Source organism: Sphaeramia orbicularis, chromosome 13 (genome assembly GCF_902148855.1).
Source record: "Sphaeramia orbicularis chromosome 13, fSphaOr1.1, whole genome shotgun sequence".
NCBI lineage: Eukaryota > Metazoa > Chordata > Actinopteri > Kurtiformes > Apogonidae > Sphaeramia > Sphaeramia orbicularis.
The window spans coordinates 39501355-39713854 of NC_043969.1; the positions used below are offsets into that span (position 1 = coordinate 39501355).

The 212500-nt window shown below is 35.1% G+C and overlaps 2 protein-coding genes and 1 long non-coding RNA gene across 5 annotated transcripts; all 3 read left to right on the forward strand.

The window, feature by feature from the left end:
- The first annotated feature begins 34145 nt into the window (after positions 1 to 34145).
- Positions 34146 to 60960, forward strand: LOC115432261 (probable asparagine--tRNA ligase, mitochondrial). Its single transcript, XM_030153158.1, has 14 exons — positions 34146 to 34450; positions 37843 to 37952; positions 39910 to 40030; positions 40111 to 40251; positions 40341 to 40421; positions 45916 to 46010; positions 46159 to 46291; positions 48739 to 48837; positions 54145 to 54182; positions 54265 to 54331; positions 54414 to 54551; positions 57112 to 57209; positions 60653 to 60679; positions 60771 to 60960. The coding sequence occupies exons 1-14, from the start codon at positions 34289 to 34291 to the stop codon at positions 60913 to 60915; spliced, it is 1455 nt and encodes a 484-aa protein (XP_030009018.1). The 5' UTR covers positions 34146 to 34288; the 3' UTR covers positions 60916 to 60960.
- A 2954-nt stretch (positions 60961 to 63914) lies between these two features.
- On the forward strand, positions 63915 to 196483 carry gab2 (GRB2-associated binding protein 2). Of its 3 annotated transcripts, none has more exons than XM_030152335.1 (10): positions 63915 to 64207; positions 141474 to 141774; positions 184395 to 184623; positions 187959 to 188554; positions 190535 to 190632; positions 192150 to 192429; positions 193801 to 193891; positions 194072 to 194174; positions 194307 to 194429; positions 195788 to 196483. In XM_030152335.1, the coding sequence occupies exons 1-10, from the start codon at positions 64136 to 64138 to the stop codon at positions 195929 to 195931; spliced, it is 2037 nt and encodes a 678-aa protein (XP_030008195.1). In that variant the 5' UTR covers positions 63915 to 64135; the 3' UTR covers positions 195932 to 196483. The 3 variants fall into 3 exon arrangements, with proteins under 3 accessions (XP_030008195.1, XP_030008196.1, XP_030008197.1); XM_030152336.1 differs by having other exon boundaries at positions 194310 to 194429; XM_030152337.1 differs by lacking the exon at positions 194307 to 194429.
- On the forward strand, positions 132757 to 140127 carry LOC115431713 (uncharacterized). The gene is made up of 3 exons (XR_003937130.1): positions 132757 to 132802; positions 133344 to 133416; positions 140116 to 140127. It is a non-coding gene; the product is annotated as an uncharacterized LOC115431713 (long non-coding RNA).
- Positions 196484 to 212500: the final 16017 nt, after the last annotated feature.

A 212500-nucleotide genomic window follows, 5' to 3' on the forward strand; every position in this document is an offset into this window, starting at 1 on the left:
ACCCAATCATTTTTTAATTTAGTACGAGATAGAGGGGTAATAAATAATAATAATGAATATATTTGTAAATCAACACCATATTTATGTTCGTCGCCACGTTTATGGAATGACCTCTCGTGTCATCTAGCGATAATAAATAAACAAATCATCGCATTTGTGATTTAATGGAAAACCCGACATTACGCACCTCTGTTTTTTTGACATTTCGTAAATATCAATAAAGTTTTGCGCAGGTGTCCTCTAATGTCTCAATACCAAATTCTTCTGCACTGGCGTTGACTCCTTGTATCTCCACACATTCTGTCTGTTTGGACTCTTTTCATTTGACCTGCCTAGTATTCTGTTTTTTCAGTATTATTATCTCTAATTTTTTGTTTTATTTATAAACAACGGCAAATTGATTTTACTGACTTGAAATTTTTCTTTAAAATTGACATTTATGATGTGTCCTCAATGACATTATTCAAGCAGGACTGTCATTGACCACAGGACAGATTTTTTCCTGAGGTAAGGCCACATGGGGCAGGACTTCACCTACTGAATAAAAACATGTTTGTTTGTTTTTTTTTTTCGCCTCACACACAGCTCTACTATAATTGTGGTGCAAAAATTAACCCAATAAACCATCAGAGGATTCTGACAAAGTAGTTCTTTTTACCTTTTGAGACCCAGCAAGTATAAGTTTTGGGCTTTTTTTTTTTTTTTTTACATTAAATAATCGTCTTGATGGAAATAGCGTAATGCAATTTTTTTTTTTTTTTTAAACTACATTCTTATTTTTACATTTACATTTATTGCTTTGGCAGATGCTTTTTTCCAAAGCGACTTACAGGGGAAAAACCAAATAAAGAATAAATAACAGAACAGATTAAAGACATAAAGCAGGCTGTATAATTAAAAACAGTGTGGTACAGAAGAATAAAAAAGCAAACGATAGACTAAAATACAAGAGCAGATTAAGAAGACAGAAAAAACAGCTGTACAATTAAAAAGAGTGAAATAAAATACCAAGTAAAACAACAGAATAAACATAATAATACATTTAAAATGGAATGTTTGACAGTGCTAGGACAGGAGGTGCTCTCAGAAGACCTGTGTCTTCTTGAAGATAGGCAGGTTTTATGGAATGTCCTTTACAATGGACTTTTTTTTCCTCTTTTTTAAAGCAGTAAAGCTGTGAATCGTGTCCCCAACAGAGGACACAGATGCATGCTGGGTCTCTAGAGGTTAACCCTTTATTTCACACAATGTGAGATTTATGTCATTAATTTTCTGATGTTTTATACCAGGTTTCTTTCAACACATGTCAGATGTTTCCTATCTAATGTTGTTATGGGGTCAGGGGTCACACACTAATAGTGATTTTAACCTTTACAACCCATTTAGTTCCATTTTTTTTTAAAGGTTGTGCATATATTTTCTTGTTTGTGAAAAAAAGAAAATAAGAAATACATGCTCATTTCAACCTGTTAAACACCAGAGCTTTGCGGTGGACAGACTTCTGTGCAGTGCTGTATGCCTAGAGTTAAACCAGCTAATGCTAATTATTATGATCATAAGTAGGCAGAGTTAATGTTAGTGTTATTAAATGCAGATGTAAGTTATTTTCACATTACGTGGTGACTAATATGAAATTATGTATTTTTCCATGAATGCATTCATGGCACATGTTGAAATTCCACATTGGAAATTGCTTATTGAACTAATAAAATTAACTCATTTCAAGTGGTTTTTTACTTTATTTTGCAAAACACTAGCCTAAGTACACATGGAAGAAACAGAAATGCTATTCAATATGTAATGAATTCTGGCATGGCGAACATTTAATTTGCTTAATTCATCACCTTAGTTATTGTACCATTACCTATTTATTATTATTCTTTTTTTTTCTTCTCTCTCTTCTTCTTTCTTTATATCTTATTCTAGGAAATGTTATTGTACTTTAGAATGTAAGCCCTTTTTATGTATTTGTCAGTAACTCTTCAGCCTGAGCAGACTTTCCTATACCTGTCATGTTTAACACTTTCTTCCAGTATTTTAGTACTTTGTAATCTATGTGATGTTTTATTATGTTGGTCGTATATGTGTTTTTCCGTGAATGCATTCAGGGCACATGTTGAAATTCCACATTGGAAATTGCTTATTGAACTAGTAAAATTAACTAATTTCAAATGGTTTTTACTTTATTTTGCAAAACACTAGCCTAAATACACATGGAAGAAACGGAAATGCCATTCAATATGTAATGAATTCTGGCGTGGTGCACATTTAATTTGCTTAATTTATCACCTTAGTTATTGTACCATTAACCTATTTATTTATTTATTTATTATTCTTTTTCCTCCTCTCTCTTCTTCTCTCCTTCTTTCTTTTATATCTTATTCTTATTCTAAAAAATGTTATTGTACTTTTAGAATGTAAGCCCTTTTTATGTATTTGTCAGTAACTCTTCAGCCTGAGCAGACTTTCCTATACCTGTCATGTTTAACACTTTTCTTCCGGTATTTTAGTACCTCGTAATCTATATGATGTTTTATTATGTTGGTCGTATATGTGTTTTTCAATGAATACATTAAAGGGCACATGTTGAAATTCCACATTGGAAATTGCTTATTGAACGAGTAAAATTAACTCATTTCAAGTGGTTTTTACTTTATTTTGCAAAACACTAGCCTAAATACACATGGAAGAAACGGAAATGCCATTCAATATGTAATGAATTCTGGCATGGCGAACATTTAATTTGCTTAATTCATCACCTTAGTTATTGTACCACTAGCTTATTTATTTATTATTCTTTTTTTTTTCTTTCTCCTCTCTCTTCTTCTTCTTTCTTTTATATCTTATTCTAGGAAATGTTATTGTACTTTTAGAATGTAAGCCCTTTTTATGTATTTGTCAGTAACTCTTCAGCCTGAGCAGACTTTCCTATACCTGTCATGTTTAACACTTTTCTTCCAGTATTTTAGTATTTCGTAATCTATGTGATGTTTTATTATGTTGGTTGTATATGTGTTTTTCAATGAATACATTCAAGGCACATGTTGAAATTCCACATTGGAAATTGCTTATTGAGCTAGTAAAATTAACTAATTTCGAATGGTTGTTACTTTATTTTGCAAAACACTAGCCTAAAAACACATGGAAGAAATGGAAATGCCGCTTAATATGTAATGAATTCTGGCATGGTGAACATTTAATTTGCTTAATTCATCACCTTAGTTATTGTACCGTTAACCTATTTATTTATTTATTTATTATTCTTTTTTCTCTCCTCTCTCTTCTTCTCTCCTTTTTCTTTCTTTTGTATTTATTCTTATTCTAGGAAATGTTATTGTACTTTTAGAATGTAAGCCCCTTTTTATGTATTTGTCAGTAACTCTTCAGCCTGAGCAGACTTTCCTATACCTGTCATGTTTAAACACTTTTCTTCCAGTTATTTTAGTACTTTGTAATCTACATGATGTTTTATTATGTTGGTCGTATATGTGTTTTCAATGAATACATTCAAGGCACATGTTGAAATTCCACATTGGAAATTGCTTATTGAACGAGTAAAATTAACTCATTTCAAATGGTTTTTACTTTATTTTGCAAAACACTAGCCTAAATACACATGGAAGAAATGGAAATGCCATTCAATATGTAATGAATTCTGGCATGGCGCACATTTAATTTGCTTAATTTATCACCTTAGTTATTGTACCATTAGCATATTTATTTATTTATTATTCTTTTTTCTCCTGTCTCCTCTCCGTCTTGTTCTTTCTTTTACATCTTATTCTTAAGAAATGCTTACTTTTAAAATGTAAGCCCTTTTTTAAATGTATTTAGCTGTAACCGTTCAGCCTGAGCATACTTTCCTATATCTGTCATGTTTAACAGTTTTCTTCCAGAGTATTAGTTCTTCATAATTTATGTGATGTTATATTATGTTGGTCGTTTGTTCAGAACAACAGACGGAAATTAGCTTCTCTGTTGAATCTGGTGTCTGTATCTTGATTTTTGCAACTAATGGCTGTATCTAAATAAATAAATACAAATAGAAATATACCAGTTATTCTGATAATGAATGAACACATGTCTGGTACAGCATCTTAATCATTTTAGATCACAGGTGTCAAACATGCAGCCCGGGGGCTAAAACCAGCCCGCCAAAGGTTCCAATCCGGCCCGTGGGATGAATTCGCAAAGTGCAAGTTAGGGCATCAAACTCAAAAATAATATCATAATAACCTATAAATAATGACAACATCAATTTTTTCTCTTTGATTTAGTGCAAAAAACATTAAATTATGAAAATGTTTACATTAACAAACTATCCTTTAACAATAACATGTGAATAACTTGAACAAAATGAAGAAATGAAGAAAATTAAGTGCAATTTTAACAATTTTCTGCCTGTTACTAAATGTCTTGTGCATATGTATAAATGATAAGTCGAGGCATAATATTGATAAAATTGTACTTATATTTCTTTACAAATTCCGTTTTTTTCAGATTATTCACATCCTTTTTGTTTGGATAGTTTGTAAATGTAAATATTGGCATAATTGAACATTATTTTTTTGCACTAAAATGATTTGTAATTGTCATTATTTATTGGTTATCGTGCTATTATTTTACTGGTCCGGCCCATTTCAGATTAAACTGGGCTGAATGTGGGCCCTGGAAGAAAATGAGTTTGACACCCCTGTTTTAGATGAACAACATCAACAGTTTGCTCATCTTCTACTGTTTATTAGAGTCATGTGTAATATAGCCTACAGCACCACCACTAACTACATTACTGATTCCAAACTAAGGTTAGAATAGTTTTGAATTTTTCATTATAATTTAGTTTTATTTAGTTTTGGCTTTTTTTTTCTCTAATTCAGTTAGTTTTAATTAGTTTTTAGAGCAGGTAGTTGTTTTGTCGTCTGTCTGTCTGTCCATTCAATGACATAATCGCATTAAGGCGGCCTTACACTGTGCGAGTTTAGAGACGATTTCTCACTCGTGCGACTCTTTCTGGGATCGGGCCCAATGTGCCTCTAATTGTGTGTCGTGCTTCGTGCAGTGTGCATGGGTAAAGAGAAGCGATTAGCACCTCACGACCACCTCATGACCAGCAATCGTGTGTTCGCAAGGAAAACGGAGCTGTTTGAAATCCTGCTCGCTCCTCGTGAGTGTATCGTACTGTCAAAGCAGTGCCACGAGCCGATGGGCCTCAAATTCTAACACTGTGCATGCGCAAATACAATCATAGGCAGCTACTGTAAGCTAATTCTAAGCTTACAGTAGCTGCCTATTGGCCTAGTGCAGTTTAGCTTTTGCAGCTTACCTCTAGTTCCACTGTAGGACTGACAGCCCATACTGTCCACGTCTGGCAAACCAATTCCTGCCCCAAACTCGTCATCGTCTTTTCTTCTTTTTTGATTCCCCGCAGATAATGGCACATATTGCCAAAGCAGCTCATTGTTTTTTGTTTAGCACTACCGTTTCGTGACTCACGCCAATACACAATCGTCTATGCACTTTCGGATTCCTTGGTATTTTAACATTGTATTTCCGGATATAACACTCGAACATGTGGTGCATCCTCTGGTGTATGGTCCTACAGTGTGAGCAGTAAGTCGCATACGAGCATCGGTCCGTACAGTGTGAGAACATGACTCGTGAGTCTGACTTTACGAATGATTCGCACAGTTTGAGATGAAGCTGCATGCAACGATCGAAATAATCGCACAGTGTATGGCTGCCTTTATCTGAAGAATGCATTGAGATATCTGCACCAACGGCATGGAGTGGAAGTCTATTGAAAATAGATGGCCTTGACCTACTTTTTCTAGGTCAAATGGCCTTGTGCAGTTATAATATCTGAGTACTTTCAAATATAAATATGTATGTAATAAGTTTTACACAAAGACAAACAAATCTTAATTATAGGGCAGTAACTTTCAACAGAATTTTACACAATATTTGGCCGAGGGGTATTTCAAGTGGACAGCATTTTGTTTTTTACTAGTTTTTGTTTTTTTTTGTTTTTTTTTTCTAAATGCTTAGTTTTAGTTTAGTTTTAGTTTTTTCATATCTTTTATCTTCCTCACCGTCGTATTCACATAAATTCCATACAGGACTCTGCTGCTTTCTCCCAACTTTAGTCTCCATGTTTCCAGGTAGAGTGAGGATGAGAAGATGACTTTAAACAACAATTTACAAGAAGTGATGGACCGTGAAGTGTCGTATGGTGCCGTCAGCGAAAATTACTCAAGTGAAATAAATCGATTTCATATCAATCAAACACTCACAAAGACGAAAACAAAGGGAATTTTATCCATAATTTTTATACGTTTTAATTAGTTTTGTAAGCATACAATACAGTTTCAGTTAGTTATAGTTTTTTTCTTTAAATTATCATTTTTATTTATTTCAGTTAACGAAAATGTTTTTTCAATTCTAGTTTTCATTTAGTTTCCAAACCGGTGTAGGGAAACGCACATAATTCACATTCTCATTTTTGCAGCTTTATCTGCATCTTTTACTGTTAGTTGGTGTGATCAACATTTGCGTTTCGTTTGCCCAAGTTTCCAAAAACCGTGAATGATGATAGTCAAAGTCTCAGATTCAAGTCTTCATTCCAGCCTTCATCCACTTTTTTATCTACACTTTCTGTTTACCAGGCATGGATGGGTGGTCAAACTGATATAACCTTTTTCCTGTAGGAGTTTAGCAGTGAAGCAGCAGAAGGGATGAAGGAGTGTTTGTGTTTGCTGGTCTTGGCTGGTGGGTGTTTGTAGTGGGAACCTGAGGGCGAGGGCTCAAACTCTGAGTGCAGAGGCGGACGCTGTCAGACAGGATGAACAGTCCTTTCTTTGACTGTTTGCTATGGAGGTTAGACGAGATATTCTGTTTGGTATCTGTAATATTACTGCTGGCCTTGATCACCTTTGTTATTAGATTTGTCTGTTTAAGAGAAAGCAAAAAATGACTCTGTAAAATAACTTACAAAACAGATTGTGTTGAAAATAAAATGCAAGGACAGAATTTCATTCCCTACTGCGCTAGTATTCATTCTAAATATGTAATGCAGAAGATTTTGCGTGGTTTTATGCTTTTATATCGGAGTGTGTTTTGTGCTGGAAATGGTAAAGTCCAATTACATGGTAATAGTATCTGATGCGGCTGCTGTAGAAGAGCAGAACAGACGTATTAAAGAATTGGGTAACTAAAAATCCTTCAAGTACAGGTTGTTGTCATGTATGTGGCCAACTAAGATGTCTATTAATCAAAAAGCAATCATACCTCTAAATTTTTAGCATGTTTAGCCTTTAAAATTGACCAACCACCACTGTAAATACAGTATTAGCATTGTAAAGCTATCTTAAAAGTTAAGTCAACTTTAACCTGCAAGACTTGGTGTAATGTGTTTTCTGTCAGCAAGGAAATAAATGAAGTTGAATGTTAAATAAGTCAGACATGAAATAAACTAAGTAATTCAATGATTGATGGTTGCATATCATGTCATACTGTGCAGCAATCCTGGTTTTACAAAGATTTTTGCCAAATTTCTTTGGATATTCGGCCTTTAAATGGCTAAAGCACCAGTGTAAATGCTGTATTAGCGTTGTAAAGCTCCTAGCATAAATGTTAAGTGTATTTGAGTCCACCTGTCTGTGCTAGTAGTGTTCTATTAGTCCACTTTACTTGTGTAGCATGTGTAATGCTTTTTCTGTCAGTTTGGAAATAAAATAAAATAAGTTACATGTTAAAGGAGTCTAATATAAAATAAACTCAATGATTTTTGGTTGCAGATCATGTCATATTAGGTAGTAATTCTAATTTTACACTGCTTTTTGTAAACATTGTTTGCACATTTAGCCTTTAAATTGACTAGCACCAATGTAAATACAGTATTAGCAACATTTATGCTAGGAGCTTTACAATGCTTTGTGTATTTAAGTCCACCTTTCTGTCAGCGCTAATAGTGCTGTAGTGCAAGACTTACCAAATAAAGTAAATGAAAATAGATGACAGACAAGTCAAACATGAAATAAATGAAATAAAACAATGACTGGTGGTTGCATACCATGTCACATTAAGCAGTAATCCACATTTCCCACTAGTTTTTGTCAAATTTCTTTGTATGTTTAGTTTTTAAATGACCAAGCACCAGTGTAAATGCAGTATTAGCGTTGTAAAGCTCCTAGCATACATGTTGCTAAGTGTATTTAAGTCCACCTGTCAGTGCTAGTAGTGTTCAGTTAGTCAACTTTAACCTGCAATACTTGTGTAGCATGTGTAATGCTTTTTCTTTCAGTTTGGAAATAAAATAAATTAAGTTACATGTTGAAGGAGTCAAATATAAAATAAACTCAATGATTTTTGGTTGCAGATCATGTCATATTAGGCAGTAATTCTAGTTTTACACTGCTTTTTGGATACATTTTTTGCATATTGAGCCTTTAAATTGACTAGCACCAGTGTAAATACAGTATTAGCAACATTTATGCTAGGAGCTTTACAATGCTATATGTATTTAAGTCCACCTTTCTGTCAGCACTAATAGTCCTGTAGTACAAGACTTACCAAATAAAGTAAATCAAAATAGATGGTAGACAAATCAAACATGAAATAAATGAAATAAAACAATGACCGGTGGTTGCATACCATGTCATATTAAGCAGTAATCCAGATTTTATAACAGTTTTCGTCAAATTTCTTTGTATATTTATTTTTTAAATGGACCAAGCACTAGTGTAAATGCAGTATTAGCGTTGAAAAGCTCCTATGTTCAGTGTATTTATGTCCACCTATCTGTCAGCGCTCATAGTCTTCATTTAATTTTGTTTCATTTTATTTGTTTATTTCGAGCATTTACAGAATACATGCAAATTCAAAATTCCAAAAAATTCAAAAATAGAAGAAAAATGTATTTAATCCCACCCCCATTCTCATCATCATATAACGTAACATAATAACGTTTTAAATACTCACTCCTGTGCTTAGACTTCGATCCAGAACAATGAACAAAATAGGCCAATACCAAATTAGAATAAACTCATTTGACAGTATTTACATTATTTAACCAAGTATAGTCTTCATTTAATCCACTTTAACTTGAAAGACCAACAAAATAAAGTAAATAAAATTAGTCAAACTTAAAATAAATTGTGTAAATCAATCTTCGGTGGTTGCACATCATGTCACACTAAGCATTAATCCTGGTTTTACACTGATTTTTGTCAAAGCGATCCTGCAAAACACCATATTCTAGATCTTTTAGGTTATAATGGGAAGTGTAAAAATATTGTTAGTTCATTATAAAACACTGCCGTAACAAATTAGACTGTTGTGGGCTGAAGTTAAAAGACTGATGTGACTGGTTATGTAATGTTTTACGGTATTGCCTATGTCGGAAAGTATGTTGATATAAATTAACTAAAAATACACTCATCACTCTGTATTTAATGGAGTGGAGTCTCTGTTTCTTTACAACGAAGATACTTGGAAATGAAGTGTTTGAATAAATCAGACTCAGATTTATGTGCAGTTGAAGTACAATTTAATGGAAACAACTTTGTTAGAATGTTTTTTCTGTTGAAACCTCTTAAGCATCAACTCATGTTGTTTTCACGCTCAGATTTTTTTTTTTTTTTTTTTTTTCTCACACCTCCTCTGTTCCGTAGCTGTGAAAAGACAGCTCCTTAATTTTGAGGGATAGTTCAGGCAGGTTTTAATTGTTCTATAATTAACACAACAGCATATGGGCGCAGGCCTTTGTTTTCATAAATGGACTGAAAAATAGAAAATACTTTGGTTGAACACCCACATCTTCAGTGTGATTCAGTGAGTGAGTGTAACTCAAAAGCACACATGGAAACCCAAGACATTACCATTTATTGTTTGGCTAATTAGAGGGTAGTTGGTGTGTCTGGATAAACTAAAGTAATTAGTCATAGATTTATAGTTGGACGTCTGCTGAGACAGCAGTTGGTAACATCTACTGGAGGGGATTATTGCCTTTGTACGGGAGAAAATGAATAGGAGCCTGCAATGTGGGCTAATAAAATATAGAATTTGAGAGTTCCGCAGGACAGTAGGACGCAGCAAGGACAGATAGATGAGGAGAAGCGTTAGAAGCACCCAACATTAGCCAACTTTTCATCCTACCCCAGGGGCGTCACACCAGTGAGTTCAGCACTTTTGTGATTAAGGCCCAGTTTACACGACAACGCTCTCGGGTGAAAACGACAAAATATTTTTATCAAATGTGCCTTTTGTTTAGATGGCAATAGCATTTTTGGGGGTTGAAAACACAAAAAAGCCAGACTGGCCAGATGCCTTATTCTACATTCGGCAAAATTGTCAGTTTTTGTGCGTTGCTTCGCCATTTCTTTCAATAAAAGTTCTAATTGCACCACTGTTATTTATTACCTCTGTCATGGAGGTTATGTTTTTGTCGGCGTTGGTTTGTTTGTCTGTTTGTGTGCAAGATAACTCAAAAAGTTATGGATGGATTTGGATGAAAATTTCAGGAAATGTTGATACTGGCACAAGGAACAAATGATTACATTTTGGTGGTGATCGGGGGTGGGGTGGGGGGGCACTGATCTGCCTTGGCGGAGGTCTGCGCTCTACGAGTGCTTTTCTAGAAAAGACAGCGCAGACCTCTGCCAAGGCAGATCAGTGCCCCCCCGACCCCCGATCACCACCAAAATTTAATCATTTGTTCCTTGTGCCAGTGCCAACATTTCCTGAAATTTTCATCCATATCCAGGGCACTGATCTGCCTTGGCGGAGGTCTGCGCTCTCTGAGTGCTTCTAGTTTATTTATTTATTTATTTGACAGGGACAATATAGTCAAACATAGTTACAAGTTTGCAGCTGATGTGATGCATATAGAGTTTATAGCTAGTACTAATTCTCAACTCCAGTCCCAGGTTGGGCTCTTCCACAACATTGCAGTACAAGTACAAAATATATATCATTTAAAACGATCATACCGTATATAAAATGTAATATATATAAAATATACATCATTAAATACGGTCATACCATACAATTCGATAATCCAGTGTTGCATTTATATATGAGGCATTCATTCACTCACTCACTCTCCCACACAATATACACAATATTTACAGATGACAACAGTTGTGTTTCATCTTTAACCAGGTTTTTACAGTGTTTGACAAGGGCCAAACACATTCCAACACAAGTCTAAATGAGGTACAAAAAGAGGAACGTGGTGTAAATGAAGAAATGTGCCACAAGACACAAAAGCACATGCATCATCATCAAATCCTCTGCAAATAAAGAAACAATGCAAAGCACAAAACAATTCAAACCAAGCAAACATCTGCAAACAAAAAAGCTGCATAACCAGCCACTACAGCAGAAGTGCTCCAAACCTGTAGGGGGCGCTGTCAGAACAGCTCAATGCAGAGACACACAGGACGGAGAGAGAGACAGAGAACAGCTGACTGACAGGGTTTCAAACTACTGTGGGAACAAATTGAAGCTACGGCGTAGCGCGGTCATGTGACTTTTATTTGATCCTATTTGACACTAGTCTGTTGTCTATAAACGCTGCCCCCTGCAGGTTTGGAGCACTTCCATTGTAGTGACTGGTTCTGCAGCATTTTTCGTTTGCAGATGTTTTCTTGGTTTGCGTCGTTTCTTTATTTGCAGAGCATGTGATGATTACGCATGTGTTTTTGTTTCTTGCCACGCATTTTTTCATTTGCACCACATTCCTCTTTTTGTACCTCATTTAGATTTGTGTTTGAGTTTGTGACTTTGCATCGTTTCTGTACTTGCAGCTGTTTTTTCTGAACTGAGACGCATTGGGCCGTTGCAATGTGTTTGGCCCTTATCGGCCACTGTAGGTTTTGGTTCTAGTGGTGAACATCTTAAACTCTGAGATGGATTTTATTTCTGTTGGCATTGGTTATGTTGTTGTTGGGGTTGAGGGGGGGCTGGAGATCATTTGGCCTCCAAAGGGGGGCCTGAGAGAAAAGACTGAGAACCACTGATTTACCATACTTTCCGGGCTATAAGGCGCGCCGGAATATAAGGTGCAGGTGTCCACGTTGTGACATGAGATATTTACACAGAAAGATGGTAAACAGAAAGATTATTTAAATATTTATTTCCATACCTTAACTGCTTTTTTCCAAACAGTGCCTGTAACACGGCAGTAAAATGGCAGGAACACGGCTGGTTCAGAAACCCAGAAAAGTCATTGTTCTCTATCTTCATCTTCCTTCTGCTCATTAAACCACTGCAGTCATCTTCTTCAGTGTCGGAGTTGCACCTTCTACATCTCTCCTCCGTTGTTGCTCAATGGCACTTCCATGCTGCAGCTCTATTTCCTTCTTAGAAAGACGCATCGATTGCTTTTAACTTAAAAGCTGTAAAATATGCATTTCTTCGTGTGTTTTCCATGATGAGGGTTTGTGCATGACACGCAAAATGATTGTTAAAGGTTAAGATGAAAACTTCTCCTCTTCATCACCTCTTCCACCTGTCTGTGTCACTTTTGCACTTCCTGCTAGAGCGCCCCCTGGAGGCCGTTAGCCCGTAAAAATCAATACTCGAGCTGCATCGCTGTATAAGCCGTGGGGTTCAAAACGAGAAAAAAGTAGCGGCTTATAATTCGGAAAGTAAGGTACATTAAGGTGCATTGAGGCTAATAAGCTACTACTGGTAATATGTTACTATCAGAGTCGAAACCGGTTGTCATTCGCTTCTCATTGGCTCATTCCAGCTCCAACGGGTGGTGGTGGTGGGGATAGTGAAATAAATCAGCGGGGGGAAGTACACATTAATGATAGGGCTGCTGAGGACTTCTCCCACACAAACAGGACAGAACAGCTCTCAGTGTTCATTTGTAATTTGCTTTTAGTGATTTGTTGTTCATTCGCGGTCGCTCCTAAAATAGGGCGCTGCGTCGACGTAAACACACTGACAGAGAACGCAGTACGCTTTCTAATTATCTGTTAATTTCATAAACAACTCACAACATCAATTATCACGTAGGTTTAGAAAGTATATTCGGAGCAGTCAAACCTTCTCTTTCCGAGACACACACAGTGAATCTTCAAAGTTATTCAGTACAGTTTGTCATGAGGCAGACAAACAGACAAATGGCTAAACAGACTGTATATACAAATACATAACCTCTGTGGAAGACTTGTTAAATATGCATATGGTGCAGATAAGGTATACTGTGGCTTTGCAGTAATGTGAAGCAGCTCAACGTGCCCTTGGAGAGTTGTAAAGTCTTCAGGTGTAGCTACACATTGTAAAAATCCCATGGCAGGCATTGTCTTTATCTAAAGCTGACTGAAAATATATGAGGTGACAAAATTATTCACTGCTCTTGGAGTTTTTTTGCTATAAAAAAAATAGAGTTTCTTCTGGCGTAGGGTTTTCTCCACGCAGAATAAATGGGCTTTTAATATTTTATGATGAAAACATATACATAAGCAACAAATGCTTGATATGCTGGATAGGACCCCTTAGGCGACTTAGGGTTTGTAAGTATCTAGGTTCTATTTTAACCCACTGAGACCATCTGAGACCGTCTGAGGCTAAAATATATGTTTGTTAAAATGTTGGCAAACTTTTAAACGATTAATCCAGCCCATATTCTTTAAGAAATCAGGTAAAAATTCTTCTTCTTCAATTCTTCTTCCCACTCCTTTTTGAGCAGTACATATTGAATTTATTTTGTTATTGCTGGTGTACATGGCAATTGTTATTTTGTCTTGATCATCTTTATTTATTAACATATTTGCTCAGATATTAGTTCCTTGTACACAAAAAATGTTGAGTTTTTTTTTCGTCTGCTCAAAATGAATGAATGAATGAAGTTGAGCGGAAAACAGTTGCAAACAGTTGCGGAAAACATTATTAGACCATCAAAAGTCATCAAAAACAATGATTATGCAATCAAGTACTAACTCCTGTGTGTATCATGTGACTAAAACAGACAGAAAAGAAAACATGGAAAGTCTAAAAGCACTGTTTTTGTCAGTACAATGCCATATATTGATGTAAGAACTTCAGTGATTTTGGTTATTATCAAGAAAACATGGAAAATGGATAGATAGCAGCTCTGAAATTAAACTATTATGAGCTATTTTTGTAGTTATCTTTATATTTGTCCAAACAAATGTACCTTTAGTTGTACCAGGCATTAAAATGAACAAGAAATTGAAGAAAACAAGGGGTGGTCTAATAATTTTTTCCACAACTGTATATCCTCTTTGCCGAAGAGCAAATGTGTTCGATCTGTAACGTTCTACAGCATCATTTTAGGTAACTGGCTCGAAATTTGGACATATTTTCAGTTTTTACTACGACCGCTGCTGCTGATAAACAGTCATGTCGTACTCAGAGAAATGTTCACTGGAAGTCTTGACCTTATACAGGGTGGGGAAGCAAAATTTACCATGAACATTTAGTTGTTTTTTCTCAGCAGGCACTACGTCAATTGTTTTGAAACCAAACATATATTGATGTCATAATCATACCTAACACTATTATCCATACCTTTTCAGAAACTTTTGCCCATATGAGTAATCAGGAAAGCAAACGTCAAAGAGTGTGTGATTTGCTGAATGCACCCGTCACACCAAAGGAGATTTCAAAAATAGTTGGGAGTGTCCATAAAGACTGTTTATAATGGAAAGAAGAGAATGACTATGAGCAAAACTATTACGAGAAAGTCTGGAAGATACTATTAAAGAAGAATGGCAGAAGTTGTCACCCGAATATTTTGAGGAACACTTGCGCAAGTTTCAGGAAGCGTGTGAAGACAGTTATTGAGAAAGAAGGAGGACACATAGAATAAAAACATTTTCTATTATGTCAATTTTCTTGTGGCAAATAAATTCTCATGACTTTCAATAAACTAATTGGTCATACATTGTCTTTCAATCCCTGCCTCAAAATATTGTAAATTTTGCTTCCCCACCCTGTATGTGCAAATGTCGTGATGAAACCAGTTATAAAACGTAACAAATTAAGCAGGAATTTAAAACAGGTTGTAGAAATCCACAAAATTTTTGCCTGAATGAATATAAAGATAGCTTTGCAGCACCTGGAGGGTTCAAATTCAAAGTTTATGAACTATTAGGGTCCAAATACACAAATAAATGAACCAAAGACTAATAAAAGTGGGTTTAGCAAAATATGACCCCTTTAAGTAGTTTTGAAAACAGTACTTTTACACTTTTTCTTGAGTAAAAAGCTTGAGTGGATACTTCACCTTCTACAGAAATCTATTTAAACCCTAGTATCTATACTGGGGATGCACTGATACCGATAGCAGTATCAGGTATTGGGTCTGATACTCAGCATGTGTACTTGTACTCGTACTTGTAAAAGTACTCCCAATACAACTGCACCGGTACCACTTACGGCAGCGTGACATTTACAGTTAAGTGCAGCAGGTATGCGGCAGAGGAGTAATGTCAGCAGTGTGGGGATTTGTCAAAATAAATGACGGTGACTAAAGTAACGCTGACTGTAAGTAATGTTGAAGACACAGACGGATACAGACGCAGTGTTCTGTCCGTCCTCTGCGTACATTCCATCTGTTTTCCAGGTGCTGGTGGATGTGTACCCAGACGGAGAAGAGCGACTGTGTGAGTTAGAGAAAAACTGCTGACAGATTTATGACAACTACCCTCATCAATATCAGCATTAGTATCCACATTAGTGTTACCTCTGTCATCTCCATGTTTATTATCACTGACTTTCTTCTTCTCAAAAAACTTTACTCTTCTTCGTGGTATTTGTCCAGTATGGTGAATTCAGAGCGGCGCCCCCTGGTGGATTAATTGAGAAACGCTCATTCCAATACATTAAATGTCAGTAGCAGCACTTTGTTCCAGTCAGACTAATGACAACGACAATAAAGCACATTTACAAAAGTAGCTATGAACTGGAATGGGATTATTAACCCTTTCATGCATCGTGGTCCCTACAGTGGACAGTTATTCTCCAGTTGTTCTCTTGTACAGGGTGGGGAAGCAAAATTTACAATATTTTGAGGCAGGGATTGAAAGACAGTGTATGACCAATTAGTTTATTGAAAGTCATGAGAATTTATTTGCCACAAGAAAATTGACATCATAGAAAATGTTTTTATTCTATGTGTCCTCCTCCTTTCTCAATAACTGCCTTCACACGCTTCCTGAAACTTGCGCAAGTGTTCCTCAAATATTGGGGTGACAACTTCTCCCATTCTTCTTTAATAGTATCTTCCAGACTTTCTCGTAATAGTTTTGCTCATAGTCATTCTCTTCTTTCCATTATAAACAGTCTTTATGGACACTCCAACTATTTTTGAAATCTCCTTTGGTGTGACGAGTGCATTCAGCAAATCACACACTCTTTGACGTTTGCTTTCCTGATTACTCATATGGGCAAAAGTTTCTGAAAAGGTATGGATAATAGTGTTAGGTATGATTATGACATCAATATATGTTTGGTTTCAAAACAATTGACGTAGTGCCTGCTGAGAAAAAACAACTAAATGTTCATGGTAAATTTTGCTTCCCCACCCTGTACTGTATATTCATGGGTTTTGTTGTTTTAGTTCCATATCAGCCGCTTATGCATCATCCCATACACTGCAATTCATACTGTTGCTATAACTTTGCTGTTCTTGATAAACCTGATCTGCAGTAACATGTTTTGGTGTAAATCATTTGTTAATTGTTCGACTGTAGTTACCAGGTTTTTTTTGGGGTTTTTTTTAAACAAAAAGGTTTTTTTTGCATAGTATGTCCATGAAGTGAATAATAACTAGTATTAGAATATGTTAAAATGTGAAAAAACATCACATTAGCAACAGTTAACAATGTTTTAATTTCATTCTTTTCATATCATTTTCTGCTATTGGGTCAAAACACGGTATTCAAAATCTCTCTGATGGGACATTTTAGAGACAATTTGAGAGATTAGTGTTACTAAATGACCCACATTTTTACTTTTAAATTCATTTTTTGCTTTAGTTGGACCATAAGGGATTATCCAAAACAAGCAGCTACTTTATACTAACATAAATGTTGGAATGGCAATCAATTAAAGTTCGCTCTCTGATGGAACATTACTGTACTTTGACCCTATTGGGTTTTAAATATATCTTTCTTTGCTTCAAAAATGAAATGCATGGTGTAACTGAGTGGGCATTTTTGTAACTACATGAAAAAAAATCAATCACGTTTTTTTCATGCCTAAGGAGGAATAAAAACACTCTAGACGAAAAATCTTGACGAAGGTTCTCATTATTCATGCATGAAAGGGTTAAGTACTCATATCGGTACTCATATCGGCAAGTACTCAAATGTAAGTACGTGTACTTGCACTCAGTCTGGAAAAAAGTGGTATCAGTGCATCCTGCTAATCTATACTTCTACCTGAGTGACACTTCTGCACATACAGGGTGGGGAAGCAAAATTTACAATATTTTGAGGCAGGGATTGAAAGACAGTGTATGACCAATTAGTTTATTGAAAGTCATGAGAATTTATTTGCCACAAGAAAATGTACATCATAGAAAATGTTTTTGTTCTATGTGTCCTCCTTCTTTCTCAATAACTGCCTTCACACGCTTCCTGAAACTTGCGCAAGTGTTCCTCAAATATTCAGGTGACAACTTCTCCCATTCTTCTTTAATAGTATCTTCCAGACTTTCTCGTAATAGTTTTGCTCATAGTCATTCTCTTCTTTCCATTATAAACAGTCTTTATGGACACTCCAACTATTTTTGAAATCTCCTTTGATGTGACGCGTGCATCCAGCAAATCACACACTCTTTGACGTTTGCTTTCCTGATTACTCATATGGGCAAAAGTTTCTGAAAAGGTATGGATAATAGTGTTAGGTATGATTATGACATCAATATATGTTTGGTTTCAAAACAATTGACGTAGTGCCTGCTGAGAAAAAACAACTAAATGTTCATTGTAAATTTTGCTTCCCCACCCTGTATATCAGATTGGATCTAAATACAGAGACAAATGCATATGTGTGTACATTAGAACTTCACTAAACCAACAAACATAATGTTAAACTAAGACTTTTACACAGTCAAATGCAGGTCAGATGCAACAAAAACTGCTCTGTGTCGAATCCCTGCATCACATTCGCGAGAAAACACTGAGGATTATTTGACAAATTTCAGTGGGAAATCTCTGAGCCTCCTGAAAGTAAATTAAATAACCTGGGGAAATGAAACAGAGTGTACCCTAAAGCCAGTGTGGACAAATGAGCAAAGTGTGGACGATAACGATTAATTTCATTAAGCTGTGGCCTGTGAGTGTGTGTGCTGATGAAAATAACACTGCAACACTTTGATAGAACCACTCTGCTTTTTTATTTTTCATCATCTATTCATAGCCATCTCAGGAGAGTCTTGTCTTCGTTGACTTCCACAGAAGGAAAACAAACACAGGTAAACTGATGTGTCACTTTTAAAGCTGAAGTTATAATATAGTAATGTTCTTAATCGCACAAGTCTGCACTGCAGCACGCTGAGGGATTTTCTCACTGCGGCTCGGGGATAATAATGCTCCAAATTTGCCGTTATGTCAATTTCAACTCATAAAGATCCAGTACTACTTTTGTTGCAGTTCCCAAATTATATTGTTATCTCTATTTAACTTTTTTTAAGTGATTTACCACCATTTATCGTAATATTGTCCTCTGTACTACGCATTTTTTCAGTGAAAATTAGGTGTTTTCCTATATTTAATTGACTGATCATGTACTTTAACCCTTTCATGCACAAATTATGAGAACTTTAATCAAAATTTTTTCCTGAGTGTTTTTATTCCTCTTTAGGCATGAAAAAAAAAATGCGATTGAAAATTTTCTTCTGAAAAATAAATAAAAATAAATAAATCAAATAAAAATAATTTAAAAAAAAAACAAAAACAAAACATAAAAAACAATAATGAAAAAAAAAAAAAATTCTTATGAACCTATTTTTCATGAAGTTGCAAAAATGTCCACTCAACTGGACACCATGTGTTTAATTTTTGATGCACAAAAACATGTATTTACTGATAAATTGTGTGAAAACTATGGGGAGGGCTTATGATTCTGGGGGCTTATGCTCAAGAGAGATCTACATAATGTAACCAATTCATGTCAGAAAAGATATGTAACGTCTTAAAACTTTAATAAAGATATGTGTAAAAAACAAAAAAAAACAAAAGAAAAACAATAATGAAAAAAAAAAAAATTCTTATGAACCTATTTTTCATGAAGTTGCAAAAATGTCCACTCAACTGGACACCATGTGTTTAATTTTTGATGCACAAAAACATGTATTTACTGATAAATTGTGTGAAAACTATGGGGAGGGCTTATGATTCTGGGGGCTTATGCTCAAGAGAGATCTACATAATGTAACCAATTCATGTCAGAAAAGATATGTAACGTCTTAAAACTTTAATAAAGATATGTGTAAAAAACAAAAAAAAAACAAAAAGAAAAACAAAATCCATGAATATACAAGAGAACAGCTGTAGAATAGCTGTCCACCGTAGTGACCAGTATGCATGAAAGGGTTAATCATCATGCTGAGAAGACATTTGACGGATATTATAACAAAAAGAGAGAAAACTGAAGTCATCATTATATTTGTTCTAACAAATGTACCTTTAGTTGTACCAGGTATTAAAATGAACAAGAAATTGAAGAAAACAAGGGTGGTCTAATAATTTTTTCCACGTCTGTAGATGTTCATAAAAGCTCAGATTAAACTTGAGGATTATTACACCAAAAAACTGAAAATTCAAGAAAAATGACTTTTTCAGCAAAATCTGTCATTAGCGGAACATAAACCAAGCATCTCCATCCTTCTGCGATTTATCATACTCCATGTGTTTAGTGGTGAATCAATGTTGTAGAAGATGACGCTGTTTCCATGGTAACTACGGAGCCTCTGAACGTCCAAATGGGTCATATCTGATGACCATAAAAAGACGACCAACTGTATTTTACCTGAATTATTTAATGTTTAAACACCTACAACTACCTTTTTGATTTTTTTTGCTCTACCTTTAACCTTATTCATCACCATTTATTATAATATTATCCTTTACATTTTGTATTTTACAAGGAAAATCCAGTATTTTTATATATTTATTGAAGAAAAAGTTACTTTTTCAGCAAAATATATCATTAACTGAGTGTCAAAGCAAGTGTCTATAATCAGTCATTGATCCAACTCCATGGGTTTTACTGGTGAATCAATGTTGTAGAAGACGATGATGTTTCCATGGTAACTACAGAGCCTCTGAACGTCCAAATGAGTCATATCTGATGACCATAAAAAGACGACCAACTGTATTTTACCTGAATTATTTAATGTTTAAACACCTACAGCTACCTTTTTGATATTTTTCTCTCTACCTTTAACCTTATTTATCACAATTTATTATCATATTTCCTTCACATTTTGTATTTTACAAGGAAAATCCTGTATTTTTATATATTTATTGAAGAAAAAGTTACTTTTTCAGCAAAATATATCATTAACTGAGTGTCAAAGCAAGTGTCTATAATCAGTCATTGATCCAACTCCATGGGTTTTACTGGTGAATCAATGTTGTAGAAGACGATGATGTTTCCATGGTAACTACAGAGCCTCTGAACGTCCAAATGAGTCATATCTGATGACCATAAAAAGACGACCAACTGTATTTTACCTGAATTATTTAATGTTTAAACACCTACAGCTACCTTTTTGATATTTTTCTCTCTACCTTTAACCTTATTTATCACAATTTATTATCATATTTCCTTCACATTTTGTATTTTACAAGGAAAATCCTGTATTTTTATATATTTATTGAAGAAAAAGTTACTTTTTCAGCAAAATATATCATTAACTGAGTGTCAAAGCAAGTGTCTATAATCAGTCATTGATCCAACTTCATGGGTTTTACTGGTGAATCAGTGTTGTAGAAGATGACGCTGTTTCCACGGTAACTACGAAGCCTCTGAACGTCCAAATGGGTCATATCTGATGACCATGAAAAGATGACAAACTGTATTTTACACCAATTGTTTACATGTATTGATAGGAATAGCAGATCAACAGGTATTAAACATTTGTCCAAGACAGAAATTAATGATATTCTCCTAAGACCAAGCAATGCATTTATGTCCTCTGTACTGGACAAGAGTTTCAGTTTTATTTAACCCATAAAGACCCAGTGCTAGCTTTGTGGCATTTCCCAAATGAATTCTTTTTAACATTTAACTTTTCTTAAGTGATTAATCACCATTTATTGTAATATTAGCCTCTTTATTTTTGCATTTTTTTCAGTGTAAATAATGCATTTTCCTATATTTATTTCATTGATCATGTAGATGTTCATAAAAGCTAAGAGTAAATTTAAAAGTTGAGAAAAGAAAAAGTGACATAAACCAAGCATCTCCATCCACTGTCATTGATCCGACTCCATGGGTTTTACTGGTGAATCAGCGTCGTTTAAGATGACGGTGTTTCCATGGTAACAACAGAGCCTCTGAACATCCAAATGAGTCATATCTGATGACCATAAAAAGATGGCAAACTGCATTTTACGTGAATTATTTAATGTTTAAACACCTACAACTACCTTTTTGATTTTTTTCTCTCTACCTTTAACCTTATTCATCACCATTTATTATAATATTATCCTTTACATTTTCTATTTTACTGGTAAAATCCAATATTTTTATATATTTACTGAAGAAAAAGTTACTTTTTCAGCAAATTATCATTATCAATCATTATCAATATCATTAACTGAGTGTCAAAACAAGTGTCTATAATCAGTCATTGGTCCGACTCCATGCGTTTTACTGGTGAATCAGTGTTGTTGAAGATGACGGTGTTTCCATGGTAACTACAGAGCCTCTGAACGTCCAAGTGAGTCATATCTGATGACCATAAAAGGATGACAAACTGTATTTTACCTGAATTATATTAATGTTTACAACTACCTTTTTGATTTTTTTGTCTCTACCTTTAACCTTATTCATCACCATTTATTATAATATTATTCTTTACATTTTCTATTTTACTGATGACCATGAAAAGATGACAAACTGTATTTTCCATCAGTTATTTACATGTATTGATAGGATTAGTAGATCAGCAGGTATTAAACATTTTACATCAGTAGTTGCTTTTGTGTATTTGGGTTTTTATGGGTTAAAATAATATTGTAATCATAAAATAATAACATGCTGGTTAATAGTAATCTCCCTTTCATCTTCGTCTGTACCGGAGTATTGGTTTCCAGAATATTCAGATAATATACTGATGTTCTGATTTGATAATGCCATTAGGCAATTTAATATCTTCTCTATGAAATATCTCATGGAAAAAACTCACCGTAGGTCGCACAAAAAGAAAATGTGACACGCTGCAGAGTGAGAACAATAGCGGTATCAGAGATTTAACTCCATTGTTCTTCCTCACCAACTTTCATCCGCTCAGTGAATTATATGGAAGCTGAAGAGCAGTGAAGATACGGCTCAACTCCACAGCGACTTGTCAAGATGAGCTCGGAATTAATGTCAGTTATGCAAGCGCTTTTTAAAGAAGTTCAAGGAAGACGTTATAAAACGGTCTGCTCATTTAGAAGAGCTTCAAGTTCCATGAAGTAATAGTGTTTAGAAAAAGAGAGGAGGAAAAAAAAAAAACCCAAGGTGTCTCTGTCCTCTTGACTGTAATAAAAAAGACAGAGAATATTACAGGGTGGAGATTTTAATGAGATTTAAAGGTTCAGTGTGTGGAATTTGTGTTGAAGTCTGGTCATTTATTGATGTTAACAAACGGTATTTCAAGGCTAATATCTGTTTCAAGAAACCTTCAGATGTGATCGGAGGAATAATTGATTATATTAAAGCTTTCAGAATCATATGAAATACACAGTTTCACATGTCTTAAGAATTTATTGTGACGATGAGATTTATCCTGGATAAAGTGTGAAGTGGAACTTAACATATAATCATTGTAGTTATTGATGTGTTTAAATAGGAATAAAACAAGGAAAGTGTCTGAATTTATTATTATTATTATTATTATTATTATTACATTGCATTTTGAAGGCAATGCGAGTTTACAGTAATTAGACTATAGTTTTTCTGAACAGTGCAGTTCAGTTTTGACTTTTATCTCTCATAATGTATCGCTATTTGGCCATAAATAAAACAGTGTAATTACTTGAGGGTCCAATAGGGACCCATCTAGTTGGAATAAAGTATTCTTCACCGAGTCTTATGAAGCTATTGTAACAATGAGATTTATTCTTGATAAAGTGTGGCTGGAACTTCATATATAATAATTGCGATTATTGATGTGTATAAATAGGAATAAACAGGAATGGGTATATTATTATTATTATTATTATTATTATTATTATTATTATTATTATTATTATTATTGTTATTATTATGTTTATGCATTTGGCAGACACTTTTTTCCAAAGCGACTTACTTACTTACTTACAATTAAATCACTCTGTCAATCAAATTTTATTTATATAATGCCAGATTGCAACAAAAAAGTTATCTCATGACACTTTACATATAGAGTTGGTCAAAACCAGACTCTAAGCGAATTTACAGAAACCCAACAGAATCCTCCAGGAGCAAACACTTGTGACTGGTGACAGTGGAAGGAAAAACTTCCCTTTAACAGCAGAAACCTGGAGCAGACCCAGACTCCTGGAGGATGGACGTCTGCCTTGACCAGTTGGGGTTAATGAGAGAGGGTAAAGAAAGAGGAAAAGAGAGAGCGATAGAGATAGAGATAGAAACTGGGGGAGAGGGGGAGAAGGGGGGGAGTAGGGGGAGACACATCGAGGCAGGAGAGAGGCAGGACCACCGCAGCAGGTCAGAGATAATCCTGGGAAAGTCTGTGATAATCCTGGGAAAAACCTTATTAAAATATTTAAAATGGAATGTCTGACAGTGCTAGGACAGGAGGTGCTCTTGGAAGAGTTGGGTCTTCAGGAGCTTCTTGAAGATAGGCAGGGATGCTTCTGTTCTCGTAGTGCTCGGTAGAGCGTTCCACCAACGTGGAACGACCCATGAAAAGAGCATGGATTGTCTTGTACAAGGTCTGGGGACCACCAGACAACGTTCCCCAGATGAGCGGAGTGGTCGTGGGGCAACATAAGCTTTTATCAGTGCACCTAAGTAGGTAGGAGCAGACCCATATTATTATTATTATTATTATTATTATTATTATTATTATTATTATTATTATTATTATTATTATTATTATTATTATTATTATTATATTGCATTTTGAAGGCAATGCAGGTTTACAGGACTTAGAAAATTTTTTTTCTTTATAATACAGTTCCATTTTTATTTTTATTTCCCATAATTTATCACTATTTAGGTGTAAATAAGTGTAATTGCTTGGGGTTCAATAGGGGAAGTATAAACTTTTAGAGCTCCGTTTGGAATTCATTACCCTTTTCCCATAATGTGAAAGAAAGCTCTGTGCATCTTTCAATAATTACTCCCCTTTCAGGTATAATTCCTATTAAATAAGTGTAAATGTAGCTCATACTTATACACTGTTGCCCATAAAGTTGTAATAATTTTGTTTTCACACATGTTCTTCTTTTTATTCCTATTTATACATATCAGTACTCACCTTTTACCAAATCAAATGATTACATTCTGAGTCCTAGTTACACTATATCTATCAAGAATACATTTTTATTTATTTATTTACTATATATCTTTATTTAGGTGGGACAGTGCACATTAATGGACATATTTATGTATTCCATTTCAGTATAAACATGTAAATATGCCGGAGTTGGCATCAGTGCTAATTTTCATCTGCAGTCCACACTGTGCAATCACATTGTCTCATCATTTCATGAGTAAAAATATTTTATTCCACCTTTATGGGAAAATTAATAAAATGCCTTTTTTTTTCTAGATGGCTCCACTATAGACGTGGTTAATAGGTGCTACTAACAAGACTTTGAAATGACTTTGTAAAACATTAAACTTCACTAAGCGCTGCATAACAGTCAGTTAGCTAGTATTTAGCATTAGCATCACCTCTGACCTTTGTGGTTCTCATAGTTCAGCCCCTTTTTTCCAAATATGGTCACTTCTGGCTCAACATGGTGACTGTCAAAACCAAAGTCACAAACTACAGACTAAAAAATATAAGTTCAGAACCACCACTGTTCCTCCATCCACTAATTATCTACAGTCTATGGTCTCAGAAGAACAGAACAGTTGCACAAAAGCAGCAGTGTTTCATCTGTTCAAGAATAAAAAATAAAAAAAAGTGTAAATTTGTCTCACAGATTAATGAATCAAATTATTAGTTGTAAATTGTAGCTGTAATTTCTACTGTGAATCTCAAATCTCACCTCACTGGCTGCAGTGGCAGCACCAAGGGGGTGCATGGGGGGCAAATGCCCCCCCAGTCACAACCTTTGCCCCCCCAGTTGCCCCCCCACCCAGATTTGGGCAAATCTTTGGGAAAATTTGGGCAATGAAGAAATATGAAAAATCCGTCAATGAAAGAGTACATAACACATTTTGAAACACTTATAGTACAATCAGGCAGACACCCCCCCCCCCCATGCACGCATCTATAGAGGGTTCTCTCAAAGGCCAGCTGGTCACTGTCCAAAGCCCCACTGCATGAAGTGGAAGCCATTGTATACATACATTTTGTTTGATTAGTTGGTTAGGCTATTAGTTTTATTTGTTTTTAACATTTATTAACTTGCATACATTGGCACTGCTGTTTGTTTGCTGCATGTTTTTTTGATGTGTTTAGAGAAATATGTGAAAGTAGTGTGTGTATATATATATATATATATATATATATATATATATATATATATATATATATATATATATGTATATATCAGCCGCTAAAGCGCAAAGCGTTAATTTCACGCTATGCGAGAAATTTTTTTGTCCGCCCCCCCCAATATTTTCTTTGCCCTCCAGTTGCCCCCCCCACTTTTAAAATATCCTGGTTCCGCCACTGATTGGCTGATATTTCACTGGTTAAATGCATCGACTGCAAATATTTTCCATCTCTTCTTTTTACTGTGAAAGTCACAGAAGTATTTGACATTAAGTCTGACTTTGAGAACAGAAAGTCTCAAATGTATTTAAGATAAGTCGTTGCTAGTTTCCATTTAGAGTTGTCCCACTGGGATACAGCCATAATTATCAGATTTATCTTTAATCTGTCGTGTTCTTACTGAGCTTTAAGTGAACTCTGTGCACTGTATGGTTTCTAGAATCATATACTATACTATCCTTCCTCTTGAGCCAAATAAAACACTTGTTAATGTACAGTTTGCTTTTAAATGTTAAATATGGAAAAAATAATGTATGTTTGTGTTTTTAAGTGAAGTTTGTGTTTGAGTCTGGGTAGGGAACTGGATATATTTTGATTTTAGCTAGTGTTGAGGCTCCTACAGACAAATATTTCTGTATTCTTATAAGTTTATCTGCAGCCGTATTATGCAACGTGGGTCTAATAAACTTAGGTATATCATACACTATATGGACAAAAGTATTGGGACATGTTGAATTCAGGTGTTTCTTTTCTACCAGGGGTCTGGGATACAAAACAATAATAACAAATGTCATAATATAGTTTTATATTGTGATAAATATCATTGCATTGGTTAGTTTTGTTTAAATTGTTTTCTTTTATCTTCTATCTTTATATCCAAAATGCCTCAGAGATGCTTTTTACTTAATTTCCCCCCCTAATAAACTTTAAGGAAATATAGATGTTTATATCTCAAATCAGCATGAACAGGACCTCTTATGAGCTGTTCATCAAATCATTTTTTTCCCCCTATATTAAATCCACTGATCATATACAAGCTCAGATGAAATTCAAAGGTTATTATATCAAAACAGAGAAAGAGTGACATTTTCAACAAAATATACTATCATCATTAACTGAACATAAAACCAAGCATCTATAACAACTGTCATTTATCAAAGTATATGGGTTTTACTGGTAAATTAATGTTGGTGTTTCCACATTCACTACAGAGCCTCTGAATTATTTAACACTTTAAAATCTTAAACTGTTGTGGTGGATTTTTCTTCTACATTCAGCTTTATTGCCTTCTTCTTTTTTTTTTTTTTTTTATAATAGTATTGTTTGCATTTTTCAGTAAAAATCAGGTATTTCTGGTAAATTCTATTTAATTTACTGACCATATAGATGCTTGTAAAAGCTCAGAGTAAATTCAGAATCAGAGCAGTGACAACTCATGTTGAGTTGAGTTCATACTGAGTTGAGTTTATTTTTTAATCATTGTAAAAGTTTATTTTAGTTTATTTTTTTTGATTTTATGTGTTGTTTTCTTACTTGCTGTTTTTAATCACCTTCTACATGTTTCTTTTATAATGTTCTAAATGTGTTTCTTTTTGTTTCTTTTATTTCAATGTCCTGTGTGAAGCACCTTGAATTGCCTTGTTGCTGAAATGTGCTATACAAATAAACTTGCCTTGCCTTGCCTACAAAACAAAACAAAACATAAACAAAAAAAAACAAGTTACAATTAAATTAAAGGTTGGTCTCTGTCAGTGTAGGCACAATGTATAGCAATATATATTCAAATGATTTAAAACACAATACATAAAACAACACCACAGCAGCAGGAAATACGATAAAAAAACTGAGGAAATACTTTTTCAGAAAAAATACTGACCTGTCTTATTGGAGGTCTGCGCTCTCCGAGTGCTTTTGTAGTTCAACATTATTTTGATGAGACATTTAAACAGTTCTTTTGCACAAATCAAGGACATTTAGAAGTAATGTTCTGGTCCTTGAGAAAAAGTTTGGGGATCACTGCTCTAAAGCTGAAAAAGTTCATATATAGTTTTTCTGAAGGTGCTTTATTACCTCCACATGTTTTCACTGGAGTTTGTCTATTTGTCTGTTTGTTTGTTTGTTTGTTTGTTTGTTTGTTTGTTTGTCTGTCTGTTAGCAAGATAACTCAAAAAGTTATGGCTGGATTTTGATGAAATTTTCAGGAAATCTTGATATTGACATAAGGAACAAATGATAAAATTTTGGTGGTGATGGGGGTGGGGGGCTGACCTGCCTTGGCGGAGGTCTGCGATGTCCGAGATCTTTTCTAGTTCAGCATTATTTTGATGAGACATTTAAACAGTTCTTTTACACAAATCATGGAAATTTAGAAGTAATGTTCTGGTTCTTGAGGAAAAGTTTGGGGATCACTGCTCTAAAGCTGAAAAAGTTCATATATACTTTTTCTACGGGGTGTTTTTCTGAAGGTGCTTTATTACCTCCACCAAGGAACGGCAGAGGTTATGTTTTCATCTGGTTTGTTTGTTTGTTTGTCTGTCTGTTAGCAAGATAACCCAAAAAATTATGGTTGGATTTTGATGAAATTTTCAGGAAATGTTGATACTGGTGGTGATGGTGGGGTGGTGGTGGTGGTGGTGACCTGTGTTATTGGAGGTCTGCGCTCTCCGAGATCTTTTCTAGTTCAGCATTATTTTGATGAGACATTTAAACAGTTCTTTTACACAAATCATGGAAATTTAGAAGTAATGTTCTGGTTGCCCTGTGATGAACTGGTGACTTGTCCAGGGTGTACCCCGCCTTCGCCCGTAAGTAGCTGGGATAGGCTCCAAGTGACCCCCGTGACCCTAGTGAGGATAAAGCGGGTTCAGAAAATGAATGAATGAATGTTCTGGTTCTTGAGGAAAAGTTTGGGGATCGCTGCTCTAAAGCTGAAAAAGTTCATATATACTTTTTCGACGGGGTGTTTTTCTGAAGGTGCTTTATTACCTCCGCCAAGGAACGGCAGAGGTTATGTTTTCATCAGGGTTTGTCTGTTTGTTTGTTTGTCTGTCTGTTAGCAAGATAACTCAAAAATTTATGGTCAGATTTTGATGAAATTTTCAGGAAATGTTGATACTGGTAGTGTTGGGGGGGGGGGGGGCTGACCTGCCTTATTGGAGGTCTGCGCTCTCTGAGTGCTTTTGTAGTTCAACATTATTTTGATGAGACATTTAAACAGTTCTTTTACACAAATCACGGAAATTTAGAAGTAATGTTCTGGTTCTTAAGAAAAAGTTTGGGGATCACTGCTCTAAAGCTGAAAAAGTTCATATATACTTTTTCTACGGGGTGTTTTTCTGAAGGTGCTTTATTACCTCCGCCAAGGAACGGCAGAGGTTATGTTTTCATCGGGGTTTGTCTGTTTGTTTGTTTGTTAGCAAGATAACTCAAAAAGTTGTGGATGGATTTTAATGAAATTTTCAGGAAATGTTGATACTGGTACAAGGAACAAATGGTTAAATATTAAATTTTGGTGGTGACTGGGGAGGGGGGCTGACCTGCCTTAGCAGGGGTCTGTGATCTCCAAGTACTTTTCTAGTTCAGCATTATTTTGATGAGACATTTAAACAGTTCTTTTGCACAAATCAAGGAAATTTAGAAGTAATGTTCTGGTTCTTGAGGAAAAGTTTGGGGATCACTGCTCTAAAGCTGAAAAAGGTCATATATACTTTTTCTACGGGGTGTTTTTCTGAAGGTGCTTTATTACCTCCACCAAGGAACGGTGGAGGTTATGTTTTCATCTGGTTTGTTTGTTTGTTTGTTTGTCTGTTAGCAAGGTAACTCAAAAAATTATGGTTGGATTTTGATGAAATTTTCAGGAAATGTTGATACAGGTGGTGATGGTGGGGTGGTGGTGACCTGCCTTATTGGAGGTCTGTGCTCTCCAAGTACTTTTCTAGTTCAACATTATTTTGATGAGACATTTAAACAGTTCTTTTACACAAATCATGGAAATTTAGAAGTAATGTTTTGGTTCTTGAGGAAAAGTTTGGGGATCGCTGCACTAAAGCTGAAAAAGTTCACATATACTTTTTCTACAGGGTGTTTTTCTGAAGGTGCTTCATTCGATATATGCCCACAGTGTTGCGGTCGTGGCTGTATAGTCTATAGGTGAAGCAGTGCAGCAGTCCAAATCTCTTTCAGTAAAGGGTTGTTAGTTCCTTTTGATTTGTGTTTGGCCGCCTGTCACCCAAACCCATTCCCTGAAATCACATCACTATAATGGTCTAATCAGCACTTAACGAGCCATGTTACATAAAATCAATGCCCCCCCCCCCCCCCCCACCCCTTCCATTTGAGAATGCAGAATATTTGGAGGAGGCAGATGAAGGCTTGTGAAAAGCGGTTTGGAGATGCTTGTCGATACGGCGCCGCAGTCGCTCGGACGAGGTGGGCCTGCCGAGAGAACCCAGGATGCACTCGCCCTCCGAGTTCAATGATCCTCCCTGAGATCCCAGCTTTTACAGCAAAATCCTTTGTTTTGCTGACGAATCGGGTATCGATTTCAACAAGTCCGAATAAGGTTGTTAGGCTGCTGTCGAACAACTCGTCTACCTGTGGAGGCTTCAAGAGCAGAGGATGAGAGAAAACACACATCCCATATGAAATGCTTCTCTTGTGAACTTCTCTCGGTATTATTATTCGGGGATTGTAAACTTTTTCACTGCGGGCTGTTTTCTCGGAGTTTACACAGACAGACGAACATAATATTTCCACCTTGTTTCATGCATGCATCGCCTCGTGGTTGGTGTAGGAGGATGTGTATCTGTGAAATACAAATATATACGACACGCCATCAAGCATCGACAACCCACGTGCGAATCGTCACGGAGATGTGTCAGGCCTGCAAAGGAGGAGGAAATTACAAATCAAGTCGTAGCTAAACACCAGAGGTACTTCAACCTCGCTGTGCCTGCTGATGCATGGAAAACAATTCTGGGATGCAGCCTAAATTCAGTCCTGCCCCGGACTATCTGCTGCCAATGAAAGCCAGCAGGTCCTGTGCATTATTCTTGATAGAACTGCAGAAAGAACATAACAATGCCAGCTTGTTTCCATTTCACTAGACCTTGGAGCTGCAAATGAATAATATATTGGAGGCATCTGAGAGGTAAATGAATAAATCTACAGTAGGTGGAGGGATTTGGAGAAAGTGTCATAGAGCTACAACACTACCTGGTGGCGGAGTTGAGTATTGCCAAAAAAAAAAAAAAAAAGCAGAAATGAGCTGCACACTCCTTCATAATACATAAAATAAAATGTTAAACATTCCCTGGAGGGGTGTGCTTTGGTTTTTGCTTTTTTCTCTACAGTGATTGATAACCGAGATAGGTGTGATTGTGCATGTGTTTGTGCAAAAAACACACACACACACACATACACATACACATACACACAGCCCAAACACATTCCTCATTAAATGTTGCTTTCTCTGTCAATGAATCAGAAAATGTGATTGTTCTGCTCCCCATTAAGATGAGACCATGTGCACAATTGCTCCATCCACGCTGGAGATAATTAATATCAATGACCCTGCTGACTTTTCAAATGCATCATGTTGGGGCTTAATGATCATGTGTCATAAGCAGCCGGAGGTGGAGACACCCGGCTCAGTGTGTTTTTTGCTGCCAGACTCAGACCAGGGGCTCCAGAGCTGACAGCCGAGACCAGGTGAATAATTGTCGATGGCATCTTATTACATTGCCAGCCTGATCTGATTTACTCCGGTAGCAAATGGTGGGAATAGACCTAGTGTTGTTGTGGGTATTGAATTAACGAGGTTTACGCACAAATGGACCTCACCCTGACGGCAGATACATCATAGAAGATTAAAGAGGATTTCCATGTGCTTGCTTCATTACACAATAAAAGTCCCTCCACATGTGTTTGTCTTTACCGTCGCAGATATGGTGCGTTTTCTCGCCGCGTGTCGACCTTGTCGGAGGCGTCTTTTTTTTAATCTAATTTTAGCCGTGTGGACAAAGATAGGTTCTCAGGAGAGGGTCTGACCACGCTTCAGGAAATGTGTTACTTATGAGATATGGCCGGTGTAGCTGCTGCAGGCCTGGGAAGATAAGTGACAGGGACGGTCAGTTATGAAATGGTTATTACAGAGGAAAAAACAAGACATGGTTCTACTCCTCCTCTGTTCTTCTGTTCTTCTTCTCCTTCTTCTTCTTCTTCTTCTTCATCTTCTTCTTCGTCTTCTTCTTCTCCTCCTCCTTCTCCTCCTCCTTCTTCTACTTCTTCTTCTTTGTCGTCTTCTTCTTCTTCATCTTCATCTTCTTCTTCGTCTTCTTCTTCTCCTCCTCCTCCTTCTTCTCCTCCTTCTTCTACTTCTTCTTCTTCTTCTTCTTTGTCTTCTTCTCCTCCTCCTCCTTCTCCTCCTCCTTCTTCTACTTCTTCTTCTTCTTTGTCTTCATCTTCTCCTCCTCCTCCTCCTCCTTCTCCTTCTTTGTCTTCTCCTCCTCCTCCTTCTTTTTCCTCTTCTTTGTCTTCATCTTCTTTTTCTCCTCCTCCTCCTCCTCCTCCTCCTCCTTCTTCTTCTTCTTCTTCTTTGTCTCCTCCTCCTTCTTCTTCTTTGTCTTCATGTTCTTCTTCTCCTCCTTCTCCTCCTTCTTCTTCTCTTTCTTCTTCTCTTTCTTCTTCATCTCCTCCTCCTCCTTCTTCTTCATCATCTTGTCCTCCTCCTTCTTCTTCTTCTCCTTCTTGTCCTTCTTCTCCTCCTCCTTCTTCTTCTTCTTCATCTTCTCCTCCTCCTCCTCCTTCTTCGTCTTATTTTTTCCTCCTTCTCCTCCTTCTTCTTCTTCTCCTTTTTTTCCTCTTCCTTCTTCTTCTTCTTTGTCTCCTCCTCCTTCTTCTTCTTCTTCTCCTTCTTTTTTTTCTCTTCCTTCTCCTTCTTCTTCTTCTCCTCCTCCTCCTTCTTCTTCATCGTCTCCTTCTTTTCCTCCTCCTTTTTCCTTTTCTCCTGCTTCGTCCTCTCCTCCTCCTTATTCTTCTTCTTCTATTGTTTTTGGTTCAGTTTGTTTGTTTGTTAACACTTTAGCAACAAAAGTATTGGTTGAATTCATACAAAATTGAGTTTATAGATCGCCAGTGACCCAGAATAGTTATGATTTACATTTTGGGAAAAGTAAGTCAAAGTTTAAAATTTTTATGAATTTTTATCCCACCCCCCATTTACTTATAATGGCCCACATTTGTTTATGCTGTCTGTGTCTATGCTGACATCACCACATGTATGATAGACATGATGACATCAGCTCGATCGATGCCAAAATAAGCTACAATATATGCGAGGGGTGGGGTTTGTTATGCTTTTCACCACTTGTTGTTGTTGTTGTTATTATTATTACTACTATTATTATTATGAATATTACTGTTACTACTAAATTTTTTGCAATTTTTAACTGAATTTTTGGAAAAATGTACACAGGTTTCTATCCTTTATTCTTACACTTGAACTCAGCATTGTTTCTAATATACATGTAAGAGGTTGCAGAATAACTAGCTGCGCTGATGAAAAAGTATCAAATAATCTATCCTTTTAATCAATTCATGGCAACTTATGGTGTTATCTTTTGATTAATATTGTGATAAATTTTCTAATGTTTTGAACTTGACAAAAAGTCCTAAGATAGGCCATAATTTAAAAAAACAGTGATTTTCCAACTGGCTTGTCATCTCAGAAAGAAAAATATCATTAGTTTCAAGCCTAATTTGTTCATTATGGTTCATTTTATTAATTTATTGCTTGATTTGTTCAGTTTTTTTTCCCCCTCATTTCTGTTGATTTAGTTATGTTGCCCAACCATTTATGTCATGCCTACTTTATTAACTCAAAATGATTAAATTAAGCAGATGTGATTTTTTTTTTTTTTAAATAAATATATTTTATTTTCAGCAGCAAGATGACACAATGCCAAGAACCATTATGTGGATTGTAGATTTTTTTTTTTTTTTTTAACCAACATTGTCTGAAAAACGGAAACCTAATTTCAGTCTTATTTATTTTTTACAGCTTTTATTCACTGTGGTAAAAGCCTAATAATAGTAATATAAGTTCTCAGTAATTAAAATGACTGAAACTGCGTATTTATCTCAATATCGATTCTTTAATCTAATCGTTTTCAGGCTCTTCTCAGAAAACTACATCTCCCTTCAGCAATACTCTAAACGTGATTGGCTGAGCTCATCCACGTGACTGAAACAAGCCAATGACGAAACACCTAAACAGGAAGTGTCTCTGTCTGCAGCAGTGATACAACGTGAAAGTCAAGTCAGAGTGAAACGTGTAATATCTCTATAAACACGACGTATTATGTTGTTTTTTTCGTTTAGTGTGTTATTCTCTTAGAGTCATAAGTGTCAGCTTTTATCACCATGTTTCAGGCTGCAGTTAAAGCTCTTTGTTTGGTACCTACCGGCTCTCTGTCCGGGGGAATGTTGCTAAATCTTCGACATTATTCTAAGAAAACACCGATAAAAGTCAGAATATCCGAAGCACTGTCAGCTGCAGAAATAGGAGAAAAAGTCCAAATACAGGTAACGTAACACCAGCTTTTATCATCTGATATTTTGTGGCCATTCGTATCGATTTGTGCTAATAATCCATCAAGCCTAGCAAATACCCACTATTAAGATTTATTGTTTTATATTAATAATTTCTATACATTTTAGGTTAATGCATTGAAGTGGCTGATATCAGTTGCTCAAACACAATTTAATCTACTAACGTTGTTTAAACCAGATTCACACCATAAAAATAAAAATCCTGAACTGCTGGGTTATAATTGAATAATTTCACTCAACTCTTTTTCAGTAAATATTTTATGTACTTGTAGTTTCCATTTCATGCACTCTATTCTTAATGTACTTTATACTTAATATTATTTCTTTAGGTTCACTAGCATTATAACTTTCCAGATTCTAGTCACTGATCATCTTCATGTTTCTCATAATGTGTCAATTTCCACTATTTTTTCATGTAACGTTTAAATTATAGTAGGGCTGAACTTGCTGAAGAAGAAATAATGTAAATTGGTGGTAATATTTTAATTTTAGAGTCATTTGTTGGTCATGAAGGAAATGCACAGATTACACTGGGTTATAAAAAAATGTTTTTTGCAAGTTGTCTGGGTTTTTTCAACTGAATTAGGACCATTTTGCACCGCTAAATCCAAAAATGACATCTGTTTTTCCCAATCAGGTCAGGTTTTTTTTGCTAATTTGATTTTGAAAAATTTGATCTTCTCACAAAATTGATTACATTTTTGTGACTTTATCAGTTGATTTTTTATATAGTTCTCACCCAAAATAGGTTTTAAGAGAAAAAAAATCATTTGATCACTTGGTTCCTGTTAGGTACAATGGTGTATTCACCGCAGATGTAGCAGAATACGTCAGGCTTATTTTTGCAAGATCTTCTAGTCGAAGCCATTTCATTCACCTGTAATATTAAAAAAAACCCATTAATCATAAATTGGCAAAAGTAAAATCTTCAGAACTCGTTTATTGCAAGAAATATGAATTTTGTATCATATGATGTGAAAATGCCCATAAATGTAAGCAAAAATGTTAAAAAGCCAATATGTAGCATAGTTCAGAAAGTTGACCGGATTGAGCAAAATTAATGTGATTTTTGGATTCAGCACACCAAAATTATCCTAAATCAGCTCAGAAAACTTAAACAACAAATTTGTTGTTGACCAGTGTTATCAATCATCCTATGTACAGTTGCAGAAAAAATGACTAGATCACCCCTTGTTTTCTTCAATTTCTTGTTCATTTTAATGCCTGGTACAACTGAAGGTACATTTGTTTGGACAAATATAATGATAACAAAAAAATAGCTCATAAGAGTTTAATTTTAGAGCTGATATCTATCCATTTTCCATGTTTTGTTGATAATAACCAAAATCACTTCAGTTCTTACATTAATATCGATGGCATTGTACTGACAAAAACAGTGCTTTTAGGCATTCCATGTTTTCTTTTCTGTCTGTTTTAGTCACATGATACACACAGGAGTTCGTACTTGATTGCATAACCATTGTTTTTGATGACTTTTCATGGTCTAATATTTTTTTTCTGCGACTGTTTTTAAATGTACAATCTCATGGTGTTAGAAAATACCATTTAAACAACATATACTGTGATGAAGCTAAAGTGTAGTATTTCCTTCAGTTTTACACATAAGTCTTCAGCTCATTAGATGACTTTCTTTTCCAGGTAGTTATACTTTGATTTAACCTCCTGAGACCCAGCAATACATTTTTGTCCTCTGTAGGGGCCAAAAGTTTGACAGTTTTACTTAAAAAATGCTGTCCATTGTAAAGGACATTCCATTAAAAAAATAAATAAATAAAAAGTAAGTTTAAAAGTTTATCTGCAAAAACAGTTGCATGATGCAGTTTCCAATAAAGACATTTTTTTTAATGTAAAAAAGCTAAACTATTCACATTTCACCATTAATCCCATTTGTTCCTGTTTTTAAGTAAACTTCTCTGGTTTTAATTCATCTTTGTCACTTTTACCTTGTGGTATTTCTGATATGTTCATTGTATGTTTCAAGTATTTTGTGTTTTGTCTTGGCTGTATTGTAAATTATGTTGCTTCCTCAATATATGTCTGAGTTGAAATAAAGGTAATGAATGACATTTTAAAGCAGCTGTCTGAGTGTTATCAGGCTAAACACATTTTTAAAAAAGTACAAAAAAAACCTGACAAAAACGTAGTGACTTTCATTTTACATTTCAGTTGTAATTTTTAAATCAGAGCCTTTTGCAGTTATATAATTTGACCAACTGATATTTATTTCTGTGTCGTTCTTTTCCCTTCACTTATAAATGTTAGGTGCAGCAACTCAAAGTTAATATAAGGATTATCAAAAAAGTTACAGACTTTTTCCAGATCTAATGTATTTAATCAATTGCATTTCATGTCATTAGAAAGCCATGTTTTAAAGCATTTTGTGCTTGTTTTTTATTCTGCTCTATCTTTTCCAGATCTTATTAGACATCTAATAATGGCAGTCCTGAACGATGCGAAATTTTACACTTTTATAGAAAAATAAACCATTTTCTTTCAAAAGTACCCCAAATGTTACAACTATGCACCATATCCTTCCATAAACTTGTCAATGCTTTCAGAAAACATGTGGAAAAACCTGCACTGGATGGGTTAAGTTTAATAGTCTCCTCATGCAAACTGATAATGAGTTTTTTTAGGCCTAAGTTCATGAAAAGTTGACTATTTCTAAACATGTGGTTCTCACATGACAGCAACGCTACAAATACATGATGATCTCATTGAATACGATGTTGTAGATTAAACCGCAAATAGTTTTTAAAGTAAAAATAAAAAAGGAAAACAAGGAAAAAGGTACATTTATACAGCTGTTAAATTAATCCAAAACAGGGACCATTTTACTGCACAGTGACTACATAAACTTAAAGTTTATAGTGGTGATAATACTTTTATTTATTTAATTTTACTCATAATGGAGTATTTTCACTCATTGATCAGCAAACTTTCCATCACTGCTATGCCATACTTGAATTTTCACACTATGCCTTACAAATTATCATAGATATAGACTTTATTTTGAACATAAGTGGACAAAAGAATTTCCAAATGTCAAAGGATACTCCGGTATACTCAAATAAGTCAACAACAAAAAAGAAAAATATCACACAAATTCATTGTTATTTCATTGGAGCTCTGTAACAATACTTTTTGTCCAGAAAGGAGTAGAAAGAAGCTGAGCTCATATTGTCCTACCCCAATTTTTTTTAATATTTATTTTTATTTATAATGTAATTCTGTATTGATGGCAGACATTATTACATTTAACCACCAATTATGATTAAATAGAATGTTCAGATCATCCACTAACATCAAACATCTGCTGTGTTTTGTTTGTTTCTCTGTCGTAGGGTTGGGTTCGATCTGTCAGAGCTCAGAAGGAACACCTGTTTGTCCATGTGAATGATGGGAGCTCCCTGCAGCCGTTACAGATTGTTGCCACTTCGGAGCTGAATAACCCGTAAGCAAAGTTTTATTTTTAATGTAGGTATCAGTCATGGATATGTTAATATTAATGACTGATACTGCATTTATGTGCAATGTAATACAGTGCAATATTCATCCTTTTTTTTTTTTTAATTCAAATTTTCATTCACAACAGGCTCATAAGACATTATACAGGACATCAATAGTACAAAGTACGCTGCTCTCTTTATTGTTTTTTTTGTGAAGAAAAAAGGGTATCAATAATGCTCACTGAAAGGAAGAAAAAGACAGCAAAAAAAAAGGAGAATAAATAATATAAATAAGTTTTTTAAAAAAAGGATAATAATCATATTAACAAGTTTGTACACATAGCCAATCACTCTTTTAGGGAATAAGACAAAGAAAATTATTCATAAATAGATATATATGTCTACACACAAAGTAGTATTTATAGTCATAGTACAAAGAAAAAAAACTAAATAAGTAAGTAAAAAACGGAAAATATTCCTCCAGTTTTATCACAATTACAATGTGCAATAATATGTTTACATTTTCTAATCACTTTCTTTTCACCCTCTACGCCCATTTATTTAATTTTTTTACTATCTGCACTCTGCTTTCGTTGCTCTTCTATGTTGGAAAAAAAAATAGCAAATGTGGCTACATGACATAACCAGCACTTTACACTTGGAAAGGACAAGACATGTCTTTAAAACGATGTGAATAACATAAACTAACTGAAATTTCTTCAGAACAATCAGTGCAATTTTAACAATATTATGCCTCAGTTTGTCATTTACACATGCGCGTTACAACGTACAGATCACAGCGGATCTACGAATACACAAAATGTTTAATAACAGACATAATGTTGTAAAATTGCACTTAAGACATTTCAGGTTGTTCATATGTATTTCTTCAGGTTATTCATGTTTTTTGAGAAATGATAGATGGTTTTAGTGTAAATACAGTAAAATTAAAAGAAAATGTGTACATTTACAAGGAGAAAAATTGGGAGTTATCCTTATTTATAGGTTAATATGATCGTGTTTTACAGGTTTGACCCACTTGAGATTGGTCTGAATGTAAAACCTGAAATAAAATAACTGTTAATATTTTAGTGTAATTTTTGCATTTCACAAATTAATCCCATGTGCCGGACTAGACCCTTTGGCGGGCCGGATTTGGCCCCCGGGCCGCATGTTTGATACCCCTGCTGTAGACCATATTGGACCTGAGTATAATTAAAAATAATTAAAATAAGTATAATTTTAACAATATTCTGCCTCAGTTTATCATTTACACATGTACATTATATATAACTTACAGATCACAGTGGATCTACAAACACACAAAACATTGAGTAACAGGCAGAATATTGTTAAAATTGTACTTACTTCTCTTAAGACATGTCAGGTTATTCATATTTTTTGCAAAATTATACTTTGTTTTAGTGTAAATATATGAAAATATTTACATTTACAACGAGAAAAATTTGAAGTTGTCAATATTTATATGTTATTATGATAGTATTTGACTGAATCCTGCCCACTTGGGATTGAATTGTTCTGAATGTGGAACCTGAACTAAAAGGATTGTTAATATTTTAGTGTAATTTTTGCATTTTACAAATTCATCCCACGTGCCGGACTAGATCCTTTGGCGGGCTGGATTTGGCCCCCGGGCTGCATGTTTGACACCCCTGCTGTAGACCACATTGGACCTGAGATTGGTGACCCACTGTCCTCCCTGTAGCTGCTGTCACTGTCTTGTAATATGTGTTGAAATAACCAAAAGTGGTCACTTACCCGATAAAGGGATAAATGACTCACTATCAATAAATCACTATTAATTCCGTGGCTCGGAATTTGTTCTACATGTCATATGTTGAATGACAATTAAAGAAAAAAATCTTGAATCCATTAACAGAAACCAGCTCAATGTTTCCTGTTTTTTTTTTTTTTTTGGTTTGTTTTTTTTCTTCATTTCAGGTTGCTCACATTCGGTAGTGCTGTTGAAATCACAGGTATCTTAAAGAAAAGTCCACATGAGAAACAACCGGTGGAACTAGAAGCAAATCAGATCCGTGTAGTAGGAGAATGTAACCCTGTGGTAAGAAACAGATCTGTTATGTTCACTCATTTCAACACTTTGCTATCATTAACTTTATTATTTCTACCTATATCTTACAGGATTTCCCCTTTAAAGTCAAAAAGAGGCACAGTCTAGAGTACCTTCGACAGTTTCCTCATCTCAGGTGTCGGACAAATTCTTTTAGTTCCCTGTTGAGAATACGAAGCGAGGCCACTGCGGCAATTCACTCATATTTCAAGGTGAGACTTTGAGTAGAGACGTCTCATACTGAATGCAGAGGAAACAGCTTTGCGTAGATCTTATTTTTGTTTATTTGCTTTTCTTGCAGTCGAACGGCTTTGTGCAGATTCACACTCCAACGATCACGTCTAATGACTGCGAAGGGGCAGGGGAGCTCTTTCAAGTAGAGGTGAATATCTGCAGAAGGTTTCTAAAGTTATACCATTCATCAACATGTCGCTTAGAATTCACACTATTAATTATTCCACTGACTTTAACCCATAAACACCCAGTAATACTTTGGTGGCAGTTCCCGATTGAATTTTTCCTCTATATTTAACCTTTCTGAAGTGATTTATTACCATTTATTGTAATATTATCCTCTTTATTTTGCATTTATCAGTGAAAATTATGGAATTATATTTGTGCCAGTTTCTTGAGTGAGCAGTGATAGATTCTGAGCACACAATTAGAGATTTTGAGCACATAAAAATATATTTTGCAAGCACATCAATTATATTTCAAAAAGAAATTATGCTTGAGCAAACAAAAATCGATATTGTGCTCCATAAATGCGTTTGCATGTTAGTTTTACTCAAAATGTTCTCTCACAAATTCTTTCCACGGCGCACACACAGACCGCTGCGCTCGCTCACTTTCCCCTTCCCTCTCTTGCTCAACCTCCCTCTCCCTGCGCGCTCAGGTTGTCATGTCCGCACGCTCAACTTGACACACACGTTACAATTGTGCCACAAAACCAACCAATCGGAGAGCTTGCGGAAGTACACTCTGATTGGCTGTTCGCTCTCCAATTAGCTCGCTAGTTACATTTACCCGAGACAATAATCATAATAATAATAAATACTGACCAAAGTTTGTGTAGAATCAATTCCTCCTCTTCCGATCCGTGTCTGTCTGATCGAGCGCTTTTTTTTTCGGGTAAATGTAACTAGCGGGCTAATTGGAGAGCGAACCGCCAGTCAGAGTGTACTTCCGCAAGCTCTCCGATTGGTTGTTTTTGTGGCACAATTGTAACGTGTGTCAAGTTGAGCGTGCGGACACGACAACGTGAGTGCACAGGGAGAGGGAAGGGGAAAGTGAGCAAGCGCAGCGGTCTGTTTGTGCGCCGTGGAAAGAATTTGTGAGAGAACTAACGTGCAAACGCATTTATGGAGCACAATATCAATTTTTGTTTGCTCAAGCGTAATTTCTTTTTGAAATATAATTGATGTGCTTGCAAAATATATTTTTATGTGCTCAAAATCTCTAATTGTGTGCTGAGAATCTATCATTGCTCGCTCAAGAAACTGGCACAAATATAATTCCACAGGTAATCTGTTATTTTTTTGCATTTGATTTACTGATCATGTAGATGTTCTTAAAAGCTCGGATTAAAGTTGAGGGTTATTATATCAGAAACAGAGAAAAATTAAGAAAAAAGTGACTTTTTTCAGCAAAGATATCAATAACTGAATTAAAAAAACATCCACTGTCCATTCGCTGTCATTGATCCAACTCCATGGGTTTTACTGGTGAATCGATGTTGTAGAAGATGAGTCCATGAAGATCCCTGTAAGCGGTAAAAAAAAAAGAAAAGAAAAGAAAAGTAACACCATTGTAAGAAAATGTAACAAGAGTGGTCATAATAAGTTGAATTAAAGTTTGTATTGAGCAATATTTATCAGTGACGGTGTTCAAAAAAAAAAAGAAAACTAAAAAAGCAGAGAAACAAGATTGTTTTTGTCCACTTGCATTGCTACTTAAGTTAAGAATATTAACTCTTAAGGAATGCTGGGAACCATGGATGGACTTTATGAACGCTAAAAAGGAACAAGTTGTGACGCCCACAGTTGTTTAGCTACTATATGACTGTTGTATTTATTTATTTATTTATTTATTTATTTATGAATGTTCTGTTCAAAAAACAAACAAACAAAAAAAGGCATAAGAAACCAAGAAGTGAAGGCACTGGAGATATACACAGTAAAATAAATGTACAGATAGATTGTTTTGTTCTTTTCTGAAAAGAAAAGAAATATAGAAAAACAACTTTGTAAAATGTTATATGTGCATGTGAATGTAAAACATGTCAGTTCTCCATTACAAATCAAATACAGGGTGGGGAAGCAAAATTTACAATATTTTGAGGCAGGGATTGAAAGACAGTGTATGACCAATTAGTTTATTGAAAGTCATGAGAATTTATTTGCCACAAGAAAATTGACATCATAGAAAATGTTTTTATTCTATGTGTCCTCCTTCTTTCTCAATAACTGCCTTCACACGCTTCCTGAAACTTACGCAAGTGTTCCTCAAATATTGGGGTGACAACTTCTCCCATTCTTCTTTAATAGTATCTTCCAGACTTTCTCGTAATAGTTTTGCTCATAGTCATTCTCTTTCCATTATAAACAGTCTTTATGGACACTCCAACTATTTTTGAAATCTCCTTTGGTGTGACGAGTGCATTCAGCAAATCACACACTCTTTGACGTTTGCTTTCCTGATTACTCATATGGGCAAAAGTTTGTGAAAAGGTATGGATAATAGTGTTAGGTATGATTATGACATCAATATATGTTTGGTTTCAAAACAATTGACGTAGTGCCTGCTGAGAAAAAACAACTAAATGTTCATTGTAAATTTTGCTTCCCCACCCCGTATAACCTTGAATTAAAAAGAATATTAACTCTTAAAAACCTAGAATTCATTCTGTGGCAACTTCCAAATGAATTTTTCTCAGCATGTTGAAGCTGAAGTGATTTGTCATCATTTATTATAATATTATCCTCTTTATTTTGCATTTTTCAGTGAAAATCTGGTATTTTCTTTTGTTTAATTTACAGGTCATGTATGTTCATAAAAGCTCAGAGTAAATTAAAAAGCTACTATTTCAGAATAGAGAAAACTTAGAGAAAAATTGAGAAAAAGTGAGTTTTTTGGCAAAATATGTCATTAACTGAAGTGTTTTTACACACATTTTGGTTATGCAGTGTAAATACTGTCAAATGAGTTTATTCTAATCTGGTATAGGCCTATTTTGTTCTATTTGGTTCATTGTTCTGGCTTGAAGTCAAAGGACAGGAGTGAGTATTTAACCCTTTCATGTATACTGGTCACTACAGTGGACAGCTATTCTACAGCTGTTCTCTTGTGTATTCATGGATTTTTTTTTTTTTTTTTTTTTACACATGTCTTTATTAAAGTTTTAAGACACTACGTATCTTTTCTGACATGAATTGGTAACCTTGTGTGGATTTCCCCTGAGCATAAACCCCCAGAATCACAAGCCCCCCATAGCTTTCACACAATTTATCAGTAAATACATGTTTCGTTGCTTCAAAAATTAAACGCATGATGTCCAGCCTATTATTATTATTATTATTATTATTATTATTATTATTATTATTATTTTTATTTATTTATTTATTTATTTTTTAACTTTTTTAGTTTTTAATGGTTTTTTTTCTTTTTATTTATTTTATCTGTTTATTTATTTATTTATTTATTTATTTATTTATTTATTTTTATTTTTATTTTTTATAAGAATTTTTTCAATCACATTGTTTTTTTCATGTTTAAAGAGAAATGAAAACACTCAGGGAAAAAAAATCTTGATTAAGGTTCTCATAATTCGTGCATGAAAGGGTTAAAAGTTATTATGTTAAGTTATTTGAAGATGAGAATGGGGGTGAGATGAAATAAGTTTTTCTTCTTCCCAGTCCTTTTTGAGTATAAATGAATGATTTTTTGTTTTGTTTTGTTGGAATTTTGAATTTGCTTGTATTCCGTGAATGCTCAAAATAAACAAACAAAATCAAAATCAAATCAAATCAATAACTCCATGGGTTTTACTGGTGAATCAATGTTGTAGAAGATGACGGTGTTTCCACGGTAACTACGGAGCCTCTGAACGTCCAAATGGCTCATATGTGATGACCACGAAAAGACGACAAACCACATTTTACACCAATTCTTTACATGTATTGATAGGATTAATGGATCAACTGCAATTAAACAGTTTAGATCAGTAGATGTTTTTGTTGGATGTTTGTGTTTTTTTTTTTGAACAAAGTTTTATTCATATTTCAAGCTTTACAATATGTATAATCCTTACATATTCTTATTGTAGAAAGCTACATATCTTTTATAACATAAAAAAAATAAAAATAAAAATAAAAAAAATAAACAAATAAATATAACTTCTCGGCAAACTGGTACCTCAAATCAGTGTACTGTTACAAGGTCTTATTTGCATACCTAATATATCTGCCTACAATTATTTTAATAATTACATAAAAATACAAATAATATCCCCCCAGCGCCAGACTCTCAAATGCTACAATATCAAATCCAAATGGGTTATCAAAGGATTCCACCTCCTCTTGAACAAATCAGTGGTAAGGTTTAGGTTTGCTGTTATTTTTTCCATTGTATAGACCCTCACAATTCTTTCCTTCACTGATTTATTGTTGGAGGAAGTGGTTTATACCAGGATACAGTTGTCATTTTTTTTTGCTACCAAGACAAGAATTTTCAAAAGATATTCTTTATCGTTATTTAAAAAATTAGCAGGGAGCACTCCAAAGATAAAAATCAGTGGGTCAAATTCAATGTAAGTGTGTAGTATTTTAGAAAGTTCCCCCCTAATTCCCTCCCAGAAAGACTTAAGTTTTGGACAATCCCAAAAAATGTGTGTGTGATCTCCAATTTGTCTACAGTGTCTCCAGCATAAATTTGTTTTAGTTTTGTCAAACTTAGAAATAATAAATGGGGTTTTAAAATATCTAACGTTCACTTTCCAAACTAGAAGCACTCGGAGAGCGCAGACCTCCGCCAAGGCTGATCTGTGGCCCCCCCTGTGGGCCCACCCCCCATGCCAAGGAGGTTATGTTTTTGCCAGGGTTTGTTTGTTTGTTTGTCTGTCTGTCTGTCCGTTAGTGTGCAACATAACTCAAAAAGTTATGGACAGATTTTGATGAAATTTTCAGGGTTTGTTGGAAATGGGCCCCCCCGTGGGCCCCCCCACCCCCGATCACCACCAAAATTTAATCATTTCTTCCTTATCCCATTTCCAACAAACCCTGAAAATTTCATCAAAATCTGTCCATAACTTTTTGAGTTATGTTGCACACTAACGGACAGACAAACAAACAAACAAACAAACAAACAAACCCTGGTAAAAACATAACCTCCTTGGCGGAGGTAATAAACTCTTTCCATGTTGGGCTGCTGGTCAGTTTGTGTCCATTTTCACACAATTGTTCCCATTCTTGGTCCCCAATCACAACATTCATGTCTAGTTCCCACTTCTCCTTTACCTGAAGAGTACTCCCCGATATATTCAAATGTAAGCATTTGTAACTAGAAGCACTCGGAGAGCGCAGACCTCCGCCAAGGCTGATCAGTGGCCCCCCCCGTGGGCCCCCCCACCCCCGATCACCACCAAAATTTAATCATTTCTTCCTTATCCCATTTCCAACAAACCCTGAAAATTTCATCCAAATCTGTCCATAACTTTTTGAGTTATGTTGCACACTAACGGACAAACAAACAAACAAACAAACAAACAAACAGACAAACAAACAAACCCTGGCAAAAACATAACCTCCTTGAGGGAGGTAAAGATTGATGTTTGTGTTTTTTACAGGCTAAACTCCAAACTTTGTGCTTTTTTTCCACAGTCGTCGAACCCACTGCACGCAGAGGAAGACAACTTTTTCTCCGTCCCGGCCTTCCTCACTGTGTCTGGTCAGCTTCATTTGGAGGTGATGTCAGGGTGAGATAAAATACACTGCTCGAATCCATCTTCTACGGCACATCTGCCCATTTTCACATTGACATCTCCTCTGTCAGAAAGTACAAGACAGAAACATGCCCACGCTCTGAGGTTCATTTATAATGATGCTTTGTCCCTTGTACTCCAGAGCTTTTTCTAGAGTCTACACATTTGGGCCAACTTTTCGTGCAGAGAACTCCCAGAGCAGGCGTCACTTGGCTGAGTTTTACATGGTGGAGGCCGAAGTCTCCTTTACACAGTCCTTAGAGGATCTTACCAAGGTACAATGTGCTATTAACCTTCAAATACAGTTTACTTTTTGATATCAGTGACATATTGGTGGCGGGGTTGTTATATTCAACTCCAACTAAAAATAGAAGGATTCCATTAAAGCAGTGGTTCCCAAACTTTTTTGACTCGTGACCCTATTTTAACATCACAAATTTCTGGCGACCCCAGACATTCAAACCATTTTTTTCCTAAAATTCATTTGTTTTTCATCATGTAATAGTTGGCTATACTATGTTGCAAATAAACGTTAATATTAGAGGAGATTTAGTCGATATAATGTTTATTATTGTGGATGGAGGCAGAAAAGCCAGGTGTAGATTACTGCGCAAAGTCAGAATTTTATTTTCCTTGGTCAGGATATGTACAGTCAGTCCAGCTTGGATTTACAAGGCTGACAATGAATACTGAACAAACAAGAACTCAAACTAGACAATTTCCACACGCGGAAATCGTGAGAGGGGCTCGGGGGTCGGAGGGGGCATGTCGGTTCGACGTTGCCAAAGACTTCATGGTCGGAGGAGAATTCTGTGTTCTGAACTCCCTTTTAGTAGTAGTAGTAGTAGTAGTAGTATTTTTAGTAGTAGTAGTAGTAATAGTATTTTTAGTACTAGTAGTAGTATTTATAGTAGTAGTAGTAGTAGTATTTTTAACAGTAGTAGTAGTAGTAGTAATAGTATTTTTAGTAGTAGTAGTAGTAGTAATAGTATTTTTAGTACTAGTAGTAGTATTTATAGTAGTAGTAGTAGTAGTATTTTTAATAGTAGTAGTAGTAGTAGTAGTAGTATTTTTAATAGTAGTAGTAGTATTTTTAGTAGTAGTAGTAGTAGTAGTAGTATTTTTAGTACTAGTAGTAGTAGTAGTAGTTTTAGTAGTAGTAGCAGTAGTAGTAGTAGTATTTTTAGTACTAGTAGTAATAGTAGTAGTAGTATTTTAGTAGTAGTAGTAGTAGTATTTTTAGTACTAGTAGTAATAGTAGTTGTAGTATTTTAGTAGTAGTAGTAGTAGTATTTTTAGTAGTAGTATTTTTAGTAGTAGTAGTAGTAGTAGTAGTAGTATTTGTAGTAGTAGTAGTATTTGTAGTAGTAGTAGTATTTATAGTAGTAGTAGTAGTATTTTTAGTACTAGTAGTAGTATTTTTAGTACTAGTAGTAGTAGTAGTAGTATTTTTAGTACTAGTAGTAGTATTTTTAGTAGTACTAGTAGTTGTAGTATTTTTAGTAGTAGTAGTAGTAGTATTTTTAGTAGTAGTAGTAGTAGTTATCCTAGTAGTAACAGTAGTAGTAGTAATAGTATAAGTATCAGTACTCTCACACATGAATTATGAAAGAGCTGCAGCATCTGAAACTGACCACAGTGAACATCTGACAGATAAACAGAACCACAGTGCTTCAGTTTCAGACTCACAGTTTGTCATGTCTTTATGGATTCTAATTGTCTCTCTCAACTCACCGTATATTTTTTATTAGTACATTTTTTGTTTTGTGTTTTTTTTATCAATTACTAGAAATTTCCGGCGACCCCATTTGAATTCCATGCGACCCCATGTGGGGTCCCGACCCCAGGGTTGAAAAACACTGCTTTAAAGGGTCGCTGTATAAGATGAAACATGCACAAGACCTTACATAAACCTGATGCTATGTGACAGTCGTTTGTTGATGTTAGTTAAGTGTGCTGCTCCAGGTGCTGCAAAGCTATCTTTATGTTCATTTTTGGCAAAAATCGAGTGGATTTCTACAGCCTGTTTTAATTCCTTCTTAATTTGCTGTGTCTATTACTAGTCACGTCTTGACATTTGCACATATAAGGTCAAGACTTCCGACGAACATTTCTCAGAGTACGACAAATTAGTTTATCGCGGTTTATAGCGGTTGTGGTAAAAATTGAAAATATGTCCAAACCTGATTACCCACAGATGTTAAACATGTGGCCCGGGGGCCAAATCCGGCCCTGCAAAGGGTTCAGTCCGGCCCACGGGATGAATTTGTGAAATGCAAAAATTCCACTGAAGATATTAATAATCAGAATTCCATTTAAAAAAGCAAAATATCACTCCTTTAAGTCTTCATCCTTTTTCCTACCTCTACACAAACCAAAGTTTACTTCCAGTTGAACTTATTAATATGTGAAACACTGTTTGTACACAGCCTAAAACCATTACAATAAATATTTTATCACTTCTGTTGCTTGTTATTTGTTAATTTCTTCCACAGAACGTCTAACTAACCAGCGCTGAACCTTCTTCTTCTCTAAGTCGTTTTACAAAACCGGTGAATTCTTTAAACTTGACTTTCCTGAACGCACCGAATCGATATCACATCCCATATTTCCTGGGTGCTGACACACAGATTCTCACACTTGCCTTATGTGACTTTTAAGTTGCCCTTGTGCACAGTTCCACAGCAGAGCTTTAATTATTAAACCTGTGCTCATTCTTTAGGTCATGGAGGACATGTTCAGGTCTGCTACGGAGCATGTCTTGGCGCAGTGTGCAGACGATGTGGATTTATTTCACAAGCATGTGACTCCTGGACACAGGGTGAGTGCTGAAGGACGATGGTTTAACCCAGTGGTTTCCAACCTTTTTTGGCTCTTGACCCCATTTTAACCCTTTCATGCGTAGTGGTCACTCCAGTGGACAGTTCTTCTCCAGCTGTTCTCTTGTATATTCATGGGTTTTGTTGTTTTAGTTCCATATCAGGCAACACAGAGGACACTCATGCACCATCCCATAATAATACACTGACATTCATACCATTATTGTAACTTTGATGTTCTTGATAAAGCTGATCTGCACTAACATGTTTAGTGTAAATCAGTTGCTAATTGTTATTAGACTGTAATTAACAGGGTTTTTTTTTATTTTTTTTATGGTAATACAAAGGTTTTTCATACATATATATATATATATATATATATATATATTTTTTTTTTTTTTTTCTCCATGAAGTGCGTAATGACTAATATTAAAATATATTAAAATGTGAGAAAACATCGGATTAGCAGTATTAAAAATGTTTTCATATCACTTTCTGATATTGGGTTTTAAACATATGTTTCTTTGCTTCAGAAATTAAATCCATGGTGTAGCTGAGTGGACGTTTTTGTAACTCTATGAAAAAAAAAAATCAATCGCATTGTTTTTTCATGCCTAAGGAGGAAAAAAACACTCAAGAAAAAATCTTGACTAAGGTCCTCATAATTCATGCATGAAAGGGTTAACATCACAAATTTCTGGCGACCCCAGACATTCAAAACGGAGACTTTTGTTGTGCTAAAATCAATTTGTTCATGATCATGTAATAGTTTGCTATACTATGTTGCAAATAAACGTTAATTTTAGACAAACATCTAGTCTATATAATGTATATTATTATGGATGGAGGCAGAAAAGCCAGGCGTAGATTACTGCACAAAGTGAGAATTTGATTTTCCTTGGTCAGGATATGTACAGTCAGTCCAGCTTGGATTTCCAAGGCTGACAATTAATACTGAACAAACCAGAGCTCAAACTATGAATTATGAAAGAGCTGCAGCATCTGAAACTGACCACAATGAACATTTGACAGATAAACAGAACCACAGTGCTTCAGTTTCAGCTTCACAGTTTGTCATGTCTGTTATGGATTGGTATTGTCTCTGTCAACTCATCATAGATTTTTTATTAGTAAGTTTTTTTTGGGTTTTTTTAGAGCCCGACCGATATGGGATTTTTGGGGCCGATGCCGATATTGGGGGCTAAAAAAAGTCAATGTCCAATATATCGGCCAATATCCGATATTGGCTGATAACCGATATATTAGCCGATATATGAAATAAGAACACTGATCTACACAGGATATAATAATCTTATATTAGATAATTGTGGACAGGTGGATAAACAGTTGCATAAATCTTTGTTTATCTCACAAACATAATTTACACAACATTCAAATGCAAACTATGCGATCACAAAAATAATTAGAGCAAAAAATATGACTGACCACACAATTATGTTTTCACTCACAAATTTTGATGTGTCTGCCTCACGGCACTACAACTTCTTATGTGGACTAAGGACTAAACTGAGCATGTTCAGAGTGAATTAGGTGAGTCCTAAGTTGTTCCTGATTAGAGCAATAGCAAGAGTTACAACTGACCTGTGTTACAACTGTACCCAGTCTCCCCTACACTATTAACACCCAGGCCTGCTGGCAGAATGAAACTGTGAGGTAGACAGGAAGTGCACGGACATGGGTGTGTGTGGGGGGAGTGAATACTTCATAAGACGGGGGGGGGGGGGTTAGTGGTTCATCCTTGTCAGAGCGCGCAGTAGCAGCCCGTGATTTTCGGGTTGTAGCTCCGTGATTGTGTGTGTGGGGTGATAGCGTACATTGTCTGAGCAGGAGTGAAAGTAAAACTAACTCACTTTAAAGTTCCTCTTATTCTCCGGGCAGCACACGCACAGAGGAGCAGCGAGCGACAGAATCTCCGCGCAGCAAAAATCAGTTTATATATCGGCTACATCGGCTACATATTGGCTGATGTTGATTAATTGGTGATACGCTATAATCGGCCCGCCGATTAATCGGTTGGGCTCTAGTTTTTTTATTAGTTGCTAGAAATTCCAGGCGACCCCATTTGAATTCCAGGCGACCCCATGTGGGGTCTTGACCCCAAGGTTGAAAAACACTGGATTAGTGTATCAGAAGTTATTAAACATATTAAATCAGTAAATGATTTTGGTCACCAGTGGCTGTGTGGGTCTTTATGGGTTAATATAAAGTGCTGTAAGTGTTAATTTGAAGTGACTGCATACTCTTCTTATGGCTCAGAAGTAGCATCATACATACCTTACATATGTTGAAAACCCCCTGTAAATTAAATTGACTGGCATTCTTTGAAAATGACATTGAAAATACACTGACCTTTAACTATAAAGACTCACAAGAGCAGTTTTTCTAGCGGGGGCCTGCTGACGGTACACCATCACTCTGTGCTTCGGAGGATCCTGGAACCCGTAGATTTCCATACGAGAAAGACTGAACACAATCAGTAGTCAGCCTGCACATCATGTCTGTCCACATTCTTCTTGTGGCCAGACAGATTCTGATTTATTAGACTGGTCAACAACAAATTTATTGTTTACGTTTTTTGAGCTGATTTAGGATAATTTTGGTGTGCTGAATCCAAAAATCACATTAATTTTGCTCAATCAGGTCAACTTTCTGAACTATGCTACATATTGGCTTTTTAACATTTTTGCTTACATTTATGGGCATTTTCACATCATATGATACAAAATTATTTCATATTTCTTGCAATAAACAAGTTCTGAAGATTTTACCTTTGCCAATTTATGATTAATGGTTTTTTTAATATTACAGGTGAATGAAATGGCCTTGACTAGAAGATCTTGCAAAAATAAGCCTGATGTATTCTGCCACATCTGCGGTGAATACATAATAAATACATCCTGTTAGAAAATGAGTTTTTTTTTCTCTTAAAATTTTTTTGGGTGAGAACTATATAAAAAATCAACTGATAAAGTCACAAAAATGTCATCAATTTTGTGAGAAGATCAAATTTTTCAAAATCAAATTAGCAAAAAAAAACCTGACCTGATTGAGAAAAACAGATGTCATTTTTGGATTTAGTGGTGCAAAATGGTCCTAATTCAGTTGAAAAAACCTAGACAACTTGCAAAAAACATTTTTTTGTAACCCAGTGTAATCATTAGTAATAATGAAAGAAATATGCCGCAATAGTTACTGCGTATCAGGCATCAATTTTACGTTTGAGAATAAATACAGTTACTAGAAATTTCAGGTGACCCCACGTGGGATCTCGACCCCAAGGTTGAAAAACACTGGTTTAACTCCTAAAACCGGGTAACTCCGAGCCCGTTTACTCAACCATATCACTCCAATAACTGGGAGGAATTGGATAATTGGAATAATCAGATCTGATGCGTTTAAATGCACCTCTGATATGGGATAATCAAAAAACCCTGGTTTAGACGTTTCAATTCATTATTGGATTTCTTTCAGAGTACATACCTAAATAATAACAGAAGACTCAAATTTCCCATTATTGAGCCTGTTTACATACACACTAATACTCTGATTATTATCTGATGTCTGGAGTTATCAGTTTTCAGTATAATCTGATGTGTTTTATCCGATTCAGACTATAATCAGACTATGACAAATCAGATTAATACACCTGGATTTCTGATGTCTTCATGCATATACACTCGTTAATCTGATTTATTTAGTTTTTTTGCATTTGTGCATGTGTAAAAACAATTAGATCACAGATAATGGAAGCGACATAGTCAAACATGAGCAGAAGACAATGGTAGGAAGTTTGATTTGTCAGTCACTACGTACATATTCCAAAATAAATGTGTTAATACACTAAAAACTGAAATTACCGTATTTCTTAAGTGCATGTAAACGCATCACATCTGATTACTACAATTGTTCGATTACTTCCAGTTATGGGATTTATAAATAAACATGTAAACAGGTTCATTATTGTCTTCTGCTCAGGTTTGACTAAATTACCTCAGTTTTGTAATTTATTTTATTTTTTTCCACCTGGGCAGATGTAGAAGAACAAAATAAATCAGATTAATGGGTAAAAATGTATGAAGACATTGTAGTATTGAGGAGAAACAGTATTGAGGTGTCAACAGATGTTTACATGAGCAGAAAAATCCGATAACTGGGAGGTCATTGTTTTTATCAGATCAGACACAGGGATTCGAAAAATCCTGGTTTGGATGCTCCAGTCCATTACCAGATTTCTTTCAGAGTACGTACGTACTTAGTGATGGTAGACTCAAACTTCCTGTGATTGTCTTCCGCTCACATTTGACGATGCAACTTCCATTTCTAAGATTATAATTGTTTTTACACATTTGCAGATGTGAAAGTACGAAATAAATCTGATGAACCTGTGTACATGCAGGAAGACCTCAGAGTATTGAGGAGAAATCCAGCTGTGTTAATCTGATTTCTCCTAATCAGATTATTGCTGTTACCTGATAAAACATATCAGATTATGCTGTTTACATGATCACTGGAATAATCTAGAGCACAGGTGTCAAACATGCGGCCCGGGGGCCAAAACCGGCCCGCAAAAGGTTCCAATCTGGCCTATGGGATGAATTTACAAGTAAAATAATGGCATAATAGGTTAAAAATAATGACTCCAAGTATTCTTTCTGGCTTAATGTGAAAAAAATAATATTATATTACATCATATTATATTATATTATATTATATTATACCTATAAATAAGGACAACTTCAAATTTTTTTGTTTGTTGTAGTGAAAAAAGTCATATTAAATTAAGAAAATGTTTAACTATCTGATGGTGAAATGTGAATAATCTGAACAAATATGAACAACTTGAAATGTCTAAAGAAAATTAAGTGCAATTTTAACAATATTCTGCCTGTTACTAAATGTTTTGTGCCTCTGTAGATCTGATCCATAATGCACATGTATAAATGAGTAGTTGAGGCAGAATATTGTTAAAATGGCACTTTAGAAATTTCAGTTTTATCAAGTTATTCAAGTCTTTTTTGTTCAGAGAGTTTGTAAATGTGAATATTTTCATAATTGAATGTGCTTTTTTGGACTAAAACAAAAAGAAAAGTTTGGAGTTGTCATTATTTAAGGCTATTATGCTAGTATTTCACTGGTCTGGCCCAGTTGAGATTGAACTGGGCCGAAATTGGCCCCTGAACTAAAATGAGTTTGACAGCCCTGATCTAGAGTATTAACGTTCATGTAAACAGGCTCAATAACTATATTAACAGCTAACTTTTTCTGTTTTTTTTTTTCTGTTTTATTAGGAAACTGTAGATGCTATGCTGAAGAACAGATTCCCTGTGTAAGTTTTATTCAACAGAACCAATAAAAGCAGCTAAGATAAATATTAAAAGTCTTAAAATTCGACTTCAATCTGCTTTTAGGATTTCCTACACGGAGGCGATAGACATTTTACAGCGCAGCTCTGAGGCATTTCTCTTCCCAACAGAAGTAAGTGGTTTTATTTCCTGGTTCGTGTCTGTTTCTACCTACAGAACTGGTCACTATCATTAACTCTTCATTCTCTCCTCAGTGGGGTTGTGACCTTCAGACCGAACATGAGAAGTACCTGGTGAAACATTGCGGCAACATTCCAGTGTTCGTCACTGATTATCCTTACGCTCTGAAGCCGTTTTATGCAAGAGACAACCAGGACCGTCCTAACCATACAGTAAGACGTCGTCACACTGTTACACATACACAGTGAATGAATTATTGAGCTGCTAAAACTCCAACCGAGTAGCGTCAGTTGGGTTATGGAGTCCATTTGCATACACACGATACGGACAAAAGTATTGGGACACTTTGAATTCAGGTGTTTCTTTTCTAACAGGGGTCTGGTATGTAAAACAATAGTAACAAATATCATAATATAGTTTTATATTGGGATAACTGTCATTACATTGCACTAATTAGTTTGGTTTAATTGATTATTTTTGCTTCTAAAATGCTCAGAGATGTTTTTTCTTTTTTTTTTCATCCATGACTGTGATTTTAAATGTTCTACCTCTGAATTTGTAAATTATTTTTCATGCTCTGACTATAAATAATACTTTTCTACTGCAACTAACCATCTACTTTCTTCACATCTTACTTAAGAAGAGAAATCTCCCATTAAACCTAATGGAAATATTGATGTTTATACATTACATGGACAAAAATATTGGGACCCATCATATTTACAGCTGTTAGATGTCCTGTTCATGATGATTTGAGATAAAAACATAAATATTTCCTTAAAGTTTAAGTAAGATGTGAAGAAAGTAGATGGTTAGTTGTGGTAGAAAATTAATATTTACAGTCAGAGAACAGAAAGTATTTTAGAAATTTATAGATTGATGTCATAATATAGTTTTATATTGTGATAAATATTGGTTAGTTTGGTTTAAATTATTTTCTTTGCTTCCAAAATGCCTCAAATGTTTTTTACTTAATTTCTCTCAGCACTGATAGTTTTTGGGTTTTTTTTATCTATGACTATGATTTTGAATATTCTAGCTCTAAATTTCTAAAATACTTTTTGTTCTCTGACTGTAAATGGTAATTTTCTACCACAACTAACCATCTACTTTCTTCACATCTCACTTAGGAAGAAAAATCTCTCATAAAACTTGATGGACATTTTGATGTTTTTATCTCAAATCAGCCTGAACAGGACATCTGACAGCTGTAGACATGATGTGTCCCAATTAGGGATGGGAAGATTATCCGATACACATCAATACACCGACATGCGCGTGCATGATCCGAGTGCACTGGTAGACAAGCTGCGAGTGAATAAAAAGTTTGGAATGATATCGCAATGCATTGGTTATTGAATGTTTGTATCGATAAAATTCGATCCGTTCAATACAATATATTTTTACTTGCATTTGAAAGTGTTACTATTTATTTAGGTAAAGTTTTTCTTTTCTTCAGACCCACGTTAATGTGCACTGCAGATTCACAGATGTGTACACTGCACACTAACAGTCTGAGCTCTGTGGATAGACTGTGGCACAAGCGCCGTGGATGAAAACTGTAACGTCTGTATGTGAATCTGACAGACAGAAGGAGGTGACCACATGTGGTTTCTGAACGTGGACTTCTTACTATATCAGCTGTACTGAATACTGCAGTACATACCACAGATACTTCCTTAAACAGTCACATACATATCTAACAGAATACCTTGCGCAGGTGTCTCTTAAAGTGACAGAACCTTTTTCTGTTTTACCTACATTACAATTACATTTCATTACAAATGGATTCAGCGAGGGAACAAGAAGTTGAGTGTTAGAAACATACAAAGAAATGACTTTGGAAACAAAGTCCTAACTTTTTCACCTGACTGAATGTGAGGCACGTGTTCTGCACCTGTTCTGAAACTGAACTAAAGATACTTTGTAAAAAGTCATGGTCTTATTTGATAAATAAATAATCAAGCTCATTAAATGGCACTGCATATATATATATATATATATGTGTGTATATGTATATATATATATATATATATATATATATATATATATATATATATATATATATGTATATGTATATGTATGTATATATATATATATATATATATATATATATATATATATATATATATATATATATATGTGTGTGTGTGTATTATTTATTTATTTTTTTTACCAGAATGAATGCGTTCAATCAGAATGTGCTTAATTGCTCTGTATCGTGATTTGGGTGTGAATTGTATCGCATTGCATCACGTATCTTTAATATATCGGATCGGAGATGCTGTATCGAGATGTGTATCATATCAGCCTTACAACTAAGATTCCCAACCCTAGTCCCAATATTTATGTCCATATAAACATCAATATTTTCTTAAAGTTTAATGGGAGAGTTTTCCTCATGAGTGAGATGTGAAGAAAGTAGATGGTTAGTTGTGGTGGAAAATTATTATTTATAGTCAGAGCATGAAACAAATGTTAGCAATTTAGAGGTAGAACATTTAAAATCATAGTCATTGATAAAAACAAGCAAACAAAAGAGTGAATGTTGAGAGAAATCATCTCTGAGGCATTTTGGAAGCAAAGATAACAATTTAAACCAAACTAACAATTGCAATACAATGATATTTATCCCAAAATAAAACTATATTATGATATTTGTCATTTTTTTGTATCCCAGACCCCTGTTAGAAAAGAAAGACCTGAATTCAACGTGTCCCAGTACTTTTGTCCATATGTGCATCTGACTGTCTGCCTGTCGCTGGTGAACAGGCGGCTGCCGTGGACCTTCTGGTGCCAGGAGTTGGAGAGCTGTGTGGAGGCTCGCTGAGGGAGGAGAGGCTGCATCTGCTCCAATCGAGGCTGGAACAGTAAGACCAGGCTGATGGGGGGGGGGGGGGGGGGGGGGGCTTGATTTAGACCAGAACCGTCAGTATGTGCTTTAGTCGCTATAAATGCCTGCTTTCATTTACTGAAGATGCAGCTCAAAAAAAAAAAAAAAAAACAGCACCCCGTCACAACCTCATCTGAATGATCTTCTTCAGGTTCTTAAAGCCTCTGCTGCAGCTTTTCAGTGATAGGAAGAAGATGTATTTAGTATTTAGTTCCCCCGGAGATGCACCATGACTTACTGAGCCTGAAAAAACACTCATATTGAATATTGAATAGAATTACACTCGCTTATCCATAGGGATGGGAATTGAGAACCAGCTCTTTTTGAGAACCGGTTCGCAGTAGCTCGATTCCTTGGAATCGTTTACCTGCCTGCTTTACGATTCTGCTTATCGATTCCGCTGTCGTTGTGCATGCACGATGACGTCACACGTACGCTGCATTGTTTTGGTCAGAACGTAGCCAACATGTTGGTGAGGCAGAAACGGTCTAAACAGACGACACCAGGTCCACCGGAACACTGTCAAAGCTTCCTTGTCTTCAAAAGGGTGGAATCCCTCCAATATCCTCAAACTTTTGTCCACAGCATGTGAATCATTTACAGGAATGTCACGTATTTGATACTCAGCGGCACTTGTGAATGTAGCGGCAGAGTGAACACCGGGCTGGTTCTGGTGTGGGCAACAAATGTCGTAACTCGTCAAATACAAGTTTGCAAAGGTAAGAAGGGAAAGGAAATGAGGTGCACAACAACGGGAGACAAGCTGAGCCAAGTCGAACCGGTTCCACGTAGTAGAAATGCGGCAATAGAGGAATTAGTAAAGAGTCTTTAGTTTCACTTTCACTGCACCCCCCCCCAACCGGCATCATCTGTTATTATTATTGGTCCATACTGTATATGTTATATTTTCTGTGCAGAGATGGAAATATAAAAGACAGTTAATGCAAACACACCCGTTTGTACTCTTTTATTCCCTCACCCAATGAGAATCGATAAGGAATGGGATCGATAAGCAATATCAATAATGGAATCGGAATAGTTAAATTCTTAACGATTCCCATCCCTACTTATACATCGAAATTGAGATGCTATACTAAGACCCTGCAACAGTAAATGAAGAGAACAGGATGAATATAAATAGAAAACACACAGTTCCACTATATACGACAGTAAAGTATCTGCAGCCCGGCTCTCACACCCACACACTCACATCCAGATACAGTAACATGAACCACCACATGTTCCATGGGAATAGAAAGTTTACTGTGAATGCTTCAGAAGAAACATCAGAAATCTGTGTGTTTCACATGCAAAAAACGATACTGCACTGATATATCAACAGAAAATTTATTGCTATTGGCCCATATCTGTGTTGGATGTAAGATAAGAAATAGTTTTTAAACTCCCAAATGATTTTTTTTTCTACATTCAACCATTCTTAGGTGTTTTTTTACATTACACTGCAAAAATCTAAATCTTACCAAGTGTATATTTCTCATTTCTAGTCCAAATGTCTCATCACACTTAAAATAAGACATAATCACCTAAAGAGTAACTTTTCAGTGAGATACAAGAACTTATTTTTAGATAATAGATCTGGAAAATGTTATTTCAAGAAAGCTTACCAAGATAATTTTCACTTGTTCCATTGGCAGATTTTTTGCTTGAATTAAGCCAAAAAAAAACAACCTTGAATTAAGCAAAAAAAAAAAATCTTGAATTAAGCAAAAAACAATCTACAAGTGGAACAGGTGAAAATTATCTTGGTAAGATTTCTTGAAATAAGATTTTCAAGATCTGTTGTCTAAAAATAAGTTCTTACATCTCACTGAAAAGAGTTACTCTTTAAGTGATTATGTCTTATTTTAAGTGTGATGAGACATTTTGACTAGAAATGAGAAAAATACACTTAGTAAGAGTTAGATTTTTGCAGTGTATGTTCTGACTTTTGCATATTTCAGTGAAAATCAGGTTGAAAACAAGGGATGGTCTAATAATTTATTCCTATGACTGTATTTCATTGACTGGTCGTATAGATTTTTATAAAAGTTCAGAGTAAATTCAAAGGTTATTATATAGAAACAGATAAAACTGAAGAAAAAGAATCTGATTAAAGTCGTCATATTTCAAGAATAAAGCCATAATGTTACGAGAATAACATCGTAAGAGAAATATCCTAATTTTTAACAATAAAGTAGTATCCACTCGTCAAATAATGGAGAACTTGGAACATTTTGTGGTTTTGTTTTCCTTTGGGGTTTACCCACAGCAAAATACTGAACCTATTAGCCCCGCCCACTATCAATGCATTAGCATTAGTCGTCCGGTTCAACACAAGTGAAACTTGCTGCTTCGCAATAAGCGTAAACTCTGTCATCAACAAGGCTTGAGGCTTACAATTTCTAAATTACGACTTTTTATAGCACTATTGCAAATTTATTTTCAAAATATTATGACTTTAATCTCATTGAAATACAACATTATTTTCATTATATTACGAGTTTTTTTGAACTACGACTTTATTCTCATAATATTATGGTTTTATTCTCGAAATATTACTTCTTTAATCTCATAAAAGTACAACATTATTTTCGTTAAATTATGAGTTTTTTTTTTTTTTTTTTTTAAACTATGACTTTATTCTCATAATATTATGGTTTTATTCTTGAAATATTACGACTTTAATCTCATAAAAGTACAACATTATTTTCGTTAAATTATGAGTTTTTTTTGTTAATCTATGACTTTATTCTCATAATATTATGATTTTATTCTCGAAATATTATGACTTTAATCTCATAAAAGTACAACATTATTTTGGTTAAATTATGAGTTTTTTTTTTTAACTATGACTTTATTCTCATAATATTATTGCTTTATTCTTGAAATATTACGACTTTAATCTCATACAAGTACATTATTTTCGTTAAATTATGCATGTTTTTAAAACTAATCTCCTAAAATTATGTCTCTTTTTGTATTCAACTTTATTCTCCTAAAATTACGGGTTTTATCTTGATATTTTACGACTTTATTCTTGTCGTGACTAATGTTTTTATTTTCTTATGTGGCCTTAACACGCTATCGTCCTATCGCGTGCAGCAGTAGATAAAAATAATATGCTATGAGTCTAAATATGTGCAAAGTGTTGCAATCTTGCACATGTTTCCTGACATTTTGCCCACATTTGAACAGGAAGGAAGATTAGGTCACTGCTAAAAAGAAAAAAAAAAGAAACATGAGCGCAATGATGTGAATTTATCTGTTATTTTAATCCTAATATGGAACACACAAGTTACGATCCTTGACCTTCAGATACAAATGGATTTTGTTGTTTGTTCAAAGATGTGAGATGTAAAAAAAATACTGAAGTTTTATGTAAATTGACCAAACACTAACATCAGTCTTTGTATTTTCCAGGGTTGGATTAGAAGACATTTACAGCTGGTAAAAAAACCCAAACACACATGAACATTTTCAGTGTTTACAGACTCCTCTGACCCCCCTCTGGTTTAACACCGTCCTGTTTTGTTCACAGGTATCTGGATCTGAGGCGTTTCGGTTCGGTGCCTCACGGCGGCTTCGGGCTGGGATTTGAACGATATTTGCAGTGCATTCTGGGAGTCGACAACATAAAAGACGTCATTCCTTTTCCTAGATTTTCCCGTTCGTGTCTTCTCTAAAACTGAAGTCTGTCAGGAGAATGAATAAAACATGTTTTTTTCGGTATTTACTGGTGTTTTCTCGTCTCTTTAAGCTCTCCACCTCTCACATTTTCTACAAATACATATATATATTTTTTTACATTTATGATAGATTTAATTTCTAGTGAGGTAATAATGCTGATATGTACAAATATATAGTGTAAATACTAACTGGATAACACCTTAAATACAGCTCAAAGTTCATATGCACCTGGTGATTAATACAAAACATGCATAGAGTCAATTTATTTGATCAGTAAGATAAGATAAACCTTTATTAGTCAAACCACAGGGAAATAATTGAGGTTTTACTGTCCGATGATAATGAAAAAAAGTCAAAAAATAAATAAATAAGATTATTCCCCTGCAGACCTTTCCAGAATACAACCTGAGTACTTTTTGTAATAAATTTCTTATAAATGTGCTTCTCCAGTCATCGGTCTCATTGTTTTTATAAAGACAGTATTTTTCAACCATGTTTTATCATGTAGACGGAAAACAAATTAAAATCATAAATCACCCATAATCCAGATTTATGTTTGGCCACTTTAACCTGCTGTCAGAGTGAAACATAAAACAGACAAAATGGAACAATCGTGAAAAGAATGACAATATCCATCCATTTTAAAAGAGAAAATCGACATGGAATCCTCATTATGATACAGAAGATTAAAAAATGGACTTAAACTCATATATTGGGCTGATTAATGTTATGTTTTTTTTTAAACTTGTTTTTTTTTATATTCAAAATAAAAACAATAAAATACATGAATGCCCTTTTATGTTGTGGGTTTTGTTTTTGTTTTCCTTTTTGTCTTTTTTTTTCACTTTGTTTTTTCTTTTTTGTAAATGACTGAAAATATGATAAAACCAATAAAAACTTATGGACTTTAAAATCTTGGGCTCATTAATGTTTTTGTTTTTTTTTAATCTAAATAAAAACAATAAAAAAAAAATAAATGCACTTTTAAGTTGTGGGTTTTGTTTTTGTTTTCCTTTTTTGTCTTTTTTTTCCACTGTTTTTTCTTTTTTGTAAATGACTGAAAATATGATAAAAAAAATAAAAACTTATGGACTTTAATTTATATCTTGGGCTCATTAATGTTTTTTTTTTTTTTAGGTTTTTTCCCTGTTTTTTTTTTTTTTTTTTTTTTTTTTAATATTTGAAATAAAACAAATAAATGCACTTTTAAATTGTGGGTTTTGTTTTTTGTTTTCCTTTTTGTCTTTTTTTTCCACTTTGTTTCTTCCTTTTTGTAAATGACTGAAAATAGGATAAAACCAATACAAACTTATGGACTTTAACTTATATCTTGGGCTCACTAATGTTTTGTTGTTTTCTTTTTTTGTAATATTCAAAATAAAAACAATAAAAAATAAATAAATGCACTTTTGAGTTGTGAGTTTTGTTTTCCTTTTTGTCGTTTTTTCCCCACTTTGTTTCTTCCTTTTTGTAAATGACTGAAAATAGGATAAAACCAATACAAATTTATGGACTTTAACTTATATCTTGGGCTCATTAATGTTTGGGTTTTTTCTTTTTTTTTTTTTTTTTAGGTTTTTTTCCCTGTTTTTTTTTTTTTTTTTTTTTTTTTTTTTTTTTTTAATATTTGAAATAACAAAACAAATAAATGCACTTTTATGTTGTGGGTTTTGTTTTTTGTTTTCCTTATGATAAAACCAATAAAAACTTATGGACTTTAACTTATGTCTTGGGCTCACTAATTTTTTTTTTTTTTTTTTGTAATATTCAAAATAAAAACAATAAAAAATAAATAAATGCACTTTTAAGTTGTGGGTTTTGTTTTTTGTTTTGGTCTTTTTTTCACTTTGTTTTTTGTAAATGACTGAAAATATGATAAAACCAATAAAAACTTATGGACTTTAATTTATATATTGGGCTCATTAATATTTTTTATTTTATTTTTTTTAATATTTGAAATAACAAAACAAATAAATGCACTTTTAAGTTGTGGGTTTTGTTTTTTGTTTTCCTTATGATAAAACCAATAAAAACTTACGGACTTTAACTTATATCTTGGGCTCACTAATGTTTTGTTTATTTTTTTTTTGTAATATTCAAAATAAAAACAATAAAAAATAAATAAATGCACTTTTAAGTTATGGGTTTTGGTTTTTTTTGTTTTCCTTTTTGTAAATGACTGACATTATGATAAAACCAATAAAAATTTAAATGACAAATAAATAAATAAATTAGACTAAACCTTTTCACCTTGTCACTCCAAAAAAAAAAAGTCCATTCATTCAATCATCCACAAGATGGTGCGTTTTCCCATCTGACCACACTGGTGAAAATGGAATTCTTTATTGTGGCCAATGGCTGCAGCAGTGATTTTAATAGTTTTATGTTTCCATTAAAACACAACAGATGACTTGGGAAAGTTATCCACAGGAAGCGACGACTTGTATTCACTGAGTTCCGTGCGTAATTTGGCATTTTACGCATCACCTTATAAACTAAATGGATGTATTTTTACATTTGAGGACACACTCGGTGACATAAACACGTGTTTTGCTTGTCATTATACAAATACTAGTCTTTATTTGTGTTTCTTGAGGGTTTTTGGAGTCGTGTTTGGGGTCTTTGGAAGCGCTTTAAGCCGTGCGCTACTCCCCATCCTCTTCGTCCCGGCGCAGCCCATCCCTCCCTCTCTCCGTCCCCCTCCCTCCCTCGGCTCGGTGGGCGTGGTATGAGTTGGGAAAACAAACTGCAGACACCCTGAGATACTTCCTCACCCTGCATCAGTGCAGTTTCCCCGCGGCTTGTCGTCTGCTGCCCGTGCGTAAAACCAAAAACAATCCAAACACAGAAGAGTCGCGGTGTTTCTTTTCCTCCGGTCCTTTTTTTTTTTTTTTTTTTTTTTTTTTTTTTACTCGCCTCTTGCGCGCTGGTTGTTGCGCATTAGTAGGAGCGTTTGGACACATCTATCTGTGTGGAAAAGGCACCCTGCTTTCTTTGTTTTTTTTTTTTTTTTTTTTTTAATCCAATGGGGGGAGCGGACGGCGTGGGCACCAAGGAGAGCCAGACGCCGACAACTGAGTGAAAAAAAAAGGGGCAAACCTTCTGGAGCCGCCATGTACTACTACTACAACTACTACTACTACTACTACTTGTACTACTAGTACTAGTACTGGTGACAGACGGCAGTTGAAGAGCAGAGAGCAAACAGTGACAAACATGAGCGGTGGAGAAATCATCTTCCAAGGCTGGCTGAGAAAGTCCCCACCAGAGAAGAAACTGAGGAGATATGTAAGTCCACGCAAAAAAACAAAAGGAAAAAAAAACAAAACAAAAAAACTTTGGTGCAGCTTCTTTTTACGCGTTTCCGTCCTTTCTCTCCAAATGTCACCTTTTGTCTCCAGAAAAGCGCACGCGTGTAAAGTTTATCCAAGCAGGTGCATCCCTCTACTGTCTCTTCTTCTTCTTCTTCTTCTTCTTTTTAAACAATCTGTCATATTGAAACATAATCTCAGTCTGTTCGGACGCAAACTGTCAGTTTTTCTTGCGCTAGGCCACCCACTGTGGGCTCCTGTGACCACATGGATGCGCCTAAGTCTGTGTTAATACCCGACAGCTGTCTATAATTTTGACTAAACACCTCTCAGACTACACACACACACATACACACACATGCACACATACATACATGAACTCCCATTTGGGTTTTATCTGATCAGGATGAGGTAATGTCTCCTGGATGCGTGGATGTGACCGGTTTTCATGTTGGTGTCATAGGAATAGTGAGAACTGCACAACACTTAAAAGGAGAGAGTGGAAGAGTGGAGGTGGGGTGAGTTTCCTGGGTGCTTTGGCAGTAGGGCAGTGTATTGACAAGAATCTGACAATATGATACAAATCACAATACAAGGATCACGATATCATATATCACGATACTGTTAAAAAAGCATATAACATAGACAATATAACATTAGATCCTGTTGGGCTCAGATAAACATGTGTGCAGATTTCTGCTGTAATCCAATTCTTCTAGGAAATTATCATTAAAAAAAAAAAAAAAAGAAACAAAAAAATGGCCTTTTTTTAATAGTATCATGACATATCGTGATGTATCGTATCGTGATCCTAGTATTGTGATTTGTATCGTATCGCTGGATTCTTGCCGATACACAGCCCTAATCCCAATACTGTTAAAAAAAGCAATTTTTTGTTTGTTTCTTTTTTAAAAATGACTATTTCCTGGAAGAATGGAACGACACCAGAAATCTGCACAAATACTAAACACATTTTTATTTGATCCCAACAGGATCTAATGCTATATCACAAACTGTTCCTGTGTTCAAACTTAAATTGTTTTACAGACGTTACAGTTTAAGATCCTGCTCAAATGTTCATATTGTATTAGTTCAGAACTAACATCATAACTTTATTTTAACTCAACCCCAACAAAGGAACTACCATTATTGAATAAGAGTGTTAAATAATAATGAATAAAATATAAACAAAAATGAACCTCCACAATTTGAATAAATACCTAAAAATATCGATACAGTACTTTTTAATATCAATACCGTATTGTGAAATGAAATATCGCGATATATTGCAGAACCGATATTTTCTTACACCCCTGTTTGGCGGGGGGGTAAAGTCTCCTGGATGCGTGGATGTGACCGGTTTTCATGTTGGTGTCATAGGAATAGTGAGAACTGCACAACACTTAAAAGGAGAGAGTGGAAGAGTGGAGGTGGGGTGAGTTTCCTGGGTGCTTTGGCAGTAGGGCAGTGTATTGACAAGAATCTGACAATATGATACAAATCACAATACAAGGATCACGATACCATATATCACGATATATCACGATACTGTTAAAAAAGCATATAACATAGACAATATAACATTAGATCCTGTTGGGCTCAGATAAAAATGTGTGCAGATTTCTGCTGTAATCCAATTCTTCTAGGAAATTATCATTAAAAAAAAAAAAAAGAAACAAAAAAATGGCCTTTTTTTAATAGTATCATGACATATCATGACGTATCGTATCGTGATCCTAGTATTGTGATTTGTATCGTATCGCTGGATTCTTGCCGATACACAGCCCTAATCCTAATACTGTTAAAAAAGCAATTTTTTGTTTGTTTCTTTTTTAAAATGATTATTTCCTGGAAGAATGGAACTACACCTGAAATCTGCACAAATACTAAACACATTTTTATTTGATCCCAACAGGATCTAATGCTATATCACAAACTGTTCCTGTGTTCAAACTTAAATTCCGTTTTACAGACGTTACAGTTTAAGATCCTGTTCAAATGTTCATATTCTATCAGTTCAGAACTAACATCATAACTTTATTTTAACGCAACCCCAACAAAGGAACTAACACTATTTAATAAAAGAGTGTTAAGTAACAATAAATAAAATATAAACAAAAAAACAAAAATGGACCTCCGCCATATCTGCATTTGAATAAATACCTAAAAATATCGATACAGTTCTTTTTAACCCCTTCATGCATAGTGGTCAGTAGAGTGGACAGCTATTCAAAAGCTGTTCTTCTGTATATTTACCTCCGCCAAGGAGGTTATGTTTTTGCCAGGGTTTATCTGTTTGTTTGTCTGTTTGTTTGTTTGTTTGTTTGTCTGTCCGTTAGTGTGCAACATAACTCAAAAAGTTATGGACAGATTTGGATGAAATTTTCAGGGTTTGTTGGAAATGGGATAAGGAAGAAATGATTAAATTTTGGTGGTGATCGGGGGTGGGGGGGCCCACGGGGGGGGCCACTGATCAGCCTTGGCACAGTGGACCAGCCAGCACAGTGGACGCTTGAACATGATCCCATACACTGTCACCTATTGGACAGTCATGGGAAGTGCTTTCTTTTTTTTAACTCGTAACCAAGATGGCTGACAGGAAGTCAGAAATGCTGAACATCCCAGGAATATCTGGTAAATCTTTCTATATCAGGACACCCCTGAAGGTAGAACAAATATGCTTGCATCAAGTAACATCTAAGGATTAATATCAGTGTTAAAAATTCCAGATATTTATTTTATATTGGAAGACATTTGCAATTAATCATATCCGCTAAATTGATGCCATGCATCACTGGCTGTTTTTCAACTGCAATTCATATCATTAGAAAAACTTTGCGGTTCTTGTTAAATCATTTGATCTGCAGTAACATGTTTTAGAGCAAATCAATTGCTAATTGTTCTTAGAGTGTAATTAAAGTTGTTTTTTTTTCTTGTGCATAATATCTTGGTTAAGTGAGTAACAACTAGTATTAGAATGTGTTAAAATGTGAGAAAACATCAGATTAGTAGCATTAAAAATGTTTAATTGCATAGTCTTCCCACAGTATATGATTTTCTGATGTTGTTAAATACGTATTTCTTTGCTTCAAAAGTTAACAGTATGATGGACATTTTGTAACGCCGTGAAAAATAGGTTCATAAATAAAATATTAAAATTGCAATTGCATTTTTTTACATGCCTAAAGAGGAATAAAAACACTCCGGAAAAAAAGTCTCGACTAAGGTTCTCATAATACATGCATGAAAGGGTTAATATCAATACCGTATTGTGAAATTAAATATCGCGATATATTGCAGAACTGATATTTTCTTACACCTCTATTTCGCGGGGGGGGTTGGAGTGGGGGTTGGGGTGGGGGGGCAGCCACAAATCAGATAATAGGATTTATGGAGGCAGATAGAACCATGAGACAATCTCCTATAAATACAGCTGTCCACTGTTTATGTATGGTGTTGCATTACTAGGCCTCTCCATGTTCCTACTAGCTGACTTTGCCATGATGTCATCACACTGTTTCATCTGGAAATCCATCCTTGAATGTCTTCAAATGCCCCCCCCCGCACCCCTCCTCCCACCTCTACTCCTCTTCTCCCCCACCACTACCTCCTCCTGTCATTTCCTCATTGTCTTCCACTTAAAGCCGGCTAATGTTTACACAGAGACCACCATGGTCAGTACGGAACAGCAGCTGCGAGCGTACAGAGGAAAAACTTGCTTGGTTCATAACAGTACTGTATAAACAACAAGAGAAGAAGAAGAAAAAAAAAAAACACTCTCACAAGACATAATGGAGCTAACATAATGGCCTTCCTCAGGCAACAGAGCAGGAGGAGGTTCGGACTTTTTCAGCCTCATTCTCACCCTTAGCGAGTAAACCTAGAAACAAGTTCATACATACATGCAAACACGGACGTAGTTTGAGACAGAAACCAGTGTCATGAGATAGAGCGTCCACAACAGGCGAGACTTGTGAATGCGATAATCTGTCCATCTCAAATTCCTTCCAGTTAAAGTCAGGCTACGGACAATCGGAGCCATTAACTCACCAGTATTGCTGTCATCTGACATCGTTGACATCCTAATGAGAGTGATATTTTCAGATGCTCCTCGTGCGTACGCTCATGAAGGTGTGTTACGCTCCAGAAATGTCAAACGGGAATGTGATGGGTCAGTGGATGGGAGCGAGGAATGTAAAAGGGTCACCGGAAGATTTGCGGGCGCTCGTGGGAAGTTTGCGCTGGGATCTACAGTCGCGGAAAAAATTATTAGACCAGGATCAAAATACAGTATTCAAAATCTCTCTGATGGGACATTTTAGAGATAATTTGACAGATTATTGTTGCTAAATGACCCACATTTTTACTTTTAAACTCATTTTTGCTTTAGTTGGACCATAAGGGATTATCCAAAACAAGGAGCTACTTTATATTGAAATTTATGTTGTTATGGCAATCAATTAAAGAAGAATGAAGAATTGCCTTTATTGTCATTTGACAGTACAGAGTACATCAAACGAAACTGAGTTCGATGATTAGGGACATCGGGCCGTTGCTCCTACTACAGCGCTACCATAAAACCCTTTCTTTGAAAATTGCAGTGAAGAACAGAAGATAATGCAAAGCACAAACAGAAGACATCATACAGTTTTCACACAGTACACGTGGACACATGCTGGAATTTTTTCATGGATTTGAAAAGGAATTGGGATACAGCGTGAACATTAGGCAGACAGCAGACGTGAAAAAAAAAGTTCATTACTGTGTTTTGACCTACCATCAAAAGTCATCAAAAACAATGGTTAAGCAATCCAGTACTAACTCCTGTGTGTATCATGTGACTAAAACAGACAGAAAAGAAAACATGAAATGCATAAAAGCACTGTTTTTGTCAGTACAATGCCATAGATATTGACGGAAGAACTGAAATGATTTTGGTTATTATCAAGAAAACATGTTAAATGGATAGATATCAGCTCTGAAATTAAACTACTATGAACTATTTTTGTTGTTATCATTATATTTGTCCAAACAAATGCACCTTTAGTTGTACCAGGCATTATTTTGTGTTTCCCTGAGATCCAAACATTCAAAAACGTATCATGGATTGTGCCATAAATCTGCATTTTTATGAACAAAAACGGTCAAAAACATATTTTTATGTGTTTAATTGTTGGATCCTTCACATCTTTATAGTCTGTAGTCAGTCTATAACTCTAGAATACCGTAGTCTGGTGATCGATAAACGGATGATTCCTTGTTTATAAATGAGTTTTCCTTGACCTGATGGGAAAGTGAATTTCCTCCTGTGGATCAGTAATGTTTATCTGTGTCTCTATCTGTATTGCTACATTGTTTTTGTCTTTTTACTTCATCTCATTTGCGTTTTAAGGTCAACATTTATAAACTGAACCAGAGAAAACCTGAAAATGCATTCACATACAGTTGCGGAAAAAATGATTAGACCATCAAAAGTCATCACAAACAATGGTTATGCAATCAGGTACTAACTCCTGTGTGTATCATGTGACTAAAACAGACAGAAAAGAAAACATGGAATGTCTAAAAGCACTGTTTTTGTCAGTACAATGCCACAGATATTGACGGAAGAACTGAAGTGATTTTGGTTATTATCAAGAAAACATGGAAAATGGATAGATATCAGCTCTGAAATTAAACTATTATGAGCTATTTTTGTTGTTTTCATTATATTTGTCCAAACAAATGTACCTTTAGTTGTACCAGGCATTAAAATGAACAAGAAATTGAAGAAAACACGAGGTGGTCTAATAACTTTTTCTGCGACTGTAGATCAGTGGTTCTGAACTGGTCTACCTTCAGGATAGAGATGTAATGAGCAGAGATTTTGGTTTTACGATTGTTGTCAGAGAAATAATCGTGGTTTCACAATTACTGCCCTTATTTTGTGCATATTCATTTCAAAACAGTACTCATTAAGGCTGTCACTAGTCGCTTTTCCATTGGACATACGTATGTGCAAAACTTTATCGATATTTACTAAATGTTGAAAAAACAGAAGTGCTTAATGTCGGGTTTTCCATTAAATCAAAAATATGATGATTTGTTTCTTTATTATTGCAAGATGACACGAGAAGTCTTTCCGTAAACATGGTGACGAACATAAATATCACTTTGATTTACAGATATATTCATTGTTATTATATTTTACTCCTCTATCCCCTTCTAAATTAAAAAATGATTCAGTTTCCTGGTGTGTCCACACATACCGCACCATGTTTCTTTTAAAACTCTTCTTCTTCGCTTGTTGTCTGTCAGCATCCATTTTTATTTTAATTGACATGACTCTAGTTGCGAAAAAAGATCTCTCCATTGCAGTTTTGCGTGATATACCATTTGCCTGAAAAACCACCTCTTGCCAGCGCAAAAACTTTTAATCGAAAAATGAGTTTTTCCGTTTTTCCATTAGGCAAATTTTAATGCACAAGTTATATTTGTGCAATTTGAGGGTCAATAGAAAAGTGACGACTTTTTATTCAAACTTCGGACATTCGTTCAAGCATGAGGTGAAAAGTTCAAATAGGAACTGTGATTACCTGTTGGAATGTGGGGTGGAGTCTCTACAGACAAATCAGACTATTTTATGTAGTTCGCCTTGTGATCAAACACAGTGTGTTTACTGCAGCAATTCACAGGTTCACCCTCCTGAAACTTGTATGACAGTCTGAACTGGAAGAGAATGGCCTAACTCCACCAAAGCTAGGCAGACAGATAGTAGTGAATGGGTTGGACAACGGTAGCACTGGTCTGCAATTTTTTAGAAATGATTTGCTTCAGAGATTAAATGTGCTAAATGTTACGTATTTTAATAAGATTAATTGGAAAATAAATGACAAAAGTGCCGGTTTGCTGATTTCAAGGTATATGATTAAGTGTTATTGCACATATATATTGGTTTATGTACATTTACAGGGTGGGGAAGCAAAATTTACAATGAACATTTAGTTGTTTTTTCTCAGCAGGCACTACGTCAATTGTTTTGAAACCAAACATATATTGATGTCATAATCATACCTAACACTATTATCCATACCTTTTCAGAAACATTTGCCCATATGAGTAATCAGGAAAGCAAACGTCAAAGAGTGTGTGATTTGCTGAATGCACTCGTCACACCAAAGGAGATTTCAAAAATAGTTGGAGTGTCCATAAAGACTGTTTATAATGGAAAGAAGAGAATGACTATGAGCAAAACTATTAGGAGAAAGTCTGGAAGATACTATTAAAGAAGAATGGGAGAAGTTGTCACCCGAATATTTGAGGAACACTTGCGCAAGTTTCAGGAAGCGTGTGAAGGCAGTTATTGAGAAAGAAGGAGGACACATAGAATAAAAACATTTTCTATTATGTACATTTTCTTGTGGCAAATAAATTCTCATGACTTTCAATAAACTAACTGGTCATACACTGTCTTTCAATCCCTGCCTCAAAATATTGTAAATTTTGCTTCCCCACCCTGTATATAATAGTTTTATAAATCTTCCACTAAATAGAACCTGTAAAGTGAATGTATTCTAATGTGCAGACAGTGTTTTGAAGTAGATCTTGTAGCTCTGAGACAAATATTCCTTTTGAGTCAAACCCATTCTCTCGTTAATTCTTGAATTTCACATTTTGACCCAAGGCTGTATCTTGGAAAGTTCAGCCAACCAGCATTTTCGACTTGATTTTTCTTTATCGGTGACTCTCATGTGGTAAAATTTCTTTACTTTTATTCCGGAAGCACTTTCCTTGTAGACCAGTGTAGTCTGAAGCTGTGTAGATGACGGTAGCGAACGCAAACTGTGGAAATGAAAGTGAGCTCGTATTGAAAATATATTTACGGTCAAGACAATGCTGTGGGGGCAGCTGTGGCCTAGATGGCTGGAGAGTCTGCTGGGGGGTGCTTGTGATTGATGGGTCACCGGTTCAGTTCTCTAGACTGGCGGAGAGTTGTTGGCTGATGTGCCCTTGAGCAAGGCACTTAACTCCCCATTTACTCCCCAGGCACCTGATACGGTGCGCCCACTGCTCCTGGGATGCAGTGTGTGATACATGGTGCATAGTGATGGGTTAACCCTCTGGTATCCCGTCCAGTAAGGCCCTTACTAAGCACCAAGTGTGCCTTTTTGGCACACTTGTGGAATAATGTAAAAAAAAATTTCATACAGTTTGTTTTTAATTGTTTTACACTTTTTTCTATTTCATCAACTTGAGCTGTAAATAAAAATACCAAATACTCAATAATTGTCACATTTTTTAACCCTTTAAATGCTGTTTGTAATGTAAACAAACCATTTTTGTGGATGCAAAAAAACACAAAAAATTAATTTTTTTCAATATACTACATAAAAAGTGGATCACATATTACTTGATTTTTGCAGCCTGGCATATGTCAGTGATTAACTCCAACATTGGTTAATTTACATTATTATTTTTGGCGCTAGGTCAAATGTTCGAAAATACTAGCATCTGTCACCAAGTGTGCGTAAAATGCACACCTATAAATCAGACTACTAAATATTATATATTGATTTATTTTTCTGCTCTAATTTGATTTTATTTTTGTAAATCAAGGTCAGCCCTAATCATACATATCAAATGGAAGAAATAGTGCGTTTTAGGCACACTTGGGAGACAGATGCTAGTCTTGTAATTTTCTTTTGTTTACAATGTGCACATTTTAGTTGTTGGCCAGAATTTTAAAGATCATACAAAAATGAACAACTTTTGAATTCTAACCTTATTTAAATTGTGAAAAATAATATGAAGTTTTTTTTAACACGAAATGCAAAGTGTGCCTAAAAGGCGCACCCGGATACCAGAGGGTTAAAGGTGTTGGTGTGGTGATCCACTGTAAAGATTTCAGTAAAGTGCATGGCTGTGGTAGAGTCGAGCAAACCAAAGTGCAACAAGAAAGTAAAGAAAATGTGTAGTTTTATAAAATGCAATTAAAAAAAAAAAAAATACAACCCAGGTACAAATGAGTTCCAGTTAAAAGCCTATTTAATGTTTACTGCACTTGGAATGAAGGAAAATTCGTGACATTGGGACTTGACGTCACCCCTCAGATAAAAGTTTTACGACTATTGACTTCAATAAAGTGAAGAATTATAGAGGAAACTAGATGGAAATGATGTAAAAAACATAATTTATCATATCATGTAGTTTTGTATGTTTGGGTCAAAGTACACACAAATACACTTAAAATTCCATCCCAGGTACATGAAAAAACATTCATCTTTTGGGTCTTGAACTGTAAAAGTCTGGGTTTACAGTGTCAACAGTGTGGCACACCAGCTACTGTTACTGCTAATAACAAACCCAGACTTCAACACAAACTTTTTCATTTTTGTGCCACTAACTGTGTTGCTTCGATACATTAAAATACTGAGAAATTTGTTAAAATTTGAGAGCAAATTTCAATACACACAGCTTTTATTCATGTTTGGTTTTTTTAGTATTTTAACCCAGATAACCTTTATATTTTCTGTGGTAGAACTGCTTTAGATGGAAAAATGCCAGTGTGGTGAAACTAAAGACTGGAGGCTGATGAGTGAAAACACACTGTGGTCAATAGGTTTATATTTACGGCTGGTACAACTGTTGTTACTGCATATACTTTTTTTTTTTTTGCTGTTGCATGTGTGAGATGAACAGAAATGAAATTTGTTAGAATATTATGCACCGATTTGAGGGAATAACTGTACAGATGAGCTGAAAAATCAAACTAAAGTTGTGTTTTCCAGAGTTTTTAGCTCAAAGTATAAATTTTGTTTCCCTGAGATCCAAACATGTAAAAACGTATCATGGATTGTGCCATAAATCTACATTTTTATGAGCAAAAACTGTCAAAAACATATTTTAATGTATTTGATTGTTGGATCCTTCACATCATTATAGTCTGTAGTCAGTCTATAACTCTAGAATACCGTAGTCTGGTGATTGCTAAACTGATGATTCCTTGTTTATAAATGAGTTTTCCTTGACCTGATAGTAAAGTGAATTTCCTCCTGTGGATCAATAATGTTTATCTGTGTCCGTATCTGTATTGCTACGTCGTTTTTGTCTTTTTACTTCATCTCATTTGTGTTTTAAGGCCAACATTTATAAACTTGACCAGAGAAAACCTGAAAATGCCTTCATGTAGAGTTAACGAAAAAATTATTAGACCATCAAAAGTCACCAAAAACAATGGTTATGCAATCCAGTACTAACTCCTGTGTGTATCATGTGACTAAAACAGACAGAAAAGAAAACATGGAATGTCTAAAAGCACTGTTTTTCTCACTACAATGCCATAGATATTGATGGAAGAACTGAAGGGATTTTGGTTATTATAAAAAAAAAACATGGAAAATGAATAGATATCAGCTCTGAAATTAAACTACTATGAGCTATTTTTGTTGTTACCTCTGCCAGGAGGTATTGTGATCGCTTTGCTTTGTTTGTTTGTCTGTTAGCAAGATAACTCAAAAAGTTATGGACGGATTTTTATGAAATTTTCAGGAAATGTTGATACCGGCACAAGGAAGAAAAAATGATACATTTTGGTGGTGATGGGGGGCACGGGGGCACACTGATCTGCCTTGGCGGAGGTCTGTGCTCTCCGAGTGCTTTTCTTGTTATCATTATATTTGTCCAAAACAAATGTACCTTTAGTTGTACCAGGCGTTAACATGAACAAGAAATTGAATAAAACAAGGGGTGGTCTAGTAATTTTTTCTGCAACTGTATTTGTTGCAACTCTCAAATAACTTGTTTTTTTCTACATTCAACCATTCGTAGGTGTCTTTACCTCCGCCAAGGAATGGAGGAGGTTATGTTTTCATTGGGGTTTGTCTATTTGTTTGTCTGTCTGTCTGTTAGCAACATAACTCAAAAAGTTATGGAAGGATTTTGATGAAATTTTCAGGAAATGTTGATACTGGCACAAGGAAAAAATGATTACATTTTGGTGGTGATTTAAGAAGCAATGTGTAGTTCTCCACTATGTGGACATTTAGCTGCCATGCAATTTTTTCCCCTAATACATACAAAAGTGTAAAAAAAAAAAACAAAAAAACAAATGTTTTGATAAACTGCTTTGCTGCTGATGTATACAATAAAAAAAAAAGTAAAAAAAAAAAAAAAAAAAATTTGGTGGTGGGGGTGGGGGGGGGGTTGATCTGCCTTGGCGGAAGTCTGTGCCCTCCAAGTGCTTTTCTAGTTTTTAGTATTATCCTCTGAATTTTGCATTTTTCAGTGAAAACCAAGTATTTTCCTATATTTCACTGACTGGTCATGTAGATTTTTATAAAATGAACAAGAAATTGATGAAAACAAGGGGTGGCCTAATCATTTTTTTCAACGACATTATTTCTTTCACTGGTCATACAGATTTTTCTAAAAGTAAATTCCAAGGTTACTGTGTAGAAACAGATAAAACTGAAGAAAAAGTGTCTTTTTTAGCAAAATATATCATTAACTGAACTTAAAAACAAGCATTTACAACCACTGTCATTTATCAAACTATGGGGGGTTTATTGGTGAATTGATGGTGAATCAATTATTTTCCAATTTTTTCTTACTATTTACTATAAATTTTAATAGGTGTCTCAGTAAAGTGCACTTTGGGTCCTGATTACCTCCGCCAAGGAGGTTATGTTTTTGCCAGGGTTTGTTTGTTTGTCTGTCCGTTAGTGTGCAACATAACTCAAAAAGTTATGGACAGATTTGGATGAAATTTTCAGGGTTTGTTGGAAATGGGATGAGGAAGAAATGATTGCATTTTGGTGGTGATCGGGGGGGGGGGGGGGGGGCACTGATCAGCCTTGGCGGAGGTCTGCGCTCTCCGAGTGCTTCTAGTTTTTTTTAATTTTGGAGATCTGAACTGTAGTTTTATCTTTTTTAATGCAGTAAATTGGTATCTGATAAAGTTTTATTCAAGAACTAGTATCATAGGAGGTTCTCTGAGGTAAACACACGCCTAAATCTGATCTAAACCTGTAAATACTTCATCAGAGCCTCTTCAAGGATCTTCCCTTTAACAATGACGAGGTGTTGTAATCTCTAACAGCAGCTTTCCTGTCAGTATTCCAACTCCTTCTACTGTGAAGTCCTCAGAACCAGTCGAGGCCTGTGTTTGTTAATCAGTAGTTACTTGTTGAAATCATTGGTCATTGCGTTTTCCTTTCACCCAGGTTTTCTGTAAATGTGCCACCCGGCGACGCAAACGCTGAACGCGTATTAGCAACCGGCGTAGGAAAAACTCGTACTAGCACCGCGGCTCTGGTATGCAAATAAGATGCAAAGTCAGTGAGGGAGTAAAACACTTGTGTCAGTTGAAACCTGAAGGCAACTGTCGGCAAAGACAGGAGGCAACACGTTTACGCTCTGTAAACGTAGTAGGACTAGACCTGGTCAGCACAGTGTTGACATCCTGAAGGGAAAGTACTAGTACACTGTAAAAAATACACTAATAGCTGTAAAAAAAATTATTCTTACTCATGTTATTGTCGCCAAAATGTAGCTAAAGTTATTGTTTTTTAACTATTTGACTGGTTTAATCTGCAGGTGCGTTTCCCAAATATAGGTTAAGGGCTCAAAATGGGTCAGGGAGTTGTTTTTTTTTTTTTTTTTTTTAACCTTTTCATGCACGAATTATGAGAACCTTAATCAAAATTTTTTCCTGAGTGTTTTTATTCTTCTGTAGGCATGAAAAAAACAATGCGATTGAAAATTTTCTTCGGAAAAAAAAAATAATAATAAAAAATAATAATAAAAAATAATTTTAAAAAATGTAAAAATACATAAAAAAAATAATAATGAAAAAAAAAATTAGAGAACAGTAGAATAACTGTCCACTGTAGTGACCTATGCATGAAAGGGTTAAAACAACCACAGTGGACCAAAGTGCTGTACAGAAGACTAAAAACACAAGAAAAATTAATAATAGGGATGTAACGATATGAAAATTTCATATCATGGTTATTGTGACCAAAATTATCACGGTTATCATTATTATCGTAGTATTGTTGAAATTGTGCTCAAAACATTCAAAAAGTACTTATACACACAATGAAATAATTTCATAAAGTTGTAGTTTGAAAAAAACAAACAAACAAAAAAAAAAACAAATAAAGTAACAGCATAATGTACTTTTTGTTGGCAGAAACATTCAAATATTGCCAAGTAAACATCAAACATACAAATGTGCATTAAAGATGGCACCTTATGGCCATTGTTTTTCCATTTTCCATATCAAGTTTGAGTTGTTTTAGTTTCTTTTTCATAGATAGATAGATCAAAGTGCGGTAATCAAACACGGTTATCATGATAATGACAATTTTAACGGTAATACTAACCACTGGGAATTTTACCGCGGTTTATCATTATACCAGTAATCGTTACATCCCTGATTAATAAAAGCATTAAAAAAAAAACCCAAAACATTAAAATCTAATAAAAACTGATACCTAATTCATATCTGTATGTACTCAGGGAGCTGAGATATGAAGAAAACTGATTTTCCCCGATTTCGCGTTAGCCATTTTGAAAAAGCCGCTGTAATCCGAGTCCATCCCATGATATCAAGCCTTAACATCGTGATTTCTAATTGTTATGATCCACCGAACAAAACGATACCACTCAGTCATGAAGGGTTCTGGCGGGGGTAACTCTTCTGGGCTCCTGGATTATAATGTGAAGCTGGTTTTGCACATTTTCAAAAATATCGTTGTGAATATTCATTAAATAGTCGTATTCTTTGCTCCACATTTTCATTGTCTCTTTGTATTGTTTCATTTACTGTTTTTAAAAGAGATATTTCTTGACTAGAGCTGTAAGTGTATTGGTCTCATGTGAAGAAAATGAACTGCCCACCCCTGTCCCAAGGTGACGGCAAATTTCTCTTTTGGATCTCGAGCTGAAAGTTCGGAACGACTCATTTACTGAGACGCATCATATTCTGTAAAATCGTCATGTATTTGTAGCGCCGCTGTCCTGTGAGATCCACATATCTTTAAGAAGTCGACTTTTATGAGCTGAGATAATATGTGACAATGTGTTTTCCATCTAATCCCATAAGTGTATTTTGGCTGAAGGAGGTGGAATATATCTGTAAGAAGTCTGAGCTGTTCTTAGATTTGTGAGGCTGCATTGAACAACAAATCCAAGAGTGTTTTTAAAGAGTTAATTTAGATTAACGCTTTAAACCCCTGAGCCTAAAGTGGTCCAAGTGGATTTTTTTTTTTTTATTTTGACTATAAAACGGTGAGAAAATATGCTGAGCGAGTCCATTTGCCTTATTTTCCAGAGCACTTTTTTCCAGATCTTTCAAAATCTAGCAGTCATTTACAATTTACTGTATGTTATAATTCTGCTAAAGTAGCTTCTTCTCCAGACTCAATTAAATCTATAAAGCACAACATAAAAAGACAACTACCAACAAGCAAAAAAAAGTTAAAAAAAAAAAAGGACAAAAGTAGTACCCCCCCACCCACATTGGTCCACATTCACTTAATTATGAATGTTACAGCTGAAAATTGGATCTTTTTCAGTTTCAAGAATGACATTATGTCCGTTATCCAGGTGTGTTGGGAGCTGTTTTTTTTTGGGGGGGGGGGGTTGCCAACTGTTAAAGAGAGAAATATAAAGCAACGACATGACGTGAATTCATTTTACTAAGTAGTTCGCATGTTTTTTGAGAAAAGTGAAATTCCCTACATAACCGGCACCATCTGATATTAAAATGCTTAAAAAAGCAATTCACACCAATTTTTCAGACAAAATTATTTTTATCATGATAAAAGGGTGTGCAAAAGATCATAAAACTATACCGAAAACAGAAATATATGATTGAGATTTCAAATTATAGCAGTGATAAATTATGTTATTATTCATTCTTGGAGAACTTTCCGAGGGACTGAATTTAGTTTGTATAAAAAGTTCCGTAATTTTCTTGAAAATCCTTTTTTTGGCAAAAATTTTAATGGATTTAGAAACTTAAGATGTTATACTATTGAACTACAAAAAGTTTGAAATCATTATGTGTATTTTGGCTGAAGGAGGTGGAATATATCTGTAAGAAGTCTGAGCTGTTCTTGGATTTGTGAGGCTGCATTGAACAACAAATCCAAGAGTGTTTTTAAAGAGTTAATTTAGATTAACCCTTTAAACCCTAAGTCTAAAATGGTCCGCCTGAATTTTTTTTTTTTTTTTTTGACTGTAAAATGGTGAGGAAATATGTTGAGCGAGTCCATTTGCCTTATTTTCCAGAGCACTTTTTTCCAGATCATTCAAAATCTAGCAGTCATTTGCAATTTACTGTATGTTATAATTCTGCTAAAACAGCTTCTTCTCCAGCTTCTAGTACAGACGTGAATGAAATTATCACAATGACTCAATAATACCTATAAAGCACAACATCTCAGGTTTCAGAAACAACTGGAATTTTTCCAATTGCACAAACAGTGAAAGAGTTACAGCCATCCAAACTGTATATGCACGGTGTGAGTCAGCGATGACACGTCAGGTGTTAAAGAGTTAATGAAAAGGAGAATTCAGCTTATGACAAACACATAAGGAGAAATATGTAACTAGATGGAAATGACGTAAAAGTACAGAAGAGGATTAGGGCCACTGGAAAAAAAAAAGGTCCAATCTATATATATTTTATTACTATTCTGAGAAGAAGTCAGAATTCTGAGAAAAAAGTCCAACTTCTGAGATTAAACTCAGGCTTCTGAGTTTTTTCTCATAATAATAACACTGGGTTACAAAAAAATGTTTTTTGCAAGTTGTCTAGGTTTTTTCAACTGAATTAGGACCATTTTGCACCGCTAAATCCAAAAATGACATCTATTTTTCTCAATCAGGTCAGGTTTTTTTGCTAATTTGATTTTGAAAAATTTGATCTTCTCACAAAATATAATAATTAATACCAAAATAAGATTGGTAAGCACACTTTATGAAACTTGTGACTTGATTCCTGTTCGGTACAATGGTGTATTCACTGCAGATGTAGCAGAATACGTCAGGCTTATTTTTGCAAGATCTTCTAGTCGAAGCCATTTCATTCACCTGTAATATTAAAAAAACCATTAATCATAAATTGGCAAAAGTAAAATCTTCAGAACTCGTTTATTGCAAGAAATATGAAAGAATTTTGTGTCATATGATGTGAAAATGCCCATAAATGTAAGCAAAAATGTTAAAAAGCCAATATGTAGCATAGTTCAGAAAGTTGGCCAGATTGAGCAAAATTAATGTGATTTTTGGATTCAGCACACCAAAATTATCCTAAATCAGCTCAAAAAACTTCAACAACAAATTTGTTTTTGACCAGTGTAATAATAATAATAATAATAATAATAATAATAATAATAATAATAATAATAATAACAAATATATTGAGCCTTATTTTTTTTTTTTTCCAGTGGCTCTAATCCTCTTCCATATAAAAGACATATTTTATGATATAGTTTTGTATATTTGGGTTAAAGTGTATACAATTCCACTCAAATTTACATCCCATTTTTTTGGGTCTTGAGCTGAAAAAGTTTGTATTTACAGTGTCAGTTACAGTGTGCGACACCAGCTACTGTTACTAATAATAACAACAAATGCACATCACAGACTTCAACACAAACCTTTTCATTTTTATGGCACTGAGTTTATTCGATGCATTAAAATACCGACACATTTCTCACAATTTGAGCCCAAATTTCCACCCATAAGAGGTGTGTTTTAGAAATAATCCGTGTATCATTCGTTCATTCGTTTTTCGATTTAAAACCAAAAATGAAAAAACAAAAAAACGACTTGTTTTTTTGTTTTTCATTTTCAAAACCAGATTGAAAACGGATAACGGTTCGTTTTTCCATTTCCCGATTTTGTGTTCAAATGAAACATGGAAAAAACGGATAACGACCGTTTCATCCGATTTTGCTATTTTCAATATAGTTCAGTTGTCTGACCAGGAAGTAGTCGTTACTAGGGAAAAAGTAAACACACGGAATCATGGCCGGACTGGAGGAATATTTTGCTATAATTAAGGAGTTGTTTGATACAGAAGCATATATCATTCACACAAAAAAATAAATTTGGCTCTTTTTCTGAATGAATGAGATACTGTTTTGTGAAAAAAATTACATTCGACTCTGTTTTTCTCAATTAACGAGAAATTTATCTTGTTAATTGAGAAAAACAGTGCCGAATTTATTTTTTTTGTGTGAATGCAATACGCTTCTGTATGTATCAAACAGCTGCTTAATTATAGCCAAATATTCCTCCAGTCCGGCCATGATTCCATTTGTTTATTTTTTCCCTAGTAACGACTACTTCTGGGTCAGACACCCTAACTATATTGAAAATAGCAAAATCGAATGAAACGGTCGTTATCCATTTTTTCCATTTTTCATTTGAGCACAAAATCGGGAAATGGAAAAATTAACCGTTATCCGTTTTTCATTCTGGTTTTGAAAATGAATTTGATTTTTGGTTTTAAATTGAAAAACGAATGAACGAATGATACACGGATTATAAATGTCCCTGTCATTGCTTTTATTCCTTTTTCTGTTGGTATTATTTTTACACACATAACCTTATATATTTTGGTCAAACTATACACAGTTACACTCAAATTTACGTCCCAAGTTAAAAAAAAAAAAAAAAAAAAAAACTGAACTTTTTTTGGGTCTTGAACTGAAAAAGTTTGCGTTTACTGTGTCAGTTACAGTGTGAGACACCAGCTACTGTTACTAATAATAACAAACACAACACAGACTTCAACACAAACTTATCACTAACTGAGTTGCTTTGATACGTTAAAATACTGACACATCTCTCACAATTTAAGGCCACATTTCAATACACACACACACACTTATTTTTTTTTTTTATTATCTTAACACAGATAACCTTTGTATTTTCTGTGGTCAAACTGTTTTGGATGGAAACATTCCAGTGTGATGAAATCAAAAACTAAAGACTGGAGGCTAATGTTGAGTGAAAACACATTGTGGTCAATAGGTTTATATTTACCACTGACATGACTGTTGTTACTGTCTAGACTTTTTTTTTTTTGCTGTTGTTGCATGTGTTAGATGAACAGACATGAAATTTGTTACAATATTATGAGCTGATTTGAAGGAACAACAGTACAGATGAGCTGAAAAATCAATCTAAAGTAGTGTTTGCAGACTTGTTTATAGTTCAAAGTATAAATGTAGTGTTTCTCTGAGACCCAAACTTATAAAAACATGTCATGGATTATATCATAAATCTACATTTTTATGAATGAGGACTATCCAAAACATATTTTTATGTATTTTTTGTGTGCAATTGTTGGATTGTTCACATTATTATTGTCTGTAGTTGGTCTATAACTGTAGAATACCTTAGTCTGGTGATTCATAAACTGGAGAAATATGTAAAACAGATGAGTTTAATCTGAAATAGACTTAGATTTAGATCAACTTTATTGATCCACAAGGGAAATTACTTGATCACAACAGCTCAGTTGCAAACAAAAAAAACACTAGCAAAAAAAAAAAAAAAAAAAAAAAGAAAATAAGCATGAAGAGATACAAGCAATAAATAATAGAATACACTAATAAAGCAGAAAAAAAACAAGATTTGCATATGTACAAACCTACAGGAAATGGAAGTAAATATAAATATAAATATAAATATAAATATACACTATATACATACAGGTGTGAAAGTAGCTAAGGTCTAAAACAATTAAAACTTTTAAAAATATGTACAAATTAACCATTATTCAAAAATATAGAGCTCAGGATTACCTAAAGAAAATACTTGTTTTAAAGACTAGGATCAGTATTGGTAGTTGAGATAAGGATGTGATTTACCCGAAATAAAATTAAATATGTATTTGTATGTTTAGCAGTAATTACACTGAAAATTTGTTTGTTTGTTTTCTTGTGGAAACGTGTTAATTGTAAATAGGTTTAGGCAAAATAAGTCTGAACTTCAGCCTAAACCCTTTCAGTCACATTGTATTTGGAACAATGGATATGTTGGTTTTGTTTGTTGTTTAAAGTAATTAACGACCGAATAAACTACTATTACTACTAAGGTGCAGAAATGTGAATATGTGAGTTATCTAAATACTCAAGTAAAGTACTAGTAAGGAGCTGAAACGTGTACTTGTAGTGGTTACAGTCCACTAGTGTTTTCAGATGTGATTAACTGTGACTGAGGCAGTGGGAGGGTCTTCACCCCGCACGCATGTTGAACAATGTCCAAAATAAGCAAAAGCAACATGAAAACAACTGACTAATCCAGCAGTTACACAGTACCTCGAGCAGAGTTCTGTGGAAGTTGTTTTACTCATTATTCTGTGGTCGGACGGTTCTACTCATCATGTCTGATGCATAATTAAATACAATCCCGTGTGTGTGTGTGTGTGTGTGTGTGTGTGTGTGTGTGCATTAGCTCATATGCAGAATTACTGAGAATGAAATTGTACATTTAGAAAAAACATGGATATTCTCTGAGATTAAAAAGTTATATATTTACAAGGGCTGTCAAAATTAACCGGGATGAACCCTTTGATGCATGAATTATGAGAACCTTATTCAAGATTTGTTTTTCCTGAGTGTTTTAATTCCTCTTTAGGCATGAAAAAACACAATGTGATCGAATTTTTTTTTTTTTTTTATGAACCTATTTTTTATGGAGTTACAAAAATGTCCACTCAGCTGGACACCATGTGTTTAAGTTTTGAAGCAAAGAAACATGCATTTTTTTTTTTTTTTTTAAATTAACTTTTTTATTGACATTCTGCATCAATTTTGACAAAGATATTCATTTTAAATGTCATCAACATTATATTAGTCTGAATGTCCCTTTTTTTTTTAACAGTGAAACAAACAAAAAGAACATTAACAAGTAGGGAGTGAATTGCAGTTATTGCATTTACTATATCTAATCTTCTATACCAGGGGTCTCAAACTCATTTTCTTTCAGGGGCCACATTCAGCCCAATTTGATCTCCAGTGGGCCGGACCAGTAAAATAATAACATAATAACATATAAATAATGACAATTCCAATTATTATTATTTTTTTTAATGCAAAAAATAATTAATTATGAAAACATTTACATTTTACAAACTATCCAAACAAAAAAGATGTGAATAACCTGAAAAAACTGAAATTTCTGAAGCAAAATAAGAAGAAATAATAAGAAAAATTTGATCAATATTCTGCCTCAACTCATGATTTCTACATGTGCATTACAGATCAGATCTACCAAGACACAAAACAGGCAGAATATTGTTAAAATTGCACTTATTTTTCTTTAGACATTTCAGGTTGGTCATATAACAATCAAATAACAACATAATAACCTATAAATATTGACAACTCCAAATTTTTTTGTGCAAAAAATAACATTAGATGATGAAACTATTTCTATCCAAAAACAAAAAAGATATGAATAACTGAAAAAAAAAAAAAGAAATTACTGAAGAAAAACAAATATAATTTTATCAATATTATGCCTCAACTTATGATTTCTACATGTGCATTACAGATCAGAACTATCAAGACACAAAACAGGCAGAATATTGTTAAAATTGCACTTATTTTTCTTAAGACATTCCAGGTTGTTCATATTTGTTCAGGTTATTGACGTTTTATTATTAAAGGATATCAGAATTTAATGTTCTTTGCAGTAAATCAAAGAGAAAAAAATGGTGTTGCTGTTGTTTATAGGCATAATGTCAATACTTTTTTCACATTAAACCAAGAAGAAAATTTGGAGTCATTATTTCTAGGTTATTTTGCTATTATTTTCGAGTTTGACGCCCTTGACTGTTCATATCTTCTGCATTTTGCAAAGCCATCCCGTGGGCCGGATTGGAACCTTTGGCGGGCTGGTTTTGGCCCCCGGGCCTTATGTTTGACACCTGTGTTCTATACAAAAATAAAAGCATGAAAGTCAGGTCTGCGTGGCATGATGTATTCCATCCATTTCTTCCAGCGCGTAACAAACAAGTCCTTCTTATAGTTCACCTCTGCAGTAAGTCTCTCCATCTTATGTATGTCCACTGTAATGTCCATCCACATGCTCAGCGTTGGGCTTTCTGATGAAAGCCATTTTCTTGTGATGGCTTTTTTGGCCACTATTAGCAGGATATTAAATAAATATTTGTCTCTCTTTGGCCATCCTTCTGGTATAAGTCCAAAAAATAAAGATTTACATTCAAAGGATAAGTGGCTCCCGATAATTTCTTGTGTTTCCTTATGTAATTCCTTCCAGTAATTTTCGATAACTGAACAATTCCAGAAGAGATGATAATGATTTGCATTTGTATTACCACATTTTCTCCAGCAAATTGGGGAGTTCTTTCTATAGTGGGACTTTTGATGTGGTGTAATGAAATATCTAATCAAGCTTTTCCAGCCAAACTCTTTCCAACTCTGTGAACTACTACACTTCCATTGATATTCCCAGACTGTTATCCACTCTTCTTCTGTCAGATCCAGTCCTCCCTCTATTTCCCATTTTGTTTTTACACTCAACAAAAATATAAATGCACCACTTTTGGTTTTGCTCCCATTTGTCATGAGCTGAACTCAAAGATCTAAAACTTTTTCTGTGAACACACAAGGTTTATTTCTCTCAAATATTGTTCACAAATCTGTCTAAATTTGTGTTAGTGAACACTTCTTCTTTGCTGAGATAATCCATCCACCTCACAGGTGTGGCATATCAAGATGCTGATTAGACAGCATGATTTTTGCACAGGTGTGCCTTAGGCTGGCCACAATAAAAGGCCACTCCAAAATGTGCAGTTTTATCACACAGCACAATACCACAGATGTCACAAGTTTTGAGGGAATATGCAGTAGTCATGCTGACTTCAGGAATCTCCACCAGAGCTTTTGCCTGTGAATTGAATGTTCATTTCTCTACCATAAACCATCTCCAAAGCTGTTTCAGAGAATTCATGAAGAAGACTGTGCGAGGAAAATGGTGGTCACACCAAATACTGACTGGTTTTCTGACCCCCCTCGACCACCCAATACAGTAAAACTGCACATTTTAGAGTGGCCTTTTATTGTGGCCAGCCTAAGGCACACCTGTGCAATAATCCTGCTGTCTAATCAGCATCTTGATCTGCCACACCTGTGAGGTGGATGGATTATCTCAGCAAAGGACAAAGGAGAAGTGCTCACTAACACAGATTTAGACAAATTTATGAACAATATTTGAGAGAAATAGGCCTTTTGTGTTCGTAGAAAAAGTTTTAGATCTTTGAGTTCAGCTCATGAAAAATGGGAGCAAAAACAAAAGTGGTGCGTTTATATTTTTGTTGAGTGTATATATAAAGTGGAATGTGTTTTCATGTTAACAAGCCCTTTATAAGAAACATGCATTTAACCCTTTAATGCACAGGTGTCAAACATGCGGCCCGGGGGCCAAATCCAGCCCACCAAAGGGTCCAGTCCGGCCCTTGGGATGAATTTGTGAAATGCAAAAATTACACTAAAATATTAACAGTCGTCTTAGTTCAGGTTCCACATTCAGACTAATTCAATCTCCAGTGGGCAGGACCAGTAAACTACTATCATAATAACATATAAATAATGACAACTCCAAATGTTTCTCTTTGTAAATGTAAATATTTTCATGTATTTACACTAAAACAAAGTATAATTTTGCAAAAACAAATATGAAAAACCTGAAATGTCTTAAGAGAAGTAAGTACAATTTTACCAATATTCTGTCTGTTATTAAATGTTTTGTGTGTTTGTAGATCCACTGTGATCTGTAAGTTACAATGAACATGTGGAAATGATAAACTGAGACAGAATATTGTTAAAATTACACTTATTTTTTGAGTTTGTTCATATTATTCACATCTTTTGAAAAGGATAGTTTGTAGATGCAAACAATTACAAAAACAAATTTACTTTTTTCGCTCTAAAACATAGAGAAAAGTTTGGAATTGACATCATACATATATATATATATATATATATATATATATATATATATATATATATATATATATATATTATTATATATATATTATTATATATATATTATTATGTTATTATTTTACTGGTTCGGCCCACTTCAGATCAAATTTAGTTGAATCTGGCCCCTGAACTAAAATGAGTTTGACACCCCTGCTTTAATGCATGAATTATGAGAACCTTAGTCAATATTTTTTTTCTTGAGTGATTTTATTCCTCTTTAGACATGAAAAAAACAATGCAATTAAAACATTTTTATGAACCTACTTTTCATGGAGTTAAAAAAATGTCCACCCAGCTGGACATTTTTTTTAAACTCCATGAAAATGTAAATAATTAGTGTCAAATACAGTTTTTCATCTTTTCATGGTCATCAGATATGACCTATTTGGATATGGTTTGTACTGGTGAATCAGTGTTGTAGAAGATGACTGTTTCCATGGTAACTACGGAGCCTCTGAAAATCCGAATGGGTCATATCTGATGACCATGAAAAGATGACAAACTGCATTTTACACCAATTACTTATATTTATTGATAGAATTAATGGATCAACAGGTATTAAATATTTTAGATCAGTAGATGCTGTTCGTTGCCAGTGGATCTTTGGGTCTTTATGGGTTAAAGAAGAAAACTTGTTGGTACCATAGTTCGGATATGTGTAAACAATGAACTTTATACTTTATTCAGTGACTGATACCGTATGTGGATGTGTATTCATTAGTGGTTTTGGTCATAAGTGTGTTCTGGTACCAGACTTCCTCCTGCTGGTGAGAGTTTAGAATATTATTACGACATAGAACCGCTTTAAAGACACTTTATAGAGTCTGTTTACATGCACACCAATACTCCGAACATTATTTAATTTCTGGAGTTGTCACATTATTCAAGTGATCTTCTGTACAGCACTGTTTTCTTTTTTAGCTTACCGGCAGACAGGCCATAAGCTATTGTCGTCATGCGGCGTCTGGCGTCGTTGTCTATTGTCGTTTGTCGTCCGCTACAAAAATTTCAATCGTCTCCTTCTCTGAAACTACAATTCTGATTGACTTCAAACTTCGTATACAGCTTCTTTATGATGTCAACAAAAGTTAGTGAAATTATTTGGATCCTGATCTGATTCTGGATTTGGTGCCACTTTGAAAAATTTCCCCATTATAAGAGATAGGAAGTGGATGGATGCAATAACTCAGTAAATATAAATGATATCCAGTGTAAATTTCTACAGTCCAGCCCTGATGGGGAGATGACCAAAACATAATGTCCACATGCTGATCAGGATCTTCTTCTGGATCCGGGAATTTACGGAAAATTTAACATGGGCTCTTATGGAGAAAAAATTTCAATTGTCTTTTTCTCCCAAACTCCAGTTCTGATTGACTTCAAACTTGGTATACAGCTTCTGTATGATGATGTCAACACAAGGTATTGAAATTATTTTGATCCGGATCTGATTCTGGATTTGGTGCGACTTTGAAAAATGTTCCCATCATAACAGATAGGAAGTGGATTGATCCAGTAAATCAGTATCAATGATATCAAGATGGAATTTGAATTTTTACAGATCTGATTGGAATATGACCAAAACATGGGCTATTTCTGTAATATAATAAATACGCATAACTGGGTGATAATAAATGGCATCTGGATACATTTCCCAAAGCTTTTAATTTGGCCGGTAAGCTACAGGGCCATTGGTCCTATTTTCGTACAGTTTTATGTCTTTTATTCTGTATTTTATTCTTCTACAGTCTACTCTCATTAAACCGCCCGCCGTTATACCGCCATTTTCGCTCACCGCCGACCAAAACCATTGCACAAAAATCCCCAATGCATTATTCCATTAGCTAACGCCATTTCCGCCTATCGCCATCCGCCAGCCCAGTTCCATGCACAAACAACACTTATACCATTGATTTCCCGACCGTTATACCGCCAGCGTGATTGCCATCGAGTACACATAAATTTTAACAATGCACTGAAACAAACGCGCCAGACGCTGATCGCGACAAGCTACGAGTAGGTCTACGGAACGGCCACCGTTCATTTATCGCAGAACACTCAGTAGGTCAGGATGTCGGGAAGAGGACGTGGGATTAAGCCAAAGCCTCAAGATGATGGGGTGTCATTTCCCGACACGGTATAATAATGCTTAAAATGTTTCCCCACTTAAATGATCCCTTACAACATAACAGAATCAAGATTTATTTAGAAACGCAATTAGAACGGGTTAACGGAGGCAGCATAGACATCATATAGTAAAGACATGCACATTATGGACACAACCCGTTGTAACGCCATTTTCGCTATACCGCCAATTGGGCCGTGAACGGAAGTTGGCGGTGTAACGAGAGTAGACTGTATTTTGGTTTGAATTCTTCTTCTGGACAGCACTTTGGTCCACTGTGGTTGTTTTAAAGTGCTTTACAAATAAAGTTGGATTGGATTGATCATGTAAACAGGATAATCTGATATGTTTTATTAGATAACAGCAGTAATCTGATTATGAGAAATCAGATTAACACACTTGGATTTCTCCCCAGTACTCCGATGTCTTCTTGTATGTATACAGGTTAATCCGATTTATTGTGTTCTTTTACGTCTGCACATGCGTAAAAACAATTAAATCATAGAAAATGGAAGTTACATTGTCAAAGATGAGCGGAAGACAATAACAGGAAGTTTGAGTCTACCATCACTCCGAAAGAAATCTGATAATGGACCAGAGCGTCTAAACCAGGGTTTTTCAATTATTGCATTTCTTAAGAGCATGTAAATGCGTTAGATTTGATTATTATGAATATTCGAATACTCCCAGTTATCAGACTTTTATGGTCATTTAAAAAGTATCATTATCACACAACAATTAGATGTCAAATACTAATACAAAAATAATAAAATAAACATATGTCCTCCTAAGATCCAGCAATGCATGTTTGTCCTCTGTAGGGGACAAAAGTTTGACAGTTTAATTTTATAAAATGCTGTTCATTGCAAAGGCCATTCCATTAATAAATTAATCAATTAATTAAAATAATTTAAAAAATGTACCTGAAAAAAGTGTTGCATTACACAGTTTCTAATCAAGACATTTGTTTAATGTAAAAAAGCCAAAATTTTCACTTTCCTGGGTCTCGGGAGGTTAAAACTTTTAAGAAAAAGTGACTAATTGCAGTGAAGTCAGAAAATACAAGGTGCAAGGATTAAAAGACAAGTAAAAAACAAAAACAGGTTAAAAAAAAAAAAAAAAAGATTTATTTATATATATATAACAGTAGACACAGACAATAAATGAAATGAAATGTGGTTTTTAAGATGTATGAGAAGGTTGGAAAGTGGTTTAATCTTTGACAGTGTGTTATATTTGAAGCGCTTGTTTTATTGCCCATTATCTAATAAATTAAACAGTTGATAAATGTAATGAGGCTAAAAATGACGCATGTAGAGGAGTGGAAAAATAAAGAAACACTGAATGGAAATAGTCCCATAAAGTCCAGTCTGTAGTTGTCTCTAACCTCTATCTAACCCAGTTTTTCCCAGGACACTTCGACCTCCTCTGTTGACATATGCAGAATAGTTCGTCATCCCAATGAATCGTCAGAGCGCCAATCGTGTTTTTTCTCGCGTGTCATGAATCATGAACGTGCGTCACACTGTAAACACTTTAATTCTCTCTCAGGTGTTGAACGTTGGCAGATCCCTCCCATATCTGACATCACAAACGTGTCTGTTCACATACAGTAAAAGCGAAGCCGCATTCCAGACAGATCATATCGCCAAGGTGATCGCCGCCGCCTTCAAAGGCCTCCGAGGGCTTTTACGGACGGCGGATGGCGGCGGGTTAACGGGCTGTTTTCTGTGGCGTTTCCAGGCCGTCATGGGCTGCCGGCTGTGCTGTTGTTTTGCAGAGGGGGGCTTTGGGAAGTCCTTGCCCTCAGAGGTCACTTCAGAACGCCTCCCAGTTCCTGCTTTGACAGACACCCGGCGCTCTCATAGTCGTTTTCCTTGTTCCATTTCATCGTATGGGTCGTCCCCCCGCCGTCGACCGAACTGGGGCGGCTTTATGCGCCCGCAGCCTCGAGTCAGATTAGTTTATTATCATGAGATTTGGAAGTGACGCGAGGCTACGATTGGTGATTATTTTGTCTGTTGGTCGATCCTTTTTAACTTTATTTAACACTGAGGAGTTTCCTGCTGAATAAAGATTCGCCCGATTGTTTTTCACTGGATAAAAACACTGAATATTTCCTGTCACATTTTCCCACAGCATAAGGTGACTTCATTTTGCCCATGGCGGTCTTGTTTGAATCCTTGTCATAATATCCTGTCCTTTGCCATGAACTCGGGTTCAGCCTCGTCCGTGTATTCTGTCTAAAACTTAATTATTGCACCAATAGCAGATGCCAGACTTCCGCTGGATGGTACCTACAGGAAGAGTCATGACAGAGGTCCAATAACAGGGGAGGCAGTCACATGGGCTGTAAATGTATATATCACACACACACACACACACATATATATATATATATATATATATATATATATATATAGGCCGATGCATTTCCATATGTGAGAACTGAATCAGCTGGGCTTAAAATAGGACCATTGATTTTTCTCTTGTGATTTGAGACCAGCAGAGAGAATGTTGGGTTGTTATCGCTGACAAAAATGAAAAACACAGTAAAAAAAAAAAAAACTAGAAAAGCAGACCTCCACCAAGGCAGATCAGTCCCCCACCCCTACCCCACCCGATCACTACCAAAATTTAATCATTTGTTCCTTGTACCAGTATCAACATTACCAGAAAATTTCATCAAAATCCGTCCATTACTTTTTGAGTTATCTTGCTAACAGACAAACAAACAAATCCCAATGAAAATGTAAAAAGGTAAAAAAAAAAGAAAAAAAAAAAAGAAAGAAATATGTTTAACTTTTTGTTTATAGTGTAGTTATTTTTACTAATTTTGGCATATTTACATAGGTGTAGTTTTTATACAGTTCATAAATGTGCATGGTCCCTATTAACCCTTTCATGCATAGTGGTCACTACAGTGGACAGTTCTTCTCCAGCTGTTCTCTTGTATATTCATGGGTTTTGTTGTTTTAGTTCATATCAGCCAACACAGTGGACGCTCATACATCATCGCATGAATTGCAATTCATCCCATTACTGTAACTTTGCTGTTCTTGATCAACCTGATCTGCAGTGACATGTTTTAGTGTAAATCAATTGTTATTTGTTAGACAAAAAGTTTTTTTTTTTTTTTGCATATTACCTCCATGAAGTGAGTAATAACTAGCATTAGAATATGTTAAAATGTGAGAAAACATCAGATTAGTAGGACTAAAATCTTTTCATTTGTTTTTATCTCACTTTCAGATATTGGGTTTTAAACACGTTTCTTTACTTCAAAAATTAAATGCATGGACATTTTTGGAACTTCATTAAAAAAAAACTCAATTGCTTTTTTTTTCCATGCTTAAGGGGGGATAAAAACTAGAAGAAAGAAAAAAATCTTGACTATGGTTGTCATAATTCGTGCATGAAAAGGTTAAATAAACCAATAGATTAATCAATAAAATTTTTAGGAATATTTAAATTAAATCATACACTCAGATCGTTCACCACAGACACGTCAGGGGCTTAAGGGTTAAGTGCATAAAGAGAAATCTGTTGAAATGTGCGATTCGATCTGACCTCGAAGTCAGAAACAGGCATCGTTCTTTGAGCTGGAGCTTACATGTCATATGACTGTCATTAGATCGACCCAGTGAAGCAAATGGGCTTTACAGTCATGGTGTGAGTCTGTTGAAATGCCATGTAGCCTCAGAAAAACACACAAAACGCGAAGGGAAAAAGGTTAGATATGCAAAAAAACTACTGTGTCCTTTTGGTTTTTAATATCACTGATGGATTCGGGGCTTTGAGCAGGAGCCACGTGCTTTGTTTGTTTTTGTAAGGTTTAACCACTGCACTGAAACGCTTGTTGACGTCTGTACTTCATATTTATCTACTCAGAGGTGGTTACGTGTGTTTGACCAACGCCCTGCTTTATGTTGTTCACACCCACAGCTGCCAGCGTCTTTTCTGAAGCCCCCCCACACACCCCCAAAAGAAAAAAACAATAAACTTTAAGGTGTTTCACTCCAACAAGACAATAGTTCGTCAGGGATGGGGGAGATTACTGTTACTGTTGTTTTTAGACACAGATTAGGTTTAATAAGCCTGGAGAGTCATTTTACATGTCATGGACTTTAACCCGTAAAGACCCAAACAGCCACTGGTGACCGTAAGCATCTACTGGTCTAAACTGTTTAATACCTGTTTATTCACTAATCCTGTCAATACATGTATTTTTTCCTAGCACAGATACAGTTTTTCTGATATTGAAACATATTTTTGATGCAGCGCATACTTTAACATCTGACGTTTACATATAGCCTATATGATTTAATAACCACAACGTTATTAGATATGAAAGAAAGTCATTCATTCTTCTAAATTTATTTATTAGTATTGGAATTATATATAACTGAATAACATAAAATATAGCCACATGTCTGGATTTCATATGTTTTCTTGTGAAGATGAAAAAAAAATGATTTGCCGAAATTAAATTATTTTAATACTTTTTCAACCTGTAAACTATAGTGTAACGTGGTATAGCATAGTATAGGATAGCATAGCATAGTTTTATGTTGTCTTAATTGTATGTAGCTTTATACTCTGTTAGTTCATTTGTGTTGTACTGATGTGCCTCTTGGTCAGGTCTACCTCAAAAAAGAGATTTCATCTCAAGGGACTTCCTGGTTTAAAATAAAGGTTAAATAAAATAAAAAATAAATAGTGTGGTATAGTATAGTATAGCATAGCATAGTATAGTATAGCATGGCATAGCATAGTATAGCTTAGCATAGTGTAATATAGCATTGTATAGTATAGTATAGCATGGCATAGCATAGTATAGCATAGCATAGTATAGTATAGCATGGCATAGCATAGTATAGCTTAGCATAGTGTGATATAGCATTGTATAGTATAGTATAGCATGGCATAGCATAGTATACTATAGCATCACATAGTATAGTATAGCATGGCATAGAAAGTATAGTATAGCATAGCATAGTATAGCTTAGGATAGTGTAATATAGCATTGTATAGTATAGCATAGTGTAGTATAGCATGGCATAGCATAGTATAGTATACTATAGCATCACATAGTATAGCATAGTATAGTATAGCATGCCATAGAAAGTATAGTATAGCATCGTATAGTATTGTAAAGTATAGCATGACATAGCATAGAATAGTATAGCATCACATAGTATAGTATAGCATGGCATAGAAAGTATAGTATAGCATCGTATAGTATAGTAAAGTATAGCATGACATAGCATAGAATAGTATAGCATCACATAGTATAGTATAGTATAGCATGGCATAGAAAGGATAGTGTAGCATCACATAGTATGGCATAATATAGTATAGCAAGGCATAGAAAGTATAGTATAGCATTGCATAGTATAGTATAGTATAGCATGACATAGCATAGTGTAGTATAGCATCACATAGTATAGCGTTGTATAGTATAGCATGGCATAGAAAGTATAGTGTAGCATCACATAGTATAGTATAGCATAGCATAGTATAGCATAGTATAGCATCACATAGTATAGTATAGCATAGCATACTGTAGTACAGCATAGCATAGTATAGTATAGTACAGCATTGTATAGCATTGTATGGTATAGTATAGTAAATAGTGTATTTACGTTGATGGAATAGTATGAAATGATTGTAGAACATGTTTTAGATGTTAGTTACTTCTCAGTAGGTGTTTTGTATTTGTGCTTATCTGACCAGGGGTTGCAGCTTAAAATAAATTTGTAGCTAAATCTGGTGCAACATGTTTTTTCCCCTTAGATTTATGTTTTTTGTATATGGTTCCTGTTGAATATAATTTGCCAAACTTTCCTTTTCAACATACTTGTGATGAGCTCTATCATTCCCTCTTGTAAATGTACTAATAGACACACTGAAAATACTGCAGTACAAGTATGAGCGGTGTATTCAAGACATTACTTTTAAGAAAAAAATGATGCATTATCAACATTCTTAGTAAAACACAGAAAAGGACTGTTTTTTGCTGTTATACGTGATGTTATTGGATTCATTTCAGGGCTGTGTTATTGTCTGTTGCATTTTACTGCTGGTCGGGTTCATAGAGTAGTGATGAATCTCAGTCAACAGTTATGCAAAAGTCACATGAGTCCTGATCTGACTGTTCAGACTGAAGTCACAGTGAAAAAATCTGGGTCACATATACAAGTGGCCCAGATTCATGTTGAAATGAAGCCGAATTTATATATTTGTACTGTTTGCACTATCAAGAAAAAACACATATGAGAGAAAATATCTGATTTTTTTTCCCTGCAGTGTGAACGTAGCTGATGTGTTACCTAATGCTGATGTGCAGATGTAGTTTATGATGAAGTCTGGAATCCTACTGTTTGTTGTCCTACTGTTAGCTAACTCCATGTCTAAGCTAATGACTGTCTCTATGATTCCATCAGTCGTAGCAGCCGGTATGTTGTCTAATGTGTAGAGGACCTTGGTTTTTTGCTTTTGAAAAATCCCTGTGGAAAATCTTCTTGAGTGGGCCTCTTATGCTTTTTTTGTAGGGGCCACATTAGCTACTGTTAGCATAGTAATAGAGTTAACAATGTCACCAAATAGAAATTACACACCGTAACGCATCACTAGAAATATCTGTACTGTTACACACCTAAAATTAACATAAGCACACGGAAATCTAATGTACTAAAACTCCTAATGTGCCTTTTAACTGCTTACGTAAAAAATGTAATTGCATACATTTGTTATTAGCCATAGTTTTAACGTTCTTCATCTGTACTTTAACCTTTTATAGGGCACTCAGAAATACTCTGAAATTTAAAAAAAAAATCAACCTTAATGTGTTATTGGAGGACATAACAAGACTTAATTATTTTTGTGAAATTTTATTGTTATGTAGCAAATCAAGGCCAATGAAGTTATCATATTTGGTTCCTTCCTTGGCAAATTTTTTTTTTTTACAAAAATCCAAAATGTAAATATAAATAATGCAAGAAAAACAATTTTGACCTGATATTATTGACTCAATGGAACTGTTGCTGGTACTGTCTTGTAATGTGTGCGGAAATGACCAAAAATAGTCACTTGCCCAATAACGGGTTAAAAATGGTGCTTCTACTGGAAGCTGTTTTGTTACGTTAATCCTCATATTGATAATATTCTACGGTAATTATCCTGAACTATACCAGTGTTGCTTCATTATACCAAGGTATTAATGTGCTATTGGAGGACATAACAAGACTTTATTATTTTTGTGAAATTCCATTGTTATGTAGAAAATTGAGCTCAATGAAGTTACCATATTTGGTTCCTTCCTTGGCAAAAAAAAAAACAACTAAAAATCCAAAATGTAAATCTAAAAAAATACATGAATACCACATTTGACCTGATATTATTGACTCACTGGAACTGTTGCTGGTACTGTCTTGTAATGTGTGCGGAAATGACCAAAAATAGTCACTTGCCCAATAACGGGTTAAAAATGGTGCTTCTACTGGCAGCTGTTCTGTTACGTTAATTCACTTATTGATAATATTCTACGGTAATTATCCTGAACTATACCAGTGTTGCTTCATTATACCAAGGTATTAATGTGCTATTGGAGGACATAACAAGACTTTATTATTTTTGTGAAATTTTATTGTTATGTAGAAAATCAAGGTAAATGAAGTTACCATATTTGGTTCCTTCCTTGGCAAAAAAATAATTAAAGTAAAAATCCAAAACGTAAATATAAATAATGCAAGAAAAACAATTTTGACCTGATATTATTGACTCAATAGAACTGTTGCTGTCACTGTCTTGTAATGTATGCAGAAATGACCAAAAATAGTCCCTTGCCCAATAACGGGTTAAAAAATGGTGCTTCGACAGGAAGCTGTTTTGTCACATTGATCTGCTTATTGATAATATTCTTCAGTAATTATCCTGAACTATACCAGTGTTGCGTCATTTTACCAAGGTATTAATTACAACTGATGAACCTCCGTCTCTTTTACTAAAGTGTACGCCTCCTAATATCTTTAGATCAAACAGGAGATGTGCAGCTTTGTTATTTTTCTTGATTATTTCAAAATAGAGGCTCAATACATGATCAATATCAAAGTGTTTGCAATTAATATACACTTGTTCAGCCAAAACCATTATTTCTATGCTATTTTAAGCATTAATGACCGTAATTTTGTAATATCTACTACAATTCTGAGAAGGTTATCAGAAAATGTGGTTATCTGATATGCGTTGGAGTTCTGTGAACAACATGCCTTATGACAGCAGTTGTGGTAAAATTTGTTTACACTAGTTACGATAAAAACCTAGTCATCTGTGTATAAGCATGATAAGTTAATGCTGACGGAAATAATGATTGTAGAGAAAAAGATAAGTGATAAGATGCTAGACTTGATTCGGTTGAATATAGTGTAAAATGTTTAAATAAAAACAAAAAACAAAAAAAACAAAAAAACAGATCTGTAGTTTATAGACTGTAGTTTTTTGCAGATTATTAAAGACTTTAATTTGATGTTTGTGTCTGCTGATGGTCCAGACAGTGATGAATCATTACATTTCAGTGGCAGGAAGTGAACATTTCCAACCACTACATCTCAGATAAAAATACACTCTGACAAATATATCCGGACTTCAGTGGAGTTAAGTTTGATGAAATAGGACGATGCCATGTAAGATCAGCAGCGACGTCGATGACAGTCACTGAGCTGTGTCCGTCCTAGGATTTGTACTGACATAAAGGCATCCAACGGCATCTGAGGATGAGGATGAAGCATCAGGATGTAGAGGACAACTCCATATACAGGGGTTGGACAAAATAATGGAAACACTTTCACCTCAAGATGATAATGCCCCAATCCATACAGCTAGAATTGTTAAAGAATGGCATGAGGAACATTCTAATGAAGTTGAGCATCTCGTATGGCCGGCACAGTCCCCAGACCTCAACATTATTGAGCATTTATGGTCAGTTTTAGAGATTCAAGTAAGACGTCGATTTCCACCGCCATCGTCTCTAAAAGAGTTGGAGGGTATTCTAACTGAAGAATGGCTTAAAATTCCTTTGGAAACAATTCACAAGTTGTATGAATCAATACCTCGGAGAATTGAGGCTGTAATTGCCGCAAAAGGCGGACCTACACCATATTAAATTATATTTTGTTGATTTTTTTAAGGTATTTCCATTATTTTGTCCAACCCCTGTAGTCATTTAACAGTCAAAACAAACAAACAAAAAAAAATCCTAACAGCTAAAATTTGCTTAGAGGTCTTGTTTATGTCTTTGTGCATAAGAAATCAATCTAAGTGAATCCTCAAAGGAACTTTGTGTTGGTAAATGTAAGTTATGTAAATTTACAGGATTTCAGTTCTGTTCAACATGTTGATGGTCATATGAACTATGTTTTCAGCTCAAAAATGTCCAATTTCATCACAATTAATGCTATATTTTCATGTCACAAATGGCCAAGTTATATTTGAACTGAATTTACCTGAAAAACAAATATCTATTCTTTTAGATTCCCCAGTTTTTCTTACAAGATTCTATCCTACATATCACATGTTTTATTTTTACAGGTTCAATCTGGAGTATGGTGCTGATCCATCCTGCTTATGTTACGCCAATACATACATTAAGAATGTCACATGTCACTTTTTAAATCAGCAGTTTTCTAATAATAAGCATTTTTATAAAGAAATAACAATTCTACATTGTTATTTGCTCTTTAGTATGATGATAAACTATACAATAAATAATTCTGATACTAGTTTTTGCACAGGGATCATTTGTGGAAACGGTGACATGGCTGCCGAGCATCAGTATGATGGGATCTGTAACAACCATGTCACATCCGTCCACTGCCACAGTTTGTGTTTTTGTGTCAGCTGTTATTGTTTTAGATCCACAATACTAACATTTATGAATAAGAGGAGAATTAGCAATAGTAAGTATATAAGTTTATTCCTAATAAAGTACTGGTACTGACCAGAGCATCATGGGTAATGTCACGTCCGTCCACCAGCAAAAGTTTTCACATACACGTGTTATTCCAAATCCAATATTTCTGAAAATATAGCTTCCACTGTCAAATAATATCAGTAGTCTGTGCACAAATGTATTAGCATTATTTCAACACAGTTCTATGCATTTCTTATAACTTTTTTTTTTTTTTTTGACAAAATGGCCACTCATTTGACCCCCTAAGTAAATTTTAGCCGCAAAGTATTTATATTAAAAATAAATACAGAGAAATCTGACATTTTTTACCTTTTTTTTTTTTACTTAAAAAAATTACTCAAACCAATTTGTGATTATGAAAATAGTCTGTGAGTAATTTAAAAATTTAGAAGTAGTGGATTAATCATAAAAGCTCATGTTTAAATGCAGGAAGTTATATTTATACATGTTTATGTAGTTATATTTGAATGCCTTCAACATTATTATTAATATTAACCCATAAAGACCCAGTCTTACTTTTGTGTCAGTTCCCAAATGAAATTTTCTGTAAATTTAACCCTTCTTAAATGATTTATCACCATTGCTTGTAATATAATCTTCCTTGTTTTGCATTTTTTCAGTGTAAATTTTGTGTAGATTTTTTGTGTAGATTTTCCTATATTTCATTTTCTAATTATGTAGATGTTCATTAAAGCTCAGATTAAAATTGAGGGCTATTATATCAAAAACAGAGAAAACTCAAGAAAAAGCGCCTTTTTCAGCAAAGATATCAATAACTTAACATAAAACCAAGTGTCTCCATCCACTGTCATTGATCAAACTCTGGTCAATCAATGTTGTAGAAGATGACGGGGTTTCCATGGTAACTACGGAGCCTCTGAACATCCAAATGGGTCATATCTGATGACCATGAAAAGATGACAAACTGTATTTTACACCAATTATTTTCATGTATTGATAGGATTAGTGGATCAGAAGTTATTATACACTTTAGATCAGGAGATGGTTTTGGTTAAAGGTGGATGTTCGGGTCTTTATGGGTTGAGATATGTTCAAACTCAGATTCATCATCAAGGCGACCAGAATGGAGTAACAGCCTTTTACATATTGAGTCATTTTGTCCGTTCTAGTGCTTGTATGTTCTGTACATATGACATTACCAGTGCGCTGTGTGGGATCTGGAGAAAGTGCATCATTTTCTGCCTCAGCTGTATGATATCACTGCAGCTGTACTGTGTGATGTCATGCATGCAGGACGTTGTGGGTATGATCAACGTGTGACTCACAGGAATGAGCAGGTTTGATCTGAGGCGTTGAATCAAAAGAGTCGAGACATTTAAAGCCTTTTATTGTCTTGTGTACTGTAAAGAAACGGGTTTCCCTGTACAGTGGAAATCTTAATTTAATGTCCTGCCAAGAGAATTCACGATGTATTAAAAAAAAAAAAAAATAGAATTTAACTAGGAAATTGAAACAAATGAACCCTTTATCGGGCAAGTGACTGTTTTTGGTAATTTCTGCAAACATTAAATATGCGGCCAATCCTGTGACTCAGTCAGATCCAGAGGCATGTTGGTTTTTGTAACATTATGCAGTGATTCAGAGAGATTTTATCAAAGTTTTGAAGCTGTAAATAGTGAATATGGTTGATTTTTGTCAGTTTATGACCTTATTTATAACAGTAATTTTATGCTTGGGAAAGAGGAGGGAGACTGTTGTCATGGCAACCGATGAGGAGGTAGATGTCCAATAACACACTAAGGTTGAAATTTTGAATTTCAGAGTATTTCAATGAGTGTCCTATAAAGGATGATGTGGGTATGATGAGGGTTTGACACAGGAATGAACAGCTTAGACCTGAGGCGTTGAATCAAGAGAATCAAGAGATTCAAAGCGTTTTATTCTCATGTGTACTGTAAAGAAACGGAAATCTTACGTTGCCGTCCTGCCAAGAGACTTTAAGATGTATAAAAAAATAGAATAATTTAACTAGGAAATGAAAACAAACAAATCAAAGTGGCATTTAACCCTTTATCGGGTAAGTGACTATTTTTGGTCATTTGCGCAAACATTAAATATGTGGCCAATCCTGTGTCTTAGTGAGGTCCAGAAGCATGTTGGTTTTATAAAACTATTCAGTGATTCAGAGAGATTTTATCCAAGTTTTGAAGCTGTAAATAGTGAATATGAGTGATTTTTGTCACTTTATGACCTTATTTATAACAGTTGTTTTATTGCATGTGTTTAGTTTTAAGCAAGTGCTGCTGGGATGTTTTATGGCAAGAGGAGGGAGGCTGTTGTCATGGCAACTGATTAGGAGTTTAGATGAGAATGTCCGATAATACACTAAGGTTGAAATCATATTTGGTTTTGAATGTGACACTGAAAGTAAGGAAGGGGCAGGACTAGATAAGCTTCTTTGTGTCCCTTCTCAAACTGTTGATGAGTTGATTCATATGTAGATTTAGGTTAAATTTATTGTATTTGATTACTTTTCTGAGTAATGACCATTGATGAATGCATATATAATTGACTTCTTGCTTTTATTGTTTTTCCAAACCCAATATCAGAAGGTGATATGAAAACAATGAAATAAAAGCATTTTTAATGCTGCTAATTGATGTCTTCTCACATTTTAACATATTCTAATGCTAGTAATTACTCACTTCATGGAGATAATATGCAAAAAAAAAAACCTTCTCGTCTAACAAATAACAGTTGATTTACACTTAAACATGTTAGTGCAGATCAGGTTTATCAAGAACAGCAAAGTTACAGTAATGATCTGAATTACAGTGTATGGGATGGTGCATAAGTGTCCACTGTGTTGGCTGATATGGAACTAAAACAACAAAACCCATGAATATACAAGAGAACAGCTGGAGAAGAACTGTCCACTGGAGTGGACAGTGCATGAAAGGGTTAAGGTTCTCATAGTTCATGCATGAAAGGGTTAGATAAATAAATAAATTTTGAATTTCAGAGTATTTCAATGAGTGCCCTATGAAGCATTAAAAAAGAGAAATGAGAAACAAGAGAATGAGCATCAAATACAAACAACTATTTGATGTTAGGATCCTAAAGGTACTGAGACTGAGGTGGTTCCGCATTAGAGGCCAGAACTGCTGTGTTTCAGTATCGTTCTTCTGTGTTTTTCTGTCATCCCCCCTTCGTTTCCACTTTCTCCGATTGCATTGATCGTCCTCCGTCCCCCATTGTCTGAAAACCACCTTGGAAGGAGTCGGAGGGATGAGGCGACGCTCGTGGCACGCCCTCCCTCTGCGGACGAGTACGAGCTGCAGCAGATGGCGGAGGCAGGGGAAGTGACACAAAGAGTTCTGATTAAAGATAATGTCCTCCGTTAGTCAAACTGTCAGGGCAGGCTCACGCTAAATAAACCCAGCCTTTTTGCTCATACGAAGACAGGGCAAGAGATTACTCATTTTCCTAATGATGGAAGTGTTCAATAGCAAATTGAGGCTTATTATATCCACCGAGAGCATCTGAGAGGTTCTTTTTCATAGGATGTGCTGCACATTTCTCAGATCATTGCCCTAGTGAATCAAGTAAATGAGGGCTGTAGGTACCAAATGCAGCATCCCTCTTTCATCATTATCGCTCCTGTGGGCTGGCGCTCTCTATCACACTCGTAAATACAATGTCATCACATTGTACGCGCAATCATATTTTCAGTAATTTCATCACGAAACCATGAAATTAGGTTGCATCGTATAAGAGCAGGATGGGGTTTAACCCATAAAGACCCAAACATCCACTGGTGACCAAAACCATCTACTGATCTAAACTGTTTAATACCTGCTGATCCATTAATGCTATCAAGACATGTAAATAACTGCTGTAAAATACAGTTTTTCGTCTTTTCGTGGTCATCGGATATGACCCATTTGGACGTGGAGAGGCTCTGTCATGAATGTGGAAACACTGTGATCTTCTACAGCATCGATTTTGAATATATTGTAGTGAATAATTTAGCAAATAAAATTTTAAAAAAAAGTCACACAGTGTACAACTATTACATTTTATGTCCAAAATGGAGTTGGAAGAAGCCAGGCTTATATTGTTTTACCTCAATTTCACATGGTTTGGCGAATCAACTAATGTATACAGTACGAGAAGAGAGAGAGAGAGACAGAGAGAGAGAGAGAGAGAGACAGAGAGAGACAGAGAGAGAGACAGAGAGAGACAGAGAGAGGAGACAGGAGAGAGAGAGAGAGAGAGAGAGAGACAGAGAGAGAGACAGAGAGAGGGAGAAGAGACAGAGGGAGAGAGAGAGAGAGAGAGAGACAGAGAGAGTGAGAGAGAGAGAGAGACAGAGAGAACAGGAGAGAGACAGATGAGAGAGACCAGAGAGAGATAGAGGAGAGAGGAGGAGACAGAGAGAGACAGGGAGAGAGGAGAGAGGACAAGAGAAGAGACAGAGAAGAGACAGAGAGGGGACGAGAGATGACAGAGAGAGTAGGAGCAGAGAGAGAGAGCAGAGAGAGACCAGAGAGAGAGACAGAGAGAGACAGAGAGTAGAGACAGAGAGAGACAGAGAGAGAGAGAGAGAGAGAGAGAGAGAGAGACACAGAGAGACAGAGAGAGAGACAGAGAGAGAGAGAGAGAGAGACAGAGAGAGACACACAGAGAGACAGAGAGAGAGACAGAGAGACAGAGAGAGACACACAGAGAGACAGAGAGAGAGACAGAGAGAGAGACAGAGAGAGACAGAGAGAGACAGAGAGAGACAGAGAGAGATCCAAAATCATCTTCCAATCTAAAATAGTTAATCATTTCCAATCCACTTATTCTATCAATACATGTAAATAATTGGTGTAAAATATGGTTTTTAATCTTTTTGTGGTCATCAGATATGACCCATTTGGATGTTCAGAGGCTCCGTAGTTACCATGGAAACACTGTCATCTTTTACAATATTGATTCACCATTAAAACCCATGGAGTTGGATCAATGACAGTGGATGGAGACACTTGTTTTATATTAAATTAATGATATATTTTATTGAAAAAGTCACTTTTTCTTCAGTTTTATCTGTTTCTGATATAATAATCCTCAACTTTAATCTGAGCTTTTATGCATATGATTAGTGAATTAAATACAGGAAAATACCAGATACTCACTCATAAAAAGCAAAATACAGAGGATAATATTATAGGTTTATTTGAATGGAATGCAAAATGCTGGTGTTATTGGCACATGATCTGGGACTAGGGCTGCACTATATTGGAAAAAACTGACATTGCGATTTTTTTTTAACCCTGCGTTATATATTGCGATATGAAAAAAGGGTTCAAATTAAAACTTTATGAACTATTGGGGTCCAAATACACAATTAAATGTACCGAAGACTAATAAAAGTGGGTTTAGCAAAATATGACCCCTTTAAGGGATGGCTGTTTCCTGTCCCTTGCAGAAGTTGTGTACTGTATCTGTTCTATGCATGCTGCTCTGCTTTGAAAAATGAATAAAAATTTGAATCCTAAAAAAAGATGCAAGTCCATATTTGACATTAAAGAGTTCATCCAAACAAAGCCATTTGTACTATAGTTTAATAATAATAATAATAATAATTAATAATAAATTTTATTTATAAGTGCCTTTCAGGACACCCAAGGACACCTGTACAGCAGAGGATAAAACGAGCAATGCATAGAATACAAAGAAGTAAACAAATAGATAAAAGAAAAATTGCGATACATAGATATCCCTTATTTAATGAGAAACAATAGGGAATCGAATAAATAAGTGATAGTAGAATAGGGATGTAACGATATGAAAATTTCATATCACAGTTATTGTGGCCAAAATTATGGCAGTTATCATTATTATCACGGTATTTATACTTATACACACACTGAAATAATGTAACCAAGTTGTATTTTGAAAAAACAAAAAAAACCCCAAAATAATAGGCACAATGTACTTTTTGTCGGCAGAAACATTCAAATATTAACATGTAAACATCAAACATGCAAAAGTGCATTAAAGACAGCATTTTATGGCCATTGTTTGACCATTTTCCACATCAAGTTTGAGTTGTTTTAGTTGCTTTTTCATAGATAGATAGATAGATAGATAGATGCAAACAGTCTTAATAAAAATGTTGAATATAAGCAACAAATGAACAAAATAAGGAACAAATTGGACAAAAATGCACAAACATAAGCAGCAAAATCAATGAAATATGAACAAAAAATTGGATAAAATGAATAAAAACTGACCAAAACTGGCAAGAAAATGAATAAACATAAATGTAAATAAGTAGAACAATGATCCAGGAAATGTGCAGTACTGTGACCTTTCAAAGTGCAGTAATCAAACACGGTTATCATGATAATTAGAATTTAATAATCCTAACCGTCAGGGATTTTACCACGGTTTATCATTATACCGGTAATCGTTACATCCCTGTAATAGAACAGGGTTTGTTAAATTCTTATTCATTCCCATGCCTAGTTAGGTGGTCTTACCTCAGTAGGACCCCGTCTGTCTGAGTTTTCCACGGCCCACCTCCCACTTTTTTATTAACCCACAAGAATTTACGGGCCTGTTTGTGTGTTATCTGCATGTCTTATATCTTACAGCTGCTGGTCGCCTAAGGTCAGTGTTTTGACTATTAGGAAACCTGAGCGCTTTGATTTAAGTCATGACGGTGAAGCGTTAACCTCTGGACGGCTCTGGTTAACATCCTTTAACGTCTGCTTCTCTGGGTACTTGAACGCCTCGTGCAGCTTCTGGATCTGTCCGTCCACCGCAGACTGATAATTATGTGGAAGCGCTGAAGAAGCAAAATGGTTGCACATTGTTGTCGCACCGTTGGACTTCTGTTCAGTTTGTGAGCCCTGAAGTTATTGGAAAAGATCCAGAAACGTGTTATAAACTTAGTCCAAAACAGCTGCCTGCTTAATGTCTTGTTCCGAGCCAAGTTTTGGAGCCTTGTGTAAACTGTAAGATGTGTGAGGAACGGAGCTCACTCTGGTTTGTTTTAAGCGCGCTGTTACGTAAACTGATATCCCATGTTTTTTATTCTAGAATTATCTCCGTTTCTTACATCCATGACAACAGCTTTTTCACTCATTTCACTTCAATAGAACTACCGTAAATTCCAGACTATAGACCGCACCTGAATATAAGCCGCAGACCCTAATTTTAGAAAGAAAATCAATTTTATACACGTATAAGCTGCGCCGGTTTATAAGCCGCGGGTGTCCACCAGTGGCGATTTCTCATAGACTGCAGAGAAGCCCGGCTTCCCCTATTATTACGAAAATTAAATGGTTAAATATGTTTGGTTGTGTTGACATTTCATTGACTACACATGTGTTAAAACACGTTCATCTCACAGACGAGTTCGTTCAGAATCAGTTTTATCACAAATCATCAGACTCCATGTTGTTCACTTCTCATACATTCCCGTTGCGCTGTTTCCTCATACGATCTATGGTCAGTGCATTTCCCCGCTGAAGCCTGGCTTCTATGGGAGTCTGTGGGACCGAGTGGAACCTTTTTTTTTCATTGCGTCAAAACTGGACGGTAATTGGATAAAGGTTTTTTTTGAGTTCAAATGAAATTCTTCCCTGTATGTAAATGGGTATGATATGTGTGAGCTTGCTGTCATATCTATAGGTTGATTCATTGTTAATATGATGATTAAAAAACAAAAGACAAAAAACGAGGCAATAAAAGGATAGTAATAAAAGCACATTTTCTCTTTCTGTTTTTTTTGTCGGTGGACTTATCGGGGTTTCCTTTGGATTCGTGCCGATACGGGATTGACTTGCTTTTGCGCCGGCTGTGGATTCACGGACTGAAAATGACTTGAAAGACACTTGAAAGTGAACAAATTTTTGTTTTTTGTTACAGTAGGACTTTTAATTTATTTTTAAAATGTAAAGATTAAAAACAAGTAATTACGTCTGTTGTAATATCATTTTCATTTAACATTACGCACGACGTGCGCATTAATTCTGAGATGCTTTAAATTTATGACGGTCTCTGGAGAGCTTTATTGGGTGTTTTCATTCAGAGTTTTGTTTTGTATATTTGTGAAACAATATTAACATTTAAAGGTTTACTATTTTTCCTTAAAAGTTCCCCTTTTGTGTGTGTTAATATTAACTTTATAAAGGTTAAGTTGTTAATGTTATCCATTCCTACATACCTGGTAACAATAGACAGATTCTTCCCTGGGGTGTGGCAGGCAATAAGGGAAAATCGTCGTATAAGCCGCATCGGAGCATAAACCGTAGTGTTTAAAGAGTGGGAAAAAAGTTGCGGCTTATAGTCCGGAATTTACGGTAATAGAACTGGGTATTTTCCTCTGTAAAAATCCCCTTTTAGACACAGAATTAGCTAATTATCAACAAGTGACTGACTTGGAGCACAAATAAACAAATAAACAAACAAATAAATCTTACATATTGAATGTTTACTACAGAAAAAATGCAACAATTTGATTAAAATAGTGACTGAGTGTGGTTAGTAATACTGAACGCTACAGTATTGGTTAAAAATTCTGTTTCTGTTTTTGTTATAGCAAACATCTACTCTTTGCCTGTGTTTTCATGTTGCAGAAAATCAACCCCGTGATGCAGAATTTGTCTAATCTCAGGTGTTTTCAGGCAGGTAGAGGTTTTATATCTGTTCCATCTAGCTTGATTCTGAACTAGGGATGTAACAATTACTGGTATAACGGTAAACCGCGGTAAAATTGCAGACGGTTAGTATTACCGTTTAAATTCTAATTATCATGAGAACCGTGTTTGATTACCACACTTTTAGGGGAAAAAACCTGATGTAAAGATCTGCTTTTATGTCAAATATTTGAGTATAGTTTTTATCTGTTACAAATTTGATTTCATATACCTAATATTTGGAACCAATATTCACTTTTAAAGTCTTTGAAAAGGTTTGTTAAGCATCTGTGTGTTATTTATGCAATAAATTATATACATTTTTTAAATTGGATTTTATATTTTTTATGTTTTTTGTCCTTTTATGTTTTTATAGTAGGTTAAAGTGAAAAAATAATAGGTAGATGATATAGATGAAGTTGTGCTGAAAAAAAAAAAAAGATACCAAACATGGGTATAGTAAACATTTGTTTATATAGTATCAAAAGGACTAAAAAACAGCCAAAATAGACTCAGACCACCAAGGGTTAATATTTGAATGTTTCTGCCAACAGAAAGTACATTGTGCCTATTATTTTATTTTATTTTATTTCATTTTTTTTTAAGTACAACTTGATTAAATTATTTCAGTGTGTGTATAAGTACTTTTTGAACATTTTGAGCACAATTTCAATAATACTGCGATAATGATAACTGATAATTTTGGTCACAATAACCATGATATGAAATTTTCATATCGTTACATCCCTATTCTGAACATAGAGGCTAGAGAAAGTGTCTTCAGTGTTCAATATTAGCATGAAACGGGTTTGTCTATTAATATTTAGTATTTTTTATTTGATTTTCTTAACTTAATGCCTGAATCTAAATTATTATTATTATTATTATTATTATTATTATTATTATTATTATTATTACCTTTTTTTTTTTTATTGTCATCACCCATCTTTGAACCTGTTTTTCATTATGGTATGGTGTGTGCAGTTTGACCTCTTGGCCAGGTCATCCTTGTAAAAGGGATCTCAGTCTCAATGGGATTTTATCAGGTTAAATAAATATTAAAGTAAAAAATAAAAGATATAGAAACAAGTGGACCCAGGCACAACAAACCCCGCCCCTCGCATATATTATTGTATCTTATTTTGGCATTGATCCAGCTGATATCATCATGTCTATCCATGTGCTGATGTCAGCATATCAATTGTCTCTATATATGTGGCAAGTTTGAAGTAAATTGAAACAAATTTGATGTTTTTATAGACATTTGAAATTTCGCCCATTATAAGTAAATGGGAGGAAAAAAAGATTTGAAAAATTCATAAAAAAATTTGAACTTTGACCTAATTTTTCCAAAATTTGATTATATCTATTCTGGGTCACTGGCAATCTATAAACCCAATTTGGTGTAAATTCAACCAATAGTTTTGCTGCTACAGATATGTGAAATTTCACCCATTATAAGTAAATGGGGAAAAAAAAAAAGATTTAAAAAAATTATAAAAAAATTTAAACTTTGACCTACTTTTCCCAAAACGTCATGACATCCATTCTGGATTACTGGCAATTTATAAACCCAGTTTGGTTTGAATTCAATGAATAGTTTTGCTGCTACAGACATTTGAAATTTTGCCCATTATAAGTAAATGGGGAAAAAAAGATTTTAAAAATTCATTAAAAATTTGAACTTTGACCTACTTTTCCCAAAATATAATCGGATCTATTCTGGGTCACTGGCAATATATAAACCCAATTTGGGATGAATTGAACCAATAGTTTTGCTGCTAGAGTGTTAACAAACACACAAACCGAACCAAAAACAATACCCCTTACCTCCACTTCGGGGGGCGGGGTCATAAATAAATAAAAAGTTATTTTTAATGGCAAAGACCTGGATTTCTGTAAACAGAACACAAAAGGCATCCTGTTGGTAAAACATACAGGGTGGGGAAGCAAAATTTACAATGAACATTTAGTGTTTTTTTCTCAGCAGGCACTACATCAATTGTTTTGAAACCAAACATATATTGATGTCATAATCATACCTAACACTATTATCCATACCTTTTCAGAAACTTTTGCCCATATGAGTAATCAGGAAAGCAAACGTCAAAGAGTGTATGATTTGCTGAATGCACTCGTCACACCAAAGGAGATTTCAAAAATAGTTGGAGTGTCCATAAAGACTGTTTATAATGGAAAGAAGAGAATGACTATGAGCAAAACTATTAGGAGAAAGTCTGGAAGATACTATTAAAGAAGAACGGGAGAAGTTGTCACCCGAATATTTGAGGAACACTTGCGCAAGTTTCAGGAAGCGTGTGAAGGCAGTTATTGAGAAAGAAGGAGGACACATAGAATAAAAACATTTTCTATTATGTCAATTTTCTTGTGGAAAATAAATTCTCATGACTTTCAATAAACTAATTGGTCATACACTGTCTTTCAATCCCTGCCTCAAAATATTGTAAATTTTGTTTCCCCACCGTGTAGAAATACATGTTGAAAGGCTTATATTAATGTTTTATTTTCCTAATCGTTGCTCTTATATGTACATGTGGCTTCTGGAAACTTGTCCTTTTTTCCACACTTTCCCTTTAGACTAAGGTTAAGAGTGTTTCTTCAGTCGTGTGTGTGTGTGATCATATTCATGGGGTGTAACTGGATTGTATTCCCTTACGTGCTGGAACTTCCATCTGTTCCTGGAATGTGGGTTGACATGTGACGTTTGACTATTGATTAGGGCTAAATAATTGGGTCTCTGTCAGCGCCGTCTGCTGCCGTCACCCCAGCTTCGTCCCCATGCACTCAACATGTTAACCCGGATTACAAGTCTTTCACATTTAGTCACACAGCTCCAGCCATTACAACACTCCCGCGTTTTAATTCATGCATTGCAAAGGGATTCTCACTGGTGTTCTTTTTGTTAAGTTGGGTTGTTGTACCATTTTTTTTGTTTTTTTTGTTTTTGTTTTTTTTTTTTTGTTTTATGCACCAGAAGGGATAAGACATGAAGTCACTAATGCGCTAAACATTCCTCCCTCTGTTCTTCAGTAACTTTATAAAGCACCCGTGGAGAAAAGATGTGGGATGAAGGTGTTATGATTTTGTTTTTTGGTTTTTTTTGTTGGATTTGTTAATATTTCTGCTGTGCTTTTATGCAGCCACTAACCCTTCAAGAGTAGTGAAAAGCTGTGTTATGAGCGGTTGATCTGATAGAATACAGATAATGAAGTATATAAGTCTCTTTAAAGGTGCAATATGCAATATTTGTGTGCTCATATTTAAGATGCAGTAAAATCTGTCAGTTTCTTTAATATAGGTAAGATAATTCACATGAGATTTAAGAATATGTTGCGCTTGTTTTGTTTCGTTTTCACAACTGGCATCTCGATATGAAACTTTCTTATCAACCTACAATTGTACATGTTTTCAAGCAATAGTACTTAAAATATCTAAAAATGAGCAGTCGTATGTTAATGTGTTTTGTTGCTTTGTATACTTGAATTTTTGGAATATTAAATGTTCCCAAATGGGCTTTAATATGCAGTTATTTTAATTGTCGAATAGTGTTGATTAATATGAATAAATGGTCCAAATATAGTCATTTAACAGTCAGAGATTGGTAAAAAACAAACAAAAAAACCCACAGTATTTATATTGAAAGTAAATGTTGAGAAATCTGAGAATTTTTTTATCTTTTTTTTTTTTTTTTTTTTTTTTTTTTTTTTTTTACAAAAAAAAAATGCTCAAACCAGTTATTGATTATGCAAATAGTCACGGAGTAATTTCATAGTTTAGAAGTAATGGATAAATCATAAAAGCTCATGCTCAAATGCTGGAAAAAAATCACAGTTTTAGATAAATTTAAATGTGTGTTAACATAATTGTATTTAATATTAACCCATAAAAACCCAGTGTTACTTTTGTGTCAGTTTCCAAATGAAATTGTCTCTATATTTAACCTTTCTTAGTGATTTATCACCATGAATTGTAATATTATCTTCCTTATTTTGCTTTTTTTTTTTCAGTGTAAATCATGTAATTTCCTGTATTTCATTTACTGATCATGTAGATGTTTCATTAAAGCTAAGATTAAAGTTGAGGGTTATTCTATCAAAAATAGAGAAAACTCAAGAAAAAGTGACATTTTCAGCAAAGATATCAATAACTGAACATAAAACCAAGTGTTTCCATCCACTGTCATTGATAGTGATGCAGTAAAATCTGTCAGTTTCTTTAATATAGGTAAGATAATTCACATGAGATTTAAGAATATGTTGCGCTTGTTTTGTTTCGTTTTCACAACTGGCATCTCGATATGAAACTTTCTTATCAACCTACAATTGTACATGTTTTCAAGCAATAGTACTTAAAATATCTAAAAATGAGCAGTCGTATGTTAATGTGTTTTGTTGCTTTGTATACTTGAATTTTTGGAATATTAAATGTTCCCAAATGGGCTTTAATATGCAGTTATTTTAATTGTCGAATAGTGTTGATTAATATGAATAAATGGTCCAAATATAGTCATTTAACAGTCAGAGATTGGTAAAAAACAAACAAAAAAACCCACAGTATTTATATTGAAAGTAAATGTTGAGAAATCTGAGAATTTTTTTATCTTTTTTTTTTTTTTTTTTTTTTTTTTTTTTTTTTTACAAAAAAAAAATGCTCAAACCAGTTATTGATTATGCAAATAGTCACGGAGTAATTTCATAGTTTAGAAGTAATGGATAAATCATAAAAGCTCATGCTCAAATGCTGGAAAAAAATCACAGTTTTAGATAAATTAAATGTGTGTTAACATAATTGTATTTAATATTAACCCATAAAAACCCAGTGTTACTTTTGTGTCAGTTTCCAAATGAAATTGTCTCTATATTTAACCTTTCTTAGTGATTTATCACCATGAATTGTAATATTATCTTCCTTATTTTGCTTTTTTTTTTCAGTGTAAATCATGTAATTTCCTGTATTTCATTTACTGATCATGTAGATGTTTCATTAAAGCTAAGATTAAAGTTGAGGGTTATTCTATCAAAAATAGAGAAAACTCAAGAAAAAGTGACATTTTCAGCAAAGATATCAATAACTGAACATAAAACCAAGTGTTTCCATCCACTGTCATTGATAGTGATGCAGTAAAATCTGTCAGTTTCTTTAATATAGGTAAGATAATTCACATGAGATTTAAGAATATGTTGCGCTTGTTTTGTTTCGTTTTCACAACTGGCATCTCGATATGAAACTTTCTTATCAACCTACAATTGTACATGTTTTCAAGCAATAGTACTTAAAATATCTAAAAATGAGCAGTCGTATGTTAATGTGTTTTATTGCTTTGTATACTTGAATTTTTGGAATATTAAATGTTCCCAAATGGGCTTTAATATGCAGTTATTTTAATTGTCGAATAGTGTTGATTAATATGAATAAATGGTCCAAATATAGTCATTTAACAGTCAGAGATTGGTAAAAAACAAACAAAAAAACCCACAGTATTTATATTGAAAGTAAATGTTGAGAAATCTGAGAATTTTTTTATCTTTTTTTTTTTTTTTTTTTTTTTTTTTTTTTTTTTTACAAAAAAAAAATGCTCAAACCAGTTATTGATTATGCAAATAGTCACGGAGTAATTTCATAGTTTAGAAGTAATGGATAAATCATAAAAGCTCATGCTCAAATGCTGGAAAAAAATCACAGTTTTAGATAAATTTAAATGTGTGTTAACATAATTGTATTTAATATTAACCCATAAAAACCCAGTGTTACTTTTGTGTCAGTTTCCAAATGAAATTGTCTCTATATTTAACCTTTCTTAGTGATTTATCACCATGAATTGTAATATTATCTTCCTTATTTTGCTTTTTTTTTTCAGTGTAAATCATGTAATTTCCTGTATTTCATTTACTGATCATGTAGATGTTTCATTAAAGCTAAGATTAAAGTTGAGGGTTATTCTATCAAAAATAGAGAAAACTCAAGAAAAAGTGACATTTTCAGCAAAGATATCAATAACTGAACATAAAACCAAGTGTTTCCATCCACTGTCATTGATAGTGATGCAGTAAAATCTGTCAGTTTCTTTAATATAGGTAAGATAATTCACATGAGATTTAAGAATATGTTGCGCTTGTTTTGTTTCGTTTTCACAACTGGCATCTCGATATGAAACTTTCTTATCAACCTACAATTGTACATGTTTTCAAGCAATAGTACTTAAAATATCTAAAAATGAGCAGTCGTATGTTAATGTGTTTTGTTGCTTTGTATACTTGAATTTTTGGAATATTAAATGTTCCCAAATGGGCTTTAATATGCAGTTATTTTAATTGTCGAATAGTGTTGATTAATATGAATAAATGGTCCAAATATAGTCATTTAACAGTCAGAGATTGGTAAAAACAAACAAAAAAAACACAGTATTTATATTGAAAATAAATGTTGAGAAATCTGAGAATTTTTTTATCTTTTTTTTTTTTTTTTTTTTTTTTTTTTTTTTTTTTTTTTTTTTTTACAAAAAAAAATGCTCAAACCAGTTATTGATTATGCAAATAGTCACGGAGTAATTTCATAGTTTAGAAGTAATGGATAAATCATAAAAGCTCATGCTCAAATGCTGGAAAAAAATCACAGTTTTAGATAAATTTAAATGTGTGTTAACATAATTGTATTTAATATTAACCCATAAAAACCCAGTGTTACTTTTGTGTCAGTTTCCAAATGAAATTGTCTCTATATTTAACCTTTCTTAAGTGATTCATCACCATTAACTGTAATATTATCTTCCTTATTTTGCTTTTTTTTTTTTCAGTGTAAATCATGTATTTTCCTGTATTTAATTTACTGATCATGTAGATGTTCATTAAAGCTCAGATTAAAGTTGAGGGTTATTACATCTAAAACAGAGAAAACTCAAGAAAAAGTGACTTTTTCAGCAAAGATATCAATAACTGAACATAAAACCAAGTGTGTCCATCCACTGTCATTGATCCAACTCCATGGCTTTTACTGGTGAATCAGTGTTGTAGAAGATGACGATCTGAACGAAACCCTTTTTTTCCATGTAGAAACTCATGAATTTTCTGTAAATATCTAAAGTTAAACACTGTCATCTTCTACAACATTGATTCACCAGTAAAAGCCATGGAGTTGGATCAATGACAGTGGATGGAGACACTTAGTTTATGTTCAAATAATAAGTTTTACTGAAAAAGTCACTTTTTCTCAAGTTTTCTCTATTTTTGGTTTGATAATCCTCAAATGTATTCTCAGCATGATGATAAAAGTACATGATCAGTAAAATAAATATAAGAAAATATGGGATTTTCACTAAAGAAATTTAAAATAGACAGGATAATATGGAATAATATTGTGAACTGTCACAAAAGTAGCACTGGGTCTTTATGGGTTAAATCGGTGGATATTTTCTTGTGTTGGATACCCAGACTGTTTCTAAGTTTCACTCCACATACAGACGCACAAAAACACAGTATTTACGAGTGGTTCGAAATTTTGGTAATGTAAAACCTCCAAAACCTCTAAGATTATGTGTACTCTCCTTTTATAAGGAGTCCTAATTGTTCTGATTGTGAGAACGAAACCCTTTTTTTCCATGTAGAAACTCATGAATTTTATGTAAATATCTAAAGTTGAACACCGTCATCTTCTACAACATTGATTCACCAGTAAAAGCCATGGAGTTGGATCAATGACAGTGGATGGACACACTTAGTTTATGTTCAAATAATAAGTTTTACTGAAAAAGTCACTTTTTCTCAAGTTTTCTCTATTTTTGGTTTGATAACCCTCAAATATAATCTCAGCATGATGACAAAAGTACACAATCAGTAAAATAAATATAGGAAAATATGGGATTTTCACTGAAGAAATGCAAAATAGACAGGATAATATTATGATAAATGGTGATAAATCACTTAAGAAAGGTTAAATAGACAGAAAAACTCATTTGTGAACTGTCACAAAAGTAGCACTGGGTCTTTATGGGTTAAATCGGTGGATATTTTGGCATTTCTTGTGTTGGATATCCAGACTGTTTCTAAGTTTCACTTCACATACAGACGCACAAAAACGTTTACGAGTGGTTTGAAGTTTTGGTAATGTAAAACCTCCAAAACCTCTCAGATTATGTGTACTCTCCTTTTATAAGGAGTCCTAATTGTTCTGATTGTGAGAATGAAACCCTTTTTTTCCATGTAGAAACTCATGAATTTTCTGTAAATATCTAAAGTTAAACTCATAGTAACTAAACAGAGTACCTAAATATGAAAAAAACCTCCTAAAAACAGCATTTGAACATCATCGCTCTTTTCTAAGTGTACGTATACGATGACGCTGATACTCCGTCGCTCAGATCAAATAGGAGACTCGTAGCCTGAGGCATTTACTCTGACTGTATCCAAGCGCTCAGTCACAACAGGTACGTCGGCCTGCCGCAGAACGTGACCTTTACAAAAGCTGGTAATAGACGAGAAAATGTACACAGGCCAGGCTGTTCTGAGGCTCCGCACCGCCGTTGTTTGTGCAGCTGCGTACTGTATGTACTGCAGCGAATAAAGGGTTAAAGACAAGCTGCCGTCTGCTTCGATCCTGCTTTAATGGGAGGACATGTAAACAGGACTATTCCAGCCTTTGACTTGAATGACGTGCATGTTTAGTTTGGATATTTGCTCGTGCGCATTTAGAAACATGTTGATGGATGCTTATCAGTGTCCCTGTTGACACGGCTTACTACTACGCACACACGGCGTATCGCTGGCACACCTCGGATAATAGTTAAGGCGGCCGCCATCTCTAATTTAATGTGTCATTGTTACTAGGACAGCTGAATTATGAGTTCAGACACAACACCGGCCGGTTTTTACACTGTTGAACTAGCCATGTGCAAATACAGTAAACCACTGACCCCACTTAACTCTATTATATTCCCGAGTCATTTTAGTTCAGAGGCCACTTTCAGCCCTATATGGTCCAGTAAAATAAGAACACAATAACCTATAAATACAGGAGTTGGACAAAATAATGGAAACACCTTAAAAAATCAACAAAATATAATTTAATATGGTGTAGGTCCGCCTTTTGCGGCAATTACAGCCTCAGTTCTCCGAGGTGTTGATTCATACAACTTGTGAATTGTTTCCAAAGGAATTTTAAGCCATTCTTCAGTTAGAATACCCTCCAACTCTTTTAGAGACGATGGCGGTGGAAATCGACGTCTTACTTGAATCTCTAAAACTGACCATAAATGCTCAATAATGTTGAGGTCTGGGGACTGTGCCGGCCATACGAGATGCTCAACTTCATTAGAATGTTCCTCATGCCATTCTTTAACAATTCTAGCTGTATGGATTGGGGCATTATCATCTTGAGGTGAAGGTGTTTCCATTATTTTGTCCAACCCCTGTATTTGGAGTAAATATTTAAAGGGCATATAAATATTATAGTCAGTATTAAATGAGAGCTGATGCTTTACTAAACCAGCAAATCCACCATTCAGTTAGGATTCGGTCAGTCACAGTTAGGCCGGTGCAGAGGTTGCGTTAACCGAAAATATTCCGTCATTGATGGATTTTTTTTTTTAAATGATGGAAAATTCTGAAGGCCGTCTGTCATTTTGACAGATTAAAATACTAAGGGTAATCTACCAAAGAAAGTTTTCACACAACACTGTGAACAGAACCTGCTGCAGGATCACTGGTCTGTCTGTCTTTGAACAAGGCATCAAACAGTCCATAACGGCATCCTACCTGTATAGAACCAACAGCACCACTGTTTACAACTACACTGAATACAACAGCAGTACTTCAGATGACTCACCATTAGTCCACCTGTAGTAGACCCCCTGTCCAGTTGATGGTGAGTGTGAATATTAACCCTTTCGTGCATAGTGGTCACTACAGTGGACAGCTATTCTACAGCTGTTCTCTTATATATTCATGGATTTTGTTGTTCTTTTCGTTATATTTTTTGTTTTTGTTTTTTCTTTACACATATCTTTATTAAAGTTTTAAGACACTACATATCTTTTCTGACATGAATTGATAACATTATGTAGATCTCTCCTGAGGATAAACCCCCAGAATCACAAGCCTTCCCCACAGTTTTCACACAATTTATCAGTAAATGCATGTTTCTGTGCATCAAAAATTAAACGTGTGGTGTCCAGCTGAGTGGACATTTTTGCAACTTCATGAAAAATAGATTCATAAGATTTTTTTTGTTATTATTACTTTTTTTAATGTATTTTTTAATTTTTTTTTTTTTTTATTATTTTTATTTTATTTTATTTTATTTTTTATTTATTTTTCAGGAGAAAATTTTCTATCAAATTGTTTTTTTCATGCCTAAAGAGGAATAAAAACACTCAGGAAAAAATTTTGATTAAGGTTCTCATAATTCGTGCATGAAAGGGTTAATCAGTGTCAAGTCGTGTCTCGTTGTTTTGCTGACTTTAACCAAAATTCGATGCTACTTTGCTAGCGCAAAATGTGAAGACAGCCAAGTCTCCTTAGTTATTTTAGAAAGCCCAGTAAATGTGATGGCACTGATAAATGCAGTCAAAAAAGAGGGACTGATGCGGTGAAAGATGACGGGCAAGCAAGGAATACGCCAGTTCTGATGGCATTTGGTGTGTTATAGGTACGCATTTTCTACCTTTCATGTGTTATTTGATGGCATGTCCATTTGTTCCCAGATCTCTGGTTCACATAACCCGAACCCTCAGTGCATGGGATTTGACACTGCATGAACATACACAAGGAACGCTCATAATCTCTACAGATAACACACCAATTAAAAGTGGTGTATATAATTATGCGAGTCGTCATATCATGTTGGTTTATCAGCCAGCAGCAACTACAGCCGCTGCATCATTGAGATGTTTTTGAACATTAAATACTACTAAATATATCTCATTATCAATAATAAAAATAAAAATTTGAAATGACGGATAAAAATATGTTATGACGGAATTTTTATGACCCTGTCTGTCAAAATGACGGACAATAAAAATGTCTAGCGCAACCTCTGGGGCTGTGTATTGGCAAGAATTTGGCGATACGATACAAATCACAATACTAGGATCACAATACGATATCAAGTGTAGAACAAACATAAAAAGCCAATGTATCTCTGTTAGAGGGGTACATCTGTGGAATAATCTGGAGCAAAACTTAAAAATGTTGTCTTCAATTTGTGCATTTAAAAGGATGTATAAATCCACTATAATAACAAAATATAGAACAATATAGAAGCACGCAAAAAATAAGATATTATTGTAGTTAACTGGTTATCATGATAAGAAGATATTATCACATTTATTGATCACTGTATTTAGAGTAAATATTTAAAGTGCATATAAATATTATAGTTTATGTTAAAAACACTTGATTACGCAAATCTGATTGTGTGTGAGGTGACTAAAAAAGTGTATATGAATAGTTTGTGTGGATGTTTTGTGTTATTGTAAAAATATACAGAGGAAAATGTGTGTTAACAAAGCAAAGGAAGTGGATCTAGTTTGATTATTAGTTTGTGAAAAGGGGGTGGAGTCAATAAGTTATACTTCTTCCCACTCCTTTTCGAGCGCAGAAAAAATGTATTATTTATTTATTTTGACCATGTTGTATGATTCTTTATCTGATGATTCTGTGTGCTCGAAATAAAACTACTACTCCTACTGCTACTACTACTACTACTACGATATATCGCAATAATAATAATAAATAAGAATAATGGATTAAATTGATATAGCGCTTTTCTATGAACGCATACTTAAAGCACGTACAGTGGATCCATTATTCATTCGCTCTCACATTCTCCCTCTGGTGGTGGTAAACTACATTATTATTACTACATATTCCTATTACTACATTAACTACAGCAATATATCACAATATTGTTAACATGGCGATATTTTTTGTTTTGTTTATTTTTTTAAAATATTTCCTGGAAAAACTTCTAGTGCAGCATTTGGATAAATAAAGTTTTAACATGCAGCTTTACCAGTACAAAAATCACACAAATAAATAAATAAATAATGTTTTACAGACATTACAGTTTACAATCCTGCTTAAATGTTTGTATTCTTTTGCGAAAATAATGCATAGTGTTCAGTCGCCGAATCATCCAACATCAGAACATTATTTTTGTGCATTCCCAATACAAAAAAAACTAACATTTGCCTCTTTCTGACAATAAAACGTGCTTTTAGGATGCTTGAAATAACTGTTATCAATTTCAAAAAACTACATGTATGACCTGTAATATCACAATACTACTTTTTTAGTATTCAAACTACAGAGCGAAATACCCATGTGAAAATAGAAATAAAAGAGCATGATAAACAAAAAAGAAAAAACAAAAATGAATCTCCGCCATGTCTGCATTTGAATAAATACTTAAAAATATTGAGACAGTACTTTTTAAAATTGATAAAGTATCATGAAGTGAAATATCGCCATAAATTGCGGAACCGATATTTTCTTACACCTCTGGTCATAGTGCAAACAAATCATTGACAATGCGCTTTATCAACATCTATTCTTGTCTTGGAGTGCATCTAAAAGAAGGATGTGCTAGGTTTTTTTTTTTGTTTTTCATCATCTTAAAAGGATATTTTTGGATTACTTCAAAGATACTGATGCCCTGTCCTCGCTAATATCTCTACGTTTCAGCCTCACATCTACACATAAACAGTGTTCTAAGAAACAAAATAGAGATTTGGAAAATCAATGGCGTCACACCTCATTTTTCTCATGTCTGTTTTTGCTTTGTGTACTGAAATACCTTTGGGAGACAGACCAGACCAGCATTATGGACAAACCCACATCATGTAAAGAATACATCCTCAAAACCACAACCAACATTCAAGGTGATTTACAACTGAACTTCTTGCTGCTTCACTTTCATGACAGATTAAAGTGTCGGTATCTGCTATGTCCAGTTTTATCCACAGGTTGGACAACATCAACTATGATTTATGTGAGTGTTTAGACAAGTTTGGACTTTTTCTTTTTTTTTTTTTTTTTTTTTTAAATTGAGTAAAACAAAGGCCGCTTGAACAGAATTTTTTAAAAACCAGACGGAAAAAATATCTGTTTTGAAAAATATCAGTATTATTGCTCATGCTCTGTCAGCAATAACAGTTTTAGCTGTGACATTTCCCACTGACAACCCTCTGGAGGATTAAGCATTTTGAAAAATAAATGAATGAAAATACTACAAATAGACACAGTATCATAGTAACGACCAGCGGATAAATTCATGAGAAACTGTTGCAAACTAAACATTACATTAATGACAAGTGGCTCCAGGCACAACAAACCCCACCCCTCGCACATATTGTAGTTTATTTTGGCATCGATCCAGCTGATGTCATCATGTCTATGCATGTGCTGATGTCAGTGTATCAACTGCCTCTATATGTTTAATTTTTCTTTTTTTTAATTCCTATACTTTTTATTGCTTCCCTGCTGTAATGATTTTATGTTTTATGTAAAGCACTTTGAATTGTCTTATACATGAAATGGGCTATACAAATAAACCTGCCTTGCTTATACAGGGTGGGGAAGCAAAATTTACAATATTTTGAGGCAGGGATTGAAAGACAGTGTATGACCAATTAGTTTATTGAAAGTCATGAGAATTTATTTGCCACAAGAAAATTGACATAATAGAAAATGTTTTTATTCTATGTGTCCTCCTTCTTTCTCAATAACTGCCTTCACACGCTTCCTGAAACTTGCGCAAGTGTTCCTCAAATATTCGGGTGACAACTTCTGCCATTCTTCTTTAATAGTATCTTCCAGACTTTCTGGTAATAGTTTTGCTCATAGTCATTCTCTTCTTTCCATTATAAACAGTCTTTATGGACACTCCAACTATTTATGAAATCTCCTTTGGTGTGACGAGTGCATTCAGCAAATCACACACTCTTTGACGTTTGCTTTCCTGATTACTCATATGGGCAAAAGTTTCTGAAAAGGTATGGATAATAGTGTTAGGTATGATTATGACATCAATATATGTTTGGTTTCAAAACAATTGACGTAGTGGCTGCTGAGAAAAAACAACTAAATGTTCATTGTAAATTTTGCTTCCCCACCCTGTATATGTGCGAAGTTTGAAGTGAATTGAAACAAAATGGATGTTTTTATAGACATTTGAAATTTACAAGTAAATGGGAGAAGAAAAAAGATTGTAAAAATTCATAAAAAATGTGAACTTTGACCTACTTTTCCCAACATGTAATGACATCTAGTCTGGGTCACTGGCAATCTATAAACCAAATTTGGTATGAATTCAACCAATAGTTTTGCTGCTACAGACATTTGAAATTTCACCAATTATAAGTAAATGGGGGAGAAAAAGATTTTAAAAATGTGTAAAAAATTTGAACTTTGACCTACTCTTCCCAAAATGTAATCAGATCCATTCTGGGTCACTGGCATTCTATAAACCCAATTTGGTATGAATTCAACTAATATTTTTGTTGCTAGAGTGTTAACAAACAAACAAAGAAACAAACAAACCGAACCAAAAACAATACCCCTTGCCTCCCCTTCGGGGGGTCGCACTAATTATTTTGTCAACAAAGTAGATATTTTGTTGTCCCTGTAGGATAATTCAGCATCTACATTGAAGATGCCCAGGGATCAAATCCAGATTTACACCAATACTGTGGTCAATGACAGGAGAATTAACCTAGCATACACTGAGGAGACCAGACAGAAAGGCTCTGGTTTAACTGGGAATCCAACTCAGAGCTAACCACTGCACCCCCATGCCCCCCCTATCACATAATGTCATGACGTTAAACAATTTGGGTAAATAGTTAAATGCTTTATCTAACTGAATTACACAAAAATTAAAAAAAAAAAAAAAAAAAAAGTCTTCCTTCTTCGTGCTCCTCATGGGACTTTACAACCAGTGGTGAGAAAAAAATAATGTTTTTAATGCATCATTAACTTTTGTGATACACACCACTAATACCAAAGTACCGTTACTTCGTCACATTCCACTTCCCTCTTTAAGAACTGATAACATCTTAAAAAAAAAGATAAAATCACCACAAGTTGAAGCAGCAGAAACCTCTTCAGTTGCTCTATGAAGCTGAATAAGGATAACATCACTCAACATGACTTGTGTGTAATCTTTATAAAATTACATACGTTCACAATCTGATACAAATAAAAGTGTCGTCGATGATAACATCCACTGACATCTGTGACATATTACGGGGCAGGATTTTGACTCTATTGCATATGAGTAACTAAGGGTTAAAACATGTAATTTGATTAGATTTAATAAAGATTTCTCCAAAATGTTGATGACAAACAGGTCACATATGTATAGAATCTTTTTAGTTGAAATGTTTTGCTTTGTATGATCTGCAGATGATCAAACTGTCCAAATGGGAAGAGGCCAATCTATTCAGTCTGCCTGTTAACTTTTTATTGTAACCTGCTGAGTCAAACATGCAGAAGTGGAGCGTGTCTTTCTATATTTAAACTGTTACTAAAAAGCTCTTCTCAGTAACACTGGTCCTTTTAATTTTTTCACAGTCAACGCTACTCAACCGTTTTTTTCTCTTCTTTTTTTTTTTTGTCCGAAGTGCAGACTGTACCGTGTTATCTCTGAAGCTAAAGTACTCCAGAGGCAACGCATGAGACTATTTTTACTTTTTCTTTTCTATTATAATATACACAGAAGAAGCATCATGACCTCATTGGTATGTGGCTCTCACATTTTACCGCTGGAACAACAATCAGGAAGTCGAAAAAAAGTGTGAACAAAACAATCGTCACCACCATCTGATGAGTTGTGCAGTGCAGTTGTGATAAAAAAACCCATATTATAAATTTTCCGTTATCAAGGGCTGCTATAAATATTCACTAATGTGGATTAACCCTTTAAGACTGCTATTATAACAGGTGTCTTCATGCCTTCTTTGCAATAAAACTGTCAGAAAATGTCTTTTTTTGCCAATTCTTTTGCATCTTTCTTTTCAGGAAGAACTTAATTTTCAATATCTGGCCATTAATTATCATTATTATGAATAATAAATGCTTAAAACTGTGTTTGAGTCAAAAAAAAAAAAAAAAAAAGAAGTGGACTTGAAGTTTTTTGCATATTTATTTTCCAAAACAACTATAAATGTCCACTTTTTGACATCATTGCAAAAATTAACTTTCAACTATTTTACATCTACTCAAACATGCTTTTTGGTCTTGAACATTCATTATCCATATTGTGGCTTCATATTTTTCCAGGCGTTTTTTAGCCTGTGTGAAACAGTTCCTCTCTACTTGTAATAGAGTCCTGCGTTGCTGTCGTAAAGTGTTATAAAGTGTCGGAAACCTCAGGATCTCATCTTTCTGTGAATTTAATTTTGTGGACAGCATAAACAGGTCAGAAGTTACAGTAATTTGAATGCTATGAAGTGCAAAATGTAGCTAGCATCGGAGAGATTGCAGTTCTTTAAAGGGGTCATATTTTGTTAAATCCACTTTTATTAGTCTTTGGTTCATTGATTTATATATTTGGGGACTCTAATAGTTCCAAAAGTTTAAATTTGAACCCTCCAGGTGCTGCAAAGCTATCTTTAGATTCATTTTGGCCAAAATCGAGTGGATTTCTACAACCTGTTTTAATTCCTGCTTAATTTGTTACGTTTTATAACTAGTTACGTAACATTTGCACATATAAGGTCAAGACTTCCGACCACTTTTATTAATCTTTGGTACCTTTCTACTTGTAATAGAGTCCTGCATTGCTGTCGTAAAGTATTATAAAGCGTCTGAAAGCTCAGGATCTCATCTTTCTGATACTGTTTGAATTTTGTGGCTAGCATAAACAGGTCAGAAGTTACAGTAATTTGAATGTTGTAAAGTGCAAAATGTAGCTAGCATCAGAGAGATTGCAATTGTTTAAAGGGGTCATATTTTGCTAAACCCACTTTTATTAGTCTTTGGTTCATTTATTTGTGTATTTGGACGCTAATAGTTCCAAAAGTTTGAATTTGAACCCCCCAGGTGCTCCAAAGCTATCTTTATATGCATTTGGGCAAAAATTGAGTAGATATCTACAACCTATTTCAATTCCTGCTTTATTTGTTACATTTTATGACTAGTTACGTCACAACATTTGCACATATAAGGTCAAGACTTCCACCAACTTTTATTAGTCTTTGGTACCTTTCTACTTTTAATAGAGTACCACATTGGTGTTGTAAAGTGTCTGAAAGCTCAGGATCTCATCTTTCTGATGCTGTTTGAATTTTGTGGATAGCATAAACTCCAGTAATTTGAATGCTATAAAGTGCAAAAAGTAGCTAGCGTCGGAGAGATTGCAGTGGTTAAAGGGGTCATATTTTGCTAAACCCAGTTTTATTAGTCTTTGGTTCATTTATTTGTGTATTTGGACCCTAATAGTTCATACAGTTTGAATTTGAACCCTCCAGGTGCTGCAAAGCTATCTTTATATTCATTTGGGCAAAAATTGAGTAGATTTCTACAACCTGTTTTAATTCCTGCTTAATTTGTTACATCACGACATTTGCACATATAAGGTCAAGACTTCTGACGAATGTTTCTCCAGTACGACATAATTGTTTGTCAGTAGTAGCGGTTGTAGTAAAAACTGAAAATATGTCCAAACTTCGAGCTGAATATAGAAAATGTTCAGTTGTTGGTTGAACGGGACAGATCAGCACAGTCAACAACCTGGAGGGGGTGGGGCTTGAAGTGGCTCATTTGCATTTAAAGGGCCAGCGCTCAAAACCACCTTTCTGGTGTCATTACTCAGAAATAGGGTTGAAGATGGACCTGTGGAGTTGAATTAATGAAGAATTCAGACCCAAACATAGCATTTACAGTTTATGTAGCGCACAGGGAAATGTTTGAAAATGCAGAATTCCATTTAAAGAAGTAAAATATCACTCCTTTAAAGGGTAAAACTGGTAAGAGTTTGTGAAAAACAGATCCTGACGAAAAAAAACTAACAGTAAATGATTTCATTTATGTGTCTAGTTCCTTATTTCATAGAAGAGCACAGTCATCAATACTGCATACATCAGTGTTGAGATTCTAGTTCACTACCATTAAACCATCCTGAGATAAAATGCCATGACTGTTTCAAGCCCCATTTAAATATTATGGCCTTTTCTGGAAGGAGAGAACGCTGCTTAATTGAGACCTGGAAAGCTGCCCAGTTTGAAGAGGTCAGAGCGACCCAGCTGGGTTATTCCTAGCATCCTTCAACTGTGGCCAGCATATTAACCCGGGACGGCAACAGCTCTCAACCACAGAGAAGAAGACGACTCATTTAGTAAGCCTCGTCACGCTAAAAATAGAACCGATTATTTTCCACAGGAAAAGCGGTTGTTGCCTGATTGAAGAGCGAAGTGAATGAAAGGACTGAATCATGTTTCCTTGCGTCACACTTTTACATTCGAGATCGAAAATCCTGCGTGAAATATGCAGGCAGAAAGAGGCCCGTGGGAATTCAGTGGGATCCGAACTGGTAGTGCAGCTTTTTTTTTTTTTTTTTTTTTCCCCCACTTCTCTCTGGCACACATTTCTTTCTTAAAATTTCAACAAACTTCCCCCCTGTAAAGTAAATCATGGGGGAGGAGGACACAACAAAATGAGCTAACCCACCCACCGCCTGTCCTACAGAGCATGTCTAAGCCCATCGATCACTGTCTAAACGCTGGGAAGTGAGGGCTGAAGCTGTAAAAGTGGGTTGAACTCTCCCAGATCTCCCCCTCCCTCCTCCTCCTCTGTGACTTTGGCTGAAGCTGCATCACTGTTTGGGAAAAAAAAAAAAAAAAAGAAGCGGATTCAGCCGAGACACACTGCCCTTATTAACTATTGGACTGGACAGACCTCAGTAATCACACACTCCTATAATATCATATCTGAGAGTCACATGATTGCCTGAGCAATAAATTGCAAACCACACAGGACATGATGTAACTCCCATTTCTTCATCATGTTCCACTGCTCTTTCTGCAGAAAAGATCAAAGTTAAACAAAGGTCAAGTCTGAGCAGAAAATGGAAGACGCGATCGAGATTTAATATGAAGTACTGTAGGCCTTTGGTTGTTTACTCATTTACGTACTCCGTTTGTAATTTAACAACTGTCTTGGTTGCTGCGTTCGTGATAACAGGCTGTGCATTGATTTGTGTGCAGAGAATAGGTCGGTTTTTTCCTTTTTTTTTTTTTTTTTCACAACACTAGCAGCCGTTACCTTCTCAATGTTCCACCTTTTTGTGTTTTCTGTCTTATTTTCTTAGACGCAGCGTACAGAGACAGGAAGCAGGGCAGACAGAGGGGATGACAAGCAGAAAGTTTAACTGTTTACAGCTTAAAAACATGAGAAAATAGAGATAGAACTGGGTAAAGATGATCTGAGACTAAAAATAAATAAGGCCTCATATGGTCAACAGTGAAAACTCTTCTGTGAAATTGCAAAAGTAAATGGAGATGTTTTTGGTTTTTTTTCCAAATAAGTACTATAATGCGTACATTTTTCAACCAACTCATTAGATTTTACTAAAATTTGTTCATCTGTCATATGATTTACATCTCAGAAGAAAAAATAACACACTAACCTAACTGTTAATAAACCTTTCCTCTGATTAATGTCCAAGTTTATTATTGTAATTACAGTATTTTTGCACATAAGCATTTCCTTAACCTATGGGTTTGTAGTATTAATGCTCAGACTGATCTCATGAAATTGTGTTGTATGCCACGCCAGTTCTTAAGTTATTTGGTGCGCTATACATATGTATTTTCATCCTGTTGCATGTTATGCAACACTAACTGCTCACGTGTCACTTTACGCCAAGCTCTCTGGTTTACATATCTGTAGCCGCTAACCCTAACTAGTGATGTGACGTTCACAAACGAATCAAATCTTTTGAACAGCTCTTTGAAAAGAACGATGGGAACCGAATCTTTGTAAAGAGCCGTTCATTTTTTATTTATTTTTTTATTTTTTTTAAAGGAGGGAGTGTCCGATTGCCTGTCAATTTAGCGTCACTGGGGAGGCATTGGGTAGAAGGAGTATGTTCGACCAGAAAAAAAAGAGTGTTTGCACACTGCGCATGCCTCATGGCAAGAAGGTGGCAAAAAAAACAACAGTTTGAAGCGTGAGGTGAGCATACCGGAGGAGGCGGAGCTGGAAGACTGGTTGAAACCGGAGAAAAGTTTGAGAATGAGTGAGTGACCACCTGTGAGTAATGAGCCAAAGAAAAATGTTATTTCATTTGAAAAATGTTTTATTTTCTTCTTCATTTTTAGGCTACAGACTAGTCCACATAATGTACTGTGATGTTTTTGGTCCAATTCCAGCATTTGCCTCATGTCACCTCTCATGTCATGTATTTAGCCCACACATTTGAACTAACTATTCTTTTTTACGGTAAGATAATATTTACTGCCGCGCCAATTAAACACCTTTAAAATGTTCATTCATTCATTCATTCATTGTCTGAACCCACTTTATCCTCACTAGGGTCACGGGGGTCGCTTGGAGCCTATCCCAGCTACATAGGGGCGAAGGCGGGGTACACCCTGGACAAGTCGCCAGTTCATCACAGGGCTGAACATATAGAGACAAACAATCACTCTCGCATTCACACCTATGGGCAATTTAGATTAACCAATTCACCTATCAGTGCATGTCTTTGGATGGTGGGAGGAAGCCGGAGTACCCGGAGAGAACCCACGCAGACACGGGGAGAACATGCAAACTCCACACAGAAAGGTCCCACCCCCCGTCGACTGATGTTGGAATCGAACCCAGGACCTTCTTGCTGAGAGGCACGAGTGCTAACCACTGCACCACCGTGTCGCCCACCTTTAAAATGTGATGTCAGTCATCACATGTAGCCTATTTAGTCATTAAAACATTGGTGTTTCAAAATAATGCAAAAAACATAAAACAGCCAGTCTTTTGAACGGCTCTTTTCAGGGAACGGCTCCTGATTGAACGGCTCCCTTCAAAGAGCCAAAAGTCCCATCATTAACCCTAACCGCTAATCACGTGGTATTTGATGCAGCACGAGCATACACGCAGAAAGTTTATAATGTGTACAAATAACACGCCAATTAAAAGTGGCGTGTATATTTACATAATTCATGATATCATGTTGTAATGTTGCTAGCACATGTCGCTAGGCTACTGAGTTTATTTATTATAATGCTTTAGCATCCAATGCAGGATCAAGGGTTTGGGTTTATTCCACATTAACATGCACAGTTTGGATAAGTGTCGTTTTGCTATTACATCAGAAATAAAGACTAATACGTGCAGTTATTCTGATTTACGGATACTTTAGAGTTATCATAAACCGGGCCACATACAGCCCAGTTTGATCTCAAGTGGGCCAGACTAGTAAAATAATAGCATAATAACCTTTAAATAATGTAAACTTGGAATATTTCTCTTGGTTTTTGTGCAAATTTTTAAAAAATTAAATTATGGAAATGTTTACATCGATAAAGTATCCTTTAAAAAATGTGACTAACTTGAACAAACACAACCAACCTGAATTTATTTTAAAAAATAAGTGCGATTTTAACAATATTATTATATTGTGATTGTTATTATATTATTAACTTACAGATTGCAGTGGATGTACAAAGGCAGGAAACATTTAGTAACAGGAATAATATTGTTAAAAAAGTTTGGAATTTGGAGTTGTCATTGTGCATAGGTTATTTTGATTGTATTTTACTAGTCTGACCCACTTGAGATCCCATTGGTTTGTACATGGAACCTGAAAATGAGTTTAATACACTTGAACATTAACATCTTCAATGTAATTTTTGCATTTCAACTGGATCCCGTGGGTTGGATTGGAATAATGAACCGGATGTTTGACTGAGTTTATTTATTTACGTCTTTGTGCGTAAAAATATGTTTGATTCATTACAGAACTCTGAGAGGAAAATGAGTGATGTCAAATATGCCTGGTTTAGTGCAAAAAATGACAGTAGGATACCTTTGTCTTTCAGTGTCAGTCAGATTGAAGGTATTTCAATGCAGATTTATATACAGGGTGGGGAAGCAAAATTTACAATATTTTGAGGCAGGGATTGAAAGACAGTGTATGACCAATTAGTTTATTGAAAGTCATGAGAATTTATTTGCCACAAGAAAATTGACATCATAGAAAATGTTTTTATTCTATGTGTCCTCCTTCTTTCTCAATAACTGCCTTCACACGCTTCCTGAAACTTGCGCAAGTGTTCCTCAAATATTGGGGTGACAACTTCTCCCATTCTTCTTTAATAGTATCTTCCAGACTTTCTCCTAATAGTTTTGCTCATAGTCATTCTCTTCTTCCCATTATAAACAGTCTTTATGGACACTAACTATTTTTGAAATCTCCTTTGGTGTGACGAGTGCATTCAGCAAATCACACACTCTTTGACGTTTGCTTTCCTGATTACTCATATGGGCAAAAGTTTCTGAAAAGGTATGGATAATAGTGTTAGGTATGATTATGACATCAATATATGTTTGGTTTCAAAACAGTTGATGTAGTGCCTGCTGAGAAAAAACAAATAAATGTTCATTGTAAATTTTGCTCCCCCACCCTGTAGGCGTGACAAAAGCTGATACACTTTTACTGCAAATATCTTCCGTATTGGTGATCAAATCTTGTTAATAACTAATAATCAGTATCAGTGTCCAGCCTTAAAATCTCAAATGAAAACCATTCCAGCTCACATGCAGCTAAAGAACAGTCTGCCAACACTAGACACTCTGAGAAAAAAAGGTCAAACTCCCGTATCTGTGAGTGCACAGTGTTTATCCTCTTCACTTTTCCTGTATTATCATATAAAACCTCCATCTCACCTTGTTCCAACCCCCACCCCCGTTTGTCCTGAGCAGCCGCTTACAGATACAGAAACGCTATAGCGGAGACGACGTCTGCATCTATTTGAAATAAATTGGAAGGAAAACACCCAATAACAAAGCTGCACTAAACAATCTTTTGATTCAGTTTGCGTCTACAAATAGAACCCAAACTGGTTTGTCTTGCCAATTCCTTTTGTTTCCTCTGCGTGGTGATAAGTAGACGTGTTTTTGCTCTATTTTTGGCAGACGGCAAAACAATGATACTGTGGGAAAACAAGCAAATTCATACAAAAGCTCCGACTTCACAGACATAAAAGGGATGTAGTTGTTTGCGTGTTGATAGTCCTGCAAAGTTTTACACACATCTTAGACCAGCGGTGTCACATATAAGGCTCGTGGGCCAAAAACAGCCACCAAAAGGGTCCAATCCGGCCTGTGGGATTAACCCATAAAGACTAGACATCTACTATCGACCAAAACTATCTACTGATCTAAAATGCTTAATACCTGTTGATCTATTAATGTTTTTCAGTTACATTTTATTATTTTTATTTTATAGAATGTTCTTTGCAGTGGACAGCATTTTTGTTTTTTTTTTGTTTGTTTTTTTAACCCACGAAGACCCAAACAGCCACTGACGACCAAAACCATCTACTGATCTAAAATATTTAATAACTGTTGATCCACTAATCCTATCAATTAATGTAAATAATTGGTGTAAAAAGCAGTTTGTCATCTTTTCATGGTCATCAGATATGACCCATCTGGATGTTCAGAGGCTCTGTAGTTACCATGGAAACACCATCATCTTCTACAACATTGATTGACCAGTAAAACCAGTGGAGTTGGATCAATGACAGTGGATAAGACACTTGGTTTATGTACAGTTAATGATATATTTTACTGGAAAAATCTTTTTTTTTTTTTTTTCAGTTTTCTCTGTTTCTGATATAATAACCCTCAACTTTAATTTGAGCTTTTTATGAACATCCGCATGATCAATGAATTAAATATAGGAAAACACATGATTTTCACTGAAAAATGCAAAATACAGAGGAAAATATTTTAAGAAATTAAGCTATAAGCTATATTAAGCTATCATTAGAAACTGAACAACTATTTAAAGAAAATTCTGAAAATCATCTCATGACCCCCCACCTTGAAAACCCTGCAATTCTAGATTGTTTCAATATTAGCAGAGGGTGCAAACTGATGAAGAAAATAACACTGCAGAGAAATAAATATTAACACTTTATAGTCATTTTTAAATTACATTTGGAGTAAAAATAGCTCTATAAAGTGTAACCGTATTACTCTAACAGTGTGAAAACACCACAGTGTTAGATATTTTTACACATTTCATTCTTAATTTTGACACTAAATTGAGTACAATTAACTCTGAAAATTTGACAATGGCCAGAGAGTAAATTTTACTCTAACTTTGAGTGGGACCAAATGTTATCTGAAACAGTTAAATTCAACCCTCTAAGAGTTAAACTGACACTCTGTTTTTTACTTTGTATGTACATCATATATAGAAAATGAGAGTAAAAAAAACACATAAAAACCAAAATAAGTACCTTTTAATAATGTAATTTTACTTTTTTCACTATAAAACCTTGTAGGGATCCCTACAATTCTACATTGTTACAATATTAGTGTAAGGAGCAAAGTGATGAAGAAAATAACACTGCAGAGAAATAAATATTGACACATTATAGAGTCATTTATAAACTACATTTGGAGTAAAGATAGCTCTATAAAGTGTAATAATATTACTCTAACAGTGTGAAAACACCACATTGTCAATTTTTTTAGACATTTCACTGTTAATTTTGACACTGAATTGAGTAGAATTAACTGAAAATTTTACACTGGCCAGAGAGTAAATTTTACTCTAATTTTGAGTGAAACCAAATGTTATCTGAAACAGAGTTAAAGTCAACTCTCTAAGAGGTAAATTGACACTGTTTTTTTTACTGTGTATGTACATCATATACAGAAAATGAGAGCAAAAAAATACACAAAAAAACCACAGTATGTACCTTTTAATAATGTAATTTTACTTTTTTCACTATAAAACCTTGTAGGGATCCCTACAATTCTACATTGTTTCAGTATTAGTGTAGGGAGCAAACTGATGGAGAAAATAACACTGCAGAGAAATAAATATGAATACATTATAGAGTCATTTTTAGGCTACATTTGGAGTAAAAATAGCTCTATAAAGTGTAATCATATTACTCTAACAGAGTGAAAACACAACAGTGTTAAATATTTTTACACATTTCATTGTAAATTTTGACACTGAATTGAGTAGAATTAACTCTGGAAATTTAACATTGGCCATAAATTTTACTTGACTAAATTTTAGACCGTCATGAGACTGGTTAGTTTTACCCTACCGATGATGTGTTGTTGCAATAGTAAATTTTACTTGATTTTGAGTGGGACCAAATGTTATTTGAAACAGAGTTAAATTCAACTCTCTAAGAGTTAAACTGACACTGTTTTTTACTATGTATGTGCATCATATACAGAAAAGGAGAATAAAAAAAAAACACACACAAAAAACCACAATATGTATCTTTTCATAATGTAATTTTACTTTTTTCATTATAAAACATAGAGAAGATTTGACACTGTGATATTACAGGGGTTGGACAAAATAATGGAAACACCTTCACCTCAAGATGATAATGCCCCAATCCATACAGCTAGAATTGTTAAAGAATGGCATGAGGAACATTCTAATGAAGTTGAGCATCTCGTATGGCCGGCACAGTCCCCAGACCTCAACATTATTGAGCATTTATGGTCAGTTTTAGAGATTCAAGTAAGACGTCGATTTCCACCGCCATCGTCTCTAAGAGTTGGAGGGTATTCTAACTGAAGAATGGCTTAAAATTCCTTTGGAAACAATTCACAAGTTGTATGAATCAATACCTCGGAGAATTGAGGCTGTAATTGCCGCAAAAGGCGGACCTACACCATATTAAATTATATTTTGTTGATTCTTTAAGGTGTTTCCATTATTTTGTCCAACCCCTGTACAATGATCAATAAATGTGATAATATCTTCTTATCATGATAACCAATATACTACAATAATAAATTATTTTATGCATACTTCTATAATGTTTTATATTTTATTATAGTGGATTTATACATCCTTTTAAATGCACAAATTGAAGACGACATTTTTAAGTTTTGCTCCAGATTATTCCACAGATGGACCCCTCTAACAGTGATACACTGGCTTTTTATGTTTGTTCTACACTTATATCGTATCATGATCCTAGTATTGTGATTTGTATCGTATATACACAGCCCTAACTGTGACTGACGGTAGATTTGCTGGTTTAGTAAAGCATCAGCTCTCATTTAATATTGACCATAATATTTATATGCACTTTAAATATTTACTCCAAATACAATGATCAATAAATGTGATATCTTATCATGATAACCAGTTAACTACAATAATATCTTATTTTTTTTGCGTACTTCTATAATGTTCTATATTTTGTTGTTATAGTGGATTTATACATCCTTTTAAATGCACAAATTGAAGACGACATTTTTAAGTTTTGCTCCAGATTATTCCACAGATGGACCCCTCTAACAGAGATACACTGGCTTTTTATGTTTGTTCTACACTTACAGGGTGGGGAAGCAAAATTTACAATATTTTGAGGCAGGGATTGAAAGACAGTGTATGACCAATTAGTTTATTGAAAGTCATGAGAATTTATTTGCCACAAGAAAATTGACATAATAGAAAATGTTTTTATTCTATGTGTCCTCCTTCTTTCTCAGTAACTGCCTTCACACGCTTCCTGAAACTTGCGCAAGTGTTCCTCAAATATTCGGGTGACAACTTCTCCCATTCTTCTTTAATAGTATCTTCCAGACTTTCTGGTAATAGTTTTGCTCATAGTCATTCTCTTCTTTCCATTCTAAACAGTCTTTATGGACACTCCAACTATTTTTGAAATCTCCTTTGGTGTGACGAGTGCATTCAGCAAATCACACACTCTTCGACGTTTGCTTTCCTGATTACTCATATGGGCAAAAGTTTCTGAAAAGGTATGGATAATAGTGTTAGGTATGATTATGACATCAATATATGTTTGGTTTCAAAACAATTGACGTAGTGCCTGCTGAGAAAAAACAAATAAATGTTCATTGTAAATTTTGCTTCCCCACCCTGTATATCATATCGTGATCCTAGTATTATGATTTGTATCGTATATACACAGCCCTAACTGTGACTGACGGTAGATTTGCTGGTTTAGTAAAGCATCAGCTCTCATTAACTTCACATCGGAAGTGTTTGGAGTAAAGTTTGTATCGACGTCCCCAGAGTGGACTACCTTTCCAAAAACCCCCGGACAGATGTAGTGCAGCCTGTGTGTTTGTGAGTCTGCCTCTGGTTTTGAGGTGGGGGGTGTGGGGGTTAACTAGCCTTGCGGTGGTGTCTGTGTTGATGGAGGGAAAAGGGGGCCTGCAGGATCCTGTGTGTCAGCAGCCTGCATGTGAGAGACATTGCCTGGCGGAAGTGCATCGCTGGCAGATGTCCAACATCCCCGCCACCCCCTCATACCCCCCCCACATCCCTTCCTGGTCTATCTTCCTCTTTTGTCTCCCAGCACAAAGAACACACAGTCCCATTAAAAGCAGCTACTGGGAAAACGTATGGAGCTGTTATAATCAAGGCCACTGTTCTTGGTGTGTGCAGTATTTCCAGTTGTAGTCGTGTCGTGTCGTCGCGAGCGTGAAATCAACGTGTACTTGCCTTTTCCTGCCCCTGTGTCATCAGGGGTTTTACATTATTGGAGCGTACACTTTGTCTTAAGCCTTTCATGTGGCTTGTGACAAGGGATGTTTATTTACACCCAGCGAGGAAACTCCTGTTCCAGCCACGGTTGAATTTGATTGGATGGTTCCGGAAAGGGGGCGGGGCTTGAAGTGGTGTAGTGAAGTTGTCATGGAGGAGTAGTGCTTCTGTCTTTGCTCACAGAGGGATATCAGCACAGGAAGTACGTTGGGAGGGAGTAAACACCTGCTATCTACCCCCGCAGCCTCTAACACACGTACCAAACCACATGTGCGCTAACACAGTAACCTACTCATTGTTTGTATATGTTAGTCGTTTTCATCAGCAGTCGACACAATATTGCACATAATTGCATCCTAACGGCACATTCTGTTTACTGCACTGGTCCATTGCACATACTGTGTTTCATGATTCTTTTCTACAATGTACGTAGTCTTGATATAGTAAGTCATTTATTTGTCCATTTAACAAAATATGATAAATACATACATACAATTTGGATTTCTAGATTAAACATGGGCGAAAAGGTGTAGGCAGAAGCAACAGCTTATTTATGCCTACCCTATTTACAAAAAGAAAGTTGCAGAAACAAAACAAGATGACAAGATGGTGCAGTTTTAAACAGTAATATAGATAAACAATAATATAATTTCAGCAAAATCTTAGATTCATACTGATAATTGGCTTAGTATACTTATTTTTTTGGTGTTTTTATGTTGATGTACATACTCTTTTTTGTTCAAAGTGTTTTTATTACACATTGAGTCATGCAGAAAAGCATAATATAGTCATTATTATTATTATTATTATTATTATTATTTAAACCCAACCCTATGAACATTCCCACCCTGTTGCACCATAAAAAAGATGGTAATTAACAATAAATAATAAAAAAATATGCAACTCAGATATTAGTTACAGACTCATATTAATAAGACTACTCTGGAATAAGTGAGGGATCTACCTCTTTTGTGTGATTCAGAACAGGTTGCCAAGTACTGAAAAACTTATTGGCACATCGTCTTATAGAATATCTCATTTTTTCCCAAATTTAAATGATGTTAAAAAAAAAAATTCCAGAAACCACTATTTAAATGTTGGAGGTTGTTTATCGTTCCATTTAATAACTAGAAAAGCACTCAGAGAGCGCAGACCTCCACCAAGGCATATCTGCCCCCCCCCCCCCCCCCCCCCCACACACACACACACACACACACACACCCGATCACCACCAAAATTTAATCATTTCTTCCTTGTGCCAGTATCAACATTTCCTGAAAATTTCATGAAAATCCATCCATAACTTTTTGAGTTATCTTGCTAACTATCCAACAAATAAACAAACCCTGGCAAAAAATAACCGTCATGGCAGAGGTGGTAATAATAATAATAATGATGATGATGATGATGATGATGATAATAATAATAATAATAATAATAATAATACTTCACACTTATATAGCACTTTTTTTGACACTCAAAGAAGCATTTAAGTAGTATTAGTCTACGAGGTGGAAGAGTGGTGAAGGTAATCAGATTTTTAGATTTTTGGTTAAAATGAAAAGAATGTGATAAAATACCAAATATTGCAATTGTTGCCTCAGGTTTAATATGAGACCCTGTTTACATCAGAAAGAGATTTAAATACAGGCTGCCAAAAGTTGATGCACATATTCTTGAGTCGTGCATAAAATGATTAGACCATCAAAAGTCATCAAAAACAATGGTTATGCAATCCGGTACTAACTCCTGTGTGTATCATGTGACTAAAACAGACAGAAAAGAAAACATGGAATGCCTAAAAGTGCTGTTTTTGTCAGTACAATGCCATAGATATTAATGTAAGAACTGAAGTGATTTTGGTTATTATCAAGAAAACCATGGAAAATGGATAGATATCAGCTCTGAAATTAAACTACTATGAGCTTTTTTTGTTGTTATCATTATATTTGTCCAAACAAATGTACCTTAATTTGTACCAGGCATTAAAACGAACAAGAAATTGAAAAAAACGAGGGTGGTCTAATAATTTTGTCTGCAACTGTATGTCAGGATTTATGCAATTATTGTGAAAAGATCAATTTAGGAGTAAAAAGTAGGAAACAATTATTACTTCACTGTGACACTACTCCACTACAAGTAAAAGATCTGCACACAAAAACTCATTTATGTTCGTAAATATTATCAGCCAAATGTCCAGAAAATATGAAAGATAATTTAACATCAGACATGAAACTACTTTAGCTGAAAATTAAGAAAACACTGAAGAAAACAAGGGCGGTCTAATAATTTTTTTGTATCTTTAAGAAAAACTCCATTATGTGCACATAATGACAATAAACAGTCTTGAATCTTGAACACACAACTGAAGTCGTACTGTTGAGACTGTAATATTCTATATATACAGTAGGAAACCAAACTGAATCAATCTTACAATACAAATCATTTCACACCACTTTGAGAAAATTAGAAGCCTTGATTGGACGTCTTTACTCGAGCAAAAGTACAAGCTCTGCACAGTACACAAAGACTAGATGTACAAAGAATGTCTATAATTCTATCTGCTGTTTGTATACAAAACTACTGCATTCTTCTCCTGGTCTCATACCTTTTCTTCCTGTATTGACTGTTTTGTCTTCCTACGCATTTTGCATTGCTACGTCTGTTATCATTGATATGCAGTGCTCTATATACCAGGGGACTGCCTTTTCTGTGTGTTATTGTTCCATCTACAGTCGCGGAAAAAATGATCAGACCACCTTTGTTTTCTTCAGTTTCTTGTTCATTGTAATGCCTGGTACAACTAAAGGTACATTTGTTTGGACAAATATAATAATAACAACAAAAATAGCTCATAATAGTTTAATTTCAGAGCTGATATCTATCCATTTTCCATGTTTTCTTGACAATAACCAAAATCACATAAGTTTTTACATTAATATCTATGGTATTGTACTGACAAAAACAGTGCTTTTAGGCATTCCATGTTTTCGTTTCTGTCTATTTTAGTCCCATGATACGCACAGGAGTTAGTGCTTCATTGCATAACCATTGTTTTTGATGACTTTTGATGGTCTCATAATTTTTTCCACGACTTTATATCCTTATTGTTGTACATATTTCTTAGCTGTAGTATAGAGTCAGCTTTTTGTATATATCAGTACTTTTTGTAGTACTTTAGTAATATATGTATATTTAATTTTTATCTTGTAGCTTCATACGTTGCTTACATTTTTCAGTATTTTGTGTGATTTTTTTGTTTTTTATTCTGACCTTTTTTGCACTAATTGTTTTTGCTGCTAAACAAAGTTTAATTTTTCCTGTGACGGTGACAATAAAGATCTATTCTATTCTATTCTATGTTGTAGCAAGAGTTGGCGATATGACAAAAAATTAAATCTTGATTTTTTTTTTTTTTTTTTTTCTTCTCTGTTATCAAGGATTTACAATTTTAACCGTTGCTTTCTACATGAATGAAAGCCGAAACATACGTAACACGTATGTAAGTTGAAGTCAGTCTCCATAAACAGTCTCCCTTAAATACATGCAAAATGAAGTCAAACAGAAATGACAGATAATTGTAAAACAGGTCAGAAGAGTAATAGAATAGAATAGAATAGAATGCCTTTATTGTCATTATACATATGTACAACGAAATTATATTGAAGTACAGAAACCTGAAGAATCTACTTCAATACAATAACAGGGTATTTGTAGTTTGTTGATGATGAAAAGTTAAAAATGGATCTCTATAAATAACAATAACAAGGCCTTTCCTCATTTCCTGTTTCTTTTCCTGATTTGTTTGAACTATATTTACCCAAGTAAATATTGGAGCCATGTTTTCCAAGTGCTTTGTCTTCCAGTCATTTCTACATTAATTAATTAATTAATTCATTCATTCATTCATTCATTTTCCGAACCACTTAATATTTAAGAGGGTCGTGGGTATGCTGGAGCAGTAAAAAACAGTAAAAAATGTGATATTTGTCTAATTATTTTATTTATTTATATGTTCTGAATCCCTCTGCCTGCACCCACTCAGGAGCTCCTCAGCAAATAAAATAAATACACCTACAGGAATTTATTTAACTGTAGCATAAATAGCAGTATTATACTGGAACTCTGACGCTAATGACCAGGGATCTTCAGTTATGTGTGAAACAGGCGTAACATTTATACAAGTAAACAGAAATAAACATGTGAAGAGTATGAAACAATAGAGCGTAACAACAAGGTGGAAAATATTGCATATTGTTGACATCTTACACAGTGGAATAGTACAAAAGAGCTGACTCATGTTTAGCTATGTTGGCTATTTCACGTAAAACACAAATTATAGACATTTTAACGTACATGATGAAGAATAGCATCAAGAAGGTACCTTTATATTTAGAATATGACCACTTTAGTACTTACACAAATAAAAGAAATACACTTACAGGTGTTAGCTTAGCTGTAGCTTAGCTGTAGCCTAGCTAGCTACATAGAGCAGTGTATTCCTAGCAAAATGATAATATCATACAGGTGTTACTGGTGTGTTCAAATTGTATACATGTATAGAATCATCATTTTTAAATAACTGACCATTTCCTTCTTGATTGTTCACTGAAAAGACAAATGAGGGTGAAAAATTGGATGGATGGATTGAATCATATTCCAACCAATAGCTAACGTTAGCCTTTAGCTACTTCCTAGCTTACATCTTACAGTACTACGTGAAACATTAGGATTAATTTCAAACACTCGGTGAGGTGAACAGACAACAAGATAGTTTGGTATGTCAGAATTAATTGACACCTTTTCCACTGTATCATCGGAGTAGTGTTTTATGAAGGGTAGTTTAATGCTAATATGAGCTGTTGTTACAATGAGCAACATTAGCTATTAGCACTCTGAGATTCTGCTGAATGAAAAGTGCTTTATAAATGTAATTTATTATTATTATTATTATTATTATTATTATTATTATTGTTATTGTTATTGTTGTTGTTGTTATTTGCTGTTGCTAATATAAGTTAAGGTTGGCTATATTTCGTTTTCTTTGGGGTATGGTCTGATATTTCTCCAGACTTTTAGTATCAGGTTAAGTCATAGTCATTTGCCAGGTTTTCTACATTTATTTGACTTAAACACAGCAACATTGGTTTATTTCCTGATTGTGCCATTTTAATTTTAGCTTCCCAAAGGAAAATGACCACTTCTTAATATTATCCATGGGGGGTAATAATGACACCAACATCTGAACTTATTTTTGCACATTTTGCATAAAACGCAGCTAATTCACAAAGTACCCCAGTGTAAATAAAACATGCCAGCTCCTACACATGTAAAATATAAATCCAAGTTACCAGATTTAGTCATAGCGCTCAACAGTATTACTTTGGTGTTGAAACTTTGACATCAGTAAGTGAACATCTTTAGATAAGGATGAACAAATAAGTGTGACATTCATGGAGGTAACAGAAATAGACAGATAAACAATAAGGAACAATAGGATGCGTTAGGATGATAACTGAATGGGGAACAAATGACATTGACTTTGGCCACAAGGGAATAGTACGAAACGAAGGAAGTAAAAGAGGCAAAACAATCTATAAAGGCAGCAGCAGAGAATGGGAAGGGCTCAAACAGACACAGCCGAGGTCCTGAACGTCATCATGCTCTGAAAACTGATTTTAAATGGGGTTTTTCTTTCCTCTTTTATTCACTGAGATCATCTTTATTCTTCTTCTCAGGCCTGGAAGAAGCGCTGGTTTATACTTCGCAGCGGCCGCATGAGTGGTGACCCCGATGTTCTGGAGTATTACAAGAACGACCACTCGAAGAAGCCCATCCGGGTCATCGACCTGCACTGCTGCGAGCAGGTCGACGCCGGCCTGACCTTTAAGAGGAAGGAGTTCCAGGACAGCTTCGTGTTTGACATCAAGACCTCGGATCGCACCTTTTATCTGGTGGCTGAAACCGAGGAGGAGATGAACAAGTGGGTCCGCTCCATCTGTCAGCTCTGTGGGTTCAACCAGTCGGACGACAACCACGGTATGTTGACCTTTTCCATCATGCTTTATCACTCTGCCTCTGCTTTGTTTTCCTCTGACCTGCATTGTGTTTGACTGTTCTTAAGAGTTTTCATATGGCATTAACCTTCACATTTACATGAAAATGGTCTTTAGTTATTATAATAATAATAATAATAACAATAATAATAGTAATAATAATAATAATAACTTTGTTTATATAGCACCTAGGGATGTAACGATATGAAAATTTCATATCACTGTTATTGTACTGTTCTTAAGAGTTTTCATATGGTGTTAACACTCACATTTACATGAAAAGGGTCTTTAGTTGTAGTAATAATAATAATAATAATAATAATAATGATAATAATAATAATAACTTTATTTATATAGCACCTAGAGATGTAGTGATATGAAAATTTCATATCACGGTTATTGTACTGTTCTTAACAATTTTTATATGGCGTTAACCCTCACATTTACATGAAAAGGGTCTTTAGTTATAATAATAATAATAATAATAATAATAATAATAATAATAATAATAACTTTATTTATATAGCACCTAGGGATGTAACGATATGAAAATTTCATATCACAGTTATTGTGACCAAAATTATCCCGGTTATCATTATTATCGCGGTATTGTTGAAATTGTGCTCAAAATGTTCAAAAAGTACTAATACACACACTGAAATAATTTAACCAAGTTGTATTTTGAAAAAAATAAAAACAAAAAAAAACAAATAAAATAATTGGCACAATGTACTTTATGTTGGCAGAAACATTCTAATATTAACCCTTAGTGGTCTGAGCCTATTATGGCCGTTTTTCAGTACTTTTGATTTTGCCTTTATATATTATATAAACAAATGTTTACCATACCCATGTTTGGTATCTTTTTTTTCAGCACAACTTCATCTATATCATCTGTCTATTATTTTGTCTCTTTAACCTACTATATCTACATAAAAGGCCAGAAAACACAAAAAAACATATAAAATCCAATTTGTAATGTATTGCATAAATAACACAAAGATGCTTAACGAACCTTTTCAAAGACTTTATGAGTGAATATTGGTTCCAATTATTAGGTATATACAATCAAAATTGGAATAATTTCAATCTATACTCAAATATTTGACATAAAAGCAGATCTTTACATCTGTTTTTTCCCTCTAAAAGTGCAGTAATCAAACACGGTTATCATGATAATTAGAATTTAAACAGTAATACTAACCATCTGCACTGTTACCACGGTTTATTGTTATACCGGTAATCGTTACATCCCTAATAGCACCTTTAAAAGTGAGTTTACAAAGTGCTTTGACAGACAAAGCAAAAGTGCACAACAGTAGAATAGAAAGAGCAAACAACATAACACAATAAAAGACATGAATACAGCAAACATGAAAACATGATTAACTTTGAATGTCTCATAGTGGAGAGGGCAGAAATAACATAACATGATGTTGTCAAATGTGAAATGAAGGAGTGGAATAAAACAGCATCATGTATGTCAATATAAATGAATAACCAAAACAGGGTAAAATTAAATATTCAACATTAAAAATATTAAAAAACATTAAAAAGAGACAACAGAGACAGTTGTCATTCATATTATGTTCTTGTCATTAATAATCCAATATTTCTTCTCAGGACAGCGATACAAAAAAAACAAAAACAAATGACCTTTTGGAATATGACGCATTGCTGTAGATCAAAGTACCAGCAGTTTATAAAATCACACAAATGAGCTCAGCCTTAAACATATACAAGTAAAATGAATCAGAAACATCAGACATGATAGTAAAGTGTTGATGGGGATCAATTTACTGCACATTTCATTAATTTTCACACTTAAACTACATTTTACTGATAACAATTAGAGGTAACACTAGGTTAATTTTCAGCTAAAATAGTTTCATGTCTGATGTTGAATTATCTTTCATATTTTCTGGACATTTGGCTGATAATATTTACGAACAAGTATGAGCTTTTGTGTGCAGATCTTTTACTTGTAGTGGAGTAGTTTCACAGTGAGGTAATAATTGTTTCCTACTTTTTACTCCTAAATTGATCTTTTCACACTAATTGCATAAATCCTGACACAGTTGTGGAAAAAATTATTAGATCACCCTTGTTTTTTTCAATTTCTTGTTTGTTTTAATGCCTGGTATAACTAAAGGTACATTTGTTTGGACAAATATAATGATAATAACAAAAAAATATCTCATAATAGTTTAATTTCAGAGTTGATATCTATCCATTTTTCATGGTTTTCTTGATAATAACCAAAATCACGTAAGTTTTTACATCAATATCTATGGCATTGTACTGACAAAAACAGTGCTTTTAGGCATTCCATGCTTTCTTTTCTGTCTGTTTTAGTCACATGATACACACAGGAGTTAGTACTGGATTGCATAACTACTGTTTTTGATGACTTTTGATGGTCTAATAATTTTTTCCATGACTGTAGATGTGCAAACCTGTCAAATACAAACTCTATCTCACCTTATTTGCATTGAATTTATATCGAAAAATACATATTACACCTCCCTTTTGTTCATCCACCTCTGCTGTGTCATGCGTTTTCTTGTTTTTCTCATCTTTTATAAAAATGCAGTATAAAGTTTCCTTGGCAGTAATGTTATTGTTTTCAACTTTGCTCTTCATTCTTTGAATGACAAAACAATCTTATTGCCAAAAGCAGCGGTGGAATGTAACTTAGTACTTTACTAGTCAAAGCAGAAATTTAAGGCACTTTAGTTGAACTTAATACTCGACTCTATATATTCTAGGCAGTGAATGTTCTTTTTGCAGGAGTTTGGCATGTAGTTGAGTATTTTCACAGTTTAATAGCAGTACTTTTACTTCATCTTTTGAGACCCAACAATGCATTTTGTCCTCTGTAGTGGACAAGAGACACAAAAGTTGTCAATATTCCATAAAAATTGCTGTTTTTTGGGTCCTTTAAGACAATTGTTAACCCATAAAGACCCAAACAACCACTGGTAATCAAAAGCATCTACTGATCTAAACTGTTTAATACCTGTTGATCCACTAATTCTATCAATAGCATGTAAATAATTGGTGTAAAATACAGTTTGACATCTTTTCATGGTCATCAAATATGACCCATTTGGACGTTTAGAGGCTCCGTAGTTACCGTGGAGACACCTTCATCTTCTACAACATTGATTCACCAGTAAAACCCATGGAGTTGGATCAATGACAGTGGATGGACACACTGGATTTATGCTCAGTTTTTGATATATTTGCTGAAAAAGTCACTTTTTCTTCAGTTTTGATATAAAAACCCTCAACTTTAATCTGAGCTTTAATGAACATCTACATGATCAGTAAATTAAATATACCATACCATACCAACTTTATTTGTAAAGCACTTTAAGAACTTTACAGCTGGCCAAAGTGCCGTACATGAATCATAAATCAAGGGAATAAAAAGGTAAAAACAGTGATAACACAGAGTGCAAAGCAGGCTAAGAGCAACAAAATACAACCATCATAAAAACAGACAAATTAAAATCTGGTAAAAACAACATAGGAAATCTAAAAAACATCTCACTCATTGATTAAAAGCCAACGAGAGAAAGTACATGTTTAGACGTGATTTAAAGACAGGCAGAGATTTTCACAGAAAACAATGCAAAATATAGAGGATAATATGATAATAAATGGTGATTAATCATTTAAGAAAGGTTAGAGAGAAAAATTCATTTGGGAACTGCCAGAAAAGTAGCACTGGGTCTTTATGGGTTAATGAAAGAAATCCAAAATCTTTACTTTCCTGAGTAAATAGAGGATTAAATTGAGAGCGATAATTCCTCCATCGTTTTCCCTAAAGTTTGCATTGATTGAGGATGATGTCGATGTGAAAGATCCTCCATCCCTTGTGTTCTGGATGAGAAAGTGCTACTCTGGATCTGCAACTACAGGCTGTTATAGACCGGTTTTAACCTCTTCTTGTGTCACTATCAAAAAAAATAAAAATAAAAAGGCAGCAATTACTCCTGGTGGCAAGTAAAAAAGCAATTGCAAGGAGATGGGTAAGACCAACTCTGCCTACCTTAGAGGATTGGATTGGAATTATTCTAGAGCACAGGTGTCAAACATGCGGCCCGGGGGCCAAATCCGGCCCGCCAAAGGGTCAAGTTTGGCCCTTGGGATGAATTTGTGAAATGCAAAAATTACACTAAGATATTAACAATCCTTTTAGTTCAGGTTCCACATTCAGACCAATTCAATCTCAAGTGGGCAGGATTCAGTAAAATACGATCATAATAACAGATAAATAATGACAACTCCAAAGTTTTCTTTTTGTAAATGTAAATATTTTCATGTATTTGCACTAAAACAAAGTATAATTTCGCAAAAAATGTGAATAACCTGAACAAAAATATGAAGAACCTGAAATGTCTTAAGAGAAGTACGTACAAATTTAACAAAATTCTCCCTGTTACTAAATGTTTGGTGTGTTTGTAGATCCACTGTGATCTGTAAGTTATAATGCACATGTGTAAATGATCAACTGAGGCAGAGTATTTTTTAAAATTACACTTATTTTTTCAGTTTGTTCATGTTAATCACATTGTTTGAAAGGATAGTTCGTAGATGTAAACCTTTTTATAATGTAAATTTACTTTTTTCGCTCTAAAACATAGAGAAAAGTTTGGAGTTGACATTATTTATATGTTTATGTTATGTTTATGCATTTGGCAGACACTTTTTTTTCAAAGCGACTTACAGGGGAAAACCAATTAAATCACTCAATCAATCAAATTTTATTTATATAATGCCAGATCACAAAAAAAGTTACCTCATGACACTTTAAATATAGAGTTGGTCAAAACCAGACTCTAAGCCAATTTACAGAAACCCAACAGAATCTGTTATATATATGTTATTATGTTATTATTTTACTGGTTCGGCCCACTTCAGATCAAATTTAGCTGAATCTGGCCACCGAACTAAAATGAGTTTGACACCCCTGTTCTAGAGATATACAGGATGGAAAAAATTGACCTTCCAATTAAGAGTCCAAAAAGACAAATTTTACCAAATTTGGAACAACTGGATTTTATTCATAGCCCCCACGAGAGCAGACTGTATTTGATGTCAGTGGCAATATTTTTTTCTGTATAACATTCTTATTTAATTTCTGACTGGTTATCGAGGATCATTTCTATGACAGTATAGACAGATGACACCCCCCCACCCCACCCCCGTTCTCTGTTTTCTATACTCAGTTCTGTATATGTTGTTCAATCTTTAAGTTCCCAAGTGAATTTTTCTCTCTAACCTTTCTTAAGTGATTAATCACCATTTATTATCATATTATCCTCTATATTTTGCATTGTTTTCTGTGAAAATCTCTGCCTGTCTTTAAATCACGTCTAAAAATGTACTTTTTCTCGTTGGCTTTTAAGCAGTGAGAGTGAGATGTTTTTTTAGATTTCCTATGTTGTTTTTACCAGATTTTAATTTGTCTTTGTTTTTAAGATGGTTGTATGTTGTTGTTCTTAGCCCGCTTTGCACCCTGTGTTATCAGGATCATTTCTATGACAGTATAGACAGATCCCCCCCGTTCTCTACTTTCTATACTCAATTCTGTATATGTTGTTCAATCTTTAATTAAGTTGTATCAGAGATTTTTTTGTTTTTTTTTAAGTGAGTATATGAGCCCCATCTGGCTGGTGAAGTGCATCTCCTGGACTCAAAAACAAAACAAAACTAGAGTGACATTTATTTATTTATTTATTTTTATTTTTTTCTACTAATGTAATTTTTTGTTTTCTTCCATGACTTCTTACTACCTGTTTTATTTGTAAGGACTAAGTAAGATTACTTTGTCTTGTAGCATATACAAAATAAACTAAACTAAAAAAAAATAAAAAATAAAAAAAGTTGATATGCTGGTGAATTTCCATGATCATTCCAAATAAAGATACGGTTAAAAAAAAAAAAAAAAAAAAAAAAAGGCAGCATGAATCCATTTGTACATTAGAGTACTATCATGAGCATGCTTTGTCTGATGGGGTATCAGACAAAACATGCTAATGATAGTACTGTAATGCAGTGATACTTGTATGTGAATCCGCATCTGCATGGAGCAAAGAAAAATCCTTTCGCTTTCAAGCAAACACCTAAAGAAGCGAAACCGCTGCACCTACTATATGATGTGATGAGTTAAAATGAAAAAATGTAAATCATCTCTAAACACCTTTTTTCTTTTTTTTTTTTTTTTTTTGCAAGATGCAGTGAACAAACTCCATCCTCTGTGTGCGTTAACTCACTGTCAGATCCTGAAATTAACCTCAGACTGTACAATAATGCATTTTGCGAATAAGCTCCTTTCATATTCTTATTTCTCTCCGTCCAGATTGTGCGTACCGGTTTGCTATAGCCATCTGGCAGCTGGTGGACGTTAATCTTTGCGCACATGGTTGATCATCTGTAACATGCAATATGTCCAGGTGCAGGATAAAACAACACACACACAAAAAAAAAAAAAAAAAAAAAAAAAAAAACACATCTGTCTGGAATGTAATAATGTTCACATCACATCATGAGGAGATCTCCACGGTCTGAGTTCAGTAATTAAGAAAGCGCTCAAAACTTTAGCCAGGAGGGTGTGTCGGGCTTTGGGCGAGTAGGAGGGTTTATGTCATGACAGCTGCGTTAGTGATCACAGTTTAGTGTCAACATTGGACCGGCCTTATTTGCTCATGTATCTCTTTTTTCACTCAAATGCTTAGTTCCTGTTTCTAAGAAAGTCATCTGTTAGCACGCCTCTTTGTGCGAGCTCATTCTCTGATAAAACCATCATTCAGAACAAACCGGACCTGAACTAACAACTGCTCCTAGTGCTGTAAAACTATAAACAGGCATTGGAACTTTTCTGCGAAATATATCAGATTATAACGTCTCCCTATTCTCAGTATTTATCAGTAATCGATTACATTCATGCACATTTAATGTTAGCTAAATATCCAGCCTGAAGTGTCATGGATATTTCTTTTTTTTTTTTTTTTTTACTTTATTGAAAATATTTGGGTATATAAGACAAACAAACAACAAGATGTCAAAAAGGAAAAAGCATTTGAACAAATAAGTTTAAGAAAATAGTGCATGGATTTAAAGACGCTAAGCAGAATAGACAAATAATAGTATAAAAAAAAAAAAATAAATCAATAAAAATAACAAATCTAACAAAAATAAATAAAGAAATGCAACAGAGAGTTCAGTCTATTTCAAAAAATTGTTTATAAATGGCCAGGGTGCTAGAGCTTTTTTTTGTTAGATTTTTTTTTTTTTTTCTAAATTAATTTTTTTTTTTTTTTTTTAACCCTTTCATGCATGAATTATGAGAACCTTAGTCAATACTTTTTCCTTGAGTGTTTTTGTGCGTCTTTAGGCATGAAAAAAACAATGCAACTGTTCTTTTTTTTTTCTTTTTTTTTTTTTTTTTTTTTAATGAATCTCTTTTTTGTGGAGTTACAAAAATGTCCACTCAGCTGGACACCATGCATTTAAGTTTTGAAGCAAAGAAACATTTATTTAAAAATCATCATCAGACAGTGATATACTGTGTGAAAACTATGAAATAAAATCATTTTTAATGCCGCTAATTGCTAAATTGCTACTGTTTTCTCACATTTTTATCATACTCTAATATTAGTTATTACTCATTTCATGGAGATAAAATCCTTCTGAGACCCAGGAAATTGACAGTTTTAGCTTTTTTACATTTAAAAATGATCTTGATTGGAAACTGTTAAATACAACAGTTTTTTCAGATACATTTTAAAAATTATTTTAATTTATGGATTGATTTTTTAATGGAATGTCCTTTGCAATGCATAGCAACTTTTGTCCCCTACAGAGGACAAAATGCATTGCTGGGTCTCAGGAGGATATGAAATAAATAAATAAATAAATAAATAAATTGTTAATTACAGTCTAATCACAATTAGCAATTGATTTACATTAAAACATGTTACTGCAGATCAGGTTTATCAAGAGCAGTAAAGTTACAGTAATTGTATGAATTGCAGTGTTTGGGATGATGCGTAAGAGTCCACTGTGTTGGCTGATATGGAACTAAAACAACAAAACCCAAGAATAAACAATAGAACAGCTGTGGAATAACTGTCCACTGGAGTGAGCACTATGCATGAAAGGGTTAATTATCTTTTTATTAGAAAGGCAAATGTCTGTCACATATATTAATTACATAATCATAAAAAAAAAAAATACAATAGGATGGATAACGAAAGTTTAGATCATTATATCCATATATCCCTTCTCTAATTTATTTTTTATGGACTCTTAATTTTAGTTGAAACATTAATACAACAACACAGAACAGGGGAGCGCACCACCTCATACAATCATAACCTCACATAAAAGCAGATAGATGAACACAAAACACGAATATAATCAAGTAAAATCAGAACTGGTTATCACCACCAACACACAATCAATGGATTAGAGACATCAAGCTTAATATAAAGTTAGAAAAAATTAGGTGCACCCTAAATAACTCTATCAATAAATTTTATAAAATATGGGAGCCTCTTTTACACTGTGTGAATATGTTGCCTGGCCTGGAACTTTAAAAACATTTTAAGTGTTTATATTGTTATTGACCTGTTTTGTTTTGTTTATTTACTTTCTCTCCTCCTTTAATGGTACCAGAATGCACTGTCTCGACTGTTTTTATGTGTGTCTTGTTTGTATTGCCCTTTTTTTTGTTGTTGTTGTTGTTGTTTTGTTTTGTTTTGCCTTGGGTTCTGTTTGTTTATCATGTCTAGTGTCAATCTTTGTATTATAAATACATTGCTTGAAATTATAAATGTCATACTTCTGAAATGAAAAGTTTATAAATGTTGAAAAGTTCAATAAATAAAGTTTAAAAAAAAAAAAAAAAAAATCAGAACTGGTTGGTTTTACATACTCAGTCCATTTAGACCAGATATTATAAAATTTTGTTAAAGATAAATTCTATAGATTTAACCCTTTCATGCAATTATGAGAACCTTGGTCACAATATTTGTGTGTTTTTATTGCTCTTTAGGCATGAAAAAAACATGTGATTTAGGTTAGATTTTTTTTTTTTAAGAGTTACAAAACTGTCCACTCAGCCGGACCCCATGCATTTAATTTTTCAAGCAAAGAAACATGTATTTAAAAACTAATATCAGAAAGTGATATGGAAAAGTATGCAATAAAAACATTTTTAATGCTGCTAATCAGATGTTTTCCCACATTTTAACGTACTCTAATACTAGTTATTATTCATTTCATGGAGATAATATGCAAAAAAAAACAAAACCTGTTTTGTTTGTTGATTTACACTAAAACATGTCACTGCAGATCAGGTTTATCAAGAACAGCATAGTTACAGTAACAGTATGAAATGCACTGTATGGGATGATGCATAAGTGTCCACTGTGTTGGCTGATATGGAACTAAAACAATAAAACCCGTGAATATACAAGAGAACAGCTGGAGAAGAACTGTCCACTGTAGTGACCACTATGCATGAAAGGGTTAATATATTTTTCAAATTCCATTGCGAAGATTTTAAAATTTGGATGTATTTTGGTATATTTATTTTTATGTATATGAAATTTTCCAAATAAAATGATCAAATTTACAACAAATCCTAAATTACGAATGTCATGTTTAAAATATGTAATTACATTTTGGGATGTTATAGTTATCTTTTTATTACTTTTAGATCTGATATATTTTTCAATTTTGGACCAGAAATTAGAAGAGTGTTCACATAGAAAGAATAAGTATAGATTAGTTTCAGGACAGGAATGACAAAAGTTACATATTTCTGATCTTTTTCTTTGTAATATGGCGTTGTTGTTGTTGTTTGTCAATACTCTGTCATTGTTGTTGTTTTTGGTTTGTTTGTTTACTTGTTTGAGTTTCCCTTTGTTTATGTGTCGTTGTTTTTCTGTCCACATTGTCTTGTTAACTATCACTAATAAAAAAAACAAAAAACAAAAAACAAACGAATGTCATGTTTAAAATATGTAATTACATTTTGGGATGTTATAGTTATCTTTTCATTACTTTTAGATCTGATATATTTTTCAATTTTGGACCAGAAATTAGAAGAGTGTTCACATAGAAAGAATAAGTATAGATTAGTTTCAGGACAAGAATGACAAGTTACATATTTCTGATGTTTTTCTTTGTAATATGACGTTGTTGTTGTTTGTCAATACTCTGTCGTTGTTGTTTTTGGTTTGTTTGTTTACTTGTTTGAGTTTCCCTTTGTTTATGTGTCGTTGTTTTTCTGTCCACATTGTCTTGTTAACTATCACTAATTTAAAAAAAAAAACAAAAAAAAACAAACAAACGAATGTCATGTTTAAAATATGTAATTACATTTTGGGATGTCATAGTTATCTTTTCATTACTTTTAGATCTGATATATTTTTCAATTTTGGACCAGAAATTAGAAGAGTGTTCACAGAAAGAATAAGTATAGATTAGTTTCAGGACAGGAATGACAAAAGTTACATACAGGGGTTGGACAAAATAATGGAAACACCTTCACCTCAAGATGATAATGCCCCAATCCATACAGCTAGAATTGTTAAAGAATGGCATGAGGAACATTCTAATGAAGTTGAGCATCTCGTATGGCCGGCACAGTCCCCAGACCTCAACATTATTGAGCATTTATGGTCAGTTTTAGAGATTCAAGTAAGACGTCGATTTCCACCGCCATCGTCTCTAAAAGAGTTGGAGGGTATTCTAACTGAAGAATGGCTTAAAATTCCTTTGGAAACAATTCACAAGTTGTATGAATCAATACCTCGGAGAATTGAGGCTGTAATTGCCGCAAAAGGCGGACCTACACCATATTAAATTATATTTTGTTGATTTTTTAAGGTGTTTCCATTATTTTGTCCAACCCCTGTATTTCTTCCACATCAGAAAATCAAGACAAAATAGCGTTGGAGGGATATACGTTATGTAAAATCTTGAGATGTGTAATTCTAATTTTGTTTTTTGTACATTATTTATATGGTAATGTCCATGCTTTTGACCACTCAATTTTAGAGAAAGTTGAATTCTATAATGCTTTTCCTCTTGGGGTAATTTTCCTCTTTTCATGCAGTGCATTGCGTGTATGCTTTTGCTACCCAAGGGCTTCGCTTCACCGCCGGTTCCCTGTTACGTCATCTCATCTGTCTTATGTAAAAGTGCAGAAATTAATTGGTAGAAGCAGCTCTGGATCATGAATGGGGCGTGGGAGTGAATATGATGAATACGTAGTCATATTTTGGCAGCTCGAGCTCAGATGGAAACTTAAACTTAACCCTTAGGGGTCCACGGTTACGGCTCTGTGACTGAATCACATGACATTTTCAACACGTCGTAGCATCGGAAGTCAGTCACGTAGACCACTGGGGATAAGTGCATTCGAAAGTGCGGACTTGGAACACTCTCCCACTTTTTATTTGATGTTGATAGAGCAAATGCAACCGGAGATATAACAGTTTGAAACTGGAGCAAACAAATGATGTAGCGTTGTTATAGCGATATAAAGCAAGCGTTTTATTTCTGACCGTATCTTCGTCATTTTTTGTCCTTTTTCAAACTTTTTCAAAATACTGCCTGAATCTGCGGATTCTAATCCACAAACTACGTTAGCATTACAGGTAAGGGTGACAATGACCCACACCTGAACCGGATGTTGAAACCGGGAGGATGGGGGGTTGAGAAAACCGGAGAAAACGCCTGTGTAAAGATATGCTTTTATGTCAAATATTTGAGGCAAGGTGTGCAAAAACCCGACAGGTCTCAAAATCCACCAGACCAAGATGGCCTGTCTGAGGGGAGGACGAGTGAAGCAACGCACAGGTGCAGTGGCCGGCACTACAGACGAAGTGCTTGTCACGGTCCCTGATCAGACGGAGGAGGAGCCAGGCCCTGGAGGCACCCCACAGTGCCCGGAACCTCCGAGCTGCACCAGCCCCCCCGCAGACTGGAACATCAGGACAACGTCGGGTTAAGTGGCCTGCCGCCAACAACAAGGAGTGGCTTCAGCTGGACGCGGACATTGACAAGATCATGGAGACAACAGTGAAGGGCGATGTGGACCACAAACTCCAGGCCATGTGCACCCTCATAACTACCATCGGCGCAGAACGGTTTGGGGTGACAGAAAGACCTGTGAGCAGTCAGGTAGTGAGACCCAACCGGCGGGAGCTCAAGATCAGTCAGCTGAGGCAGGAACTGAAGACCTTGAAACGCCAGTTTAGGGCAGCAAAGGAGGAGGTGAGAGGCGCCTTGTCTGAGCTCAGGCAGCTCTCGAGGAGAAACCTCGTCACACTCAGAAGAGCTGAATGGCACAGAAAGAAGGGGAAAGAGAAGGCCAAGAAGCGCAAGGCATTCATTACCAACCCATTCAGCTTCACCAAGCGACTACTGGGACAGAAGAAGAGCGGTAACCTGGTGTGTCCTGTGGAGGAGATCAACCACCACCTCAACATCACCTTCAGCGATCCAACAAGGGAGCAAGATCTTGGCCCATGCGAGGCACTGGTAAAGCCGCCAGAGCCCGGGGTGCAGTTTAATACTGCAGAGCCCACCCTGAAAGAGGTCAAAGACGTAGTGATGGCTGCAAGATCCAGCTCCTCCCCAGGCCCCAGTGGAGTCCCTTACAGAGTCTACAAGCAGTGCCCAAACTGCTTGTGCGACTCTGGAAGATCATGAAGGTGATCTGGCGCAGGGGAAGGGTCGCAACTCAGTGGAGGTCTGCAGAGGGAGTCTGGATTCCGAAAGAAGAGGATGCAAGTAACATCGAGCAGTTCCGTATCATCTCGCTGCTATGTGTTGAAGGGAAGATCTTCTTCAAGATAGTATCCCAACGGCTTACAGACTTCCTCTTGAAGAACGGCTATATAGACACCTCAGTACAGAAGGGGGGAGTTCCAGGTGTTCCGGGATGCCTAGAACACACGGGTGTTGTCTCGCAGCTGATCCGGGAGGCAAGGGAAAGCAGAGGGGATTTGGCAACACTCTGGCTGGACCTAACAAACGCCTATGGATCCATTCCCCACAAGCTCGTCGAAACAGCACTGACAAGAGATCATGTGCCAGTGTCCATCACCAACCTCATCCTGGACTATTACAACAACTTCCAGCTGAGGGTAACTTCGGGATCATTAACATCTGCCTGGCAACGCCTGGAGAAGGGTATTATAACCGGCTGCACTATTTCAGTGCCACTCTTCTCCCTGGCTATGAACATGATTGTGAAGTCAGCTGAGGTGGAGTGTAGAGGCCCCTTGTCGAGATCTGGTACTCGGCAGCCTCCCATAAGAGCATTTATGGACGACCTCACAGTGATGGCAACCTCTGTTCCCGGCTGCAGATGGCTTCTCCAGGGGCTAGAGCGGCTCATCTCTTGGGCGAGGATGAGTTTCAAGCCCACCAAGTCCAGGTCTCTGGTCCTGAAGAAAGGCAGGGTGGCCGACCGGTTCCGCTTTACCATAGGAGGGACACCAATTCCAACGATGACGGAAAAACCTGTCAAGAGCCTGGGCAAGGTCTTCAACTGCTCCTTGAGGGACTCAGACGCACTCCAGCATACCAAGGCTGAGCTGACATCATGGTTCACAGCAATAGACAAGTCGGGGCTACCAGGGAAATTCAAAACCTGGATCTACCAACACGGAGTCTTGCCAAGACTCCTTTGGCCCCTGGTTGTCTATGAGGTGCCCATGTCAATGGTGGAGACACTGGAACGGACCATCAGTCAGTTTCTCCGCAGGTGGCTTGGGCTCCCCCGATCCCTCAGCAGCATCGCTCTGTATGGCCATTCCACCATACTGCAACTTCCAATCAGCGGCCTGGTGGAAGAGTTTAAGGTCACACGTGCCAGGGAGCTGATGATGTACCGGGACTCCTCCGACAAGAAAGTCGCCACAGCAGGGATCCTGGTGAAAACTGGGAGAAAGTGGAAGGCACAGGAAGCCATTGACAGAGCAGAGGCACGACTGCAGCACAACATCTTGGTGGGCAACATGGCAGTGGGCCGGGCGGGACTTGGCAGCTTCCCCAAGCCCCGCTACGACAAAGCCAGAGGAAGGGAGACACGTCAAATGGTACAGGATGTGATCAGAGCAGAGGTGGAGGAAGATCGGCGGGTCAAGATGGTGGCTATGTACCAACAAGGCGCCTGGACGAGGTGGGAGCACGCCGAACAGCGGAAACTCACCTGGCCAGAGCTCTGGAGACTCGAACCCCAGCACATGAAGTTCCTCATCCAATCAGTATATGACGTTCTCCCTAGCCCAACCAATCTGCTGCGATGGGGCTTGGCAGACACTGCAGCATGCCAGCTGTGCCTGAAGAGAGCCACCCTAGAGCACATCCTCAGTTGCTGCCCGAAGGCCTTGGGGGAAGGGCGGTACCGCTGGCGTCACGACCAGGTCCTCAGGGCTCTGGCAGACATGCTCAGCTCAGCACTTACCAACTGCAAATACCAGCACACCCCCAAGCAGTCCATCATTTTCGTCAGAGCTGGGGAGAAGGCACAACATCAGCCAAGTTCCTCTGGGGGGCTCCTCACCACTGCACGAGACTGGAAACTCCATGTCGACCTGGGAAGACAGCTCAAATTCCCAGAGAACATCTCGGCCACTTTACTTCGGCCAGACATGGTGTTAACATCAGAGTCAACAAAGCAAGTGGTTCTGGTTGAGCTTACTGTCCCCTGGGAGGACAGAATGGAGGAGGCCAACGAACGCAAGAGGGCCAAATATGCTGAACTGGTGACTGAGTGCCGGAGCAATGGCTGGAAAGCCCGCTGCGAACCAGTCGAGGTGGGGTGCCGGGGTTTTGCTGGCCAGTCACTACCCCGAACCCTAAAACTCCTTGGAGTAAAAGGTCAGCTGTGCAGAAGAGCCATCAAGAGTATCACAGAGGCTGCGGAAAAAGACTCAAGGTGGCTATGGATCTGGAGGGGAGATCCGTGGAGTAGTGGGCCACTTGGACACAAGCCGGGGACTGATCACCCCCGGCTGGGTCGCCCGAGCGAGGGTGTTTGATGATCAAAGACCCGAAACACCCTATGACCTCGGGTTCATCACTGATGATGTGTCCAAGTAGCACCTAGCGGTGTATTTAAGAACTGAGTGTAATTTTAATTTATTACAATTTTGATTTTATATACCTAATATTTGGAACCAATATTCACTTTTAAGGGTTCGTTAACCTCCTGAGACCTAGGAAATGTCAGCAAAGTACCAGCTTTTTTTGTTTTTTTATTAAATAAGTGCCTATATTGGAAACATCATGATGCTACAGTTTTTCAGATGCAGTTTTTAAAATTTTTATGGAATGTCCTTTGTGGTGGACAGTTTTCGTTTCTTTTTTTTTTTTTTTTTTTAAAGTTGTGAAACTCTTTTCCACAAATGTGGACAGAAAACCCATAGCTGGGTCTTAGGAGGTTAAGCATCTTTGGGTTTTGTTTTATTTTTTTTTCGTCAGTAGTTTAGTGCTTTTTATTAGAGATAAGGAGAAGATACAAAACATCCACAATTCAATATTCAGTCTAAACTCTAACTGCTGGTCCTTCATTTACACATCTCTCCCCATCAGACCTTCATAACACCAAAGTTTTTAGTGAGGAGATCCTGGTTTTAACAAGTACAAGGAATGTATGCGTTTACTACATCAATGCCATTTGTTTTGACTCAGAACTGAAAATAAAGAGGAATCACTCAAGTTTTGGAATTTGCATGTTCAACAACAAAAAAAAAAAAAAACGTGTTTGATTACCGCTCTTTTAGGGGAAAAAACCTTATGTAAAGATCTGCTTTTATGTCAAATATTTGAATATAGTTTTTATTTATTACAAATTTGATTTTATATACCTAATATTTGGAACCAATATTCACTTTTAAAGTGTTTGAAAAAGTTTGTTAAGCATCTTTGTGTTATTTATGCAATAAATTGTATACATTTTTCAAATTGGATTTTATATTTTTTGCATGTTTTTTGGCCTTGTGTGTTGATATAGTAGGTTAAAATGAAAAAAATAATAGACAGATGATATAGATGAAGTTGTGCTGAAAAAAAAAAGATACCAAACATGTGTATAGTAAACATTTCTTTATGTAGTATATAAAAGCAAAATAAAAGTACTCAAAAACGGCCAAAATAGGCTCAGACCCCTGAAGGTTAACCCAAAATGCTGCTTTGAAATGACTGATCCACCAACCGAGGGTCTGTTTACCCAGAAAGACCTGCTCCCTCCTCCTCCTGGTGTCAGTTTCTAATCTATCTCTAAGATGAGCTCACACCTAATCATCACACGTTACACAAGATGCTCTTCTGGTCTGAGGTTTTTCCAAGGAATGTGCTGTTGACTTTATTTTCCGATCCATCCTGCTCTTCTTCCAAAGTAGTCCTGCCTACTGATCACTAGTATCAGGTTGCTCTATTTTTTTTTTTTTTTTTTTTTTTTTGTCAGTTCAATGCATCAACATAGACTCACTGTAGCATTCCTGGTGCTTTTACAAGAATCAGACTCCACCTAATGACGGACTTTATATTGTATAATTACACGGAAATACGGTTTAATGATCAGTTTGCTGATCATGGTTATTATTCTCATTAGCGGTAATAACGGGCTGATGCTGTTTGTTTAGAGAGCAGGGTGGTGAGGGATGATACGTACTGTTGGTCTCCTGTTGTGTGTCTTTCTTTCTGCATCTGTTGAAGTAAAAATACAACAGAAAAATGGTAGTAGACGCTTCACTGGGTCAAAAACACTAAATGGAAATGTGTATAAAAAAGTACAGGGACTGGTTGAAACTGATAAACAGTGCTTCGGACTTGTTTCTGACTTGATTTTGAGCTTTTTTTTTTTTTTTTTTTGATTTGATTTAGTGATTTATTCGGAACATGCAATGAAATTTTACATATATGCGAACAAGCAAAACACGCGTAATAATACAAATATCAACAATCATAACAATCTTAGACAGAACATCAGTACAACAGTTCCATTTACATGCCCAAAAGGGGGTGGGAAGAAGTGCAATTTATTTGCTTATTTTTGCAACAGTTCCTTTTTTTGTGGGGGTCATATTTTGCTAAACCCACTTTTATTAGCCTTTGGTTCATTTATTTGTGTATTTGGACCTAATAGTTCATAAAGTTTGAATTTGAACCCTCCAGGTGCTGCAAAGCTATCTTTATATTCATTTTGGCAAAAATCGAGTGGATTTCTACAACCCATTTTAATTCCATCTTGATTTATTATGCCTATAACTAGTTCTATCACGACATTTGCACATATAAGGTCAAGATTTCCAACAAACATGTCTCCGAGTACGACAATTTTTTATCAGCAGCAGTGGTTGTAGTAAAAACTGAAAATATGTCCAAACTTCGAGTCGATTACCTGAAATGTTCAATTGTTTGTTTGTTTGTTTTAAATATATTTATTGTAATTTTCATTGTTTTATAAGAACAAGCAAAAAAAAAAAAAAAAAAAACACATCAAAACAATCCCTACCACCCCCCACTCACACAATAGCACCCACTCCCAGTGCAACAAAACATACTTGACAGACACAGCTTAATTGACAATACAGACAAGTCCTTTAAAAATTGTAAAAAAAAGTATCCAGATTTTATAAAAGTCTTTGATCTTTCCTTTAGCCAGGTACGTCAGCTTTTCCATTGCCAAGTTAGAAGATATTTCTTTAATCCAGTGGTTCGCTGTGGGTCCTTGAATATCTTTCCATTTCAAACAAATAACTCATTTGGCTTGTAATAAACAAAAATGTAAAAGTTTCCTTTTTCTTCCAATTACTTGAAACTGCTCAGGAAAGATGTGCAAAATACAACATTTTGGATCCACAGGGATAACGCATTCTGTAAATCTATAAATTAAATTAAAAGTCTTTTTCCAAAAATGCTGAAGTTTCTCACAGGCCCGCATACAAAGAAACAAAGTGCACTTAGTACAAATGTCAGGAATGTTAGGATTAAAATGGTGTATTTTTACAGGGGTGACAAAATGTTTAATTGTTAGTTGAATGGAACAGAGCAGCACAGATGGCAAGCGGGAGGGGGCGGGGCATGAAGTGGCTCCTGTGCATTTAAAGGGCCGGCGCTCAAAATGACCTTTCCGGTGTCGTAACTCAGAAATAGGATTGAAGCTGGACCTGTGGAATTGAATTAATGAAGAATTCAGACCCAAGCAGAGCATTTACAGTTTATGTAGAGCACAGGGGAACGCTTTAAAATGCATAATTCCATTTAAAAAAAGCTAAATATCACTCCTTTAACACTATTAGACCTCTATCGACTAACCCTGCACTGCATGCTGATATGTTTACATTTATTCATTACTTGCCTCGGTGGTCATCGCTAATGGTTTCTAAATAACAATTATTACATGATTAGTAACAAACAGCTTAATTGCTTGGCTGATCACGAAACATTATTAGTCGAGGCAAATATATGTTTTAATTCATATCTTCATGCTCAGTTTAGTCGTGAATTAGCTTAAAGCTGCAGACCCTTAAGTGGTCTGAGGGGAACTTCCCTTTCTGTGTTTTCAGGCAGTATAATGTAATGTAGATTTAGTCAAATTACATGTATTGCACGGGAGGACAGGGATGGTTGAATGCATGATTGACAGCTGTAATTACCAATCACGGTCAGTCATAAGTGACCTGGATGTGACTCTACAGGGAAGGTTGAAAAAACTAACTCCACTTATCCATAACAGCATGAAACATTATTTTTACATTGAGTCTTTTGATTTGGACTGAGAGGAGAGAGCTGCAGAGGGATGATATGTTTTTACAATTAGTATTCGTTTCCATGTGACAGTATAATTATTCTCTCCGATGAATCAGTTTGTTGTTTGGTCTTTAAAACGTCAGTTTTTACCAAAGTGCTGTCATGACATTGTCTTGTTTGGTACATAAATAGACATGTCACAGTTAAAATATATTCTCCATATCCATTATTTGAAATGATTGTGATTATTTTACACAATGATTAGAGCTGGGTGAAAAAACGATATATATCGCGAAATAACTTTTCCTCGATAGAAATATGAGACATGCTCGATACAGTTTCGAAAGAATTCATTCGTCCATGTTTTGACAGACGTAAGAACAGCCAATCATAATTAAGTAGCGCCACACCGAACCAATCACGCTAGAGCCATGTCAGGTTAGGTAGACGTACACAGCACAGAAATAAGAGCAGTCACAGCACTTATGTTAATGTTTGGGCTGCAGTGGGAGGTAATGAGTGTTCCCTCAGGAGAAAATGTGATTCAGGATTCAGGTGACCGGGTTACTGAAAAGTAGGATGTGAATTATTTCGATTTGGGGCCTTCAATACAATATGGCGGTGTATCGAATGAATGCATGTAGCCTATGTAAAGAACGCAAACCCTCACCTTTCTTTAAGTTTCATTTCGGTTTCATGCCAGTTAAGGAATGCACCCCTACGTATATACCTCCCGTTATTGTTTCATGAAGATGTTCTGTTTTGTTTGTGTTCTCTTTTAAAACTTGAAAGCTTTTTCCTGCTGGTCGGACTTTTAGTTTAGTTTTAAATATATGTACCTGTTTTATTTATCTGAAACAGTTGTATAATGTTCTTCAGCACATCTGTCATGTTCAACCTCTGACAGAAAATAAATCATATTTAAATTAAAAATGACCTTCTGATGTCTTCACAACTAACTTATGAGTAACGAAAAATTTAAGCTCAACAAAAATAGTGATTTGATTTAGATTGCAATACATATTGATATCATCTGACATGAAAAAAAATTAGCGTGATAAGATTTTTTTCCTTATTGCCCAGTCCTAACAATCATGATAATTGACTTCATTTACGTGTATATAAGCAGGAGAAACTGAAAGAAATAGCGTACACATCCTGGCCAAAAAAACTCTCCAAATGGATTTAATTCAGTAAATACTTCAGGTCCTTCCATTGGATAATTACAGCAGTGATTAATGTTTCAGTCCTTTAACCTTTTAACTGATGCAGAGAGGAGCTGCTCATTTCTTAAACAACCATCAGTTTGATAAACAGCAAAAAGACTGGACTGCAATGGAGCTCAAAAGAAAGAAAAAGTGATTACCCATCATGCCTAGTGCCTACAGTACAAGCCTGTGGGGGTAGTGTTATGATCTGGGGTTGATTCAGTTGGTCAGATCCGGGTTCATAAAATGATGGCATACGCTTATCAAAACAATGCAATGGCAAATGCACGCTATAATGAAAAGTAAACATGATACATGGGACTGTTACAGTGTGGGAGTTTTTGTTATTAGCACATCATTTTCCACACCGTTCAGTGACAACATCTTGTCGTGCCACATTCCTGTTTTACTATAAATGGAATGGAGAACCAGCACCATGGGATTTTATTCTGAGTGTGCAACTTTGTCCAATATGTTAGCGGTGAGCTTTCTATATTTAGTTCTATCATATCGGCCATGTTCGGTTTTTGTGTCTCTTTTCTATAATGTGCATAAGCATGATTAAAATAGAAGAAAATAACCACGATATTATTTGTGACAATTAATCAATTCATTTTAATATTGTGAATGCTGTACCTACAACCCAAAGATATTTAGTTTGCTGTCATAAAGAAGAAAAAAAAAACAGATAATTGTCAAATTTAGGCTTTTGTTTACCCGGCTAATGAATTACACTGGAAAAAATCTAAATCTTACCAAGTGTATTTTTCTTATTTCTAGTCAAAATATCTCATCACAATTGAAGTAAGACATAATCACCTAAAGAGTAACTTTTCAGTGAGATATAAGAACTTATTTTTAGACAATAGATCCTGAAAATCTGATTTCAAGAAATCTTAGCAAGATAATTTTCATTTGTTCCAGATTTTTTTTGCTTAATTCAAGATTTTTATTTTTATTTTTTTTTGCTTAATTCAAGATTTTTTTGCTTGAATGAAACCTGAATTAAGCAAAAAAAAAAAAAAAAAAATCTTAAATTAAGCTTGAATTAAGCAGAAAAATATGTATTTGCCAATGGAACAATGCTTAATTTGCTTAATTCAAGCTTAATTCAAGATATTATTTTTTTTGCTTAATTCAAGATTTTTTTGCTTGAATGAAACTTGACTTAAGCAAAAAAATCTTGAATTAAGCAAAAAAACAAATCTGCCAATGGAACAAGTGAAAATTATCTTGGTAAGATTTCTTGAAATAAGATTTTCAAGATCTATTGTCTAAAAATAAGTTCTTATATTTCACTGAAAAGTTACTCTTTAGGTGATTATGTCTTATTTTAAGTGTGATGAGCTATTTTGACTAGAAATGAGAACAATACACTTGGTAAGATTTAGATTTTTTGTAGTGTAGACTACCTTTAGTTATAGGTAACATTAAAACTAAGTTGCAGTGCTTATATGTCATGCAGCAGTGGTAATTACATATAACTTTTTTATTTACTTTTACTTATTTACTTTACTGACACCCTTAAAATCTCTAATATTACCATGAAATATTTATACTTATATTTATACTCCTGAGGTGATTATGTCTTATTTTAAGTGGGATGAGCTATTTTGACAAGAAATGAGAAAAATACACTTGGTAAGATTTTGATTTTTCCAGTGTAATTGGCGATTACTTTCACCCTTGACATCTAATCGATTAATGTTTGCAGACCTTAATTCTGCTGAACAGTTACAAAAAAGGCCAGTGAATCATAATTTCAAGAACTGATTAACCACACACAGCCCTTACAACACCCTTAATGCTGCGAGCGTGTCAGAATTACCAGAGCACAGCACAGTTTCTAAGAAAAACAGAGAAAGCTTCCTCTTCGGCGCCATCACATGACCACAAATTCCATTTTTGATAACAGTCTTGACGTGGAAATTCTCAGCACATTTGACATTTTTGCTTTTCGGCCAATCAGATTTGCAGAAGCTTCCCGTCGATGTGTGCGACTGTGAGAAAACAGTAAAGGACAAAAAATAAATGCATATATAAGAGTACTGAGGACTTGAATCGAGCTGATGCCTTCCCACTTGTATCAGTATTACTCTCACATCTCTTATCCTGTTCTTCGAGTCTGTGAACGCACCACACTCTTATCTTACACTTGGTATGTTTTGTGATCATAGTTTGCTGATGTGGATTAGATATACACAAGTAGTAATTGGAGCTAACAGAGGATAGCTGTGCACACATATCTTTTAGCAGAAATGTATTTTTGCTGGTTTTCCTCCTGGCAGACAGCTGGAGATGTGAGTCAGTGTGTCACCTAACCGACTGGGAATTCCCTCTCTGAGAAAAACAAACCGAGTTGGAAAAACAATTACTGAGACGTTAGTTCCTCTTCTGAAAGTTATCAGTGTTTCTCGGCTGCTTTGCACACAGTTGCACAGAGAAAGCGCATATATCAAGTTATGCAAATTCCTACCAAAAAAAAAAAAAAAAGAAGACTCAAGACACAGATTTTGCAGCCTTCACACAAGTACGCTGTCATATTTTGTTGTTGAAATTAAGTAGCGGAGCCAGTAATATAGTCCAAAAATACAGCTTTGTCACTAAAATCTTAAGTGGTGTCAAAGTGCTTGTGTTTGGAGTCCTCGACCATGTATTTTGCAGCAGCTTTTTTATCTTGTTCTTGATCTAAACTTACCTTTTGTCAGTGAGCGTTGGCCGACGCTGCCTCCTGGGACCATGAGGGAGGTTGGCCAAGGGCAGCACATGACAGCAGCTCATTGTTATACAACTCTTCAAAGCAACACACACACTCCGCTTCTCTATTTAACTCTGTCTCACTTTGTTTCTGTTTCTCTATTACACTTTGTCACTCCATTACACACCGTGCCTTAGACATTGTAATAAGCACAAACACAGTTGCTCACTTACTTTGGATGCGATCCAGAACACAGTGTTCCCACTTTTATAGGGACTTTTTTCACAGGAACTCCAGGACAGAATAGTTCCTGTAAAACTGTTCTTACTGATGTCTGTTGATTATCAGAGTAGCTGGACCTTTGTTTTTGGAAGGACACCAGAAATGGTCACCCAGGTTAAATCGCTGTTACTTTGGAGGAGCATGTACACAACTAGTGTAATTACTTGAAGTTTGTGTTGGTGTCTGTGTTGGGGTAGGAGCTGGTCATTTGTTGACCTTGGCTACAGCTTTATTTTTAAGCCAACAAAGTTACACACAGATGAGGAGCAGAAACGATGCACTGAAGAACGCTGGAGTTAGCATTTTTTGTGGAAATGCTTAAGCTCACAGTATAAGTTTTTTGTGTATGCTTATGTGATGTTTATGTTGAAGTCTGTATTATGGTGGGAGCTTGTAAATTAGTTGGATGGTAGCTAGGGCTGCAACTAACGATGATTTTAATAATTGATTAATCTGTAGGTTATTTTAATAATAATAATAATACTAATAATAATAATAATAATGATAATAATAATAATAATAATGCATTTTATTTATAAGCACCTTTCAAGACACCCAAGGACACTGTACAACAAGATAAAACAAACAATCCATAAAATACAAAGAAATAAACAGATTAAAACAAATAATTACTATATATAGAAATGAAGTTGTAGAATGGAGATTAGAGCTTATGGGGGGTAGGCTATTCTGAAAAGGTGAGTTTTGAGTATTTTAATAACTAATCGATTCATCGGATAAACACAAAAGAAAAGGAAGGGGGGTATATATACGTGGGGGTGCATTCCATAAGTGCTGCAACTACCGTAACTAGCGTAAAACTGAAAATGAAACTTAACTTTGGACGTCAGACTCCCAGCTTCTATGCTTCTCTTTTGCTCCAGAGCTTACACGAAACTTTCACAACTTCTAGCCTATATCCTCAGGCCTGATAAACGGAGATGGATGAAAACATTGTAATTACGACAATAGTGTCTAACTAGCTAGCGGGCTGAAGTAATCACAACATGTAAGCCATCTTAAGCTAGGTTTACATTATGTTCCTGGTGGCCACGGCAGCGCTGTTTGCCCGAAATGTCCTGCGCCGTAGGATTTTGGCCATTTTTTCTCCATATGTAAGTTTTGTTACATAAACGGCGCACTACGTTTTTGTCCAAACGGGGCTGCCAGGCATCTGAAGCCTTAGCCGTGCTCCTCTGAGTTTTCCTGTGTTATGTGCTCAAGACCCAACGAATTATTTATGGAATTCGTTGCCAACTCTTTAAGAATCAATTTGGAGTGATTTAATCGGTTCATTGTTGTAGCACTAAATTTAGTTAACTAGTAAATTCAAGCCAGTGGCTAGGCTGCTCATTTGTTGTTGTTAGCTAACTCTATTTCTAAGCTAGCAATTTGAAAATCTTTGATAAATAGAAAATTGACTTGCTGCTTAAGAAATTGTGACACTTTTTAGCCTCTTAAATGTGCTGTAATCTTCAAAGTTCAGATTCAACTTCTGCTTTTCGAAACTGTTTTGTACTGAGGAGAGCTGATTTATTGCTGTTAGCTAAATCAATTTCTAAGCAAAGAATTGTGTTGGCTGCATTTCATTATAGCAGCCTGTGCTTTGATTTATATGCAGATGACTAAGGTACATTTTTCCCCCAAATCATATGTGTGTTATAGTGGTAGTCAGTTGTTAGTTGAACATTACTGAAATAGTGACTTAATTTCTAAATTTGTGGCTAGTATCGTTGTAGAGGACAAGATGAGGCACTCATGAATGTAATGTTTTTTTAATCCAAAACTGAGCTTTTTTTTTTTTTTTTTAATTTTATTCATTTGTATTTACACTTTTATGTTTTTGGTCTGTTACTTTTGAGTGTGTTTAGATGGTTTATTCCTTTGGGGGGGGTTCAGAAGAGCGCACAAAGGAGAATTGCAAAATGTAAGCCCCAGTATCACAAAGTTTGTACTGGATCTGGATGATTTTCTTTTGTGAAATAAAAATAAATAAAAATAAATAAATAAATAAAAAAACTGAGCTAAGTCATCTGCATAGAAATCACTCTAAAGGCTACTAACATTGAAGGATATGACCATTTTTAGCTTTGAAATGCAGTTCGCTAACAGCAACAGAACAGCTCCTAGCACAGATTCTGACACAAGCTTAATTAAACCACATGAAAACGAACTAATATGACATGTTAAACCTGAACTTTGAAGGTTATAGCACATTTAAGAGGCACAAAACTTATTACACAGTAAATCAATTTTCTATTGTGTCAAAAAAAGTAAACAGGCTGAAATTTTATCCTTTAAGATAGTATAAGTTCAGATATCCTTTATTGTCTCCTCAGTGAAATATGGCCTGAGCACTAGCGCTACATACATACATTTATGCACCAGTATAAACACAACAACATAAATACAGTACGATGCAACGAGGCGGTACAGTGCTACATCAACGTCACAATAATAAATGCATGCACCAACGGCAGAAAAATAAAGGGAGATGTAAGATATTGCACATTCCTAGTGAGGCTGAATATATAAATACATAAAGAGTGCGCAATAAAAAACCCTCTGACTACACACTACAAGAGTAAAGCTTGAGCTGGTTGTTTGTTTGAGTCGGGGAAAAGGGAACTGAAACTTACCCAGGTGTTTTTGTGGTGCCAGCTCTGTAACATCTAAGGAAATAGTTATATTCCTTCTCTACTTTTTTACATTTTTGACGAAAGTTTTCTCATATAAAATGGGAGTAGTGAGTAAAAAGTCAAAAAAGAAAGCATTATCTGGTCTTTTTACTACCATGAAACCTTTCATTAAAGTGAAATAAATAAAGTAAAGAAACACAAACCTGTATTTATTTGTAAATACATGATGAATATGGAGAAGTAGCAGGATGAATAGAGACGTATTTGGAGTGAAAGTAATGATTTTTCGGCTTGTGTAATATGTATTGAAGGGGTCATATTTTGCTGAACTCACTTTTATTAGTCTTTGGTTCATTTATTTGTGTATTTGGACTCTAATAGTTCATACAGTTTGAATTTGAACCCTCCAGGTGCTGCAAAGCTATCGTTATAGTCATTTTGGCAAAAATCGAGTGGATTTCTACAACCTGTTTTAATTCCTTCATAATTTGTTACATCTATAACTAATTACGTCATGACATTTGCACATATAAGGTCAAGACTTTCGATGAACATTTCTCCGAGTACGACATAATTGTTTGTCAGCAGCAGTGGTTGTAGCAAAAACTTTAAAAATATGTCCAAACTTCAAGGCGATTTCCTAAAATGTTCAGTTGTTCGTTGAACGGAACAGAACAGCACAGTCAACAACCCAGAAGGGGGTGGGGTCATGTGCATTTAAAGGGCCAGCACTCAAAACGACCTTTCTGGTGTCATTAGTCAGAAATAGGGTTGAAGATGGACCTGTGGAGTTGAATTAATGAAGAATTCAGACCCAGAGCATTTTCAGTTAATGTAGACCACAGGGAAATGTTTGAAAATGCAGAATTCTATTTAAAAAAAGCAAAATATCACTCCTTTAACACCACTGCTTAATTATAAGCATCATTTATTGTCTATAATACAGTCAGTGTAACTTGTTATTATTAAGACTAATGCTGAGTATTTGAAATTAACATTTTCCATTTCCATTTTGACATTAAAATTCAGTTATATACAAAGTAATTTCACTGAGTTGCAGTTAAAGTCTCAAAATCAGGTCAAATAAAACTGAACCCGGTTTTAAAGTTGCATTGTGTAATATTTAGTAACATCTAGTAATGAAGCAGCAGATTGTAGCAAAAAAAAAAAAAACCCTCTTCCCTTACCTTCAACTTCTAATCAGTTAGAAGAAGTGAGCAAACTGACTAAAAATCCCCTGTTAGAGCAGGTATTTGTTTTGAAGATAACATGCTCTATATGCAGTTCTGTGCAAAAGTTTTGTTCCAATTTAATTAAGCACAAAAAATCTTAAATCAAGCAAAAAAAAAAAAAAAAAAAAATACCAATGGAAAAAGTGAAAATTATCTTGGTAAGATTTCTTGAAATAAGATTTTCCAGATCTATTGTCTAAAAATAAGTTCTTATATTTCACTGAAAAGTTCCTCTTTAGGTGATTATATCTTATTTGAAGTGTCATGTGATATTTTGACTAGAAATGAGAAAAATACACTTGGTAAGATTTAGATTTATGGACTCATGTAAAGTCTAGGTTTACCAACACACATAGAGGAACCTAGTAGTATGATAGTAGAACTGTGGCCATGTGTGGCTGTAAAAAGATACGATTGTGAATTTGAAAAATACACTTGGTAAGATTTAGATTTTTGCAGTGTATATATATATATATATATATATATATATATATATATATATATATATATAAATACTGATACAAATGCATATGTGTGGACATTAGAACTTCACTAAACCAATAAACCAAATGTTGGGCTAGGCCTTTTACACAGGACTGTTTATTTTTTTCAGATAATCGGGTCACTCTAATATAGAATTAACACAATAATTGTTTTTTACACTAATTAATTATTACAGAATACTACATTTTTGCTAACAGATTCCCTTTAAACCTTAAATATTCCATCCTTAATAGAAGACTTAGGTTGAAAATACATCTCATGTATGCTGTTAGGCCCTGTACACACATAAACAAACATGGTTGTTGCCTTTGCTCCTGCTTCTCGCTCTCTTTGTACATGCATGTCTGCATTTTCCCCTCCCAAAGTGCCCTTCATCTGCATTGATTTTTGTTGAAATAATGAGACTCTGTGGCACTGGAAGGTCAGATTTCTGCTGCCACAGAGCTATCTGAGGACTGCTTTCTGTATCAGCCACAGCCTCGCCACTCGCATCTAAAAACACGCCTTGTCCACCCAAAATGCAGAATGTCAGTGTTGAAGAATGTGTGAATCATGTTAAGGTCGAGGCAGCTCCTATTGCTTCACACAGATGTGGACGTAGCAGGTTATATGTGCTGTTTTTTTCCTGCTTTTGGCAGTGTGTTGATGGGTGTTAGCGCTGTTGTTATCAGATACTGATGGCTGGGCGTGTGGCGTGTGTCTGCACCAAGGGAGACCCACCCCCGAGCACAATTAAATGAATGGAACATCATCTGGTCAATCATGGGCTTTGTTCTGCTCTCTCTGGCTGTTTCAACTCAAATAAGGATAAAGGGATGAGGCTTTCAGCTGTCAGCGTGCCTCTTTTCTTGCCTTTTTTGTTCCGTCTTAGGCTCGTGTTGTTTTGCTTCTCTTTATTTCCCAGCCTGTCCCGTGGAAAACAATGAAAAAGGTTAGTTTAACTGCTGTCCGTAGGATTGGGAGAAATGGAAAAAAAAAAAAAAAAAAAAAAGAGCATATCAGCATTTCCAACTGCAGTCTCAGCAGGATTTCACCAAAACAGACTCAGAAGAGATTAGATTTATTCAAACAAAATCTTTTACAGAAGGTTCGTGTTGAGCCAGATTAGTGTTTTGTTGACTACAGCTTTGTGATGCGTCGTCTTTATATGTTTTCTGGAGCTGTACAATTACTCAGCTTCATATTCATCACTTTGCCCCAGTTTCCAAAATCATCTAAATGTTACTGTCCAGGAAAGAACGTCATGTGCTCACAGTTTCCCCATTTGCACTACATATCCATCCATAAATATGGACTCGTGTAAAGTCTAGGTTTACCAACACTCACCACAGAGGAACCTAGTGGTATGATAGTAGTTGTGGCTATAAAAAGATAAGAGAACTTTATGGTCATAATGTAGAACCAATGGAATAATATTTAGCTAAAGTGTAAAAATCCAAAAAGGATAATTAAAAGTACATTAACAATAAAACTCAGTGTTATAAAACTAATAAAGTGCTTCTAAATCTTTTACAACAGAGGAGCAATGTCACTAAATATGAAAAAAATGACTTAATCAGTTGCATAATGCTACAAATTAAGTACATTGTTAAAGCTGAATGAAAGAAAAAACAGGGAAAAAAAGTATATATGAATACAACATACTGTATTTGAATGTATATACAGTACTGTGTAAAAGTCCTAGCCCAGTATTAGGTTTCTTGGTTTACTAAGGTTCTAATATCCACACATATGCATTTGTCTCTATATTTAGATCCAATCTGATATATGTGAAGTATGTACAGCAGGAAAAACAAACGTTTCAGGGAAAAAAAACAACTTCTAGTTTGAAGAAACAAGCAAAATGATTGACAAATTGAAAAAGCATGATCACAAATGATCAAGAAAATGAGGAAAAATGAATAAAATAATCAACAAAAAGAAGAAAAGTGAACAAAATGAGTAAAAAGGACCAAAATATCAATGAAAACAACAAAATAATCAACAAATTTAACAAAAATGAACAATATAATCAACAAAATGAATAAAATAATCAACTAGACCAAAAGTGACAAAAATAGCAAACAAAATGAGTAAAAATGACCAAAATATCAACAAAAACAACAAAATAATCATCAAATTTAACAAAAATGAACAAAATAATCAACTAAAAGAACAAAAGTGAAGAAAATAACAAACAAAATTGGTAAAAAAAAAAAAAACAAAAACCCAAAATATCAAAAAAACAACAAAATAATCAACAAATTTAACAAAAATGATCAACATAATCAACAAATTGAATAAAATAATCAATAAAAAGAACAAAAGAGAACAAAATAACAAACAAAATGAGTATAAACGACCAAGATATGAACAAAAACAAAAAAAATGATCAACTAATTTAAGATAAATGGACAACATAATCAACAAAATGCATAAAATATACAAAAGTGAAGAAAGTAACAAACAAAATGAGCAAAAATGACCAAAATATCAACAAAAACAACAAAATAATCAACAAATTTAACAACAATGAACAACATAATCAACAAAATGAATAAAATAATCAACTAGACCAAAAGTGACAAAAATAGCAAACAAAACGAGTAAAAATGACCAAAATATCAACAAAAACAACAAAATAATCAACAAATTTAACAAAAATGAACAACATAATCAACAAAATGAGTAAAATAATCAATAAAAAGAACAAAAGAGAGCAAAATAACAAACAAAATGAGTAAAAATGACCAAAATATCAACAAAAACAAAAAAATGATCAACTAATTTAAGATAAATGGACAACATAATCAACAAAATGGATAAAATAAACAAAAGTGAAGAAAGTAACAAACAAAATGAATAAAAATGACCAAAATATCAACAAAAACAACAAAATAATCAATGAATTTAACAAAAATGAACAACATAATCAGCAAAATGAATAAAATAATCAACTAGACAAAAAGTGACAAAAATAGCAAACAAAACAAGTAAAAATAACCAAAATATCAACAAAAACAACAAAATAATCAACAAATTTAACAAAAATGAACAACATAATCAACAAAATGAGTAAAATAATCAATAAAAAGAACAAAAGAAAGCAAAATAACAAACAAAATTAGTAAAAATGACCAAAATATCAACAAAAACAAAAAAATGATCAACTAATTTAAGATAAATGGACAACATAATCAACAAAATGGATAAAATAAACAAAAGTGAAGAAAGTATCAAAGAAAATGAGTAAAAATGACCAAAATATCAACAAAAACATCAAAATAATCAATGAATTTAACAAAAATGAACAACATAATCAGCAAAATGAATAAAATAATCAACTAAACAAAAAGTGACAAAAATAGCAAACAAAACGAGTAAAAATAACCAAAATATCAACAAAAACAACAAAATAATCATCAAATTTAACACAAATGAACAACATAATCAACAAAATGAGTAAAATAATCAATAAAAAGAACAAAAGAGAACAAAATAACAAACAAAATGAGTAAAAATGACCAAAATATCAACAAAAACAAAAAAATGATCAACAAATTTAAGATAAATGGACAACATAATCAACAAAATGGATAAAATAAACAAAAGTGAAGAAAGTAACAAACAAAATGAGTAAAAATGACCAAAATATCAACAAAAACAACAAAATAATCAATGAATTTAACAAAAATGAACAACATAATCAACAAAATAAATAAAATAATCAACAAAAGCCATAGTCCAACATTATTTTACTTTGTTGGTTTATTACATAACATACATAACCCTCACCTAAGTTTTTTTTTTTTTTTTTTTTTTTTTTTTTGCATCAGTACACAAAAAAAGACACCGTGAATAAGCGACACTCATTTTTTTGGTAGCTTTTCTTTTTGTGTGCAGGTCAGAGCTGTTTGCAGTAAGGTTTAGTCATACCTATAACAAACACAAGCACATACAAGTCCTTGTAAAGTACGAATGTGTGTTCTGGACAAGCACAGTACAAGAAAATGCAACAAAAAAATAAATAAAAGAGCAGGAAAAAAATCTCGCTATCTTTGTGGAATCGGCAATAATACTTCATCCACATCACATGCAAAGTGCCCGCTGTTTACAGTGTAGTTGAACTGTAAACTGAGTGTAACGCACTGAGTTGTGTTTGCTGTTTTGCATAAAGTGTGCCGATTAGATTACTGCATGACTCTATATCTGCAGTATTTACTAACTGTAGTCTATACTTTCACTGTGGACTGAAGATATTTTACAGCCGCTGTTTAATTCAACTCTAAAATAAAAATATAAATCTCTGAGCTGCTGTATTGTAGAGTTGATTTGAGTTGTTTTTCTAACCTTAGATAATATGATGAGATAATTTTACACAATTATTATCGCTATTGCATTATATTTTTCTCATTATTTTGCATAGATCTGGGGGATTTTTCACAACATTATAGATGATTTATGATTTTACATTGTATTAGCATCAGAATCAACTTACATTTGCTAATATATGACATTTTTTTTCAATCAATCAATCAATCAATCATATAGCACTTTACAACAACATGAGTGGTTAAATTTAACTGGTGGCAGTGGTTGATATAATTTTTTTTGTGTTATATTAAACGTGTTTTTAATAAATGTATCTGTTTTAGTCGGTGTTCATTGAAAGATAATGTGATGAACCACTAAATAATGTTAAAATAGCATTTTTTTTTTTTTTTTTTTACTTTATTTATAGAAGATTTTGAACATGTTAGACAGTGTGATACACATCATAGGGTATAAAAATACAGAATAAACATCGATTATCACACCTGAATGTCAACTCCCTTCTCACCCACCACCAACCACCCAAAAACCCAAATAAAGGACAAAGAAATAGTTAAAGAAAACAATTCAACTAAAAAAAAGGTGATTACGAAAAATAAAAGAAATAAGGTAAAACACTTATACATATATACACACAAACATATATGAATTAAAAATAAAATAGTAGCTATTTTTTTTTTCATAAGAGAGTAGAAATAGCCATAAAAACTAGATTAAAAAGTTGTAATTTTAAATATTGTGTCAGCCAAGAGTTTTGTAATCAATGCATCCCCAACAATACTCTTTATTTTACTAAAACTATATACCCTTAATGACTGAACATCTTTATTTTGTGATTTAAGCAGTTTTCATTATAATAATTTTGATATATTTTCCTTCTGCGTTAAATCAGTTGGATAGTTCCGTATGTTCTACCTCTACATTCCTGAAATATTGCGCTGTTTAGTGTTTATTCGTCATGTTCTTACCATTAGAATTGTTTTAAAATCAGAAATAACCGCCTGGTTTCTTCAACTTTTTACTCGGATCCAAAAATCTGAAAAGTGATTCAGGATTCATTGTGATAATTGTACATTTCTGAGCCATATCCAAGCTTTGATCCAGTGTTGTTTGAATACAACTGAAGTATAAATCACATAAGTATTTGAGTTTGCCTTGTGCATAGGGGTGTTAGAAAATATCGGTTCTGCAATATATTGTGATATTTCATTTCACAATACCGTATCAATATTTTTAGGTATTTATTCAAATGCAGATATTGTGGAGGTTCATATTTGTTTTTTTGTTTTTCTTTTTTATTTATATATTTTTTTTATTGTAACACTGTTTTATTTAAAAAAAAGGTTATTTGAAGCATCCTTAAAGCACTTTTTACTTTCTGAGAGAGGCAGATGGTAGTTCTTTTGTTGGAATTATACAAAAATAATGTTATGATGTTAGTTATGACCTAATAGAAAATGAACATTTGAGCAGAATATTAATCTGCATTGTCTGTAAAATAGAATTTAAGTTTTAACTTTTAACACAGGAGCATTTTGTGATATAGCATTAGATCCTGTTGTGATCAAATAAAAATGTGTTTAGTATTTGTGCATATTTCTGGTGTAATTCAATTCTTCCAGGAAATAATCATTCATTCATTCATTTTCTGAACCCGCTTTATCCTCACTAGGGTCACGGGGGTCGCTTGGAGCCTATCCCAGCTACATAGGGGTGAAGGCGGGGTTCACTGGAAATAATCATTAAAAAAAAAGAAAAAAAAAAGAAACAAACAAAAAATTGCCTTTTTAACAGTATCGTGATATATTGTATTGTGATCCTAGTATTGTGATTTTTATCGTATCTCCAGGTTCTTGCCAATATACACACCTAGTTGTGCATGAAATGTGCTCTATAAATAAAGTTGAATTGAATTGAAATAAATAATCATATAAATCACACACTGTCAGAGTGTATTTCTCTTGTGGTGTCTGCACAGGGCAACAACACTCCAGCTTCATTTTGAATGCTGTTAACTTTTACTTTGGCATCCACCTATTGTTGCTTCACTCCCCAAGACCCCCCCCCCCCCCCCAGTAGACTTACAGGAATGAGGTCAGAACATCGAAAAGCGGCTCCTGTTTGAGACTTGAGCCAAACTGTGTAATTCAGCGGCCCCACCCTGACCAGCCTGAGCCTTTTAGGTGATTGATCAGTCCGGTGTTTGGAGGCAAATTGATGTTGCAGTGCAGTGGAAGGGGGCGGAGCTTCCTCACATGATGCCGTGGAGAGTCCAGGCTCAGAGGGGTAATGTGATCAGGGAACGCTCCACTGTCTCTGCTCTGTCTGATGCACGGCTGGAGAATCAAACAGCCATGTCACTCCGTTCACTTCAGACCGAGGATGCTGGGTATTTTTTTTATTTTTTTTATTTTTACAGTGGTAGTACCTCTCTAAGCTGAGCCCATCTCTGCAGCAGCGGGCTTCTACTGTATTTACTTGTGTTATGCATTGGTCCCAACCCCCAACAAATCAGACATGCAAATGGCTCTTTCTGTGCTTCCTCCTGGGACACAACATGGCTTTTAAGAGCCAGTGCTTCTCAAATGCATGCATCCATCATCCATACAACAAATAATGCATCCATGTCAGGAGCGTGAGGCTTGACGTTTTCATTTAGCTGCAGTTTCTAGTGGAAAATATGGATGCACGGATTGCACAGTTTTACAAAGAAACAAAGCTGATTTTTGACCACAGTGACCATTTTGACCAATAGTTGATGTTATTTTGTCTTTATTTGTATTTTACCCTACTTGTATCTAAGAAACAGATTTATTATAAGACCAAGCAATGCATTTATGTCCTCTGTAGTGGACGAGAGTTTCACAGCTTTACTTAACCCATAAAAACCCAGGGCTAGTTTTGTGGCAGTTCCCAAATGAATTTTTCTCTATATGTAGCCTTTCTTACATGATTTATCACAATTTATTACCTTTGCCAGGAGGTATTGTGATCACTTTGTTTTGTGTGCATGCGTGTTTGTTTGTTAGCAAGATAACTCAAAAAGTTAGGGATGGATTTTCAGGAAATTTTCAGGAAATGTTGATACTGGCACAAGGAAGAAATTAGTACATTTTGGTGGTGATCGGGGGGGGGCACAGGGGCCATGGAGGCCCACGGGGGCCCACTGATCTGCTTTGGCAGAGGTCTGCGCTCTCTGAGTGCTTTTCTTGTTGTAATATTATTCTCTTTATTTTGCATTTTTTCAGTGTAAATCTTGTATTTTCCTATATTTATTTCGCTGATCATGTCGACATTCATAAAAGCTCAGAGTAAATTTAAACGCTATTTGAGAAAACTGAAGAAAAAGTGACTTTTTCAGCAACAATATCAATAACTGAATGTATAAATTAGTGTCTCCATCCACTGTTGTTGATCCAACGCCATAGGTTTTACTGGCAAATCAATGTTGTAGAAGATGATGGTGTTTCCACGGTAACTAGGGAGCCTCTGAATGTCCGAATGTGTCATATCTGATGACCATGAAAAGATGAAAAACTGCATTTTACACCAATTATTTACATGGATTGATAGGACTAATGGATCAACAGGTAGTAGATATTGTAGATAAGTAGATAATTTTGGTTGCTGGTGGCTGTTTGGGTCTTTAAAAAAACAAACAGAAAACCCCCTACTGTCCACTGCAAAGAACATTCCATAAAAAAAAAAAAAAAGAAAAAGAAAAAAGGCAACTGAAAAACATGCTGTTTACAATTAAGGTAATTATGTGATGTAAGGAAGTCAAAACCTTTACTTACTGTGTCTCAGGAGGATAATTTAACAGTTTTGAAGTCTTTAAGCTGGTCAACATATTAAGTTGGAATGAGTTCTAAGTCAGTCGTACATTGATGAGAAAAATTTGAATACAACACAGCAGATAAACATCAGTCTGTGACATTACATCTTATGTGTCGACACTGATTTTGGCTGTTCTTGGCATCAACCATCAGCTGATATCAACACTGATCATTGCTGATGTTGGTAAAACCCAAACTTAAGGCACTAAAATACTGAATTCTCACAACAAGAAATAACCTATTTCTTATGAAATGTGAAAAAACAAGCAAAAATATTATATAACATAAAAACATTGCAGTATCTTTATAATAAAATAACCAGTCTTTTTTTTTTCATATTTTCACTTTTACATATGTGTAAATGTTGCACAATATTAAGGAGAAACTGTATGAGCAAACACCTTGTGTCTATTCTGTACAAGGGTTCTTATATTTTATGATTTATATACCTATTCATCAATTGAATTGATAGAAAATGTACTATATCGTGATATATATTGCTAATTGTACAGGTTGGAAAAATATCATAATTTTCAAGAATAAAGTTGTACCCACTCGTCGCATAATGGAGAACTTGAAACATTTTGTGAGGTTCAACTTTCATTTGGAGATTACCCATGGGCGAAACACCGAGCCTATTAGCCTGCCCACCATCAGCACATTAGCATAAGTCGTCCGGTTCAACAGAAGTGAAATTTGCTGCTTCGTTGTAACCGGAAACTCTGTCATCAACAAGGCTTAAGGCTTACAATTTCTAAACTGAGTTTTTATCACACTAGTGCAAATTTATTTTCAAAATATTCCGACTTGAATCTCATAAAAGTACGACATTATTTTAGTTCAACTGTGAGTTTTTTAAACTACGACTTTATTCTCATAATATTATAAGAAACTGAAGAAAACAGGGGGTGGTCTAATAATTTTTTCTGCGACTGTATTCGTTGCAACTCCCAAATGACATTTTTTCTACATTCAACCATATGTAAATGTTTTTCTATTATTATTATTATTATTATTATTATTATTATTATGCTCTGAATTTTGCATTTTTCAATGAAAATCAGGTATTTTCTTATATTTCATTGACTGGTCATGTAGATTTTTATAAACGTTCTGACTAAATTCAAAGGTTATTCTATAGAAACAGGTAAAACCGAAGAAAAAATCAGATTAAAGTCGTCATATTTTGAGAATAAAGCCATAATATTACAAGAATAAAATCGTAATTTAAAAACAGGTGGGAAAAATATCATAATTTTCAAGAATAAAGTTGTACCCACTCATCGCATAATGGAGAACTTGAAACATTTTGAGGTTCTACTTTCATTTGGAGATTACCCATGGCGAAACACCGAGCCTATTAGCCCGCCCACCATCAACACATTAGCATAAGTCGTCCGGTTCAACAGAAGTGAAATTTGCTGCTTCGCTATAACCGCAAACTCTGTCATCAACAAGGCTTAAGGCTTACAATTTCTAAACTGAGTTTTTATTGCACTGGTGCAAATTTATTTTCAAAATATTCCGACTTGAATGTCATAAAAGTACGACATTATTTTAGTTCAGTTGTGAGTTTTTTAAACTACGACTTTATTCTCATAATAATATAAGAAATTGAAGAAAACAGGGGGTGGTCTAATAATTTTTTCCATGATTGTATTATTAAAATCGTTGCCAATTGATAAATCATTGTAGCTCCGCCTGTTTCCACTTGGTTTCTAGTTGAGTAAGGTAAGAAAATGATATAAATCTGAAGGCTTTTAGCTGATTTTCTCCCTGAGATCGGACTTAAATCCACTGAGCAGGTTGAGGTCTTTCTCAAGGACACTTTGACAGGACCCAGTGGGACCCGGAGATGGTCTGACCTTTGTGTCCCCGGGGGCCCTCAGCCATTACGGGGCCACCCTGTAGTGCTTTGACATATTTGTGACACCCGTTGTAGCTGTCTTTACTCAGAGGTGATCTTTCTTTCTTTTTTTTTTTTTTCTCTCGAAGGTGCAATCTCATATGAAGCCATTAAGGAAATTGCATTTTTCTGGCCGTGCAGTTAAAGGCAGGTGTATGTCTGATGGTTTTTCACTTCTGGAATATTAAAGCGATTGTAATCCTGATGCAAATGTTCATCTGTCGAACACTGATAATTGTCCCTCCATGTCCTCACCCGTTTAATTCAATAGGTTGATGGTATTCTCTATTTTTAATCTCATCTCAGATTAGATTATCATATGTCCTAGTCTAATTCTGGGCGGACTGAGAGGAAATGAGCACCCTACAAAGACGTTCTTGTCCTCGGTGACCCAGCAGGGTTCTAATTTTGGCCTCCTGAGACCAGCAGCCGACTTCTATTAGATTATGGCCACAGAACAGATGAGACAGTAGGTGATGTATTATGGAGCGTAATTGGAAAATTGCTCATGAACTTAGACGTTCTTTGACCCAGAATAGACAACTGAAGGGGTCTTTTAATGGATCGCTCTTGATTCTCTGATGTTTGTTTCAAGCTCAGGAATGTCATGGGAAAAACTCGGTCCTTGTTTGATGTTAAGGTTAAAGTTTGGTTCAAACTCATTACAGTTCAGACATTTTCATTAGGTTTCATGTTTGTTTACTATTTCAGTTTTTGATTTCGTTTCAGCTTTACTTCATTTTTACAATTGCGTAAGTAGGGGAATTGGCAAGTTTATGTTTTATTTTATTTCGCTGTAGTGGTTTTGTTGAAGTTTTTTCAGGTAAAATGAGGAAGACCTTGATTTACACTGTTCAAGGTGAAAAACCAGGAGCAAACCTGGCATAAGATATGATTTAGTTCATGTAGTTTAAGTCAGTTGTTTGTCATTTTCCTTACATCTAAAAGAAAATTAATTAATTGACATTTTTAATCTGTTTTCAAGACGTAAGATTTGCATGTGAATTTTATGTAAAATCGGATGTGTTCCATGCATGTATGAGAGTATGGCAAAATGTGTTTTTGGAGATCCTTTCTATTACAAGTGGAGAAACGGAGCATTCTTATTTTGTATTAAATAAATACACATTTTTCTTTAGTAAAAGTTTTCAGACATGTGGTGCTAATAAAAAAAAAAGGTATATGTTATACTTTATAGCACATTACTATAATAAAATACAGAAAAGTACTGCTATAAAAAGTAGTTAATCATTAAATGAATAACTAATTAATTAAAGGCATCAGATGTTTTCTCAAAAGCCCTCAATTTTTGACTTTTAGCTTATTAGCCAAAATTAGCAAGTGTTCACTCACTAGCTAATGTTAGCTGATTACTGTTTAGGAGAAGACACCCATAAATGTATTTGAAAAAATATAATATTACTGTAACTAGTGAAGCAAAACATTAAACATTTCTGTTCATTAATTCATAGAACTGACAAGAAGCAGTATAGTGAAACACACACAGAACAAATCATGTTTTCAGTCTGTTAGCATCAGCCTGTTAGCTGACTCGCTAACTCATTTCTAAGCTAACAATGGCTTGTGTTGCACCCTGCTGCTACTGCAAAGGACCAGAAGGAAGGCATTAAAGAAGGGTGAGCTCAAGTGATTTTTGTGGAAAAACTCACTGAAGTCCTCTGCATAAAAACTGGTGTAGAGGACACTGTTATCATGGATGAATGCAAACCAGACAGCAGGTATAGCTTAGAAATGGAGTTAGCTAATGTCAACAAATGACCGACTCACAACACAAAACAGACTGCAACACAAACATGACATAACCACATGAGCGTGTGTGAATGTTACACGTTAAATCTATATCTATAATAACTATAGCTATGCTTTATTTTACCAGTGTCTTCCAGTTTATTCTTTGTAAAACCAATTCATTTCTCACCTTCACGCCACATTAGACAGTGGAAAGAATGTTACTAGACACAGCCACGAGAAAGTGTTTCCAGTGTTTTTATTTTCTGCTCTTTTTTCTATTTCTGTATTGTGGTTGACTTGATGGAATTGCTTCCCAGTGGAAACATACATCATCAGACCCATTAGTGTCAGTGATGAGCCATGTAGGCTATTCCATCAGCAGACCGGACCGGCCATCTTTCATCTCGCTCTGATTGTGACAGTCACGTGTGGCCATTGATCACAAATAATGCAGGACACACAGACACACAAACAAAGGACATTTTACTGTATGTTTTTAGTTTTGCTGTCTCCTTGTGCATTGAAGTCGTCATGTGTTTTTCCATGCAGCTCACCACTGTAGTTATGGGGGGGGGGGGGCACTGTCTGTGTACAACAAATCAATATATCTACCCATGTTAGTCGGTCCTAGTACTCACCACAGTGGATGGAAGCTTTTACAAAGCTTTTTGCAGAGAAAGGAGATGATGCCTAACCATCCTAGGCAGGGTGAGGATGCTCAGAACAATGGTGTAATTGAGGATCACTGGGGGGAGTCCCTGTGTACGTGGCCCTGGGTCTGGGTAGCTCACTGATGTCCACTGGCCTGGAGACCCCACAGCCCTGCAGAGGCCCTTTTCCCCTCAGGCATGGACGTGACCTCATTCAGCTAACCGGACTTCATAGTAGCCCCCCCACCACCACCACCACCACCACCACACACACACACACACACACACACACACACACACACACACACACCAGTCAACCACACACATGCTCACACACCACATTTGTGTGTCTCCTGTTTTTCACAGTGGTTGTGGTTCCTGTGTATAGTCGGCTCATAGCATGAGTCACAAGACGTCGCTGTGTTCTTAATGGGCAGTTTGACCCATAGCTTAGAGCTTAGCGAAGGTTACGGGTCGAGAGTCAATACTAATACGCATGATTAGTAACAAGGGAAACCAATGATCAATATTTGGAACTGATATCAAATTCTTTATTTATATAGATATTTATATAAACACCACTTCTTAAAAATTTTTCTCTTTATATTTTTCATTTTCAATCGTGTGGTTTTTCTACCTGTCTTTTCTCTCTGTGATTGTTTGTTGTATGTTGCTGCTGTTAACTGAAATTTGCCCATGGTGGGATAAATAAAGTCTTATCATATCTTATCTTTTATAAAGTACATTTGCAGTAAAAATCTAAATCTTGGAAATATAGTGTGGTTAAAAAGTGAAGTAAAATATTTTGATTAATAGCTTGCTCAGCTTTTTGAGCTACTGTTTATTGAATAAAACATCTTTTTAGTTGTGGCACACTGCACTCACACACACACATTTTTTTTTTTTTTTTTTTTTTTTTTACTGCGGAAGTTAAAAACAGGTACATACACGTTAATTCTCCTGTCTGTCCACAGATCTGGAGTTTGTCCTCAGGTGCCTTCAGTGGTAGCTCACTGCTCCAAATGTGTGCTATTGCTAATGCTAACTGCTAATGCTAGGTGCTGTGTGTGTATTGTGGTTAAAATGCAGAGAGCGACTTAACCTTTTAAGCCTGCAATTAGCATCAGTTCACCCTGCATTTCTTGTACTTCCACTGCTTCTTTCTTTCATTCAGATTTGGTCACCTCTGGGTCCAAAGAGCCAAGATGCCAATGACCAAAACATAAACTCATGGCTCTGAAACAGTAACCCAGAAGCCAGCGGGACATGTTGTAATGACTCTGTTCACCTCATATGAATAGTCCATGGTTCACACTAAAGCAGATGACTTTCATTTTATAAAATATCTCCATACACATAAAAAAAAACACAAAATAACAACAAATACTCAAACAAGCTGCTGACACACAAAGATGTCTGCCTATTGATAAGGCTGAACAGTAATGCCAGTCTATTAAATTACAAATATAAGATAATATAATTGTGTTTGTAGAACTGTGGTCATACATGATTAAAGTGCCATCATTATGCTTATTTTCCACTGTTTTTTAAATTCTAGATTAAATGATTGATTAGTTACTGAAAAAACAGACCATATATTAATCACAGCATTTTTGAATTATACATGTTTATTTCATTTCATTTATTTCATTCATGGCTGTGCATTTCATCAGCAGACATTCAATACTCATCAGGTGAACAAACATATACACACCCATGCTTGAAAAGGAGCAGGATGAAGAAAATGTTATATTTCCTGCCCCCTTCTAAATAATAATAACCTTAATGGTTAGCCATACACAACTAGTTATAAAATCATACTGTATAAAGTCAGACAAACCAAACAAAACACATCCAAAGATAATACAAAATGAATACAAAACCAAGTGCAAAACTGCATGTCCAGGAAGTACAAAACAAAACATTGGTAAATATATACCTGACATAATGATCTAAAACAATTACTATACCAGACTAAAATAAGCAAATAAATATGTCACAAGATGCAAGATGTTCCTATGGTCTTGTGTAAATGTGCTTATGTGAGCCTGTACTGTCCAACACAGACTGGCTCCAGTAGAAGATGACTGCTGGAATTGTTTTCCTCTGTCCCATCCGTTAGTGTTGCACACAGCACCATGGGTCGATGGATCAGTGGGCCGCCCACTCTCTACTCCTACAGCTCACTGTGTGCCTCCTCATCCTGGCCCTCTGCCCAGTTTATTTGCAGCATCCCCATCTCAGATTTGTCTTTTCTTTGTAGTCTTTCAATGCAGATAACAAAGCTGTAAGGCCATGTTGTTCGCACAGTCCCGCTGCGCAAAACAATGGTCGGCTCAATAAAATCAAACAAAGCACACTGACCCTGGTCAAAAAGGATTTCTTGGATCATGTGCTAGTTGAACCGCTTGCACCGTGCAGCCCAAAAAAAGCAAAGGGATACTGTTTTCTCTCCTCCCTTGAGACATATCCCTCTTCTCTATTGATTAGAAAGCAAACTGAAAGCAACTGAATACAAGACTCTGAGCAAAGCAAGGTCATGTAAAGGTTTAAAATCCTCAGATGAACTACTCATGTCCGTTTGACTTGAAGGATTGAGACTACAAAAGGAAAACAGTTAAATGCTTTTGGCTCATGGTTTCCTTCTGTAATATAAATTAAGATGAAGCGGAACAGCACGTCCTGTCTGCACAAAACTGATGCAGAGAGCGAGCCAGGAATGAGTTTTTACAAAATAAATAAAGAGTCTTGCGAGTCCAATAATCAATAACTTGAGCTGGTCTTGTCTTGCAGATGGCAGGTTGCACCATATGCCACGTTCTGTCGGAGCAGATGCCTCGGGCCCCCTGGCTCCTCTGACAGGAGATCGCAAATCGTCCGTCCCCATCCACTCCAGCCAGCCGGTGCTGTTCACCTTTGATGTGCCTGTTCGCCATACGCACCACGGCTCCCTGTCCAACAGCGCGCCCCAGGACTACCTCCTCCTCCACCAGTGTATGAGCAGGAAGACAGAGAGTGCACGGTAAAGGTCACAACCCTCAGGCGTCCTGTGTTAGTTTCCTGTTATCTTTTAATGCAGGTCAACTTACAGGTTTATAGCGTTTCCTCAGCGAAGAGGTCCCTGAGGGTTACAACTACTGTTATAGGCGGAAAAATATCCAACTGATGTGTTGTTTACTATATATGATTCGACTCCTATATATATACATACATACATACAGCACATGTTCTGTATGTGTGGGAATGTTCTAAACTTCAGCAATGAATAATAGAGAGTGAGAGTGAATCACAGACAAACTCACAATATGATATTATTATGATGTGTCGCCCCAAAAAAATGACAATGCAAGCAAGCCAAACTTTATTTATATAGCACATTTCATTCCAGGCGGAAACACAATGTGCTGCACAAAGTGGGAGTCACAATGTACAGCCAGAAAAAACCCAACGCAGTCAAGAAAAACACATAAATTGAACAAGTGAATTAAAGAGACAAAACAGAAAGAATATCATTTGAATGAAAACTGTTAAAACTAACAGAATAAAATGATAAAACCAAACCGCAGAACATTAGAAGATGCAAAGATGAGAGTTAAAAATAATACAAATACATCTCGAATAGTAGCAGTAAACCAATAGATGTAGAAATGTTAAATATACAAATCATATTAAGACAAATAATCAAAACAAAAAGCAAAAATAAGTGATAAAACAGGAGTTAGAATCAATAAGACACTGTACAATGTGTCCCTATGTTAATATTTTGTCCCACATGTAAACATTCAAGTTATACAAGGACATTATTGCAAAAAAAAAAAATCTAAATCTCTGTCTAATTTCACCACAAATCAAACCGTTGTTTAAACAACTGACTGATCACTAATGTAAATATGCTTTATATGAGTCTATGTATTTAAACAGACGTGGCCATCTTGGCTCAACACTGAACCGTTGAAAAAAAAAAAAGGAACAAGTGTTTATATTAAATGCTCTCCTGACTTTTCCTTTAAGATTCAGCTCAGCTCCTGTAGCCATCATGCCTGCTTCCAAGAATCTTAAGGCTGCTTTAATAATGATGCCATTCAGCAGATAGCCGGCACAGTAGATGATCAATGAGGTTGAGGCTGCAATTCATCACTCCTATAGGTTTAGACTCGCCCAGAGTGGAACTGCCCTCTCAGCCACATGATTTGCACATAAATCTGCTGTGTTGGACCTCTGCGAAACCCAGGGAATGAAACCTCACAATCCATCTCATCAGCTTTATGCAGATATTTCTGTCACTCCCTCTCTAGCTTCTTGCTCAGTGGGTCCGCTAATTAAGACAGAAATCTAGTGGCGGGGTATGATTCACATCTGAATGAAACTCCACTGATTTGATGACCAGTGGTATGAAACTGACTATGTAAAAAGCCCCCACGGAGGGAGGGCTAGACTGACGAACAAGGGTATTGATTGATGATTGAAATCCAGAGGAAATGGAAGAATTGATGAAACGCAGCATGGCATCTGACATGGAAAAGAAATGGAGTCAGAAAGAGTAAAATGTTATGTCAATATTAATGGTATTACATCGATGTATTATTCATTTGAAATTGTTCCATTTATAATCAGGATTGACGATAACCATTGCGGATCTGCAGTAGAGCTACAGAGTGTGCGTAAACCCACTTGAATGGAGCTCCGTGCAGACCTAAAGGAGCCATCTTATCTTTGCATTGGCTAACTAAGTTGGCCCATTGCACATCTAACTGGTTAGAAATGTCTCAGCTGTAGGGTTGGCACTCAAGGTCAAGTCCTACAAAGGAGCCAGAATAAATGAGCCGTGTCCCCTGGGTACCCGACTGAGCAACTATGGGAAAGTCGTAGTGCGTTCCCTCTTTACACAGATGCCCTCAGTGTCAACATGCAACATGTAACGACATGTGAGCAAATTGAATTCATATTGAATTCATATGTTATCGTTGCATAAAGATGCCGGACATTGATCAAGAGCTGGGATGTTTTTTAAATGTGCTTTAGAGTGTTACCTCTGAAGAGCCACAGTGCCATCTAGTGGCTTTTTAGGGAAAAGACTTATATATCTGTAATTACCAACAGAAACACAAGCATGGGATTTAATTTTAGTCTCTTCTAGATCTCAATAAATATGTAAAAAAGGAAATAGATTATGGGACATATTCTTTCCCAGAGTATTTTAATAGTATGTTTTCTAAAATCTAATATAGAGCATTTTTAGATGTTTCTTCATTATATTTTAAGAGGCAGCCAGAGCAGCCAAAATATTTACTGCTGAGTAAAAGAGTGTAGCTCAGAACAGGCTTGATGGTGTCAGAAGCAAAGCAACAAATATGGTTTGTGAGTGAATGCAGACTCCCACACAGAGCTGCCTCCACACCTGGAATGTCGTCCAGGGTTTGGTGCTTATTTACATGTGCCACAGCAACAACTCTGAAAATTTTTAAATTTTTGGCCACCATAATAACATACATAGGCAGAGTGAAACATGCTTGCCTACAGTTGGATACAAAAAAAATCTGTATATTAACCCTTTCATGCATGAATTATTAGAACCTTAATCAAGATTTTTTTTTCCTGAGTGTTTTTATTCCTCTTTAGGCATGAAAAAAAAGACAATGTGATTGAATTTTTTTTTTAATCAACCTGTTTTTCATGGAGTTACAAAAATGTCCACTCAGCTACACCATGAATTTTATTCTTGAAGCAAAAAAACAGTGAAATGAAACCATGTTAAATGCAGCCAATCTGATGTTTTCTCACATTTTAACATATTCTAATACTAGTTATTACTCACTTCATGGAGATAATATGCAAAAAATAAATATTAACAATTGATTTCCACTCAAGAACCAACCAAGAACAGCAAAGTTACAATAATGGTATGAATTGCAGTTTATGAGATGATGCATAAGAGACCACTGTGTTGGTTGATATGGAACTAAAACAACAAAACCCATGAATATACAAGATTAAAGCTGTAGAGTAACTGTCCACTGTAGTGACCACTGTGCATGAAAGGGTTAAACTCGAAATATTGACACTCAAATGTGAGATAGGATTGAGAAAATCTAAATAGTCTGGAAATATGGGTCTTGTAAATTATGGAATTTTGTGTAACAAGGATGTGACAGCTGCAGTTTCACACATGAATACAACAAATACTGTTTCCTGGCATGGACCAGGAGATGACAACCGCCAATTACTGTATTTTGTTCAGTGTTTTTGCATGAGTAGATGGGCATCAACATTACTAAAATATGAGAGACATGTGTGGAAATGTTGAAAATGCTTGCAATTAACTGATGTATGAAATGTGTGTCTGTTCCCGTGTTGCAGAAGTGCCAGTTTTTCTCAGACCACACGGAGCAATCTGTTTGTAGGAAGCGACTCTGCTGTGCAAAAGCTCTCCCATGGCTTCTCTCACTGTCTGAATGGTATGGGCGCTCAGCTGCATGGTTTCTACAGCCTACCCAAACCGGGGAAGCACCAGTTACCGGCGCATGATGACTCCCCCCAGGAGGCATGTTACGTCCTTCCACGGGGTTACAGCTCCGAGGCACCGGCTCACAGTGGCCTCAGCGAGCCGGAGCTGGAGAACGAGGAAGTGTACACCTTCCAGACGCCGTGCAACACCCTCGCCACCATGCACAGCAACGAGCGCCCAACTGACAATTATGACCTTCCTACGCCCCCCGGATCCTTCTATCAGATCCCTCGGACGTTTGATAAGAATCACAATGCCTTAACGCCTTCCAGCTCCGAGTCGTCCTGTGCTCCTCCTCCCAGGCCGCCCAAACCCAGCCATGGGTCTGAAGGTCAGTGGGGGAGTCCTCAGTCTGTGGGGAGCCAGAACGGAGAGGTGACGTCCACGGTGTCGGTCATCCCACGCAGGAATACACTCCCCGCTGTAGAGAACATCCGTCTTCATAGAGGTAAACCATTCCCCAAACAAACTGTACCTCATTAATACTCATTTCTTCACGTGTTTGATCCTGGACTATTTGTTTCTAGTGGGAGTTGTTTCAATGTAATACAAAAACAATAGATTACCTGATAGCAAAAGCTTCATTTATGTAAAACTGAGTTATAATCAGATGCAAATGTAAGACAAAATTCGTAATCATCACTTCTTAATGCAACATTTATTTTTTCTCTTCTTTGGCTTCATCAGTGAGTTTTATCAGTAGAGGAATAATACTGGTACTGTTGGATCTGCTTAGTGTTAGCTTAGCGGTACAGTTTGTCTCATCGGTCTGTTGTTTTATGAAATTATTCATGACATACACTGGTCTTAGACTGTTAACATGTTGTAGATATTTGCTCATTTAACTGGTTGTTCTTTGAGTTGTGTTCAGTTGTCCAACAGTTGGTTTTGTTTGACATTCAACTGATGTTCCTCTGATTACATGGATGTGTAGAGTGTGTACATTGCTACAAACATCACATAGCATTGCCATGGCAACACAGATGGAAGTGTAGACGCTGGGGTCATCTGGGTTTAAAAGGCTACAACACAGCCTCAATCACCTCGTACAGATCTTTGTAAATCATTATGTTCTTAATATGTGCAAACATAAGCCACATTAAAATGTAACACATCTTATACCAAGCTCCAGACAAAATCCACTGCAGTTATTCCTCCAGCTTAGAAAACATCACACATTGAGATGTGTGAAAAATTCGGGAATGGCGTGCCATGACTTTTCTTGGGGATTTGAGTAACCATGGCAATGAAAAAACTGTGAAAACTTCCCATTCATTTACAGTGGAAAGATGTGGTAAAGGCAATCAAACCTAACCTTCATTGGAGACACATTATTTTGTCATGGTTTAACACATGAAGACTTTAAATGGGTCACAAGACCATTTACATCCAGGGCGTCACAAGTGTTACCATATTCCTTAGAATGACTTGGAGAATTTGATCTCTGAGCTTCATAATGACACAAGTTTCATGTAATTGCCCCATTTTCCACCACTATCAGATAAAATTTATATTGGCACTTTCAACTAAGTCCCCTCTCTTGTGCCGTGAGAAGATTGTGGTGATCTGAGGTACCCCTTGGAGCCCTTGAAACATCTGTTTTAAGGGCATCCCCTTAGCCAAAACTCAGCCTCTGCCAGATTTGGTTGACTGGTTGCTATGGTGTGCATAGCAACCACGAGGCCCGGAATACCATCCATGGCTTACGAATCCACCAAAGGGCTACTATGGTACTGTACGGGGACACGCTGGGAAATTCTGATGAAATTTTCAAGTTTCTTTTCCTGTGCAGTTTTGACTCGATCGCTCCATCTTCCTGTGGTACTGCAGTGACTCTGCACTTCCTCTTCCTCCCCCTCTTTCTCTCACTCTTTCCCTCTTCCTCTATCTCTCATTTTACTGATTTATCGCTAGCAGCTGAGCAGAAACAAAGGAGCCAGTCTAGCAGACACTGTTCTGTTGAGACGCTAATGAAATTCAAGCCATACAAACTGCTCCAGAATGCCTCGTTCCAGGCTGATAAGCAATTAAAAAAAAAAAAAAAAAAAAAGCACACTCAGACACAATGCATGGCCTCTTAGTATTCTGTGTTCTCTGTTTTGCCAAGCTCATGGCCAGGACTTATATTGCCAAAGATGAGAATTGACCTGTGACCCTTGTTAGTGAAGCTTGGGGCTGTTGATACACCTGTGCTGCTAAGACTAATTATAAACCAGTGAGGCATTTAATGAAAAGTCAATCACATTCTGTTTGTTTAATTAGAAACATGATTTAACTCCCTGAAATGTCAGGCCTCGTTTGCAGACATTATTGCAAGATATGCGGTTTGTGTTGCTTCTCTACACTACTCTTTCAGTTGTGGAGCTTCTTTTTATCTTACATTTAATGGCATTTTGTAAATACTGATTTGTCTCATCTTTTTCTGTAGGATCTTCCTTCGAAACTAACAGCCATCACCGTCCGATCCATTTCAACAGCTCAGGCCAGTCGGTGGAGTCGGTCAACGATGGCTTCAGCTCCTACCTTGTGAGTCGCTTTGTCCTTTTAACTGTTGTCTCAACATAACAAACTGAAAAAGCAGTGTTGTCATCAGAGAAGTAAATACAGAAGAACATGAAAGTGCAGTTCCACTGATGGTCACTAGATGCTAGCTCCGCAAAGGTTCTGCATCCAACTGACTACATTTTTTTTGTCTTTTTTTTTTTAGTTGGACCCTCTAGTAAGTCTATTATAAGAGTAACTAGTCAAAAGAAGAAGACTGATGCACAAATATTTCAGGAACTTATCAATTTAACACGGTTTATGTTTAAATTAGCATGGGAACTTTCATTGATCACCACTTCTGAAGTCTTGTTAAAATGATAAACTTGAGCAAAATGCTAAACAGCAATTCAAAACCATTGGGTGGCGTCATGTTGCTGTGTCCATTTTTTTTAATGCAATCAATGGTTTCTATCATAAGTACCCACAACTTTTACTGCTGGAGGTCTAGTCTCAGAATCTAAACACAGGTGTCAAACATACAGCCCAAAACTGGCCCACCGAAGGGTCCAATCTGTCCCATGGGATGAATTTGTGAAATGCAAAAATTGCATTGTAGATATTAACAATCAAGGATGTTGAAATCATTTTAGTTAAGGTTCCACCAATTCGATCTCAAGAGGATCAAACCAGTAAATCCATCATAATTACCTATAAATAAGGACAACCCCAAATTTTTCTTTGTTTTAGTGTAAAAAAGTAAAATTACATGAAAATGTTTGCATTTATAAATGGTCCTTTCAAAAAAATGCGAACAAATATAAACAATTTCAAATGCGTTAGGAGAAGTCAGTGCAATTTGAACTTATATTCTGCCTGTTACTAAATGTTTTGTGTATTTGTAGATCCACTGTGATCTGTAAGTTGTAATGAACATATGTAAATGATAAACCGAGGCATAATATTGTTAAAATTGCACTTGTTTTTCTTAAGACATTTCAGGTGGTTCATGTTATTCAGATTTTTAAGGAAACTTTGTAGACGTAAACATTTTCATAATGGGATTTTACCATTTTCATTTTTACTATGACACTTGTCCGGGCCACTTGACATCATATTGGGTTGTATATGGCCCCTGAACTAAAATGAGTTTGATACCTCTGATTTAAAAGGATGTCTCAGATTGATGGGTGTCTGCAAGATTAAATAAAATGGTCCACCAATATGTTAGAAAGCAACAGCATTTCATATACATTACATTTGTAATTCAGAAATGTTCAGTACTGCAAGGCCCCACCTGCAAAACTCCTGAACTATCCCAGACTACTTCAGTCTGAGTAGGGACTTTTTGGGGATAAAACCATGTTCCTTGAGTTAAATTTTGACACTGATCCTTGTGGTGGAAATGTTCCTTGTTCCTGGGGAAAGTTTTTGTTTTGGGAACGCAACTAAAAGTAGAAACTGTGCTTCTACTATATTTACTCCGGTTGTGTTTTACCATGTTTCTGCTGTACTGAGCTCAGACTGACCAGTTTCGTGTCCCTTTCCCCTTTCGATACTAGAGACCAAAAGCCCCCCTGACTCGCTCCGACAGCGGCAACTCAGATGACAACTATGTCCCCATGAATCCTGGCTCCTCGCCGCTCAGCGCTGCCCAGGCTGACAGTCCTAAGAATATTTACATTCCTATGAGCCCTGGGCCGCATCACTTTGATTTCCCAGGATTCTCTGCAACGTTACCTGCCCGTAAGGGTAGCAGCGCCTCCTTGTGTCACCGACCCAGTCGTCTCAGTGATGTCACACCGCCTCCCATCAACCGCAACCTCAAACCCAACAGAAAATGTAAGTTTCTGACATAACTGTATTGATTTGGGGAAGTTTTTTTACTCACTATATGGAGATACAAGTTATCTCTACAGCCTGCATAGTTTATTGGTTTATTAGTGCTTTATTTTGACTTTCTTGCAATAAGTTTTAATAGAAAACAAGGCTCTTACAATAGTCTTAACATTCTTAGCGGCACCAAATTAAGGTTCTTGTAGTAAGTGTTACTGAATAGCTATTAACTTTCTTATAAGATACATATTTATACTATTATGTTTTAATAACACTATATATGTTTTAACACAAGTGCAATAATCATATGTCCTGCCAGATTCTAAGACCAATATTAGCATTTACAAGAAACTTGATAACAGTTTACAACCTGATTCAGAATGTTTAGTAAAGGGGCCACATATATTTATAGTTTCCAATGAAGAAAAAAATGACCTAAAATTATCATTAGTGTTTAGAATAAAGAGCTCCGATGTTGTGGTCTCTTATGGTAAAGATAAGTAACACCACAGGGCCTTTGACCAAAGTGTCAGAAATTAACCAGATGGGATGAGAACCACTGAGGAACAAGTTTTAGAGTCAAAGAAAAGACATGATTAGAAAAAGAAGTTTTTGTTTTCACCAGTGGATAAAGCTCTAAATGGAGTTTGATGCTAAAATGGCAGCGTTTCTTCTACATGGGTGAGTTTGATTATGAGGTTTATGCAGGTATATAGTTATTACGTGATGTTATTATCTTTGGTAAGTTGCTGTTGAAATAGATCTTTAGTGCAGCTATTTACAATAAAGTGTAGAGAAAACAGAGGGGATTTGTGGTTTTACTGTGTCTGTTTTCTGTCTAAAAAACAGAACTATAATGTAAACTATCAGCTGATGCAGAATATGAAGATTACTAGACGCAGTATTATTTTGACTGACTGTTAAAATAGGCATCAGTGAGTTTTAGTTTGAAGACCGAAACTTGATGATACCATAATACAGATGAGTGTAAACAATGAACTTTATACTTTGTTCAGTGAGTGACACAGTCTGGGGATACATTGTGGTAGTAAGTGTGTTCTGGTACAAGACTGCCCCCTGCTGGCGAGAGTTTGGAATATCAATACTACTACATCAAACTCCTCTGATGTGTATTGTCTATTGTGTTTAACTCCTGTATAAACCTGTTATATCACTGTAAAAACTTTACTTTTTATTGCCAATACATCCTTTACTGTGCATTTATCAGCAGTTACTAGTTGAAAGTGGGAACTGGACTCATAGCGCTTGTAGTAATAAATAAATAGAGCAGGAATCAAACCACCGAGCCTTGCAGATTTATTGTTTTTAAGAAGACAATGACAGTTTTTTACAAGCGCCTGCTCTTGTTTTCCACAGCGAAGCCAACACCTCTTGATTTGAAGAACAATGGAATCATTGATGAGCTGCCATTTAAGAGCCCAGTCACCATGTCCTGGACACGGCCCATGTGAGTCTAATATCAGTCATTCGGTCTAGGTTACCCAAGGCCACCGACAACCACATACTCTCACGCTCACACAACCTCGCTCACACACATAACCCGATGGTGCAGATCGTTACTGTATTCTGTTTCTCCCTAAAGTCAGAAGGTAAAAGCACTTTACAACCGCTGCCTGTTTTGCTTCAGGTCCGCCATGAACTCCATGTCCTCCCAGCACTGTCGACCCATCTCCACCCAAAGTATCACCAGCACTGACTCTGCAGACAGTGAGGAGAATTATGTGGCTATGGTGAGTCCTAATAGCTGGAGGGGAGATCAGGAGAGCACAGTGTGTTCTTTGTTGTAATGATTCACTTGTTTTGCGTGCTACGCTTAGTCACTGCACCCTGTGTGAGTGAAACCTCTCTTCTATCCCCATTAGCAGAACCCAGCGTCTACCTCCCCAGCTGTGAGCGGCACCAGCAGCCCCGCCCCCAGGAAGTGCGGCAACGTGGACTATCTAGCGCTAGACTTCCAGCCCGGGTCGCCCAGCCCACACAGAAAAGTAAAACCATGATTTGGATCATTTCTTACTCATTTTTGCTTGTGCAGGTCTTGAAAGTCTTAAAAAGTACAGAATTTCAAACCGTTGTTTCCCAGACCTTAAAAAGTCTGGAATTTTGTTTGAAAGTCTTAATAAAGTATGGAAGTAAGTTTCTCTTATAGTTGAATTTTAGAGTACGCTCAAAGGCACATTAACCTTGTCAGATAAGAAATACATGAGGAAAGTATAAAATAGGACCAAGGGTTGTGTAGTCCAACAGCATATTTAAATACATTAATTGGCATTCGTTTGATCTTTCAAGGTCACTCAGGGTCAAAGGTCATGGCACCAAATGAAAGCCCATATGTGACTTCCCGTCTATTGCCAGTAGTATTATATCAATATCTTCAACTGTTTTGAAGTTATGGCACTTTGAACTTTGTCTCATTATAAACCAATGGGGATTTTTAAAATTTCAGAAATTCATAAAAAATTCAAAAATCAGCATTTCTCAGTTCTTTGAACAAACTTGGTAGACATTAACCCAAGGAACCTCTGCTATGAATTTCAATTGATTCTGGCTGACTGGTTTGGAGAAAAAGTTTCTAGAAATCTAAACATATATTGCCTTGGATTTGACCTTTCAAGGTCAAAGGTGTATGGCACCAAATGAAAGCCCATATGTGACTTCCTATCTATTCCCAATAGTAATTATATCAATATCTTCAACTGTTTTCAAGTTATAGCACTTTGAAATTTGCACCATTATAAACCAATGGGGATTTGTAAAATTAAAAAAAAAAAATCAACATTTCCCAATTCTTTGAACAAACGTGGTAGACCTTACCCCAAGGATGTTCCACAACAAATATCAAGTCATTCTGACTGACGGTTTCGAAGAAGATTCTTGAAAAATTGTTTACAGACGTCGGACGGATGCCAACTGACACCAATAGTCTGTGGGACCTTTTAGGCCGTTGGGTTAATACAAAACTTGATATCATTTCACTAACTGGTCGGTACTGGAATGACTCTAGTCAGACTTGTTTGTGTGATATCCATGCACTTTTATGATTTTCATATGTTTTGAAAACATTTCTGTCATTAAAACGTAATTTATTGCAAATTATGCCTTCATTCATTCATGCATTTATTTAAATTAACTTTTCTACGACACACAACAGGTACAATCTCAACCAAAAAAGTAGGAACGCAAGTATAAAAGTACATAAAGTCAAGGTCTTGGAGGGAAAAATAGCAGTTTTGAAAAAGTCTAGAATTTTATTTGGATAAAGATCAAACACTGTTACTGCATTAGTCGGGGGGGGGTTTGTCGTGGTGCCAGAGATTCACTCCAGCCTTATTTCTTTGCTCCACAGCCGTCTACATCCTCCGTGACCTCTGATGAGAAGGTGGACTACGTTCAGGTGGATAAAGAGAGGACCCAGGCACTGCAGAGCACAATGCAGGAGTGGACCGATGTGCGACAGTCTACTGAACCTGCTAAGGGGGTCAAGTCCTGACACTGATGTGTTGAGAAAATAACAAACCGTAAATCTAGCAACTCTGGCTTCATGTTCCTGTCACGACCATGAACCCTGGTTGGCTTGTTGAATTAGTTCAAAGGACCAGTTTGTATGATTTTCTCATGCTTGTGCGCTTACGTAAAGTTTGGACTGAGCTGGGAACTCCATTTCTAAGCTAACAGTAAGGGACTAAACCATCAGGCATCAGTATAATTTACAACCTTCTTCAGTCGTTCAGTACAAAAATTTCAACTTCCAAAAAACTATGATAGAAACTTAACAGATTAATAATTTTTCCCCTCTAAACAACTTCAGCCCTGCTCCAATCTGCCAAACGTTCAGTCATTGTAATGATTTTAACCCTTTAAACACCAATTTGATTACATGAAATCACTGTTGTTTATCAAAAAATACACCAAAAAAGGAATTTTACAATTTACATATAACAAATGTTGAGGGGGCGTTTTTTTTTTTTTTTTTTTTTTACAGTAAAGTCATTAAAGTATGTTAAAGTGTAATACCACTGATAACCACTAGTTGCTGGTTTCAACACAGCCTGGCTCTATAGAATAATATTTAACATCTCTCTCGAAATACTAAGTCAGTGTATTGTTTTCTAATAAATGTACGACTGGACCTTTTGTAAATATTCTAGAGCTTTATAGGCTTTGACAGCTGCCTCACCTGTTGAATCAAACCATTGGAGCTTCTGTTTATTGAATAACATTTAGTTTTTCTGACATACAACTATATTGTTATTGTGGTTAAGGGGCAATATCAATAAGATCACTAAATCCTGTTGTTATGTTAATGTTTCATGATGGTTACCATTTACTGTGTTAGCAAGTTAAGGTTAGCTAGTACCGTTTCACTGTTTTGCCTTCTACGGTGATTTCTGGATCCAAAACACCAAGCTGACAGGAGCCAAAATGCTAAACTTGAGCTTAGGTTTAGTTAGTTTCATCTGTCAAACCCTGTCTTCCCCAGATCCATCTTTTAGTCCATATATGTTCATTTCTGGGTCGAAAGAGAGTTGTCCAAAATACAATGAGTGACTTAGCAGTAGCTTCGTCCACTCCTTTTACACTGTCTGTGGCTAACAGTAGCTAATGTCGCACACTGTTTACACTCTAGAGAAGTTGCAGGTGCAAGGTTGAAGATTTTTGCAGAACATGAACCCTCGTTTGCTGTGTTCAAATTAGCACACTGGCTGTTAGCATCGATGTTGGCAACCAGCAACTGTTAACTTAAAAACTAAAGCCGCTTTTACGCAGAGATCCCAGAAAAAAGGCGAGATGGTGATCCCACCTTTTTTCCACCGTTGACTGATTTCCACAGCCAAAGGAATAACAGAGGTGAGACAGGCTGGACTTTTACACAGTGGACCTGCATTCTGGAAACAAAGTGGCGGTGACACAGTGCAGCTTATAGTGTGACGTATCACTTCCGCGTCAGAAATACTCCGAGCATAGTGATGTTGCTAACCTTTCCAGAGTCAGCCTGTCTTTCACCATTCCACAAATGTTAGCATGGATAGAGTCCTGCGCCCAAAGTGACAACAGCTCGCAGATCTCAGTGTCTCTCCAGTTCGACTTCTTTTTGGTCATGTTGATATATTTGTTCACTGTAAATGGCCAATGCTCATTTTTAAATCCCCCCGGCGCTGGGGTCTCACACGCAATACATCATCAAAACGTCACACCTTAGTTGCGGAACAAGAGGTGTTCCTTTTACAAAGCGTTCCAGAGTCATGATTCCACCTTTATTACAACTCTGTTACTACCCCCAGAGGTGGGATAAAGGTGGGACCAAATAAAATGGATATGCTATGTTAAATTTCTAAGAGATGTGAATTGAATACACTGGTAATGTGAAAACAGTTGTATGATATACATTCCTGTTTAGGTTAATGTAAACATACACACCTTAATGTGTTTTATCTTGTTGATGAAGTAGCGGAGTCAGCCCTCTCCTCCAGCCCACTTTTATTTGTCCCATATTTGACTAAAAATCTTGGATTAGCATCTTCTTTCAAATTTGATGTGTGGATATTTAATTGTACCCGAAAGTTTTGTATAACTTGCTTTTCCAAATAAACAAAGAATAGAAAAAAAAAGAAAAAAAAGGTGGGACCAAATGATTCCATTTCATTTACACAGACGTCGTTCCAGAATAAAGGCGAAATATTCCCGTAACAGAAGCGCTGTGTGAAAGCGGCTTAAGTCTGCTAGTGTTTTGTAAGCTAAAAATTGTTGGTTTCTAGTATCCATGGTAACAGTCTGGACAGACATTTCTATATACAGGGTGGGGAAGCAAAATTTACAATATTTTGAGGCAGGGATTGAAAGACAGTGTATGACCAATTAGTTTATTGAAAGTCATGAGAATTTATTTGCCACAAGAAAATGGACATAATAGAAAATGTTTTTATTCTATGTGTCCTCCTTCTTTCTCAATAACTGCCTTCACACGCTTCCTGAAACTTGCGCAAGTGTTCCTCAAATATTCGGGTGACAACTTCTCCCATTCTTCTTTAATAGTATCTTCCAGACTTTCTGGTAATAGTTTTGCTCATAGTCATTCTCTTCTTTACATTATAAACAGTCTTTATGGACACTCCAACTATTTTTGAAATCTCCTTTGGTGTGACGAGTGCATTCAGCAAATCACACACTCTTTGACGTTTGTTTTCCTGATTACTCATATGGGCAAAAGTTTCTGAAAAGGTATGGATAATAGTGTTAGGTATGATTATGACATCAATATATGTTTGGTTTCAAAACAATTGACGTAGTGCCTGCTGAGAAAAAACAACTAAATGTTCATTGTAAACTTTGCTTCCCCACCCTGTATGGGTTATTTGTGTGCAAAATTCCAGCAACAATATGCGACACTAGCTACCGTTAGCTTAGAAATCTAGTCTGCTAACGTCAATAAACAACTGGTTCCCACAAAAAAAAAAAAAAAAAAAAAAAAAAACTTCATGCAAGCACACAAGCTCATGGAAACCTTGCATATTGAACCTTTAAAGAAACATTTGGATAAAAAGCCATAAAATATCCTATGCCTGTTCTTTGTAATGATTATTACTGCAGTGCACTGCTAAAACGCAGGATATCAGGCCATACAGGTGAAGCGCCCTGCCAAAAACTCTTCATGCAACTGTTAGAAGAAAATACGGACAATTAATGTTACACAGTATGTATGAAAAATATCATCCTAACTCATCAATTCAAGAGTTTTCGTCAAAGCTGTTCCATCTACTCACTCTGTAATGTTTTATTTTGCATCCAGTGGGTAAATTTACCCGATTGCTGCCATTTAAAAAGAAAAGCATTGCAGAGGCTAACCGGTCGATAACCATATTAATACACTGTAAGAGTACACTCACTAGCAAGATGCACTCTAATTCTGGCATGCAGGGAGACTCTCTTTTCACTTCAATCTATCGTTTTGTGCTGAGTCTTGCAGAAGCACTGAAGAGATTATTTTCACTGCGGGTAATTATTTCAGCTTAGCAGTGCATGTCTGGTAAAAGAAGGGTGGTGGAGAGAGAAAAAACAACAACAAAAAAAGCCTTACAAATAAATAGAGGCCCATGTCAGATGTCCTGATGATAAGTGTACACGGCCGTTGCCTCAGTTTCAATGAAGTATCAGCCCGAACCGTGTGTAAAAGCTATCATGCTATGGATGGATGGAATGGGTGACAGGCTAATTATTTCAGCCCGGGGTTTTTACATAACATCCGATGTATGGAATGATGAAAATAAGAAGAAAAAAAAACCAAGCAGCTCGTTTTGACTTGAGTGGTCAGTTCACTTCAGGTAATATTTCTAATGCATTTCAAGGTAAATATGCACTGACCATGACACTATTGAGGACAAAGTCAAATCTCCAAATCTTGTTTTGTGTCCAAAATACGTAAAACAAAAACAAACAAAAGGTTATTTATGTTTTCCAGAACCACTCATTGATTTTATCTTATATGCCTTCGTTCTTTGACGCGCCACACACTACAGCTTTGTCTGTTAAGAGTCATTGTTTCCTGTACGTAAATTATTAATAGAACAGACATATTTGCAGCCAGCGCATCTCGTTGGCCGCATCCGATGCTCTCGATGAAAAGTGCACTACAGTAGCATCACTATGGAGGACCGGACCTGCTGTATTTAATAATATATACAGAAAGATAAAAATTAATAAATAAACTAATTTATGTGCCAATACATGTTACGAAACAAAATTAAAATTTATTTTCTATGAAGTTATTTGTAAAACATGACCAAAAAAAATTGTTATTTGTATTGTCATTTCTTGCTTTTTTTTTTTTCTTTCATTTGGGAAAATACTTTACAACTGAGTAAAGCAAAAAAACAATGAAGCACATTTGTATATCATATCTGAAAATTCAACAATAGTAAAACATGAAATTTAACATAAACACATTCCATATTCTCTGTTTGGGAAAAAAACAACTCTTCTTAAAATAAGTCTTCCTTTTTTTTGTTGTATTTTGTTAAATAACATACATTAGAACAAAAAGATGTCACATTTTCCCCCTTATTTTCACTTATCTTATTTCAAAATCCACACAAGTTTCAGCTCCATTACAGCAATCAGTACAAATTACAACATAATAATTATAACATTTCCAGTTAAGTTAAATCTGGCCTCAATGAGGTGATATTATATTCTCATTTCTAACCATTTTAATTGAATTTAGTTTTAATTTATTGTATCCCTGCATTTATTTATAAGATTAAAGTAGGAAAAATATCAATAAGGACAACATAAATAAATAAATGGTAAGGAAAATGACATGTTAAAGTAAATAACTAGGGTTTTTAACACAAAATTGAATTAAAACAGTTAGAAATGCAAATGCAAATAACCGTTTTTTACCATTGTTTATTTTTCAGATATGATATACAAATGTGCTTAAATGTTTTTTTGTTTTACTCTTGTCAAGTATTTTCCCAAATGAATAAATAAAATTATAAAAAAAGAAAAAAAGAGATGAGAATACAAATAACGATTTTTGTAACATTTTATACATAACTTCATAGAAAACGCCTTTTAGCCATTTATATATATCTATATATATATCTATATCTATCTATCTATATATATATATATATATATATATATATATATATATATATATATATAATTAAATATATATATATATATATATATATATATATATATATATATATATAATTAAATATGGCAGGTCCGATCTTGCATACATCACATTGTGCTTTTCCTGCCATAATGAAGACTCACTCGTGATCACAGCCAGAGGAGAAAATGTTTTCTTAATTGTTTCGATTGCCTTATATTTTCATTTTATTCATGACTGTACATTTAGAGAGCTGGGGTCAGGGAGGATGGGTGGGGGTGGGGGGGGGGCGTTGGTGTTGTTGAGGTGAATAATTAATGATTATATGATTATAAGAAAGAGCCATATTGTATTTAGGTAAACTGATGGATCAGTTTGTAGTTCAAGTCAAGTCCAGTATTTCATTGTGGCTGGAACCACTGTCCCTGTTTTGATTCTGCTCTGTGGCCATTCAGTACTCTGTGGTATTTTTGATGATTTCATTAAGATTTAGTGTTTTTCTACCATTTTTACTACGTTTTGTATTCTTTTTATCTTTTTTTTTTGTTGTTTTTTTACTGGTAAGTATAAGCAAATGGTATCCACGTGGAAGCTTTAAGTCTTTTTTTTTTTTTTTTTTTTCTTTAGCCCTCTGGTATCCGGGTGCGCCTTTTAGGCACACTTTGCACTTGGTTTTAAAAAACTACATATTATTTTTCACAATTTAAATAAGGTTAGAATTCAAAAGTTGTTCATTTTTGCATGATCTTTAAAATTCTGGCCACCAACTAAAATATGCACATTGTAAACAAAAGAAAAATTACAAGACTAGCATCTGTCTCCCAAGTGTGTCTAAAATGCACTATTTCTTCCATTTGATATGTGTGATTAGGGCTGACCTTGATTTACAAAAATAAAATCAAATTAGAGCAGAAAAATAAATCAATATACAGGGTGGGGAAGCAAATTTTACAATATTTTGAGGCAGGGATTGAAAGACAGTGTATGACCAATTAGTTTATTGAAAGTCATGACAATTTATTTGCCACAAGAAAATGTACATAATAGAAAATGTTTTTATTCTATGTGTCCTCCTTCTTTCTCAATAACTGCCTTCACACGCTTCCTGAAACTTGCGCAAGTGTTCCTCAAATATTCGGGTGACGACTTCTCCCATTCTTCTTTAATAGTATCTTCCAGACTTTCTCCTAATAGTTTTGCTCATAGTCATTCTCTTCTTTCCATTATAAACAGTCTTTATGGACACTCCAACTATTTTTGAAATCTCCTTTGGTGTGACGAGTGCATTCAGCAAATCACACACTCTTTGACGTTTGCTTTCCTGATTACTCATATGGGCAAAAGTTTCTGAAAAGGTATGGATAATAGTGTTAGGTATGATTATGACATCAATATATGTTTGGTTTCAAAACAATTGACGTAGTGCCTGCTGAGAAAAAACAACTAAATGTTCATTGTAAATTTTGCTTCCCCACCCTGTATAATATTTAATAGTTTGATTTATAGGTGTGCATTTTACGCACACTTGGTGACAGATGCTAGTATTTTTGAACATTTGACCTAGCACCAAGAGTAATAATGCAAATTAACCAATGTTGGAGTTAATCACTGACATATGCCAGGATGAAAAAATCAAATAATGTGTGATCCACTTTTTATGTAGTATATTGAAAAAAAAAAATATTTTTTTGTATTTTTTGCATCCAAAAAAATGGTTTGTTTACTTTACAAACAGCATTTAAAGCAGGGGTCTCAAACTCATTTTCCTTCAGGGGCCACATTCAGCCCGATTTGATCTGAAGAAGGCAGGACCAGTAAAATAATAGCATAATAACATATAAATAATGACATCTCCAAATATTTGTCTTTTAGTGTAAAGAAAAAAAAACATTAAATTAGGAAAATACTTACTTTTATAAACTATCCAAACAAAAAAGATGTGAATAACCTGAAAAAAATGAAATTTCTTAAGAAAAATAAGTGCAGTTTAAACAGTATTATTCCTAAACTTATCATTTCTACATGTGCATTATGGATCAGATCTACAAAGATACTAAACACTGAGGAACAGGCAGAAAATAGTTAAAATTGTGCTGAATTTTCTTTAGACATTTCAGGTTCTTCATATTTGTTCAGGTTATTCACATTTGATTGTTACAGGATAGTTTGTAAATGTAAATATTTTCATAATGTAATGTTATTTTTTGCACTAAAAGAAGAAAAATAGAAGTTGTTAATTCAAGATTTTTTGCTAAATTTAAGATTTTTTTGGTGGCGTAATTCAAGATTTTTTTACATAATTGAAGATTTTTTTTGGCTTAATTCAACATTTTTTCCTTAATTCAAGCTAATTTTTTTGGGGTTAATTCAATTCAAGACTGTGGAATTTTTGACTTTGCAAAAACATCCCACGGGCCAGATTGGAACCTTCGGAGGGCCGCATTTGGCCCCCGGGCCGCATGTTTGAGACCCCTGATTTAAAGGGTTAAAAAATGTGACAATTATGGAGTATTTGGTATTTTTATTTACGACTCAAGCTGATGAAATAGAAAAAAAGTGTAAAAGAATTAAAAACAAACTGTATGAATTTTTTTTTGGACATTATTCCACAAGTGTGCGAAAAAGGCACGCTTGGTGCTTAGTAAGGGCCTTGCTGGACGGGATACCGGAGGGTTAATTCCCAAATGGAATTTTTATGATCCATGCAGTGAATGAGGAGGCTGGCAGTTTTTTTTGTTGCACTGGTAAGAGCCCCTCTAAGGGTGAACTGTGACTCAAGAAGTATCGAAAAGACTGAAAAAAAAAAAAAAAAAAAGGAGAAAAAAAAGAGTAAAAACCTGTCTCCCTGTCACTCTCTGAAGCGAAATGGATGTGTAATTTATTATCTAGAGACCCGTTGTAAACAGAAAGCTGCGTACGTGTCGTGGTAGATTGTGATATGTAGTATGTTCGATGACTGGCCGAGATAGAAACCACTGCTCAAGTCGACTGTCAGACTGTCACTGGGTTGACGTACTGTACATGTATAAATCATTTTTTTAACCACTGTTATTGCTACTACTGTAAAGCATTTGCAGATTGCTTGTGTGTTAATTTATTAATTTATTGTGTGGTTTGCAGTTGATATTGTAAAAAGCTAAAAAAAAACAAAAAAAAAACAAAGAAAAAAAAAAAACAGTCGAGGAAATCTTGTCTTACTAACACTGATGTATGCAAACTGTCATGATTTTGTGAAGCAATATGACAAACAATGCCAGTGTGATTATGATGATGATGATGATGATAATTGATGATGATGATGTGGTACAGTACATTTGGGATACACAAGAATACAAGACTTTGTCATTCCTGTATTATGGTAGAATTAAAATGTGGACATAGAATAAATCAACAAGTGAAAAATGTTGTTTCTTGTTAAATATAAATTAACACTGTTCATCATTTCACCATGTGTTTTTTTAACGGCGCATTATTAAACGTCTGCTGCCCCCTGTTGTTTGTAACAGTAACTGCAACCATTGGCATTGGTCATGTATTAAACTGTAACTGTATTTAAGTCGATTTTCGACATATCTGTACTTAACTTGATTATTTATTCTTATTTTCCTTTAGGTTTTTTACTTTTATTCCTATTTTCAAGCAAATCTCTATTTCTTACATTCTTTTTATGTTGTTTTTAATGCATTTCAGGTAAATAACTGACTGTTTATTTTTGTTTTTTTACTTTATAATGTATAGAAAATTGACTTTTTGGTGCATAGGATGTATGGCAGGTGTAGATTTTGTGACTATTTAATGAAAAGTAATACTATAATATTAGTTTCTATATATCTGTACTTTACATGAGTATATATTCTTATTTTTTTTAAAGGATTTTTACTTTTATTTCTACATTTTCTAGCAAATCTCTGCTTCTTACTTTCTCTTTACTTTGTTTTTAATGCATTTCAGGCAAATATCTCATTGTTTATTGCATTTTTTATTTTATAACACATAGAAAATTGACTTTTTGGTGCATAGGATGTATGGCAGGTGTAGATTTTGTGACTATTTAATGAAAAGTAATACTATAATATTAGTTTCTATATATCTGTACTTTACTTGAGTATTTATTCTTTTTTTTTTTTTTTAAGGATTTTTACTTTTATTTCTACATTTTCTAACAAATCTCTGCTTCTTACTTTCTCTTTACTTTGTTTTTAATGCATTTCAGGCAAATATCTCATTGTTTATTGCATTTTTTATTTTATAACACATAGAAAATTGACTTTTTGATGCGTATGATGTATGACAGGTGTAGATTTTGTGACTATTTAATGAAAAGTAATACTATAATATTAGTTTCTATATATCTGTACTTTACATGAGTATATATTCTTATTTTTTTTAAAAGGATTTTTACTTTTATTTCTACATTTTCTAACAAATCTCTGCTTCTTACATTTTCTTTACTTTGTTTTTAGTGCATTTCAGGCAAGTATCTGATTATTTCTTTTTTTATTTTATAATGCAAAGAAAATTGACTTTTTGGTGCGTATGATGTGTGGCAGGTGTAGATTTTGTGACTATTTAATGTAAAGTGATACTATAATATTAGTTTCTATATATCTGTACTTTACTTGAGTATTTATTCTTTTTTTTTTTTTTTTTTTTTTTTAAGGATTTTTACTTTTATTTCTACATTTTCTAACAAATCTCTCCTTAAATTCTCTTTACTTTGTTTTTAATGCATTTCAGGCAAATATCTCATTGTTTATTGCATTTTTTATTTTATAATACATAGAAAATTGACTTTTTGGTGCATATGATGTATGACAGGTGTAGATTTTGTGACTATTTAATGTAAAGTGATACTATAATATTAGTTTCTATATATCTGTACTTTACTTGAGTATTTATTCTTTTTTTTTTTTTTTTTTTTTTTAAGGATTTTTACTTTTATTTCTACATTTTCTAACAAATCTCTCCTTAAATTCTCTTTACTTTGTTTTTAATGCATTTCAGGCAAATATCTCATTGTTTATTGCATTTTTTATTTTATAATACATAGAAAATTGACTTTTTGGTGCATATGATGTATGACAGGTGTAGATTTTGTGAGTATTTAATGAGAAGTAATACTATAACATTAGTTTCTATATATCTGTACTTGAGTATTTTTTCTTATTTTTCTTAAGAATTTTTAATTTTATTTCTACATTTTCTAACAATTCTCTGCTTCTTACTTTGTCTTTACTTTGTTTTTAATGCATTTCAGGCAAATATCTCATTGTATATTGCATTTTTTTTATTTTATAACACATAGAAAATTGACTTTTTGGTGCATATGATGTATGACAGGTGTAGATTTTGTGACTATTTAATGAGAAGTAATACTATAATATTAGTTTCTATATATCTGTACTTTACATGAGTATATATTCTTATTTTTTTTAAAGGATTTTTACTTTTATTTCTACATTTTCTAACAAATCTCTGCTTCTTACATTCTCTTTACTTTGTTTTTAATGCATTTCAGGCAAATATCTCATTGTTTATTCCATTTTTTATTTTATAACACATAGAAAATTGACTTTTTGATGCGTATGATGTATGACAGGTGTAGATTTTGTGACTATTTAACTTGTTTTTAATGCATTTCAGGCAAATAACGAAATGTTTATTTCTTTTTTTTTTTTAATTTTATAATGTATAGAAAATAGACTTTGGGGTGTATATGACGTATGACAGATTTAGATTTTGTGACAAATTATAAGAGGGAGGCTTTACCACAAAGAAAAGGTGGCGTCTATTTAATGAGAAGTAATACTATAACATTAGATTGTATATATTTATACTTAACTTGAGTATTTATTCTTATTTTTTTAAGGATTTTTACTTTTATTCCTACATTTTCAAACAAATCTCTGCTTCTTACATTCTCTTTACTTTGTTTTTAATGCATTTCAGGCAAGTATCTAATTGTTTATTTCGTTTTTTGTTTATAACGCATAGAAAATAGACTTTTTGGTGCATATGATGTGTGACAGATGTAGATTTTGTGACAAATTATAAGAGGGAGGTTTTACCACATGGGAAAGGTGCCGTCTATTTAATGAAAAGTAATGCTATTATGACATTAGATGAGATTTTTTAGTACATTTCAGGGCTCGTACCTTCGCGTTTATATTTAATGAAGACATAATGAAATTATCTGAACTTAAGCATAAGTAAAGAATGAGTGCTTTTCCCAGCTTTGGATGCATCCATTACATGGTTTGTCACCTGTATTTCTTTTGGAAATGGTTGCACATGATAGTTTTTATGCCACTGAAAATTATATTAACACTAAAACCTACCAAGATGCATTTTATTTTATAAATGATTATCTGTATTCACCTGGAAAATTGACTTTTTTGGTGTATATGACGTTTGACAGATGCAGATTTTGTGACAAATCTCAATAAGGAGGCTTTACCACAGCGAAAAGGTGCCATCTATTTAATGAAAACAACTACTTTTTTAACATTAGATGATGTTTTTTGAGTACATTTCAAGGCTTGTACTTCTGTAATTTTACTTTTAGAAGAAGTAGCATTTTCAATTTGACTTCTATTTTATCATAAATATCTGAACTTTTGCTCGAGTAAAAATTGTGAGCGCTTTTCCCAGCTTCGGATGCATCTATTATGGAGTTTGACACCTATAGTTGTTGTGGAAATGGATGCACATAATCGTTTTTATGCTTATACACTGAAAATTCTATTAACACGTTGCATTTCACTCCACAGTTTTATTCTCGCTTCCAGAAAAGGTAAGGAATTTGTGGAGGTATTGCTGATACCTCAACATTCTGCATTAAACACTGGAGGAATTGATGTGTCCTGGGGTGTTTAATGCAGATTTATATTTGTTATTCTGTATATTTGAGCAGACTTTTCACTTCAGTAAAACAGTTGCAGTCACTTGTTAGTAATGTCATAATCAGGAAATCAGTTTTAAAAGATATAAGATAATATTAAAACACCAAATCAGAAAGAGCTGGGATGGAATGGAAAATTCAACTGTAAAATGAAAAAAATAAACAAATCAAAATGTTCTGTCAGTTATAATTCATTCGTATCGGATCGTATGTGTTTGTAAATACAGTCTTGTACAAAAGTCTTAAGGCCTATTCATCGCATTCATTTACATGGACATACTTTTACTTCTCCGTCTCTTCATTAACCCTTTCATACATGACGTCTACATTTGTGGACACATACACTGAACAAAAATATAAATGCACCACTTTTGTTTTTGCTCCCATTTTTCATGAGCTGAACTCAAAGATCTAAAACTTTTTCTACGAACACAAAAGGCCTATTTCTCTCAAATATTGTTCATAAATTTGTCTAAATCTGTGTTAGTGAGCACTTCTCCTTTGTCCTTTGCTGAGATAATCCATCCACCTCACAGGTGTGGCAGATCAAGATGCTGATTAGACAGCAGGATTATTGCACAGGTGTGACTTAGGCTGGCCACAATAAAAGGCCACTCTAAAATGTGCACTTTTACTGTATTGGGTGGTCCAGGGGGGGTCAGAAAACCAGTCAGTATTTGGTGTGACCACCATTTTCCTCGCACAGTCTTCTTCATGAATTCTCTGAAACAGCTTTGGAGATGGCTTATGGTAGAGAAATGAACATTCAATTCACAGGCAAAAGCTCTGGTGGAGATTCCTGAAGTCAGCATGCCAATTGCATATTCCCTCAAAACTTGTGACATCTGTGGTATTGTGCTGTGTGATAAAACTGCACATTTTAGAGTGGCCTTTTATTGTGGCCAGCCTAAGGCACACCTGTGCAAAAATCCTGCTGTCTAATCAGCATCTTGATCTGCCACACCTGTGAGGTGGATGGATTATCTCAGCAAAGGAGAAGTGTTCACTAACACAAATTTAGACAGATTTGTGAACAATATTTGAGAGAAATAAACCTTGTGTGTACACAGAAAAAGAGTTTTAGATCTTTGAGTTCAGCTCATGACAAATGGGAGCAAAAACAAAAGTGGTGCGTTTATATTTTTGTTCAGTGTAGTTGAAGTTCACTTTCCACAGGGTCATAAAGGCAGTATTCTCCAAACCACATGGGGGCAGACTCTATAGACCTGAAGCAGTACAATGAAAAAAGGATCATCCTAGTTGTAGAATCGTGGCTGCTCTGTGATCACATAAAGTTAACCACCGAAGACCCAGATATGGGTTTTCTGTCCCCATTTGTGGAGAACAGTTTCACAGTTTTATATTAAAAAATAAAATAAAACTGTCCACTGCAAAGGACATTCCATAAAAATAATTTTTAAAAAATGCATCTGACGAAAGAGTTGCATCATGATGTTTCCAATATACGTAAGTATTTAATTTAAAAAGCCCAAACTTGTACTTTCCTGGGTCACAGGAGGTTAAATATTTTCTTAATAAAACCATATTTAAAAAACAAAACCCCCCAAAAAATGCAAAATGTACTTCCAGAACCACTGACATCCAGAACCTTTGACGTCTAGAACAATCGATGTCCAGAACCATTGACGTCCAGAACCATTGACATCCAGAACCACTGACATCCAGAACCATCAATGTCCAGAACCACTGACGTCCAGAACCATCGATGTCCAGAACCATTGACGTCCAGAACCATCAATGTCCAGAACCACTGACGTCCAGAACTATTGACGTCCAGAACCATTGACATCTAGAGCCATCAATGTCCAGAACCACTGACATCCAGAACCACTGACATCCAGAACCATTGACATCCAGAACCATACACATCCAGAACCATTAATGTCCAGAACCACTGACGTCCAGAACCATCAATGTCCAGAACCATTGACTTCCAGAACCACTGACACCCAGAACCATTGACATCCAGAACCACTGACATCCAGAACCATTGACTTCCAGAACCATTGACATCCAGAACCACTGACATCCAGAACCATTGACATCCAGAACCACTGACATCCAGAACCATTGACTTCCAGAACCACTGACACCCAGAACCACTGACACCCAGAACCATTGACATCCAGAACCACTGACATCCAGAACCATTGACTTCCAGAACCATTGACATTCAGAACCATTGACTTCCAGAACCATTGACATCTAGAACCACTGACATCCAGAACCATTGACTTCCAGAACCATTGACATCCAGAACCACTGACATCCAGAACCATTGACTTCCAGAACCATTGACATCCAGAACCATTGACTTCCAGAACCATTGACACCCAGAACCACTGATATCCAGAACCACTGACATCCAGAACCATTAATGTCCAGAACCACTGACGTCCAGAACCATCAATGTTCAGAACCACTGACGTCCAGAACCATCAATGTTCAGAACCATTGACTTCCAGAACCATTGACTTCCAGAACCACTGACACCCAGAACCACTGACATCCAGAACCATCATTTATCTACAGCTGATGGAACCACATGGATCTGGATTATGATGGAGAACCTCCACCTCTGTCATGACTTTTACTGAACCCAGAGGCATCATGGAGGCATCTGAGATGGACCATGGAAAAAAGAAGGAGATGATGAAGGTGAAGAAGATGAGTTTGATCAAGACGATGTAGAAAATGAAGAAGATAACAATGATGAAGAAATGGAAAATGGAGAAGATAAAGAAGCTGAAAAGATGATGAATATGAAGATGAAGAAGCTGAAGATGTTAAGTATGCCGATGATGATAATGATGAAGATGATGATCAAGAAAACGAAAAAGATGAAGAAGATGATGACTATGATGGAGAAACAGAAGATGAAGAGGATAAAGAATTTGAAAAAGAGAAAGATGATTAATATGAAGATGATGAAGACACAGATGAAGATGAATAAAATAAGATGGAGAAGGTGGTGAACATGAAGGAGATGATGATGAAGAGTACATGGTGATATGTGCTCTAGACCAAAGGTGAGAAGGATGGGATGGATAGATAGATAGATAGATAGATAGATAGATAGATAGATAGATAGATAGATAGATAGATAGATAGATAGATAGATAGATAGATAGATAGATAGATAGATAGATAGATAGTCTGTTCCAAGAAAAAAAAAAAAGAAATCTCTCTTTTGTTGCAGTTGTAATACAAAGTTGTTGTTCTTGTTGTTTTAAAATAATAATTTGTCCCTAATGGAGGACATTTAAAAAATAATAATAAAAAATTCAAATTTAAGTGACAATAAAATATTGTGATGCAGATTAACCCTTTCATGCATGAATTATGACAGCCTTAAAGGGTCAAAACATAGTAATGTCCCGTCAGAGAGCGAAATTTAATTGATTGCCATTCCAACATTTATTTCAATATAAAGTAGCTCTTTGTTATGGATAATTCCTTATTGATCAACTAAAGCAAAAATAAATTTAAAAATAAAAATGTGGGTCAAATTGTCTCTAAAACATCCCTTCAGAGAGATTTTGAATACCGTTTTTTGACCCTAATCAAGATGTTTTTCCAGAGTGTTTTCATTCCTCTTTAGGCATAAAAAAAAAAAAAAAAAAATGCGATTAAATATTTTTTTATGAACCTGTTTTTCATGGAGTTGCAAAAATATTCACTCAGCTGGACATCATGCATTTAATTTTTGAAGCAAAGAAACATGTATTTACTGATACACTGTGTGAAAAGTATGACTTTTTTTTTTTAAATACTGCAAATCTGGTGTTTTGTCACATTTTAACATACTCTAATATTAGTTATTATTCACTTTATGGAGATAATATGCAAAAAAAAACAAAACAAAACTTTTTGTTCAAGAAAAATGGTTTATTACAGCCTATTAACAAGAGCAAAAAATTGATTTACACTCAAACATGTTAGTGTAGATCAGATTTATCAAGAAAAGCAAAGTTACAGTAATGGTATGAATGTCAGTGTATGAGATGATGCATAGGCGTCCACTGTGTTCTCTGATATGGAACTAAAACAATAAAATCCAAGAATATACAAGAGAACAACTGGAGAATAACTGTCTACTGTAGTGACCACTGTGCATGAAAGGGTTAAAACAGGTGTTTACTGTTGTTTTGGATTGTGTTTATTTTGTCTAAAAATCATCGTGTTAGTTTGTTTTTAGTCTTTAACAGGCCAAACATGATTTGCTAATGACTGTGTTCAGTTTATTTTTATTTAACACACTCTTTCAATTTTTTCTGGTTATAATTTGTGGATAGAATGATTTTAAAAAATGTCCTCCCTTTTTGATAATATGGCTGACAGTGGAATTATGCAGTTTGAACAATGACTCGTTTTACTTTTAAGGCTTTGTCACAGACTGTTCTGTTCTTTCATTTAAGCAAAATGTTGAATATAATTCCTCAAACTGGAGACTTTTTAGAATGATGCAACTTTATCTCTTCAGTAAATGTGTCTCAACACTAAGTGGCAGCTAAAATAAC

Excerpts from the sequence above, each read along its gene's own strand:
- LOC115432261 (XM_030153158.1), top strand. The coding sequence starts at position 34,289 with ATGTTTCAGGCTGCAGTTAAAGCTCTTTGTTTGGTACCTACCGGCTCT. Across the intron at positions 40,422-45,915 it reads GGGAGCTCTTTCAAGTAGAG|TCGTCGAACCCACTGCACGC; the intron begins GTGAATATCTGC and ends TTTTTTCCACAG. Across the intron at positions 54,332-54,413 it reads CATTTCTCTTCCCAACAGAA|TGGGGTTGTGACCTTCAGAC; the intron begins GTAAGTGGTTTT and ends TTCTCTCCTCAG.
- gab2 (XM_030152335.1), top strand. The coding sequence starts at position 64,136 with ATGAGCGGTGGAGAAATCATCTTCCAAGGCTGGCTGAGAAAGTCCCCA. Across the intron at positions 188,555-190,534 it reads GAACATCCGTCTTCATAGAG|GATCTTCCTTCGAAACTAAC; the intron begins GTAAACCATTCC and ends CTTTTTCTGTAG. Across the intron at positions 193,892-194,071 it reads ATGTCCTGGACACGGCCCAT|GTCCGCCATGAACTCCATGT; the intron begins GTGAGTCTAATA and ends GTTTTGCTTCAG.